Source organism: Sturnira hondurensis, unplaced genomic scaffold, assembly GCF_014824575.4.
Source record: "Sturnira hondurensis isolate 20B ecotype Veracruz unplaced genomic scaffold, ASM1482457v3 Scaffold0018805, whole genome shotgun sequence".
NCBI classification, from domain to species: Eukaryota; Metazoa; Chordata; class Mammalia; order Chiroptera; family Phyllostomidae; genus Sturnira; species Sturnira hondurensis.
Genome location: NW_028091436.1, coordinates 152715 through 437689, shown reverse-complemented (window position 1 = coordinate 437689; position 284975 = coordinate 152715). Strand labels below are relative to the sequence as shown.

The window sequence follows — 284975 nt, the reverse complement described above, 5'->3', positions numbered from 1 at the left end:
CCCGATAAGGTAAATGATCGTTCCGCCTGAGATGCTTTTGTGAAATGAGAAATGATTTGCATAACCAATCTTATTCTACTTGTCATATTCTACTCGGCTTTGCAGATAATACCTGTTGGCTGCGTATTTGCATCTCTTAAATTTATAGCACTCAGTAAGATCATTTTGAAGGCGGGAAGGAGGGATGATGTTCAAACACTAGCCAGTATAAAACACTCTGGCAAGGCTTTACCCAAAGACAGGCGAGGAGTCGCAAGGTTTGTTTATGTTAAATGCTCAGGCGGCTTGAAAAATGGCCATGGACCTTCTTGGGCTTAGTACCCCTTTGCTTTATGGGAAGAGGTCAAAGAGAGAGGGGGAAGTTCAAGGCATTATTCTTTGAATCCAGCACAGTACCAGGAGCGCCACTGAGCCCCGTCTTATTATTCCACTGACAATAAATTTCAGTGCTGGGCGATTCCACGTGAAATGCGCGTTTAACAGCACATTGCCCCCTTTAAATCATCTGTTTATGACGGTTCTTTTCTTTACCGTTACAGATATTAATTGTCAAGGTAAACATTACTTCTAACAGCTCGATCTTCCTTTCCTATTTTTCTTCGTTAAACTCCATCAGCTCGGACAGACTGACTTTTAGAGAAACATTGTTTTTGCACGCCTGCTAAATTAGCTCATTGCTATGAATGAACTCAAAAGACGGCTCTAACTGTTGCGCAGACAGCCCAAGACAGATGGGATTTCTCCAAGATGCTCCAGGAGAGAAGCTCTAGGAGCAAACTCAGGGGTTTGTTGTCACAACCAGACCTGATTGGGAATTATCTTTTTTCAAGTTCTTGCCACAGAGGAGAATCGTTTTCTCTGTTTACAGAGAATGTGGAAATTCTCAAACCAAAACAATGTTCTCTAGTGGAAAGGCATTACGCAAATCTGAAAAAAAAATATTCCAAGTGTATCTTCACATTACCGAGAGTCTGTGTGGATCTTGAAACAAAAGTTGCTCTCCTTAAGCCATGCTTTCGTATTTGCAAAGACTTTTTACGAAAAACAAGGATTAAGAAGTTCGAAAAGATGGGAAAGAGCGCAGAGGAGAGAATCGCTGAAAAAGACGAGAGACCGACAAATAACAAGATCCCTCTCGATGCCTAATGACAGTTGAACTCGGTGTTTTCCCAATGGGATGTGTCATTGACACATGAACGAGTCCCCCAGTGTGACCACAACAGACGCAGAATTGGAAGTGTTGACGAGTGTCATGAGGTGCTTGGTCCCTCTGTGTCTGCCCGGCTTTGACATCCCATTGCTCCAAAAACGGTCGGAGCAACCGCCCCCTCCGAGAGGCTGTCGGCCGCGAATCACCCCCTTTTTGTTTCCTGCTTCCACAGGTAACCAGACTTGGGTTCACTCGAACCTGCTTTGGGAGGGAATCGACTTTATGAGGCCAACACATCACAGAACAGAGCCACAACGATCACCCCAAATTTGAAGCAGGCACTCAGCACATTTTCACCGGACGCAACCTACTGAAAGAAACACCTTTAAAACCTGGTTTGTTGAAATAAATTCAGTGATTTGATGAATATTTGCCAAATCAAAAAATAAGCCTTTAAAAATATAAAGGGTGGACTTTCAGCAAATAAATACATGGTGTTTTCTGTGTTCTGTCACCTCTTCGGGGACAACGCCCCTCACTCCTCAGGCCTGGCACACTTGTCCTCCAGTCTCAGGACCCCAGCGACAAGGTAAGCACGTGACCCAGGCTGACTGATGGGGATCCCGTCCCCCGGGGCCCCGAGATCCAGTCCATGGGTGAGCTCCAGTTCCAAGCCAGGACAGCGACTGAAGTCTAACGCTGCCAGGGGTATACTTGCTACCACTTGGGAGGAGCCTTCCTGACAACAAAGCGAACCGAAAAAAAAGCAGAGCTGAGCAGCCTCAGAAGAGGAGGAGAAGGTGAGAGCCATCCTGAGGATAAGAGGGAGACAGAGCGGAAAATCTCAGGGACCACGCCAGAGGCCCCTCGCTCCAGCCAGACCTGAGGACCCAACAATACAACCGTCAGTTTCGGTCAGTTACGGGAGCCCTCAACTCCTTTTCTCCCTCTGTTTTCGCTTGAGCTCCCTTAGACGGCCCCGTGTCGGGCTGGCAAGCTTTCTCTCTGAAGAAGGAGAGCGCAGGCAGGCTTCCTTACGTGTGGCGGGCCCTGCGATCACTATGGCAACCACGCTCCCCGCCGCATCAAAGCAGCCACAGGCATAACTGTGGTCCCCAAACAGCTTTCATTGTGGACACGAGTTCCAAATTCCATGTAATGCTCCTGTGCCACAAAACAGGATTTCTCTCTTGATGTTTTTTCAATGATTTTACAATGTAAACACCCTTTCTAATTCAAGGGCCCCTCAGGCTGTAGTCGGACCCATCTTGGTCTAGTATTCATTTTGGGGTGTCCATCAAATACGGGTTCTCCTCCTTCCTCACTGCCAAGCCCCCCGAGTGTGTTTAGAGATTTCCCCCCCACACCCCATTTTCCCCATCCCGTGCCCTTCTGTTTGGGAGCGATGGACGACACCCTGAACTCCAGGAATGGGTCTGATGGGATTAAGCCAGGAAGAGAATTGTGTCTCGCCGCCCCAGGGCTGAGCCCCGAGTGGCCCCAGGACGGGATGTGACCTGGGAGAAACGCTTGCCAGGACTTCTGAGAGGACGGTGTCCGCTCTCCCTCTCCTACCCCCTTCCTATCTCCAGCCACCTACTGGAGGTGCTGTCTTTTTGCAGCTGGTAACACAGGGAAGGAGGATTTGAGAATCAGAATCAAAAAGAGAGGTGCAAAGGGGACTAATGGGGGGAAATGGGGAACGGTTTTCAGGAACATGTATAAAGGACACGCGGACAAAACCAAAGTGGGGAAGGATCAAGGGTGGGAAGTGGGGGTGGGGGGAGTAGAGACAGCTGTACTTGAACAGTAATAAAAGTAATAACAAAAAGAAACAAGAAAAAAAACAAAATAATCATGGGGTTGTAAAGCACAGCACAGGGAACCTGGTGAGTAATATTGTAATAACCAGGCATGGGGCCAGGTGGGTATCGGAAATCTCCGTGTGACCTCTTCGTAAGTTATATAAATGTCTGATCACTGCGCTGTAAACCTAACATCAACGTAATAGTACATGTCGACTCTAATTGACGAATTAAAAATTACTTTTAGAAAAGGACACCACAGTTTTTTTGGAGCTGATGGAGAAGAGCTGAGAGATGGCGTGAGGTGGCCTCACGTTGAGGTTCGCCAGGCTCCTCTGAGGCCGAGCTCCCCGGGGGCTCCTCCGTGACGTGGGTGGGCAAACCTCCTTCTCTGCTGAGCCCCACACCCTTGTGTAGGGCACATTTTCTTATAGGTTTCGGTGTCTTAGAATGCTGATGAAATGAAAGAAAAATCAGAGGGATTTAGTCCTTGCAATCGTACCCCTATGAGAACATCTACCGAAGTGAAGCCAGTGTGTTCTAGAAATATCTGGAAACTGCAAGTCCCTCCGGACCGCTCTCACCTTCAGACCACAGATGGCTCATTTAAGCACAGGCCACCATCACGGACCTAAGTGAATCACCTCCAGGGTAAACAACTCGCCAAACAAGCGTTTAACCGACTGACCTGCGTATGAGAATTTACTGCTTACAAACCACTTTTCGCCCAGACTTGCATTTTACTCTCCCAAAAACTTCCTTGAGGAAATGCTGTCTCTCTGTATGGAGATGAAACAAAAACTCAAAGTTGAGTAAGGGTTCGCTCAGTGCTACCAGACGATAAACGAAAAAGGCAGAACTTGGACTCTGGATCCTGCCACTCTGTTCTCCTCTGCTAGTCTGCCTTCTTTCGGCAATGACAGATCCCCCCTAAATATGTCCATTTACTTGCTTCAGTTCCCAAGAGTGGCCTAAACTTGTCCCCACTTTCTGGGACTGTCCACACAGACATTCAATAAAACCCTAGGCCCCAGCAGGGCCCGAGCATCTGTATTCAGCCCCTCAGCTCTGCGGGAGACCTGGTGGACGCTAGTTCTCCCAAGCCCTTTGGGTGCATGTAATCACCCCTGGGGTCTCGTTAAAAGGCAGAGTTTAATTCACCTGCGCTTAATTTAAGTGTAGCCTGAGATGCTGAATTTCTAACAGGCTTGGGTGGGCCCTTTGAGTAGCAAGTCTGAGGATCTTTACCTGGATTTTTAAATTACTACGTAAGCCCTGGTGGGGTGGCTCCGTTGGTTGGAGCGTCATCCCGTACTCCAAAGAACTGTGGACTTGACCCCTAATCAGGGCACATCCCTGGGCTGTGGGTTCAATCCCAGGTCCAGGCTGGTATAGGAGGCAACCGAGTGATGTTTCTCTCTCACATCAATGTTTCTCTTGAGATGGTCACGGACCACCCCTCCTTTGGGTTATAGAAGAAGCATATCAGCATTCAAAATATTACAGTGACAATTACTATGAGATTGAATCGGAAGACCACAGGTTTATGCATACCTCTCATCTACACGTGGATAAAAAGTCTGCAGACAAGTTAATCAAGCCTAGAGTGGGTTGTAATAGAGGGGGTGACTTTGAGACCCCACAGTCCTGTTTCATGGTTGGGTTCCCAGGAAAGAGGACCATTTAGCAAGGACTTCAGTGGGGTTTGGGTCTGTAACAATTTCAAAAGCACAAAACCATGGCCTTGCAGTAGAGGTGGTGAGCACATGAGGAAGTGAGAATCCCTCATCCACAAGAAGACACAGGTATAACTCTTACGGAAGCCCGTTTTCCACTGTGATTCAAAACCCTGCCAAGTCGCCGACTTTTGACAATACTCCTTCCAGTCATTTATCGTAAAAAAATTAACTAGACAAGTCATATATAGAGGAATGTTTCTTGTACAGTTGTTCATAAGATAAAAAAAAACTAGAGAGAGTATACATGCACACGTCACATCAGTATAACCATGGAATGGTCTACAACAGTAAAGAATGATTGAATAGCCGTGTGTGGACATCAGATGCTCAGAATATAGAGTCTGTGGAAAAGGCATGTGAATAACCGTTGGTAGAGTCTGACCGGTTATAAAATGAATATAAAAATTGATGTGACTTATATAAATCATATTTTGCATTATACTATTGGGGGGAAGTCCATCCACTTCACAAGAGGTTAACAGTTCTTACCTCTAGTGATATTTTTCTTTGTGCTTACCCTTATTTTCTCATTTTTCTATAATAAAAATGTATTGCTTGCACAGTAGAGAATATTTTGTTCAGGGAGGGGCTAATTACCAATGTGCACGCAGTTGCAGAAAGCATTTTTAAACCTATTTTTCATGAGCAAAGTCTAGATGAAAAATACAAGCATCTTTTGAGTTAAAAAATTTTTTAAATGCTGCTCACATATCATCTTCTACTCCACCCACATAAAAACTGGGTTCCCAATTAGGGCAGCCTCTTTGTGTTTTGTTATTACCCCAAAATGCAGCCAATCATGAAGTCTGGAAAAGCAAGAATTAGGCAATAAAGTGCAAAAGATAATGCGGTTGTGGTATGGTCATGCACTCCGGAGGCATCAAAAATGTGATATATTGCTGAATACAATGATTTCCCCTGGGTGTAATTAAAATCTGAGAAGCGCGCCCCAGAGCCACTGATATAAATAGTCCTCCTTGTAGGTAAATGAGACCCACTGTCGTCCGGGGGCTTCGCTGCATTCAATTACACCGCACGCTGAAAACAGAGCTAAAACGGATTCTGCATTAAGGTTCGGGAACAATTGGAACAGCCTGAAAGATTAATTCTAATTCTAAACCATAACTACACCAAATTAGGGAAAACCGCCCTAACAACAATTACTAATATAATTACAAATACCACAATAACGGCAAAGACTTCAAAACACCTGTCAGGCCAGATCATCTATGCCCTATAGGCCTAGACGATAAACCCACTGAAGATGTACGTGTTTCGAGCTGAATGGGTTAACCAAGCAGAAACCAGATCCAAAACCTCAAGCCTATTCAACCTGACGCGGGTCTTAATTGGAACAGTGTTTTTGTTTTTTTAAAGCAAAACATAGTAATCAGGGAAAAGTAAAAACTAGATATTTGGTACTAACAAATTTTTAACTTTTATAGCTGGTAATGATGCTGTGGCTGTACTTTGTAAGAGAGCAACCTTACCATTACGAGATGCCTTCAGAAATAGGGATAAAGTGGCCTGTACGGAACTTGCCTGGGAACAGTCCAGTGGGTGAGTGATTACAGATGCGACGAGACCAGCTTCCAGCAGCTTCCTGAGTGCTAGTGGGTTCCCTACACCGTTCTTTTAATTTTGCTGAATGTCTGAAACTTTCCATCAGAGTGTCTTTAAGAACGATTTGCTTTGCAAAGATCTCCTACATACTAACGGCCCTGCATTACTGTATATTATAGGCAGTTTGGTAAAAGAAGTCCCAATAAAGTCAAGCGATTTTAAAAGTTGAGCTTATTTGGGAATGTATATAAGTCTCATGCAGTAACCATCATTGCAAACAAAAGTAAGTGAGCATAAACCACGTTGGGAGTGAGTCGGGCTTAAAGATCCCAGAATTGAGATCGTCACCAAAATGGGCACGGGGGTGGGGGTAGGGGGCACCCTATTTGAACCGAATTGAGATAATTGCTGAAAACGGTAGATTAAAAAAATAAATTCCTTGTAAAGGACTACTAGTTCTATAAAACAGGAGTCAGAGAAGCTGGTCACCGATGAAGTAGAAAGAATTGCATTGACAACATGAGAAAAATAAAGGGGCAAGACGGAGAAGTGGGGAGACTGATGCGATTTCAGAGATGAATTGGAAGGTGGCCAAACACCAGGCTTTCTCTCTTTAAACAGTCAGCCCCTTCCACCAGCACTTGGTTTCTGTTCTGTGATTCAGATGCCTGCTAAAACTGAGTTCAGCCACTCCCCCCTTATCCGCGGTTTTGTGTTCCCCAGTTTCAGTTACCAGCAGTCAACTGTGGCCAGAAAATGCTAAATGAGAAATTCCAGAAATAAACAGCGTGTAGATTTTAAATTGCACCGTTCTGACCAGCAGGACCAACTCTTGGGCCATCCGGGATGGGACTCGTCCATTGGTCGGGGGTCAGCACCTCTTCCTCCCCGATGACTCATAATGCAAATTAGTACATTAAATTCCTGCGATACACTGTGGAAACCGGTCTCTACCTAAATCCTGTCTTACTGTTCCTATTTTGTTGTTGCTATCTGTCCCTCTCTCTTGATTTATTTCACTAACTCCATTACTGCTGAGCAGTGGTTCAGCGTACACTCTGCCATTTTGACACTTTGGGGGGTAGTTTTATGCTCTTTCCAGATTTTACCCAAATCTAAAGCTTCTTCAAGGAGCGCCTTCCCTTGGCGGGGTTGGGGCGGGACTCCATAGCGGGAATTAGCCATGAAGCTTCGGTAAATGAGTTCATCCTCTATAATGATGAGAGCTGAAAAGTAGCCAATGGAATCCCTTACACGGTGTGATCGAAAATTCTGGGACTAGTGGATTAGACCAGATGCTGGGATAGCTGTGGGCAGCTCGGGAGAAACCATGGGCATAAAAGGCGCTGATCCCACAGAAGTCCCAACACCCCAAAAGGAAGGCTCGCCTCAAATGCATCCAGCAGAACTCAGGCCAAAACGTCACCGTTAAAAATAGCAGCCGGGAGAGGGGCACCTTGTCCGGGGGCGGATGAAGCCCCGGAGGTAAAGCAGGTGCCACTCGACCTCCAGGCCTGCTCTTTCTCCAGCTCGGCCCAGACAGGAGCCTGATGACACAGTCAGGGCACACCTTCCAGCCGTTCTGAGTGTCAGCCGCCCCGCTGCCGTGGTTCTTGGCCATCCCGCGCAGGCATGACTCCCGTGACCCTGCTCTGTCCACACCTGCCCGGAGAACTCCGGGACACCTACCGCAAAAAGGCAGCCCAGTCAGAGTCACACCTCCCACCGCCTCCTGCCTCTAATCACAGCGTTCCAGGCTTTCACCGGCTCTCCTTTACTACTTCTTACTTATGTCCTGCCTCTAGCCACTTTGTCCCCCCCATTGAACTCCGAAAGATTGGATTCCTATAGCTTTTGTCCTGGGTGACTTAGAAAGCGACGGGTACACAGATACACAAACACAAATAAATAAATGGGGAGGTCATCGGGACCCTCGTTTCAACGTGTAATTCCTGGCACTTCCGCAAGTCTGGTGCTTGATTTCAGATTTCCAACCTCTCCAATCCCTATTTTGTCCATTTTTCTAAAACCATAAACACTTAAATGAGGAAATGAAAAAGCGCGTGCCTCACTCTCCCATCATTCACCCCCACTGCTTTCTTTGACCCAGTCTCAAATCATGTCAGTGTACAAAGCGTGTTTGACATCTCCCGTGTTTTGCTTCCAAATGCTCTCCATCTCGGGGTTCCCAACAACCTCTTATAATACATAATCAGCGTATTGTTTGGCAACATAAAAATGTTTTTTACTAGTATGAAACCCTCCTATTTATTTCCCAGAAAGGTGAGGCGGGGGGAGGGAAGCTGTAGACGTTCGATTCTGGGAGATGGAGGTCAGAGCGTGCTGCAATACCTAAATAAATCTATAAGTGGCTCATAAATAATGGGACAGGCCAACAGGCTAACTCAATTATACCAAAAAAAAAATGACTGCTCAGTCCCCCATATTGTAACATTTGCGGTAAAAAGCATTTGAAGTTAAGTATAAATTTAAGCTCCTTTACCCCTGCTCAGGGCTTCCAGAAAGGCCTGTCTGGAAAAGTGAGATTTTCCATGCTCCACTGCCGCCTGACGGGAAACCCTGAGGAGGGCTGAAGAAACTGCTGTGCAAAGACCAGTGATTTATGAGGGTAAAAAAGATGTTTAATTGTATCAGAAAGAAATTATTTTAAGAATACAGAGTTAATCCAAAACCGCCTAAGACGGGTGTGTGAAAGTCCCTACGTGTAATGATTAGAGACCAAGGACAGGAGATTTGAGGACCTTCCTTTCACTCCAGGATAAAAATCCAGGCTGGTGTGTGTGCAGAAAGAGTGCCAACGCCCTTTAGTGCTGTCTGACAAATTCTCCAAAGCTTGTGGGCACACGGCCCCCAGCTATCAAATACTAAACAGCAGTTAGCATCGCCTGAAGTTGCTCTGAGTTTATTTCTCGGTCTCTGCCTGAAGCGGGTACTAAGAAAGCCAATGGCTTTGAAAGTGACCCTTGACATCTTGTTGGTGATCCAGAGTTTCTGGTAACGACGCATCTCATGGTCTTCCAGCCCTTGAGTCTATCTCACCTCCTCCATGAAGCCCTCCCAGCTTAACCCCATCTAAGAGTTTATATGCTGTCTTAGAAGCGTGGTGCTCCCACTTTAAATTGCAGAACTCACAAGCCCGGGCGTCAAGTCTACAACTAAGTGTATCTCTTCCCCAGACTCTGAGTCTTGGAGAGCAATCTGGGTAATACCTACTGCGTACATCTGCCCTTCAGTGACCACAGACAACATCCTCACATCTCTTTGCTAGTGAGTCGTAGTTGAACTGAAAGAAATGAAATGGAAAGCAGAACGAGATTTAACGATCTATTTAGAGTGCGATTTTGGTTGTCCTCAAATATGCGAATTCCGTTCATAAGAAGATCCAAACTTAGTGTGGTACATAGCGACTGAGAGTAATAAAAACGCACTATTTTTTTCATTTTCAGGAAGACTTTGTGAATGACTGGAGAAGTCAAGAAAACCGCAGTGAGTCTCATTAAGGGATAGTATAGTCCCTCTGCACCGAGATGTCCAACAGAAGCTGAATCGGCCTGGAGGGCGCTGGGGCCTGGGCCAGAACGTGGGACAGCGGGTCGTCTCCAAGGAGCTTCGGGCCCTGAGCCGTCCTCTACAGACCGCTCTCCGCTGTCCCAGGCTGTTCGCTCGTTTATTTCAGACTCTGGCATTCGGGCAACTGCCAACACCTCCAGTTCTCTTAAAGATGAGTTTAAATCTTCAACAGACTCGTTTTTTCCTCTTCTTTAAATTGCTGTTTTACACACACTCGAAAACCCTTCGTTTGCACGGGCCCTGCAGACTTTGGGTGAGGCGGCACACTGGAAAGGGAAGTTCTCGGAAGGCGACTGCACCAGGAAATCAAAATTTTCCCTAAGGCGTTTGTTTCCAAAAATGGTCGATCCACGTGCTGGAGGAATGTGCCTTTGGAGAGAAAAATTGGGGAGCCTTCTGCCCCTCGGAGTAAATGACCCCCGAACACGTCTCAGGACACGTTTTTCCGACACAGAAATAAATGTATTCGACTCACGACCAGAGAGCCAAGAGCAAGCACGCTTGGAAATTTTCTCTGCGAGACGCCGCTGACTTTGGTACCTGTCCCCCGGGCCATTCCCTCCAGTCTCTGCCCACCGTCCCTCATTCCCACCTCTCTTCTTTGGCTTTTTCCCAGACACGAAATAAAGTTGGAAGAACAAGAAAGAGAGCCTGGCGGCGGGCGAGGGGCACTCGGGAGAGAGGTGCCCGTGTGAACTCGGCGTTCAGCCTGGGGAGTTTTCCGGCGGTCTCCTTGGCTTTCACGCAGTCAAATGTGCCCTTATCCAAAAACACAGATCATCATTTTTCCCAGAAAAATCTTCCATGATAAAGGCCCCTCAGTTAACCTCCAAGCTGCTGGCCCTCTTTTTAGTACCTTTTAAAAATTGTCTCTTTCATGATACCTGTGCATCTTTGCCAGACCTGGCAAACTGGATGTCGCTTTGTTACAATTTTTTATTATTATTTCAATGTCTTGAGTTCCACAATGGGTCCCACCAGTCCCAGATGCCTCAATGTGATCTCTCTGGTCCCCGGACGCACTTGAACTCGCATCCCTGCCCGCGATGCAAAGACATGTCCCTATGGACCCACGAGTTGGTGCGTCTGTCCGTGATACCGCAAACTGAGGCCGTGTTTTCTGACTTCTGACACGCTGCCAGGCACTGAACGTTGTATGGCTTTGGCAAACACTTAACATTGGAGGGCAAAAACGATTTTCGGGAAAAGAAGTCTGTGGTCCTTAGAGTTTCTTAAGTATGTGTGCAGGACAGAGCAAAAAATCCGACTTCATTCTGCCTCCGTGCCAAATAAAACTCCTGTTCCTATTATGGTCTAATAGGTGGAAACGGTTTTTTATAAACAAGTTTAAATTTTTTGTGTTATTTTTTACAGAGGGCAAGGATTGGTGGAAGAAAGAATATAGGACTTTGTTAAGACAAGGAAAAAAGACTATTATTATTATTACTATTTTTATCTAACTGGGTCCTGGGCTTGATCATAAACTCCCCGGAGGGGAACGCTGCACAGTTTGATGCAGTGGGCACACACAGAAAGAGATATTTTAATGAGGAGAGCTCCTTGGGCTTCTTTAAATTTTTTTTCTCTTTTTTTCCAGTGTCCAGAGAAGCCTCATGAAATAGAATGTCTGTTTAAATAAAAATGATTTCAGACCTGTCTTATGAATTTCGATCTGCTTCTCATTAGCTCAAACCATTTTGAGTGAAATTTTGAGGATGGAAGGCTAAAGGCTTAAATTTGACCAAAGGGTCAGAAGGCAGGGAACGGTCTAAAAACACAGAGAGGTCGGCTGGGTGCAGAAGAACGCATTTTCAATGAAGATGACGGAAGTTAAACTCAGAAGTTTTCTGCACAAGGATGGTGACATACTTTCAGCTGTCACTCCGATTCCTCTCTTCCTCCTTTTTAGCGTCTGTCTCCCATTTCTCTTCCACGGGTCCCTGCAGCCCCTTCTCCCCAGCCTCGGTCCTCCGGCCCCCCTGGGTGCACCGTTTTTTCTGCACGACTCACACCCACCACCCTGATCGCAGACACCCGCACCTTCGCCAGCTGTCAGAACGGCTCGCCCGAAACGCATGCACGTCAGACCCCAGTCCCCCAAAACTGTATTCTTTCAAGCGTCACCTTAAAAACAGCAGACGCAGCCTGTGCTCGCGACGTCCCCTGGACGGTTTGTGTGGCCACAGCCCGTGGAAACCGGTGGCTTTGGGGAGGCCGTTTCTGGTCTCACAGAAACTCAGATGTTCTTAATTCCTCTCCTCCCAGCACATGGCGGAACCCGCCACTTTCCTGCAGACTCTGCACTCCCGGGGCCGGGCTGTCTCCGAGGCACGTGGCTTTTCTTTCCTCTTACCCTCCGTGGGCACACGGTGGGGGGTTTGGAGTTTGTCCCACAGCACTGTTTTTATTTGGTCGCCTCGTGTATTCCGGAAGGTTGTACACCATTCCTCTCGATCTCTTGATAAACTTGCGCCATTTTCGTGGCTATAACTTGGCGTCTAGAGCCAATGGCTGACTTTTTTTGGAGAAAGGCAGGGCCCGTCTGTCAGCACGCAGAAGCGAAGTTGGCCGCATGTCCTCTGAGAGATTTCAGACCAGTCCCAGAGCCTGCGCCTCGGCCCGATGGACCTCTACCGATGGCCTCGCCTGGGGCCAGAGAATTGACAGGAAAACGGATCGGAAGCCGTGAGACGCGTGTTTAACAATTGTTAGAACACCCTCGAAAGCACAGCACTATGGGATTCACGGTGCAGGTCGCTGGGGACACAGAGAATTCGGTTTCTCCAAGGACTACCTTTCCTGACTCATGTTTTTCTGCTGTTTCATGAGGCAAATGTCTGAAGGGAGCTGATGTTGTATTTCTAAGTGGCCTAAAATACCCAAAGGATCATTTTTCAAAGAATTGTTTCTCCACGTGGGAACACAGCCCGGGAGTCTTTTCTTGAAGGGTTCTCAGTACTGTGGGGCACCCCGCTTGAGTCCAAACCAGTCCTAAGGCCACAGCGGACTCACGAGCTTTGTACTGTAGGAAGGATTTCACGGGACTAGAAATAACTCCCAGTCGAGCCCTATTCCAAACAGTCCTTCCTGTTGGACTCTAATTAACCTGGAAGTGACCGCACCAAGGTGCTTCTTGCAGTTTTTGTGGGACAAGCTGCCTAACCCCCAGCACCCCGGTTTCTCCACCCGCAGGTCGGGGAGGAGAAGGCCGACCCAGCAGACTCAGGAAGGAGATTAAAGGAAACAGTCGAGGAAGGAGATGAAAGGAAACTGCAGCACGTGTTCACGAACGGAATCAGCATCACAGACTTGAATCAAAACCCCGTACAATCACGACGGCTTGGGTTACACTTTCAAACATCTGAGAGGTGCGAAGGCGCAATCCTACAGGCCTCCCACTGATCCATAGACTTCTTTACACCACCATCGTAACTCTTAGGTAACATCACCTACAACAAAAACAGAGCTATTCATGCGAACCGAGCCTCAGATCCCAATAGCCTGGAGTAGAAGGGATGCCACGGACAGACAGACCGTCCGGGATCGTGCTGGTGTCGCTGTCTGTGGCTGGCCCTCTGGGAGCCCACCCTGCCCTGAGGTGAGGACACACCTCTCGGGATGGGTGTCTTTGGAAAATGGTCCAACAGGAAACCCGTAGGGACAGGGCTCTGGTGGGGAGCCGTGGGGCCTGCCCTCATTCCGGGCAGGGAGCTGGGCCTGGCAGCCTCAGACGTGGGTGATGGGCTGCGGATTGGGGGTCAGAAGGGTGGGCAAGGTCAACTGCAGGCCCTTTGGGACATGGCAAGGGGACAACGCAGCTCCACGGACCAAGGGCGTTTCTCCCTGAGAGTGGCCGGTGGGCCGTGAACACAGACGCTCCACGGTGTGAGGGGAGTGCATGGGGTCGGGGGTGAGCCGTGTGACACGCAGGGACCTAGGAGTCAACTGTGCCGGGGCAGCCACACACCTCCCATCACACCGAACAGCCCAGCCTCACAAAGCAGCCAATTTGCAGATACACACGATTGCTCAGATGCACGGGAAAGAAATAAACTAACGTGCTCTCCTGGCTGCCTGCTCCGCAGTCCTCAAAGGGCGCCCTCGCTCACGGAAAAGACTGGAAATTCTCCACACTCCCCCTGCAGCCTGGTCGCCCCGTCCGTTTTTGTTCTGGGTGGAGAACGTGAGCCAACAGTAAACTGCAAGGACATACGGCAGCCGTCTGACTCCAGTGCACGTTGCAGCTTATCCAGCGATACACCGCCGTTTTCACCACCCCCACGCCTGTGTCCGGGTTGGACACTGTTCACAAGGGTCCTGCACGGGGTGGGGCGGGGGTGGTGACGGTACGGATTTTCCACAACGTCACACCAGGAGACAACACGTGGGTTCATCCCACCCCCGGGAGTTCCACGGGTTCTGGAACACGGTATTGGCCAGAAGTATCCATGCAAAGGTCCGCCTCAACCTTAACCCGCCACCTGTGGGTAGCGCCTTCAGACGGTGCGCCTGTCCCAAGCCCCGCGACCGATTCCCGAACAGCTTCCACGACCATCGATCATCCTGTCTGTCGTGATTGCACAGACGACGGTAGAGTCACGATGTCCTTCAATGCTGTTACACCTTTTACATTTCTAGCCGGCATTCCTTGCACAGAAGAGCTCCCTGCAGCCCTTAAAACACCCCCCATGCCCTCACACACACCCTTTTATTCATGGTTATAATATATTTTGCCTCCTTTTTTGTTTTGATGCTCAGATTGTTCCTTGTTGGGCTCACTGGATCCCCTTCCAGCCAGCTCCCATGTCCTTCCGACACATCCCTGTCATTCTTGGGGTGCGCGCTCGCTTTGTGGAGCCACAGACTACTGCAGGCCCACCTGGCACTTCCCCCTGGTCCATGAAATCGGCCACACCACACACAACGGAGCCCTGAGTCCTTAAAGAGCTTGCCGGGATTTGGAAGCAGGGACCTGCTACAGTGCTTACAGTGACACATTAAACTTCTCAAAAACAGAGGAGGGGGCTGGTTCACCTCGGGTCGCAATCCCGCACAGTGTACAATGGAATAAACTCGTATAATGTTGACGTCCTATGAAGTGGGTACACTTGCAAAAGCTATCGTGTGTTTTCAAGGCTACTAGGATGCAAGGTCTCTTCCATCGGCAGGGTCTTCGACCACGCTTGACGGTGAGGCGTTGGCAGCCACGGGCTGAGACCCGGAGCCGACCTCAAATGAGCCCACTCTTCACCTTTACGAACCTCGATCCGCTGCTACGTTGGCTCTCCCAAGCAGCTGGCTGGGAGCCATTTTTGATGACTAGATTGTGTAGAAATATAAAACATCGATGCAAAGGCCCACATAGGCACACAGCAGCAACCAGGTAAAAGGAATTTGGGAGTCGACGCTAAATATTTCCTTCCCCAAACTGGCCAGTGATATCAGTCGGAGTCTGAGCACCCCTCCCCCACCGTCTGCAGGCCCTCAGCCTGTCCTGGGCAGGGGGAGAGGTACGGCTTCTCCCCCCAGAAGATGGGCTCTTCAAAGTCCCCCCTTCAAGCAATCGGCTGCTCTGGCCCCTGCGGACACTCGGCCCCACTTATCCCAAATGTCACAAGAGTTTTCAAATAGGAATGAGGGCTCTTTTTTCCTCACCCAGCTTATTTTTTCCCTTAACTTCCATCTAGTTCCAAGAAGGTGAATTAAATGGCTTTACTGGGGTTTTTTTTTTTTTTCCTTCTTGAAAAGGCTGCAGTTTTCCGAGATGGCAGTCTGCCACTGGTAGCGGGCTTGCTCCGCGTCTCTCCTGTGGGTTTAAGCCGTGGCTGCTGGCTGGGGGCTGAAAGGGCCGTTTTTCAAGCAGCACTTGGGTTTTAGGAGCCAGGAGGGTCCTAAAATCTAAAGTGTCTCTACTTTTACTGGGGGGAAAAGGTAATTTTTTTTAAAACCAGGGGCGCGTAGGTGTTTTTATTAGTTTCGCTCCTTCACGGTCATTATAATTAAGAAAACCATTCATCAAAGACCTTTGACTAGTGCATGCTGGCGTTTCAACCTATTTTTTCTGAAAAGGTTGCCAGTTTCCAAGCGACTTTTCGTTATGGCCATCGTCAACCTGTGTAGGGATGCTTCAAACACACGCCGTTTATGACTCTGATTGTGCAAATCACATTGTACACCAATAACCTTCGGTAGGGTCCATATAGCACGTCTTCAGTCAAACGCGCTTACAAGGGCCTTCGTTTGTCAGCCAACAAAATATACTTTATGGATGTTATAAAGAGGCATTTTGTTTACCTAAGAAAAGGGACAGCTCATTAGGCTCAAACAACGTATTTTAAATCATGTGTTTGCTCTAATTTATCACTTGTCATGCTGAACCAGGGCCTCAATATCTTAAGAAAGGAGAAACGGAGTCTCCCTTTCTCCAAAGAAAACACTGGGAGATGGCTGGGATTCTAGGTCTGTACCCCGATGCCACGCTGCTCCGGTGGACCGATAAAGGAATTAGTGAACAAATATGTAACTTATAAATAACCAAGTTCACTGAGCTTTCCTTGACACCTGAGCTATGCCTAGCTGTGTGATTTCGGGCATGGCCGGGCCAGAGGGCACTCAGAGTCAGAGTTCCTCTCTGGGTTCAAGTTTGTCTTATTGGGAACATCCCTTTCTGACCACACGAAAGCTGGACAGTGAGAAAGGCTGGTTTAAAAAATGGGTTCATTTGAAACACGGTGCTGGGGACCGGCTCTCTGATACCCTGAACCAGTAGGAAGATGATGAGCTGAGAGTCAAATATGCTAAGACCAGCACGCTCTTTCTTTCTGCCTGTGAACCTGACCTTCCCTTCCGAAGCTCGGGGGCCGGGGGCAGACAGTCGTGAGCTGGTTCTGTCGTGAAAAGTCATTTCAGGCTGTTCACAATGTCCGTCTCCGGGGAGCATCTTCAATACAGCTCAGTCCCACCCGTTTCCTCTTTAGGTGCCGGGTTCAGTGGTCCTACACTGACCTTGCCCTTGCTCTGAGGAACCACACCGTATTCCAGGTTCCGGCTTGCGTGCGGTGCTTCCCCAGTCGACTGGGTTACCCTGCTCTTCTTCCTGCCCCCACTGCCTGCACAGAGCGGCGCGGGGTAGGCGGTGCTGGAATATCGGTGTGCACGGACCGGTTACATGACTGAGTGACTGGATCCATTCATGGAAACTGCCCGTCGCTCTGGGCTGCCCATCGCAAATGCAAAGGCAAAGTCAATCCCGGAATCACCCCACGACCTGAATCCAGGCACCAGTTCAGGAGGCACGTGTCCACGCCCGAACCTCTCTGGAAGGACGTGCTCCCAATGAGGGACACCACACCCCAAGGGGACAAGAAACAATTGCACGAGGGCATGAGAAATATCCAGATATTACAGTGGTTTCCCGTCTCCTAGGTGTAATTCCACCGAAGTCTTATTCCAATAAGGAGAAATTAAATGACAGTCGACGCCTGAACAAGACAGGTTTGAACTGTGTCCACTTATACGTGAATTTTTTTTTTCCAGTAAATACCTGTTTTCCATCTACGGTGGGGAGTCCATGTGCCCGGAGGTTGACAATGCGCACGGGTCCGCCCTTTTTAGTGTAGGGCACGGCTGCGTCAGTGGATTTGGGGGTTGAGCTAAGTCCTGGGGGACTCGAGAAAGTTACACATGGATTTTCAATTGCGTGGGAAGGGGCCCCTAACCACTATGTTGTTCAATGATCAACTGTAATTTATGTTTACATTTGTCTAAGTCCATTTAATTAATTAACTTAGATTCCCACTGAGCGTTGCTGATCTAAGGTCGGTTGCACTCCAGCTGGATGAGGTCCAAAACTGGGGTCCCTGGTTAGAAAGAAAAAGTCGCATTGCCCGACTAAGGCACTCCCAGGCATCCGACTGTAGTGAGAAGAAATCCCACCTGTCAGTGTGGGTCTGTAGCCCACTCCTGTGTGTTCCACTAATGTCCTTGTCACGCCTGCCACAGTGCCATAGGGGGTGGCGGGGGGCTGCAGACACTGGAACCAAGCACCGGGTGAGTGGGTGAGACCGGGCCAGAGGGCAGGGAGGAGGCGGGCCACGCAGAGCTTGCCCAACCCGAGATTGTGAGCTAACGAGGTACCAGCAGGCAGGGATGTCCTCAGGCCAGCCCCAGGCGCTGCCTTGGAATCTGTCCCGAAATAGAGCATCAGGAGCCATGTTGTCACCAGCGTCTTGACTTCAAGTATCAACTCTACCAAAAAGCCGTGTTCCTACACCTCTGCCTCCAGACCCGGCCATCATGGATCCGGACTGCTCTGGCGCCTCAGGTGGGTTCCTGAGGACGGCACCAGTTACGCAGGCTGGCTGCCTCTCCCGGCCTCCATGCCTGCTGGTTCTGCCTTCTTTATCTGAGAGGCCAAAGCACTGTTGGTCCGAAAGAGCATGCGACACCAGGGCGCTGTGGAAACTCAGGTCCCTTTCTCAGAAAGTATCAAGGACGTCAAGTTGGGGACAGTGGAGCAAGGAAGCAGTAGTGGGGCTGTTCTTAGCGTGAGGCCCAGTATGACTGCGCAGATGTGCCCAGATGTGCGCAGATTTGAGCAGAGGGTGCTGCTCAAATCTGCAGGGACTGGGGGACCTGAGGGTGGGAGCTGGGGGACACGTAGGTGCGGAGGTCGCAGGGCACTCATTAGGGACTCTGGGCAAGAACGGTCGCCCTCACCCACTGTCCTCCTCCTCCGCCTCCCAGCACGCCCTGTGCCCACAGCGCTTCCGAACCGCCATGGCTCTCTGCTGCCTGCAACAGCGAAACTCCGTGCACAGAGGCCCTTCAAAACGGGGCCCCCGGGTGACCTCTTAGCCTCGTTTTCCGGCCACTCCCCAGAACCCTCTCCCTGCCCCTCCAGCCGCCTCCCTCAAGGGCTCCTGTAACATGCCCTGTGTCTTCTCATCTCTAGGACCCTGCCTGATAGGACATGCCCACTCCCTGTCCCCGGCCTGAGTCCCACGCTGGCTTTAGGACTCACCTGGCTCATCACTCCTCGTTTCCTGCGTGGCGTGCCCACCTCCTCCTCCATGACCGTTCTCCCTGCGAGAGCCTTCTCGCTGGCCAGCCCACCCGCCCCCACGACACCTCTCCTCCGGCTGTATGTCTTTAACAGCAACCACCAGAGTCACGCACAAGGGACTCCGTGTCATGGTGTCCGCTCCCGAAGAGATCCACCATTAGACGCCACTGTCCTCCTCACACACAGCACGGGAAGAATCCCAAAATTGTATCAGGTATCCTGCTAAAGCCCATGACCAAATGTTCACTGAGCAGAAACGGACACCCCCAGTGCCGTCCTAGACTCTGATGCCACCGAACATCCGCCTGCGTAGTCACAGCCATTTTTCCCTATAAAGTATGACCCACTGTCGTTCACGGGCCAACAGTGGGAGAGAGTACGTCAACCACGCCTGGATAGGTGTGCCCACCTTGGCCCATTAGTCTACACATGTCCTAAAACTCAGTTAATGACATAACAGCTCTCCTCCGTCTCTGCGGTCTGTTCCTCAGCGGAAAACTCCTGACAACCCCCCCCCCCACCCCTCCAGAGATGCCTTCCAGTTGCTTCAGAGAAGGGGGAGTCTAGCACTCTGTTTTCAAAACACGATCCCAGGAACATCGCCCAACACCAGCCGCGTGCCTTCCGAGTGCTTTAAATCGGAGACTGGCGGAGGATCTCGCTGTTTACTGCTGGGTGGAGGGTGGTGTGTCAACACATGGGCCGTGTTGTTGCTGAAAGCTTCTTGGCAGGATAAATAGAGGAAGCAAAAGGAGGGGTGACTTGGGGAAGAAAAATGAGCTCTACATTTTATTTCCAAAATGAACTAAATGAATGCATGTGCTCTTTGAGGACAAGAGCGAGACATCCCCCCCCCCTCCGTGTTCCTCTCTAAAACAAGGACCTGTGGAGTAGGGCGCACCCCTTCCTCCCGCCCCCGCAATGTGTAACTCTCGGCAGACTCCCCGGTTGCACAGAGTTGTCACCAGACAGGTCCAAATCGACACGAGTCTCCTGCCAGCGGCTCAGGAAAGAGCTCCCAGGTTACTTAGGAAAGTCAGAAATCTTCCCTAAAAATGCAGGTTTTCTTTTCATGGATCATGTTCCTGGCATAGAAATACATAACAGAACACGTTCCATAATCCCTAAATATGCTACGAAATGTGATCAGCTGTATCACAGATCTTGTCTGCCGCAATTTCCTCCAATGTTTTGAAACAGAATGAAATCGTTGTAGTCAAACACCCACTTATTATATGAGCGCAAATGCGCTCGAGGTAAGGGGAGAGGGGCCCAGGAGGCAGCCGGCTGCGTGTGAGCGGGGAGCTCCGGCATTCCCATCCCGCCACCCGAAAGGCTCCGGGGTGGGGCCGAGCAGGGACGTCCTGGCCAGAGGAACCAGGCTGAACCAGCGATTAACCAGGGCAAGGGACAGTCCCCAAATCCTCCCAAGTCTCAGAAGAGGGGCTGCTCACCTCTGTGTCCAACCTCTGTGCAAACTGCACAGTGGCCCAGGCCCCGTGGAAATCAGCCGATGGGACTCCTTTCCCATCTGGGTCCCTCCTGGGCCGCTGCCCACGTCACCGCCAAGGGCTTCCCAGAGAACTGCGGTTGGCCACCCGACTCCGGGGACAGGTTTGGGCCAGGGGTTGTTCCACAGGACCCTGCCTGTCAGTGTGAACCCTGGTGGTTCCCCCGAGCCCCTCTGTCTCTGGGAGTTCAGATCCTCGAGAGAGGTCGGTCAGCCCCCCACGCCGGTGCATGATTCCAGCTCACACACACACACACACACACACACACACACACACACACACACGGGCGTCAGGGTGCAGCTGTGCAGATCCCACGTGAGCAGCAGCAACCCAACTTCGAGGGGAGGGACGGCAGAGAGAGGGTGGGGAAGAGAGAGAGAAGGAGAAAGGGCAGAGGAGGGGCGGAGGAGGGGGGCGAGAAGGAGGAAGCGAAGGACAAGACTAGGCCGGATGCGGGGCGCGGGAGGGAGGGGCGGAGAGCTACTCTCCCCACCCAAGTTCCCAGCATCCGTTCATCTCGTTCGTCTGTCTCCCGCCCCTGGGATTCAGCCGCATTGATTTCCCCCGGTTCCACTTCCCTCAGGCTTGAGTCCTGCCGCTTGTTCCACAAGAGCTCCCTCCACCTTCCTGTCCGAGACCTCTGACCCTTTCCTGCGGCCTCCCCCGAACCCACAACCGCCCCCCCCCACCATGGTGAACCTCTCCTTTCTCACACTTGTCAGTTAGAATCTCTGAAAGTGTCTCTTGCACCAGTAAGTGAGGCAACTTTGAAATAATCCATCTTTGTTCTCCCTTCTCTCTGGTGTTGGGGGCTTTGGGGGCTTTGGGCCCTCTTTATTAAAAAGCATTTTCTTTTCAAATCGACTTACCTTTAATCAGAACCAGAAGCGCACAACCGACGGACCCCAACAACAGCCGGCGGCGAGTGCGCCGCGGTGAGGAGCCGCGGTTTCCCCTGTGCTTTGATTTCTGGTTAGTCGACCCGGCGTGCTTGTTCCCAGCCTCGAAAAAAAGAAAGAAAAAAGAAAAGACCTTCTATCTGACTCCCCGTGTTTTTTAATGATTCTGCACACTGACCTGCCAAAAAGCCCAAGGCACAGAAATCCTAATAAGGGCTTAACAGTCCTCGAGTTTCTCCCCAAAGCAGACTTCCCCTGGAGAGCACCTGAGTCAGCTGGTCACCGTGTAACAAGCCCCCACAAAACCTGGGCCAGGGACTCGGCCCCAGGGCAATGACCAGAAAGTTCCGTGGGCAACTCAAGCCCACGCAGAGGCTCGGCAGAGAGAGCCGCCCCTCGCCGCACAGATTACAGACTTGTGTATTTAAGTGCACCCATGGTGGAGTTTGGAGGATTTGAAACTCACCTTTGTTATTAGAGGTGGAGCTCACGGTTTTTCTGAGATTTCCTGCTTTTGTTGCAAACGCACGCGAAGGTCATGCAGGCGTCTTTCTTTAAAGCGCAGCAGTGAGACAGTCCACGTCAGCGCACTGTGAGAAATCTTCTGGTGGGTCTCTAACCATGACAGGTCTCTGTCGCCTCTCGGCCAGGGGCCACCTTGCAGCAGACTTGAGCTGGAAATTGCCCACGTTTAAGGCTATCAAGCAGATCACCCTGACCTGCCATCCTCTCTCTTTCCCCGAAGGGAAAAAAAGCATGCAGGCTCTAAATTCAATACAGGCGTTTCACAAAAACTGCCCCCGTCAGGGTTCGAGAGCAGACCACTGACTCAGCTCGGGAGTGGCATTTTCTTCTCCAAGCTGCTAAGGAGGGTCTAACGGGGACCAGCCCCTCTTCCAGGCGCCCCGGGCCTCTGGCGTTTCATCAGCAGCTCCCAGGAATACACCCCCACTTCCACTCTCCTGCCTCTGTCTCTGGCGACAGTCACACGTCGGAGTCAGAGCCATGGGGCACTCTTCGACGCGATGTAACACCCACACTCAGGAGTGGATTTTACCCCTTCGTCCAGTGCCTTCCTGTCAATGATACCGTGAGGACCGGGGGTGGGGGCGTGATTCGGGGGGACGTGATTCGGGGGCAAGCTCACGGTGAGGCTCGCGCCCTGTACCTCCGCCTCCTCTGCATCCGGCTCTCGTCGTCAGCTCCCAGGGCTGCGGCGACCCTTTGCCAGCCTGGGGACCCTCCACCTGTTGATCCTGCCACCTTTTTAGCTCCCTCAGCAGCAGCACGTCCCCACGCTCGTCCGGTAACAGTCCGGTCAGGTGGCAGGACCCCCTCCAGGGCCTGTCCTTCTGGCCCAGCCCCAGCTCCCGGCCTAACCTCCTCGGGCACCTGCTCTGCGGATAGTGGCTGCAGACAGGCCGGCCTCTGTGCAAACTCACGGCCAGAACCTCACAGGGGCCCTTCCAGCCGGCCGTTCTGTCGTCACGCCCTGCCCATGCTCCGTCCCTTTCCTGGACGGCGGTTTCCTAGTTTCTTTTCATCAAACCTGCTACACACCCTCCTCTCTATGCTCTCTCAGTGGATATACTCCCCAGGCTTTGCACTGAGAAAATGGAAGGAATCGGGGGTGCAGGGGGAGATTTCCACCATCTACCACCCCTGGGAGCGGCCCGCTCCGCCTCGGGGGCCATCAGCTCCACACCTGCCCTCTCTCATCCCTTCTGTGCCCTCTGTCCCACCAGCAAACACACAGCCTGTCCTCCTCACAACAACGTCACTAGCCCACCTGGCTTTTCTTGTGCGGCGGCCCCTGTTGCCCCAAGCCTTCCCCTCTTCTCACCATTACCTGCCTAATTCTCATTCTTCCTTTCCCTGAGTGCCGGGCTTCGGCAAAATTAGCATGCCCTTGGCCCTGGCTGAGGAGTGCAGAGGGCTAGAACATCCTCTGATAGCCTGAGGTTACAGGCAAGAATGGATCCGTGAACGAGCAGACAGGTAGAAAAGCAAGCCATGTCTCTCTCTCTCTCTCCCTCCTCTCTCTCTAAACGTCAATAGATAAAAAAGGAAAAGAAGTGAGTGTGTCCTTGTACCTCCAGTCACGTGGTTTGCTTGCTCTCCTTGGCACCGTGGTTCTCGAAGCCCCTCCCACCTGTATTTGTCATGTGCAATGGAAGTTCGACCCTCAGTCCTTCCCAAATTTTCTTTAAGACTCACCTTAAATCCCATGAACCACTTTTATAATCCTTTCAGTCTAAAGTGATATTTCTGCCCTGGCTGGTGTAGCTCAGTGGATTAAGCGCAGGCCTGCGAACCACATGATCGAGGTTCGATTCCCAGTCAGGGCACATGCCTGGGTTGCAGGCCAGTTCCCAGCAGGGGACTCATGAGGGCAACCATACAGTGATACTTCTCTCCTTCTCTCCTTCCTTTCCCCTCTAAAGATAAATAAATAAATCTTTTAAAAAATTAAGTGATATTTCTTTTTCATAAACCCCAACAGCAACTGCTTTCCATAAAACTGACAAAGTAATCAGTCACACACCCCTGTCGCAGAGAAGATCATGGCATATTTTTCTGTCTCTGGCTTCGAGGATTTTTAAATATTGCATTCTTTTAACTCAAATTTCCCTTATCTGCACTTGCACCCGAATGAAATTGTGAATTTCCTGACAACATTGATCGAGTCACAGCCAAGTAATGGATTCCCCCAAGCACCGCTCCTCTGGCCGCGGTCCCTGGACCTGCAACCTCAGCACTACCTTGGAACTTGTTAGAAATGTAAATTCTTGCGTGACCCCGAGACCTACTGAAAAATAGGAGAGATTCTGGAAGCCCCTCGCTCTGTGCCTGAACAAGCCTTCGGGTTATCCACAGGCTGAAGTTCAAGAACCAGTGCCCCGGGGCACCTAAGGCAATGCCCGGGACGGCACGCTATTTAGTCAATAAATATTTATCAGGTGCCTCCCGACCGCCTGGCATTGTGCTCGGATCCAGGGCAGGAGCCGAGCAGGCTCCGCCCTCCCAGGTGTGGAGCGGAGACCGGGAGACAGGCGTTAATTAAGTGATCTGACCGATAAATATAAAATGGCAGCTGTCAGAAGGGGTCTAAAAAAGGTGCCATGAGATGCCAGAGTGGAGAAGGGATCTTGTCTAAGGGGCGCGTCTGAGACAGTGTCGCTTCAGCGGGAAACCGGGGCTGACTGTGTGTTGAGAAGCGGTGCGCGGGCCTGAACCACGTGCCGGGCTCAGGAAGCGGCGTGTGCAAAGGCCTGCGAGGGGAGAGCAGGCGGCCCGTGCGTCTTGGGCACTGGGAGTCCGGAGGGGCCCGAGGACACCCGGCTCTTCCTTCCCACGTTAAAAACCGTGGTCTTGTTTTCTAAAACGTTGGGACGTGATATGAGGAGGGCTTAAAGCAGGGAGGGGCAGGGCGGGGTTGGCATGGCAACGCGATGAAAATTATTTGGGACAGCTCGCCCGGGAACGAGGCTGAATTGAAGCGGCAGGACCAGTGAAAACGTCGCTCCATTGTCCCAGAAGCAGCTGGGGGGGAGGTGGGCTTGGAAAATATTTTGGAGGGAAAAACTGACAGGATATAACGATGGATTTGTATTAAAGATAAGGAAAATTAAGCGTCAAGAACGACTCCAGGTTTAGTGGTTGCCTCTGGGGTGAACGATGGTACCGTTCCTTAAAATGAAAAAAACAATCAGGAGGTCCGCTGCCGGAGAAGAGACCAGATTAATGGATGGTTGTGTCAGCTCCTGACAACCTTAGGGACTGGGGGTCCCCAGAGGGCGGGGTTTTAGCCAGGGGGGTAAGCCCCCTTCGCTGCCACAGGAGAGGGAGGCGGACCGTGGGTGTGGGCAGGTCAGCACCTTTCAGCCGCAGTCGACTCCGTTCCCTTCCACGGACCCCATTTCTTACGAAATAAGCAGGGTCCCCTGTTTATGTGGAGCGGGTGTGTACCTGGGAGGCCTCCTGCAGGAGGTGGTTGGTGTTCGAGGCTCAGTCAGAGCGGGCAGGTCTGCAGAGCTGTGGGCAACGATGAGAGACCAATTCCACCAGGGGCATGCTCGGCTCAGCAGGGGATCCTCCCCGGCGAAGGGGTCACGACGTCCTGCTGAGCTATTGTGTGAACGTGCCCGGCACAGCCGGCTGTGCCGCGGAAAAACACACGAGGAAGCCCGTTGAATTCTTCTCCTTCAAATGGGAGGAAGAGGCAGAGAGCTTACTGCACCTGCGGAAGTGTAGAGATGAATGAATGGGTGAGTGAGTGAGTGAGTGAGGAGGCATGAAAGAATTCCGTCTCGTACATATTGTTACCTGCGTTCCTAGAAAATTCCTGCAGGGAAGTAGCCACGGCCGGCCGTATACACGTGACTGTGTGGCAGAGAAAGCTCCCGCCTCCGGCCGCCCTCAAAGGCAGCCCCTTCGAACGCTTCCAGCGTTTGCTCAGGACTCCGCCTGTCACCTCTCCTCTTCCCTCCTCTCCTGTTCCCTCCGAGGAGGCCAAGCTGCAGGGGGCTTGGCTCGAACATCCGGGCCGACCCTGCGGAGGGCTCCAGGGTCTCATTACCAAGGATGACGGGATATGAAAGGGCCTGCGTCACGCCGATGGCATCCATGAAGCCACCGCGTCCCTCCCCATCCTGCCTGCACTCCAGTGGCCTTGAAACCGCCTCCCCACGTCTCAACTGGGTGACGATGTGTATCGTCGGTCTGAGCGAGGGACAGATGGGGACATGGCCCTGACACCATTTTTGAGAAAGTAATCAGAGAGAGAAGGATGGGGGGCTCCACAGGTCAGGAGTCACCTGAAAATGCATCTGGAACTTCCACAAACGGACCCTCGCAGGCCATTTGGTCCCGTCCGGATGTCTGTGGAGACATTCGGTCCACGATGGCATTTTTTGTGGATTAATCCTGCAAGGCAAAGGTATAAATACATGTGACGGGATAGGTGAACCCGGGGACATTCTGTAAGTGTGGAGGACTTGGACAGGACCGGCCAGCAGGAGCCTCTGGCGTGGACCGGTGTTGCGCATGGCCCCGTGCTGGCCCCAGTGACGCTGCCCACAGTGAGACAGCAGCCAGGTCACGTCACTCTGATAAGTGCACACTGTGGTGCATGGGCAGCCATGACAAGAATGGATGATCTAACCAAGTGGGACCGGTGGTGACAGTAGGAGATACTGATCAGACGTTTAGGAAAAAAATGAGATGTGGAGTCACAGCTTCCAGACGGTCGTGGTGGCCTGAAACGTAATGTCCCTGAGGGGTGGACCCAGCAGAGGGGGCTCCGGGCTTCCACAGCTTCTGGCTGTGCGGGTGGGCTGTAGGGCTCACAGGCAGCTTTTGTATCTTCTTCTCACTAAATTGTATCCCCTGAGTTCAGGTTGGCATTCCAGCCTCTCTGTATCGTGTCTGTTCTGACCGTCCCATCCTCGGCGGCCTCCGTCCCTCCCAGCTCCGTGCCATCTGCAAGTACGATCAGCTTGACAACTCTACCCTCGGACTGATTCAGAAATAAAAATGTTGAAAGGGATTGAGTCCTTGGATGAGCCCCTGGGCTCCTTCCGCGGGGTATATGAGCTCATTAATTAGTACTCTCGGGGATGGACTGTTCAAGTCAGTTATCCATCCACGTGGCTATATGCGTACAGGGACTCTCCCACCCTGAGCCTGAATCGGGACCTAAACGCTCAAGTCACGTGGGGCAGAATGGACAGGGCTGGGAAGAGCGGCAACCCAGCAGCCAGTCACCTGGGGACTCGTTCGAGCCTTTGGTTCAACACACATTCTCCCTCCCTGCTGGCAACACTGACGAGTATTTACCTGAAGGTCATATTTATTTTATTAATGTAAAGACGGCCAATTGCCGGTCACCGTTCATCTCAAAAAGTTCACGCTTAATAAGGACGATTAGCACAGATGTGGTGCAGGGAGTGAGACCCTGTTTTCCAGGGTGGAGAACAGGAAACCCAGCAGCCACGCTTGGGAAATCACGGGACATATAAAAGCGCGTGAGCCCTGGCCTCTCAGGGAGAGAATGGCTTGGCGCCTTCCTGGAGCACAGAACCCCTCAGCCACAGCGATGCAGCTTCAGGCAAAACACGAATCCACCACAGCTGCCCTGTGGACCCCACCAAGTCCGGGGCCAAAGTCTCTTCGGTGTGCAAAATGCGTTTTCGCCCGGAGTCTGAGTACTGATAGGGTGATGCTGCGGAGCCAGGCAGACTTGGTGCCAGCAGGTGGAGAAATAGTGACGCGTATTGCACCGGAAGTCTGCTCAGGGTCGTGCCTTGGCTGACTCAAGCCAAGACTCAGACCCAAGGGATGGGCAAGCCCCGGTTTCATAGCAAAATGCCCCTGTCCGGCGTGTAAGCCATCATGACTCCTAGTGGTCATCGTGTCGTCACCACTAGTGACCAGAGCTCCTCGGAGTTTTTCACTCCTTCCAGACATGCCCCCCACCCAACCTGAGTGGACAGAACCATGACAGAAAAGGAACCAGAAGATTCAGGGCGAGGAGAGCCTGCCCTTCCTTGTAGGGCCCCGGGACCGGTCCCGGGGACCTGCTCCATGTCACAAACGGGTCGTGATGACGGGAGACGTGGTGTGTCTCCCCTCTGAGACATGGAGAGGCGGGTACATTACCTGCCGTGTGACACGGTGTGCAGTCCAGAGCACTTAACTGCAGGAGCTATTGCGGTCTCAGAGGGGGACGTGTCAGACTTGAACATGCTGGTGCATCTCTAACTGTCCCCCCGAACATCGTGCAGAGTGACAACAGCCAACAGGACTCTTGACAGGGAGAGCTTCGGTTTCCCCAGGACTTCAGGTCAGTCTATCCTGGCCACTTGCCTATGAGACAGTTACTGCTTTCCATGTCAAATTTTTACATGCTCACTGAAAATTCACTATTTTCTTAGCACCTTTAGAAAGACAATGGTAGTGGGACCCCTTTTCCTAAGAAAGGTGTGAGATTTGAGGGCGATGTAGAAAATAATTAGTTGTATTGTGTTTATAATAAGGCCTAATATTACTCATCTGAAGTTTTGGGACATAATGCAGGAGTCAGAAAAGAAGACATCAGTTATCACAAGTGCTAATGAAGACAGTTTTCATGGGGATACAATTAGAATAACTTAAAGAAATATTTTTCAGCCTTGGCTGGTGGGGCTCAGTGGATTGAGCACTGGCCTGTGAACCAAAGGGTCGCTGGTTTGATTCCCAGTCAGGGCACATGCCTGGGTTGCGGGACAGGTCTCCAGTAGGGGGCATGCAAGAGGCAACCACATACTGATGTTTTTCTCCCTCTTTTTCTCCCTCCCTCTCCCTCTCTCTGAAAATACATAAAATCATTTTTAAAAAAGAAGAAATACTTTGGAGATTTAAATTAATTACCATTTATTGAGTGTCTGATATACCCCAGATACCACACTATGAGTTCTAACGAAATTATTATAAGTGTATGAAAATAATAGGACTAGAAAGAAACTTAAAAAATGTATATAGATGCTATATGATGATGTGGGGATTGTAGGAGATTTCTCTATTAGTATGTTTGTAATTATTAATGAAGAAAAGAGAATTTGTGAGATTTAGGCGGGTAAGTGTTGGAAACATATGAAAATTGGAGAAGGCACTGCGTGCAAAAAGAAGAAAATGTGGCGTGGTTGGTGCTGGGGGAAAAGTGAAAACGAAACTAGAAGAGTCCGAGAAGTCACATTACGAACAACCTGGATTGTCTGCAGAACTTAACCTTTAATCGCTATCTACGATGGGAATCCGTTAACGGTCCCGGAAAACAGCTGTGGTTGAAGGCATTCATTGAGAGCACCCTCGCAGCAGACGTGGAGGAACGACTCAGGTGGGTCTTCCCAGGATCCTTTGCTCCTTCCCACACTTGTGATATGCGCTCGGGACTCTGGGGCTCCCCTAAACTGTTCTAAGGACCTGGGCACAGCCCAAGGGGCTCGCCCCTGAAACCCAAACTTGCCTCGAGTAGATTTTATCTTTGCATTTCCAACAACACCCTTATTTTCTCCTACTGTGTGTTGCATGCCTTAATAAAAAATGAATACTTAAAATTTTCAGATTATTCGTTAATTAAAAATTAATAAGGGGAATGAATGATGCACATGGTTCGACTTAACCATGGTTCGACTTGTGACGGTTTGACGCACGATTTTTCAGCCTGACTCATGTGGAATCAGCCCGCGCCCAGTAGAAACCACACATTCAGCTCTGAATTTCGAGCCTTTCCGGGTTGCTGATATGCGGTACGGGGCTCGGTCACGGAGCTGGGCCGCGTGGCTCCCGGCCACCCACGCAATCGCAGGCCTGAATGACCGAGTACAGCGTAGCCTTAAATGCAGTGGACGTCCAGGAGCGCCTGTGTGTTCCGTTCCAGTCGGACGTGACCCGAGAAAGCCCCCTCCGGCTGCGGCAGGTCAGTGACGAGAAGGCTGGTTTGCAGCCCCTACAGCGAAGGGTCACCATCTCCCAGGTCATGTGATGCAACATTAGCGAGAACACCACTTCATATAATTAAATATAGTCTTTTTAAGATTTCTGGCCATTGGGTGCACTCCCATGGGGGGGTCAGGGCGTGGGGATGAGGAAAGCAAGCCAGAGTCTGAACCACCTCAGCCTCCTTCCTGCTGGCACAGGACACCTCCCACAGTTCAGGTGAGGACAGTGGGGGCGGGCCTGGCCCAGCCCTGGGTCTAAGGGGCCTGTCAAAGCCACAGAACAAGGAAAGGCCCCACAGGGTTTGGTGCTGGTGACACCAAATGGTTTTTAAAGGAGCAGGCGGTGGAGAAAGAGACGGGCGACTCTCATCCGAGTGAAGGGGCGGAGGGGGGGGGGGGAAGCAATGTCATCAGCAGGAATGAAAAAAATCCAGACAGAAAGCTCGCTAAAGAGAAAAACGAGTCTGACTCCACCTCCGCTGCCCCTCACCTCCCAGAACAGGCAGGTGGAGCCTCAGAGGAGAAGCTGAACCTCGGAGAAAGAGTAAGACACGACGTCCGGATCCCAGCAGCCCCCCTGGGACAGGGCCCACCTTGGGCTGGGAGGTTGCAGCCGCAGGAGATGCAGTTCCAGCCTCAAACCGCTGGGGGACGGTGTCTTCGGGACAGGCGAGCAATCTCAGGGCCAGACCTCGCAGAAGAGCCAGAGCACCTGTGCACAAAGACAGGGAAGGAACACGCCTCCCTCGGGGTAAGGAAGCGTGGCACCCTCAGAAAGCGGTGTCCCCCAGGGACGGGCATCGCGCTGAGAAGGAGGGGAGCTCTGGAGGACCGGGGAGAGCGGCGGGTGAGCCAAGCAGCCGCTGGGGACGTTCATGGAAAATTCCGCGGAGCGATAACCGTGGGTGTCTCGCAACAATCGCCCCCTTTCTCAGTGGACTGCCAGTTGCCGTCCCCACTCAGCGGAAATGAAGAAGAGAGATTAGCAGTTGGCCATATGGCTGCGATGCCATTGTTTCAAAAAGAAATGTGAATCTGGAGAGACTAAACTGAAACTCTTGAGGAAGGCCCACGACTTTCCTTGAACTAGAAATGGGACACGTTTGCCTGGGTGCTTTCTGTTTCCCTTGCAAAAAATAAAAGGGGACGTGGGGGGCGGGGTTTGAACCATCTGAACCAGACAGCCCGGCACTGCTCTTACCTGCACACAGCGTGAAGCCGTGAGTTCAGCCACAGCGAAGGGGGGAAACGAAAACAGAAACGAAGTCCCGGGTGCTGGCTGTTGTTGGTGACAGGCTCCTGCCCAAGGTGTTCTAGGAGCCCAGGAAAACCAGCGCTGATGCCCAGTGTCGCACAGTCCAGCCCCTGATCCTTAGGTGTTCAGGCCACGGAAGTCGCAGACATGGGGAAATGTTTCTCTTGGGGAACCTCGGAGTGGGGCGCTGCTATCTAATGTGTGTACCCCGAATCCCTCGGGGCATATGTGGGGGGTGGGGAGTACGTTTATACCTCGCAGTCACTAGTGAACTCGGCGGTGTCCGGCAGCCTTCACAAACCCACACGACCTCTCCCGACTATAAGAGAACCTTCTTTTCTCATGTGCCTCCTTCAATACAAGTAAATGCAACTGTTCATTCCAACAAAATGTGCCCTTTCGGCCGTGGGGGTGGTGCTCTGTTGAAAAATAAGCACGAGTCCAGTTTCGTTGGAGGAGAAGTCCCCCCCCCCACCGGTAGCCTGATTGCGGTAAAAAGCGCAGTCCCGGCTGAGCCCCGTGACGATAGACCCTGGGAAAACTCGGGCCTTGCAGGGACACTCCTGGGAGGGGAGCCCCAGGCCAGGCCCCAAAAGGCAGGCCTGTTACTGTGGCTCCCACTGGGGGGACACGGCCACCGTTTTGCCTTCTAGTTAAACACTGGTTTACCAGTGATGAGCCTTCTTTGTTAATACATACAGTTTTTCATGGGTGTTTGTTCCCCAGGAAGAAAGTATACAACACACACACACACACACACACACACGGACTCATGATGCTTAAGAAGGAAACCGATAAAGAACGACACAGAAACGCAAAGGTCTCTTCGTTATTAAAATATTCGGGAGACCAATCCGCACTAAGGTGATCAAGCAACTGGAGACTGTGTTTATAAGACAAGCTGTCTCAGTTTTAACCACAGGAACACACCACCACTTCATTCTTTACATCATACTATTTTGGAGGTTTTTATAGCTCTTAAAAATTCCCATAGAGCATGGAGCTCTATCCAGTAAAATGCTACAAATAGTACACGTTGCATAATTTTCCACTGTATTTCTCTCCTGAACAAGCACTCTGTTCGTAGAATTCAAGGAGCCCAGGCGGCCTGAACTCATGCAATACCTGTGTGCTTTTCAAAAGTCACGCTTCATAAAGGGCATGTATTCTCCAGAATTAAAGTTTACTGAATAGTAAATAGAACGTTAGGTGATGCAAGCTGTCAAAACCCCGGAATGTCAAGGTTAAAGCAGATGGTCCTTTGTGATTTTCGCTGCTTCGGAAAAGGAAAGAAAGCCGAATAATTAAGACGAACCAGCCTGACCTTAGACTCTCTTCATCTTTGTATATTTGTCATAAATAACCATTTAAACATCCCTCGAGGTTAATATTTTCTGGTTCAATGGGACAGTGCAGAAAAATTAATATAGTCCACACATAATATGAAGTAATTGAGACTGGAATGTCTTGTTTGTAGCAAATTTTATTTTCAAATAACCAGGAAAAGTATCCAGTTACTCTTCAGATTTATTTATAAGATCATGCAAGGTGTAAACATAAAGTTCCAAAAGAAAAAATGTTCCTGACCATCCTAATAGGGGAGGAAAAAATACACAGAAATGCACACCCAGAAGTGCACAGAAATGCACTTCCTACATATGGCTCATGCCCGGACCTTTATTCTTGCCCGATGTCTGTTATTTCAGCACAAGATACTATGTAGTGCAAAGAAGCCAAACTTAATATTCCCAGGGAAGAAAAACATGTCCTGGGGACGCATGATAAGTATGAGTTAGCTATATTAATATTCACGAAGAAGTGTTGGAAGGAGTGATGTTGGATGAAAATGTCTATTTTAAACACAGCTAGGAAGAAGTTTGACTGTGGTTATCTTGCTCCTCACATCAGGCGCAGACACCTCCTCGGGTGCCACGCACAGTTCTGAAGTTTGGTTTTTGCTACGCAAGTAGGCGAAACGAAATGGAAATGTCCCCGGAGGGCAATCAAAAGAATGCAGTGCCTTAGAATTATAATTTGTTTTAAAAATAAGGTCGAGGGTGATATTGTTCTGAAAAACAAAATGGTAGGGGCAGAATAGGTACGATAAAAATGTTTCGGGATCAGTAACACCAACAGGGTTTTTTTTTTTAAACTTCCTATTTTTGATGCTGGCTCTCAAGCAAAGAGCTACGGTTTTACATTAGAGGGTTTTTATTTCTTCGAATACTCAGAGTTGGCTCTCAATGACTAAAAATATAAAACACAGCCAAAAGGCCGAGGCAGAGTTTGCACAAACGCGTGGTCTCGGAGAAAATGCGACGCCATGTCTTCAGCCGGGACGGAGCCCCAGCATCCCGCTGTGTAACCCCGGGGTCTGCCGAGCACGACACGTGAGAGGCACTGGATTGCCTGGAGCCCACCAGCTCTCTGCAGTAAGGCTAGCTTTGTCTCCCACAGAGCTGACGATTCGGGAGCCAAACTCCACGCAAAAATTAGGTGTCTCTAGTTATCTTTTGTAACAAGGGGACTGTCCACAGGCATTTCCTTCAGAGCCCTGAAGACCGTAATTCCGCATTTCCATCCCAGAAGGTCCCCCTCGAACACTTTCTGGGTGACCACCCCCAGCGCACCGCAGCAAAAAGGGGGAACCGTATTTCTACGTGGCTCCCTAAGCGCGTTGACTCCCAGGGAAGGCCACTGTAAAAGAACGTGCCGTGGATTCCACTGGGGGTCTGTTCAATAAAGCTATCTTCTTTTTCCGGCGATGACAAATCACCATGGTCTTAGAAGTGTTTGCTCTGGGTGCTTTATCAGGGAGCGTTATCCTTATTTGAGGCATAATAACACCTGCCCACTCTGTAACTCAGCATTAACATGGCTACAAAACCAGACAGACAGATACTCACAGTAAAGCTTTCTCTGCCCAAGATCAACTTTGCCAGAAGTTAGACCAACCCGGGCACCTGGGAGGCGGAAGCTATGAAAACGTCCTGCGTCCCACCCAGAAATCCGCATCCTTCATTTCTGAGCTAAAGAGTAACTGTGTCATTGCCTGACTCACAGGCAGCTGGACTCCCTGGGGACAGACCTTGGACTCTGTCACCTGCTCTGTTCCCTTCCCACTTACCTAATTAGCGCTCCTTCCTTCCACTTTTTAAAAATGTGTCTGCTTCGAAATCGTAGTATTTTTTTTTTCAGATGACTACGTTCCATTATGTTCTTTCTCTCTCTGGTCTCTTCTCACATTTCACACACCAGGCAACTACTTCGAGATCTGAAAAACTGGGTGAGGTTCCAAAATATTTCTCAACAAAACTGCAGTCGCTGATGCAAAAGATGAGGGCTCCCTGGAGCACAGGGACTCCAACAAACTAGCTGGGAATGTGCTGGAAAATCTACGTAAGTTGCTACAGTCGCAGAGGAGGTTTCGAAGAGGCGTAAGCATTCAGGCGACTGACAAAACCAACATGCTTTGCGGTCATCTAGATCAGTCTACTTGTCATGGTGCATTGCCTTTTTTTTTTTTTAAATCAGTGAGTTGCTTTTTTTTTTTTTTTAGTATTCAGGAAGTGAAAGCATTTAAGAAAACATTCAAAATTCCGAGAATACATGTCAGTGAAATATTTAATGTCTGTCATTCATAAAAGTTACATCATTTACATAGGGTTCATTTGTATATAATAAAAATTTCATCATAATGAAAACTTTTCTGGAAAGTTATATGTTAATGTGTTTAACATATGCTTTGGATATACAGCTAAGTAGGAATCGTTAAAAAATTCTTCAAATATTCCCTTTACAATTAAAAAAGACCTCATTCCTAAATATGTGTTTCTCTTTCAACTTGTTCCTTTGTTTGCAATATCATATGTAGTTTGAACTGTGCAAAGACTGGACCTTTGCGTAGCTCAGAACATATCTGTATACATCAATAAATTTGCTCATTGCATAGTGAACTCACAAACTTACGGAGGGTTTATAAATTTACTCTAACAATCTAAAACATCGCTGAACTTTTACATGATAGTTTATTCTAAGGTTTATTTTTGTTGCAATTTAGGGGGTTTTTGTTCTTTTTAATTTCTAATACATGCCAATCGATACAATAAGAAGTCACGAAAAGTTAAAACCAAGGTAAGTCCTTTTGTCCTGGACTACCAGAGTTGAACCTCACAACATTGTTTGACTTTTCTCCTAAGTACAGATCAGAAATGCATTGTGCTGTCTCTTCAGACAGCGCTCAACATTCATTTCAACAGTGTGTATTTAACATAAAGTTAACTATGTTTGCATCAAATAAAATGTTTATTCATGAAAGCTATTTATCATACAAGAAACAGCAGAGAGAATCCGTCATACAGAGATGCACACTGGGGCGACAGGTGGAAAGTGCATGCAGAGATTTCTGTGGAAAAAGGGAAGGAATAAACAATAATACTAAAATTACTGGGCTCCGACCCCTGTTCTCTCAAGTGAGTGGTGGCTTTTCTCTGAATTTACAGCTGGAGATCGCCATGAACAGGTAGGACTAATACACATTGGCAAGCAGGCGAAATGCAGGTTGGGGAATATACAACCAGTCAGCTTGACAAATGTGCGGAATTATTTGTCAATAATCATTTGCTTCAGGTACGGGGTGTGTATGTGGCTGACGGGTTGCTCTGTTTATACACAGTTCACCTCATTTGGTTTTAAACCACATCAGTTTAAGCCTCCATTTCTGTTAGAAACCATAAAGAACAGAATTGTTGTTAACATTCAGTAAATGCCATTTAAGTCTTTCCTCTCGCTTGCTTTTTTGTTTGTGTTTTTTTTTTTTTTTTTTGGCTCAATGGATTTTAGCGTGTGTGATTCTGATAACCTAATATTGTCTTTGTCTTCACTGCTGTGGATTTCCGATCAAACTTTCCCCTTCTTTTAATACTTTAGGGGATTTTCAAACGCCGGGATGTTTGGCTGTAATGCCCCAAGATTTGTTCTCCCTGAAAAAAATCATAGTGACAACGGATTAACTACAGAGCAACTTGGCTTTTAGGGGTCTGCAACTTCTATTTAGATTTACAAATATTCACTGGTGCTCAAGAGACCTGACATTAAAGCTTAATCATATTTAAGGTTTCTCGTCATGCAATTACTTTATCTGTTCGTTATCTCTCTCTCTCTCTTTTTTTTAAATTCTAAAAATTGGGCTGAGTCAAATCCATGGGGCATTACTTTTATTCTAAGAAAATATATTTCAAGGCAATTCTAAGTTGAACTACATGGCATATGCAATTGGTGTGTACATTTAAAAGGAATCAGAAGTTTGGAAATCTCAAAACTCTTTGTATGTTTGAATATTTTTAAAAAATTTTGTATTACTCTTTTAATAGCTTTTGGAATACAGATACTGAAAAACACTAGTCCAGTTAGACCTTCAATAAAATTGCTGGGAAATAAAACTCCTTAGATTCAAAATGGTTTATTCACACAAATTTAATAGGATAAATCACAATTGTTTGGTCCATAAATATTTAGGGGAAATAGTTTCTATACAATGCATTTATCAATAAACAAAGAAACATGGACAATTTTGCTAGATCACTTACTGTACTAGAAACACGAAGCTCAATATATAAGATTATTGAATTTATCAACTATATTTGAAAGAGTGCACACCGCTGTCTATGACATGTCTGCCCCTCTAACAAGATACACCATAAAAAGGGTCTCAGAAATCAGAGGTAAAACAGTACAAAACTAGTGAGGTGTCAAAGGGCTTAAAACAGTTAATTCAACAGACAACACGTATATCCTGATTTTTCACAAACTTACTTCCAAGTTATATCATAAGGCACATAGGAGAACTGAGTTATAATTAGTCTACTTAATAAAGTAGATCTATAGTACCATAGATTGTTCTGTCAAAGAACAAAATTTATAAGCATCGACATTTTACCTGTAAAAGTGTATGCATGAGATCTCAGCCTTAACCAAGGTCGTTTGGTCTGGTTAGTGGTAAATGCCCAAAGTGGGATAGAAATACGAAAAGTCAAGATTTAAGCTCCATAGAAGATGATAACCACACTTGCTGAGGTCGCCACGGCAGTCACACCTTTCTCCTGTTACAGTGTTAACTTACCTTCCATCATACTTTTTTTCTTAAAAAATAAGCTACTTTCTGTGCTAATTTTCTAAAGACCCTGAGCAAAAGTTACAATAATGCACTTTAATGTGGGCAGTGAACCGTCAACATGTAACCACACATCTACACAGCCAGAGGACACCTTTAAAATCTATTAAATAGCCACTTCGACCACCAGAGGAGATTTTAGGGGTCCGAAAAGTGGAGAAAATGTGCAAAGTTATTCTCAACAATCCACTAAAGCAAGACATATATCTTGACTGCTTTTTTTTTATTTCTTTATTATTATTTTGTTTTTAGGAAATCCACAATCTAATTGTAATTTAACTACAACGGAAGCATAGAGATGAACATTCCCCACTGCCCAGACCATTAAGATTTTCACTTAAATTAAAAGAAAAAAAAAATGCTACTGTAAACTAGGAAATATATTCAGATCAGCTTCCATGAGGCTTCTGAGTTTATCTACATTACGACTAACGACGTCAAACCCCTCATGTCAGGAAAGTTCTATTTTTTCCTGACAACTAGACCAACCTGGGCCAAAGGAAAACAAAAGCAAACCAGACACAAAGACTTCTCAGTGGCGGTGTTAGTCCACCAGGTTTCTTTGTTACCGTGATTCATGTAGCATGCCACAGACAACACCGTGCTACAGCTGAAGCCAACCCACAGAGCTATTCGTGAAGTGAATTATGTTACGCTGATTTTTTGACTTCTTTAAAAAGTTCTATTTTGCTTATTTCCACTTTCCCTGGGGGGAAAAATTAATTTAGAAAGAATGGCTTTACCATGACCTTCTGTAGCTTTTGAAAGTTAAACGAGAATAGCATTCCAAACTCTATCTAGAATGTCATGGACACCTGGGGAGTTTCGGTCCGTTCGAGTGTGGAAAAGCAACTCACTAAGGCGAGTTTTGGATGAGAAGGGAAAGGTCCCTTCCTGGAATAGATCTCCACCCTAATAAATGTAATTAATCCTTCATATTCGAGCTGCTACAGTTAGTGCTTTTCTTTAATCATATTTCTTTCTCATTTGGAAGAAAAAGGAGCAACCAAAACATGTTTTTTCCGTTTCAGATCTTTTTAAATGGAAAGTTTTCAAAATTCCAGAAGTATACATACAGTTGCAAAATTTCATAAAGAGCTGTAATTGACTGGCACTATTAGCGTAATCTTTATTAGCCTAATCTTTCAAGTGGGATTATGATTATTCAAAGACCACTCTCTCTTTTTTTTTTCCCCTTCGAGATTCCGGAAATAAGTAACATACAATTGTAAGAGGCACTTAGAATGATTCAAAAACTCCCCTTACCGGCTGAAAGATCTGATTTGTTTTTTTAAACCCAAATACACTTTGTAGACCAAAAAAAATAAATAAATACACTTTGTAAAGGAGACAATACTGTAAACTCATTCGCCAAGTGGCTGCGGATGCTACACACCAAGCTGTCGTTTTTTTTATTTCCCAAATACCTTGTGGATTGGGGGTGGGGGGTGGGGCGAGGGGGGGCGGGGGGAGGGGAGGGGAGGTCTCGTAAATAATCAAATAATAATTAGAATAAGAATAAAAAGAAGAGGGGGCGTTCTCAGGAAACCAATGTTAGAAAAGGTTCGTTAAGGTGGTCTGTGAGGGGCTCCCGGATTCGCGGCTGTCCGTGTTAGAGGTCACGGCTGTCGCTACAGGGACAGTGGGGTTGGTCAGGTCTGTTAAAGTGGTCGCTGTGCCGGGCGGAGTGAGCGCGCCGCTGTCCGCGGGGGGCGGCGCTGGAAGCGACGGGCCATCGGCTTTATCAACACCCCCATTCTCCTGCCGCAAAAGGTTCCTTCTGAATTTGGCTCGTGCGTTTTGGAACCAAACCTGTAAACCAATCCCAATGGACGTCTTTACCGGTGTTTAGTTTTAGACTTTGTTTTTCTCTGCCTCTCTTTCCTTTCCTTCCTTCCTTTCTTTTTTTTTTTTTTTTCTTCTCTTTTTCTTTTTTTGGTAGGGGAAGGATACAGGTTTCTCTTTTAAATATAATTGTTTCTTTTTCTTGGGAGAGAAGGGCCTTTCTCTCTCTCTCTCTCTCTTTTTCCTTCCTTCTTTTTTCTTTATTTCTTTTTTTTAAGGACAGACTCATTTAACTAACTCTACAGGTGACCTGCACACGGCCCGCCGCCCCCCCCTCCCGCCCCCAGCATTAACAAGAGCCACTGAGGACAAATGACACAGAAGTGGAGACACCATGGAGATGAAGGGGCAGGAGATAGGACCTGATCCATGAACCACTGTTTCTGGAGGAATGAGGAGGAGGGGGGTCCCCAAGTTTCTCAAAGTCTGATTCGCTCCCGGGAAGTGAACATCACTGAAACGATCGGGTTTCAGGCTGTTCCTGAGTCTGACCCACAATTGGCACTCCTGGCACAGGACATATTTCCCGGCCACCAGACCCCCAAAGGCCTGCTGTGGGCCTCTGAGACGTGGAGGAGGACCACAGTGGGCCATCGCAGCCCCGGCGTCTCAGTAGTTGGACAGTCTTACCCCACTGCCATCACGACAGCAACCAGACTGCTCGTCCAACCCCCGGGACTGGGTTTTTCAGTGTGGTTCATTCAAAAGGGAAAATGCCAATTGCTCCCTGAGGCCCTCACCCTACTGTGGCTTTGGGGGAGTTGGAAGACAGGGACGGCCTGAACTGGGGGTGAGGCTGCGAAGGCAGGCCAGCAGGTCCCCCACGAGTCTGTGCACGGAGCCCAAGAGGAAAGGAGCCTCCAAGGCCACAGCTTGTGCGGATGTCACCCTCGCGTCTGCAGACAGTGACCTGCGCTGACTTCGGAGGGCCCCTCTCTCCACCTTGGGGAGCACGTGGCTGCATTTTAAAGACCCTGGCGCGCTCTCTCTGGCCCCTTCCCCCAGCCCCTGCGCAATCCCAATACACCCTCTGGGACAGTCAGCTCGTGGTGAGCAGCCGTCCAGGAAATGCCTGCGTGGCTCCGCAGGGGAGAGAACCAGTTTCACAGGCGACGGGGAGGGGGATGTGTGCACAGCCAACGATGGAGCCTTCTTACCTGCAAGACCCTTTTGGTGAGGCCGGTCTTCTGAGCGAGCTGCTTGAGGTCCTTGGCGTCCGGGTTGTGGTTGATGGCAAAGTAGGACTTCATGGTCCGGAGTTGGTGGTGCTTGAAGGAGGTGCGCATGCGCTTGGTCTTCTGGGAGGGCGGGTAGGGCTGCTGGTCTCGGTCCAGGTGGTCGGCCTCGTTCTCGTTACAACCTGCGGTGGGCCCGGGAAACAAGCAAGGGCTCAGTGGAAACCCATGCCCCGGTGGGAAGAGGATGCTGTGGTCGTGAACGACTGGTCCACCCGATTGGGAGGGGCAGCCAGGCCACGGGAGGAGGTCACCTGCCCAAGTCAGCCAAGCTCACCTGTTAAGATGGCAGGACCAAAGTTTATGCCCGAGAGAAACATTAGGTAAACCTCCTCTTTTGCTTGGTGGTTGCTGGGAAAACTTAGGATGAATAAACGCAGCAGTGAGAGAAATCTCCAAGAATGAGAAAGAAAAGCCCTTTTCCAACGCATTTTTGTGCATCCGCCCTCCACACACACAGGTTTTAGAGACTCCACACTAGGTCGTTGTTGGTGACATGACACCCACTCTCAGAAGGCCGTCTTTCTGTCACCGGGGCTGTGCAAACAGCCCCCTTCAGCCCCCTTCAACCGGAGGGTTTCTGAGAAACCAGGCAGCTAAGGTCGGTTCCAATTTCCAGCCTTTTCTGTTATTCCCACAACCTTCCCCGTCAGGAAAAAGTTAGAAAGTGCCTGGAGGTGGGGGAGGGAAAGTTACACAATGAAAATGTGTGGATTTCTTATGCAATCAGAAGAATTTTATTTTCAAGGGCTTTGGGCTCTAACTAGTTCACGGAGAGGCCTATGCCAGGCAGAAACCCATTTTTTCTTGGAGTTGCTTTAATAAATCTTTCCGGGAGAGACGGGGCCCCCACTCGCCTTCACCCAGTTCTTGCCTGAAGCACCCTCACAGCACACAGATGACAGACACCACGCGCTCCTTTCCAGGCTCACCTCTGGGCCCCGTTGTTCTGGGTGCTGTGAGTGGGACTTGAGCTGTGCCCCTGGCTGGCCTGGCACTGAGTGGGTGGCATCTTCCCTCCCCTGGCAAAGGCCCCCTCAGCCCAGAGGGCAGAGCAGCCCACCCTTTGAAACCAGCCGGAAAGTCATTATCCCGGGGATACAAAGCTGTGCACTTAAAAGGTCATTTCCAGTACCTACTGGCTCCACATGGTAAATACGATTACCAAATGAAAACATCTGGCTAAATATTTACTGAGTCAGCCAACTTCGCAACATACAGGACATGGCAATTTCTGTTTCTGTCATCTTTATTTCAGGCATTTATCTGATGTATATTCAGATCCGATCAGCCTGGATGCTGGTACATTAAATAATAGAATATTTCAAATCAACCCCATCATGTCCTTGGGGGGTGGAGTGGGGGGAGAGGAAAGAAACCTTAGTGCCGACGTGAGTACGGTGTCTCTTAGTATGAGCTCTTACACTTTGTTTATAAAATACTAGCTGCCTGCTATGCTCTGGCTAGAATTACTTTCTAAAAATTATTTGCAGGAACTCCGTATACATACAGATACATCAGGAGGTCAGCTATTGTACATCGCAAAATGTATTTAACAAGACATTCTTGCTCGCGTAATGGGACTGGGCATGAACTAATGTCGCCTTTGATTGTATTTCCGTAAGACACAGGAGTAGGAGGGCGCCCGTGGCAACAGATAAGGCAAGTTCAATGACGTCTGAAAGGTGAGTTCACCTTTGGGCCACGTCAAGCACAGGGAGAGAAGCCGGAGAAGCCAGCAATCAAGATTTTGCATCTCTGGTCATCAGTAAAATCATCAGTGATCATTGATGCAAAAATCAAGTCAACCCGAGATAAAATCTAAGTCAGGATATATACCTCCAAATAGGGGGTGTATAGTCTTGCTGGTTTTAAGCCCCACCAGCAAGAATAGCATACGCCTGTAGAAAAGCCAAAGAAGGCGCTTTGAATTTTAGCCTATTTCTACCCAGTGGGGACAATGTCAAGTTCAAATATCCAACAGAATTGCACGTTCATATCCTCCCATGGACGAAACTGCATCTTATGACCTGCCATAAAAATCACACTTATCTCCAGGTAATGGAGTTGTATTTCACAGCCAGGTTATAAAGGCACCCACAACAAAACAGGCCGAGGGGGCACATGTTAGTCACCGCAGGCTGCCCCCAAGATCTCATTCCCACCGTACCTAACACATAATGCTTCCTAGACAGTGCATTAAATTGAATATTACACCTGGGATAGGAGAGACTTAACTTGTGTTTGATAATGACCTTTGCCATCCTCGGCCCCAAAGTCGTATTTCTTAGAAAGGAGTTTGATGTCTAACCTGACTGCAACCTCGTTAGCCTTTAAAACGGGGTTGGTGAGCGGTGATTATAGAAAGGTTTGATAAAATTGTTTCTCCGAGCGTGCATTCTATTTCCATGATTGATGACTTTTTCATCAGCAGAGCATCTTGGTCCATTCAACACAGTAACGGGTCTTGTTTTCACCCAGAACACAACCGGGTGTGTGAGGAGACGGTTAGCACTTTATCGGGCAGATAGGGCCCTGTGTGTGATTTTTCTGGGGCCGTGTTATCACTTACAGTGCTCAGCTTCATAGAGCAATCCATTTCGCCCACAGAGTGACTCGGTGCAATGCCCTAAATGATGTGCATGTAAGTACAAACACATTATGTAAACCTGCCCGAGATTGCGCGCCCCCTGGGCCTACTTCTAAAGCTATAGGGTTTCCCGCCCTGATTTATGAGATGCGATGATAACTCTCTTCAAACTGGCTTAAACAGGGGTCCTACATACACAGCGGGCGTGACCACGTTAACGAGAACTTGTAGCTATTTCATTTTGCAGCCACTAATGAAATGGTCGCCTGTGCTCCAGTGAGCTTCTGTTCCCAGGCGGCAAACCTTCTGAGAAGTAACGGATCCCTGAGAGGCCACCAGGGGTCAGTGCGAGGCTAATTTAACAGCTACCGGGAGCTTCTGAAATTTGCAAGTGAGAAGAGAAACTAAGGAAGGAAGATTTTGAGAACCGGCACAAAGGGTGTCTGTGGGTTCATGCTACAGTACCCGAAATAAGAGATGCCTGTCCTAGGCTACAGCTTCTCACCCCGGGTTTTATTTCAACCCAGCATTCCAAATACACTGTCCACGTCTCTCTCTAAAATACCTGCCTATTTGCAGAGATAAAACTAAATTAGGAATATCCGCATTAAAAGGCATCTGCCTTATGTCAAGCACCAGCTGGTCTCTGCCAATGTTCACATCTTCTCTGGAAGGCTCCGAATCACAAACATATTTCATGGACATGGGTGTTTTTTTTTTTTTTTGCAGATATGTCAGTGTGTCAAATTGTATTTGCTAACAACCTTACTCTTTCCAAGACTGGTTTGCGCTGAAGCAGAGATGACCACAGAAGACCCAAGGGAAGCTGAAGAAAATGAACGCACACTGAGGGTGCATTTTCTTTCCTACCTCCCAGCGTCTTTCATTCGCCAAAGCATTTCTTCTGTTAGTTTTGTAACAAACTGGCATTAGATGCATCAACATTTTTTTGATGCTGGGTGCATTTTCTAGCTGACACCTTTAACCCCCTTCCTCTAGATTATTTTCACCTGATGGTAAAGAAATATATCGTATTTACTGGTATGTCTGGGGAGGGCCAGAAAAGACGGTGCGGTCATTAAGAGGCATCCGGACCAGTCACGGAGAAGCTCCCCGGCGTCAGGGAGGCCTCACCAACTTTTCCTCCTTCGAGAGCGAGGAAGCGTCAGCCTTCCTGAGAACCTAGTAGCAGCACTCACTGGCAAACAAAAGACCGAAAACGGAAGGGAATTTCCATCCTTTTAAAGAAAAAACAAATTTGCACCCGCTGGTTCTGGGAGCAGTAAAGGAGCAAACTTCTACTGCCCTCAGAGCTCCTTGGATGGGTCTTTCTAGCATAGAGGCAGGTCCAAAGCAGAGTCAAATGGAGCTGATTAGATGAAATAAACAGGCGAAAAAAGCCAGGCCAGCATCGGACGAGAAACTGTCCTTCACCTTTGTGGACTTTTCAGAAGCTCAGGGATGTCCTGCTTCCAGAAGACTGCCAGTGATGTGCATTTCTCTCTCTCTCTCTCTCTCTCTCTCTTTCTAATTAGGGCACTAGGGCCTTGGTGAGTGGCTCCAGATTCCGATGTCATCTTATATTAATAAAGAATAATTACTGCCCTGCCTGGTCTTGCCCCGAGGACCACGCATCAAAGGAGACCACGCTGCGTGCTGGGCAAAGTGGCCCCGAACCAAAGCCCTCGCCTGAGCACAGCGGGAAGAGCGGGAGGCCGTGACCCTCCTCCGGGGGTTGGCAAAACCCAGGGGCACGGCTGCCCCGATACAAAACCGCCCGGGGTGGGAGCCTTGGCGAGCCGTTGGCCCTTTTCCCTCGGCCCAGTGACCCTGGCGTGAGACCCGAGAGACAACAGCAGCCGTGCTGGGCTCCCCGTCTGTGCTCTCCCAGGGGCGAAGCGCGCTGGCCGAATGGATTCACCGCCTTCAGTTAATTCAGCCGAGAACCCAGGAGGGAGGTGGGCAGAGGGCTGTAGGGGATCCCGCGCACCCGGCAGGTCCAACCCTGAACATGCTGGGTTCCTGGACCCCACTCGCTCACTCTGGCTATATGACTGTGGGTAAACCGCTTCTCTGGTTTGCGAGGCACACGGTTGAACCTCTCCAAAGATCAGGCTCCTGGGGGCAGGAAGGGAACACTAGCCAGATCTGAGTGTGCGCTGGATGCCTGAGCTTCTGGCTGGTGTCCAGGAGCTCCTGGGACCAGAGTGGGGTGCCACCATGAGTCTCTGAGGCCCCTTCCAGCAGAGCGATCGATGCCCCTAGCCTGAGTCCCCTACCCGCTGGGGTTCCCAGATGGGCCGGACCACGGCCAGCCCTTCGGCGCCCCCAAAGTTGACCCAGGGCTTCTGGAGCCCCCTTTGCCCGTGGGTGGGGCTTCCTTGGAGAGCTGCCACCCTTCAGAGTTAGACTGCCCTTCTCAGGCCTGTCACCGCCCTCACCCCGGCGGGGGTGGGGGGCGCCGGAGGGTGTGGGCTGGCCACCAACAGTAGGAAACAGGTAACAGAAGAGATGGATGCTGATGGCTGTGCCCTGAACAGCAAGGGAGAGGGGCGCTCGGTGCCCTGTGGCCATGTTGGGTTTTTTAAGAAAGGGGGGCATTGGCGGAGGACAGAGGGCAGTCCCGACACCCCCTGCGACCCCCGGGGGCCTGACCCGGGGCCTCTCTCCACCTCCCTGAGGCCTGGATTTCTGGCTGGTTCACGGCACCAGGCGGGAGCTGGCATGCCCGCTGGGGACAAAGGGGCAGGCTCGCTCAGCAGCGGACCCCGATCCCCACCCCCCAGCAGCTTTTCGCCAAGACGGGGTTTGGTGTTTTAACCTTCTGGCCAGCTGTCTTCCTTGGTGCGCCTGAGCACAGCCTCCTCCCTCTAGGCAGACCCGGGTTGGGCTCTGAAGATTTCGCCCTTTATTCCAGCATCGAGGAGAACCTTCCCTGGGGTCCGAGCCGTGGCTTCCGCACAGGAATCGCCCCCGGGCTGCTTTGCTCTCAGTGGGAGCCAGAAACTAAGGCTCGTTAACTAATGGGCAGCCAGGGCTGGACTCTGCGTGTCCAGGAAGTCACTGCAGCCCCGTGGCTGGTCATTAATGTGTTTTTCGCCACAACCTGAACAAAGGTTTCTCTCCCTCCCTCCCTCTTCCTTCCCTTCGAGGTAAAGGGACAGCAGCGACAAGGGCCTGTTATGCAAAGCACCGCCTGCAACTAGGTCCCCGACTGAAGAAGCTCTGCGGGCTCCCCTAGCCTCAGCGTCTGGGGATGCGGGGCGGCGGGAAGGACCCACCTGAGTTGTAACTGACGATGTCCACCCCCAGCGCCGGGCTCTTCCGCTTCCGGGGCCGCCCCTTCTGCACCGTGCCCGTGCCATTGAAGTAAGGCAAGGCCAGGCCGCCGCCCTTGGCCGCCAGCTCCGTGTAGCTCAGCGGCGCTGGGTACTCCCCTTGCAGGAGGGTCTCGAAGTGGGCGCGGCAGTACACCAGGCTGTCCTTCATGCCGAAGTGGTCGCCCGTGGTCAGGGTCTTGTTGCAGGTGGAGCAGGTGAAGCAGCCCAGGTGGTAGACGGAGTCGCGGGCGCGCATGACCATCTCGGAGGCGGAGATGCCGAGGTGGCAGCGGGCACATCTCTGCACAGAGAACCTTCTGGAAGGAAACAGTCGGGTCAGGGCGCTGGTTGAGGCAAAGGCAGGGCCACCTCCCATGCGTGACAGCGGGGGCTTGGTCAGCAGTGGCCCCGGCCTAAGGCCAGAGGTCTCCGGAGGAGAGGACAGAGCCCTTTGGACCATTAATTTTATTTGCTAGCCGACCTGTTCTGGTAAACAGGACAAAGGACCCTCACATTAAAATGAGAAGAATCAGTCAATGGACCCTCACTTCCCTTCTCTGTAAGATGCGGATCGAGGGAGAAAAACTGCACTAGCTAACTCAAAATGTTATGGAAAGAAGATTAAATTGGAAGGAAGGCAACACCGGCTCATCCAGCCCCCAGCACTCCGTGGTGGTACTACATGTGGGTGGGGGAGTGTGCACGCAGCGCCAGGCAGCCCCGGACAACGACCGTGTTGCCGAGCAAAGCCGAGGCCTCGATAACCGCCTCTCCCGCTCCCGCTGCGCGGGGCTGGGTCACCTGCTCGCGGTCCACCTTCCCGACCCTGCCCAGCAGCGTGGCGGGGAAGGGCGGTTCGACAGCCTGCGCGGCAGTCTGGGGGGCTGGCGGGCCGGTTCGCGCCCGCGGGAAAGGGAACTGGGGACCGAGCGGCCTGGCCCTCGGCAGGACCATCATTGCTTTTCACGGTCCTTGGCGTGATCTCCCGCCTCCCTCGCGAAAACGCTGCGCCCAGTGGCTGCTGCCGGGCCGCGCGTTCAGGAGGTCTAAGGCACGGAGCTCGCCCAGTTCGCAGCAAACGGAAAAATTCCGCTTTCTCTCGGAGACCGGCCACGCGTTCGGTTCGTTTCTCTTCCTTCCGAGAGCTGCGGGCGACCACCGGAGCGCGCGGGGTTCCCTGTGACCCCGGGTCCCACTACCCACCCATCTTCGCCACCTGCGTTGGGGCTGCAGCTTGAAGGGGTGTGAGCGGAGGTCCCTGGTCTCGGGAGGGATGACCGTACCCCGAAGGGGCGAAAGGCAGGGAACGGAAAGAGATGAGGGCCTCCCGGGTTCGCGCAGGTGGCCCGGCCGGGTGTTTGAGGACTTAGGGCCCGGCGGGGGCTGCGATACCTGTAGTAATCCTCCTTGCAGTAAATGCTGCCGTCCTTGGCGAAGCAGGTGAGCTCCGACTCGAGGGCCAGTTTGCATTCACAGCACTTCAGGCACCTCAGGTGCCACTGTTTGTCCACCGCCAGCAGGTAGTACCTGTCGGAGATCTTGCCCCCGCAGCCCGCGCACAGGGCGGGCTTCTCCGGGCTCAGCGGGGGCATGCCCTGCAAGGCAAGCACGGAGCAAGCTGAGGAGGGTGCCGGCCCGGGGCGAGGAGTCCCAGGCATCGCCAGCCCCGGGGGCTGCCACGCCCAGCCAGGGGAAAGGTCCCCCGCGCCAAGGACGCCGTAGGGGAAACGTTTGCTAATTTTTCTTTGCGGCTCACTCCCTTTCCTGTTGTTGGCCGGAACCGCTGGCATCCTCCGGGGACTAGTCACCTGAGGACATGCCAGCCATGTGGACCCTCCTTTTTAAAGGCCAAGGAGCACATGGATTATAGTTGGGTGGATGTCTCCTAAGTCAAATAATCACAAGATTTTTTTTTTAAGTGTGGCTTTCAACACGCACAAAATAAAATTACAGACACTGTTATTGAGGAGTGGAAAGGAGGTTTGAAGGAGCCTTGATTGTTACTAAACAAACAGCATTACAATCCTGTCTCTCTAAATTCCTATAAGCATGGAAAAGAGATTTTTCATAGCTGAGTTCATAGTCTGGCCCACATCGTTCAGATGGGGATGTATCTGGCAGAACTCGTTTCCCGAATTTCCTGGGATCTTGGTCTTCTTCCTAGACAGGGGGTGAAGGGCCCATGGCCGGGCCCTCCAGCACAGCACCCCTGAAACGCACATAACCAGGAGACCTTTGTCCTGAAACCCTGTTCCGTGTCCAAATCCAGCTTCCTGCCTGCGCCCCCCTCTGAGGATGGGGAAACCTCCCCTAGACGAGCCCAGCCCGAGGAAATTCAGAATGCCGCTTTCGGTTTTGAAGCAGGAGGGCCATGAAAGGCGGCAGAAAAATCTAACCTCTGGACATTTCGTTCAAGACCCACAGCAATGGCCTGGACTTCCCCCATGACGCTGCAGCAGGCCTGGAAAAGTAAAGTTTCGGCCTCGACCCAGACCAGGGGCGCACACTGAGTTCCTGTTTTAAATGTAGAAACATCCACCCACTCGCATCCTTGGGGGACCCCAAATACCACCGAGCAGCCCTGGGCCATGCACCAGCTTAGTCGGGGCTACAGTCCCCAGTGCGATGCCTCAGGACCTGCACCCTGTAGCCGGCCTGCAGTCACTTCCTGACTTCCGCAGTTTTCCCCCTCCGGTTCTTAGGTGGGAAGGGGCAGCCGGTAGATTATTAATGGGTTTTCTCCATGAGTGACATGCCTCTTATTATTGTGAATGGTAGTAATGGTGATACTGGATCCCACTCTCTAAGGTTAGCACGCTCTCGGACTCGGGCTAAGGGCCTCGTTCCAACGGCTTTTTATTAGGCTTCCTTGCCCAAGACAGGCGGCCCGCCAGGGACCCGAGAGCAATCCTTACTCGTGAAAGGGGCCCAGCCTAGCTGCCAGCGACCCCGAAAATCGCTGGGCTTGGGGGTGCTGATCTCCGAATGTCTGGAGAAGTGGAGGTGGCCCCGTCATTTCCAGTCCACTCCAAAGATCTGGTCATCAAACCCGAGACCAGGGACGACACCTGGCTCCCGCGTGGCCCGGGCGCCTGGGCCGCGCGTTGTCCGCCCACAGCCCGCGCCCAGCTCGCGCTTCAGGCCGAGATCCTCTCCCCGGAGGCGCCGGGGAGCCACGGGGCCCGGAGACCCGAATCTGAGGTCTGGAGCTCCCTCATCCCCTGCTCTCCCGCGAAGAGCTGCGGCGACGGTGTCGAGCGCAGGGTCTCAGCAGTGGAGACGTTTCGAGGGCGAGAGAGAGGCCGGTGCTGAGCCCCGCAGACCGGCTGACATGAGAAAACCCACCCGCCAGCCTGGCGTGGTCTCCCCACGATCCGCCATCCTCCTTGGGCCGCCGGGAGCACGGGCTGCACAGCGCGCACGGCTCCGGCCTCGCGCGGGGCCCTCCTTACCGCGTCGCGGCCGTTGAGCTGCGCGCCTTTGGCCAGACGGGCCTCGGTCTTGGATCTGCGCTCCATCTCCTCCATGATGCCTTGGATGTGGCCTCCGGAGATCCCGTGGAAGAGCATGGCTGGGGGGCGGAAGGGACACACGTTGTCTTCTGCTCGGCACCCCACTATTTCCATATACACGCACCCGGGTCTCTCAGCTCATCCGAGGGAAGGCGCGGCCGAGACCGCGGAGGCTGCGCAGCGCGGGAGCGCAGAGACGCTCGGGGACCCAGGGCAGGAGGGAGAGAGGGAAGGAGAGAGAGAGGCAGACAGAGTGGAAAACAGTCTGGTTGGAGAAGAAAAACGAATGGAGGACAGAAACAAGAAAAGCCCCGGCGGCTCCCCGAAGGAGATGCGCAGAAAACAAACAAACACGGGAGGAGGGAGGGACAGGAGGCGAATCTTACGGCTCCGAGAGATCGAGTTACTAATGAGAAACAACTGCGGCGAGGGAGGAAAACAAAGTCTGGTGTGGAGAGAAAACAGTTTGGAACACAAAGAGAGAGAAAGAGAAGTGCTATTTTCGGCGGTCCCCGGCTGCTCGCGAGTTCCCAGTGCCTCTGGGTTGGGTTGGGGACTGCTCCTGCCCGGGCTGTGTCCAATTTGTTAAGAGACTAAAGCCAGCCCATTTTTGATAATTTAGTAGGAGGAGTTCTCTTCCCGGAGCTGCCGCGGAGTTTTATTCAGACAACAAAGACCTGTCATACTCCTCTCAACCCCCTGGTGATGGGCAAGCGGGGACAAACATTGCCGAGTGGGGGCGGGGGGAGGCCGCGGGAGGGGGCACTTGCTTCCCCCGGTGCGCGCGCGGGCGCGCGCGCACACACCCACCCTTCCAAGACTTTCCAGCGATCTCATTCTCCAGGAGCCCTCATCGTCCCCGCCCGGCGCAGGAGGCAGAGAGCCGGCCTGCGAGGTCCAAGTTCAGGAGCCGACCCCCCCTCAAAGCAAACGATGTGAGCTCCGAACTTTGGATTTCCTCGTGCGGACTTCCCGGTCCTCAGCTTACGGGACCCCAAAGAAGTAACTATTGGAGAGCTGTTTCTGCACTCCCCGGCGCTTCTTCCTCCGCTCACTATTTAAGAAGAAAGTCGCCTCACCTCCCTGCGAGGACCCGGCGTCACCAGCGGCCGGAGCCGCGCCCCCTCCTCCGAAGTGAGAATCGGGCTGGGGCTAGGAGAGCCTGCGTGTCTAGAGTTTACTCTGGGCAAAATGATTTTCTGGAAAAATGAGTGTGGAAATGGGTGTGGATTTGTGGTCACATGCATGCGACTGGCCCAAGCGTGATGTCTTACTCTCTTACCCAGCTCGGGTCTGAGGGACAGTGGCTGGTGAGTGTAGTGTCCTCTCTGAAACCTGTCAACGTGGGCATCGACCCAGGATTCCCGGAGCTCGGGGCACGCCCCACTGCCCTGGCAGGAGAGGGGACTTGAGAAATGGGACATGGCGGCATTTAGGAGGATGTGAGGGGGGGATCATCACTGTGGGGAGCAGGAGGGGAGAGCTGACCCACGCCATGTCAGACCTGCGCTCCGCCAGGGGCCGGATTGTTCGGCCTCCCTCCGGCCCTGGCAGTGGCCGCCCCTCCTCGGCCCTGTTGAAAAATGTCCACAGTCCTCGGAGACTGTCGATTCATTCAAACCACCAGGAGTCCCCTAGCGGCCCGACCCCGGAGCAGCGGCAGGGACCAGCCCAGCTGTAGCCAGAGAGGAGGGAGCCAGGCTGCTCCGTGCCCCCTTCTTCCCCTTTGCCTGCTGCTGTACCACCAGTCCCCACAGCCATCCTGGGGACAGAGGGCTGTGTCCTTGCGCAGCCGGGGTACCTCAGGGAGTCCCCTGGTGGCAGACTTGCTTCCCTCTGTGGGAACGACGAGGAACTTGGGCCAAATCTAGAAAGATGGGGTGGCGGGGGGCGGGGGTGGCGGAGAGGGAGAGGAGGGAGGGAGGAAGGAAGGAAGGAAGGAAGGGAGGGAGGGAACCCTGGGTATGGCAGCCGGAGTTCTTGTCCCAAAGCACGGGCTTTCTGAAGCTGCTGGGGTCACCCCTTCCACAAAGTCCGAGACCCCGAGAGCGTCCCCTTGCTCTTTTCTCGGGGTCAGAAATAATGTTATTTGCAGGCTGGACACCGTGGCAGTCGTGACGGTGCCAGAATGCAGCTCATAAAACACAATGTCACACAAAAGTGAAGCTAATCAAGGGAACTAAGCTGGAGACCTGCCCCCCCCTCCCCTCGGCAGCCCGAGCAGACAGCAGGGCAGCTATTTACTGTAAGTAATGTAATTAGCCCCTTTGGGTGGAAATCAATGAGCTTTGCAAACCGGCACACACAGGCGGAGGGACCCAAGGAGGGGCCGGGTGGCCCCCTTTCGGAGACAGCAGGTCCTGTCGCAAAGGGGCCATCGCCTCCCACAAGTCATCGGCTACAAGGACTCAGACCCTGTGGAGGGGGAGGAGGAGGGGGAGGGGAGTGGTTCCTGAGAAGCACAGCAGTCCCTTAACTCGAGGGGGCTCCAAGGAGAAAGTGAATATGGGACCTCCATCCAGGCACTTGCTTTCTCTAGTTTCTGGGCTGAACTCTTGCTCCTTGCCTCTCCTCCTCCACCCCACACCCCCACCCCGCCCAAACGGAGGGGGGTGGTTTGGAATTTGGATCAGTTGTTGTTGGATTTTCGAGTCTGCTCGGCAAAAGGAACAAAGACTCCAAGAACGCCAGTCTCTTCTTGCAAGAGATGAGTTTGGAAATCTCCACAAAGTGAAAGTTGAACAAACAAATGCAGGAAAAAGCCAGGACTTTGTGAGGAGTGTCCAGGGCCCCCGAAGATACACGTCCTGTGAGGCCTCCATGCATTCACTCATCCGTCCGTCCATCCATCCATCCCTCAGTTCCACACCTATTTGCATTGGTCCCGAAGGTCCGGAGCAGGGCAGGGCCCCTTCTGCAACCGGTTTCCGGCTTGCATCCCAGCTACGCCTGCTTCTTCTTACAAAAGCGGGGTAATAAGTTCCTGCACCCGTGGGATTTGCTACTTCCCATAAAGAAGCCGACTGCCAGGATGCCTCCTTCTCAGCCAATGCAGGAAGTTTGCAGAAAGCTGGGGGCGGCGGGGTGGGGGGGGGGCTTCGGGACTTTGGGAGGTCCTTGTTAGCTGTGTGGAAATTGCAGCCCAGCCTCCTCCTACAGCTCCTTAAAGGGGAAGGGGGAGAGGATGCCTTGAGACTTGGGTGTGTAACCTGGGGTGTCCTACCCTTTTTGTCTCCGAGCCCCAGAAAATTCCCCAGGAGGGCCCCACTGCACCACACCTCACTCTCAAAGGACTGGAAGCACTTTATGGAGAGCATCTTTGTGGCTTTGACTTCTTTCACCCTCCCCGGAATGACTCCCAGTGCTCCCTAAAAGTTGTCTGCCCTGCCTGCAGCCCGGAAGATACAGTCTCCTCTGCGGACCCAAAGCTCCATTCAGAGCAACGGGGCCCACCCTGGGCTGGGCTGCACCCCTGCCCTGCTGGCTACACCCACCCACGCTGGGCTCTGCCAGCCATGCATCTGGCCACAGGGGGAGGCTGCACTCTCCCAGGGCCCAGGGAGGGGCTGGACTAGGGACTAAGAGTTCAAGGTCCTGAATTCTCTCTCTACCAGGAGAAGGGCAGCGACCTTGACCCCAGCTGGGACCCAGACCCCCAGAGGGAAGCAGGGGGGGGGGGGTGCAAAGCTTTACCCAGGGGCCGCAGACCTGCGTCTCTGGGGGGCTTGAGCAGCTCCAGGTCTCCTTAAATTTGAGCTTTGGAGGCCAAGATCCCGTGGCCTCCCCCCTCCCGGGGTTTGCCTTTAAAGGGCAGAGGTCACCTTCCTCCTGACCCCATTAAGCTGGTTGAGGAGGAGCCCCTTGGTCTAGAAGGTGTAGCGACTGAGGTTTTGCCGGCATCGGGCACTGCCGTGAGCGCCCCAGGGGCCCAAGGGGTCAGTGTCATTCTGGGGCTTGGGACCCCGCACGGAGCGCGGTGCCACCCAGCTGTAGGCGCTCGGCCGCGTTGGGTGGGCTGGGAGCCGATGCCCGGGAGGCGTCGGGCCCTTCTCCAGTCGGTGGACTGAGGCACCTCTCTGTGCCCACCTTCCCCACCAGCGAGGGTGGCAGGTCCAGACTGGCGCTGCCACACGGCGCGCCTCTGACAGGACCGACGAGGGACTCTTTCACGCCGGATAGGAGCGGGCTGGGGCTCCGCTGCTTGGAGGGGGCGCGGGCCGCGGGCTCCGTGCGCTCCTGTCCCCGCACGCTCTCCACGCCCGCAAAGCTCCCCTCTGGTCGCCTGCTCCCTTCACGCCCCTTCCCTCCGGGGCCCCGGGTTCTTCGGCCAGAGCTCGGCCTCCAAGTGCAGAACAGCGCGCCTCGGACATCTGCAGCCCCTTTACCTGCCATTTCCGCGCCGCCCCGGGAACCACGGGGCACATCCCACACGGCGTCCGGTGAAACAGCTGCGCGGGGGTTGAAGTGAACAAAAGCGATATGGGCGAAGCCCATTTCCAGTGAGGACGCCGTCCTCCCCGCGCCCTCGCACCTTTTCCGAAGGGCCCGAGCGCAGCCTTCACGCCGCCGACAACTCTCGGCTCCGGGCACCGAGACCTCCGCCCCCACCTCCGTCCCGCGGATGGTCAGAAATTCGGAAGAAAGGCAGAAGCTGGGAGACTCCGGCCGAGACTGTATTTTAGAGCCTACGCAGCGTGGGATCATTTCGAAGACAAATAAGCACCCAAAGAAGATGCGCACGCACACGCGGGTGCACCGATACACAATCACACACACGATGTGCACAGCCGCCGAAGGAAAAGGACAGGAAACGAGAAGGACCCTGGCGCGCCACTCACCTGCCTCCAGAGCAGTGCCGTTCAGCATCCTGGGAGCGAAGGGGCTGATCACGCCCGGACGGGGGCTGCGCTACGGAGAGGAGCCGCGCGTCAGCCCAGCGGTGCGGGGGTGGGGGGGGGCCTACGCCTCCTCCCGCCCAGAGCGTCCGCCGAGCCGCTACCCGGTGCGACCTCAGGTGCCCGCGGTCCCGGGTCCCGGGACGCTCGGGGCTTTCGGCCTTCCGTGCCCGCCTAGGGCAGGACACGGCTCCTGCCAGGCCTCCGCCCCTACCATCGCCGTCTTACCTGGAGGTCGTCACGTTCCGCCTGGTACCTCGGTGAGGGAGGTCGGGAGGCGGCGGCCGGAGGCGCTGGCCGGTCCCCAGGTCTCCCAAGGGTTCCTCTGTTAATCCGAATAAATAAACCACATGAGCCCTTGAATGGGAATCTTTCTCTCCTTCTCTCTCATCCCTCACCTCTGACCGGCAGCTCTCTCTACCTGTCTTTTATTTTCTGTTTATGCTTCCAGCTCGAGAAGCGGAGGAGGTGAGGTGGGAAGAGGGACCCCCGGGCGGGCGCCCGGGGAAGCTCTCCGGAGTCTGAGTCCCGCCCTTCCGGGGGGTGAGGTCTCTCAGTAATCCCGGGAGGTGTTAATGGAGGCCTCGCCGTTACAGAACCTCATAAAGCCCCGGCATCTTGAGGTTTGGACGCTGCAGGGGGCTGAAGTCCGGCGGCGCGCCCTGGGCTCCGGTCGCCAGCCAGCCGCGGCCCTCCCCCGAGCTCCCACCTAACAGATGCCGCCGGCAGCCGAGCCTGCCTAGAAGGCGAGGGGCGGTAGCTGGTTCGGGGAGTTGGGCCAAGCCATTGATTGATCACCGCACATTCCAGCCCCCCAGCCCCCGCCCCCCAGGCCCTTCATCACTCAGCGCTCCGGGCGGGGCGCGGAAACCCAGCTCTTTAGGGTGCGTTTTGCGCTCAGCGGGGCGTTGTCGGGGGTCTGCGCGCTGGCCAAAGGCAAGAAGGTGGAGATGGCTATTAACTTTCCCTGGGGCAGGGGGCGGTGGACCGACTCAAACCCCGGGAGACGCGCCTGGGGGAGAGGGTGGCGCGCAGAAGGACTTACAGACCCTGGACGGGCGGAGTCCGTCCTGTTACCTGGTCTCGGGTGCCCCGGGGTCTGCGTCGCCCCAGCAGTCCCAGGCGCAGTCAGGCCACGGGGAAGTGGTCGGAGAACCCGGGCTCTGGCCGATGATTTACCCACTCCCCAACCCAGCGCGCCCTCCCAGCGGGAGACGGGGGCGCAGGATCGCTGGGAGGCCCCCGCGCGGCTAGGGCACGGGGTGTGAGCAGCGAGATTGGCCCCTTCAGGATGCGGTCCGGGTGACGATGCCACCCTCCCTGCCCGCCCCTCCCTGTGTCCCTACAGCGGCTCCTCCACCGTGCGTTTGTCCAGGGCGCGGTGAGCTGGGGACACCCCCGCGCCTACGAGCCGCGTGCGATAACAACAGGGGGTGTGGGGCCAGTGGGGCTGGGCAGGGGTGGACCCACCTCTTTGCCGGCCGCCAGCACAGCGCTCCAGTTTAGCGGTGGCAAGAGATTCGGAAGGAGCCACGAGGCCAAGCCCTCTGGCTTCCTCTCCCCGCCCCCAATCCGGAATGCGGCTCGGGGAACCGGACAGAGCGCCTCTCTCCATCCGACGCGATCACTTACTTGGCTTCACCAACCAGTCTCACCAGCCAACTAGTCCGCTAGTTCATCTTCTGAGGTCCCCTCACCCCGACTTTCCCCTCCCCTCCCGGCCTCCTTAGCATTTTCTCTCCTGGATAACACCCTCCTTCTCCCGAATCTCGGTCCTGTCTCGCAATCAGGGAGGGAACGAGCCTCCCGGGTTCAGTTGCCATGGTCGCTGGCGAGGCCATCGGACGGGTGGACGGATGGCGACACCCACCCGAGACGCTTAGGTGTTCGTATTCATCCCCGTCCGAAGCGGCGCGCGCTCGCTCTCTCTCTCTCTCTCTCCTCTTTTGGGTGACGAACCATTTTAAGTGTTTGGTAAACACACACATTCTACACACGCGTGCGCGCGCGCGCGTACAGGCGCGCACACTGAACCTTGCGCTGCGTACACTTTAGAACACAAATTTCGGGTGGGGAGAGGAAGCCGCAAGGAACCTCCCAGTCCCCCTACAGCCAGGATTCCGGGTTTGCAGGCTTTGACGCCCGGAGTCTCAGGAAGGAGGCTCCGCGAGTCTGGCCGTTTTGGGTCTTGAGCTTAACCTTGAAACCATTAGTGGGAACGTAGGGCGTCCGGAGGGCCAGGGGAGGCTGGGCGTCCCAGGGACCCCCGACCCCTAACTAAAGAGCTGCAGGTCCTTCCACGGCCTTTTGTAAAGACCAGGCTGCCCACCGAAGCGTTTTGGATGCTGACACCCCGCCCCCACCGCCACACACGTAAATGTGCCTTTCTTTTTTTACTGAGCGGAGGGGATAGTTTGGGCAGAAGTACCTTTTAACTGTTGCCAGGAAGTGAAAAAAAGTAGCCACACCATGGGCAATTTTTTGCCCTCCCCCCACCATGGGCAGGTGTCCAGTCCCCACGCTCAAGCCTTTGCTCCGACATAGAGAAGGCGACCTGGCCGACATAGAGAAGGCGACCTGGCCGGCGTTGGCGTGGATTTGGGGTGGGTGGTTGGGGGGGGGGTGGGGGTTCGGGCTGGCCGGGGACAGCCAGGTCTCAGAGTGCCGCCCCGAACGAAGGCTCCGAGCGCACGGCCGCCGGCCTGGCGCGCAGCCGCTGCCTCCTCCGGAGACTGAACCCGGCGCGGCGGGTGTCTGGCGGTGGGGCCGCGCGTGCGGAACCGACCTCGCAAGCGCCTTAAGATAAAGGGGCCTGTGGGGAAACAATGCCCCGTACGCGGCCCAGAGGGCATCTCCCTTTCTTCTCCGAGCCCCTCGTGTTCCAAATACACACCGGTTGGGAGTCCATAGCTTCACCACGGGTACGGGTATTTTTTTTAAATGACCTGGCTTTTCGAGGTGCAGGGGCGGCGTGTAATCCACCTGCTGGAAGACCCAGAGAGGGCAGCGCCCTTGCCCCGGAGGGGAACAGCCACCGCGGCAGGAGTCTACCCCACCCCCACGCCGTGAACCCCGCAGCGAGATCCCCCACCTTCCCTGTGGTTTTTCGGTGTTGGAAACAGTCTAGACATGGACCCCTTGATTTATGGTGCCTGGCGACAGAGGTCTCCAGAAACTTGGGAAGGGGAGCAGCCCCCGAGCCGATCTGGACCGGGAAGCCTGTCTTTCTGGGCGCCCGCGTGTGTTTGGGTACCCACACCCAGTGAGAAACCTGGATGTTTACAAGGTTCGGATACAATGTAGCTACCCTCTGGCGGCGAGGCCCGCGTATGTGGTCCTATCGTGTTTACTGTGGGAGCCCCGACCCCCGCCACCCCCGACGCGTGGTTCACAAGCATCTCCCCAGAACCACGGAGAACTGCCGACCCTGCCTCAGGCGCCCGCTGCAGAAGCGGTGAGACCAGTAAGACCTTACTGTGGGACCAGTAAGGTCGCCCCACCCCCAGTCCCCCATCAAGACTTCGGCTGCCAGCGGCGGCAGAGGCTCCTTGGCCCTGTTGCCAGGAAGGCTTGGGCCTCTGCCAGCAAGAGTCAAAGCGTCCCACATAAGGGTCCTCGGTGATGGGCGTCCGACTCTCAGCTTCTTGGTCTCTGCTCCCCGAAGGAAACGCTCTGGGGAAGAGCCTGCCCCGAGGGGCGGGGGGTTACCCAAGTTATTTCCATCTACCGAAGGGCTTCTTCAAAACACGGTCTTTCTTAAGTAGGGGGCTGCCTTCCAAAACGAACGTCGGGTGCCCTTTCTCAGATCTCCAGAAAGATGGGCTTTTTGGACTCTTGTTTTCTCTTCTCCCTTCTGGGACTGTGAAAGGAAGCAATCTCCCCACACACCACTCCCACCCTGAGAAGAGTTGGTCCTTGCCCCCGGAATGGAAGGGAGATCGGCTCCCAGGAACCCACCACCCTTCCTGGGGAAAGACAGTGGCAGCCTCCTGGATCACCACCTGGACTCCCTCCGCCTGTTGGCCACCACAGCTGTTCCGGAGAGGGCCACACGAGCCACAGGGACCTCACAGGGCACAGGAGCGGTACCAGCAAACACTGGGGCACCAGAAGGCCACGTTGGGGAAGCAATGTAATGTTTGGCGTAACACGCCACGGAGGTCACAGTCAGTGGGAGCAGTAAAACCTCACGGGGCTTCTTTCCACTTATTCTGAAGTTCGGAGGGGCTCTCCTTCTGAGTCGAACACGGCAGAAGGCACAAACCCTTGTTGGCTCCTTACGATCCTTCCCGGGGCCACAGGCAGAGACCAAGGTAGACCCCTGGGTGTTCGAGCACCTTCCAGTTCCCACGGGAGAACAGGCTGAGGGCCCACTCTGGGCACAGCCAGCCTTCTGTGGGCAAGGACAGGCATCCCGGGGGGCTAGGTCCCCAGCAGGGAGCAGGGGAGGTGTGGGGAGGGTAGGCCCCAAAGAACAGTCCCGGAGGACCTAGCCCAGGTTGGAGAGGATGTGGGGGGCGGGGTGTTGACCCAGCAGTGGCTGGAAGGGGTGTAAAGAGAGATTCTCCTGGAAGACGCACAGGGAATGGAGGAGTGAAATGGGGGGGAGGGGAGAAAGAATGCTTTAATCAAGGCATCTTAAGTGGCCTGACCCCCAAGTGAGAGTGATTTAGTTTTCACTGAGAGAACAGATGGAAGATGAGCGAGTTTCTTACTGCGGAACAGCACTTCCCGGCCACTCAGGTGCTGAGCAATACAGCATCGTGTCAACCTCCCCGGAGCTCAAGATATAAATAAAATGGCGTCTGTCTCCAAATGCTCCTGCCCGCCAGCCCCTCCACTGGGCTGCCCCCTCCGCTGAGCTGCCGACCCTGAGGAGGAAACAGTGGGGAAGAACAGGCTACAGGGAAATTCAGGGGGTACCAGTGTCATCCGGTTGCTAGTCTTTATTTAATGGCACAGTCTTTATTTTCTTCCTTCAACATATGTGTCTGATGATGAGGGAGGCAGAAAGAAAAAAAAAAGAAAAAGAATTATCAATACTCCGACATTTGCTAGCTGTTTTCATTGTACCAATGTCCTTTTATTTATTTATTTTTCTAAATATTTTATTTATTTATCTTTAGAGGGGAAGGGAAGGAGAGAGGAAGGAAACATCAATGTATGGTTGCTTCTCGTGCATCCCCTGCAGAGAACTAGCCCCTGCCGGAAACTGGCCTGCAACCCAAGCATGTGCCCTGACTGGGAATTGAACCACGATAGTCTGGTTCGCAGGCCCATGCTCAATCCACTGAGCTACACCAGCCAGGGCTACAATGTCCTTTTAATAGATAGACTTACAATGGACCTGGCACTCAAGCCCCGAGAAGCAGAGAACAATTCTGGGTTTGGGTGTTTTTTAAAATAAGGTTTAATGAAGGAGAACAGAGATGAAATTCTTGTCAAACGTAAAAACAGGAATTGAATCGCTTCTTCTTAGCTGGATCGTTAACATTGACTTGCCCATACGGACACTGCGGAAGACATAACACAAAATATCACTGCGTTACTCAGCGACTGTCTCGGAAAAGCGCGAGGCTCCTCACAGTGGGAGGAAGGGACGGCCAAGCGTGTCATCAAGGTCACCTGCTCTACCAGGTCCTGCAGATTAACAGGAGAATGATGAGAACGCTGACGAACAGACCTCACGAGGGCCCAAGAATCACTTCCTAAAAGCACCCTCTCAACTTTGAGATTTTACTCTCGATAACTCGCTCTTGGAAAACCCCCGAGGGCCCAGGTCTCGTGCTTCATGAGAAACAGAAAACAGTGTAGGCAAGGACATACGTCGAAGTGGAGGCTTGATTTTTCAACGTTGGCTGCGGTTAATGCACGGATTTAGTGTCTGCTCCTTCGTTACAAAGCGGGCGAGTTACGAGAAAAGCATATCGTCCAAGTGGTCTGGGGACCGAGGGTCTCACCTCCGTAACAATCTCCCTGACCACAGTATTGCTTTCGAAAAGTTGCCGTGGAGAGTTACCCATTTATTTTTTGCTCAGAACAGGGAAGGAGCAGTTTATCTGACTGTGCACATCGGAATCACTGAAATAGACACTTCCGGAAATGGACAGGTGGGAGTAGTCAGGGGTCACCGTTAAAGACAGAGGAGAAAAGTGCCATGCAGAGAATGTCGGAGGTGGGGGGAAGGAGGAGAAGGAGAAAGGAGGAAGAAGAAGGAGAAAAGAGGGGGAAGAAGAGGGAAGGAAGGAAGGGAGGGAGGGAGAAAAAGGAACAAAGAAAGAAAATCCCTATCATTTAAAGGAAATCCACCTCTCAACATTAGGCAACTGTCTATTTATTAATGAAGAAAAATGCTTTCCGGGATCTAGTGTAATATTCAGGCCCCCCTTTCCTGCCCTCTTGGTACTTACCTGCTGAACACGGCCTATGTAAAACCCGTGACAAATTTCCTTGTAGGAGAGAGTTGCCATGGATTTTGCCCATCACGGCATTTCAAGGACCTGTGGTCGTCTCGCACTGTTGCCAAATCCCGTTAAGTGGAAAGGCCCCATGTTGCCCCTAAGGACCAGGTTATCCTGGACTACAGGAGCTAGTGAAAAGGGCACTCCGGGTCTATGTAGCTTTTCTATGTGACTTGTTTTTCAAATAACAGGCAGGTACCCAGTCACAGAAGCACGGCAGACCCCTCGTGCGAGGCGAGAATTTCCTACTTACGTGTCTGCAAGCAGAGCCGCAGCACCGGCCCCTCCGCAGGTGGGCGAGCTGCGTTAGCACCACGTAGCCAGTGGCCGGGTCCAGGTAGCTCAGCTGGCCGGCCTGGAGGGTCACAAATAAGACAATTCATTCATCGCCACCTTCGCCACACCTCCTCCTCTTGCTAAGTTCTACTCCCAAAATTCTGCAAAACTGTCTTTAAATAATATGAAACGTCTTGCTGGCCGTTTCGGCGGCCCCTGGCCAGGAAAGACCACATGCATTCCAACGTCATGCGCAATCCAGCTCTAGGCGGCAGGAGGGGGAAACACACAGTCTGAGAAAAGCTGAGAAGTGGATGGGAAAACAAGAAGTCCTCTATGCCCGGGAACGACGCAGCAGCCCTGGCCCGGGTGTGTTTCATTCGGTTCCTGGGTAACAAGTTTAATAACAGGTGATTTCGATGACTTGAATAGCTTAAGAGGCTGAAAATGAACTTTCACTCAGAACTTGCACTTGCAATTTCAGTGCTTAAAATATGTGGGGGATGATTTAAACGCACAGAAAAGGCGCTAATCAAAACCAACCGTCCATAGAAAAAATGATTACCTCCACCATTATTGAACACGTTTCTTTACCTCCGTGATGTGGGACCACATTGAATAGTTGACACCATTTTCTTTCTCTTTTTTTTAAAAGAGTGTCGTTAGTTCTGTTTTCAGCAAAAAACGAGAGTATCGTTTTACCAGGTTAACACGCTCTGCTTTCGTGAGGTCGATGCCAGCCCTTCAGATGCTGAGGAAGCGCCCTGTGCCTGCGTTCAAACGTGGTTTTCCAACGCGGCCCAAGCATGTGGCGTGAAGGCGATGGGAACCACTCCACCGGTCCTTTGGATCTGGGGCCTGCGGGTGATGTTCTTTAGCCTGGAGGTTTACCTCGCAGAGGGACTTCCTCCTGTTTTTTCATAGAATGCTTTCGCCACTCATGACTCTGCACCATTCGCAACAGCCTTTTCATTCGACTTGGCACGGGACTTACATTTCTCAGTGCGCCACCAGGTCCTTCTTCTGAGTGTCTTCTCACGGCTCAATGTCTTATTATGGTTGGGGTTTCATCCGATGTGCTCCATGAATGAAGTGTGGAACAGAAGGACAGGTCGAGTTCAAGTCTTCGTCTCCTCTAAGGCATCCCAGGAAAGCCCAGCCGGGGCAGCAGGGACCCAGCGAGCAAGCCCCACAAGACCCATTGCAGGGGCCTCCCCAGTCCTCTGGGACCACAGGAGCAGGTCACAGGAAACCAGGGGCAGAAAACACTACTTGAAAATGACCCGCTGTTGACACCACATTTTATTGACAATGGCCGTGTTTGAAGACTTAGAAGAAACACAGATGAACAAACAAACAAAAACCATAGCAGACTCTGTTAGCGGCCTCCTTTTCACTTTTTATAACTGCCAGGTCGTCCGAGGGCCATCATCCGGGCACCTGGCAGCCTCCCATATTGCTCCTGCTTGCCGCCTTTCCACGTGGGCTGAGAAACCGGGAGCCCGTTGCCTGCCCACCCAAGCTTAATTCGTCTTCAGCGAGTGAGCCTCAGGTAATGGGGACAGCACAAATGAAACACAAGCACCGACAGGTTGCGGGAGCAAGACGCTCAGTGGGGCGGGCTGCCCGGGGAGGAAGGGAAGAGAGGGACGGGCCTGGACCTGTATATGAAGGGCCACTGGGAGGCAGGGGCTTCAGTTTGGGGAAGGAGAAAAACAACCAGCTTGTACTAGGTTTATGGTGGCCTCCCAGACAGTCTGCCTGTGACAAGTGCAGAAACCCCAGAACCCCGAGGGAGACAAAGCTTCTCTCCTGTCCCAGGCCGACTGAGTTGGCTTTGCAGGCCACTGGCCTTCCCTCTGAAAAGAAAAACACTTTTGTTCATATTTACCATATTTCCATGTGAAGCACAAGAAGAAGTTACGCATTCTCGTACAAAGAGTGGAAGCACAACTGAAAGCCAGCAGCCATTCCCCGACCACGCTGTGCGGGGGCCTAACACCCGAAGGAGTCAGGCAGGCTGCTCAGGTCCTGCCGACTCGCATGGCTGCCTTCTGCTGCTTTGGCTTAGGCCGCGGGGTAACAACAGTCCTGTCGAGTACTGGCCCCGCGAGACGTATTAAATAGCTTATTATAGAACTTACTTGCTCTCTCGAGATTAAAAAAAAAAACCCTATCTGTATATAAACACGCTACCTTTAAACTCATATAGTCCGAGGATTCAGAAGCGTGAGGGGAGACGCTAAGTTTTGATATTGATGCTAACAACCAACTCACTGTCAAGTCCCCCCAAACAGAAGAAAACAGCTCAATTTGTCCAGGAAGAATGTGAATGCCCAACGACGCTCTCCTCTGAAATCGTGCTCCGGAGAGCGGAGCGAAGGGACGATAGGCTGGTGACAAGCATTAACTAAACGAAACAGGTTCGTTGGATTTAAAATCATGGGAGGGTAGGGCGCTTAACTGATCAGGCGGATACGCGCACACGTTTTTTTTCCGGTGGCTTCTCGGCTCTTCCACCCGCCCCACCAACTCCTGCACGCCCGTCCCTCGACACAAACACCCCCACAGACGCAAAGACACACATGCACACAGACGGGTACGCACCACACATAACACACACGCGCGCACACGCGCGCGCGCGAGGCTGGGTCGGTCCACACGGCCGGAATTTAGCTCGTGCACCGATCAGAAACGAGTCACACTCCTATCCTCAGGACAAACGTTAACCCTTAGCCCGGAATCAGGAACTGGGACCAGTTTTCAAGTGAAAACGGGTGGGAAGCGAGCGTGTGGTCAGCAGCCAGAGGCCAGATCACTGGGATCCCACAACCTCTCCATCAGCCAGGGACGCGCAGGCGCGCGGACCCCTGGGTCCCGAGGGCCCTCCGGGACCAGTCTCATCGCGCAGGCGCACGGGCTCCGGGGGCGCTGGGTGGAGCAGGGGGCGGGGCGTACAGATGGGGCCTCACAGCGCAGGCGCACCAGCAGCAGCGGGCGGGACCGGGGCGGGGGCTCACCGCGCAGGCGGCGGCGTGCAAGTCCGCGATCTGTCGCTCGGCCGCGGTTAACTCTTGGCTCGCCGGGAGCCTCTCCGCCCCCGCCGGCCTGTCCTGCGAGGGGGGCTCGGCGCCGCCGCGATCGCGCTCAGAAGCAAAGCAGAGGGTGACGCTGGGGTGCTGGTGGAGCCCTGCTTTGACCCAGAGGGGCCGTGGCGGCCGGGCAGCGGGACGCCGTCCCCCGAGCGCCGCGCCTACCAGCGCTGGGATCCGCCTGGCCCTCATGGCCGCCGCTGGCCCAGCCGCCCCGCCCTCGCTAAGTCCTGGCCCCGCCCTCCACGGTAGGCCAGCCCCGCCCCCGCCGAGCCTGCGACCGCAGGCAGCTGCCCAGACCTGGTGGGCCGCGGGGGACGCGCATTTCCAGCCTCCGGGCGTGAACTCTCAGTCCTCCGTTTTTCTTCTGAGGTGTCAAATGCACATGGAGCGTGATCGCCACAACCGTCAGTGACGAGAGGAGCCGAGTGCTAGAGGTGTGCAGAAAGGGCCCGGGACGCCCAGGTGACAGGTGCCCGAGACCACGGGGGAGGCCCGCCCCGCATGCAGTGAGGACTCAGCGTGCAGTCAAATACCAGAAAGAGGGGCGATTTCTGCCCTGAACTGGAAAGCTGTCCTGACACCCTCAGAAAGCGAATTTGAGGAAGTGAGCACAAGCCCGGGTGCTAGAATGAAATGAACATCTCTGCTCCCCCCAGTCCCCACCCCGCTTCTGCCCGGGGCTGGGTTTCTGGGGAAGGCGTTTGGTTTTCCAGGACTGAGGACAAGGGTGGATTTTCGACCAGCACCACCTCTCTGGACATCTGCGTGTATCGCGCGACCCCGTCGTCACATGGGGAGTTTCTTAGTGGGTCCCGATCCAAACAGTCCTATCAGTGCATTTTAAATCTCAGAATGACAGTAAATCGGAACCGTATTTTGCAAATCCGTTTCCTTGGTGTTGGCGTGACAGGTTACCAGCTCCGTGATCTAAGAGTTCAGGACCTGGAAGGTTAAGGAGAGTCCCTTAGGGGAAGTGATGGAAAGGTGGGGCCCAACTGGAGATCAGCCAAAGCAAGAAGCTACGGAAAAGGGAATTCACCCTAAATCACTGGTGGGGTGGGGGCGGGGGGCGGTGTTGCCAAAACAAACTCCGAAATAAAGGACATAAGTCTGGAAGTTCAGACTGAGTTTTTAAAATTGAGGATGAGAACCTGTTAACAGATCATGAAATTGATGCAAAGGGTCGGGACAGAAGTGAAACAGACTAGACCAGTTTTGCACAAGAGTAAAGTCATCTTACCTAGGAGGAGTGTTTTTAGGAGAAACATATCGGTGGGCGAGGGGTGGTGTGCGTGTAAAGGGGTGGAGCGAGGGAGACCTTGGTGGTGACAGAGTGGCACGGTATCCCAACCACGTGTGATCAGATGTGGAACACGCACACTTGTTCCCGTGTGAACTCCTGGTGTGGACGATGCGCCGTCCGGATGTGGCACTTACAGTACTAGTGGGGGAAGGTGCCTCTCTGTACCATCTTTGCGACTTTCTGTGAACCCATAATTGCTTTCCAATTTAAAAACTGTAATTAAAAAAAAGATGTAAAAATACCTTTCAGATCACTTGGTAAGTTAATTCAGATTGCCGAATTAACCCAGAACCTTTCCCTGTCTCCCCCATCCCCAGGCTTAAACATCATGCTGTCTAGCTGAGGCCTTTGGCCACTCAGGCTGAGCAAACTGCTCTGTGCCCACGTGGCACCGGTGTGTGCCTTCTTACAGATGCCCACCTTCAAAACATCCTGCCTGGCAATCTGTATAATTAAGAGTTGATAAAGGATGCTGGTACGGATAATTTCCACACATTTGATTACAGTATCATTTAGACGTGGACTGAATTATCCCCTTTCATTTTATCGTCGTACTTTAGAGAAGGTATCCTTTCACAAGTAACTTTCATTTACTGTGTCTCTTGTTTCAAAAAGTTGCTGCAGGCTGTGGTCATGTCCTCTCAGATTCTCTCCGTTCCCAGGAGAAGGAACTGTTGGGGTGCAGCGTCCCCCCTTAGAACGACGGCACACGAGGTCCTCACTTTATTTACAATACACTGGCATCTAGATGAGCTCTGGGAAATGGCTTTGGGCCACCGTGCTGCATGTACCATGACCTTGGTATTATATAATCCTCCCACCCTCTGAGATGTTTGTGTTGATGCCGCAGGCGCTTGTTATTTTGGAAGGGGGAGGAGCAGAAGTTCACAGAGAGGGATTTCCCTGGGCCTCATGGACATTAGTTTCTAAATGGTCACATCAGGCAGGCCTCTCTAGGTTGCAAGATAGAGATTGCACAGCTTAGTCTGGTTACAATGAGAGGAATTGGCTCACAACGGTGAAGTGTGTGGCTTGGCTGTGGGCTCCTTGAAGGACCAGGGCTTGGTCTCTGATTTTCAGCTCTGCCTTTCCAGGCAGGCTCTCTGCTCATCAGTGCAAGATGGCTGCAAGCAGACCCCAGGGCTCTCCTAGCTAAAGAGAGAGGCTTGTCAGGAAACTCCTGCACAAGGTTTATTTTATTTTATTTTTTGTCCCAAGAAGTCCTAACGGCCATCTCTCCCCATTGTTTCTGTTCCTGAGCTAATCTTTGCAAGAGCAGGTTATCGTTAAGCCAATCAGGGCTCGTTCTGGGAGCTATGAGCAAACCCAGGGCTTGGGAAGCTGGGGGCACAAAGCGAGCGAGTGTCCACTACCGTGTGACTTGCAAAGGCACAATAGATGCCTCTTGCCCCCCAGCCCTTTTAGTAGTTAGTGTTTAACTGTTTAGCATTTCAAACATTTTCGTTGTCCCTCTGGTTTCCTCCTGGATGCCTGTCCTTTACTCTCCCACAGTTGGGAGATTTTGGCTTTTTTGTGTAGGTAATAATGTTTTTTGCAGTGTTTCTCCAGCAGATTATAGACAAGGCAGTAGGGAACCTGTCGTTTTCATCTTTGTGTCTCCGCAGCCCATTCATGCGCAGAACCGTGACTCTTAGTAACAAATAATGGAGTTTTGAATGGAGAAACAGTTCAGTGAGTCTTCATTCTCAAACACAGATCAACGACACTCCATATGAAATTTTAAATTTAACATTGTGCATATAATAATGCGGATTTGGATGTATTTACTATGTATAATATGTATTAATTATTGCCAATGAATACTTAAAAACACTAGGTGATAACTATACCCACTCTGAAATCCTGTTAAATTTTATTTATGCAATAGCATTGGGGCATTTTACTGCTAACCGGGCCAGATGCCTACATTAGCAAGTGAGCTGACCCAAGCCCCTGAAACGCTGCCTCTAACTGGCTTGAAGTGCTGTCTGGAATGAGTTATGAATGCGGGCATAGCAGCGCTGGGAGGTCAAGGTCCTCGTCCGGGGCCCTGCCGACACCGATAGATGTCTCTCAGGTAGCCGGATGCTGTGTTGGGACAGGTCGCGCTCCGCGGAGTGTGCATTTTCACTATCACTTCTCAGGACTCAGAGCAAATGGGAACGCGCCCCTGAGGTCGCCGGCAGGGGATCTTCATTTCGCGGAATCCGACACCCAGTGGAGACGGCCCTAAGAGACTCCTCGCGGGAGTTGTAGCTGCTTCCACCCGGCGAATCTCAGCTGCCTCCGCGGTGGAGCCGAACCCACCGGGGCTGCCTCTCAATCCTTGTTCGGTGGAGGGCCATCTGCCCTCCGCACCCACTCCCAGCTTCAGTGCCTGGGATGGCTTGGGGGTTAAATCCAGTTACTGGTACTGCGCCGACCCACCTGAAACTCCATGCTGCCTTTAAAGCTATCCATCATCTCCCCTTCCTCAGCCCGTCTCCCTGGACCACCCTGCGGAGGTTTTACCTGTGCGAATGGCTTTACCATCACCTGCGTGCCAATGAGGCCCGCATCGCTGCCTCAGGGGCAGCAGCGGTGGGAGCCACACACCTACCTGTGCATTCGCCGGCTGGACACGGACACTGAAAAATACCCCCAACTCACTGTGTCCACGAGGAACCTCATCTCATTCCCTTTGAAATTGTACTTCCCTGTTTATTTCTTATTTTAAAGGTACACCTCATTCACAGTGATTCTTAGGGTGATCCTTAACTCCTTCTACGCCTCCCTGTCCAAGTACCAAGCCCTCCCAGTTTTGCTTATCTTGGTCTCACACCTGTCTTCCTTGGCATCGGTCTTTGCTCTAGTTTAGTTCATGATCAGCTACCATGAGAACAAATGGCTCACTGATACATAAATAATTGGTGAATAATAAATAACGCAGACTTTGTTTATTGACAAAAGTACCCCTCATCGCCTTGGAGTGGTGACGTTATCCTTCGCTTAAAGCATCAGCCCATCTGCCACCTCCTCCGGGACGCTCTCCCTGATTGCCCACTGTGCTCCCTGTTTCCCCAGCACCCCCTGCAGGCTGCACTGGACGCAGGACCTCTGTGCTCCCCACGATAACCAAAGGATGTCTCTGTACTTGCACTTTCTCAGGGTACAGCTTCATGTTTCTGAGGGCTTTTTAACTGCCAGGTTGTGAGGTCTTTGAGCTGAGAGACTGTCTTAATTATCTTTGTATCTCTACTGGCACAAATATACAGGAACTGCTGAAATGGAGGATGAATGAAGAATGGCAGCCAAGGCCCACTGAGTCGCGTGGTAAAGAAATGATACAAATGCATCCCCCCCCCATATGTTGTGGGTAAGAACCACAAATAGTGGGTTTTACCAGCACATCAGTGGTTCTTGGGCTATTGCCCTGAGAGACCAGGCGCTGAGATAGCCAGGGAACTGATTTTACTGGGCAGTCTACTTAGTGAGTCCCCCGGAACAGCCACTGAATCACCGGCAGGTGCAACGTCGGGCCTGCGTTTCAAACGTGAGTCTGTGCCGTCAGTGACGTGCGCCCTTCTTCACCCTGAGCGGTCGTTCCCGTCACGAGCCGCAGGCACACACAACGCCACGAGAAATACCCATACTAATTGCTTCCAGCTCTTTTGCTAGGCCAGTGTTCAAAATGAAACCTACTCCTACGTATATGCAATACTAACGGTGTAATTCCCAGAAAGACCATTGCTTTCCAAAACAAAAACCACACAGCAAGAGAGGAACTCCAGCTTTACCTTATTGCCGGAGCTGGGTTAGTGCTGTGCCTTGAGAGCGAAACAGGCGGCCTCGGCGTCGTGGGTCCCCGCACTCCAGCGCCGCTGTAGAGGGATCTGGGTTAAGGCTGTAAACACACCAGGCAAACCCGAGCCCCCATTCTCTGCGCCAGCGCCGCTGCTGCCTGAGGGAGGAGGACCGCTGTTCCGTGACTGCAGTGAAATGCGCGCCGAGTTTCAGGTCAAATACGCGTGACGCTGACGTGTCGGCCTCGTCTACTGAGCATGATGCGTGTTAACATCTTCCCAGCGGCGGGCGCGCGCGATGCGCCCCAGTGGGCCAGAGAGCGCACCCCGCCTGCCCGGTTGTGCTGCGGGTGCCGCGCGCTGTGAGACGCGCCGAGCCGCTCCGCTGCAATGTCACTGAGCGCGGTCACGCTTGTAGCGTTCTATCAGGATGTCATTGACGCCACGTGCTCTCCGCCCGGTGACAGTTGCTGATGGCCCCTTTCGAAGAGCGGTGTCTTGAGCCACACCAGTCTGTGCTACAAGGTGGGACAACAGTGACAGCGAAATCAAAGCGTCCTGGAGTGTCGGGCGCTGCACGGGAGCGTGGCTCTGTCCACACTGTGACTCTTAAACAGGGGGGCACGCATGGAACCCAGGTGGGTAATTCGTCCACCAGTCTAAGCCCCACGGTGGCAGGAACACCAGTACTCAGCCTGTGCAGAGCGGAGCCTGCCCTGTAAACCAGCGAGTGAATACATCCCCACCGCAGGGACGCAGGTGGGCAGGGCAGCGTCTTTGCACGCTCACAGGCTTGGAGCTGAGTCTTAACCCCTCCACCTTCGCGTTCGGTGCCCCTGGGACTTCTCTCAGCCCGGCCTCCTCCTCTGTAAGATGTGCAGGCCTCCTGGGATCCCATTTACTGTGAACGTCCAATGAGATATTGCCCGTGGATCACTCAGCACAGAGCTGGGCTCCTCGGTGTGGCTGGGGCTGTCAGTGAACCTGGAAGCTGCTTCCGTGGTGTTAGTCCCGGTTATCCGTCCTCAGCTGCCTAGTAGTTCAATTGCTCATTTTACTGTCAAACCTTAATAGCATGAGGCTTTGCTTGGCTGAATGACTGCCAGTTCCCTCCGGTAAATGACAAAAATTTGCCAGATCTGTGCACAATCTAACAGATTTTTCCATTAATTAAAGGAAAAATCTACATCAAGTCAAAAACCTTCTAAACAGCAAAGGAAATAATCGACAAAATGAAAAGGCAACCTACAGAACAGGAGAAGGTATTTATAAACAACATATTGGATAATGGGTTAAATACCCAAAATATATAAGAAACAGATACAACTCAAGAGAACCCCCCAAAACCTGATTAAAGAATGGAGTTGAATAAACACTTTTACACTCAAGGCATAAAAATGGCCAACAGGCATAGGAAAAGATACTCAACACTACACTAATTATCAGGGAAATGCAAATCAAAGCCACAATGAGATATTAGCTCACACCTGTTGGGACCGCGTATGAAAAAGACAGGGACAAGTTGGGGAAGGTGTGGAGCAAAGGAAACACTCATTCACTGTTCACGGCAACGTGACTCCGGGCAGCCGCTGTGAAAACCAGTGCGAGGCTTCCTCGGTGAGCTGAGAACAGAACTTCCACAGGGCCCAGCAACCCCGTCGCGGGGCGAGTATCCAGAGGAAACGAGATCAGGACCCCGAAGAGAGGTCTGGACCCCCGTGCTCACTGCAGCCAGATTCACAGGAGCCAAGAGGCGGAAACAACCGCAGGGCCCACGAGTGAGCTTCTCGCTAACAGGGCCTGGATTTCAACAGGATGAGTCATCTCAGTCCCCCTTCTGAAAATACAGAGGATGGGGAAAGGAAGAAAAAAACAGTTCTCTGACGCAAGGGGTGGACAACACACCCTCCATCACGGGGTTTTATCAGTAAAAGAAACACACTTGGGGAGAGAAAGACCTCACGTGGAAATGCGTGGCCCATCACGGATGGACACGCCAGACGTCCATCAGGGGGGTGCTGGAATCCCCTGATGGTGCTTTTGATTTGAATCCCTCTGAATCCGTTCTCTTGTGATAAATGCGGGCATTTTGGGTGGTTACAATGAATCCTCATTTTATCGTCGTGCCGTCCGTTGTCTTTGGGGTCCTCTGGCTGGAACACTATTGACCCTGTCCCTTGGCCAATCTCTCACTTGTCATCGTGCTCCTAAAAGACTTAATCCGTGGGTACGCGAGGTACTCTCGGGGCGTCTTTCCAATGGTTATGTTAGCCTTTCCCATTAATGTTCACGTCTTTTTAAAAGGTATTATTATTATTTATTTATTTTTAGACAGAGGGAGAAAGGGAGGGAAACATCAATGTGTGGCTGCCTCTCGAGCGCCCCCTACTGGGGACCTGGCCCATAACCCAGTCATGTGCCCCGACTGGGAATAGAACCAGCGACATCTTGGTTCACAGTCAGACACTCAATCCACTGAGCCACAAGAGCCAGGGCTAATGTTGGTGTCTCAATGCTGGACACTCAGTCTCCCCTTTAAAAATTTTCAGTCCCATTTCCTATAAAGACTCGCCGTTGGCTAGACTTGGGGTCTATAGTAAGTCAGAGGTACTGGACACCACCATTTCCTCTTGCCATTGTGTGAGTTCTCCAGTCAAGTTTTCTGTTCTTTCTTAGGCTCCCATTGAACACACTCTGGTTTCTAGAACTGAAGACTAACAGAGAATTTCATAGCTACTTTCCACTATTTGTACCACTTTCATATGTAAGAGATTTCAGGTTAATTCTCAGGAGTAAGAGGTGGGAGGCAGTGAACCATGGCGGCAGGAAGAAGGGCTGAGGTCTGCGTTGCACGAACCTGCCTCTGGGGGGCAGTAGGGTGCAGGGCTTGAGGATGGCTTCCCGTGGACTTGACCTCAACACCACCACCTGTGGGCTGTGATCCGTGCCTTGGTTTACTCCCTGGAATAGGTAGCGCGGCCACTCCTTCCCCATCGGGTTCTTGCAAGGATTAAATGAGATGCTTCCTGCCAGGCACTTTTCATTGTGTACAGCACAGATTGAATGTGGGGTTAGAGTTAGCTTGATTATTATGGAATAGGCTGCCTGGTCTGGGAGGTTCCCCACCATCAGAAGGATTTATGCAACTCCTCGTTGCAGTTTCACAGATAAGATTTGAGATGCTTCACCCCCTCGGATTTGCTGGTTCTAGCACTCGGTTTCTGGTGAATGGCAAGGTATCTTCCATGTCCGGCAACGGCGGAGCTCACCTGTGCGGCCCGCTCTCCGTACAACCGTCTGTGACCCCAGAGCGGGACAGAGAACACCGCTGCTTAGGACCAGTCTACATATCAGGCTTGGGGAGCCGCCCATGTCCAGATGCCAGAGACCTGGACAGACAGACTGTGAGCTCCGTTCAGGGAAGACATGAAGGAACGGTTCTTCTGATGTTTTAGACCCTCCTATTGGGTGGCAGACATTTCACAGGGGCACCACGTTCACCGTTGGTAAGACATAGGCGGGAAAGTGCATGCAGTAATGTGTTGCCAGGACGCGCACAAGTTGTCAACATTTTGAAGACAAATCTGGCAACATCTATGTTATAAATTAAAAGACACGTTCCATTGGCTTACCAAGTCTACTTTTTAAAAATAGATTCTGTTTTTATTTTTAGAGAGAAGGGAAAGGAAAGAGGGAGAGAGGGAGGGAAACATTGATCGATTGCCTTTTGTGCCCATCCTGACCGGGGTCCAAACCTGCAACCCAGGCCATGTGCCCTGACCAGGGATCGAACTGGCGACCTCTCTTCCGCCTTGCGGGATGACACCCAACTGAGAGCCACATGGGCAGGGGCCCAAGACCACTTTGGAGCAGCTTTTCTGTAGAAATAAAAACATCCTTTTCAAAGGATCTTTATTGCAGCATTGATTCTAGTGGCCCAAAAAAAAAATGCACATAATCTCATTGTCTGTCAACAGGACCATAGAACGTCATGTGACTGTTTCAAAGAACGGCTTAGATCTCCGTTACTGACTCGAGGGGCCTGTGGTGTGCGGTGAAGTGAGTACAGCCAGCCCTAGCATGCCGTTCACTGCACCACCCGGTCTGAGCACCCGCAAACAAACGAAACTGGCCAGCAGCCTTCGGATGTGTTCATGTACAAGGGGACGGGTGAGGACGGTCCCCTGCCAGGCTGACCGCCTTCGATGCTTTGCGATGGGGCTGGGGGGGATCCCGGGTCTCCCCCATCCGTTAGTGCGTTGTCATGGTTTTCAACCAGGGAGAACCTACCAATTGCAAAAACGTCCTTCCTGTCGGCACGATGCAAACTTCCTGAGAGCAGGAGTCCTCCTCTCCCTTCCTACCCTTACTCCTTGCCCCTCTTCTTCTGTCCCGTCTCCTCCTCCTCCTCGTGTCTTTTTCATCTTCTATTTCCCCTGAAAAAACAATGGTCTTTTTGTGCAAGTGGGACTATATTACAAGTGTTCAACCAGCCTGGGAGGGTGTAAAGAAGCTTCATCTTTTTTTTCTCTTTCATCTCAGGCACAGAGATATGTTGCAAAAATTCCTTTTATGCAGAATAATGGAGCCCGCCCTCCTTGAGGACCCTGCCATTTCCAGTGAAATGAAACCCCCCTAAAACCCTTCCTGCTCAGAGAGCCCAGAAACAATATGCTTTTTTTCTCCTCTTTATAAATAGTAAGTCTAGTGGCTGCATTTTTTCCTTATGGTAAGCAAGAATGGCTTTAAAAGAAAAAAAACAATTTTTTTTGAGTCTGACTTTATACAGACAAGGGCAAAAAAGAAATATATTAACTAGTCAAAATAAAGGGGCAAATAAAGCCAAAATTTTCCTCATGTAGCAGTAGCAATTAGCTATTAATAAACATTTGTGCAGATAAACAATTTGAAATTTCTCTTCCTAAAATGGCATACCTTTAAAGCTTGTAATGAATTATGTGAACTACATAGTTGAACACATTTTATCTTTCTTTGTGAAGTTCTGGATGAACTTCTTTTAGAATCGCAATGGTCTTGCATTAACTTTTCTTTTCTTAGCATTTTATTTTTAGTTTCTATTACCTTAAAGTCTTTCTTACAGAACATATGAAACAAAATACAAAAGTATAGGGAAGTACAGCGGGCACCCGTGTGCCCGGCCAGCACCCAGCCCCAACACCCAGGTACCCCGAGCAACTCTCATGTCCCCTGCAGCTCATATTATTTTGTAACAAATTACAAATACCATAAATATTTTAATAGTCAAAACCTACCTGGCTGGTGTAGCTCAGTGGATTGAGCGCGGGCCTGCGAACCATAGGATCGCGGTTCGATTCCTAGTCAGGGCACATGCCTGGGTTGCAGGCCAGTTCCCAGCAGGGGACTCACGAGAGGCAACCATACATTGATATTTCTCTCCTTCTCACCTTCCCTTCCTCTAAAGATAAATAAATAAAATCTTAAAAAAAATCTATGTCTAAAGGATATGATTGCTTTCAGCTACAACCACAGTACTATTAACGCACCTAAAAGAAGAGGGATTTTTTTTTATCCAGCAAACACAGAGTGACGGTTAGAATTTCTAATTGTCTTTTACATATAGTTGCATACAGTTTCTAATCTGTAGGTTCTTTCTCAATATGTTTTTCCCCTCTGAATTTTATTTGCTGAAGAAACCGGGTTGTTTTTACTTCCCGTAAGTTGGAAATTGGATTCAGAGGCTTGTCCAGATTGAGATTTTTTTTTCCCTTGCCTAGACACCTTCTAGGAAGGGGTATGCCCCACCAGGAGGCACAGGATGTCTGGCTGCGTTTCTTTTTGTGCTGTCAGCCGCTGTGAATGCCTAAGATCCAGCTCCATTCGTTCAGGAGAGGCGCCAAAAGAGTGTCAGTCTAATTGTGACATCTCTTCTTTACTTACCGGAGTAGTTCTCTAAATAGGCACGTCGGCCCATCTATCATTTTGGGGACCCCCGTGTCACCTTCAGGTCGAAGGGCCCTGGGCAGCCACAGGCCTGGGGAGGCAGCCTGCAGACCCCGAGTCCCAGAGAGCAGAACTCGGGGCGTTTAAAGCAAACTGGCACCCTACCCCGAGGGCCGGAGGCAGACCTGCCAACCAGACAGAAGACGCTGCTGTACTCCCCCAAGGCCGGGCCTCCTGTCCTACTTTTCGTAGCCAAATGGGGTCAAAGGACGACAGAGCAGTGACGTCAGATCCCGGACAACTTTTTTTGTTTTTTTTGTTTTGATCTATATTACAGGTGCTTTAATGAGTGGACTGTGGCTGCTTCTGTCACTCTAGAAAAGGGGTGGATAGAAGGGAGGGGAAAGAAGAAGAAGAAGAAAGGAAAAGTCTTGAGTGTGTGTGTGTGTGAGTGTGTGTGCAGAGGGGTGTGCACACGCCGTCTGCTCCGGACGTGTCTCAGCCACTCTCAGACAGTGAGACTGCTCAGCCACACGGCGGGGGCCTGAGACACAGTAAACGCGAACACAGAAGCCCCCTCCTCCCTGCGCAAGACGGGGTGCGCGGTGCGGGACCTCCAGTTCCGCATTTGCCGGGGAGCAGGGTGGGAGTCGGTGGGAAGCACACTGGCAGGCAGTGGGCTCCTTGTGAGTGCGCAGGAAGGAGTCTGCCCGGCTCTCGGGGCCCAGGGAGTGCAGCCCCCCACCCGCCAGGGGCCCACGGAGGGACAGGTGTCCCGCAGCCTGAGCCCCCGTCTCCCTGCTGGCAACCGGTCTCTCCCCTTGCACTAAAGTGGGATTGTGACGTTTAAAATAGTCAGCGGATATTTTACATTTGTGGCACGTTGAAATCTCTTCATAGTTATGTCGTATTTCAAACTTAACAAAAGGCAATAGAATGACAGCCACTTAGGTGTGATAGACAGTCAGCCCCCTACTTAATATTTTCTTGTTTTGTCCCTATTTTTCTTCCTCCTTGTCCTCCTAAGAAACATGTTTATATGAAGTTTCAAACACATACAAGGAGAAACAAGGTCTTCTTTCATCTCTCTGCCACTTACCCTGGTGCCCCCCCACCCCCCACTCTTGGGCAGGGGGTCCCAGACAGCCGGCCACCTCCTCCGTGCATTTCCTCAGCACTGGCCTCTACAAGGTAAAAATTATCACTAAATCCCTGCTCTTATCTCACCTGAGTAATTAGTAGTAATTCCCTAATACCCTTGACCATCCCTTCAGTAATCAGAATGTCCTGCTTTTTTATCTCCTCCTGGAGTTTATTTGTGTGAGTCAGAACCAAAGTCCTGTCGACATCTTTTTTTGATTGTTGTTCAAGTACAGTTTTCTGTCTTTGACTCCCAGCCCAGCCCCCCCCATTCCTTCCTACCTCCCTCCCATGTCCACCCCCTTAGTTCTTGTCCATGTGTCCTTCATACTTGTTCCTGCGAATCCCTCCCCTTTCCCCCTGAAATCCCCATCCCCTCTCCCCTCTGGTCACTGTCTGCCTGTTCTCTATTTCAGTGTCTGTGGTTTTATTTTGCTTGCTTGTTTGTTTTGTTGTTTAGCTTCCTGTTAAAGGTGAGACCGTGTGGTATCATGTCCTCACCTTCATTCGCTTTGGGTCTGAGGTCCCGTGTCCCTCTCCATTCTCTCTCCTGGGGTTCACTGGATGGAAACGCCCACACTGCAGACTTTGAGGACCACATCACAGTGGCTCCACTCAACACAGGAACCCATCCCCAGTTTTCCGTAAGTTGGGAGTTGGATCCAAACGGGTGAGCAGACCGAAGCCCTCCTTTTCCAGAGAGAACCCTGCCCAGGCATCCTGTGCGCTGCTGTAGGGGCGGCAGGTGAGGCCGGGTCATCTCACTTCCAGGGCTGATGGACGTCCTCTCCTTAAAGCAGACAGGTTAGGGGTTCAGCAGGAGTTTCATCCCAGCCCCGGATCCTGCCCGAAATAACTGCCACCCCGAACTTTGCGTCTCATTTTCATACATGTGTTCTCACTTCACTTGTATATGCTTGTTTTTATAAACTAGATTTAAAGTGCATCTATAGCCCTGGCTGGTGTGGCTCAGTGGATTGATTGAGTGCTGGCCTGCGAACCAAAGGGTTGCCAGTTCAATTCCCAGGCAGGGCACATGCCTGGGTTGCGGGCCAGGTCCCCAGTGGAGGACATGCGAGAGCAACCACACATTGATGTTTCTTTCTCTCTCTTTCTCCCTCCCTTCCCTTCTCTCTAAAAGTAAATAAATAAACTCTTTAATTTTTTAAAAATATAAAGTGCATTGGTATTTACACTTTTACACAATTACATCCAAACAGCGTGTGTGTCTGTGCAGCTCTTTGGGAACTGATCTCTAGTGATATAAGTGAACTGTGTCCATTCTGTTCCCAACTGCCACTTAACACCTCATTATAGGGACGAGTCCCTGTCTACCTGTCAGTGTGCGTGCTGATGGGCAGGTGCTCACTGCCCCCCCTGCCCCCGGTAGGGACCGCCCTGCAGTGAACGTTCTGCACCTGAGTCCTATGCACAGGTCCTCCAGGTCCCCAGGACAGGCACCAGAAGGGACACCTCTGGTCTGTGCTGCTTTACAGAGCTGGCTGCTGCCAGCTCAGGAGAGCTTCCTGTGACATTTTCAAAGGGCTTTCAAACACAGTCATTCTTAGAAATTGAATTACAGACACTTACTGTCCAATGAGTTATATGAAAAACAAAAGTAATAAGTGCCCGAAGTTCACCAGTTACCAATTATTTTACTGTAATTTACTGGGCTCTCGTCATACATTCTCCAGTTATCTGCGCTCCTGAGGTTATTTATATCTATTTTATCTCTGGGGAGGAAACACTGCAGAACAGCGAGCCTGCTTATCTCCTCTCGGCTCCGCACCGAGCAGCACCACGCGGGCAACCCGAAGTCAGCCTCAGGGGGAGCGCTCGCAGCACGGACAGTGGACGCGACTGCACACCAGGGCTTAATTTATCCGTCGGTTGATGGCCTTGACTTTAGAAAGTAGAGGGGAAGTGGTATGAACGAGGCAGAACCATCTTCAATGTGTACCATGTCTACTGCCTTTGCATACTGAGGGGCCCCAAAGTAAGGAAGTACCCTTCCAGCATGAAATAGCTATCGTCCAGTAACACACCCGATATCACGATCAATGGCCACACCGGAATTCTTGGGGCGTGAGGGTCAGAGCGGCTGTTCAGGGAATGACGGAGCAATGTGGAGGCCTAGCTCACACCACTCTGAAAATACATCAGTCACGAATCAAAGATCCGTCTCAAAACACAAAGCAGCTTTCTTTCAGAAAAAAAACAACCCTCCCCTCCCCCGCAACCAAAACCATAAGAAGTCACTTTGCAACAACAGGGGTCACTGTCCAGATGCCTTTTCCAGGAAAGGCCGATTGGTTAGCTGCGAGCAGCTCGGAGAGCCGTCAGCCCGGACCCCCGCTAGGTCTTAGCCCAAGGTGACGCTGCACATGAGGAGACCGCCAGCCAGTGATTGAGCCAGGTGGGGATTCAAGGTGGAAGTCATTGCCACTCAAGGCAGGACTCCTTGCAGGGGCGGTCTTGGCTCTGGCACTCCCTGTGGGCTCGGCACAGACGTTGTCTGATCTGCCTCCTGGTTGACAGTCCCCCACCCAGTCCTGCTTTTCCTCCTTGTCTTTCTGAGGCGTGACGCCCCAGCGACACTTTGGGGCGCCTGACTCTCTCTCCGGGTACACCCCTTCCTGGGGAAACCGCTCTTTCCGACTGTGACTTACAGGATGGCTTTTCCTTCGCTAGTTACAAAGGTCTGCCGTGTGACTCCGTCACGTTTCTGTTGGGGTGACGGAGAATATTATGGTACGGCTTGTGTGCAGTTCCACTGAGCTGGGAATTCTGCACACTGAGTTCAGGCAGGCGAGGCAGGCTCTCAAAGCAGGTATTTGCTGAAATAGTCAGAGAGGTTGTCTTTGGCTGGTGGGATATTGGCTGAAATTTCCCTATTTGCTCATCTGTCATTTTTCTTTGATTTGTAACAAACTTGTTCTCCTTCTATATGAGTTAAGTAAAAGTATATATTCATCGACCATGAGGTTGGTAGCAACGCTGGGAGCTGGGTGTTAATCCTCCTCAGGGAAGCAAACATTGTTGAGAACGTACAAACTTCCAGCCCTTTTTCTATAGCACAGGAGACTCAGATGCGAGTTCACTCATCTCTGCTGTCGGGACACAAAAGCAAGAACGAGCCAGGAGCCACTTTTCCGGGGGCGTTCTGGCCGACCCACTATCTTCTGCCTTCATTTGGTTTAAGTCCAACCAGCTGTGTTGGAACACGCTCTGCGTTTCCGTTTCAGGGGACGGCATCGCTACATTCAGAAAACTACCCGCTCGATCTACTGAAGGGGAGAAATCATCTGTTTGAGGGTGACACAGGGTGTTTCTCCCCTGATTTCAAGATGACTGGCGGAAGCGTCTGTTGGGTGAGTGGTGTCCTTCTCTGGTCCACTTCAGTGCCCCGTGTACGCAGGCCATGCTGGCTGGGGACGACGCAGGCCCGTGGGCACGACCAGAAAGCAGTCCTCTCCTCTACCACTCACGCTCTGCTCTGCGATCCCCACCCCGCCCCCCAGTAGCAGGAAGACAAGCACCATATGTTCAGAGCCAGGGACAGGAAGAACTTTGCAGCCTCACTTGGCAATAAAACAAGATACAAATTTGAACAGCTATTTAGATTAATGCTGAGTGATGAATGTGCAGGAATGAAGCGGAAACCGTTGTATTCTGAGGCCGTGAAGGAGGCTGGCCCAAATCCCTCGTGACAGAGAGAAATATGTGTCTGGTGGGGCTGGTGGCACTAGACTAAACTCAGAGATAGCGATGATTTAGAAGCCGGCGTAGCAAAGTTTTCAGTTGGGTGTGTAAATTGTCACCCCCCCACACCCACTGGGTCTCAGTTAGAAGAGACACCCTAACTCATCTCGGTCAGCCTTCAGAAGGGAGCTATTCAGGAGAGGCTTCGGGGAGGGTACAGGGTAGTTTCACATGCGACCTGTCAGGGCGTGGACTCGGGATTTAGTCTCTCCAAACAGAAACCAGGACTCACGCTTTGCCTTGCTGACCTGTCCCGCATCTGGCCGGGTCCCAGAAACTCGATTTATTCTCTTGGGCCCGAGAGCCAGAAAGCAGACAAAGGAGTCACGTTCCTCAGGGGCACCGAGAGGAAATGGGATAAAAATCTTGGCAGCTGGGGCTCAAGAGAAAGAGAAAAACAAACTCTGGGACACTAAGAAAATGATGCAATTTGTATTCGGGCTACTTTGGAATGTAAAGGGGAGAAGCTTGAGATGAGGCAATAACAAAAACATTTCACAGACACTTGGTTGATGAATAGTTGAAGGTGGTTGCCTTCTGTTGAAACTGTTATGGCCAGGTATCTGGGGCAGAAAGCGGAGACTTGGCGGTGGCTTCTGCAGTGCAGGTCGGGGTTACAGGGGTGCGCTCCATGCCCCCCTCGCCCCCTCCCCCCAGCTTGGAACCTCCAAGTTTGTGGCTGAAACCCCTGACAAGCCCGCCCTTGGACCCTCCACATACTCCCCATCTCCCCAGCCTCGTGCCCCCAAGAGAGATGGGCTGTTTCCGGGATCCCTCACTTGGCAAAACCAGGGTTGCTCATCTGTTTTAAGAAACACCCTTCCACATCTTTATCTGAAACTCGAATATATCTCACGGTGATGGCCCAGAGTTCTGTAATTGGCAATATTTCTTTCCTCTTCCTTGGTGGCAAGGAAAATAATGGCCCCTTTTGTGAGAGGCTCAGCGGAAACAGCCCCGTAATAAAGATCATCACGGCACCATCAGCTCCCGTCTCAAGGACTTCCTCGTGCTGGCCACCGGTCCGGGCTTTACCCTTAGCGTTTATTTAATGTGGCCGCCCTCACAGCGCATGAAGACTAGCTTCCCAGTCCGCGTTAGAAAGCAGACCAGGGGACCCCCAGCTGGGAGAAGCAAGGCCTTTCAGAGGCAGGTCTCTCTGGACTCGAACCCGATCCTCTTTCTGCGGTGACATCTGCTTTCACGACCGGCACGGAGGCCTCCCTTTATCTATACCAACAACGGCAGTGGGGTGACGCTCAGGGCAGCAAGCATCAACACGGCATCGTGTACTCGGCGTGTGTGCGCTTATTTAATACACCATCCCATCGTCACCATCATTATCCTTGCTACTGTCATTAACATTATCACCCTGACCTCATGGCAGGGGACACGCAGCAGGACCCGTGGCCCTCAGCTGGTCGGGGGCAGAGGCAGGGCTGACCCAGGCACGCAGTGTGGCTGCAGAGTCTCGGCCAAGCCGTCTCACCCCCACACTGGGACTAACGGTGGGTGCTCACTGGCCCAGGGTTCATGGGCTCTGACCACCATCCATCCACCTGCCTGCATCGCAGGGCCTATTCTGTCAAAGGCGTCCTTCTTCCCCTCACGCCCTGTGTGCCTCAGGACAGAGCAGGCTTCTGGGGGTTGCAAAAGAAACGTGTGCCCTGCCCCTCCCCCAGGGGATTTTGTTGGAGTATCAGGATGTAGCCGCCTCAAGAATTAAGTGATAGGGGTGCAGGGAGAGGAAGGAACCCATGTTGTACGTAAGGACGAGCTACGCGTTCTGCTTATGTGCACACAATGCTCGTGGCAATCTACTACGGTTCTCGTTTTATAAATGAAGTAGCCGAGGGAGGGGAGACACAAAACAATGCGAACCAAGTCCCACAGCGGTGACAGCGGTGGCCGACGCCCAGTGAGTGGCCAAAGCTTCAGCGGCCAGGAGAGGGGACAGGCAGGAGAGGAAGGTCTGAGTAGGAACAGAACAAGGCCCCGCCTGTGGCTCACGGATGGGTCTGGAGCAAGAGCTGTGGAAAAAGCACATGAATACACATGGCCAGGCTAAGGGCCGTGGCCCTAGATGGAGAGGGGGCAAAGATCCGCGAACATTTCGTTTCTCAGCATGCAGGTTTCAAAGACCCTCGAAAGAGTCAGATTCCACGGAGGGGTCCGTGGGGGGCCGTGGTAGGTCACTAGTGTCGTAATGAACGAGAAGAAATGATCAGTGACCATGGGACGGCACATCGTGACACTGCAACTTGGAGACATGGACATCCGGCCGTTCCAATTCAAAATCTGGCACACCGCGGAGAAAACTGGGCCAAGCCTTTGTCACCACAAATCTGCTGCTTTCAGGAAATAGCCCAAGAGCTGTGCCATCACGCCTGGGCGATGGGAGAGGCCAGCGTGCGGTTTACCCTTCGCCACTGAATGTGAAGGGCTTTGGAAGGAGGTTTACCCAGGAGGACCCTGATTTAAAGTGTAGGATGGAGCCGCTGTGTGGGCAGAAGACAGAGGGGCTCCTGGGAAGCAGCCTGTCTGCCCCTGCCCTGAGGAAAAGCAGAGGCTACAGAGGGGCGGGGGGTGGGGGGGGCGGTGGGGGTGGGGGTGGGGGCGAGTCACGCAGCACGTCTCAATGACTGCCAGCCTGAAAACTGCAGGTCGCCCAAAGCTGGGATGATCTCATCTCCCTGGCTGCCCCAACCCCCAGCCGTCGGCACCCACGCCACCCTCCTCCAAGATCACTGGGGACAGAGCCTGCAAGGAGTGGACACTGAGGTTTGGAACACAGCGCTGTCAGAAGCACGCGGCAGCTGGGGCAGACTGTCCAAGAGACACGCGGTCCTGGGGAAATGCCCCTCCATTTGGGCAGTGACCACAGGGAGTGAAGACACTTCGGAATCTCAACCCAGGGCACAGTAGCAGGATTTTCTTCGCTCCAAACTCCTCCAGAACACGTTTTCCTCCAGGTGTTCGTCTCCGACTCCCCGTGGCGAGAACATTTCGGTGATGTTTCTTCCCGCGTGACTTTGAAGGACTCTGTGTTAGAAAACAACATCGGACTTGACTTGTACTATTTACGAAAACTTTCAACGTTTTTCTCACTAGGAAGATTTTTATTTTGAAGTAAGACTATTATAAATGTATTTCCGTGGCATGCTTTACAATAAAAAACGGAATAAACTTAGAATCAAGTAATGTGTACAGTCTAAAGGTTTCTATTTTTCAAGTGTAGGTTGGCCCAGCAATTCAGACTAACCTAGAACCTCCTGTAATTAAGGCCCCACAGAGCAGAAACGTGAGGCATATGGTAAGTGCAAAATTGTGGCATTTTATTGACTCAGTCCTTTGGGGTGCGAGCAATAGGGAACCTGGATAATTCCAGCTTGTTCTGCGGCAGGGGTGCCCAGCCTTTTGGCATCTCTGGGCCACACTGGAAGAAGGAGAGTTGCCTTGGCCACAGGCTAACTACACAAACACCAATCAAAACTGATGAGCAAAAAACAGGTGTTAAGTAAATTTATGATTGTGGGTCGGGCCGCATTCACAGCCATCCTGGGCTGCATGCGGCCAGCAGGCCGTAGGTTGGGTGCCCTGCTCTCTGTCCTGCAGAAATCAGTAATTTCTCTTTCACAATCTAAAAATGACTTGATCGTTACCCGGAGCGGAGACAAACAGACAGGATAAAAGGTCTGTTCCTCATTTTGTCGATGTAGGGACGCCATTTCTTGCCTCCTCCGTGTCTTCTTGTGCCCTCTCACTGGACCTCTGAAAAACAGGGGGTGAACCTCAGTGGCAGTAACTTAAGACGGGGGACTCTTCGTGGACTTAGAGACCCGAGTTCCAGTCCCAGGTCTGCTGTGCAACAGTCTGGTCTTGGACACCCCTGATCTCTGAGCCTGAGTTTTCATTTTATGTTGTTTTGTGAACTCACCGATTCAGGCCCTATTCGCTGTGCGTCCAGCCCTGTCCTGGGACCTGGCACAGTTGCTGGCTCCATGAACGAACCCCACGCACAAGGACCCTGCCCTCGGGAGGCGTGCAGCCCACGGAGGGCACAGTAGAAGGGCCACTGTGACTGCAGGAGCCGGCGAGGGAGCTTGGGTCAGCGTCAAGGAGGAGTAGCGGGGTAGAGGTTGACACCTCCCCACCGCGGTGTCTCCTCTCACGGTTGCAGGCCCTGAATGCTGTGTGGCCGCACCTCGAAGGGTCAGTGAATGGCGGCTGAGTCCTAACACGTGCTCTCTGGCTAATGGAGACACTGGAAAGAAAAAAAGCCGAAATCTAGCTTCTCTGATTCCTGTTGTGGTCCGCTTGCCTTGCAGAAAACTGAGAGCAATCTTTTTGTCGGAGAAAAAAGAAGTTTCTTGCAACATATGCTTTACCTTGAGGACAGGAGAAGCATTTCAAGGACTCAAATGTAGTCTGTCTCTTGGTGTACATAAACCTTAATGAAGCCCTGACTGGTGTAGCTCAGTGGATTGAGCGCGGGCCTGCGAGCCACACAATCGCAGTTCGATTCCCAGTCAGGGCACATGCCTGGGTTGCAGGTCAGTTCCTGGTTCCCGGCAGGGGACGAATGAGAGGCAACCATACATTGATATTTCTCTCTCTCCCTCTGTCTCCTTCCCTTCCCCTCTAAAATAAATTTTAAAAAAATAAAAAAAAAACCTTAATGAGTTCATGCAATTTATTCCTCTTTCTTTTATTCTCTTTCTCTCTTTTTTTTTGCATCCTTCTTTGGTTTCTTACTCAAAACTTCAATTCTTTGGCTGCGGTTTTTATTTTTAAAGAGTCTTGGAACACGAAGCAATGGGTCAAGTGCTACGGGGTAAGGGATTTAATTGAAATACATTTAATTCATTTTTGTGCACATTTTGGTGTGGAAAAAAACCAAAAGGCGTCTGGCAGGAGAATTGAACGGAGCTTTGTTTGGGCACCACACACCCAGTCTGACAGCTCTGCTCGGGGCCAGGCTAGAAAGCGAGGTGACAGACGCCAGGGGCGGCTTGGGAGGCTTCTCGGTGACACACCTGTTGACCTGAATCTGGGAGTGACGAGCCTGCTCCTCAGGTAAGGCAATAATGGACACAGTCCGGATAGCTTGTGCTGGGGGAGTCGTCTTTAAGATCCAGAACCCAAAACAAGATCAAGGAGGAAGTGCCTCTCCGCCCCCGGGAGCTGTTATTAGTCAGAAGGAAGGCCGGAAATACCACGTGCCGACTCTGGCTGGATGTGGCTTCAGGGGACAGTGCTGTGCCCCGGGGAGGTGGCACGCAGGGGTGGAGGTGGGGAGAGGAAGAAGCCCGCGCAGAAAGAGAGGGAGAGATAAAGCTGAAGGAGAAACAATGGAAAAAGAGCGCCTCGTCCACATTCTGCTCAAGTGGCTGACGGTGCTTTTGTAGAAATTTCAGTGAAAATATGAGCTTGGGGAGAGATTGTGTTTGTCTGTTTATTTTTGCCATGAAAATGCAAATTCTGATCCATCCAAAGTTCAGAAGATAAAAACCCAGAAGGAATAGTTTTACTAGGATGGAGGAGAATCAAGATCCCAAGAATGTTACAGGTGGAAGAACCAGGTCCAAGCAAAGAGGGTAAAATGTGAAGCCGATCAACTAAAAAAAATTTTTTTAAAGATTTTATTTGTTTATTTATCTTTAGAGGGGAAGGAGAGAGGGAGAGAAACATCAATGTATGGTTGCCTTTTGTGCGTCCCCTGTTGGTAGTTGGCCTGCAAGGAACCGGCCTGCAACCCAGGCATGTGCCCTGACTGGGAATCGAACCGCGATCATCTGGTTTGCAGGCCCGTGCTCAATCCACTGAGCTACACCAGCCAGGGCCCCGGTCAACTAAAATTTGACATTGGGATTCTCAGGCCAGTGACTCAGGTCCTGCCATCCTGGCTTCCCTCGCAGCCCACGGCGATGACGCCCGCCAGCCCCGTTTACTGCCTGCCGACACCCTGGGCGATGAAACTGGACCCGCGGGTGTGCTGGTGACCCCTCATCACCGCCCGACATTCAGGCAGGTCGGCGCGCTAGAAGAGAGGCCGTATCACAGCAGGTAAGAACTTCCCTAGGAACTCAGCATCTCCACCCTGACCTTGGACATGGCCGTGAAACCTTGAGACAAGTGCTTCACCTTCCTAAGTGTCAGTTCTCCTGCCTCAGAGGGCGGCCAGGAAGGCGCAGGGAGCTAACGCCTGACACGGGGCTCCGCCACAGACTGCACGTGCCAGAGCCGGAATTCTGGCCTCCTAACAGGGGTCCATTTGACACCAGGTAAGCTGCTCACCTTCTCTGCACAGCCCCCCCCCCGCCCCCGCCCCGCCCCCCCAAGGCACAGGGCAGTTGCACATCATCTACCTACCTGTCGCCAAGGGAACGCTTAGCGCTAAGTGTTAAGAGGCTAACTGTGGCTAAGGGAAGACACGTAAGGTGCTCAGGGCCTGGCCCAGAGGAAGCACCCAGCAGGTGATAACTATTACTATTATGCAGTTGTGAATCAATGCTCACCACTATCACGTGCCTCCCTTTTCCATGTGGTTCCTAGGTGCACCAGCTCCGGAGCCCTCGAAGGAGCCCCCCTGTCTAAGGACCACTCCGAGGGGCAAGCCTCCATAGCTCTCTGCCTCCACCAAGATTCAAACTCAGGCCCCTCGGAGCCCAGGACCCCGGCGACAAGCCACAAGTCTCCCTGCATCAGCCGGGCTGCATCGTGGTTTCGTCCTGCGTGTTTTCGTTCTGCGTGCGGGAGGCAGCCAAGTCACACTTGGGGGCTGATTTTGTCTTTGCCAGCGAGTCATTTAGCACAGTTTATTTGGCTGTGGGAATTAGAATAATTTCACTAGCCAGTACATACAGAACGATATCTCTTCATATGCCAAACAGAGAAATAATAACCCCAAACAGGTGATGGATTGGTCACACCGCTGTTCCAGGCAACGGGAGAGGGGAGGATGGAGCCCAGACTCAACGGGGCTGAACCTTCTCACAGGGGGGTGGTGTGGGAGCGACCGTGCCCAAGCCAGAGCGGGTTTCCAGCTGCCGGCACAAAAGCCAGGGTCCTCTGTTGCTAGGGCATGTTGCTAAGGAAGGAAGACACCGGGGTTGGTGGGGAGGCCTCTGTGTGGTTTCCTCTGTGTGGTTTCTCACCTCTGTCTGCAAGGGGTCCCCTTGCCTAGACAGAAGCTAATTAACGCCCCAAAGGCCTTTGGAGAGTTTTGGGGGTGAGACACTCTTTACAAGAGACACTCTTGTCTCCTGGCCCAGATGAAACCCTTGGATAGTCCTCACAGACTTAGCATGCACAGTCTAAATGTCCCCTGGCCAGAGTCGCTTCCCAGGTCCCCGTGAAAAAGCCCCCCACCTGCAGGGCCCCCAGCAGCTGCCGGCTGCTTGCCGAGGTTGGCGGATGAGCTGATGACGTCCTCACACGATTTGCTCACTTCCTACTTGGAGCAAAGGCCTACTTTTCTTGGTCAAAAACAAGTATATTAAATTTCATTCGCTCTCAACAATGTCCCTGGGAATTGAAAACCTGGACACGGGTTTTCTTCCAACCACCACCCCCCCCGCCTGGGTACCCCTGGGAAAACGGTCACATGTGGAGATCTGCAGCTCAGCTGGAGAAACTCTGTAGTAAGATTTGTATGAGCGACTTAGGAACTGAGGTCCCTTATCAGAATTCTGGATTCTTCCATCTGCCCCTTGCGCCACTGGTCAGCCTTCCTCCCCAGCTGTCTGCTCAGGGAGGCGGAGCTGTAACGGGTTCTCCCTGTGGGCTGTGGGTGTTGAGAACGCCTCCCAGCAGACTGCAGTGGGGGCTGGGTACTGGTGGCCCTGGCTCTGTCCCCGTCCAATGCCTTGAGTAGCAGAGTCCCCATTCTGAAGGTCAATGCCCTCTCCAGTCTTTCTCTCCTGAGTTTGGATGAGCCTGGTCTCCACCCTTTGGGGCCTAAAGGGCGGGGGCGGAGGGGTGCAGTTTTTTGCTGCACCTCTTGTTTAACTGTTTTATCTTGTAATGTTAACTGAATTCTGGAAACTATGTTTCTGGGTTTTTCTTTTTTCGATGTTCTTTTTTTTTTTTTAAAGATTTTTAAAATTTATCTTTAGAGGGGAAGGGAAGGAGAGAGGGAGAGAAATATCAATGTATGGTTGCCTCTTATGGATCTCCTGCCGGGAACTGGCCTGCAACCCAGGCATGTGCCCTGACTGGGAATGGAACCGTGGTTGTTTGGTTCACAGGCCCGCGCTCAATTCACTGAGCTACACCAGCCAGGGCTTTTTTAGTGTTCTCGATGGTGGGTAGTGTGAGCACGACTCTGTCCCCTGGCCCTTCCCCAGCTGTCAGCTGTCTTCAGGAGCTGCCTCTGCTGATGAGAAAGGCCAGCATCGCCGCAGCCCCTTCCCAGGGTGGCCACCCCCGGTGACTTCCACGCACGGAGTACACATCGCCGGCCCGTTGTCCCGACTCCGGGCAAACGTGCTTGAGGAGCCTTTGGCATCAGAGGTCTCCCAGGGCGGGGCTGAGCCTCACCTCTGCCCTGAACAAGGTTCCCCCGATGAGCTTGCAGCCGCTGGTCCCCATCTTGGGGGACAACGCACAGCGACTTTACTATGCACAGCTGGGTCGCATCACTTCCTGTGACGGTATTTTGTTTCACGAACTCAGTCCCTCTCCTGATGTTCGTAGTGGTCTCACAGTTTTACTTCCTTGCTTTTTTCGCTAATTCTCTCCCCATTCCAGTCCTAAAAGGAATTCTCCTCCGGGCGTGCTCACAAACACTAGTCACTTGGTTAGACCCACATCATCCTCGGATGCTGTGTTCTTGGGGGCCTCTGGGCTACTCTCACCTGACTGTGCTCTGTGCCTGCCGCCTGGTTATCGTTGTGATTTCTGCTCACCCTCATCCTGGAAGTTCCCGTCCCCGTTCCCTGTCTAGCCCTCATTTCCTGCTTCCATCTCTTCCTCTCGCTTGGTTTGCTCCTTCATTTCAGCGGGCACGTGCCCTAGTAAATCTCTGAAAAAGGGTGTGTGAGAGTGAACTCTCCAGGCCTCACGTTTTGAAAATGTGTTTATTCTCTCCTCCCACTCGGCTGCTAGTTTGGTTGTGTATAGGATTTTTGGTAGGGAATCATTCCCTTGGAATTCTGAAGGCATTTTTTTCCCATTGTCTCCCAATTTCCAGGGATACTGGTGGGGGGGGGCGGTCCCTGTCCATTTTTTTGTGATTTGGGTCCTTGTTTTGTTTGTTTTCTGGTCCCTGAATGCTTTCAGGCTATTTCCATGAAGCCTGGAGTTTCAAATCGTCACAATAATGGGACAGGAGACTTTCTGCTCCAGGAATTGGGAGGGGGCCTTTCGGTTTTGAACCTTGCGTCCTTCTGTTCCAGGAAACTTTCTTTTCCCGTCTCTGGGATGGCGTCGCCTCTCCATTTTTTGCCCTCTCTTCGAGACCCTGGGTTTCCTGGCTTGTTATTCCCGTTGTCTTGTCCTCTTTCTCTTTTCATTTCTGACGCTTTATGCTAATTAGAAATATTTTCCCGACTTTTTCTTCCAGTCTTTCTGCTGGTTGTTGTTGTGATTATTATATTGTTATTATTTATTATTATTATTATTTTAAACAGTGAGACACTAACGAGGCTGGTTATGAATTCCATGTGCTCACCAGGAGGTCCTCCACTGGCTGACTGGACCATCAGGCCATTGCGTGGGCTCAGTGTCCCTAGTTCTTTTCTCTTGAACGTGTCAGTTTTGCTAGAGAAAACACATCCCTTTTTCTCCTTGGAGGCCATACACTCTGGCTGCCGGTGTTCGGGGGGAGGGAGCTGGAGACGGCCACAGCCAACTGTTTTTAACCTTCCTGCCCTGACGGGAGTCTCTCCCCTGCCCCTGTTCCCACCTCGTGGGTTGTGCCTGACGCACCTGAACCCGGCAGCCCTTCTGGTTCTTCTGCTCCGGAGAGTCAGTGCGCCTTCTGTTTGGGGAGGATGCCTTCCTTAGCTGCACGGGGTGGGGGAGCTCGGGGCTCATGCCCGAAAGACCTGGCGATGGTCCTCAGGCTCCCTGTCTGACCTACTGGTTTTCGGAGGTGCCCACTGCCTCGAATTCCTTTGCCTGTCCACTGCAGTGCCACGGGGATCAACGGGCATCTTCCGGACTCAGATTCCCGCTGCCTCTGGACCTGCCGAGTCGGTTCCCTTCTCCGAGTCCAAGGAGAGCTCTTCTCTTGGGTGCTGGTCTATCTTCCCCCCGGGGTGTGAGCACGGGTGTGCCAGCTTCCTCCCTGCAATCACTGCTCTGGGTTCCACGGAGGGAGGGAGGTCCATGCGGTTGTTCTTTCCTCTCTGTTTGAACCGCAGTCTCCTGTGCGTCCCCTTCTCCTCCTTGTTAAGGGGGAGACCGAGAAGTGTGGGGCCTTTCTTCCAGCGACGCGCACAGGAGCGTTCCAGAGAGTGCCGTCTCTACCGAGCAGACAGGGGCACAGAGAGTTAGCGACCGCTCTGGGGAGGCTGTATAATGCCCAGTGAGCTCGCTGCTGCCCAGCTGGGCCCGGAGGTGAGGGGAGGCAAGATGGCTGGGAGCACAGCAGGGTGGTTCAGATGAAGTGTGGGGGACACGAGGCTAGAGAAAGCGGAAGGACCTGGCTCAGACTAACTGGTAGAGAACCAGCATGTGAGTCAGCCTGCAAAAAGGTGTGTTCCCCTTTCATCGCCCCCCCCCCCAACCTGCCCTTATGCTAGGCAAAAAGCAGGATCAAGGTAAAAGAGCCCTTGTTTGTAGCTCCTACTTTAGTGTACTCGTTTAGAGTTTAGATTTTTAAACCCTTTGAAAAGCTGGAGTTAGAGTAAACTCTTACTTCGAAAGGAGAAGAGGGAGTTTAATAGGTTTAAAAACACGAAGGGCGCCAGGGGCCCAGTGTCCTCTGCTGCTCCTTCAGACCAGGTGTCTGCCTCCGTCCTTCCGCCCGCTGCCCAGGGGACTGACGCGGACAGGCCACCCCAGCTCGGCCTCTGCGCCCTCAGCTTCGGGGTGATGTGAACCACAGCAGCAGCGCCGGGGCACTCAGGAAGGACAGCGAGGAGAGCGCCCGGATTTCCTCGGCTCCTCCCGCAGGTCTTTTCTCCACCCAACTTCTTGTCTCCAACCAAAGACGGCCGCTCACCTCGAGGCACCAACTCGGTGGGACACTCTCCTTGCTGCCCACTCCCTTCTCCCCGCTTCCTTCGATCGGGGTCCCCTCCTGTTCTGTCATTTCACAGGGCAGTGCAGTCGCAACTGCGCCTGAACTTCCAAACAGGTGCCTCGTGTTGCCACTCTGAGCAGTTTTAATGACTCGAGCCACACTGGGCGGTAACAGGAGAGGCGGTGTTTCCTCTGGCTTTTTGGTGTCTCTGGGTGTGTGACTCTAGGACCGGAGCCGTCAGTATGTGACCTGGGTGTCTTTCATCGACTCTCCTTTCACACCTCCTGCCCTGAAACGGAACTGATGAACCTGCCTCTGGTCTGCGGGCCCGCACGGAACAGCAGTTTCGCCGGCTGTCAGACGGACTGATGTGGCTAGCGAGAAGAAGAGGAAGTCTCTGATCTTAAGGACGCATCACAGACCGACGAGGAAGTCTTCTACACTCACCGCTGTCTTAGAGGCTCGCAGGGGAGGCTGTGCCTCCCCCAGCCACATAAATTATGTTGTAGCAGCACACACCGTTAAGTGCTGACTGCCACTCCTGTCCTCTCGTGACAACCCCTTTCCCTCTCCTAGTCTGTCTTCTCAAGCTTCCTGGCTGATGCAGGCTGGCGGCTCTAGAAGGGACGCCGGTCATCAGGGCCTACAGAGGCCAGGCTTGCAGGTATCTAGGTTCCAGAGTGATGAAGTTTGGGAGGTACGGGTGAATGCACGTGACATCCTTTGCTGGGAGGGTTGCCAGGGAACGCTGTCACGTGAGGTGATGTGGGAATAGTTACACCTGCCCTTAGAGACTTGTTGACATTCCGTCCTTGCTTTATTTCATCTTGGGGCTTTGCATTCCTTCACGAAAAGGTGGGGACAGCTGTCGTGACGTCGTCACGGAAATATTGCTGCCCTCTTCCCTAGATGACATGAGCCTCGCCCATATGGGCCTTCATATTTGGTAGCTTTGCACGTGATGTTTCTAAACTAGCCACTTGAACTTGACTCTGTGCTTGACGAACTGACTGAATGCAGATGGTCAGCCCCAGATACTTCCGTCCTAACATATTAATTGGCACGTGCAAGAGTCGGACGGGATGACCCAGGGCAGAGGGCGTCGTGGGGCCTGAGCCTGGGTCCACTCTGGGCTTCCTGTAGGAACTGACTGCAAGCAGGGGCACCCGAAACAGTGGGGGGGGGGCCTCCGGCCTGAGTCTGGGGTACGATGGGTCCTCTAACAGTGACCCCACGGAGTCTGCAGCCACTGTCCAGCCTCATGGTGCTGCCAGGCCACTCCTGCCGGGTGAGGTGGGCAGAGAACGCCTCACTGACCGTCCCTTCCCGGCAAGGGCAAGGGTACAGCTGTCCGCATCTCTCGGGTGAGTGTATGCGTGCTTTCCTTGCCTGCATTCCGACGTCCTGGTACACGTTACCGAGGAAATGGGACTCGACTTTCCGCTTTCACATAAGGACTCTGGGGCCGTGAACCTTCACAGAAGAGGGTGAACTGGGGTTGGAAGAGCTGAAGCGAAGGCTGGTCCCCCAGCCCCGTGGACAGCGCTCCTCGAAGGTGGCCTGCAGGCCTGGCGGCCGGACCTCCACCGTCCGCCTGGATGTTACGGAATCGCCTAGGTTGTGGGATGGAGGAGACTCAGACTTGTCCTCTACAGCAACAGTGGTGCTGGCCATGCCCAGGCCAGGGACGGGCATCTCGGCTCAGCCTTTCAATGTCCAAAGCAGGGCTTCTGGCTCCTTCCTCGCCCCACCCCTCCCGTGCGTTCTGCCCTCGGCGCCTTACCAAGTGGCCAAACACCTGAGAGCTACATGCACGCGCGACATGAGAACGTCTTATCATCCCCACTGTGGCTGGCATCCAGACTGTCGCCAGGTCTCCTGGGTTACAGTGGCGGCAGTGTCACGGAGGGGCTTTCCCCGACCCTCCACTTGGCTGCCGTTCTCGGGTCCCTCCGATGGCTCTCACAGCGAGGAGAATGGAACACGCAGCCCCCCCCCCCCCCCCACCGCGTTCCCGGAAAGCCCTCACAGTTTGGGCCCTGCCTCCCGCTCCTGCAGCTCTGACCTGCCACCCCGACTTCCCCCCAGTGGGCCACCTGTGTTCCAGCCTCGGGGACTTCACGTCACCTGTCCTCTAGGCCAGGGAGCTTCGTGCCTTAGATATTCCCTCAGCTGCGGCCTGGTCATCGTCCCACCCGCAGGTCGAAAGTCTGTCCCTCGGGGAGGCCTGCCAAGCCGACCACCACTCCCCTCTCCCCACCACGCCCGCCCCCTTCTCATTCTGCCCGGTTTCTGCTTGCCCCTCAGGACGATCAGAAATCCTACCACAGACACACCGTTGGTCTCCACTCACTGGCTGACTAGGCTACACTCCACAGGGGAAGCGACTGTGAGGTCTCCAGGGACAGACACGAGGGTAGTCGAGTCACAGAAGGTGAACCCCCAGAGCAGGGCTCTCCTTTACAACCGGCGAGGGAGTCGGTACGGGGGGTTCCAGCCCGGTCATCCTGGGGGCCGAGGCACCTGGAGTCCTCGGGCAGAGGTGAGGGAAGGCAGGAGACGGCAAAGGCACTCCACCCAAGGGGGCAGCATCACGGGGGGCTTTGTTCACTGCAAGGGAGAGGGAAAGGAGACGGGACCATGGCCGGGCCCAGCAGGGGACAGCGGAGCCTGGCCCCGGAGGAAGCCGCCCAGCGAGAGCACAGGGACCGATGTCAGGAGGCTGGAAGCTCAGTTCAGGGGTCAAGGGCCTGTGCCCGTCGTTAACACAGGCGCCAGTTGGGGTCCATCCGGGCTGCTGTCTCCAGCGCCCGCGTCCTCCAACGCGCTCCTTCGCCGTGGAGACGGCGGGCCCTCGGGGGCCTCTCTGTTCATTCCAGGCCCCCCCATCTCGCACGAAGATTTGCCCTTTGATAGAACACCCCCTCATACGTAATTTGAATGGAGTGGGTTAAAAATTGTATGTTGACTAGAGACTCATACCACAACGATATAAGTCAACAAAATAACAAAGTGAACTACCAAAGCAGCATAATATAAGCTCTACGTTGAATGCGCATAGGGAACCACTCTTTGGTTTGGCCTTTTCATCCTTGAGAACCAGGAAATGCGGTTTCTAGACCTGGATTTTCCCTACAGACCCGGCCCGACTGCATCCTGATTACACTTAGAAAGTGTCTTTCCTTCGACGTTCGCTTTCATTATCCGTGAAACGAGTGAGTGGTAACCAGTCTTGGCTTCTTTTAGTTTTATGGGATGAGCCTTTTAGTTTGTGATACAGAAATGCTTTTATTTATCCTACTTGTATGAAGCACTTTTAAAGAAAGGATGACCACACAAATATTTCATGCTATTGTAATTCGGATGTTTAAATGCATCCACGAGGAAGATGACATATAATAAACGATTTTGAACTGAGACAGAGAGAGGGGGACCGAGAGAAGATACTTACAGGCTTTATGAGAAAATGGCTTTTAAAACGGTCTCAGTAAGCCCCGACCAGTGTGGCCCAGTTGGTTGGGCACCATCCTGCAAAGCGAAGGGTCATGGGTTCCATTCCTGGGCAGGGCACACGCATGGGTTGTGGGCCGGTCCCCGGCTGGGGCACGTGTGAGAGGCAAACTATCAATGTTTCTCTCTCACATCGATATTTTCTCTCTCCCTCCCTCCCTCCCCCTCTCTGTAAAAATAAATAAGTAAAATCTTGCAAAAGTGTCTCAGTAGCACGTTGAAAGCTGAGCCCTGTTTCCTGGTGGCCCTGGCCGGCGGGAGAATTGCCTTCTCCTGTGCGGGCACTCTGGGGACCGAGTGCCCCAGAAGTTGGCCCCCTGCTTTGCCATGGACAGCGCCTGCTGTACCTGCTCACAACCCGCATGTCACGGACTTCCGAGAGACCCGGCCACTAAAAAACAATCATAAGACACTGGCCAAAAATCACAGCCATGCAAGGGCCACACGCCCATGTGGTCAGGCCTGTCTTTCTGGTATGTGCGGGCAGCGTGAAACGGCAACGTGAATCAGTGTCAGGACGTCCAGCCTCCGGCTTTCAGAGGCTGGACATTGTGTGGCCGGCTGGCTTACTGGGTCAGCTCTGATGCCACAGCAGGCCACCTGACTGAGACCTTCCGCTACTCCTACAAGTGGGCCTCTCTCCCCATGAACCCCTGCACGCGTGGTTTTAGAATCTGTACCTCCTCATTGCGAGGGGGAGTGCCACGCGTTCCTGTTGGAAATCCACGAGGGAAATGCACGGCCTGGTTGACGTCACTGCGGAACGAGAACCTGGCATTGTTCTTGAGAGACAAGGGTGCGAACCCGGTGTGATTATCAGGCACAGTGCACACCCGAATGTCACGTGGCGTCACCTCCTCCGCAGGCCAGCCCAGAGGGAAGGGAAGGGGCCAGCCAGGACCCGGGGTGCAGGAAGAGGCGTCGGCCCACACCGCGCAGGGGTTCCACTGAGTCAGACTCAGAGGCTGTCTGAGTCAGGGATCCGAAGGCCTCCTCCCGATCCTGGCCGAGCTCGGCACTTCGGATGGGTGGACTCCGGTGGCTTGAAAAGACCAGGGCTGTGCACGGTGAACGAAGGCGGGCAGGGAAGATGGAGCCCTTTCTACAAAGGGAGTACATTGCCACCACACTGAGACCCCGATCAGGTTCCCGGAGCCGCTCCGCCCTCCCCAGAGAAGGTGCCAGCAGAGCAGCCGTTCTCCCCAGACACGCGGGACGGCCACACCAGCAGCCCCTGCGGAGAGATGCTCTCCCTGCTACGGAAGCCCAGGGGAGGGCTCGGTGCTTGTTGATGTTAACCCCGTCCTCAATCGGAGTAGTGAGGCGAGGGGCGTGCTCGAATGCTGTGGAATCTCGGCTCTCCGTTTCCCGGCCCAGGACCTTCTGCTGATGCCTCTGCCTCTGGACCTGGTGTTCGACTGAGTCCATTGTGCTTCCATGCAGCATTTTCCTTCTTCTCCCTGGAGTCGATCAGATTTGCAAGTGCCTGTCATGCTTTGCCAGCTTATTTTCTCGCACTGTAGGAAAGCAGCCCTGGGCACATGGGAACGTGGTCTGATCACTTCTCTGTGTCAGGATGAAGGTGCTTGGAGGGGTTACCGACTTAGTGGGACTATGCACAGGACATCAGATGCCCCCCCCCCCCCCCCCCCCCCCGTTTCCCTCCAGCGCATTCTCAGGTCATTCCAGTCGGACGTGGTGCTGACTCAATCTCCCGAGAGGATTGAATGGGTGTGCGGAGTTGCCTCACAAAGGAGATGGGTGTGTTTACGGGAGCATCTGGTAGGTGGGGTTAGGAGACTCCTTCTCAGGCCTGACGCAGGGCTACATTCCCACACGCCCTGANAAGCCCAGGAGAGGGCTCGGTGCTTGTTGATGTTAACCCCGTCCTCAATCGGAGTAGTGAGGCAAGGGGCGTGCTCGAATGCTGTGGAATCTCGGCTCTCCGTTTCCCGGCCCAGGACCTTCTGCTGATGCCTCTGCCTCTGGACCTGGTGTTCGACTGAGTCCATTGTGCTTCCATGCAGCATTTTCCTTCTTCTCTCCCTGGAGTCGATCAGATTTGCAAGTGCCTGTCATGCTTTGCCAGCTTATTTTCTCGCACTGTAGGAAAGCAGCCCTCGGCACACAGGAACGTGGTCTGATCACTTCTCTGTGTCAGGATGAGGGTGCTTGGAGGGGTTACTGACTTAGTGGGACTATGCACGGGACATCAGATGNCCCCCCCCCCCCCCCCCCCCCCCCCGTCTCCCTCCAGCGCATTCTCAGGTCATTCCAGTCGGACGTGGTGCTGACTCAGTCTCCCGAGAGGATTGAATGGGTGTGCGGAGTTGCCTCACAAAGGAGATGGGTGTGTTTACGGGAGCATCTGGTAGGTGGGGTTAGGAGACTCCTCAGGCCTGACGCAGGGCTACACTCCCACACGCCCTGATTCTTGGGGCCCAGGCGAGGCTCCTCAAAGAATCTGGGAAGAAAATTGGACTTCTATGATTACAGCCGGTTGGTGAAACTTGGCTTCCAACCTTTTTTCTTTGCTCCGGGTACTGTGTGAAGTTTTCCGATGTCTGGCAGGCTGGCGGACAGAAATAAAGGCGAAACAGCAGAAGCTGTTCGGAGGTAAGAGTGTTCGACTCCAAAGTTCGGGGAAATCACTGGAAAGGCGGTGGGGGAGGGGGAGAGCACAGGGTATCTTGGCTCTATTGTCTGTGAGAGTTTGGTCTCGTTTTCACTAAGTGTTTAGCAGCGAAGGACACAGATACCATTTCCTACTTGAATTTTATAAATATTCAGATACATTCGGATTTGGTAATAAAGATGTTAAGAGCGATTTCTGCCCTTTTGTCTCTGAACTGGAAGACTGCTTTCTTTTTTCTTCTGGGAGTTGGCTTTCAAATGAGCAGAGAATGCTAACTTTATAGCTGTGAGAATTGAAAACAACTCAGAGAAGCTCACTTTCAAGAAAGACTTTGCTCCGAGATCTTCTCCTCTGCCTTCTTCTCCGTTTTAAGAGTGCTCTATACATCAACTTGAAGGAAATTTTACCTCTAGATCAGAATTCATGATATTGCTGCTACGTACTTAAAAACAATATAATTGGAGAGTGTTCTTCTAAATCACACTACCTGGGCTGATACTAAAAGGCAGGTCCTGATAAAATATTTTCAAGGTGGTTTTCTAAAAGCCTTCACGAACTTTGACTTGCTAAATACTTGGTAGAAACAATTTTCCTCCCCTGAGAAACAAAGGGACTGTTATGTCAATGAATTCCACCTGCAGAACAATGACAGGCAACACAGAGTTAGATGCCGGGAAGGGCCCGACTGGGATGCCTGCTGACCGCGACTCGGGAGAGGCGGCATCTGGGAGCTCGCCGCTGCTGCTGCGGCTGGGTGTCCGGAGTCAAGAAAACCGAAGAAACCAAGGAAACCAAGGAAGAAAAAAAAACAAACCCCTCACCTCTATACTTTATCATGGAAGTATAGAATGCTAAAGACAAAGGACAAATCTTAAAACTTTGCAGACAGAATAAACAGATTACATCTCAGGATCATTTAAAAAATTCAGGTTTCCTTAGGGAGGCTGGAAGACAGTATAACAACATTGAATAGACACAGAAGGAGTAATCGTCAACCTAGAATTCTTTACCAGTGAAAATGTTTTTCCAGGATGAGGGGGGAGGAGACACATTCCCAAACAAAAGACAAGAACAAAAGACGAGATGCTATGTCAGTGCTTCCAGCATATATTTTAGGTAGAAGGAAAGTGACCAGAGGAGACCTGTGATGAAAATAAGAAAGGAGAGCAAGATACGCGGTGAACTTCTGGGTGAATCTAAACACCGACTGTATAAAACAATGTTAACAATGCATGGGGGCTTTGAAGGGTGCCTTAAAGGTCCAGGCGTTGTTTGGGAGAAGGCTGATGTATTGATTACATTTAACCTGTTAAAATTTGCCTGTAAAATGTCCTGGATAACCTCCAAATGAATAGGAACCGAACAGAAAACATCAAATAGAAAGGGGGAGAAGTAGAGGCATCAAAAAAAATCAATCAATTCTAAAGAAGGCAATGGTGAAAGAAAAAAACACAAATCAAGAGAAAACCAATGAGAAGCACAACAATAGAAGGCAGAGATACATTCAAATCTATCAGCAATTATACTACATGCGATGTCCTAAATACTTGATTAAGAGGCAAAGATTATTAGAGGAGCGTGAAAGTAAAAAGTAACATTTGCTAGATAAATCTGAAACACAGTATCTTAGGAAGTGTCAATGTAACAGGATGAAAAGAGACACCCGAACACTAGGCAGATACGGATCAGAAGAAGCCTGTTTCAATGCTAAGGCCTTACCAGCGTTACAGCCTCAACATAATGATACATTTACCAAGCAGATAGAACGATCATAAATTGGTCCGCATATTATAACACCGCCCCAGACTATATAAAGCAAAAGTTGACAGAATTTAAGTTGAGATGGAGGAATCCACCAATGTAATAAGGAGATTTTAAATGCATCTCTCCCATGAGTTGAATTGGCCAAGTCAATTCAATTGAGCAAAGTCAGTAATAGAGAGATGTCAACAGCCTTGGCTGGCATAGCTCAGTGGATTGAGCACGGGCTGCGAACCAAAGGGTCATAGTTCGATTCCCAGTCAGGGCACGTGCCTGGGTTGCAGGCCAGTTCCCAGCAGGGGACACACAAGAGGCAACCACACATTGATACTTCTCTCCCTCCCTCCTTCCCTTCCCCTCTAAAGATAAATAAATAAAATCTTAAAAAAAAAAGATGTCAACAGCACTATCACAGCACTTGGTCCAGGATACCTTTTCAGAATACCTTACCTGTGAACTGCGGCATGTATGTCCTTTAAAAAGACGCAACAAGTTGAAAGGCTCAAAACAGTTTAAGAGGTGAATGACTTCCGCATTTGGAGAACAGCACAAACCTCGCTCTCGGACCACGTGGCCCTGGAGAAACGTTCGTGTCCGTGGTCAAGCAGGAAACATTGTGGCTGAAACGGGATCCTCCGTTTGCCGGTTTGCCCTCTGCGGACTTCACATCAGTCAGGCCGCCGGTTCTGAGTGAAATTAGTGTTGCTACAATTATACCATTGGTTTAAATAAATACTCCCAGGATAAGTGCATGCACAATTCCTCCTCCGAGTTTCCACCCTTTTATCTGACTAATGGCAGAATAGATAAATGAATCTCTTGTTTTAAACTTGCTTAAAAGCTAGTTGAGGGGAGCACAGGGTGGGGTGGGGTGGGAGTAATAGACAGAAAAGTGTACTAGAAAAATAATGAACTAATAAAAAAAGAAAGCATAAAAATAGCTAGTTAAAAGAAGTTGCCTGGCATGTGCATCTATAGTATTTTCCCTTCATAGACTTAAAGCTAATTGAAAAAGAAAACAATTTTAGATTATGTAGGGTATAACTGTTCCAACGAATGGGTGGGGAAGCATGGAGGACTATTTCCACCTCACAAATTGAAAGCACCTCGCGTTAGGCATCCCGGGTAGGGTTCCTGGTTTTTTTTTTTTTTTTTTGAGACAACAGTTAATTATAATGAAAGGAGAAGTTCTAGACATTTACTAACACTGGGAGCAGAAGTGGTTTTTAGTTCACAGAATTTTTTTCCAAGGTTTTGCAGTATGATAACTTCTTGGGTAGAAACAAGTTTTTTATTTGGGGGAAAAAATGCCTGTGGTATAGTTTGCTTAATTGCGAAACTGAAATCCACCGAATAACTCCTGAAAAGGTCAAAACGTGTAGCCCTTTCAGACTTGAACATCAGGTTGTTCCTGGGACACGCAGGTAATCAATCATTCCCATTCAACAAACGCAGGAACTGAGAAACTGAAGTGAAGACTGGGCCAAGTCCGGCCATGACAACCCAGGATGCTGAAGCGTAATCTTTTTCTCTGTCCTCACTGAGCCCTGTCCCGCTGTGGACCTCGGCTGCGGCTAGGCCCTATTCCTGGCTGCGTTGCCCGAGCAACGCCCACCTTTGCGCGAGACCGTTTAAAATGGGTGGCACCGAGTTTCACTTTAAACTTTTAAACCTACGTTCTGTACTGAATTCCCGAGGCTCCTCGTTTGACGTGGACGTGACATGATTTCACCTTTTTCCGACCACATCGGGTTTCCTCTCCTCTTACCTTTTGCAAGAATCATGGGGGAAGCCGCCCCTGTTTGGAGCCCACGGACCCAGCGCGGAGGCCACGCGCCAGGGGTGGTCACCTCCGGGCAGAAGCCTCCAGAACGCGTCTGTGCCCCTGCCCAGCCGTGGACAGTCCTGGGAAGGTTCTTTATGCACCTCGTCCCCAGGTCTCCCCGGAGGACCCTGGGGACTAGGGAGAACAGAGGGAGGCCTGTGAGGCGGAGGCTGCCTTGCCTCGGGGCTGATCGCCGCTGCCTCTCCAACTCCAGGGCGCTGGTCGAAGTGTCTGTCCCCGGGAGTCACGACTCGTCCCCAGACCGTGCGCACACCTGCTCCCCCCCCCGCCCCCACGTGCTAGACGAGCAGCCCCTCCCCCCAGGCCTCCGGCCTCAGCGGCCTCCCAGGGGGCCGGCCGCGCCACCGGCCACCGTGAGCGCGACCGCAGCTCGGTCCTCGGTCGTGCTGCGCGCGCAGGGGCGTCCGCGACTCCGCAGAGGCCCCCCCGGCAGGTGCTCGCGTGGGGGGCGCTCCGCGAGGAGGAGGGGGCGGCCGCAGGGCAGGAAACGCCCCCACCCGGCGCGCCAGGGGACCGCAGGCGGGGGCGGCGGGGTCGGCGCGGGCGGCGGGCGGTCAGGTGCCCAGGTGCGCCCGCCCGCGCGCCCCGCCCCGCCCTCGCCCCGCCCACTTCCTGGTCGGCGGCGGCGGAGGCGGCGGCGCAGGAACCGGGGCCCCGGGCGGCGGCGACTGGGGCCGCGCCCGCATCTGTCACAGAGGCCGCGGCCCGGCGCGCGCGCGGGTGGGCGGCGACAGGGGCACCTGAGCGCTGCCCGGCGCGACCCCCGAGCGCACGCGCGACATGAGACCATGGACAGCAGGACGCGGTGAGTGCGGCGCTAGGCCGCGGGCCTGGCCACGTCCCCGGCGGGCGCCGCCGTCGTGCCTGGGGCTGCGGGGTCCGCGCTGCGCGGGGGGCCGTGCGGTCCGCGGCCGGGCGTCCGGGGGCCTCCGAGCGAGACCCTTGCTGGGGTCCCCCGACCCCAGCCGCTCCTGCGGGCGGGCGCCCCGGGTCTGCACGGGGCTCGCACACGCGCATCCACGTAGTATTTTCATGGGCTAGGAACGCCCGCAGGCTGCCCCCCCCCCCCTTGGGACGATCAGGTCCAAAGCGATTGGAATCAGTGGGGGCGGGGGGGTGTTTCCTGCCTCCTTTCTCTCTCTCTCTTAAATCCTGAAACTTACTTGGCAAAGAATTCCTCTTTTCTTCCCTTACCCTATTTTCTTACTTCCCTCTGGAAGTTAAAATAATGAATATCGTGTCTGTTTGTGTTACTGTGAAAGGCTTCATAACTTTCACAGTGTCATGTAGTCGGCATTCAATTTTTACACCCAAGAGACGTCCGAAGGAATATTAGGAAAATTCTGTAATGGAGATTGATTTGGCTGCAGCGTTTGACATCGCGGGGGCGGGGTGGGGGGGCGGGGTGGGGTCCGTGGTTTAAAAAGTGTGCTTTTGACATCAGTCTATTGTGAGGGAAGCGTGACCTGAATCGGATTATGGGCATTTGGGCACGTTAATAGTGGGAGGGCTGAGGAAATGGGTAACTGCAAATTAACTTATATGGCTTGTCACTTCCTGTTTCTGGACTCTTGTCTTGCAATAAAACTTGAAAAGAAAAAGAATGTTTATGCAGAAGCCCACGGTGGCCACAGTGTTTGGAGGAAGTATATGTTAAAAACAGCCCCTGTAAGGGACACGAAGGTCTCCTTACCAGAAAAACTGAAATATATTAACGTCTGAGTCACAATGGTGTCAGACTTTATCTTTTATCTTCAGCAGAAAGAGATGAAAACAGAACTCTTTTTTTTAAACCATCTCAATAGATTTCAATTGACTTTTGGAAACCAAGCCAGTGACTAGGTGGAATGTATGAGAAGTTAGTAAAGACGCTGATGATTCCTGATCATGTTTGAATGAAGCAGAGCAACTGGGCTGCCCAAGGGGGAAAATCCAACATGGAGGCAAATGTCTCATTTCCCCAAAGAGAGCTGACGTCAAACATAAAACGAGGGTTTTTGTGTTGGCCTAGTTGGGTCTAGTTGGCCACTTTAAACATGCACAGTCAGGTAATTGTGTCTCAAGGAGAACAGGTGCAGAGCATCCCATGTAAGGAGCATCGTAGATGCTTCCTGAGTCTCTGGAAGGTGGCAGGTTATTCGCAGTTTATGCAGCTTAGACGGCGGGTCCTTCCGAGGAAACCCGAGAACCCGCTGTGGGCGGGAAAGGCGGCGACGCTTAGGGACGCACAGCTTTTGTTGCGATGCAGTGAGATAAAGGCCACGCAGNGCCTAGTTGGGTCTAGTTGGCCACTTTAAACATGCACAGTCAGGTAATTGTGTCTCAAGGAGAACAGGTGCAGAGCATCCCATGTAAGGAGCATCGTAGATGCTTCCTGAGTCTCTGGAAGGTGGCAGGTTATTCGCAGTTTATGCAGCTTAGACGGCGGGTCCTTCTGAGGAAACCCGAGAACCCGCTGTGGGCGGGAAAGGCGGCGACGCTTGGGGACGCACAGCTTTTGTTGCGATGCAGTGAGATAAAGGCCACGCAGTGCATGGACACACCACTTAATTCTTTGGAAAGGACTTCCAGACGCATTATTTAATTCAGAATCCTCACAGTCATTCTCTGATGGGAACAAGATACGCTCTAGGTGAAAAAAACAGGCTCAGAGGTTCAGTGTTTTGCCCCAAGCCTCCGAACCCCTAAGCCTCAGCTGTCTTCAGTTGCTGAACTGGGGGAAAATGTTTGTTTCTGCTAGGTTGTGGTCATGGAGTTATGTGGTGTCTACTGAGACAAGAATGAGGTTTATTTTTAGAGTTATGAAACTGGTGACGTCATAGAAGTGCTTCTGTATGTCATAGGAAATAAATCTAACAGAGTTCTTTTTCGTTTAGGGAAAACCCAGAAAGAACCTTTGACTTGGTACTGAACGTGAAATGCCATGCGTCTGAAAATGAAGGTACGTGTGCTTTGTCGGTTCTTAACGCGACCGGGTCTGTCCAAACAGCTGTTCCGGCAGTGGAGGCTGAGGCCCGACCCTGAGCTTGAAGACATCGTGAGCGTCATCACGGCACTTAATTTTGGGGCGTGTGCTATGCATACAGTTTACACCCCAGCCTTACCATTGGTTGATCAAGTTTTGGTGGAGGGCCACACCTTTTTATTTTCTTTTATTCATCTTCAGCAATGTGGCTCATTAAAAAAATGATTTTATTTATTTATTTCTAGAGAGAGGGCAAGGGAAGAAGAAAGAGGGAGAGAAACATCAATATGTGGTTGCCTCTTATGCGCCCCCTACTGGGGACGTGGCTTGCAACCCAGGCATGTGCCTGGACCGGGAATTGAACCAGTGACCCTTAGCTTCGCAGGCTAGTACTCAGTCCACTGAGCTGCATCAGCCAGGGCACTTCTAATTTTTAAAACATCCTTGCAAAGGCTCCGGCAGTGCAGTGGGAGCCACACCAATTTCCTCGCGATGATTCCGGTGAAGCCCCTTCTGTTGGCCTTATATCACTTTGGGGGGGTGGTAAACAGCCTGGAGGGTTTTGGCTGTCGGTTCTGTACAACTTCCTCAAAAGAAGAGGACACTTGGGTGGCTTTTGTCAGTCCTGTGTCTTCCTCTCCGTGTGTCGTGTGCGGCCTGTCCACAGAGGTCGCCGGTGTGACTTCACTGATCATGTTCTCAGACCCTACACTGTGTGCTGGTTCAGAGTGGGGTCTGTGGACACGATGTGTCCATTGTTAGTGGAAAGTCAGGTGGCGCTTTTAGCTTCAGAAACTGGCTGGCAATTATATGCTTTTTTTAAAAAAAGCAATTACATGCTCTTCAGCAGTTTGGAACTGCACACCTTAAAATAGAGGAGGCCAGCCCTGCTGTGGCCACGTGGGCGTGACTAATTTTAGGTGGGAAGTCACACATTCCTGGCTCCAGCAGGCCTGCCGGTGGCCTGTTGGCACAATGGCAGTGCTCGGGTTGGTCTCGGGCAAGGGCAAGGCCAAGGGCAAGGAGTGCATGCAGGTTGCAGCGAGCCTTTTCTCATTTCGAAGTTTATCTTTTGTTGTCTTATCCGTACAAAGTTGGTCCATGTGCATACGTTTCAGGCCCAACCAAATTCTCTTAGAAAACCGAGATCCACATGTATTTTTTTTCAGCTCCAATTTGTATCTGTTCTCTAGAGTATTTGTGGTATAAATTCAGTCATTAAAATACCTACCACAACATTAGCTAAGGTGAGTGAAGTAATGCTCACCTGACATGTTTGTAAGGCAAGCTCAATCCCCTTGGAAAACACACTTGCTCTGTCGTTTAATTTTTATTTTATTTTTTTCTAAGAGCAGAGTCTTTTTTATTATTTAGTTCGCGAGCTGGCAGTCAATCCACTGAGCCACACCAGCCAGGGCTTCTTTTTTATTATTTAAAATATGACGCAGGGTAATCCAATCTCCTTTTCACAGTAAAGTTTAGAAACATTGAGTCTGTTCTCCTCTCCTTGGAAGGAACACTTGGACTCATTGGACAAGCGCAGCAGAGAGCAAAGGGAATTGCAGTCAACCCAACTCACTCTTCCTCAGTGTAAATAAGTTGGTATGTCGGGGAATTGAACTGCTCTGGCCGAGAAGGTTTTGGTCTAATTGTTAACTGTCTTAACTGAGAGGTCACAGTTCATCTCGCTGGTCATCTGTGCAGTGACCACCGGGCAGCTGGACAGCAGGGTCGCTCCAGAGTAGGAGTCCCAGGCGGGAGCCTAGGTCGGGGTGGGGGTCAGGCAGGACAGGGGCCCCCTCGTCGGGACCCTGGGAGTTACCCTGGAGAGCAGAGTGGAGGACCCGGGACAGCTCTGAAAGAGGAACGCATGCCAGAGGGGTCTTGATACAGGGGTCCACCCGCCTCCAGTGACATGCGGTCTGTGTCCCCGGCAGGGGGGTCTCGACCTTCGGTGAAGCCTTGCGAAGGGTCGACGCCCTCCTCACTCCCTCAGCCCGTTTCCATCTTTGGGGAATGAGTTGGCCCAGTTTGATTTGTCCACTGGGGTCTTTTATTGTCTTCTTGTCCATTTGTTGTTAATATTGAAGTCACTATTTATTAGAAACGTCTTCGTTTGCATTGTAACGGCGTGTGCAGCCTGGTGACGTTGAAAGGCCCTCAACGGTTAAAATAAACGCGTTGGGACTCTCGGGAGGCCGCAGTGCCTCCCCCCACCCAGGCTGCTCCGTGGAAAAGGCTGGTCGGCAGCAAACCCTCAAGATTTTTTTAAAAGCCGAACGGAACCATGTAAAAGGCATTCCACCACTTCCCTTCTCTTGATGGTGACAAACAGGACGAACGTGACTAATACTGGAGGGTCTAACAAGTTACCGTTTCTGGTCCTTTAAAAAGTAACTGCTACTGTGTCGCTGCACTTTTATGTGAAAGCGAGAGTTTGCTGTTTCCAAATGGTTTTATTACTGCTTGTCCTGGGGTCAGTATTAAAGGGAGAATGCCCGGAAATGGTTAAAGAGAGTTATCAGAACTTTCCTATTTAACTGTCCATAAAGCCTGCTTATTTAGATGAGTCTGATATTACGCACCAGTTTGTTTAAAGTTGGATTTTTTTTTTTTTTGGCTCACTTTGAAAGGAATCTGGGTGATGTTCTCAAGTAGACCTGAAAAACAAAACGGTCAGTTTGGATACGTGAGGGTAGAGATAGGAGGTCTATTCAGACGATCAGCAGGAGACTCGCTAGCTCCCCCCAGAGGAAGTCTAGGAGTGGGCCACCGAAGGTCCAGGCTCGTCCCATGCCCCCAGCCGCAGCCTGTGTGCGTGGGGAGGCTCAGCTGCCCTCAGCCCCCGGGCAGCTGTCACACAGGCTGGGTGTCTCCTTTCGATGCCCTCTCTTTCGAGCCAGGAAGTTCCTTCCCCAGAACCTCCCTGGAACCTGGGATCCCAGGGGCCCCAGCTGGACTGGGCCCGACCGTTGCTGGAATAATCACTGGGGGTGTCACCGCAGAGGGGCGTGTGGCAAGGAGCTCCCAGCAGATCTGCCCAACACCTGGTGAGGGATGGATGCCCAGGACCCGTGGAAATGCTGTTTGCGTTTCTCAAGACGCTGGGTTCGTTCTTGCTGAGTGTCTGATCCGGCAGGAAAGAGGATGCCCAGGTGCGCTTGGTTCGTGCTAACACTGGTAACATATGAAGACACTTGCCTTGCTGCTTTTATTCATTTTTTTTAATACAGATGCTCTAAATTCTTTCATTCATCCAGGATAATTCAGATCATAAATAGCCTCCTCGACCAGTGATCACTAACTAACTGTCAGTGATCCGTATTGGTATTAGGTGAAATATAACTGAAATATAACTGAACTATAACTTGGCGTAGCTGGCTCTCGTAAGCGGTCATTGTCCTCTGGTCTAGTTGGATTTGCCTCAGGCATCGCATTGAATTTTTGGAAAACGTCACTGGGGGACAGTTTCACCTGGGCCCCCCCAAATTTAAAAATAGCCCTGAGGGGACTGGCAGTCGCCCGGGGGGGGGCATGTCTCCTGTTTGTTAGTAGAATTGGTTCTGGTGGGCTTAGGCTGGTTGGGACATCTCCACACGGACGCGTCCCTGGCTGGACAACGTCCCCAGGCGCTTCTGTTCCGACCACCCCAGAGGGAGTGCCAGCATCTAGATCAAAATGCTCCTTCTGGTAGGTTTCCAAGCTCAGAGCCGTCTTCGCCCTCCTCTTTGCCGTCTTTGTTCTGTCCCAGCGTCCGGGGCGTGCAGCCAGCAGGACAGGCGGCCTCTCGTCAGTTCTAATAACAGAATTGACTGTCCCCACGCCGCCCCGACTTTCCACACAGTGATCCGGGTCTTCCGAGAAGCGCCTTGTCCTCAGCAGGAAGAGGGGAGATGCTTCCTCTTTGGGGTTCCCCGGGGCCAGGGCCCTGGCGCCCCATCAGCTTCCTCTCCTTTGTCTTGATGGCTTCTCCCAAATCGTAGCTGCAGCAGCTAAGGCCCACGCAGCAGGCTGTGCCACGCATGGCTGGGGTATTCTACGCGGACTGACTGTGTGAGATAGGAAACTTTTGTCTTCGTGTTGTGCAAGGAGAGGCTGAAGCATGGAGAAGTGAAAGGACATGCCCAAAGTGGCCCGATGCCAGAGTCTGGATTTTCATCTATTGCTTTTTAGTAGATTTAGCCAATTTCTTTAAATCTATCGGTCTGTCGCCTCTCCTCACCTTGCGTGCAGGCTGCTTGGTGACCCTGTGGGGAAACGTTGGCCCACGCGCTCTATGGGGCACGGTGCTCCTTCTGAAAAACAGAATCAGCGTCTTCCCTGAAATCAGTGCGGCGAGTGTGATTCCACGTACAGTAGCGACTGAACTCCTCCCCGTGGTCGTGGGGTCTGGCTCAGGGGGTCCCCCGCCCCCACTGCTCCCTCTCTTTTTAGGGTTCGCATCTCCATGGTCAGTGACCTCACAGGTCTGCTTATTTGTTAGTAGTTTTCAACCCAAGTCTGGTTTTCTCTGTTCCCGTCTCTTTGGCCGGAATAATTTCTCCCAGGGACAAATCCGTCTTTACTCCCGACTTGTCTTTGGGGATACTGTTTACACAGAACCTGCCAGTATGCCGCCCATACTGCGTCCTTGCAGACCTGCCGGCACAGTAACACATACATACATCTGCATGTCTGTCTGCTCTGCTTCCAGGAAGCCCTTTAAGAGTGTGTCCCAACTTACTAATTCGTCTCTTGAAGGAAAAGCGTAGCACAGTGGCATGTTCGGTGACTGCAGAGGGAATAAAAGACGCTGGGCCTGGGTATAGCGCCTGGCCATCAAGCAAGTGCACGTCAGTCAAATCGGATCACAGAGCTCGGCTTGTGGTGGAAGCAAAGTTGAGTGTGTGTCAGGGTGACTATCACGGGGACATTAGACAAGGTGACCATGTATGTCTGGGACGGGGCAATGTCGGGGTGGCCCCCATGCTAGCCCTCCTATCCAGGACTCACAGTTTTCCTCTCACAAGATTTGCTGGGACAGTTGCTTCATAGGCACGTTTTTGGAGGCTGTTTTAAAACGCACCGTGTACACCCACCCACGTGTCCCACCCCCAGCAAAGCCCTGACATTCCGAAAGTAGAGCTTCAGTGAAGACTCACACCTACAGTGAAGTGGTTTGGGACACTTTGTGCATTTCCCAACGTGGAGAAAAAGCCAGTGAGTAAAGTGTGGTCACCATGTTTCAGCGTTAGCTCCATGTTCAGGTTCCCTCGGGGTCCGCACCTGCTGGGGTGCGTTTGGGGAACCTCAGGAAGGTATTCACTTTGTGCCTTCGGTTGCCGGAGTCGGCAAACTCTGCTTCCTCATACTGGCCCACTGGGGTCAGAATTTAATGTGGTTCTTTGGAACCACACCTTTGAGGTGTGCTGTTTCCGTTTTATGTAGAAAATATTGAAGTTCAGCTGTGCTTTTATACTTGGCTTTGGGCTTCACACTCACCTTCATGTGGCTGCGTGCAAGTGTGAAAAGCAAATCCAGCATCAGTGTGCGGTAACTGCCGGTTATTATTACTTTGGTGGGGATGCTGCGGACTCCGTGTTCTTTAACAGCGTGATTGTAACTCGTCTCAGTAGGTGCTTTTATTGGTCACGTGTTCGTTGTTTTTGCTGGGTTTCAAGTAAATACCACCCCCCTGCCCGCCCCTTACCTCGGGAGGTATGCCAGCTACTGCTCTCTGTAGCGTCGCACCATCGTTGGGCCTCTGCGGAGGGACTGCAGTGCCACCAGCCTGCCCTGGTTCTTCTCGGGACTTCCTTATTTTTCTTGATTTTCAAGGTGATATGTTCACGATATAATTTTGGTAACATTCTCTGGTTTGCAGAATTTTCTTGTGCTCAAATAATGCCCTCCCCTCTCCTTGCGTCCACGTTTTTATTTTTGGTTTGCAAGTTGGAGGACGGCACTTGGCCTTGTGACGTACTCGCTTTAAAGGCGGACACAGGCGGCCCCAGAAGGGCTCCTCTTCCCTGGAAGTGCGTTTCCAGTGTTCAGCTTTTAAACACTTTTTCCTCTTTCAGACTCTTAGGCCTATTCCTAAGGCCTACAGTGGAAACTAGGACATTTTTGTTTGTAATGTTTTTTTATTTGCGCTCGAGAGCCTTAAAGATAGACTTGAGACCCTGAAATACCGTGGTGTCCCTGTATGGCGAGGTTGAATCATTTCCTGTATTTATTTTGGGCACGGTTAGACTCTTCGTTTGGGCCAAGGAAGGATACGTTGATGGATTCCAGGCAGACACTCAGCTTTCTCTCTGGAAAAGGTGTCCTGTTTTTCCACGTCCCCGTGGTCGGTCGGTCATTGGCCCCGTGGGGTAACCCGCCAGAGCTGTTCCTGAAGGGGTCTTGAGGTTTTGGGGGGTTAGCACCCCTCGGGGCTTTAGGGCCCATTGTAGAAGGGAGCGGGGTTGGAACTGAGCTGTGAGTTTCCGGCAGGAGTGCCTGATGCCTGGCTGGAGGGGACTCCCAAGGCCCTGTGCCCTTACCCTGCAGGGGCCATGGTCACCCATTGTCCTCCTTCCCAAGGTGCTCAGAGATGTTACATACAGACTCTCACCGGGAAGGTGAAGACATTGTCAAAGAACATGTGTGCATGGGCCACAGACACAGATAGCTGTGTGGGGATGGCCAGAGGGAGGGGGGGTTGGGGTTGGGGAGGGGGGCGAAGGGGGGGACAGGGACGTCTGTAAGAGTGCCAGCAGTAAAAATAAAGGGAAAATAAATAAACAGAAAGACACTGCAACAGTTCACACCAAACCCTCCCCAGGAGCACCCTCCAGACGCCCCCCCAGCACGCCTGTCTGAGAGTTACCCCTGTTCTCACCGCTCTCCGGAGAGCCGTTCTTGTAAGTGGGCGGTGCGACCTCATGTAGTTACCGATTAAAGTTATTCAGGGTGAGAAGCAGGCAACCTATAGGCCTGGGGGAGCGTCCTGATTTTAGAGAACGCCTTGGGGACGCGGATTGTGTCACGAGGTGCAGTTCGCTCTGGAGGAAAGCTCTCTGAACTAAGGCCACGGGGGCTCTGCCGCTTCCCGATGAGGCCGTGTCACCTCCCCCGCCCGTATGGACCCTCCGTAATGCGCGATCGACAGCTTTCGCAAGTGCGTAAGCTTATTTAGAGCGCTTTAATGTCGTAAAGATGTTTGTGCACAAGTTAGTGAAATAAAGCTACAGCATCAGAGTGCAGAGCCTGAGTGATGAGTTTGTTTTCTCCCGTCAGGCTCCCAGTGAGATGTTTGACAGAAATAGTAATAAAAGCTGTGCCTGTTTAGTGTTCACAGTGTGTCGACTGCCATTCACAACTTCGGCACTTCGCTGTGGTAGGAGGTGGGACTGGGATTTGAACCCGTTTCCCTGATTCTAGAGCGTGACTCTTGGCCATGACACTGTGCTGCCTTTCAGATGACCTCTTTCTCACAGCGTTGAAATGTTTCACAGCAGCATTGGAGGCCACCCTTTTAGGGGGTCCCCCGTGCTAGGGACCTTGACCAGAGTGACAGTGCTATTGAATCCATCTTCCTGTTCTGCAGAGGACAGCATACGCACCGTAGGGCGCACTCGTCCCTCGTCCCTTCCGGGGAGGCCTCTGAGTGCCAGCTGCGCTCCAGGCACAGGGGAGAAGCAGCTGATGGCGTGCTGGGAGAGGGAGCGTCGTCCAAACTGGCGACGGAACTGGTGCAGGGGGCAGGGGCAGGCACAAGGTGTGTGGCACCGAGTGTGAAGGGACCTTGAGCTCAGCTCTGTGCAGGAGGCCCAGGGGACGAGGGGGGACGGCAGAGGGGACCGGCAGGGATAGTTCCAAGTTGATGGAGGGAGACACCACGAGACGCCTTGTCAGTTCTTGGTTGGGTACCAGATGGTCATCATTTTTTCAAGTTCGGTAGAGTTTTACTTCATATTCAAAATCTTGGCTGAAGAACCAAGAGTGAGGAGTATCTTGCTTTTGGTGTGAACGTTTATATTTAGTGGAGATGGTCAAGAAGCATCTTTGTGCTCGTGTTCCTGGGCAGAGAGTTGGGTTTAGCTTTGTCCACTCGGAGCCTAACACCGTGTCTGGCCTGGGGAGTGGGCTCAGCGAGCGTGGGCTGGATGTGGGGAGCACCGTGTTTAAGGGTCCGAGGTGGGTTTTCAAGAAAGGGGGAGGGAGTCACCAAGGGTGCCGAGAGTTTGGGCATCCTCTGAAGTTGGTCTCGCCTTCCAAAGCTCACCTGCGGTGTGTTGAACAGGGACATGTGTGAGGGGTGCTGGAAATGGAGGTGCTGGGGACTGATGCTCCTGCTGTGGGCCTGGCTTGAACTTGGTGGCCTAGCTTGAACTTGGTGGCCTAGCTTGAACTTGGCCTCGTGCTGGCCATCGGACTGTAGACGTTTAGGGGCCAGCTCCTCTTTGGATCTCTGTAGGCGTTTGGAGGCTGTTGTCCATGGGGGTGTGTTCAGCAATGACTTGTGTTCTGTTACTGAAGGGAAATTAATGAAGCGTCGTGCTGAGTTTCCAATACCTGTTTTAGATGTTTCACACACACTCAAAAGCTCGAGTGGAAAGCGCTTTGAAAGGCTATAGATTCTTATCATCACAAGCATTAGGTGCTTTAGTTTTTAGAAAATTTTTAAACAGGACTGTTGACAAACCACAGACTCTGTCTGTAACTTGGTCATTGAAGCCTGTGGAGACCAGATGGGGCCTTTTCCTCTTTCACTTCCTTCTGTATCGTTTGAATCTGAAAATGCGGCGCGGAGCCGGCGGCTCAGCACGTCTGAGGGTCTGCGGTGCACGTGGCCGCGCCCTGGTTAGTCGTTTCCGGAACCGTCCGTCCCGGCTCGGCGGGCGGCAGAGGTGCACCGCGGCGCGGTGTGTTCAGTGTTCAAACTGAACACTCCTGGGCATTAGGCGGTCCTTTACGTTTTCAGTTGTAACGTTCGACTTGCCGACTTTGGTAAAAGGTTAGGGAAGCCACTTAGGAGTTCGGGCAGAAAACAGTGGTTGAAATGAAGCCAATAAGTTCAGGCGTGTCTTACTGACACACTGGACACCGTGAGTCCCGAGGGGCAGCGCGCTGGGGCCGTTCGTCGGTCATTGAGTTTCTTCTGGATAAACTGGTACAGAAGTGGTTCAGGGAAGACTCTTAGTGGGTTTTTGGGGTCTTGTTTTTGGTGGTTCCAGTGCATTTTGGATGTGATGTTTAGAAGAGGAAGTTGTGGTGATTGTTAGTTACTCTTTTACTTTCTGGCCATTGTTTAGTTACTCTTTTACTTTCTGTTTGCTCATTTTAAGCAATGAATGGGCTTAATCGATTTGACTCTTTTAGACAAGAGCGTGCCATCTCTTTTTATTTTGTTCTTGTGACTGCGGCGGGCCCCACCGTGTCTCCGAGTTGCAGTTTTGCCGCGGGATGTGCGCTGTCCGTGGGGGGCGTCGGCAGCCTAAGTGTCAATGACAAGTGGCAACGCGACGCCACCATCGAGTCCGTGTCTCAGCGCTGCCCACCGAGCACAGGCCTCGGCGTGCGCTAGAAGACAGAGGGAGCTGAGAATCACGCACGGAAACAGTGGTTTCCAAATTGTTAACGGTCACTGCGGGGTGGGCAGACGTAGGTCTACAGCTGTGGGTCTGCGGAACACACGGTTTGTTCTTGTGCTACTGTGTCTTCGTCATTGTGTTATTTCCCGTGCGAACAACTGCAAACCCACGTTCGCCCGCCCCTGTGCCGTGGGCGGCGGCGACAGCGTTTGCTCTAAAAAGTAGGAGTGTTAAAAGGGACTACTGGAGGAAAGTCACAGTCTTCCATTTGTACATGGCTGTTTCGTAGAGCTTAGTAGTTGAAGACCTACTAAATCCACAGTCTAATGCACCATGGTCCCTGCTGTCCGAAGTCGAGCCGCTGAGGTAGACGTTGCTGTCCAGAATTCTCCATAAAACCAGCATAAAACCCATTTGGTTGTCATTTCCTCACTTTGGGAGTGTAGAAAATCTTTCGGCAGTGTTTGCGACTCATCTGCCCCACCCCCCTGCCGGCGTTATCCGGGTTGGCCCCGAGTGGTTTGTTTGCGGGGGGTGGGGGGGGGTGGAGAGGAGAGCCGAGGTGGCCCTCACATCCAGTTTGCCGCCCTGACCCTGTGTCACATACTGTCCCTCTGTGACTCGTGGGCACAGTGACACAGCGACAGTTCAGTCCTGGCGCTGAGGACACGTCGGCCTCGTCTTCTGAATGATCGCCGTGAGACTAAGTCGTATTCGTCATGACTTACAGTTCGTATGCGTGTGGTGTGTTAGTTGCTAGAGATTCGTACTGATACTGTGACAGATTGAACATACGCAGGGACCAGCAGGAGCAAGGCCTGCTCGAGTGTGGTGGGGATCATACAGTAAGGGGGGGTCGTAACAGGGTGCAGTAATTTACAGTTTCCGTCGGAACATTTCTCCCAGTGCGTCCCAGGGTGCGCTTGACCGTGATATTGTGGCGTTACAGAGTTACAGGCCTGTGAGTTGGTAATGAAGGATTTCATGATACAAAGGGCGTTATTTGTCCCAGACCCTGTGTAATTTGTATCTACTTTAAAACATGATTTTAAATATGACTGAATTGACCTTTCTGAGATACGGCCGGGTCTGCTTCGGCCGAAACGCGGAACGTACCCGCGTGCCGCGTGAGGGGACTTGTCCATCCTTTACTCGAGTCACCACGTGAAAACATGGCCGTGATTTTGCTGGTTTCTGCCTTGGCCGGGGCAGCTGGCTGGGGCTCGGTGCCAGGGGGGGGGGGGGTGCGGGGACGTCTTCCTCCCACCCTGGAGGTCAGGGGCACGGAGCCTTCTGCCGGGACAGGGAAGGCCAGAGGCCCCTTGTCTGCTTCTGGGATCCGTCTCTGGCAGGTGGGCCGGCGCAGCCTCCCGCCCCAGCGTGGAGGAGTTAAATTCCGGGGCTTTGCCTCGTGTTGCTTTCTCTTTTTGGCGTTGGGTGCTGATTAGCCATGACCATGGTTATTGTCCTTGGGGCACTTGAGCTTCATTCTTTAGTTTTCTATTTGACTTTTGATTGCTCCTTTTTCCCTTATTTTTGTATCAGTTTATTTTATGTGGTTCCTAAAAAGTGTGTATTTCTTGTATTGTCTAAAGGTCATTTCATGAAACTCTTTCTTTGGTTTAGGAAAAAGCTATGCTTCTGTGTACTTTACAGAGCGGCTGCACGTTCGCACGGCGGCAGTCCCTGAATAGTGCGTCCGGCTCGTTCGTCAGACGTGGGGCAGCGGCTTCTGTAGAGAACCTGGCTCTTGGTACTCGCTTCTCAGCACGCAGTGGGCGGCGACTGAATGCTCATTCTCTCTGGCCAAGTTACAGCGTACTATGTTTTCTTGAGGCAGTCTGGTCAATGGTCAGTTTTTTTAATAACGGAAGTCCTTATTAATTGAAGCTCATTTTTCCCCTCCGTATTTACGCGGATGTATTCACAGCTTCCCCCCGCAGGAATTGTTTTCCCATATGGCAGAGTCTGTGTTGTTCTCTTTTCACTGTCTTGGCATCCTGGGCCTCTGTGAGTTTAGCTCTGTTTGCAGCTCACTCCCATTTCTAAAATTCATTGTTTGGAAAGCACCGTGGGTCAGAGGACATAACCGTACGGCTTCTGAGTCTGACCACGTAAGGCTCGCGTCCTGGCCCGCCTGCGGTCTGCCGGTGAGCGTTGTGTGTGTGCGGGAGCAGTGTGCCTCCTGCCGGGGCTCACGTGCGGCTGCGCAGAGGCCGGCGGCCCAGAGCTGGTCCGCGGTGTCTACGCGTCTTCCGCGTCCTCGCTGGATCCTCCAGTCTGGAGCTCTCGGTGCCCGGGGGAGGGGCGTTAGCATCGCGGACACAATCACGGGTTTGTTGAGTTTGCCCCTTCAGTCCGGTCAGCTCTCGTCTCATGGGTTTGAAAGCTCTGTTAGGAGACGCCGACGCAGGTTGGCCTGTGTCTTTGTTCGGAATTAACCCTTTTAACCTAGGGAACTTCTTCACTTGTTTCTGCCAGGGGTGTGTGTCTTCAAGTTTGCTTTGAGGAATGGGGCTTCTCTGCCTTTCTTACAATGAGTGTGCGCGTGAAATTTTCCCCAGTTTTTTTAAAGCTATCTGTATTGACATCTATGTCTGTATCTAATATCTTGATATTCAGATTTTCTTTTTCTATTCAGTCCCACAATTGCCGCCTTTAATTAGAGTGTTGAGTACACTTCCATTAAATGTAATCATTGATATGTTTAGTTTTTGAAAATAATAGCTTTATCGGGGTCTGATCGATATGGTTAGGCCCATACTATTGTATAAAAACTCATTAAGAATTTCAGATTGAGGGCCCTGGCTGGTGTGGCTCAGTGGATTGAGTGCGGGCCTGTGAACCACACGATCGCGGTTCGATTCCCAGTCAGGGCACATGCCTTGGTTGCAGGCCAGTTCCCAGCAGGGGACGCATGAGAGGCAACCATAAACTGATATTTCTCTCCCTCTCTTCTTCCCTTCCTCTCTAAAGATAAATAAATAAAATCTTTTAAAAAAAAGAATTTCAGATTGACACGTTCTCATAATAGGCTGTTCTACTGTAGATACCAGTGTTCAAACATTAGAATCTACTTTACATCATGGTAACAGCTTGACCTGCTTTCATAATTCTTTCCTTCATGAATGTGTACGGGTGAGGACGACATCATTGTGATCACGTTGTGTACTTAGTTGGGTGATGAATATACAGCCCCAGTCGGGTTGCGGTGGGGACATCGGCTGTTGGGAACACAGGCCCGATCGACGTTGGTTACTGTGTTCAGGGTGATGCGAGGCTCCCGCCACTTCATTCCGAGGGCTTTTTGGCCTCAGCTGTTATTTCCGGCAGCCAGTGGTCCCGCACTTGACCTGAGAGAGGCTCAGTCAGCTCTGTCCACAGACAGGCCAGTGACTTACTTGCTCTGTCCTTTTTCTCGGTGGCTTGGGAAGCTGCAGAAAACAGAGCGTCTTTGTTAGGGAGCAAACACAGTCTTTATTTGGGGAGCTTGGACTCTTTTTCTTACCAAAACACAGAGGGCTCTTTTCTTCTGATCCATCGGATTTACGTACCAGCAGAGGTGTCCGTTTCGATTTTTCACTCCTTCTCTCAGCCATGGAGAGCAGACCGTCGGGCAGGGGAGCAGCAGGTTCAGCTGGTTCCCTTGGAAGTCGTCACAGCAAGCGAACGTGACGGATGTCTGTCTGCTTTGCAGAAGAGCCGTGCACTGGGGGCCTTTCCTTCCGCTCATCCCCTGCATCCTTGCTCTGCGGGACTCCGGGTCCCAGAGAAGTGATTTCTGGTCCTGCCGGAAGCAGTAACCAGTCGTGCATCCTGGTGTGAATCGTTTCGCCTCTCTCGGCTCAGCTTCCTTTGGTTAAACAAAAGCCATAGATTGACATTCCGGAAGGCCCTGGCCGTTTCAATGTCCTTATAAGTGAGTTGTGTGTGGTGCTCCCACTAGGCGATCCACTCACCGAGACGAGGACTCGTCCTTCCTGTTGGTAGTTTTCTCAACACACCGCACCGCCCGTGGGGCCTCGTCGTGGAGATTTGCTTGCAACCTCAATTCTCAAACTTCAACTCTTTAAGGATCAGTTTTGGGGGTCTGGCTCCTAGTTCTCTTTCCCGCCATCCTTCGACCTTTTCAAGCCATTCACGTGAAGACCGAACACGTCTCTGGGACTCAGCGTGGTCCGTGTGATGTTGTTCACACCCTGCTTCCACCTTAGTAAGCTTTTCACCCTAGAGAGCCTGCCTCGTGCTTAGTAAGCCAGGCTGTCCTCTCCGCTCTCAGCTGCGGCCAGCCCGGCCTCCTTCTTACCGGGAACACACCGAACGCGCTCCCTGGAGTCTCTGCTACGCTTGCTTGTTCTGAAGCTCCTCCCCGCGTTGGCTCCGTGACCCAACCCTCGCCCTTTTTCAGCTGTGGGCTGATTCTCAGCTAGCCGACTCCGACTCCTGCGACCTCAGGAAATCGACACACCCACGATCAAGTCCTCTGCCCAGCCCCAGGCCAAACTCAGGTCCCTGCAGGGCTCTCGTGACAGGCTGTGCTAAGATGAATTTTCTGCCCTGGACTAACTGAGTGGGACTACCAACAATACCTCAGCACGTCACACAGTCTAATTTAGAAGTAAAGGTCTGATTTAGACGCCGGAAGTGTGTGTATATTGCAGAGGACGGAGTAGAGGGAGCCACTGTCCCCGCTGCCTGTGGGAGCATGTCCTGATCATGTCTCAGGAGAAATTCATCAGGACCCCGAGACATAGAAATAATCCGAGATTCCACGCCTTGAAGTTTGAACTTTGAGCCCGGCATTGCCTCCGCGCTCTGCCCAGACCCTTCAGCTTCATTGCCGTCCTTTGCCGTCCTTTGCGAAGCTTGGATTTTCCTGGGCCTCTGGGAAGAGAAAGGCCACCCCCCCAGCCGGACAGCTGTGGAGTGTCAGCATCCTCCCCACCCCCACAAGAGTAGATGTGTTTCTTCTGTTAAGCTTGGTGGGCTTGACCTCTAGAAGTTGTCGAGCTAATCATCGTCATAGGTTTAAAAAACCCACATTTATACTTCCTAAAATTTGGGAAATTGATTAATGATATTGCCGTAGGAGCCATGCAACGGAAATGATTTGTTCCTTGGTTTGGAATACTTTGTTCTGTGGTTTGCGAACCTGTCTCATGAATCGTTATCCATTTGTGGTCTTTTCAAGTATTCTGATTATTCTACAGTTTCTTTTAGTTCTTAAGTGATTAATGTACTATGTTCTGGACACTTTTGAAAAGAATAAAAAGGTTATTTTTTTAATACCAGTAACGTAAACACATCTATTTTTGTGCATTCTATTTCAGATTTCAATATGTGCTTACTTAGTGTGCCTGTAATCATGTGTAATATAATTTTTACTTAGTAAGTTTTGGTCTTGGTTGCTGTACTGGAAGTGAATATAAGAGAATTATATTTTATTTTTATTTTATTTTATTTTTATTTTTTTATTTTTTATTTTATTTATTTATCTTTAGAGGGGAAAGGAAGGAGAAAGGGAGAGAAACATCAATGTATGGTTCCCTCTCGTGGGTCCCCTGCTGGGAACTGGCCTGCAATCCATGCATGTGCCCTGACTGGGAATCGAACCGCGATCGTGTGGTTCACAGGCCCGGGCTCAATCCACTGAGAATAATCCACTACACCAGCCAGGGTGCGAGAATTATATTTTAAAAATTGCAACCCTCCTCAAGCCATTGTAAATATTCACAGACTCACCCATAACTTAACGTGCTTGAGAAGATTCTTTCATTGCCATGATGTAACCAAATATAAATTTGTGTGATGTCTTTAATATGTATAGGCTTCAAAAATTTTATGAGTGACTTTTATATGTGTGGTTTGGTTCATGTACCGTTGTACTTCCGTTCCCCAATTTTAGTCGAGTACGTGATTTGTGGTTTACTGTTTCTTTCTCTTTTGTTCACACTTTGGCACTTGTAAGAGAAATAAACACTATGAAATGTCAAAAGATATCTTTCCCATTGACGTCGGCGTCTCGGCCAGCTCCTTCAGTGGTAAACGCAGCACTGAGGCTTCCAGTGAGGCGCAGCCCAGTGTAGACATTGTAGGGAAAATTCGTCCACTGAAATTCTTCGCGTGGGCCCTCCTGTTGGGCCGGTTTTGAGAGGCAAGAGATGGGCATGGCCTCAGTTAGCTGGCATATTGTCTCTGCGAGTGTGCGGAGCGTGGGCTGGGGCCAGCGATGGGCGCTTGCTGACCACCACGCGTGGATGGGCCGCCTGGATGGCCACAGGGCCACGCCCTACGTGTTCTCCTCTTCTCTCCATGGTAAACAGTAGAGAGTGTTACCGTGTGGTCGGCCGCATTCCATCTCCATCAGCTTCCCTGCAGAAACCTTGGTTCGTTTCCAGCCATTCAGCTGCCGGGATTTTCTCTGGGGTGGGGTTGGGGGGGCAGGCGGCAGCCCCACAGGCCCCCAGTGTTGTGTCCGTGTGCGCTGAGTAGGCCAGCTCCCGGCCCCAGAGGCCCTGTGCCCAGACCCCGGAGACGAAGGCGCGGCCTCTGTTCTCTCCGAGAGGCCAGGCCCACGGCTGCGCACGGTGCAAGAGCCACCTTGGGAGAGCGAGGAAAACGCAACTGGAGGCGGAGGGTGGGCAGTTTGACCTCTGACCTAAGAGAGAAAGCCGGTCGGGGGAAAGTGCTGGAGGGGCTGAGGTGGGAGAACCAGAGGACAGCCACCCAGGCCGGGACGTGTGGGTGTCGAGGCAGGGCCTGCGGGTGGCCGTCCAGCACAGGGCCTGGCGTTCTCCCGGCCTGCGCCCACTCCCGAGGGCCTTTGGACTGCATGTTCTGAGACACAGCTGTTCAACTTGATCTGACGACCGAACCCCGCAGACCACAGCGTAAGGCAGGGAACATTGGAAGGCAGTATTTTGGCGGGGCGTGGAGGGGCCTTCTCCCTAAATTAAGAAGCCTCACTCCAGATCTCTGCCAAGGTCTGAGTATTTCTTTTCTTGCTCGATGAGGGTGTGAGTGTGTCTTTCCCCCTTTCTTGGTCGTTCTCCCCAAACCCCTTGTTTCACGTGAAAGCGTGTCCTCACAGACATGGGGACCGTGGGAGGTGCATGGCCCAGGTCCATATGAAGACTCGCTTGCATCTGGTCTGCGGCGTTTTGAACACCTGTTGTGCTCAAACGTGACTCTGTTGTTGGCCAACTCCGGGGAGGAGCTGGTGGCAACACCGGTGTAAAAAGCACCCTGTGACCTCCGTACCCCGGCATTATCAACGCTGGAAATTCAGTTCCAGTCTGGTTTGACCTGATGGAAGTTCAGGCATTCTTCTTGAGTCGACCGCCCCCTTGGCCCTGCCAACCTGGACTCTTTGTTCCCCCTTCTCTTGTCAGTCAGGTGTCAACTGGGATGACGTTAAGGTCTTAGGTGTCTGGGCCCTTTGCTCACATGCTAAAGCATGCGACTTCCTCCCGAAAATGACCACGTGCGACTGTGGCCACACAGCTGCTTCTGTTGTGTTTCGTGGGGCATCTGCTCCAGCTCAGTCCGCCCCGGTGTCACCTTTGAACCTGCTTAAGGTGTCTTCGGCTATGTGGTGACAATAGACACTTTTCCCTGCCGCCACCAGTTTGACTTTTGCCCCGACAGAAAATGAGAAAAGAGATAGGGAAGGTGAGAAAAAGACAGTGTGCAGGCCAGAGAGCGGTCACCAGGGATGGATGGTCACCAGGAAGGGGATGGATGATGAGCAGGTGAGGGGTGGTCACCAGGTGAGGGGTGGCCACCAGGTGAGGGGTGGTCACCAGGTGAGGGGTGGTCACCAGGTGAGAAGAGAGGAGGGCAGAAAGCAGACGGCGAGAGGGAGTGGAGGGAAAGAGAAAGGACAAGTTAGGGAGGAATGGGGGGGCAGACTGCGTGGGGTGCGCTGAGGTTTGAACCAATACGTAGCTGAAGATAGTAAATACAAACATTGGCTGGGTGGGAAGCACTCCTAGGGCAGAAGCACGGAGGATGGCATTCTGAAGCAAGTCTCCAGATGCAGCCAGGTCCTGGGTGAGGGAGGCAGATTTGGAGGAAGAGAAAGAGGTAGGGGTAACGCATCACTTGGACTCATGCAAAATCGTCATTGCCGCTCACCGCGGCCACGTTTCCACGTCTGCATCTCAGTGCTGGTCTCCCCTGCCCGGAACTAATGACTAGTCACGGTGTTTAATAGTGATCGGAGGCCTTCTGTATGTTAGGCATGATTGTAAACGGTGCACATATGTGTGTATGGATCTAATTGACACTCAGCCTAACAATGTCCCACAGGGTGTTGTGTACCGCTACACAACGCTTATGGAGGAGAAAGCTGAGTCATGGAGCTTGAAATGTCTTGGAAAAGGGACACACACAGCTGGTGAGGCGCAGAGCACGTCTTGTCTACGTGGAGTCTGACTTCAGAATCTAGCCACGCTGCCCCCCGACTGCCAGCCCGTGCGGCCGCGAGAGCCCACGGAAGGCGTGACGACAGGCCGCCCGCACTCCGGACGGCCCCCAGCTTCTCTGGCGTTTTATGCCCTTAGTGCTCTTTAGGGGGTCCCCTGAGCCGGACCCTGTGGCTCATGCGCTGCGAGAACCTCCTGTTAAAAACAGGGTGTGTTTCGCCTGTGTCTCATGGATGGCAAATTCATTTTTTCCCCTTCCACTTTGTCTCTCCCCCACCCCCAGTAGAGGTTTTCGGTTCATTATTTTCCATAATTCTGTTTGTCATCCCAAAGGATAGAATTGTCTTTCTGATCTCTTTATTAACCGGCTTCAGCCCTTTGGCTGTCTGGTCTGGTCTGGTCATTATTCCTTCCCAGTGGTGATGTAAACACTCTAGAATTTGCCAGACTAAAGTAGCATCTGCTGTTCCACAAACTTCTTGGTGGCCGATATCCTTTGAGATTTCAGTTCTTCCTGGACCTGCCCCAAGATGACAGCGACATTCGTGAGCTCCGGCAAGCTGCTGTTTCCCAGCGCTCCACTGTGTTCCGTTTTGACACTGTTTTCTTTTGAATTTAAAATCAGGCATCTCACCAATGTCAAATTTCTATGATGTGTATGTATCTACCAATGATGATTAAACAACCCGGATCTGACTTGCTTAAAAAAAAAGTTCAAGGAAACTGGATTCTTAATAGTGTCCACTTTCACGTTATTAAAACTCCTTTGGAATCAACAGAATTGGGAGGGGTTGTCCTGCATTTAGTGTGGTGTGTGCTGATGAACGTAGCCAACCAGAGCCGTCCTGACTCTAGAAGCCACCAGACAGACACACAACTTCCAAGTGTTGGGTCACTTCAAACACATGAGCAGCTTTGAACGATTTTTCCTTGTCTAACAGAAATTCTTACACCATAATACAGAGGTTAAAAACCACTGGCCCCCGGCACACCTTATTTGACTCGTGCAGTATTTATGAAATATTTTATTATTTTTTTCCACTTACAAATTACATCCTTTTTTCCCCCCGTGAAAGTTCTGGCTTCTCTTGAAAAGCTAAGGGTCTCTGTCAACACCAGGCCCAGGGTCTGCGAGGCAGCTGAGGGAGGACCAAGGAGCAGCTGCCTCCCGGGGGAGGGGGCCGTGGGATGGGTCTTCTCCGCTGCTTTTCCGGTGTCTGCCGCGGGCTCTCCCCCTTTACGTGAGCTGTGCACCTCCTGTCGCAGCGAACCCTGAAATGCCACTGTCCTTTTATGTGTATAAAGAGGGAATGTGTGTGCCATGGAGAAAGAGAACCGGACTTTTTTTCCTTGGATTTTTAATACAAATTTTATTCATTTTTTAGCTCTGTGCTATGTTGAAGCATCATTTGGCACTGATATTCGATTCATTACTTTGTCTTCCAATCAGAATTAATCAGACTTATGTCTGATTATCAAATTAGCAAGTTGAAATAAACAAGTTTGTGAAATTTACTCAGAAGAAAGATGTGGTGGGGAAGAGTTTTAGGTGCACTCTGTATGCTCAGTGAGTGGAGAGAATGAAAAGTTCCGTAAAAAGAGGAAGAAGCTATTGCTTTTGCAGTATACATTAAGAAGATAAAGCGTGGTCTCCGCCTTTAGGAGTTTTTCATTCAAGTGAGGAGACACAGAGATGTGTCTCCTCAGCGAGGCTGTATCAGAGGAGCAGGCTCAGATGGGAGAAGTGGCCTGCGGGGGACAGTCTGCGTGCCGTGCTCTGGGCAGGCGTCTGGCTGGGTCTGGAGGGAGCGTGGAACCTGGAACAACAGAGGAAGGAGAACGTGGGGTGTCAGGAAAGGGGCGTAGCTCACATTGGAGCCCAAGTAAGTGCTCGGAATTGGCAACCAATTCTCCGGTTCTGTGGAGGGCAGGAAGGAGGCTTGGAAAGAGTAGAAAATCCACATTGCAAGGTGGTGGGACTTGGGTGTGAACAGGTAGCGGGTAGCCAGGTTCGAAGCGCAGAATTTTGTTACACCGACTAGTCTGTGACTGTATGGAGTTATTTATTGTGTAAAAATGAGGATGCTCTATTTGAGGCGCAAAACACCGGCATGGCCGGAAGAGTTGGGTTTTGTTAGTGTGAGCAGTGGGGGGCACATCTCCAAGGCAGGGGGAGAGTGCTCATCTAAGGAGGTCAGCGTGGTGGCACGGCACTAGGTGGGTCCCAGGGCTTTAGCAGAGGGCGAGCAGGGGAGGGGAGGGGCGACGGAGCCGCATCCCAGAGCGGGAACTGGCGTGATCGGGAAGGTGACTGGCTGTGCAGACTGATTCTGCAGTTTTCAGTGCGCCTGGGTCTGGGTCCCATGAACACCCGGAGATGCGTAGGGCTCAGTTTCAGAAACTACTTCAAGGTGTTGGTGGGATGAGGTCGTTGGGAAAATCGGGCCCGAGGTACAGAGTTCTGCTTTATTGGTGTTCCCTTGAGCAACTCTCTAAAAAGCCCGTGTTTTATCTGGGGCATTATAGGATATATTCTTATCTGGAGCCCAGGGTTTGAAACTGTATTTCAAACTTGAAAAAGGCAGACAGTTTCAAAAGGCCCGAGGAAAACGTTGCTGTTCAGAAAGGGTGAGGCAGCGATTCTCAGCCCAAGCTGTGCATCAGAACCACCCTGGGAGCTTGAAAAAAACTCTGACATCCGGAGAGGTCCAGGGTGTGGCCAGGGAGCCACCCTCCTTGGGTCGTTGCTGTGCGTGCTCCTTACTCAGGTCGTTCCGATGACCGGAAAGGCTTGAGAACCACGACATTTACACAGAGGAAATAATTTGCGATGAGCAAGCAAGAGTTTCAGGGACCGTTTTTGAGGTCTGGTTTTTTTTAAATTGTCTGTGGGGCATACATTTTTCTCCAGCTTTACCACAAGAGAGAAAACACTTAAATTCTCTTACGAGAGATGTAGTTGGACGTTGGGAAGGACTTTCTACCCAACCGACTGGACACTTTAGGAGGGAAGCCGGGAGATTTGGGGCAGGCCCTGTGTGCACGACTGCAGAGTGTGAGGAGGCAGACCGTTTGAGTGCGGCCTGGAGGAGCGTGACGTCCGGGGAGAGGACACAAGGAGTCTCGAGACCCCGCTAGCCTGCGATCCACCGTGTGGTTGTCTCCACGTCCCCTGTCCCCTTTATCTGTCCCCTCCATGACCCGCGGCACCGTGAAACTGTGTGCGTGCCTGCCGTCTGTTTAGCGGCCAGCCCCGTGGGCCCCACAACTCCGTCACTAGTTTCTGTTTCCGAGGCACAGCCGAGTCTCTTTAAATGCATCCCCAGTAGCTTGATAATTGTATGTGTTAAGGGAGACGGGTGAAAATTAGTCTAAGACTTAATGATGTGCAATCGAGTTCAGACTGATAGCTTTCTGCCCCTTCCAGGAAATGTTCCGTGTTGTCAGTGTTCCTGTTCTATTGGCTACTTGTAACATTGGCCTCGGAGGTCGGCGATAGGTCCTCCTTACATAGTTCGAGGAAACGCTGGACACCGTGATTGAAGACTTTAGACAGAAAACAACGCCATTCGGTCAGAAACAGCATGAAATGTCTGTTCGCATCTGCACGTCCTTCCCAGTCTAGCAGGAAGGACTGAAACATTTGTCTCTTATCACTGAGAACTGCAATGTCATGTCTGGGTTATGCCAGCTTTGCCTGTTATTGGGCTGTTTTCTGAATTTTTACTGCGGCCGCTTGAAAGGTGTTACCCAGAAGTCCCGAGACTTCTGGAGCTTCAGGTGGACAGGACAGCTCGTGGCTGTTTGGACTCCCATGTCAGCGGCTTGGCATGGCCGGCTCCAGTGCCGTCCAGATCTCCCTCCTTGGTCAGGGTCACTGTTCTTTTGCCCTTGCTGCGGGTCCCTCACAGAGATGCCCAGGGGGCTCAGGAGGCGGGTAAGGAAGTGCTTCCCGTTATCTGTGCCGGAGGGGTTGCCGAATTAGAGCTCACTCGGTTTTTACGAAACTCTGTCCCTTCCCTCCCCTCCTATCCGCCTGCCACCCAGAGCCAGGGGCGGGGCGTGCGCACACCGCGTCTTCCGCAGTCTGTCGGGAGCGTTTCGGTCCCATTGCGTTCTGGCTCAGGAAGGTGGCTCATCCCGCAAGTTTTATTCCGTCTGCTTCCTTCTTGTGTGTACCTGCGTTGTCCCCGTATCGTCTCAGTCCCAGTAATAGGTAAGGTCTACGTTCTTTTTCCAGGAGGTTCATTTCTTATGTTCTCTGAATAATGGCAGTAGCTTTCTCACGGGCTTCATTATATTGTCCTGCTTCCGTTTACTCAACATAGCAGCCGAGTGACCCTGTGTGATACGCCGGAGCATGCCGCTTTCCTGCTCAGACTCTCGTGTGACTGACTGTCCTTTTCAGGGTACAGCCTAAGCTCCTTTTCCTGACTTATAAGGCCCGGCCCTCACCTTGCCTTCATGGTTTTATTTAACACTGTGTTTCAGGGTTTTCTTTCCTTATGAACAAATACAATTTTTTCAAGGCTTTATTCTTTTTCAAGGCTGTATAGTATTTCACACAATAGTAATGTTGTTACCATGTCCATTCTCATGGGTTATAGAGGTTATTTCCAGGGCTTTGTTAGTTTCAAACAGTGCTTCAGTAAATATTGTTGCATATATGCCTATATCTGGCTATGTGAAATATATCATTTTTTGTATTTCACGTTTTTCTCTGGGGGGGAAATTTTTTTTTCCGATTCTATAATCTAGAGGTTTCTTTAGCCAGGGTCTGTTTTTGGTAAATCTCTCAAGTTTTGTCTTTCTACAAATTTCTTTCTTTCTTTCTTTTTGCCCACTTTCCTGTTTATACAGTTCTCAAAAGGCAAACTTTTTTCCAAAAGTTTCAAGTATATTATTCCACTGTCTTCTAGATTTCATTGCTGCTATTGAGAAGTCTGTAGTCAATGTGCTATATATACACATATATACATGTACATACATATGTGTGTGTGTATATATATATATAGTGATTATATATATTTATCTATTTTCCCCTATGATGCTTTTTATAGGTATCTATGTCTTTTCGTATGCTGTAACTTTATTATAATGCTGAGATCTTGCTTGAGTATAATTTCTGACTCTGAAGATTCATGTTTTTCACTGCTTTTGGAAAATTTAATTGATTTTTTTCTTCTAATATTATCTCCATTCTTCCCTTGTTTTATATATCTATCTTTCTCAGGTCTAATCTTTTAGAACTTTAAATAGACTTATCACTCTAGTCCCCATTTTTTAACCTCCCTTATATTTCTCTTTTTTGTGTATCTCTCTGCCTGGTTCTGTTTAATATCTTTTCTGTCTGATTCAGTTCACTCTCTCTCTCTTCAGTTGTATATAATCTACTGTGTATTCATCTACTGAGCTTTGAATTTCACAGATTATATGTTTATTTCTTGAAGTTCTAGCTATTTTCACAATTTGTCTTTTAAAACTGAATCTCATTGTTTATGTTTTGAGTCCTTAGTTTATTCTCTAATTATTTAAAACATTCTTACTATATACACTGTTTTAGATGATTTTAATATCTTCAGCCTTTGGGGGGGGGAGGTCCTAGTTCTTTTTGTTTGTGGTGGCTGATGGGTTCTGCATGGTCGTTCTGAATGGCGAACTCATTAAGAAGACCCGGGTGTGTGCATCTCCTTCTCAAGGGCAGACACACTGGCCTCTGTCACTCACGTGCCGGAGGGTGGCCTCCCTCCGGCATCAGAGGGTCCGTTCCAAGGCTCTGCAGCAACAAGGACACCTCAGTTACAGCGTGTCTCCCAGTGGGTGTATTTGAGCTTTCAGCTACATTTCTTCTACATTTAATTTTATTGTAACTTGGAGGTATTCTGCACAAAACAAGATGCATGGTTTAATGTGGTTCTTTAATGTTTTTGGTTTTTAGTTGTATTTTTTAACCTTTAAAATCAGTTTTTAGATGTTCTAGTAGTTATTCTTGACATAAGTCATACCTGTTCTCATTTTGGTAAGTTTGAGTCATTTTATAGTTAGTACAGTTTATTCATCAAGTGTGGCTTATTTCACAACAACTGAGACTCTCATATCCAATGGTGACCAGAGTCTACTCTACTTCCAATTACACGTCAGACAAGAAAAACTTTGACCCAGCTCATTCTCCACCTTGCAGCTGTTTCTTAGTACAAAATGAAAATTACTTAAAATTTTGTAACTACAATGAGACTTTTATGAGGTTCATAATTTTACATTTCTGAGGTTTCAAGTGAATGCTATATTTCTTAAAATGTATTTTGGTTCAAAGAGTTAAGTGTAATGAATACCGTGACTGTGTAAACACTTTTATTTATTTAATCCTATATTTGTAGACAGAATCTATCCACATAACAGTCTCAGATGCTAGTCTGAGACCAACTTACAGCATGGCCTCTCAGCTGCTCTGCTTTGTCGGGGAACCGTAATAAAAGCTATTGCTTTAGGATGTGATGAGCCGCTCCGTGGAATTTCAGATTTCATATTAAAAAACCATCTTTCTGTAAGCAACCCATGGACTTTTTCCTCCCTGTGTGCTTGTGTAAACTTTTTTGTTGGCTTTTAATGATTGGTATCTGAAAAACGTCAAAACATTGATTCTCAGTTGTAAGTTTCTTGTCGCAGATTAATCAAGATTGAACATCTGCGGTACGGCATTGCTTTCCCTTTTTTGTTGTTGTGGATTAAAAAAAAAAACCTCTCGTGAGGGGCCCTTGGGACAGATGGCCCCTCCGTGTTGATGGTTCGATTACCACGCTCACCCACAGCTTCAGAGGAGTGCGAAGGAAAGAAATTGCTTTCTTTGTCAAGGTGTTTTCTATCCAATTCTCACCCATTAGCCCTGTTTGGCTAAGTTTGGGGTCATTCTATATGTTTGGAATCACTCTATCAGGTGATTGATGAAGGGTTTCATTTTATTGTAATAGGTCTTGTTTAACAGGAATGGAAAAGGGTGTATCTGAGCGGCTACCAGTTATATTTTCAAGTTCTTTGAAGGTTCCCTTTTCCTTACCTTGGCTAGAAGTCACTTGCATCTGAGCAAAAAGAGCGTCATTGTTTTGAGGTGCGATGTTAATCGTAGATAATTCTGGGAAGGCTCGGTGAGAAAGGCTGGGCGTACCCATCGAATGGCTGTTGCGGTTTTCCAGGAGGATCTGTCCAGACGATCCTCCCAGGGGGGAGGATCACAGTGGGGTTGTTGAGTTGGGTGCTTTTGCACCACCGCTTGGGAGATTTTTAAATCGTTCTTTGTTGTTGTTCTATGACAGTTGTCCCCATTTCCCCCTTGGCCCTCCTCCACCTGTCCCACCCCCTGCTCCCAGTCAGTCCCTACACCGCTGTCCGTGTCCGCGGGTCATTCGTACGTGTTCCTTGTCCAGCGCCGTCCTCTTCTTTCCACCGTCGCCCCCCCCCCCCCCCCCCCCCACANCCCCGCCGCCCCCCCCCCCCCCGCTTGCACACATTTTTAAGAGGTGAAACAAACGGACAAATTTCCCAAATTGCCTGCTTTTTATTCTAAATGGGTACCTTATATACAGCAATAAGTAGAGGCATGACTTCTGCCAGGTTTTTTTTGCACCTGGTTCTAAAATAAAACATCTTAAAATAATGATTTCATTTCCTTAAGGTTTTTGTAGATGTAAGTGAAACACCAACAGCAACTGTTCTAGGTCGAGAGAGAGAGCATGGATTTGAATCTGTGAGCAGTTAATATCCTTTTGTAAGTTTCCTCACACGCAAGAAATTCCTAACTATTGCTCAGAGCAAGTCTACATGCAGGGTTTAGGGCATTGTTTATGAAGATTGGAATATCTGGTTAGCTGAAAATATCTTCCTGTGGGGAGCAAGGAAGGTTTCTACACTTGTGAACACACCCGGGGCTACTGTGCGCCCGACGAACGAGAAAATGAGAGCGGGACAAGGCAGAGCGCTGGCGCTCGCGTGAAGCCTGCTTTCTGTGCCGCGGCGTATTTCAGGAAGGGGGTCTGCTAGCGAGAGGAGTGCCCACCCGAAGTCCAGTCCCGGCTTCCGTCGTTAGCCGCTCCAGACGTGGGTGTGCATTACAGCCTCTGAGTGTGGGGGCAGAGAGAACCTTAAAGGTCCTTTCTCATCCCAAATCCCTGTCATTCTGTCCGTACCCAGGGAACCCTTTTTTTTTCAATTCCAAAAGAGAGAGAGAGAAAAAAAAACAGGCCTTAACTTATTTTTTACGTTCACAGTCATCTCTCTGTAGTTCAAACGGGAACTGATTGCTTAAATTCTCTGAAAAAAGCATTGTTGGGAGGCACGAATAACAGAACAAGAGTTATAGTAATGATACTAACGATCGGCACAGGAACGGCTTTGGGAACGTTTCGGTGACATTTTTCTTGCCAGAGGTCCGTCCCACCTGGATGCCGTGACTCTCTAGCCTTCCGAAGATACGCCTTTTTGCTAAATCAAATATGTCTGTAATAAAGACAATTCTGAATGATTCGTTGTTATACTTTAAAGGGTGTGTTTTTAGCCACCCAAAAGGAAGTTCTTTACCACGTGACACGTATGCTCACCATGGTGAGACACACGATCTCTCCTACTAGTTCTCCACGTGTGGCCCTTAGGTCACTAGCGTCAGCGGCACTTGGGAACTTGTTTCAAAAAGCGGTTTCTCAGACCCACCTTTGACCTCTTGATTCAGATACCCTGCAAGGGGGACCCAGAGGTCTGGCATTGAACAGACCCTCGAGGGAACTCTGTCACAAGCTGAAGTTTGAGAACCGCTGAAGCAGGCCTTTAAGAAGATGCTAACATTCTGTGTTATTATCTGTATGTTGATTTTAAAGTAATTTGTACAAACACCTGACTGTTTTATTAAATCACATGGAATCTGAATGGAACAGTTTTTAGCAATGAACTTGGTTTTGCTTCTGTGGCTGCTAGTCGTCGTGAAGGGGGCGATGCTGCACGGTCTCTGGTGGTGTCTTTGGGGTGGATCGGCGGACAGGGGGTTGTCTGGTTGGGACGGGTGGCCTCTTCGCCAGTGCTGTGAGTCTGGGTCAGTGGGCGGTGTGCCCAGGGAGAGCCGCAGGGGGTCGGACTTCGGGTCGCCGGCTTCCCCTCGGCCCCCTGTGGCCCTCAGTGAGGAAGGAGTTTTCCCCTAAATACTTCCCTTTCAGTCAGATTGGATATAAAACTACAATAACTCATATGTTAGCAAACTATTGTGGCCAATATAGCAAAATTGTGATTCTGTGCATGTGATATCTGCAAGATGGCAGTGTAGTCTTCACACCCCCACGCAGATCAACAGTTAAACGGGTACCCATGGGTGAAAGCGGCCTGGGAGAGCGCTGGAGCCCACCCGTGGAATGTGGGCAGCGTGGCGGGACCAGAGGAGGAGGCTTCGTTTGGCATGCCCCATCCTGTCTCCCAAGCCAGCGTCACTCAGTGCCACGAGCGAACGCCCCCACTAGAAGGAGTTTCCCCTTCAGGGAAAGAGCACTGGGGTGAGTGACTAGACCCCCCCAGCCCTCTGGGGCGCCACACAAAGGTTCGGCTTTGGTGTCACCCCACCCAGAGCCCGGCAGGTGACACGGCAGTGCAAGCCGAGAGTGTACGGCTGACGTCACTGCTGCTGCTTGCCCTGGCCTTGTGCTGATGCACCCAAAGGCGCTACCGAAGACCCTCTCAGCCTTTGTAGCCTCAGGGGGTCCCCTGCAGCTCTTACAAAGGACCACACAGTTGTAGATGCTGTGGACCCCAATGACATGAGCTCAGTGACGTGAGCTGACAAGCCACCACACTGCTCTGGACCTGGTGCCACCCCTGCCCCAGCACTCGGTGCCCTGTTCACTCTCGTATTGCCCCACCTGCAGGGGGAACTCTTCCCTTACAGAGGTCAGCCTGTGAAATCTGGAAGAAATGACTGCTCGTGCAAACGTGCAGACACCTGGTCAATGCCACCTGGCTCAGAAGTCAGGGACACATGACTCTATGAGCAGAGTACAGGTGACCTCCAGGGACTGGTCCCAAAGACAGGGAGATTCAGGAAATGCCTGGGAGGGAAGAAGTTCGAGGTAATCGTTCTAATGGTGCTTAGAGCACTGTAAGAGAGCATGGGTGAGCAGTTTGAATATATTAGGGAAACAGTACAAGAACAAAACGAGAAGAGCCACAAAGAGACAGAAAACGGAAGTGAACCGGACGCAAGTGTTGGGGCTGCAGGATGCAGTGACCGAGCTGAGCAGCTCAGGAGAGAGCTCCGGCGGCAGACCACGCCGAGGACAGAGCCTGGGAGCTTGGAGACGGGGCGCTTGAAAACAGTGGGAAAAAGCGTGACAAGAGATGGTGAAAGCCTGCAGGTCTTGTGAAATACCATTAAGACAAACCTTGTACATAACGTTGGCGTCACAGAAGGAGAGGGGAGGGAGAAAGGGGCTGCAATCTTATTTAAAGCAGTAATTTCTAAGAGCTTTCTAAACCTGGGAAGAGATTTGGACATCCAGTTCACGAAGTTAATAGTGAACTCGAAAATTTCAATCCAAAATGACCTTCTTTAAGACCCATTATACTAAAACCATCTAAAATTAAAGACAGAGCCCTGGCTGGTGTGGCTCAGTGGATTGAGTGCCTACTTGGGAACCAAAGGGTCGCTGGTTTGATTCCCAGTCAGGGCATATGCCTGGGTTGTGGGCCAGGTTCCCAGTAGGGGGCACATGAGAGGCAACCAACCGCACATTAATGTTCCCTCCCTCTCTCTTCCTCCCTTCTCCTTTCTCTGAAAATAAATTTTTAAAAAATCTTAAAAAATTTTAAATTAAAGACAGAGAATTTTAAAAGCTTCAAGAAAAAAAAATCTGTCCTGCAAAGACTGCCAGCAGGTTTCCCAGGAGAGACCTTGCAGGCCAGGAGAGAGAGGGATTATGTGTGTGAAGTCGGGAGAGAGAGAGAGACAGACAGACAGACAGACAGAGACCAAGAATACTGACCCAGTAAAGCCATCCTTCAGAAACAGTGGTGGCATGAGGACTTCACCAGGCCAGTGAAGGCTGAGGTCGCCATCACCACTGGACCTCCCTGTAGGAAGTGTTGAAATGATTTTTTTCAAGCTGAAACAAAGGCTACTAACTGTGAAGACACGTGAAAAGAAATGAAGGATACTCACTGTAAAAGGAAACAGCACGCCTGTAAAGTCAAGTATATGGTCAAGACGTGGAAACAACATAAATGTCCCTCAATGGATAAATAAAGACAATGCGATTATATATATATAACAAATATATAAAATATTTCAGCCTTAAAAAGGGTATCTTGCCATTTGCAACAACAGCATGGATAGACCTTGAGTACATTATTCTAAGTGAAATATGTCAGACAGAAAAAGACAAATAGTGTGTGGTCTCATTCGTGGGGAATCAGAAACATTGACCTCAGAGAAACCCCTGGTGGCTACCAGGGCCGAGGGGTGCGGGGAAATGGAGAGAAGTCGGCCAGAGGGTGCCAGTTTTCAGTGACAAGACAAGTAAGCCCTAGGAACCCAATGCACAGCGGTACCATGTGTATTCTCGAAAGTTGCCGTGAAAGTAGAGCCTTAATGTTCTCACTGTAACAACCAAACAGAAATAACACATCAGAAATTATGTGAGGTAGAGGCTATGCTAGCTAACCGCAATGTGGTAAACATTTTCCACATATACGTTAATGAAATCATCACGTTGCACACTTTAGACTTACACAGTGTTGTGTGTCCATTGTATCTCAATAAAGCCGGGGAAAATATCATTTTAACTGCAGTTAAAATTTCTGGCTCTTCAGGCTTTTCCCCGTTACAGCCTGTGTAGAAAATTTTTACGAGGACAGGGTAAACTTGGACAAACAGATGAGACCCCCTTCTCCCTGACCTTTGTGGACAGGGGGAGGGGAGGGTGGGGAGGCAGAGAGAGAAGTGGTCGTGTCCTTTTCAGTACCCGCCTCTGATCACAGACAGAAAGTATTGTTCTTCATAGACAAGACCAGAACTTGAGCTGCCTAATTTCAAAATTACAAATGCTCCATTTCTTTTTTTTCTAAATATTTTATTTATTTATTTATCTTTAGAGGGGAAGGGAAGGAGAGAAGGAGAGAAATATCAATGTACGGTTGCCTCTCGTGAGTCCCCTGCTGGGAACTGGCCTGCAACCCAGGCATGTGCCCTGACTGGGAATGGAACCGTGATCCTGTGGTTCGCAGGCCCGCACTCAATCCACCGAGCTACACCAGCCAGGGCTCCATTTCTTTATCTTGCCTTATTTCTCAGTCCTGCAGTCTTCAGATATATACAGGTTTTTCTACTGAAAACATAATTTTGAAATGCACTGGCATAATTAGGTGTAACATTTAGTACTAATGGCTTTAACAGGGGGAAAAAAGCCACTTCCCTTTTCCCCAGCTTCAGATCAGCAAATCATGTGTGTAGCTACTTTTCTGTTTAAATTCTCTTTCCGTCGCACACGACTGACAGAAACCTCAAACCCTGGCAAACCCTACCAGTGTTTTCTTGCACCCAGGCAGTGGGCCGATGGTGGGGAAGTACTGCATTATGGCCGTGAACTCCTGGGTTGGAGACACCTACTTGAATACTCAGCAGTGCCCGAAACAGCCACCTCCTACCTTCCTGAGCCTACAAGAACCCCTCCGAGCAGGGAGCCTTGCTCCTCCTACGCAGAAAATAATTGGCAGTTACTTTTACACACAACATTTGCCTTTGTGCCGCTCACTCTAAGCCCTGGATTCCTACCTTCTCTCCTCTTCTTTGCGCTATAACAATGGGAAACACTCTCCAGCCTCTGCCCGAGGCTCATCGGGACCCTGCTCTTCACACCTCCTCGGGGACAGTCTGCCGCTCTGGTCTGGCTCTGTGGGCCCGTCAGTTTTCATTGCCATCTAAACACGTTCCAGTCTGCAGCCCTCTAAGAGGAAGAAGGAACACACACGCCCAGCTTCATCTCTCTCCTTCCGCCTTTGTGCTCTTGGCCGTGCGGGCTTTCCACGCGCTCCGCCTCTCTAGTCCCAGTCCCTCCTTAAGCTTCTTCAACCTGCCCTCTACTCCTGTGCTCCACATGCGGTTGCCTGTTGTGGCCAGAGCCTGGCTTAATGTTTTGCCACGTGTGCTGGAGAATTGTGTAGACACGCTCTCTTCCCCTGACTTTCACAACACACACACTCTGGCTGTATTTTCACACATTTCTGGTTGACTTTTCTCATTTGGTCGGGGTGGCCATCCGCTTGAGCGCTTTTTCCCATGATGCCTCAGATACATTTCAGGTTCTCTAGTCTGGCCTCTGCCTCTCCAGGTTTATTCCTTGACATTCCCTCTCCTACTCTGTGTTCTAGATATATTGCTTTTTTATTTTTCGGTTGCTAAAATGTTTGAAAAACATTATTTTGAACTTAATAAAGCAGGAGGAGCCAGCTCATGGTAAAAATGTTGATCAGTAATTATCGAGTTCCAGAATTAAAGACTTCAAGAGATGCAAGAGATGCAAGTTCCAGAATTAAAGACTTCAAGAGATCCCTTCTGGGATATGTCTTTAAGGAGCAGTATAGAATTGTGGGGATAATGGCCTGGAGGTGATTTTCCAGGGCCCGGGGACACAGGGTGATGTCTTCAGTTCACTGAGTCCTTTCCCTGGAGTAGACTTGAAATCTTGTCATATTGCTTGTGCTTGTTACTTGTATTGTCTTGGGCTTTCAAAGGCTCTTTCAGAAATTGTATTGCCCATTGTACACCATCCTTTTAAAGCGCAGGTTCAGTGCTCAGAAGGTTATATTTGACAGACTTAAACAATAAGTATTTGTGCAAAATATTTATTCTTGCTAATTAATAGCACTTTATTTATTATACTAAAGTAGAGAGGTGTTGTGAAAAATAATGAAAATAAATAAAACATTGATTTTTATATATGAGTAACTAGCATAATATATTACAAAATTTCTCTGAAATGCTCTGAAAATATCAATTATATTTTAAGTAAGCTTGTTGCCTTATACCTACCAACTTATGTTATTTTAAAAAATGCTTTCTAGATTTGCAAATGTGGGATTTCGAATCTGAACTTTGATATAAAGCAAACATTATTACCGTGTTAAGATTTTAAATGGAAATTTAAGGTCATATATTTGGTCCAGTCTTTGAGGGCTAGAATATGTTTAATTACATATTTAGCACATTTATGTTTTATTTTTCAAATTATAACCAATATGTTAATGCAGTTAAATTTGAAAATGTGTGTTTTATAATCTTAAAATTTTAAGTATACCAAAAAACCTGTTGCTCAATGAAATAATGATTTTTAATAATCTGTTATTTTATTTCTTCTTATTCCGAAGTTTATTGAGTCTTAAAAGATAAAACTATTTAATTTTGATCCTCGTCCACTGTAAATGTTTAAAGAAAAACTTAAAAATTCTTTAAAAAGTAGGTTTGACAATTTCAAGGGTATTTTATTGACTGTTTCTGTAAAAAGTTTTTTTTGTTTTTGCCTTTGTTTAATGGCATGTATCAATTATTTGCAGATCCGGTGGTTTTGTGGAAATTCCCAGAGGACTTTGGAGACCAGGTTGGAATCACACACTTTTTAAAAAGCTTTGGGAACTGGGCTGTTACGGTTGCTGCTCCGTCGCTGCTTCTGCTGCTGCTGCTGCTCCGAATCAGTTGCTCTAAGTGTTTTCTCTTGGTCAAATCGGGAAAGAAAAGCCGCGTGTGAGAACACGCGTGGGAAGTCGTTTCCAGTCCCCCAGGGCCTGGGTGATGAGGAAGGCCTTAGAATGCAGCTAGTGGGAGCTGAATATTTGGTTTTACCATTGCTTTGCCCTCTTTAAAACCTATCGCTGGAGGACGTATTTGGGGGCATTTAAGGTTCTGCCCACCGGAAAGCACTGACCGCGCCCTGCATGCTGAGGGCCTTCCTGTTGCTCGCTCTCCTTAGAAGTGGCGGGGACGGTGGCAAACAAGCGCTTGGTTCTCCCATATTTTTTTAGCTGAGTCCTTTACCTCTGTAAACCGAACTGACAGTACTTTCTTATTTTAAAATAATCCCCGTCTGTAGCTTTATGTTCCCCAAAGAAAATGAGAGACTCTGGAATGAATTTATTCCGTTGTATTTTAAAGTATAGCCCAGTTCCTTCAGTGTTTATTTAGTATGGCCAAAGTGAGTAATTATTCTGACATGATGTGTATACACATCATGTAAAAATAGCTTAAAAATTTATATTATAGATTTAAAAATTTATATTAGATTTATCATTTTGAAGTGAATTATATGATATGTGGTTAAAAATACAAATTTAAAGTAGAAATGAGCACTTTTTATGGAAAATGGTGAGCAGTTTCCTTTTGGTTGTCTGCAAAGAAGTGGGTTAAAGCAGTCCTTGTCACTGTTTATAAAATTATCAAACAAACTTAACCGTAAGATAAATTCACAGGTATAATGTTCATACTTGTCATAATTCCCAAAAGTAAAAGCTGATAAAAGGCTTTGTTCATTCAGAAACCACTGTACAAACACATGCCTGAGCATGCTAGGAGAGTAATTTTCTTCATGTGAAATAGGCATGTAAGACCAGGAAATTGCACCAAAAATGCAGGTACTCGGGCCCCTTGAGTCTTGGGGGGTCTAGTGTAAGGCGTGGCCGTTGTTTCACGTAAGAAGACGGTATGCACTCGTCATCTTTAGTCTTTTGGAGAGAGAAGAGATTTCGCGTGTATAAAAGAAACCCCTGCGGTGAAGGCATGGTTTGGACGTAGGAAGTTTAATCGGGTTTGTCCCCAGGTCAAAGCACTGCGGGCTCAGTCGACCACTTTTAAGTCCCGTTCTCCCCTTGGTCTTCTGAGCCCTCTCTTGCACACTGACCCGAGAACACACCGCCTGGCCAAGGCTGTGTGTGGGGGGGCGTGGATTCCAGCCCGTCCGCCGCCCCGAGCGCCCCTCGGGGCCCGAAGCCCCCTCGCCTTGGTTCCCATAAGGGGGCAGTGTACTTGCTGAGCTGCCCCGAGGTGGGTTTCTCAGGGAGGTTTCTCAGCCAACTCGGCTGTTCCTCTTTGTGACCGATGAACTGGAGGTAGGGACTTTTTAGTAGGGGCTGAATCGTTGCTTTGTTTTCCATGTTTGTGAGCTCAGTGGCATGTTAATAAGCCCTCACAAACCCAGTAAGAGACTAAAGCAATTAACCGAGTAGTGGAGAGAAACCCTTGTAACCGTCCCCCCCCAACCCCATTCCAGTTTGGAGCTGTCCTTCCTGACCTTTCGAAGGTTAGCTCTGAAAGAAGCTTTAGATTCCACTGCGTCTAATGCCTTGACTTGATGTCCAAAGAAACCAAACTTTATGTGGGAGTCTGGCCAAGGGCCTTGAAGAATGCTTCTGTTGTGCGCATCTTGGTGACTCTTCGGGGCGCAGCAGATGACAGCGCGCCCTCTGTGTGTTCCTCACTCTTACGTCATCCCGCTCGCTTCCCAGAGCTAAGTGTCTGCTTCTCCCCAGACAGCCTTTCCACGGGACTGAGACTGCCCCGGTGGCCGTAATTCTTACAGGCCTGTTTCTTCGGCTCTTCCCGTGGGCGGAGCACCGTGCGCACCATTTGCGTCATCTTCAGGCTCTCCCAGCACGGACAGTGACGTCCCCGAAACTGCCCAAGAGCCTCGCCGGGGAGGGCAGGCTTGTCCGTCTCAGAGGCAGGAGCCTTTAACGGCTGAGCCATGTGGTGTCAGTGTACACCCTCCTCACTCATGCGCTCCGGACATTTATCTCGATGGGGTTTTTCTCAGTCTTTGTCATTTGAAAACTGCATGTTACTTAATCCAAAGACAGGACATCCGTGCCCTCTGGCTTTGCCTCTGTGTGAGTTTCCCCCCACAGCTCAGCCACAGTGGTGTAGAAGGCCACAGAAGGGTGTCTCGGGGAGACCGCTGCTCCTGCCGCAGTCACCGCCGCCGTGGTGCCTCCCGACACCCTGGCAGCTCTCCACACGCCCGCAGTGGCCCCTCGAACCTGCCCAGGAGTCCAGGGACCCCCGATCTCCACTGCACAGCCCTGCAGAGTGCCGGCTTTGCGTGGCCAAAGCCACACCGCTGGGAGGGAGCCGAGCCTTGGTCTGAGCCAGAGGCCGTGCCTCCGGAGCCCCGGGGTCCGAAGAAAGACCTACTCAGACCCAAGACTCCCTGCTGGTGCCGTCAGGGTAAAGCTCAACCTTCTCCGCGGGATCGGGTCGCTTGTTTCAAGTCCTTTGTTTACACCTTTAGCCTCCGTTTCTCCGTCTGCCTTTTTTCTCTATGAAAATGTGGCCTGGTCCCATAGTGCACATTCGGTCCCATTATACGCCGTTCATTTACATTCCGCCTTTGAACGTATAGTCTCTCCGTCTGAAATGCTAATCTCCTGTGCGCCCCCGCCTCCGCCTGCCTTTCTGTCTTGGCCTAAAGGTCGTTTCCTCCAAGAAGCCTTTTTTATGTCCCAGGTCTGGGCTGAATGGACCCCTGGGAGTCCCCCCGCCCCCCCACATTACGGCCTTTGTCAGATCTGCCGTCCCTCTACTTTCTGTTTACCTCACTGTACTCACCGTCTCCGGGACTGGCGGTAAGGAATCATTAGAAAAGAGGATAAAATTTTGACTCTCATACAAATACGTGCAAGATTTTATTTTTGTTGAAGTTTTTTTTTAACTCATTAATTGATGAGGATACCGGTAAACTAAAACACCCTGTCGGAAGGAGAGTTCAAAGCCCCACAGTGCCGCAGACACATCAGGACGCTGCGACACATGTACCGATGCAATGCACTGCACGCAGGGGTGCGGAGGAGGGGGACCGTCGCCCCTCCCTCAGACGTGTCTGCGACAGGTACACTCGCTTTGCTACCATGGATCTGCAGCTCGGAGTCACGCCGCAGTTTCCAGGTGCTGAAAGGCACAGAGCCCGCAGAAGACTGTGTTGGACACTGAAGACGGTCCTCTTTGGGTCCGTTTCTGTCTTTCCCCATCTTCCTTATCGTCTTCTTCCTGCTCTTGCAACCATAATGATATCAGAGAAAGATTCTAGGTGATGGAACTGAGACACGGCCCGTTAGCTTTGGCCTGCGTATTTACATAGGTACAGCAAGAGGGTTAATTTATCCCCAAACCTTCTGTCTCTAGAGCCATGCCCCACAGAGCAGTTACCATGTCTACAAAATAACGTCTCTCTGGACGTTTCCATAAGGAATTTCAGATTGGACTTTTAAAAAGGCCCTGTTGTTTGTTACCCTAAAGCCAGGAAACCAAGCTCAAGACACTGCCTTTTCCCAGGCTTTGCGTGTGCTGTGTCTGACTTTGTAAATTCTCCCCTTCCCTCCCAAACTCGGTTGGGGTCCCCCGTTGACGAGGCCGGGGCCTCCGCGAGCACCTGAGAGTGAGGCTGGAGTCCGTGGGCTGGGCCTCAGGCAGGGCTCCTGGGAGTCCTTCTGGTTTCCTTAAGAAGAGCTCATATTGGTGCCTTCACAGTGCCTTGACGTGGCTCGGGAGGTGAGAACCGTCCCCAGATATGACACCTGGGGTGAGGCCTTGATTGGGTCATCAGTTTTTCCAGTCACACCTTGGTAAAAAGAAAGACATTTTTTTAAATTGGACTGATGCAAATATGTTTTCTTTTAATGATTTTTAAGGGATGTGGTCAGAATGAATCGAGTCTCTGATGATTTGAAATTGAGGTCGATGGATGGCTGGACATTTAGAATTTTTCTTGTGTCATAAAGAAGATCTAAATTATTTGAAAATAATTTATTCAACCTTAGTAATTTCAAAATAAATGTGTAAACAAGTTATGGATATGTGTTCTTAAAAAGTGATTTGGTTTTTTTTTTGTTGCTTGTTTGGACTTGATTCTGTCATTTTTAACTACCAGTTGATCTGATCACACACAGAAAAAAATAATTTAATTGAATCCTGTACCAACTGTTGTTTTTCCAAATGAAGGACTTGAATTTCTTGAACCAATTTGTGAGGTGTGGTGGTTAACTTTTTCTTTCACTACCCCATGAGAATATACATTACATAAAAAGACACATTTCTAAGACAAGTTGATTTTTAACTTTTAGCGAAATAAAAATTTGGGAAATGATAAGAGTGATAATCCTATCCTGACTGCATACTTTGTTTCATATTCAAATATTTTATCAGTGATCTGGCTTAATAACTCTAAAATGCCCATTATTTCTTCTCAGTTTGTTTTAGACACTCAGAGTGTTGCCTTTGTGGCACGTTCTTGTGTCTACAAACGAGGAATCAGAGTAAAACATTATCGTTGCGAGCATGTGGAAAGTGCTGAAGAGTGAACGGCGATTCTCGTGGTAATTCCACTTTTCTCCCTGTCTTTGTGTAGACAAGGTCTCTTTCTTTTGCGGTTGCAGTATTAGGAAGCTTAAGGCAACATGTGGTTATATTCTTATTTCATCTGCCTGCTGTCTTATATTTACTACTTTAAATCTAAAAATTTGGTTGCAAACAGGGATATTTGAGAAAACAGTGATATTTTAGAAAGTTCGCTTTTTTAGAAATTTTGCTGGGAGACAGAACCACTCAGTCTGGCAAACTCCTATAGAAAAGAATATTTTCACATGCATTTTAGATAATGAAATTTGAAAGCCCCTAAAAAACTGACCTTAATTTTTTTTTTTGGTGAAGGGTGAGCTGGTTTCCCTTTAACAGCTCTTAGAGGTGAGATTTTCATTGATTTCTATGGCAGTGGAATTGTAACTGTGCAGATGACTGCCATCAATCTTGGGAGGGCTGACATTACTCAGTAACCTGCAGAAATAAGTAATAGTAGATGATGCATAAATGGGGTTTTACAAAAATTTACTTTTAATTGAGCTGTAAACATTTGAGAAGTAAATTTGGAATTTACTCCTATAAAGAGTTCTAAATCTTTGAGAGAAAAAAGATGAGAAATAATTGTTTCAAGGTGACAGGCTTACGACTGTGAAGCAGTTTTTTGCAAATCAAGAGAAAAAATATTAACTATAATATTGGGGCATTAAAGTGTCTCTCCCAGTTCACAATGTTGCATTTCAAAATGTTTTTCATTTTTAGTTTAAAAAGAAGTTATAATTAGTCAACTGTGAAACAAAGGATTGAAACAAGACAAAGAGTTTCAGATGTTACTGGGTGATAAAATCATAATCTTTAAAAATTGGCATACAGTCAATATTAAGTCACATGAAATATCTTTGAAATAATTTTTATTATTGTGACTGTATTCTGCTTTAAAAAAAATGCCTTTCAAGGGACATTCTTTCCCGGTATAGGCGTTGAGTGAGGCTCGTGCGTTACCAGAATCAGTAACAAACCATACATTTCCACCTTACCTCTTACTTTGGTTTTTCCCACTTCTCCCCTTTTCAGAGCGTTGTTCATGGATCAGCTCTTTTAAAGTAATACCCGGGCTATTTACTAACGCTTCAAATTAAAGCTTGAAATGCAATTGGGGAGAATATGGAGATAGGAAGGCACTGCACTGTTATAATTTCGCAGTGTAAAAAATACCCTCTACGAGCCGAGAACGTTGGACTCGATCAACATATGGTGCCTCATCCCCACCCGTCCCTTTGTCATCTCGTGATTGTTGCCAGCTTAATGGCAGTTGTAAGCCACCGTCCTGGGTGTGGGGTTAGTCCACCCCGGGGAGGAGAGGAGGAGGAGGCAGCGGTGTGGATTATGGAAATATGGATTGATCTGAAAAGAGACCCCGTGTAAAAGGACGGGGCTCAAAGGAGGGCCAGGAACACCGATGAAAAGACGATGGAATAGACGTGAAAGTGACCATGGGAAATCTCCCCTTTCATCTCCAGCTGCCGCGTTGGGCGAGAAGGCGCGAGCTGGTGTGTTAAGGGGGAGCCCGAGGAGGCCAGATGAACAGCATTATTTATTAGACCGGCGTCCGTTCTCAGTGAGAGAAAGTATGTGCATTTGAACGGGCTTGGCATATGTGAGGCTCTTTCAGTCTTAAAGCCATAGTGTCAGGTACGATCTACCACAGAAACATTCCAAGTTGCGTGTGCGACTTGATTAGGTTTTAACCCTTAGATGTAATTTAAAAATTAACTTCACGTTTGTTGCCTAGTGCGTATTTTAACTAATTGTGATGGTGAATGGTGTCTCTGAAATATGAATCGTTTCTGTCACTTTTATAACTTAGTTATTCAGTTCCATGGTCACATGTTGGTCCACGTGCATTTTTCTGGACAAGCGGTAACAGTGCAGCTGCTGTTGGTAACCTCACTGAGCGGTGACGTACGTCTTTATCCTCGCCCCGTTCGACCAGAAGTGACAGCCGTGCAGTCCCTAGTGGTCACGTGCGGGATGCGGACATGGGTGCAGGTGGATTTCATAGTTCCTGGCGTGCTTGTGTGCAGGGAAGGGAAGTCCTTGACTGATTGTGAAGTTCAGCAAAAGGTTGGGAAAGAGAGCATATGACGTGCAGAACTATGATGTCCAGGTGGAGGACCGCCGCTGGAGAGGGGAGGGTGTTTTCCGTTTTGCACGTGCCGGGGTCCTGGTACGGATGCCTCTGGGCAGCAGGAAGCCTTTGGCTGGTGTTAGGGGAGGATGAGAGGTGGTTTCACCCAGGACGAAGAAGCTGCACGGGGTCCTGGACCTCGCCCGGGGCTGCAGAGCCAGACCTCTGTCCGTGCAGCAGGGAGATGAGACCACCCTGGGGAGCTGAGGCTGCAGCCAGACCCTAGAGACCACCAGTGGCCAAGGAGACAGGGAGTAGCCCACGAAGAAGGGACGGAGGCAGGAGAGCTAGACATCGGTGGGGGGGGGGCAGTGCTCGTAAGCAGGGGGCGCTCAGTTGGAAACCTTGGCTTCCCGAGTCGGAACAGGTCATGGTCATTTTTAGTGTTTCACACGTGATGGTCCTGAATCCACGCGAGTAGAAGGAGTGGGTGTGGTGGTCCACACTGCGGAAAAGCACGGCAGCACGAAGGCGGGGACAGCCTGCCCACCGCCCACCTGGGACGCCACTGTGGGCTGCGAGGACCCACCTGGGGGAGGTGACACGGACTGCGTAAACGGAAGAACCCCCCAGGTCTGCGTTCCAGCTGACCAAAGGCCCACTCTCACCGTACGGACTGCCCCAGGCCTGCTTTGACCAATAAGCCACTCCCGGCTTTCACATTTCTCATCTTCCATATATTCCGGCAGCATGATATATTGCAAGTAATGCACAGAAGGTGTGTGAGAATTTTTTCGAGAGGATTATCAGTTCTTCACTGAGGAAGTTTATCGGTCACTTTATATACACCTGGTTTCTCGGTTACTGAGTGAAATCCTCTGAGAGACTCAGGAAATTGTGTTTTCTCTCGAAGGTCACTTGTGCCCCAGGGCACTGGACTCAGTGAGAAAAACTCCCTACCCTTTGGTGGGACCTGTTGGGCGGCTTTCTGTGTGAAAGAGCCAGTGTTCCCAGTTCCGTTTGTTGCTCCGAGAGAGACTGAGACCAAAATCGGCACCTTTATTTATAACCTCGGCCAGAGGCCAAAGGTGACCTCAGTGGGGAGTGTGAGCTCAAGTTTAATTCCAAGAGGTGGATGTTCTGTAACGGGTGGGGCAGAGTTAGTTTGCAAAATAATAGTTCACAGTGTTTCTTTTCAGAATTTCAAGAAACACTTCTTTTAAAAAACCACTCATGACTTCAAATTTAATTGTGGTTTGACATATTAAAAATCACGGGCATGTCCTTTTTTCATAAAAGAAAAACCCTGTGTAATCTGACATAACCTAAAAAAAAAAAATCAGAGTTCCTGGGTACTTGTCTTAACAAACAAGCGTATATTAAACATAAGGAGCATTGTTTTTTGGTTCGCTGGTAGGGTTTGGGCCTCAGGACTTAATTTCAAGGGACTAGACCACTGGGTCAGGGAGACTCACGTGGGTGACTCCGTGTTACGCCCTCTCTTCTCCCCACTGCTTCGTGTCCTGGCCAGGCCCAACTTCGGTTCCGAAGTACTCATTGAACCCATTGGACAATCTTTACTCCTCATGTATGGGCACAGTTTCCACCATGCAGAGACCAAGTAGGCATCGATGCGGGTGTCTGCTGATTATATGGTGGGACCTACAGGTAGACAAAGTTTCACACACACACACACACACACACACACACACACAGTGGGGACTAACTGTTAGAAGCTTCAGCCTGAGGTCAAATCCCGACTGTAACATTTGCTAGCCGGGTGATATTGGACGAGTGATGTAGTCTCTTTGACCTTTATTTTTTCACCCACCAGTAAAAGAAAGCAGCTGTTAAACCACCGTTGGTTGGACTGTCTACCCAGGCCAACGGATTCTGCTGGTGCTAAGTCTGCATTATCTTACAGGGCCTCCAAGGACTGTGTTTGGGGCTCTGGGCCAGGCCCTGGGCAGGCGTTAGGGGAAATCCAAAGCCCAGTAAGCCCTTGGGAATTTGGAGATTCATCGGCTCCAGTCGGCCGTGCTGGTTTAACAACCGGGACTTCCTGCTTGGCCACGACTGCGCTGATCTCTGGTCGCCTCCTGATGACCTAGTGTGATGCCGGCACCAGAGTGGCTGAGTACTCCACACCCCTCTCTTGGTGCGCACCGTTAGGGAAATGAAGATACGCTGTTTTTGTCCTTGTGCGAGAAACAAGCGATTGTAAACCTTGAGAATATTATCAGAAAGTTGCTCGTTGAGGGGAGTGTTAACAACAGGAAGAACGATGTTGCTTGCCCATGAACGTTGAGAACAAAACAGCCCGATGTCCCGTTGCTCCTTGGCTTCTCACCAGTGCTGGCTCCTTCTTTGTCTTTCCCTGGGCCAGAGTCTCTGTCCTGGGTTTACCTGGGTTTACCTGGCCGCCTCCTGGCTGCTCCGGTTGCCTCCCACGCTTATCTTAGTTCTGAGCCCTCCTGTGCATTCCTATGCAGCTGTCTCTGTCTAACTCTGGGCCGCCACCACCCCCTCGGTGACTGCAAATCCCGCCTGACTTCCCGGCCTTCAGTCCAACCCTTTCAGGGTCCATGCTCCATACACTCCATAGAGCACTCCATGGAGCAGAGTGAGCTGTCTAAAATCTGGGCCCAGTCATCCCCTCCCTTGCTTGAAACCCTGCAGAGCTTCCTTATTTCTCTTAGCAGTGACCATGAATGATTATCCAAACTGAGATGCTTACTTATTAACTTGTTTTTGACTGGTAATTTGCACACGGTGCAATGCAGGTTGCAAGTGCCCAATGAACGGAGTTCTGACAGGTGCATATACCTGTGCCACCCATACTCTTTTTTTTTTTTAAGATTTTATTTATTTATCTTTAGAGGGGAAGGGAAGGAGAGGAGGAGAGAAACATCAATGTATGGTTGCTTCTCATGAGTCCCCTGCTGGGAACTGGCCTGCAACCCAGGCATGTGCCCTGAGTGGGAATTGAACCGCGATTGTGTGGTTCGCAGGCCCGTCCGTGCTCAATCCACTGAGCTACACCAGCCAGGGCTGCAACCCATACTCTTGCCATGGCTGGTGTGGCTCAGTGGATTGAGCGCGGGCTGTGAACCAAAGGGTCGCAGTTCGATTCCCAGTCAGGGCACATGCCTGGGTTGCAGGCCAGGTCCCCAGTGGAGGCCAAGTGAGAGACAACCACACATTGATGTTTCTCTTCCTCTCTTTATCCTTCCCTTCCTCTCTCTCTAAAAAAAAAAAAGACATAAAATATTTAAAAAAAAGATCCATACTCTTTCTCTCCAGAAAGTTCCCTCCTTCCGATCCCTGGTTACTCCCCAGGCCCTCCACCCACGCCCACCGCCCCAGACTCCCACCGTGCTGAGTTCTATCATAATAAAATAGAACGATGGATTCGTGGATGTTGAACCATCCTTGCGTCCCTGGAATACGTCCCACTCGATCGTGGTGTATGATCCTTTGAGTGTATTACTGAATCCAGTGTGTAAACGTGTTGCTGAGGATTTTTGCATCTATGTTTACCAGGGGCCCTGGCTGGTGATTTTCTTTTTGTGGTGTCCTTGTCTGGTTTTGGTATTAGGGGCATGCTGGCCTCATGAAATGAGTTTGAGAGTGTTTCCTATTCTTCCTTTTTCTGGAAGAATTTGGGAAAGGTGCGTGTTAAGTGTTTGACTGTTTGGTAGAATTCACCAGCAAAGCCATCTGTTCTAGGACTTGTACTTGGGAGTTTTTTTTATTACTGATTCAATCTCCTTATGGGTAATTGGTCTGTTCACATATTCTCTTTTTTAATGATTCAGTCTCGGAGGATTGTGTGTTCCCAGGAACTTGTCTCTTTTTTTCTATGCTGTCCACTTTGTTGAGTATTAATTGCTCCTAGTAGCCTCTTATGATTTTGCTTTGTGTTTCAGTGGTATCAGTTGTATGTAATCTTGCGCCGTGCGGGGCACTCGGCTCGTGTTCGGAGGGAGCCGTTTCAGGTGTGGATGTGACTCGGTGTGTCTGAGAGCAGATGAGTCCGTGTCATCCTGGACCTCCATCCTGGACACCCCCGTCCATTTTAAATGCTCTCCTTGGTCTGAAGTTAATGAGGAAAATGCATGACGGCTTTTATTTGCCAAGCAAATCATCTAACCGTAAACACACTGTTTTTGTGACATCATCCCGCCCTGGTGGACCCAGGTTTTCCCACTGGCATTTCGTGTAACTGCAGCGATGGCTGGTGGACGGCAGGGGTCTGAGACCGATGCGCACGCGCCCACGCCCTTGACCTTGGTGTGTCCATAGCACAGCACTTCAGCTCCATGGCATTAATTAAATCTTTCAACCGTAAAGGCTCATGTTTAACTTTAATAGAGAGCAACAACTTGGGAAGAGTTAACAGTCTGAACAGTTTTAGGGTCGGAATTCGTGGTCTGGCGGTTGTTTTCCTAATTGAAGGAGGAAGTACGGAAGAGAAATTTATTTCAGGCAGCTATATTACATAAGAGTAGAAATGAAGACAGAGATGCCGCAGTGGGCTCAGGTTTTCTGGCAGTTATTCTCTGGTTGTAAGTTGGAAATATATTCTCTGAGTTTAACAAGCTTCTTAAGAAACACGAGAAGATGATGTTTAAAGAGGCTCCAGGTACGGTTTGCCACACTGGCGCGATTCCCACTTTTACTACAGTGCACCCTGAGTTAACCACGCTCCACCCGCCTGGCCGCGCCCCTGCGGGTTTGCGGGGGTCTCTCACCTCCTGGGGAGCCTGCCCACAACCCAGTGGCTCCCCGTGAGAGAAATGAAGGTCATTATTTCTCCCTGTAAAGCCCAAGTAGATTGAAGGCCTCGCATTAATGAATTCTCAGTTATTTGGGGAGATGATATCCAAAACTAAGTAACCATTTTTTAAAAACCTATGCCCTTTGTGAATGGTATTAAAATGGACAAGTATCCCTCCTTGTTACGAAATGATTCCAAAGTGTTATTCAGATGAATTAAATGGGTATTTCAAAACTGTCCGTACACTATTGCGGGATATTTCTCTGGAGAACTTCGGTGTAAATTTAATTCATAGCTGGTTAAGTTTCTGTGAGGAGCTTTCAGAAAGAAAACATGGACACGCCACTCAGGCCCCCTACGTGTCACGGTGGCGGAGAGCGAGTGGGCTGGCCGGCGACTTCCTCAGACGCAGGCTGAGCTGAGCACAGGCAGCCCTCTCCTCGCCTGCGATGAGTTCGGGGTGGCTTTGACCTTCTTCTGGCTAATTGGACAGAATGGGAATGTCGGCGGGGGTGGGGGGGGGGTCCTGGAAAGGGAGGGGGGGTCCTGGAAAGGGAGAGAGACCCACACAGAGAGATGCTGGTTTGACCAGACAGGGCGGCGACTTCATGTGCTGTGTCCAAGTCTGGTGGCTCCTTTTGTGACCAGGAGGAGAGGGAGCTGAGGACACAGCCACCAACTCAGAGGCAGAACAGAGGGGCGGAGACCCGAGTCCCCGAGCCGGGTGTCAGGGTCACTGGTCCCTGAGCAATCTGCCTTGTCCCTTCTTGTCCTGAGAGAACTGCTCCTTGCACTCGTTAAGCCCCCTGACCTGACATGGTCTGCCTTGCTCCTTGGTTACAGGTGCCTCTCCAGCCGAGCTGGAGCGGCAGGGCCCTGAAGGCTCCCCAGTGCATGCAGACTGCGTACCGTTTGTATTTGTTTTTAGAGAGAAGTGAAGAGTGGGAGAAAAAAAGGGAGAGAAACATCGGTGTGTGGTTGCCTCTTGAGCACCCCCTACTGGGGACCTGGCCCACAACCCAGGCATGTGCCCTGACTGGGGATTGAACCGGACACCCTCTGGTTCACAGGCCAGCACTCAGTCCACTGAGCCACACCAGCCAGGGCTCAGGTGTGTTTTTAACACCCCTCCCAATTGATTCTTTCTGCCATCTTCCTCCCAATCCGTTCTGCCCACCCACTGAGCACCTCTGGAGCAAGCTAGCTGCGGAATCGGAGTAACAGGATTTGGTGGATGATGGATTGCATGGGGTAGATGACCGATCACAAGGGAGGGGCGCAGACAGCCGCCATGCTTCTGGCTTGGGTGTCTGGGCAGAGGGTGTTGCCTTTCTAAGTGATAAGGACAGAGATGGAAAGGGTCCTGTCAGTGTTGTCCATTCTGCGTGTCTGGGGAACGTTCAGGATCTGGTAACAGAAAGTAGTTAGATGTGTAATCCTGGCGTTCACAGACACGTCGGGACCGGAAGACCAAGAGATGTGCTGGCTGGAGTTGACCCCGTGGATGTCAGGAGCCTGCCGGGCAGGGGCACGCACTGCGGGAGGCGCAGAGGAGGGCGTGGGACGTGGGGGGCCTCGGAGAACGGCAGGGCTTCCAGCGCAGGGCAGCGGCAGAGCCCCTGAGATGCAGGACGAGCCGTGCTGGTACACCTCTCACTTCAGCTTCGGTTTTCCGTGGGGAAGTTTCAGGACCTTTGTTGTCCTTGAACTGGAATTAGGAAGTAAGCGTTACGTATTTTAGCTTGCTGCCCTGGTAGTTGGTTAGTTTATAATGCTGAATGGTGACCTCGTGGTGTCAAAGGTTTCACACCCCACAACAACACTAGCAGTTTACTGTCCTTTCTCTCACGAGATCAACTGATCGCAATCCGTGTCCGTACCGACACGGAGGTGGGGCCGGAGAAGCAGCATGAGGTTTTGACTCACCCTCTTTTCAGGCATTTTCCTGGTGGGGGATGTGTTGTTTTAGGGGGTACGCAGGTAGGTACGGGGCTGCACCTGCAGCTTTGCTGTTCATCATTTAGGCCCTATTTCTTCCCCTCGGTTATTCTTAACATCTGACACGTTTGTCAATGTGTGCTTCCTGTAAACCAATAAAATACTTAGCAAATTAAGAAGATTTTGAAAACCCAAAGCATGTTTCTTGCCTGGGAAAACGAGGCATTCTGTGGGAGCCGAAGCCTGTAGAAACCCAGGGAAAAATAACGGTGGAAGGACATTGTCGCACACCTTTACATAATCTATGGACGTCAGCCTGGGTGTGTGTGTGTGTGTGTGTGTGTGTGTGTGAGAGAGAGAGAGAGAGAGAGTAAAACATGGGCCAGCTTTCAAACAACATTATTGCTGTGAGGGTCTTCCAGAACTAATTGCACGTATCTTACTCCTCTCTCTTCCCCTCGCTCTCCCCCCCCCACCTTCTCTCTCTCCCCCTCTTTTTTCGCCTCCAGCTTGAACAGCACCTGTAATTAAGGAGGCACGCAGAGCCCTGGGAGCGAGGGCGGGCTCCCACCTACTGCTCTGTGTAAACCGGGCCCCCACTGTGGGGGTGGGGGTGGCGGGGGGAGCTGTGGGCCGCTGAGCTGCTTTGTCGCCGGCATAAGCTGCGAGGGGACTTTTTTGTCTACGCTGTTTATACACGAGGCTGCGGACCTGCTGGCTGGCTGAATTTTAAAGAGTGCGGAGGTTTAAAGACTTGCCCCTGAGGGGCGCGTCTGCCAGTTGGGAAGCGAGTGGAGGCTTTTGCAGAGCGTGTGCGTGTGTGCTGCTTGTGGGAGGGGGCGGGGGGTGGGGGAGACGTGTGTGAGAGATGGAGCCTCTAAGGGGAGGCCTTCGTAATTTGAGGCTTAGGATGGATGTGAGACAGATCAGTGCTTTCGGGTGTTGGACAGCAGACAATGAACTTTCCAGCCAGTATCTGCCCTCACGGAGACGGTGCGAGCGCCTTGCGGGCGCTCGCCAGACCGCGTTCGTGGGTGCCGCACGTCCGCGGATGGCCTGGCCGTGGCGCCCGGAGCGTCCTCGCGTGCACTGAAGCATTCCCAGTTTCCGGACTTTCAGTGGTTTCAGGTGTAGCCGCTCCTCTCATTCCACTTAGCAAAATATTGTCAGTGGTGACACAGTCCTTCCGCCTATGGGGCCGTAGGTTTCGAGGTCCGTGGGCCCAAGCAGGCGAGGCGCCCAGCCCTGAAGACGAGGGCGCTTTCCCACCGGGCCCTCCTCTCCTGCTTCAGGGGCGCAGGGCTCTGGGCGCTTCTGAGGCATCAGCGTTGGGATGCTGCGGCGTTTTGACTTCAGTGGCAGCCTCACTGCAGTCTGGGTTCGAAACTCCACTTTAAAACACTCACTCCTGTGTTTCTCTGTAGGGTTAGGTATTTTGTGTTGGTGATTTTGCTGGGTGTAGGTTTTCTCGGTAAAGAGTTAATGGGCAAGGTATTTTTAGGGGGAGAGGGGGTGACTGCGGCCTTAAGGTATTGGCACTAATTTCTTTTTAACAGGAATAAAAGGCTCATAAGTCTCCACTTGTCTTGTAAAATTACCTGGCTTTGAACTTGTGTGATGTTAACTGCAATTCTAAGGCTTAATTTAAGGATCAGAGCTAATCTTAAGTTGTTTTTCATATAGAACAAAATAGATCTTTTCCTATTTTCGGCCAAATGGCTGACAATAATTTGCATGTTGTTATAACTGTGAATATGTGTATGATTTCTAAAAGCGTTGAAAATTATTGTAGAATGACTGTAAAATCCCTGCGGGTTTCAAAATCAATAAGGTTATTTTCTGTGCTTAACGGAAACATTGATTTTGACATTGGGCAATTTTTAAATGAAAGTGCACAGAATAGAAGCTGCATTGCTTTCAATTTAAAGGCCTATCTGTAGATGTACATTGCAGGGTTTTGTTTGAGATCTAACTCGGCGTTCCTGTCACCGAGTTTACCAAGAGCTGAAGCGCTAAGCGTGCTTCCTCAGCCACGGAGCCTTTTTCTACACCGTTTTCCTGCGGGGCACGTCCGGTTGTTGTGCCTCTCGGTGATTCATTCTGCCGCGAGCCTTGGCCCCTTCGCTCCGCCTGCATTTTAATTGAAACAACATTTCTATTTCGGAGCCAGGATCTGTCAGAAGTCCCTGTGGCTAGTCTGTGGGACCAGTAGCTTCCCCATATGGTGCGGCGCTTCTTGTAAAATCCATATGGCCTTGTGGAGGGGACCCCAGCGGGGAGGTGAAGGGCGTTAATACCCTTCAGGCCAGGCCCCTCCCCCCTGGGGCAGCTGGCATTGTCCCTGCAATCTGCCGAGGCCTGCGGTTCATTCCTTTTTCACGATCAATTATTTCAGTCTAGGGCCTGGGCTGGTTTCCTTAAGAAACTACACCCCGCCCCCCCTTTATCCCCTAGAAAATATCCCAAAAAGGGTTGTAAGTGCATCTTTGCAAATACTCTAAAGCTTTTCTTTTTCTAAATTTGCCTTCCAGGAAGTGCTCCGGAGTGTACCCAAGTTCTGTTTCCCCTTTGACGTCGAAAGGTACGGCCGAGTCATCATTGAAGTCACTTTGTCCATCTCAGTGACGGCTGAGCAACTGCTGCCTGTTTTTAAACGAGCTGAAGTGCCCTTTCTCCTTATTGTCAGCAGCAGCAACAAAAAAAGGCCCGAGGTTCCCAACGCAATAATATGGGGAATGCGGAGGAGTTGGAGACCCTCGCATCTTTTGTTTTCTCCCCTGTGGCCGGTTAGCACGCCCTAAGGTTCCGTGTCTTCCTTCTGTGCTTCAGGGGCATGGGCCGCGGCCACGCACTTGTGGAGAGGAGCGTGGGGCTGTGTCCTTGGTTGGAGCCCGAGAACCGGGCCTTGTGAGATGAGCTGTGTGCACGCTGGCTCCCGTCTCCCTCCACCCCGGTTGGAGAGACCGGCTGTGCGATGCTGTAAACCTGACGACGCGCTGTCTCCCAAGAACAGCTGTAGAGACACAGGGCGGCGGCAGGGGACTCTCCCCGGCCTCGCTGAGCGCCTGGTCATGGTCGTGTCTTACTGAGAAAGTGCCCGAGGGCGGAGCGCTCCCTGTGTGCAGTGGGACTTCGCAGAGCGCCCAGCCCTTTGCCATCATGATGGATCATTCGTTTTTCATGGGATCCCCACACCCTGTTATCAGTGTTTTAAAGAACATGGCAGGAGGGGATCCTACACGAAAATACATGTTTAGGGGAATCGTTTGCTAAAGATTAGTAAAAAACCTAGACCATTACAGGATTAGCGATGCTGTGTGGAGTGATGGGCTGATGGCCCCCAGAAAGTGTTTTGGGGGCGACTGCCTTGTTTTACCTTCTTCGGGGGCATCTGTCGTCCCTGCCAAGGTCACAGTTTTCAAATTCGTAGTAGAGATGAGGTAAAGGACGCGGAGGAGCTGGGGGAGGGTGCTGGGAGCCTTGGGTGCTGGGGGCACCGGCCATACCAGAGGCTCTTCCTGAGGTTTGTGAACGTCCTTAACGACCGTCCATTTAGAAGTGTACTCGTTACTGTCCAGTATTTCCTCGCAATTGAAAACAACGGGCATTGTTGGCCCGCTAGTGGTCACTCAGTCCTTTACATAATTCCTGTGGCTGTTTCGGAACCAGCATTTAGTTAGCACGCGTATTTTATGTACGGGAAAGGGAGCAGATGTTCCCTGATGGCTGTTTCACTTAACGGGAAGTATGGTAGTCAGTAACAGGCAGTGTCCTTACGTGTTTTAAATTATAACCTATTTCCTGCACAATGATTCACCTCGCATCTATCAGCCTGTCAGCGACTATGCTAGGGAGACACTTAGTTCAGCATGGTGACAGTCTTGGTAGTAAGCTTGTTGCAGAGACTGTGTTCCTCTATGGTACTGGGAAATTCGTTCTCCTCCGAGAGGTGGCTGTAGAAGGGGCCACCACAAGAGGCCCGTGGTCCTCTGCATGGCACTTCAAGGGGGGAGAATGTCGACAGAAGGGGTAGGAGTCATCTGGTGGCCGCACTTGGTCCCCAAACCGCGTGGTGGGCCCTCTCAGCCGTCTGAGAAGATCGGGAAGGGGGCCGGAACCGGCGCTTCCGTCATCACGCCCAGTTTCTCAGTTCCACAGTGGAATTGTTTTTTACAGAATTGGGAATATTTATAAGTACTTTAGGCACAGGAAAACTTAATGATGAAATGTTGGCCGGATTGCTTGGCCTATAAGGTGGTAACTTATTTTGATATTTGACTCATGGTTTAGTTCAAGTTCACACCTTTGACGCTCATTTTGATTTGGAGAACAAAGTTCTACTTATAAGAACCAACTGATTAGAGAGGACAAACCAATGCTATGTATAAACGCGTTCTTGCTTTTGACTTGCTTTATGAAAACTCTCACGCAATTCTTCATTTTCAAACACTGTTGCATTCTAGAGTGTCTCAAAATCAAGTTGGACAGCACTTTACCTTCGTGCTGACGGACGTGGAGAGTAAGCAGAGGTTCGGGTTCTGCAGACTCACCTCCGGGGGCAGGACTTGCTTGTGCATCCTCAGGTGAGTGTCGGGCGCTGGGGGCAGAACGTCGACGCGCAGGGCCTAACCCGTCTTTCTCTTGTGCTTTGGGAGGCTGGGGATGCTTGTCAACACACTGAACTTTTTCACGTTTGTTTTTTGCTAAATCCAAATAAGTTGTAAGATCATTTTATTTACTTTCTGTATTTAGCATCCATTAGCTTTAAAGATTTATCAGTAACAGTCGAGTTTTTCTTGAAAGGTGGCTTTTTTAAAGATTCATTTTGGGGGGCGTTTACTCCTGAAAAAATTTGCATTTTTGCATTCAACAGACAGCAGAAGTCTTACATTAGTGAGTTCATTTCTATCACTGACCCTGAACTTGGATTTCGGGAAGCGACTCGCTGCTTTGAGGCAGAGGTTGCAGACTGCAGACTCCGGGAGGGGTGGCTAGAGGCGTTGTATTTGGCCGAACGCCGTGTGCTCAAAATTTTAGAAGCTGTTTCTAACCTTGTACATTTTAGTGAAATTTTACATAAAATTCTTGTCTCTTAATTCCTTTTCCCGAATGGGAATATTTAGCGAAATAGACGACCTTCCCGAGAGCAGCAGGAAGCTGGCGGCAGCCGTGGGTCTGGGTCGCATCCAGAGTCTGCGTGTGAGCCCTCACTCGCCTCCGGGCTCTGAGTGGCTGGACCGAGGGGCGTGCGGTTCCCGCTGGCACACCTAGCGCTGGAGTCGCCAACGGGAGGAGTGGCCTCCTGTTGAGGAGGAAGGACCCCAAAGCTTAGCTGTCCCCCAACAAGTCCTGATGAATCAGGACTCCAAACTCTGTAACATATCCCATAAAAGTAGGACTGTGTGCCACGCTTGTAATTTGGATATTGGCCAGGCCAGATTCTACGGCAGTGCTTATAGAAAAATAAATGACATTTAATAACTAAAACGTTGCAAAGAGAACTTTGGTGTAGTGCTGAGGTCCGCAGAACGTTTGCTGGAGTGGGGGACGTCCTTTTGATCTCTGTTCAGAGGGAATGTTTGACTGTCTTGGAAGTAACAGAATGTGGATGAGCCCCCATGCCTCCCTCGGCCACAACTTTCCTGTTGGGGTAACCATGGTACTGAAAACGCAGGTTTTATCCCCGAGAGTGTCATGCTTCAGACGGGGTGGATCCTCCCCATTGGGAGCCCGTCGGCCGGGAGTGGCTGGTGGAGGAGGGTGGGAAGAGTCCTCTGCACGGTTGTTTTTCAGGGTGAGAGTTCAAAGGCTGGGGTGGGAAGGGGTGTGGACCCTCACGCCCCCTGCCTACCCAGGGTTGCCCTCAGAGCAGGGCCGAGGCCGAGGCTCTACGTGCTTCCTCATTTTTCTCTTAGTTTTCACATCTTTTCTTTTCTTTTTAAAGATTTTATTTTTCACATCTTTTCTTTTCTTTTTAAAGATTTTATTTATCTTTAGAGGAGAAGAGGGAGAGAAACATCAATGTATGTTGCCTTTCATGTGTCCCCTGCTGGGAGTTGGCCTGCAGGGAACCAGCCTGCAACCCAGGCATGTGCCCTGACTGGGAATCGAACCGCGATCCTCTGGTTCACAGGCCTGAGCTCAATCCACTGAGCTACACCAGCCAGGGCACATCTTTTCAATGAAAACAACTAGATGTACAGAGAAGTTTCGGGATGAGGACAATGAACTCACACCCAGACTCTCCAGTGTAAACCCACTTCCGTCTCCCCTCCCTCCCCATGCACACCCATGCACACCCATGCACACACACTCGTGCACAGTGTTCTATTCCCTCTAGTTCCAAGCTAGACAATCCACACAAAATGCTTTGCACCCACAGTCCCCATTCCTGGGTGGTACTCGTGAGACTTAAAAGTAACTTAAATGTACCCTAGCGTTCCAAGCCGGAAAACTGGCGCTTGATTCTGTGGGGGGAAAAAAAGGGGGTTGTGTTTTTCCTCCTGGATTTCATGTTGTTATGTGTGGGGACTTGAAAGTAGATATATTTGATTTCTGTGTCTTGTTCCACTCCTTAGAGGAAACATTGGGATTTTAGTTTTCTCAGTCTGAACATCGACGTTTCATTTTCAGCCCCTGTTGTGTCCTTGACTCTGTCCCTGAACACGGCTGTCCCAGTTTAACGTGGTCTCAAAGATATCCTCGACATATACTGGTTTAAATCTTACCGTTATTTGTACTTAGAATTGCTTTCGTATGCTGGCCAAAGTGCAAGCAGCAACTTTTTTCCTGATCCGATGAACATAAAATTGTCGCCGAGGGCCCAAAACGAACTTCTCTAACAAGGGCGGCAGATTGACGGCTGGGGCCTTTGTAGTGCCCCCCCCTCGCCCCCGCCCCGCGCCCCCCCCCTCTAACTCCGACCACACTTTAAGCCTTCACACTCTTCCTTTGGGCAAATCCCCTAGAAACAGAATGTTTCAATTTTACACATTTTGTGTCAATTTTCCAGGCAGAAAAACAGCCTCTAGACATTCGCCGGCCTGCTACGGAAAGGCAGCTTCCTTGGTTTTTTTGATTACCTGGGTGAGGCTCCTGCTGGCCGCTCAGCCGCTCTCTGTGTGGCTACCTGACTCGACAGGAGACATTTCCTCTCCTTTGTTTAACCGTTGGCTTTGCAATGTAAACCTTTTATCAGCTCCACAGCGGGGCCCCAGTGCGGGGTGGGGGGCTTCCCCCTGCCGCAGACGGGCCTGTGCTTGTCCCTGTGCAGTGGCCCCTTGCCTTCCGTCTCTACAAAAAGTTCAAGACAGAATCTTCTAACTAACCTTTGAAGAATTGCCTGCCTTTTAAGACAAGTGGTCCTGATGTATTTGTTTTATATTTATATATGCTTATAAGACTGTGAGAGCCACAGTTAACTCCCCATTAAAGAAATCACATTTTTCTGTTTTAGAAAAACTTAAGTAAAATATCTTACTCAGTTAATATAATACTCTGAGGACATTTTTAACAAAGTTTCTAGAATTTTTGTGGTTGGTTATAAGAGACAGATTTTTGACTCTTTGTGACTAAAATCTAGTGAAAAAATATTTTAACTAACTGATAATCAGCCTAAGTGCTTATCCATTACTGAAAAATGACTTGTGGTGAACATATATGTATATATTTTTAAAATTATCTAAAACCCCACAAAAATGAAAGCAGAATAGTATTTCTTACCTGAGTAAGGTGAGCTTATCTGATTTATTGTATTTATATTATATGCGTGTGTGTATATGTATGTCTGTTATTTGGGTCACACACTTTTGTCTTCAAAGTTTGTAATGAACAATTTTTAAGGTATTTGCATTGTTGTCTGGTCTGTGTACTGAAGACCAGTTCTTTTTTGTCCTATAAAACGTGAGCAAGACTTCTGTTGAGTAGTTGCTCCGTATCAGGGGTCAGGAGTTCAATTACCTACAGGGACCAGGTAGGGGACTCGAATGAGGCAAGCAGGGTAGGTGTCCCGGCCCCGGGAAGCTGGGGAGAGTGTGCCACATTCAAAGACAGAAGCCATCACGCATTTCTTGCAAAGGGAAAAATGTGTGACCAGTAGGGTCAATTCTCTTGGATTTTAAAAAATCCAGATTTTTAAGTGAATTATCTCAGATTCAGAAGTCGGCAACTTAAATGACCACAGGGGTGAGGGGACCAAGCAAAACACGCCCGAGGGCTAGACAGTCTGCAGCCGCCAGTTCACCCCCCCCCCCCCCCCCCCCCCCCCCCCNCCCGTTTGCCCCCGCAAGTTCCCCCCCCCCCCCCCCCCCCCCGCGCCGCTGTCTGTGTGCGGGAGAGGGTGTCCTTGCGCCCTTGACACTGTGAGGAAGATGACTGGGTTGCAGAGTGGCTCCACTTCTGCAGAAGTGATGTCTGTGTTAAAGACCGAGAACGAGGCCCTGGCTGGTGTGGCTCAGTGGATTGAGCACGGGCCTGCGAACCAGAGGATTGCGGTTCGATTCCCAGTCAGGCCACATGCCTGGGTTGCACCAGTTCCCAGCCGGGGATGCACGAGAGGCAACCATACATGGATGTTTCTCTCCCTCTCTCCTTCCCCTCTAAAGATAAATAAATAAATAAATAAAATCTTATTTTAAAAAAAAGACCAAGAATGACACATGCTCCTCAACAGGAGCTGGCTGTCACCGAGAGCCATTGCGCCTTCTCACAGACCCGCGGTTTGCACTTCAGCTCGGGTCCTTCCCGTGGGGGTGCCCGCCGGGCGCCAGGCGGCACTGCTGAGGACACACGAGAGCGGGTGCCCCACTGTGCCTCTCAGCAAATCACAACAGAGAGATGTTGGCTGGATTGCAGGTTCTGTAAAAACCAAAATCCCCAGCTCAAACAGCAACCGTTACATTTTGAAAACTAAGTAGTTTTCGGTGTTTGGACATCCAAATATTAATTGTGTATTCATTAAAATCATTTCATCTTCAGAAGCAGGGACATGACCTTACAGGTTAAACACACTGCCCTGTATCAGTCAGCTTCTTGGTGAAAAATTGGGCTTCGGTTCATCTTCACAGTGTGAAAGGAAGTCCAGAGGGGAGGGTAAGCCGTGAAAAGTAGGTAAAGGTGAGGAAACCAGAACATTCGAAGGAGTGTTTGAGGTATTCGGTCTAGAAGAACCAAGATGACCCCAGGTTTTCCGTGACTTGAGTCAGGTGCACGTGACCGTGTAGGGCGCACTCTTTTCTTTCTTTTTCAAATTATTAGTCAACTACATGACAGTGGAGATCGAAGCCCTAATCTTTGAATATTTACTCTCCTGTGGTCCACCTGTTGGCCTCTTTTTTCTAGTTCCTAGGAGGTATTCTTGCTTTCATTGCCAAGCTTCGTATTGATTTTAATTTTTTTTCGCCTTTTATATTTTGAAGTTTAAGATCTGTTTTTTGTTGTCTAGTGATTTTTCACTTCTTTTTTACATTTCACTTTGCTCAGTAGCATCTTGTTCTTCCTTCAGCTCGCAGGGACATCGGTGACGACTTGTGACGTTCTCGTCTCCTGTGTGTGTGTGTGTGTGTGTGTGTGTGTGTGTGTGTGGTCTGCGTTGCACACAGTTCCTTCCACGCCTGCACCGGTGTCTGCCTTTCCGCAAAAACAAAGTGTAAATGACAGTGTTTGTTTTTGATATTTAAAAGCTACTCACAATATTTGTGCTTTTAAAAATAGGCTGTGCGAACTGCAACCAGACGACATGAAGGCGTCACTGTAACAGGGAAGGGGGCAGAGGGTCACTCTTGTCACCTCCGGGCTCAAACTGCTGGAAACAGTGTGCATTTAATGTTTTTTGACGTTCAGTAAAATGTGAACACTTTTAAGGGTTTTTTCTTTTCTTTACAGTTACCTGCCGTGGTTTGAAGTGTATTACAAACTTTTGAATACTCTGGCAGACTACTTGGCTAAGGAACAGGTAAGCTGTGACCCCCCCCCCTTTTTTTAACTGAGGCCAAATATACACCACATAAACCAACTGTTTTAAACCCTTTCTGACTGTACAGTTCTGTGTCATTAAGCACGCTCATGGTGTTCTGCAGCCATCGACCGTATCCTCTCTCGAACTATCTCGTCTTCCCAAACTGCAACTCTGTCCCCATTAAACGGTGACGTCCCATACCCCCGCCCCCCAGTCCCTGGTGACAGCCCTTGTGGTTTATATATGTGCCAACGTCCCTTCTAGAAGCGGAATCATCTAGGCCCGCCCTTCTGTGACGGGCTCACTTCACTGAGCATGTTTTCAAGGTCTGTCGTGTCCTCCGCAGGTGTCCCCACTCTTGCCCCCAAATACTGAATAGCAGCCCACGGGGGGTTGCACCGTGTCTCGCTTCTCTGTTCATCGTAGTGAACACGTGGGCTGCGTCCGTTTGGGGGCTGTTGTGAACAGCGCTGCGATGCACATGGGTGTGCAAATACCTGTTTGAGTCCCTGCAGTCAGGTCTGTTGACAGTGTACTCAGAATTGCTGAGAAATACGGCGATCCCACATTTAATTTTTTTTTTTTAAAACTGTCAAAAAGTGTCATTTCCGGTGGTGGCGCCATTGTGCACCCGCCCAGCCGTGGTTTTCCGTGGCGTGGAACGAGAAGGCTGCCATTGTACCCTTTGTCACAGGGAAGCTGGGAGTTCACAGCATTATTTCTGTGACCGCCGGTGAGCCTTTAATTCTGATGTTGTTCCGGTGCCACTGATATTTAGATATTTCATATTATCCTTACCCAGCCGACAGCGGGCAAGTACAGGCCATTTTTAAAACCTAAGACTTTTCCAGAACTCATGCAGCCATGGGAACTTTGGGGGTACTGAGTATTGATATCATCCAGAATATTCTGTGGTATATTTCACTGTTGAAATGGTAAAGAGATGAAGTCTTTGTCATCTTCTTTTGAGGTCATTGTCAAGAGAATTTTAAATAGGCAGATCTGGACACATACTTTTGCAGGCATTTGTAGAGACCTGGATAGTTCGGGTAGTGGAGTTGTGAGAGGACTTGTGAGAAGTCGTGCGTCTCATGTCCAAGCCCCATAGAATCAGATATTACTTTCCTGGATTTGTGTGTGTAATTCAGAAAGGTGTCTTGTGTGCACATCTAGGTGTGTTGTTATTAATGAACTCCCGGGAAGCAGATGTGGTACGTGGCTTACTTAATCCCCCTCCTCTTTTGTGGGTCAGGTGGTGGCCAGTAGCTGCTTGGAAAGAAAATATTTCGGATAGCCTCTGTATCGGATGTTAGAATAAGAGTCTTATTTAAATTATGCTTATTCCCTAAAGAGTAGGTTTGAGACTTTAAAATTAAAATGGGAAATGGAAGCTTTCATGTCATCTGATAAAGAGTTGTATTCTTATTTTTATACAATTCCATAGTTCTTGGATCTAATGATTTAAATAATTTTTTTCTATAGATAACTGTATATTTTATAGTGATTTAATTTTACCAAATGCATAGTTATATTAAATATAAATATTGCCATTATTCTTTCTGGGTAAGAGATATGCATATCTTTTCCATGTTTTTACATTGAAATATTTTGATTTTAGGTGTGTAAAACATTCCCATGGAAGGCAGTTATGTAAAGCCAGTTCAGAATGAGAAGGACAGTGCATAGCTCTACTAAGTAGTTTTAATTGTACTTGCCTCACATACATTTTATTTATAACGTTTACTTTTTTTTTTACGGTAGGAAAATGATTTGAATGCAACTCTCAGAGCGCTCTATGACCACCCAGTACCGAAGGCACACAGCCCTGTGAATTTGAGTGTGGTAAGTATGCGGCCAGTCGTTGGTTTCCTGGAGTCTCAGATGTTTCTCCTTTAAGAACACCTGCACCTCCGAGACACTCCAAGGCTCCCCTGTCCCCAGGAAGACTCCGCCCCCAGAACGGACCCCACTAGCTGATGCCATTGAAACTTTGGGACATGCTTCAACTATCATAACGCGCTCTGTTGGACGTGCAGTTTGGTAGTTCTTAATTCACAGGTGTTTTATTATTCGCTATAAGTAACCACGTCTGCAAGAACATACCGATTGTGAGGAACACTGATTTCCAGGCACAGTCCGTCCCTCATGAGGAAATAGACACACACACACACCCACAAGCGCCACCCCCCCCCCCCCCAAAATCATTCAGAATGCTCCTTACACAGTGAAAGAAGTACATGCTGAGAATCGGAAATAGAGCCTGCAACACATTACTGATGGTATCATAGGAATTTTCGGTGAAAAGTTTCTCCTTAAGTGCTTATTCTAGTATAATCACCAAACACTGGAAATGCGACTGAAGTTTCCCCGAGACAGGAAGCCTGGGGGGGTAGACCATTTACTGTGGAAGCTTTTACCACGTTCCCCCCAGAAACGAAAGCTCCTCATTTTCTCTGCGGTTTGTCCCAGCTTCCGGCCGGGCTTCCTCCACCACCCACTTCTGAGCCTCAGTCCACCTTTTCCTTTTTCTGTCTCACGTTTCCTCCTGAATGGGTTCCCTGCCCTGGTCACGTCCGCTCCGCCCCCTCCCTGGATGACTTCACACTCCTGCACGTGTCCCCTTCCTCTGCTAGCGAAGCCTCTTGGTGGTCCAGGCGTCCTCGGCCAGAGAGAGCTCAGTTCCCGCGTGCGGGACTCCTTTTCTTGTCCTAACAGCCTCGAGTGGTTTTTTTCCTCCTCCCCCGTGATCTCTGCCCCATTGTATCCGCACCCTTTTCTCTTGCCTTCGGCCACAGAGGAGCCACTTGGTGGAGACTGGGGGCTGGAGAGCTAAGGGCGGGGTGGAGTTTGGAACCCAGATTGGAGCGCTCTCTGCAGGGACGGTCGTAGGCACCGTGGGTCTGTGTGGAGGGCAGCGTGCACAGAGGCCCGGGGCTGCTTGCCCTAAAGGTTCGGAGGGCAGAGCAGTGAAGGGCAACTCCCCTCTGTCGGTGAGCGAAGCCAGACGGTGCAAGGGTGAGGTTCGTGGGGACGACGTGGAAAGGCCAAGGAAAGTGTCATGGAGAAGGAAGAAAAGCCCTGAATCTCCTCCGAGTCGGTGTCCTCCTTCGACAGCCTGGGATGTAGGAGGTGGTTGTAGCGCCTTGGTGAAGGGCTGAAGGGGTGTGGGTGCTGAGATAGTCGAGGCATGTAGAGTGTCAATGAGAAGTTAAAGTGTGTTCTCTCTTGAAATTGGAGGATTATGTATTGTTTTGGGACTAAATAAGTGTTTTATAAAAATACGCTTCAAAAATATTGGATATTGAAACACTTACCCTTTATTAATAAAAACCGTAAATAATACACTTCTAATCTTTTTCAGATCTAAGACCAGATGAGTTTGGTTTAAGTCACAGTCACTAAATATGTGATATTAGGCAGAAAAGTGAATCTCTCTTGATGACCCTTTTTCTCCATTTGAGAAATCGAGGGAGTTGATTTTTGAGAAAATTGGTCGGGAAATTACATGAAAATGATATATCTGTACATACCATTAAAAGCTATTCAAATGTTAGCTGTTAGTACACTGAAGTTTCATGTCATATGGAGAAGATATTTTTTTATTGTAGTGAAAATGATGTCAAAGAAATTTGAGTGACTGTGTTCTGTTTCTGTGTATGACAGTCACTTTGACGAGGGGAAGCTTTGTGAAAGCTTTCGAGTCAGCAGTCTGCGCCGCCCTCAGACCCGGCACACCAGTTCTCCCTGCGGCACGCAGCATCTTGAGTGTCGGGAAATAAAATATTGCCTTAACTTTGCGTAAAGTCATTAGTGAGGTCATTTGATTACTAGAGTCACGAGCCCAGACTTAAACACCATAAACGGTGGCCAGAGTTGCAACTAAATCATTAAGTTTTAACTACTTGTAGCAGTTTTTGTGTTTTGAGTTAGGAATTTTGTTCATCCTCAAGTGGAAAGAAATTGTTTGTTTGCAGAATTCCCATCAGCAAAACAGGACAACTCTTGAGAAACTATGATTTTTCTTACAACCTCCTATTTCATGAATGTGCCGGTACATGGAATTTTCAAGGCTTGCCATTATAACCACTAGAATATCACAGAGACGTTATGGAAATGTAATATCTAGTGTAAATGATTATTTTGAAACTGTCTTTCCAAATCGGTAACTATTTACAGCATTCTCCACTATAGTTGAGAATGAAAATACTTTCTTTAAAATTTTTCTAACGTAAAATGAGCAGATCTGCATTTAAAATAACAGAATTCATGTTATTCAAGTATTTTTGGTGGGCAGCGTGGCTCCGTGGGTTTGTCTCAGATACACAGCAAACTGTTGGGTGAACTTCCCCCAGGAAAGTAAAATACTCATTTTCTCTCTCGCATATTATAAGAACCAAGAGATACTTATTGCCAGTGAGCGGGTTCTGAGAGAGCAGCCCTCCTTAGCACCGGTGAGTTCAGAGGACATCGGCTTCTAAAAATCACTCTCCCGCTGCGCAAATCGCTGCTGCTTTCCCTGTCTTTGAGATTCCCTCCGGTCCTTTGGGAAGTGGGAAAGGGTCTCTCTTAGGAACATTAATCATTTGGGGTGTATTTTCTGTTTATACTATCTGTGAAAGCATAGTTGCATGAACCGCCAAGCTATTGGAAAACCCTCCAAATAAAGTAGCTAATAGAGACCGAACCCACATGTTCTTCATTGTCAGCCCCCGTGACGTCGAAGGGCATCCAGAGCCTGCGATTTCTGTCACATTTTTTTTCATCACAAGGCCTCTCGGGACCTTGTGACTTGTCTCGAATTGCTCCCCTGCCCAGGAAAACGGCATCGTGGCCGGTGAGCTAGCCTTGCTCTGTCCAGCTTGCCACCGTGCGCGATGCTGCCTGGACTGTCCCCATTCTGAGAGGGCGTTGAAGCCCTTATGAGATGAAGGCAGTGAACTGATTCTGGAGATTGCTATGAACAGAAAATAAGACAGCGGTGGTGATTTACCTGTGCTGGGATTCGGGGTGGTCATCCACGGACTGTTATGTCGCTTGGAATGTCACAGACACTAATTCATATTTGTTTGGGGGGGTGTCTGAAGGTCGTATTGTAAAGTGAGTAAATACTTAAAAGTTATGCTTTATGCTGTTTCCTAAATAATATAGTGGCTGATAATGTACAAGAGAAATTTGTTATGGCTCACTATAGGAAATCTTAGTAGATTTTGATATATTCTTGGATAAGCAGCTTCATTTTTCCAGTCTCACTAAACTAAATGTGTAAAAAATGTATAAATATATATAAATACATCTCTCTCTCTCTCTCTCTATCTGTCTCTCTCTCTCTCTCTATATATATATCTTGCAGTAATATACTCTTTGTCTTAGTAAACTTTTTCCTGGACTTTTGATTTTAAAATGAAATATTTTTAACCAACAATTAATTCTCTATATGAGAAAGTTATTGTTAAATCTCACATAAACCTGTCATCTCATTTAAAAATCTCTCAAATTCTACACCACCTGAGCGTCAGCCCGTGGTATTTATAAGCTGAGTTGATATTTTTCTCCTTTGTATGCCGAGTTTTGTGAAATGCTATTCGGTTGTGACTCTGCTTCTTTCCATGGCCTGCCTCCGTGGACCAGCACACCTGCTTCGTCGCCCCCGACGTCGCCGGGCTCCCCACCATCCCTGAGAGCGTGAGTTTTCTGCTTTCTGTTCTCTGCGTGTTGTGAATGCCACTTGCCCCGGTGTCTCTGTCGAAGGGCCCCTGAGTGAGAAACAGAGCACATACTGTGTTTTTTCAGACGATAACACCCCCCCAATTTGGGGAGGACTATGGTTGTTAACGCTGCTGTTGAGTTCTGTTTACATTAACATTGGTGAAATATGATGTTCTTGATGTCATAAAATGTTTTACCACATTTTTGCTTCAAACATTTTTTTCCAGTTTTCTTCCTCTAAAACCTAGGTGTGTCTTAATGGTCCAAAAAATAGAGGTGTAACTAGATGTGTTTTTGAGAAAGAATGAATAAGGAATAATGGTGTTACCTCTTTTCTTCTCTTTTTTTAATGTATTTTTTTATCCTCACCCGAGGTTGTGTTTATTGATTTTAGAGAGTAAAGCGGAGGCGGGGGGGGAGAGGAGAGAAAGGTCGATGTGAGAGAAGAACATAGATCAGTTACCTCCCATATGTACCCCAACCGGGGGTCAAACCTGCAACCTAGGCACATGCCCTGACCCGGAATCGAACCTGCAACCTTTGGGTGTGCAAGTTGATGCTCCAACTCACTGAGCCCTCCAGCCAGGGCCCTTTCTCTTCTTGACATACCTGCTACTCGACCCTCTTCTGAGTACCTGGTGTGAGCACACGCCTTCGTGTCCCTGGAGGTCGTCCAGGAGGGCTGTGTGTGTCCACTAGGGTCAGGGGGAAGGGGTTTCGTAGGGGACGGCTTCTGTTGGCGGGGCACGAACACGGGCGGTGGGAACTGTCTTCACCCACGTAGTCCACAATTTCAGATTCCCGCAGGCACACCGCTGTTCGAATCTTAGGTGTCCTGCACTTGAATTCTGGATTCTCATTTAAGTAATGACATCTTTTGTAAGGCTTGAAGAAATGATAAAAATTGCTAAGTTCTGCATTTTAGTTAAGTCCTAATTGTAGCCCCACTGGGAATATTTTCAGTCTTTTAATATTCATTACCAACTAATATTTGGTAGGAAAGTTTACGTGGGTCAGTGCAAGTGACAAATATACTTTCGGACCCTATATGGAGAGGAAATCAAAGAAATGATCGGATTTTCTGTTTTTTTGGCCCAACTAAAAGTTTTAGCCTTCCCGGGCGTAGTTCACCAGGTACCTCAGTTTCAGCTTATTATCATACTTCCTCCACTCTCTTCATTACTTCATTGAGTTTCTGTGTGGTTAGCTTTGAGCACAGAAACTTTTTTAAAAATAGGAGAGGATCCAAAAGTCCAGGTTGATGGAGCTTTATCCCAATTTTGTTCTTTGGTGGGAAAAAGAATTAAAAGTAATGAGTCAGGGCGTCAGACCGCCCCCAGATTTTGCTCAGTTGGGGTAGCACAGAGCAGGCCTGAGGAGGACATTTCCCGAATGAAGAGCCAGAGCTCCACGCTGTGGGTCCCCCTCCTCCCCGGGCACCGTGTGCAGGGCACAGGGCACCGGGCAGTGCCTGGCTGGCCCCGATACATAAAGAGGCTCATGTATTTTCTGGAGCAGCCCAGCGTGTAGTCACATTTCCAGGAAGGTTGGTTGGAAAGACATTCCTGGGGCCGTACTCTCAAGGTGACGGGGCAGCAGGTCCCGGTCAGGGCCCCAGAATCTGCTTCCTCAACGACAGCTTGGGGAGGGAGGGGGCAAATGCGTGGTCCCCTGATGCCCCTCCCAGAAAGGCTCTCCTGGAGCAGGGCTGCGTGTCAGGTCGTGATAGCATGTTCCGTGCTGTGTGTGTCGGCAGAACGATAGCCAGTACAATTGTTTTAGTGGCCAATTACACTAACGACAGTAACATCCCTGGGACTTGAAGACCTGTTGGCAGAACGGGCAAGAACGTTCCCCTGGGTCGTCCCCGGGAGCTCTAACGCGCACCGTGGTTTTTCCGTGTGCAGAGAAACCTCACGGAGTACTTCGTGGCCGTGGACGTGAACAACATGCTGCAGCTGTACGCCAGCATGCTGCACGAGCGGCGCATCATCGTCACCTCCAGCAAACTGAGCACGGTGAGTACTTCGCACGGTTTCACGCCGCCGCCACGGAGCATCTCACAAGTAGCCGCGCGAGCCTCCGCGGAGATGTGCTCGGGGTGCCTGGGAGACAATGCCTACCTACTTTTTTGATAAATGGTTTTAATCTGGCCCTTGAAGGACAAAAGTCTGATTTATGGAAGCTCTTCTCAGATGCATTAAGTCAGGTTAATTATTTTTTCTTATCCGGAGATGAGAGTTGTTTCTTTTTTCTTTTTCCTTTTTAACTCTCCAGAGTTCATTTTACTGCCTTCTGCTAATATAAAGAACTCTTAGGCGCTATTATGAGATCTTTATTATTCACTTGTGGCTTTTTCCATGGGCGCTCTGTGAAAGAAGCCCCGGCCCCAACAATAGGGGCTGTCCTCACCTGGGGATGGTGGGCCCCTCTTTGTCGCCAAGTGGTGGTTGGGTAGAAGGTTCTATAGTCATTGGGACTTGGAGGGGCTCTTCAGACTGACAATAACTTAAAAGTCAGAGTAGCATTTTTTATTAATCACACGTCTTCTGCCACTCACTAAAATGTTCTCTGCGAGGTTGCCCTGGGCACAGTAGAGGCAGAGAGAGTAGTCGGAAGTACTCTCCTAGATTTCCTGTTTTCTTTTGTGCTTTAGTCATTACTAGGTTTGATATTTTTGATTGACTTAAAATCTTACCCATAAATCTGAGTATAGTTTTAGAGTAAGATACGAGATATTTATTAAAAACCCTTATTTAAGGTTGTCTGAATTTGCTTTCTTACACATTTGGTTAATTGATAAAAGTAAGATAGTGGGTGTTCTGTTCTGTAGCAGGAATAAAAACTTCATTCTCTAAAACTTGAGGATTTTAGAGGAGGAGTTCAGGAGTTCTCTAGGAAATCTGTTTAGTGTTGAAGGATGAGAAAGGGGCTTCCGGAGAAGGCAGTGCTGACCCGAAGGCTAAGAAGCCTGGTGGAGACGGGCAGTGTGGTCCTGGGCCTTCTGACTCGGATTCTGGGTTATTTCCATTACTCTACAATTGAAATGTTACAATTCTGAGTTTTTTGAATCGCCACACTGATACGCCGAGTTTTCCAAAACATGGAAAAGCTACGGTGTTGGTTCCTGAGACGCACGCTCCGTGCGCGTGGAGGATGGGGGTGGAGAGATGACGCCGCAACGGGGGCGGGCAGGTGGGCGCCGCGGGTAGCTGCCCGCGTTTGCTCCAGGGGGATAGGGAACTCAGTCTGAATCATTCGGGCCTTTTCATAAATTCGCTTTTCTGCTGTTTTAAAGTTACCACTTGAGGCGAAACCATTCTTCTTTCTCCTCCCTCTTCTCTGCAGCCTGGTCGGTTTTTAAACATGATTTTTTTTCACGGTTGTAAAGAATATTTCTCTATGGAATTGTCCTGAAGACTAGAAAGATTGTACACACTGTCTCGAGAGGTCAGGGAACTAAACTCTCATCGAAGGTAATTCACGGAACAAGTATTCGCTCTGTGCCGTGTGGGGTGCGCTCCCTAGCCACCGAGGACTCAGCGGTAAGCCAAAGTCAGGTGCTCTTAGCCGTTAGGTTTAATGGATGGAGCAGATGAAGGCGTGAATGAGGAAGTAGTTTCTACATCCTGCCGGGATGAGTAAGGGAGGAAAGTGAGTGTGTGTGCATGTGGGGAGCGCAGGTGAGGGCACGTTTCTGTGTTAGGGGGTGCTAGGGGGCGGTCGTGAAGGCCTCGCACTGGGGCAGAGGTTTGGGGAGGTGTGTGTGTGGGGGGGCGCCACGCCAGTGGATGCAAAGCTGCTGGGCATAGAGAGGCGTCAGCAGTAGGTCTGATACTGGTTTGGTAGGATAGTGGTGTCTCTCTCTGCTGTCATTTATAAGCGCCCCCAATGGCCGCGGGTCCTCTCCAACTCACTGTCTTCCCCTGGAAACTGGGATAGTGGCGTAATACTAGTCCCGCGGCGCTGCTGGGAAGCTCAAGGGTACATTCACATACATGCACACATGTATCTGTGCATGCACACAGGTAACATGCATGTCACTGAAGTGCTTAGGCATCTGCTAAGATTCGATGATTCTTCGATGATTATCAGCTATAATTTTCTGATGGAGGAGGCATACACTTCAGTGTAAAAACCAGTGTGCCCCACCCTCTAACTTCATGTGAATTAAAAAACAGATTACTTTAGCCCTGGCTGGCGTAGCTCAGTGGATTGAGCGCGGGCCTGTGAAGCACACGATTCGACCGGTTCGATTCCCAGTCAGGGCACATGCCTGGGTTGCAGGCCAGTTCCTAGTAGGGGACTCACAAGAGACAACCATACATTGATATTTCTCTTCTTCTCTCCTTCCCTTCTCCTCTAAAGATAAATAAATAAAAACAAAACAAAAAAGGTTACTTTAGTGAGGGCTTGGTGTCATTTGGGGAGCTGTCTCCTGTGTCTCCATGACCGTCTGTGAACACTCACTGGTGATGTCATCTCCAAGTTGCCATGGTTGTTTTGCTTCAGTCCTGGGGACGGCAGGACTGATAACAGACGTGTAAATCAAGGTCACGTTCAGTATCTCCTTCCCCTTCTTATGTGGGGGGGGGAAGCTGCTGTACCTGAATCTGTCTTTAAAAGTTCATATATATCTGTATCTGCTGCAAATCCTAAGGCCAAAGACTAGTGCCACACATGAATTAGGAATAAACTATTTTTAGAAAGAATTCAGTGAAAACTGATACATCCAAGAGGGGGGTAATTAAAGTGTCAATGAACTGACTTTTAAGCTTTTTACTTTCTTATATTATTTATATGCCATGAAGACTATCGAGTATTTAATCATTTTAAAAATCTACAGCCAAAATTTTAATGATTTAAAATTAAAGCACCTATCAATTAAGCTGTATTGGCATTCATTGTTTGGGGTGGTTTTAGGAACTTTGCTGGGGTGTTCTCTTCGCCCGTCATCTGGTTATTGGAACCATTTTTGCTCGCCCCGTCTCTCGCGGGGGGCAGTGACGTGCTGTCAGAGAATTCAACCACTCGAGGGTCCCTTTCTTTACGCACTGTGTGTCGTTAGAATTGTAGTTTTTAATTATCTTTATCGCGATAAACTTTCAAATGAAAAACTGGTTTGGAGATACGTTCGCGAAAAATCAGAGTGTCGTTATGTTACAATTTTAATGGGTTTTCCCCTCGCCCCCCCACAGTGCAGCATGTTGCTAAGACCCACAGCCCTTTCTGCGTGCGTCTGAGTCTGAGCATGCTCGTATTCATCCTGTTGATAAATTCATCACCGGGTGTGCACGGGGGGCGTCCTGGGGTCCCCAAGGAGGACAGGGGTTTGAGGCAGGCTGTCGCAGGCCTTCGGGGCGCCGCCCTGGTGCGTCTCAGCCGGTCCAGCAGCAATCGGGCCCGAGTCTCTGGAACGGCATGCGAAGGAAGACATCATCACGTTACAAGGGTCTATCAGTTGCCTTGTTGCTGTTTTGTGGCCAGAAGGAGGGAAGATTGCTGTTTAAAGCCGTGTCGCCCGCCCTCAACTCAGTCAGGCATGAAGTCTTGTCATCTGCCTCGATAATTGCATGTCACCAGACCCCCTCTAACCAGTCAGCTGGGGCCACGCACGCTGTCCTGACGCCCAGCAGCCAGCGCCTGACAGGAGCCCCCCGTCCCCTGTCAGCGATATGTTAACTGGGGGTGTGGGGGGGCCTCTGTGGCCTGTGGAAGCAGGGGGACATGCTAGGCCTCTCTGAAGCAGATGTCTGTGTGTTGGCTGCTGTTTTGACCAACATTTAGTTGGAACACACCCCCTCTCCAAGTCCGTAAACGTGTTAGTTCCAGGGGTTTGACTGTGTGTGCAGATTCTTTCGGGAACATTCAGAGCAAGCGGTCGGGCCTGAGCTGTGGAGCGGTGCTAATAAACTGGAATTTCTTCCTTTGTCAGCGTCACCCCCAGGCCTCCAGGCCTGGGCTTCTCTCTGCCCCTCTCATTAGTCCCATCAGGGGCAGAGGCCAGGGAAGTCCAGGTGATCCCCGGAGAATCGGCCATTAGAGTGTAGATTCGATAGGTTTGGTTAGACCAGAGGGGGTCCGGAGGATTTTAGCCCGTCCGTCTGGATTGCACACGTCCTGGAGGTGTCTCTTAACCACGTCACCCGTGTCAGCATGGAATCCGAAACCTGAAGCGTCTGTCCGCAGGTTACAAATCGCACAGTTGGTGACGGAACCAAGATGACCCGGTCCAAGTTAGGATTACTGGACTGTGTCTTCGCCTTGTGTTTGGGACCCTCCTGCCACACGGTCCCGTTAAGCACAGTTATGAAGACCCGTCCGGGAGAGAGGTCCTAGCAACGAGTTTTAGATTTCTCGTTCTTCCCGAAGCCTGTAGCACCCAGGGACAGCGGCTGAAACGGCAGCTGACAGCCCTCCTGACCAAGGTTCTGAACGTATTTCCCCTCAGTGGAAGGGCCGGGCGTGGTCCTGTGGCGCTGCGCGGGGGGACACGGCTGGGGGTTCGTCGGGGACACTTGCCGCCGGGCAGGAAAGCAGGAGGGTCTGTTCTTCCCGGCCCTGGCGGTGACGAGGACCCTGCTTTTCATAGAGAGCAAGCGCCTATTTCTGCTTTGTGCTTTAGTCCATGCCTCTCCTACGAGGAGACGATTGGCTTTCAATTTTAAAAATAAAATTTTTAGTGCAGCTATTATAGAATTCTCTAAGGACTGTGTAGTAAGTTGTCGTGCACCAGGGTCTGTAAGCATTGTTCCCACGCCTGCTCTGATCTCCCCAAGAACCACCTACAAGATGTTGGTGTCCTTTGGTGTTTTCTGAATGTAGAATAACTTATGTGCTTACTAAGTATCAGCGTTAGGTGTAAGGAAAATTGTGTATATTGTCCCTTTTTCTTTAGTAAGAGTACTGTTGAAGGCAGTATGTTTTTTTAAAAGGACCTTTTATAGCTATGTTTTTACACAGTACAGTTTTATTTTGCAGTTAGGCGAGATTTTCTCCTCCGCAGCTCTGTCTGGGTGAGGCCGCAGTCTAAGCCACTGCTAACACCACACCCATCGCCTCCTGCGAGGCAATCGTCACCTTCCCCTCAACCCCCGTCCCCTCCTTCTGCTGGGGCGAGCGCTGGTGGTTGTCCCTCCCCTCGTCTATTTCCCCACCTTGGTCCTGTAGACCTAAGTCCTGTGTTCCTTTCTGACCCCTCTTCTCCACTCCGCTGCCTCGTGTCTCAGCTCAGGCGGTCCTCCTTTCCCACAAAGAATATGTCCAAGCCCTCCGTGCTGAAATCGAGCATCCTCTCCACTCGCATAACACGACGGCGATGACAGGAGTTGTTACGGCCCAGAGGCACGGAGCGTGTGGTCGCCTTTGAGTTAGTTTCACCGCCACTTGCTCTGCAGTAAGGGCAGGCGTCGCCTACTCGGGACCACAGACAGTGAGGCTGTGGGACCCAGAGGGAGCACACTGTCCACCGCCGCAGAACTAGTAAGTAGCCCCGCCAAGTCCGTGTGACGCTATAGCACACGCTTTCGATCCCGTGAGGTTTTGCCTTTCACTGACCACCCTGCAAAACCCCAGGCATCTTTGCCCACCGCCCGGTGTGGCGTCCCTTCTCTCGGGAAGCTTCTCATCCCCCTACCCAAGTGACCTTCCCCTGGCCCTTGCACAGTCTGCCTTCCTCACGCCTCATTCGCCTTTCTCCCAGTGCTAATACCACGTTCAGTGCTGGCATGTGTCCCCCCTTTGGCTGTCCTGTCCTTTCCCTTCATTCCACATGTGACTTCCTAACCTGTGGGAATGGGAAACTGCTCCCGATGACGACTCCCTGCCCGTAGAACTCCTGCATGGCCATTGCAAGCTGCCCGTCACCTGGCCCCGACGTCTCTCCCCGAGTTTTCCCACCGCTTACCTCCCCACTCAGTTTTCTAGCCAACGAACTCCTCCGGGGGAGGGTCGCCTCTGGTTCAGTCGGGACAGAAAACCCAGCCCTCAGGGCGGTGCTGATACGGAGATTTTTAGCAAAGATATTTCCCAAAATCTGGTTTGCTTTACAGATGCCTACTTTGTTTTAGTAATTCCGATTCTGTCTTTTCTCTCCAAAACTGTGGTTTAGAGCTATGGTGTGTGCGTAAGAATGAATCTGTCTTTTAAATTGTGGACGGCAAAAGTGTCTAAAAGGAGAAGTTTCATTCATTGTGGTATGAAATAGGAAGTGTTCCTTGGGTACAGAGGTAGCAGTCTGTCTCTTCAACAAGTAAAAACGGGTCTCTTTGCCATTCATCTTTGTAAATCATCAGGGTTTCTTCAAAAATTCTGTTGTTTATAAGTTAGACGCTAATTTCCAGGTAAGCTTTGTCTTTAAAGGAAGATTTGTGTATAGCCATTTTCTGCTGAAGAATTTCAAGTTTTTAAAAAGTCTGCGACAAAAGGGTAATCCCTGAGGGGGAGTGATTAGTGATCGTGAACTCTCTCCCCGTGCATGAGAGTCTGTTGCCGTGGATTCTGGTCCAGGCTCCCCGGGAACTTGACGTTCATACTCGTTCGTGGAAACCCTGCTTTCTCCCCGAGAAGGGTGTTCAGTGGCTCCTTCACTCGTCTTTCTCATTTGTGGAGCGCCTGGCTCATCCCAGACGGTGTTCTGCAGGCCACTTACCAAGGTCACAGCCTCCGCATCAGCCTGGGTCCAGTCAGGAGGGAGAAGCAATGCAGGAGAAAAGACTTTGCCAGGGTAAAATTTCATCAGGATATTATTCAGAGTCTCCTAAGCATAGGAATTTTGAATCTCTGTATATGAGAAGGCAGCTGGAAGTAAAGGTTGTTGGCGTGCTTGCCTGCGTTGGTGTCCTGGCTTTGCCGCTTAACGAGGTGTATGATCTTGGGCAGCTGGTCTACCCTTGCCTCGGGGTCCTGATCCGTCCGTGGAAATAAGGGCCTTGATAATAGACTCGAGTGTACCAAGTCCTCAGCACAGTGCCTGGCGCGTCATAGGCATTCTGCAAATGTTTGCCGTTATCATCCTCAGTGATGTTAGACCCGGTGGCCTGGGACAGGAGGTTCCAAGTGCCTTTATTCCGTGGCTGTGTTTCCCTGTTGCCAACCTTTATCGGCAGGTGTGTCCTGTTCATCACACAGGCCCCGGCCTTGTCTGTTCACGTGGCCCCCCACACCCCGATTTTATAATTGCGGTGTTTGGGAAATCGGTGTTCCCAGAACGTCATTTCACATTAGTGGGGGCTTTGGGACTGTGTCAGGTCAGCGTACTGAGCTTGCTTTGTGGCGCCGTGGGCGTGGGTAGATGTTCACGTGTCCTTCGGCACCGAGGGCAAGGAGTGGTTTTGTGTCTTCCCCTCAAACCGACCTCCTCTCCGTCTCTGCTGCACTCGCTCCGGGCTGATCACACCCGCCTCCCGTGGCTCTGGGACGGCGCTCCCGCCTCAGGGCCTTCGAGGGGTCGGTCAGTGGGAGGCCCTTCTCCCCAAGTCCACGGTTGCTGGCTCCCCGCGTCTGAGTCGGCTCTCGGTTCCGATGTCACCACGTCAGACTCGGTCCCGGACCCAGCCCCTCTCTCGCCCCGATTCTCTTCCTCTGCGTTAGGGTCCCTCACAGGCCTTACCTCTAACTGACCGAGCACATATTTTACCTGCTTATTGTTCGCTCCGCCCACTAACACAAAACCCCGTGAACACGGGGCATCGTTCTGTTCAGCACACGTCCCGCAGCCCAGCGGACACGTACGACGGCGTCCAGCAGCAGGCACTCAAAACTTTGGTTGGCGGAAGCAAGTAAATTGTTCTTTTTCCAGTTGCACGGTTCGCTAACGTGCTTCAAAGCCGTTAGAGCCGACCTTGAGGTCTATTTCGAAGGTGGGTCTGAGTTACAGTCAAGTTAGCGTGTTCTGGTAACGACCCCTCATCTCGTTAAGAACCTGAAATGCTGGGACTGATCTGATCCGAGGGTGAAGAGGGTGGGATCTCGCAGACGCAGTCCTTTCAGGTGAGACCTCAGGAAACGGACTCCTCGTCGCATTGGCAGAGGGGCCACGTCCCACAGTGTCCTGGCGGCAGAGCCCCGTCTGCGACACACTTCATTGTCCTTAGTCACACAGCTTGTGGGTGACTGTGTCTACTTTGCTAGTAAGTTTATCTTTCTTAATTGTAATTTTTTTACCTACAGCTGGACTCTCCCTGCTACCCCGAATTTGCTGTGGTAGCATCTTCTCTGTTCCAATCACGCAGGAGCTGCGTGCCGCTAGGTGGGGACGGGGGTCTTCTTTGGGGTCCTTCTTCCTCCTTGGAAATCTCCACGTGGAAGCCTGACAGTCAACAGACTGAATGTTTGCAAAAGCAAATTCCTCATAGTCCCGCCGGAAATGGACATTTCCGCTGTATTACTTTTAATTGTTCATTTGCTCTGCTAAGGCCGAAACTGGTTGGGTGGACCTTTTCTTTTCACCCATCCCTGTCACCCACCCTTAGATCCAAAAGTTTTCCAAATCTTGAAGAAGTAACCGCCTTCTTTCCTGGTAGACTGGGAGGAGCAGAGGGAGCCTGCGCCATGTCACCACGGAGCCACCCTCTGGGAACCAGCCAAGTTCGTGAACTCACCCTGTGCCTTAGCAGTAATGCGTGACTTCCCTGAAGGTCGACCCCCGGGGCAGGGGCAAAGGGCCCGTCCAGCCGCTGACAGAGTGCTGCGGAGGCTAGATGTGCCCCCCAAAATGACTCACTCCCATTGCAATTCTTCATCTTCAGAATGTGTTTTCCCCTCTTACACTGTTAATGACTTTTCTCCGCGATAAAAAAGGAGCACTTTCCGGGTTTTTTTTAAGGGTTAAAAGGAGTTGTTTTAACAGCCACCAGTGTAGCAATGGAGAAATTGAGCAAATGGGCTGCCTTTCAGAGCTACCTGAAGGCCTTCCGCCCGTCCGGTCACCCCGCGGGGTGGACAGAGCTCCCGCGCACTGGGCGATGCCTCGTTTACACCCCGGACTGCCCCCTAGTCCTCAGGGCTGGATGACTCAGGGCTAGAGGGCTGGATGACCCTCTGGTCCAGATACGTGAGATAAATATGTCCCCGGTCCGTAGTGGTTAAACAGAAGTATTGGAATGCCTCCTAGTGGTCTCTCGTGTTCTAATTAAGGAATTGTAAAACCAATCTTCACCAAGGGAGTTCTGTAAACTGTTAAAGCGTGTGTGTGTGTGAAGTACTAAAACACCTTAGTGATAGCATTCTGAATGGAATGAAAATACACCATTTTACACATATAATCCATTAAAAATGTAACTGGAAAAAAATAGACATAAAGATGAATATAATTTGAATCAAAAATGTTTATGTTTTTGGTTCAGATTAAATTATTTTACTTGATTTTTTAAAAATTCAGTATAACTCTTTTGCTCTTTAATATAGAAAATATTGCTATTAAGATCGAATTGGGAGGGCAAAGGGCGGGGGGAGGTAGGAGGAGGCGAACGGGGAACCAATGGCAATGGGAGGAGACTTGGGCGGATGAACACGCGTGCGGTGTGCCGACGGTGGGCTATGGAACCGTACCCCTGAAACCTGCATGGCTTTATCAACCAATGCCATCCACGTAAATTCAATCATAGAAAATATTAAATTACTTTGCACACATTTATTGTATACATTTTTGATTACTATATATAAATTTTAATTTCATCTGTAATAAAATAGAAAGAATGGTTTTACAGAAAGTCTATGGTTCATTTTCAGATGGTTTTGTTTTTGAATTCTAATTTTCTAGTTGGATAAAATGATTTAAGCAGTCACCTTGAAATGCAGAGTAGGACTTTAAGATGATGATGGATGCTGGTGTAATTGTTGCTTTCAACACAAAAAAATGATTTTACACTTTGAGAAATATAATTTAAATATACGGGGAACCATACAGAAAGAATTCTGACGCGGGTCCCCAGGAGGGAAGGAAAAAAAGTGGTGTCTCTTTTGCGAGGAGCCGTTGGGAACATTTAATGAACCGCTCGCCCGACACAGAACAATGAAAACGGCAGTTACCTTTACAGGGGCGGCAGCGTCACTGCAGCTGCTGTGGCCTGAAGCCCGGCAGCACAACGGTCCTCTGAACCGAGCAGTGTAACTGCGGGATTATGATGTCGTCGGCTTCCTGCCGAGCAGCTGTCAAGCCCGGGCAGCTCGCTGGTCCACGGTGACATGCTCTGTGTCAGGGAGCAGAGTCCCCTGGCGCTGTCGCCCAGAGTCCGCACGCGGCTGCAGCGCCAACTGGCGAGCGTCCCCGCCCCCGGGCACTCCTGCCGCCCGCAGACGCTGCTGTCGGACCCGTGTTTCCTTCTTGGCGGCGTGCCCCAGCGATGTCCCTCCGGAGCCCCCGCCTCCCCCCTTCTCCGTGTTTGAGCGCCACGTGTTCATCTCTGCCGGGCCTGGACCGGGCGGCACAAACCGTGAGGTCCTACCGGGTCTGCGACGAGGCTGGTCTAATATTTCAGTCTCGCGTGTCTTTGTGGTCCGGGTTTTGACTCCAAGCACTGCGTGTTCACACCACTCTCCCCCCGGGATGCCCACAGGAACTGCTCCAGCTGTTTACATGCCGTGTGTTTAAGAGGGGCTCCCCAAACCTAAGACTCGTTGCATGCGACATGAGAAAAGGTCGTGGGGGATGGGCTGCCTGAGGCACCGGGCTGTGGTGCCGTGTGTCTTGGGCAGCGTGAGCAGGCCGTGGTGTTTGGAAGGTCCACAGCCACTGACTCCCTTGTCCTTGTCCCCCCCGCAGCTCACTGCCTGTCTGCACGGACCGGCCGCCCTGCTCTTCCCCATGTTCTGGCAGCACATCTACATCCCGGCGCTGCCGCCGCACCTGCTGGACTACTGCTGGTGAGTAGCCCCTCCCCCCCGCGCGGGGCGGGGCCGCGGGGGCAGGCGTCCGTCCCTCCCGTGCCAACCGGGCGAACTTGCTGGGCACGCGTGTGCCCGAAGTCGCTGGGACCTGCCTGGGAGAGCAGCCGTAGCCAATATCCACACGTGCTTTTACGGAGTAGTTCTTTCCGGAGACGGCAACAGTTCCTCCCTGGCAGTCAGAGTGGTCGGGGTTTTGTGAGTTCCTTCGGCAGCCGGTTGGGTAACTGAATGGGTGGGTAGAAGCAAGTGCCATCTAAGTTGTGGTTAGGAGAGTTGGATGGAAGTGACAGCGTCACTTACAGGACTCGGTGTCTGCAGAGTCTGGGGAGGCAGCGGCTCCTCTGCACCCCTCCCTCAGTAGCGGGCCCCGCCCCCAACTCTGCCAAGGGGCTGCCTCCAGGACAGGGGTCCCCTCAGAGCAGTGTTGGGAGTGCCGGGAGTGATTCCGGAAAGCTCCCTGCCGCTGGAGAGACCTCCCCACCGAACGCAGCTCCACCCCCAGGACCTCCCTGTCCCTTCCCTGGGAGAGTCTGTGGACTGAAAGTGACCACAGGCCTGGGCTAGGCTCCCAGACAGCAGCCTTGGCCTTGACCTGGCGTGAGGCCAACACGTCCCCTTCCCTGTGCTGTCCTCTTCTGTGGGAAAGCTCCGTTCTCCAGAGAGCTGATGCGTTGCAAGTGCACGTACACACACACGACCCCCGCATGGAGGGATGACGACACACGCACAAGGCTGTAATTTGGACCATCGTGTGTTTTTTAATATCATAACTCATATTATTAAAAAAAACAACTCTTTTAGAAGCAAAATGTTTAACTTCCTTAGTTCGTGAAAAGCAGATCACTCAAAGCATGTAAGGACTAAACAGATTTAAGTTCACAGCTAGGTGTATTTTTTATGGCCGGCCCTCTTTGGAACAAGCAATTGTAATGACACAGTGTGAACTTGGCCTTAGATGGACGACCTCACTATACTGGGTGTTTGCCCAGCTTGGTGACACACCTTGTGACCATGGGGGAACGTCACATCTGTGTTAGCATGGAGGACATGGTGAAGTAGATTCCTGTGACACTCGGCTTTGAGTCTTGGGAAGGAGAGAGAGTTTGGGAGGAGGCTGCTGGGCCACAGTGTGATTAGACTGTGACGTGTCAAACACCCAAGTCGAAGAGTAGAGCTAGGTGTGTACTCAGGCCCTGCTGGGTTTTATTTTACAGCTCTTTCCCTCTGACCCGCAATCCCAGAATGTTAGCGTCCTTGAAGACAGGGACTTCGACTTACTCACTTCGACGTGCACAGCAGGCCTTTGCTCACTGAGCAATTACAGCTCACTTATTTTAAATAATTTCCTATGAAAGTATTTGAAAACATATTGATACATGATTTTAAAAAATACATGTCAAGAACTAACACTTCTAATTGTGAGGTTTAGAATGGTATTTTATCACGTACCGTGTTTGTGCCATTTTCATTTTTCTATTGAAATGTTTTGACCTCGGAGGAAGTAACATCCCTCTGAGTTCCATGTCAGGCTTTCTAAAACAGTGTTATTTAGAAATCACTCCATGGCGTAGATCGCTCTGCACTTACTCTTTCCAGAGATGCCATCCCGTTACTTTTTTTTTAAAGTCAGGGGAGCTCATTCTTTTTTTTTTTAATTTAAGATTTTATTTATTTATCTTTAGAGGGAAAGGGAAGGAGAGAGGGAGAGAAATATCGATGTATGGTTGCCTCTCATGCATCCCCTGCTGGGAACTGGCCTGCAACCCAGGCATGTGCCCTGACTGGGAATCGAACCGCAGTTGTTTGGGTCGCAGGCCCGCGCTCAACTCCACTGAGCTACACCAGCCATGGCCCCATCCCGTTACTTTCTAAATCCACCATCAAGTGGTCTTCCTGCCGCTTTCACTGTAAGGAAGGAAGCCGGTTTCGTGGCTCAGTCTCAGCATCAGCATTTCCTCACCGGTGTCTACCCTCTGTGGTATGTGTGAGGACAAGTTCCAGCAGCCTGCACGCCAGCCACGGCCCCGCCTGGAGAGCACCTCGGGGGTGACCACAGCCCTCTGAGCCCCTGCCCCGCCCTGTCATAATGAGGGGCTCACCTTCCAGCAGCGGGCTCGGGCAGGAGAATATATGTACATTTAGAAATAGCCCCTCAAGACCCAGCCCTCTTCCATTAGCAGAAAGTTCTATGGACCAAACTGTTTCCTGGGGAAAAAGGTTTCCCCTCTTTGTTTGCATCCCTGAGGGTGATTCTAGTCCTGCTGGTCTGTACGCAGAAGGGAGAGGAACATTGGAAACCATTGCTTCCGCGCCGTGGGTTTCGAAGAGAGACATTTTTTGATTCCGCTTTGGAAATAGTGCCAGGAAAGCCAGAGAGCGGTAGGTGTGCGCCCATCCTCCCAGCTGGGGCTGAAGACTCCTCGTGGTGGGCTTTGGCTGTTTCGTGTCAGGATGCACGCAGTTCGCTCTTCATGAGCAGGAAACGAGTGTTCCGCAAAACCTACACTCTCCAAATCATCATGATTATTTTAGAAAGTGATGCTCTAGATTAAAAATGTTTGCATTTCTGGCGCCTGTCTGTTTTGATTGTGTTGCAAAGGAGCGAAATAAGAACACCTGGAGACACCCTTTGAGCCCATTGAAAGCCTTTCCACTTCCTTTATCGTCGGGGTCAAAGAGGCACTTGTCACTGAGTTTCTGTTCTAGCTTGGCAATTCTATCAGTGTATTGTTTATATTTGAAGCAGCAACTGGGAAGTGTTACCTTAGATGTAGCCCATACGACTTCAGCATTTTCGGATTTGATCTTTCGAAGTCCGATCCACTCAGTGTTCACCCACCAACACCTAGAAAGTGGACGTCGTAATAATTATTTTTGGAAGGTTTAAACATTTTGCTTAATGCGCATTTTCTTACAACATGCTTGGAAATTGAGGCCCCTTGGGCTCCCCGTACAACTCTGGTGGGTAAGATGACCTGGCCTGGGGCTGAGAGGGGGGCCCCAGGGTGCCTTCAGTAGCTCCGTACATCTTTCCACGTGGCAAGGGCCTGACACACATTAAGGACGTGCCATTGCCTACGCTGCTTCGTGAAAGTTGCTGAACCCAGCCCCGGGAGACATATAATTGGCCACATATGTTTTACGCCTTCTGCGGAATCCCAGGAGGAATTCCAGAGATGAGAGTGGGAACCAGGGGCTTCACCAGCCTTCCCTTGGTTGAGCAAAAGTGGAAGTGTCCACGTGTATTTGTCCTGCTCCCTTCTGAAGGGCGCGGGTCTGTTAGGTCTTGAGGACACCCCGGCCTGTAACGAGTCCTCGCCTTTCCGTGCAGTGAAGTGTGCAGATACCGGCTCTGTTACAAGAAAGCAGGAAGGTGCAGTTCTGTCAAAGGCAACACACTGGTCTTAGCATCTAGCGCATAACAGGGATGGGCTAGTGAGTAAGTAGGACCCTCAGCTGTTCTCATTGTGAATCTGGGATGTGGACGCTGTGGTTAGCCTCCCTCACACACCTGGGACCGTTGGAGGTCCCCCTGAAAACCGGATCTGTGGGGGTGCCCGCTGGTTTGTCGGGTGCTCGTGTTGGTTGCCCGGTGGACCTGCAGGACGCCACGGCTCTGTGGTGGTAACAACCGCGCTGTTCGGAAGACTGTGCGAACCCGTAGAGAAAGAGGCTCATCTGTGTTTATTAACAGAGAAGGTTGGCCTTCAGTGTAGCACCAAATCGTGTACCAAAGACAATTTTTTTAAAAATGTTTTATTTTGGAATAGCTGTTTAGTGGCATATTCTTATCACCTTTGTAAACATTCATCCATTCTCATGGTTTCTTGTTAGACAGAATTTCAATTTTGAAATGTCAAGTTGAATAATTTCCTTCTGCATGTAATGAGAAATGTTGGTGAATTTACTAGCAAGTCTGATCTGATGTGTCACAAAGGTTAGTTAATGGCCATGCTCTCTGCTGGGGTGTGGGGCTCACGAAGGGGTGCATTCGGCCTGCATTGCCTCCTATGGGACCCAAGCCCCTGGACCGGCGCGCCTGGGGTGCTCTCGCGATTTGGGGTTGGCTTAATCAGTTTTATTCTTAAACTTGTTTGAATATTGTTTAATTTATTAAAATTGTTTTATTCATAAAAGTCAAAGTGGGATAAGTGTGAATGTATGACATGTGGATTGAAAGACAAGACCCAGGAACAGACAGCAAAGAAATAGAGCAAGGACAGTGAGGGAGGAGCTGCATGCCTCGGCTCCCCAGACGTAGTAGGTGTCCACACATAGTAGGTCTCATGAGTATGTGGTGCTGACAGACTCAGAAATTTGGTCAAGTAGTAGGTATGAAATAATGATACATTAAGAAAATCCTGGAAATAAGAATCTAATTGAATAAAAATGGGGGTGCAAAGAAATGTGAATAAATTTGATGATTATTAAGGATGAGAAGTTAATATTTCTCACTTCCTAAACTTAATTGACAGTAGTCTTTTTCTCTGAAAATAATTTTCACAGATCACTAGTTGGGAAACATTGCACGAAGTCATTAATTAGCAACCGATGATTAAATGCATGGTGCGCTGTTTGAAATAATATTCAGTATTCGCTAGGAAGTATATTGAGAAGTTCAACTCAGATTATGGCCTAGACCCCACTATTCTAATCATTAAAGTTTTCTAAGGCATTACATCTTGCTTTAATTATAAATGATCTTGTGATTTTTATATAAATCGACCTTAACTTGAACCTATTAATGGCCTTTAAAATCAGATTTGAATTTTATATGTAGAATAACTTAAAATACCTATAATGTGCTGTGTTAGAACTGTGTACTTAATACATGTAACTTGTTAGGCATGCAGAATTATTTGGATCATTGTTTTGGTTTTCATGAACTATATGACTATGTGTGTGTTTTTTTAATTTAGCGCCCCGATGCCTTACCTGATTGGAATCCACTCCAGCCTCATAGAGGTGAGTACCTTCCAGGCCTCCCATAGCGACCAGTTCACTCACAAAACGGTAGTTTGAGCAGTTGCACTTCGAAAAATTAGCAATTATTGTGTAGTACAACACAGTGACTAATTGACGTTGACATGGTCATTTTTAAAAAGGTAGCTTTGAAATAATTTTATTATAATTTATATACTAAATGGTTTTCTTCAGTGGCATAAAACCCGTGAAAATAAATCCTGGTTGGTAGAAATCGCATGGTAAGCTTTAAATCCTGAAAACTTTAGTTCTTAATGGAGCCCCTTCTTCATGGTACTTGGGATTTTTATACCCGCTCGGGAAGGTCAGAACTCGTGTGAGGAGGAGTTGTAAAGGGAAAGCTTATTTTGCAAACTGCCTTTTGATTCACTTTATTAGTGTGTTTTTGAAGGGGCAGATTTCACACACTCATCAGGAAGTCTTTCATCAAAATATTATTTTAATTTTCAGTCTCCCTGGGGGTTAGAAACGTAGCCATTTTTCTGCACTTGCATCATGACATTCCACATGGACTTTTGTCACGGAGTCATCACTGTAGTGAACCGCCTTGCACTTGAACTCAGTGAAAGTTCCAGAGAGTTCTTCTTGTAAGATTAGCATCTAGAACACCAAGGGCATGGACCATACGTGGTTGCATTGTGCTGGCTGACTTCAGTTTTATTCAAAAAAAGATCTTTTTGGCTGGTGGTTCATTTTGCTCTTTCCCCCCCGAGCTCCAGCCGAGGCGATTAGATTTGGTTTTCTTGGTGGTGGCGTCCCTGTGCACACAGGGACTTCCTTGGGCCACGGTTTTATTTGTTTCGCCTCCAGGGAAGAATCCATTTGAGCGAGTTTCCTTCGGAGGTTTAATTTGTTTTGAATAGTGAAGTCTGGGCTGGATAGCGTTATGACTCTTTGTATTTTGTTATTTTGGGAAAACTCGCTCTGACGTGCCACAACGCCTGCAGTGAAGGGACAGAGTGCCTGAAAGGCCACGTGAGTGAGCAGTTACTAATGTGTTATTAGATTGTGGGGCACGGACTGGCATCACACACATCAGCAGTGTGACTTGGGCGTGGTCTCACCGTCCCCGGTTGGTGTGGTTTGACAAAGTGACCAATTTGATTTTGGTGTTAGTGTCCATGTCTTTTTTTAAGTAATAGATCCAATCCAATATGTAATTTTTACAATATATTTATTTTTACAGATGAAAAATATTTAAAGTTGTCAATTATCCCTGTTCTATTTTTTGCATAATTATTGTACATCAACTTTTAAAACAAATGATTCAGCTTTCCAAAAGGATCGTAGAAAGGGATACAGGTTTTAAATATTCAATTAGATCGATCACATATTTAATGGACACCTGTGGGAAAAAAAATAGTACTTTTTTAAAGGACCGGTTGAAGAATTACTTACCCCTTAAAGGACTGTCTTGGAGAAGTAGTCTATTCGAGCTTTAAATTGGCTCCCATCTTTAGAGGAGAATGTTTGGGAGCCGTGAGCGGATTGGCCACAGTCTCGGCCTTATTTGCTCTGGATTTATCGAACTGTCTTAATGGTCCCCTTGGTTCAGTGCGTCTGGTTTGATGCTGAGTGAGGGAGTGCGGTGGGGACTCGGGGACGTGTTTACACTGGGCGGTGCCCGGTGTAACGCGCTCCTGAGTCTGCTACGGGTGATACTCACATCGCAGTTCCATTCTTACGATGTCTCATTCTGCAGGTTTTTTAAATTGAAATGTTGATCTTTTGTGCTTTTTAAACTTTATATAGGGTATTATAGTTACAATGTAAATGTATGCATTTACATGTTTCATGTATGAGACTGAAGTATTTTTTGACATTTTTTTCCTTTGGCTGCAATTACAACTCATTTTTTTAAAGGAAGACTCAAATAGTCTCTTATTTCCAGTCTGTTTCAAGACTTCTAAACATAATTGTTCAAAGATGTGAAATGAATGCCCTTTTAAATCTTTCTTTTTAATTATTTTTATGTAATCGTGAGTGAAAGATGGGTCCTAGTCTCTTTTTAAAATGCACATCTGCTCCCAAGTCCAGGGCGGGGGCCTGGCGCTTTGCCTGAGCACTAGACTTCGGAGAGAGCCTGCACCTGGGGCGGGGGGCGGGTGGCCCTGCAGTGACGGGGCCAGCGGCACATCGGTGGGGGCTGCAGGTGCAGGTGGGTGGGTAGTTCCAGTGCAGAAAGGCCTCTAAACAGAATGTGGCCCCAATTCACAAGACCGTGTGGCTGCCGCCTCTGTGTCCCTGCTTGGTGGTGACATCTGTGGCAGGTAGTCCCCGTCCCTAGGAGGGCCACAGAGGACGGGGAAACACCGACCACCCTCACCACCGTCCTGTCCGTCTGTACAGGATGTCCTAACTCTGTCCTCAGAGCACTTTCTGTTTTTGAAGAAAAAGGAAAATTATGTTTTTACATTTTATCACTCTTTTTCCATCTAAACGAATTTGAATTTTATGATCTAAATGTAGAAGAGTGGGATATTTTATGTGCTGTGTGGCCATCCACTCCTGTTTAGCAAAAACAGCAGCTAAATCTTGGTTGGCAGGGAAAACAGATAAAATACTCACATTACTCCAACTTCAAAAAAGATTTAAATTGCATACTATTTTTAAATATAAAATTGTTGTAATTTTAGAGGTCTTAGTGTATTGATTTCTTTTTTTAAATTTTTATTTATTTTTTAAATTTAATTCTTATTCAAGTACAGTTTTCTGTTTTATAATTCCCTGCCCTGTGATTTCTTAAAATGAATATATTTTCCATTATTTGCTTAAAATTTTTATTTATTTATTTTTAGAGAGGGGAAGGGAGGGAGAAAGGGAGGGAGAGAAACATCAGTGTGTGGTTGCCTCTCGAGCGCCCCCTACTGGGGAACCTGGCCTGCAACCCAGGAATGTGCCTGGACTGGGAATCGAACCAGTGACCCTTTGTTTTACAGGCTGGTGCTTATTCCATTGAGCGACAGCAGCCAGGGAACATTTCCATTCTTACTGGGCGGTCCCTTGAACAAAATTTAATATTCAGCTATTGTCAGATCTTTTAAAACCAAGAGCAGCTTTGAAAAACGGATACATTTCATATTGACATTGATTTCCTTTATTCAGGGTTTATTGTTAATGTCATCACAAAGCCACATGGGGTCACGTAGCCAATATTCTCAGCTACTTTATTTTTTAAAAAATACATCAGGTTTATAGATTAATTTTGTAGTTTCTGTTAAATGGACAACTTAAAAATTAAAGATGGGAATCAAAAATATGACATAGTTTTTTCACATAAATGCCACTAATATAAATATTTATTTGCTTATAACATAGGTTATTTTGTCATTATACTGTACTTTATAGATATCTACATATTTGTGTGTATAAACCTTGTTTACATATGTGTATTAACATGAAAGGAAAAGGAAATGAATTCATTTATAAATGTTAATTTCTTAAAAAGGGGCATGTTTTGAGTCTTACTTTAGAATTATTTTAATGTCTTTTACAAGGATTTTTAGCATCATTCACCCCCCCATGAATCCGTATCCCACATAGATATCATAGCTTCCTTAACACTGAAGACTACCAGTTCCCTAGAAAATTTAAAATTCTGCCTAATGTGCACAGATTTGAAATTCTAAATGAATCAGAGAAATTTTAGTGTTGCCCAACTCAACTAAAAAATTGTTTGGCCAATTTAAAACTTAAGGTATTTAATAATTTCCAAAAGAGCTGTTATTCTAGAATATTCCTTTAGAAAATATTATGCTGAAATTAATTGACTTATCGCTAGTTGACCTCTCTGTACAATTATGGAATTTTAAGTTGATGGATATATTTCACTAATGAGCACCTCATTTGCATTAGGGAATAATACTGTTTGCTATTATTTACGTAAAACTATTAGTGGTATATAACTTAAGTATTTATATTAGATTAAATAGGAAACAAACTGTAAATATTTTCTTTAAGTATGAAAAATCTGGGGCAATTCTAATTCACTACTATTTGTCCACATATTGAGATAATTTGACCAGGTAACTAGGCTGTCAAACAAATAAAGCAAATAAGTCAAATAGTTCACCTGATAGGCTATTAAATTTGATCCCTTATGTTGAAACTTGTGTGATGAGTATTACTGATAATGAACTACATATTACTGCCCTCTTTGTCCTTTTTTCTTATTTGACTTTCAGTCATCATCCTAAACTTTTACCAAACTGAAATAGAAATATAGAGAAAGTATGGATTTAAACTGTAATTGGTTTATCTGAGATCTGCATTATGATTCATGCTAAAAATAGGTGTAGAACTGGACACAAGGTCCATCATAGGATTGAGACTCCGTTGATCAGATTTAGAGAATGTGCGTTTTTACCGTTCACTGTAGCCATGCCTGCTTTGTCAGTCTTTGTTGTAACATCTCTTTGGTCGTTAAATTAGACTCAGTACCTCTAAGCTAAAACCGTACTGAGATGAGCAAACAGCTTACGTTAAGCCTTTTTATCCCATCTTTTTGAATGGTTGCATACGAACTATTTTTCTCACAAAGTTGTTTATATTCTTTTATGATCTAGGATTTTCCTTTTTTTTCTTCTTCCGAGACTAATGCATTAAGATAAGTTTCTCTACATTTCTAAGCTCACTAGATTTTGGACAATATACTAAGATGTTTATTTATAATTGTGTTTTTTAAACAGAGAGTGAAAAATAAATCACTGGAGGATGTGGTTATGTTAAATGTTGACACAAACACTTTAGAATCACCATTTAATGACTTGATGAACCTCCCGAGTGACGTGGTAAGTCCAAAGGGTGTTTCATGGTGGACCTAGACCCCTATGTGTGTTTTCTCCCGGACCCTTGCAGCGCCGAGAGCGATTTTGCCCGCTGTGAAAGACGGGAATAGAGGGGCCGAGGGGGTGTGAGGACCCACCGGAGGGCCTGCGTTTCCTATTTCTACCTTTTGGCAGTTGAGGAGCTGGTGAGTGAGGCCTGATGCTCCTTATTGTGAGAGCGGGCCGTAATTAAAAAGCTCGGCACATTCATTAGGCAAGGTTTCTTTCAACGCGCGCCTCTTCATCTCATCTTAATCATTATATTACAAAGTAGGCATTTCTGTCTGCCTAGTGGCATGTCTTGCAAAAGAATGAGAGTTTTTGAAGGAAAAAGAAGGGAGCCAATTACCGGCTTGGCTTCCCCACCACCTGCCAACTCCACTCCTTTTAATTAACGATCTGATGGCGCTGGTCAATATAATAAGAAATGCTGGTACAGTTGGGGTCAGAAAATTCCGGCTTTGATCTCCCCCAACTTTCTGAAACATTTATTTGTTTTCTCTAAATTATTTCAGTTTTATTTTTAATCTTCTCTGTCCTGCTGAGGGCCGCAAGAATGAAAACCTACGCCGAGTGTCATTTGCTGTGGCGGAGCAAGGGCCGCTTACTTAGAATTCTATTTGTAAATTAAACTGCAGACCCAGTTTGTCATAAAAGACATCTGATCCTTTGGAAACGATGAAAACTGTCTTTTGTCTGTAAAGGCTGATAAATTAAGTGCCAGTTCTCGCCTGGTCTTTGATCTTGCAAAGGGGTGTGTGTGTGTGAGTGTGTGTGTGTGTGTGTTTGTGTGTGTGTCTGCAGCTTATAATAGGATATATTCTGTATTTCATGTGAAATAGTCTCCAAAAGTGTATTTTCTGGCCTTCATATTCCTGATAACAGGGCAAAAATGCAGACCAGTCTTGTTTCTGTTTCTGTTTCTGTTTCAATGCTTGTTTAAAAATAGCTTTCTAACATAGTTCCAAGTTAAAATAACCCCCTTTTAAAAACTTTATTCTTTTCAAGGATATTAAAATTTGAGAATTACAAAAAAAAACTACTCCATTCAAATTTGTAAGGCTCTATTTCAAGTACTTTGAAATCATTTTTAAGGAGTTTGAAAAATGAAATTAAAAAATCTCAAACCCAAAAATACACTAAAACTAAACTTGATTGTTTTTATGGCTACTGATGGTAAAATATGATTTTAAGGTTGAAATCAACTTATTTATGTCCATAAATAACCTGAAATACTTGCTGACCTTGAAGCAAATTAAATTGAAGTATTTTATCTTACTGTAGTAAAATTAATGCTATGTAGGAACAAATCCAAGCCCCGGTCAGTGAAGAATTATATTATCTTTTTAGCTCATTATAACTAGATTGCCTCATTATAAGAATTTTGCAGAAGCTGCTAGAAATGATTAGAGTTATTCATTTGGAAATCCATCAAAGTTTCCTTCACTGGAGAGAGAAGCAATTATGAAAATAAAGACCCAACTTTTAAGAACGTTCTCCTTATGTGCTTGTCTTCGCTACTGTTAGTGACCCTCAGGAGAAAAGATTGTTTCCTTTTAAAGAAGAGGAAGAAAAGCGGGGAAGAAATCAGCTTTTCCAGCGCCATAGTACGGTTTTTATAGTCTGCTTTAATGCTAGCTCCTTCCTCCCCGGAGAAGAATTCTCTCTAACAGCCATTGTTTTGATGGGTAATCCTTTTTGAATTCGGAGGCAGTGTTTTCCCAGTCGAGTTAGTTTGCTGTTTACGTGTTTAGTTAAAAACGGGAAGGAGTTAAACAGTACTCCAGATACGAAAGCCTACATATATAAAACGATGCGAGGGAACCTCATCGTGTAGTAACGGTTAGCTGGACACACCTGTGAGAGGGAGCGAAGGAGCCTAACAGGAGACTCCGGGGTGGGGACAAACCGCGTGTGAGCGTGTCCAGCCCAGCCGAGGGCTGGCCCATTTGAGGACAGCAGAAATGGAGCTGGTACGCAGGTAGCGCACCGACTGTCACCTGCAATTGGAGATGCGTCAGGTGACAGTCCTTGTCCTACAAATATTTTAGATGACTGTTTAACCGTCTCTCATAAATTTAGCTTTCATCGTCAGTTTTCCAAAAGCCATCTCTTAAACTCCTGTGGGAAGTACGATCAAGCGACCAGTCCTATTTTCTATCATTGGGAATGTTTCAAATGAGGCATGTTAAAAAAATCACAAATGATCTTACTGAATTTGTGTGAGAGAGAGAGAGATCTAAGTGAATAACACACACTGGAAGCCTCAAAACTATTTCTGCGGGGGTTGTTTGGTTCTTTAGTAGATGAACCGGGGTTGCAGTGGGGCCGTTGAGACCCCGCAGCCGCTCGGGGAGCCGCCCTTCCGGCGGGCCCGCTCCGTCTACACGTGCTCGCGATTACTGCGTCAGCCTGGCCAGCGGCCTGGCCGCTCCCGGGTCAGCGGTCACAGTTGTCCCGAATTACTCGTCTTTCTTCTTGCGGACCCTCTGCTGCGCCGCACGCTGTAATCTTCTTAATGGCTCCATTCCAATATTCACACATAATATTGTAGATTTATTGACTGTTAGAAATACGACCTTGCCGGTAGCAGCTCCGCTGCTCGAGGAATTGAAAATTGGAAAAATAAATCAGGGCTGAGCGCTCAGGAGCCCTTTGTTTTCCGCAAGGGAGGGGGGAAACTCTCTTCCTGTCTTCTGACAAGAACACTTGTTTTCTGATTTCATCATTTCACTCCAGATTTGGATCATTAGGCGAAAACGAAACCCTAGTTTTATTGGGAGTGATTTTAACGATATTGATTATGGCACGGACTAACTTTTAAAAGCAGGCGATCCGTTACGGTGTACTGTTGTCGTGTTTGTCTGTGAGCACCCCGTGATTTTGTTTTCCAGCGGCCGTCCCAGATACAGAGCTCTTTAAGCATACGGAGTCTGAGTGTTCGGAAATAAAAAAGTGAATTTTAGGGCTATAAACAATGTCAGTGAAAGTTAGTGCTATCGTGTTATATGTTTAAGTGAGGGGGGGAAATCCCAGTTGGATGAAATGTAACATTTATTTATTTATTTTTATTATTTTTTATTTTTTTATATTTTATTGATTATACCATTACAGTTGTTCTATTCCCCCCTTCATTCCCCTCCACCCGCACACCCCCTCTCCCACCATACCCCCCCCTTAGTTTATGCCCACATGTCTCAAGTTCTTTAGATTCTATATTTCCCCCCCTATTCTCGCCCTCCCCCTATCTATTTTCTACCTACCGTCTATGCTATTTTCTGTTAAATGTAACATTTAAAATCTCAGATACAATCATTTTAATTTAAGAAAATGCATTATTGAGAGTTCTCCCCATTCCATATATATTCACAAATTTAGGTTCAATTATATACTAATTTAAAATGTTGTATTTCTAAGCTGTTATTGCTCATTTTAATTTTAATTATCATTGATATTTTTAAAGTAACTTGGACGATTGTTACTATTTCAGAAATAAATAGGACAACCCTACTTGTTGGGAAATTAAGCCAATTACAATTACAATGAGATTTAGGAAATCTGTCTTCATGTGACTATTCAGTTAAAACAATTATAAACTAACTCTTGTAGGTAAAAGAGGTTAGAACTGACATCTGAAAAAGCTGCATGCATTGGACTATTCATCGCTAAGAGAGCGAACCTAGACCTCTATTCTTTAACTGTCTTTACGTCAGTGTAACTCAGTGAATTGTAAAGAGCAATATGCTAGGAGGCAGGTCGACAGGTTCTCCCCATCCGGAAGGTGAAGGGTGGAAAGTGGACTGTCCGCGCTGTGTCTGGAGCTGGGGCCTTGTGGGTTTTGCCCCGCAGACCGGGCTGCAGCGCGGGACCCTGGTCTGCCTCGTGCGGACGTGGCGGCCGGTGCAGAGCGCACCTCTCCCAAGACTGGGTGCAGGAGGGCTCACTCTCTGCCTTCCAACCTGGGCAGGGAAAGACCACGGCGAACCACTGGTCTTTCAGAACAGTTGGGGTTTTCAGCACTGTTTTCGCCGCGCGTTCCATCTTCTCTGGAATTGTATTGGAAAATGGTGCTTTATTTTCTGTGCCGAGGATGTGTAGAAAATAGAGCGCAGTTCAGAGTTATCGTATAGTCCCGTGTAAACCACATCGTGTCCTGCGTAGGCCAGCCACGTTCGGTACCAAGCGTGTGTAATGACCGAAACCCTGAGGAGACCTTGCTGTAGAATGGAGTCATTTGTATAAAGTAAATACTTACTTTGTAGTGAGGACGCCAGGCGTCTCTTGAACGAACAGGTTAATGTTTTTACTGTGATATGGAAAAAGACACTGATCGTTCTGAATTACCAACAATCATTAAAAGCCTAAAGAACCAGAGGAAAAAAAAAACCCCAAAACTTTGATTTGAAATATAGTTTTAGACATCTGCATTCAAGTGAGTTAATTAATTTGGAAGTAAGTTTGGGAAAGAATTGGCTTTTTCCCCCCCAGAGAACTTTTTAAATTAGCTTTAAAAAATTTTAAGTATGTGAACAAATTTAATTCTCGCAGCTATACAGATAGTCAACAGATATGTTTAATTCATTGGCTTTTCCCTCTAATCTAACATGAAGGTTTAGTATGTTAAATTGTCATAATGCATGTTATAAAGAAAAAAAGGGCCCCAGGGAATATTATATTGGTTCCAGGTTGGCCACAGCTCTGCTGTGATTCGTGCTGTGTCCCACAGTGAATGGGGCTCCCAGCAATGTCTAGAGTGGCCAGGTGAGCGAGATGACAGTGTTGTCCAGGTCCCAGGGTAATTTAGAGAAGTCCTTTTTTTGTTTGTTTGTTTACTAGCGTGGACTTCAGGAGACACACACAGCTTTCAGCTGTGCCCTGGGGACATGCAGCCATGCCCAAGCCCCAGCCTCTAGAATCCGGGCACCCAGGTGTGGGCAGCTGCCACAGGCGCCAGCCTTGGAACCCTCTCCCTGGGAGCAGCAGGCCAACGCCAGTAAGCACTCTGGGCCTATGAACGTGAGGATTTCATGGGAAGAGGCAAAGTTATTTTACAAACCAAGAAGTTTGGGAATTAAAGCAGCACATGCTGTTTCCCAGACCAGGCCTTGAATGGGGTTGCATTGCTTTTACGTTTGGTAACAGGAGTTGCTTTCCAGGTCCTTGTTCAGCGTAGCGTTCCGCCCGGGAGCGTTTTATGAGGGTGTTTTCATCTGACCTTCACAGCCAGGAGAGGAAGACCCTGCAGGCGTGCCTCGGCCAGGCTTCGTTGGCTGGGAGGGCCGATTTTGTCCCCTGGCTCTGGGAACGGGGCCCCCCGGCGAGGGCAGCCGGGCGTGTGTCTGCGCCTGGTGCTGGGTGTCCGCGGACACTCGCCCCTCTCTCGAGTGGTTACGTTCGGAGATGGGGTTGTTTAGGAGCAGTTTTTGTTGTTGTTCACAAGTAAAATATGAGAGCACGTGCCATTCTCCCCACTGTTTTCTTGGTGTTTTCAACGTAAACTTTAAGTATAAGGGCAAAACCCAGTGACGCAGCAGCCTGGGTACTGGGCCTCCAACCACGGAAAAGACCGTCCCTCCTCTCTGCCAGAGGGGTAGAGACTGGCCGTCTCTCCGCAGTGGCCCCGGCCTTAGCGTCCCCTGACGCCTCTGTACCTGTGCCTTGTGAACCTCGATTCACAGGTTCCTACTCTTGGCGACGTCCAGTGCTCCGGAAGTCCTTGGCTTTCCCATGGCTTTTCCTTTCCAACTAGATTGCCTCGCTTTTCTGCTAATGCCTTTTATTTGTACTGTATCATCTTAATAGCATGCTTCTCTGTCTTACTGCATGTATACGTGTGTCTCTATGTGTATAGTATGTGTGTATGTATTATATATAGTATGTAGAATCTCCGGTTTGTTTCTGCTCCTTTACCTTCTTGGCTTTTCCATGCTGAGACTTTGTGTGCACGACCTTAGGAGCTCCATCACAGTCAGTCCCTGAATCTTGCTGATACTACAGTGCCGTGGGGAAATTCTAAGTCAGTTATGTTCCTGGGCCCCACTACAGACATCCTGTTCCAATTAACCAGAGCGGTCAGCGTAGAAGTGTGCCCAGGACGGGTTGTTAATTTAGTCATTCATTCTATCGACAAATAGAATTCGTTGAGCACCCAGTCTACGCCTGCGTTGTGCTCCGGGCTGAGCAAACCGGGAGACATAGGCGCGGGCTCCTGGCACTGGGATTCTGCGGGGCCCCATGGCCACACCAAGTCACATCAAGGGATGTCGGGAAACAGCCGAGTTAACCCCCCACCAGTCAAAACTTTCAGATTTTTATGACCAAAGAAAGGGTGAAGGGTGTAGGTGGACAGACAGCCATCTCTGTCCTAGGTGAGCCGAAGGGAAAATAATTTTAGCTGAGCTGACGTGCCATTCTTACTGGTCTGCACACTCAGACCTGCCTCCGGTGGCCCAGCCACTTGGCTGTATGAAAGTATCTGTGCGAAATCGGCTTGAACGACGAGGCCGAGGGAGCCGAGCACAGTGGGAGGAGAGGTGGGCACATTTGAGACAGGGAAGGAAGTCCTGGTCGGCTGCGGTGGGTCGAACAAAGGAATGGGCTGCGCGAAAGCAGGTCACGGTGCCAGGCAGGTGCGAGACCGTAAAAGACCTGTGGGCCTTGTCTGGGATCCCTGGACATCACTGGGTGTTCACCGGGGGTTCTTAGTGGAGGAAGAGCAAGGTTCGCTTTGACTTCCAGCAGCATCGCATTGGGTTCTGGGTCCTGAAGATCCCTGGGTATTGGAAAGGAAGCAGGAACAGCCCTTAGGAGACCATTTGCCATTGGCCAGGTAAGAGATCGTAGTTGCTTGAACTTGACAGTGGCAGGACCTTAGAGAAAAGTGGGCCGACGTGGACTCTCTACCAGAGGTCACACCTGCAGGGCTGATGTGCTGCATGTTGGAGATGAGACGGTGAAGCGCTGAGGAGGGTCCACGAGACCCCTTTTAGAGTGACGAGACACATAGAAGTGACTTATCGGAGACCCTGGCACGAAGCCGGACTTGCGGTGGGAGGAGAGTGGTGCGGTCGTCTTAAATTTTAGGATGCCTCTGAAGAGAAAGGAGTCGTAGACGACACCACATTTGTTAGGGTCTGATGGGTAATTTACACACAGAGAGAAACGAGGCAGCGATTCCCTCTGTGAGGGGCTCATATGCTTTTCATTTAATGACAGTTAAAGGTTGCTGTTCTGATCTTTAAATAGAAGCTTGTTAGAAAACTCAATCGAGAAGGAACAGTTAATTTTGTTTCTTTAAAAAAAAAAAAACCGGAACGGTAGAAGGATTAAAGGGACTTGATACGTGATTCATATGAGAACTAGAACCCGCGTTTCATGGGAGAATAAACGATTTTTAAGTTCGTAACTTTTTTTTTTCTGAAGCAGACGGTTATTAGAAGCTTTAACCTTTCTACCCACATGCGGTTTCTAGATGCCGTTGGGTAATGTGAAAGAGGCCCTCCCGGACCTCATCAAGGTCAAGTCCGGGTGTGTTGGTTCTCTACACACTGTTTCTGAACGTTTATTTTTACTTTCTGTTCTTGAGGCTCACGTTTCTCTCTGTGGCCCTGAAAAGTTCAATGAAAATTTCTGGACACAGTAGTTCATTTTTTTTTTCCCCAGAGGAGCTGCCTCTAAAAATCAAGAGAAAAATAGGCGTCATTTCTCTGGAAAACTCAGCGTGTTTATGCTCCTCCTTCCCACCTCCCTGCTGGCGTAATGAATTCGTTACTGAGCCGCCGTGCCCGAGGCTGGTGCTTAGTGAGTTTGTGCCTGTTTGTTGTGTTTGCTCACGTAATTTCCTCCTTTTCTTCATAATCCCTCTAGTGCTACGAGAGCAGAAGCGCATTGGTGGTGACAGTCCCCATGCACAGTGGGCTCCTGGTCCCAATCCCCTGTGCGTGGCTGCCCGGGAGCCCAAATTCTCCTTGTAGGAAAGGCAGTGAAATACTTCATGAGAGCAGTCGGATGGTGTTTGCTTCTGAAGTTCTTTTTACTGCCTTTTTTGTCTTGTTTTACTATAATACTTAATCGCACTTGAAAAATATTTGCAGACTGAAAAATGTGATGCCAGACAACGTCAGTTTTGAAGTAGCCTTTCACCATTGGTGATGGGGACCTGCTGTAAAAAGAGAAAAAACATATACTTTCTCATTAACACATAATAAGGTTGTGTGAGGATAACCCCATGACGGAGGTCCCAAATGCTTTTCCGAATTCCGTTACATGGGCGTATGAACTTGAGGATTTCATGGGAAGAGGCAAAGTTGTTTTATAAACCAAGAAGTTTGGAAGTTAAAGCAGAACATGCTGTTTCCCAGACCAAGCCTTGAAAAAGTGCAGAGGGGACATCGACATTTTTTTAACGGCTAAAAACTGCTAAAAGCTAATTAGCACCACGAAGGGCCGATGGCAGCTGGTGATAATTGACCCAATCCCAACGCCAGGCGGGCAGCGCTGCTGACAGCATGGCTTTGTAGTAGAGTCACATCTGTACGTCTACAGCTGACTTTAAAACTCCATTTCACTTTTAAAGACTGCCTTCCAGCATCCGTTTGTGCGTTCGGAAACACCTGGCCCGCCCTCTGGTCTCGGAAAACAGGGGCCTCTCCCATCTTCCGGCAGGCAGGGTCCGCTGAGAACAAGTCAAGACAAACTTGTCTTGTGTGGTTGTAAGGGTCGAAACGGCGTAGAAATGGGCAGAGGGAAACTGTGACCCTGTTTCAGTCTCTCAGAGCTGCACGACCCCAGAACGCCCGTGTGGAAGAGCCCGGGCCGTAGAAGTGTCATAGAGACTGCACAGGCCGCTGAAAATGGGCGAGCGACCCCATGAAAAAGCCAAAGGAAATGTGTATAAAGTCGATCGTTTTAATGATCCGTTTTACTTCACCCAGTCTGTTTCAAATATTAGTGTTTCATGAAGGGGGGAGAAGGCACAGAAAATAGCATAGAGGGTAGGTAGAAAATAGATAGGGGGAGGGCGAGAATAGTGGGGGAAATATAGAATCTAAAGAACTTGAGACACGTGGTTATAAACTAAGGGGGGGGAGAATGGTGGGGGAGGGAGGGTGCGGGTGGAGGAGAATGAAGGGGGGAAATAGAACAACTGTAATGGTATAATCAATAAAATATACTTAAAAAATTAGCGTTACGAATGAGGTTTTTCACCTTTCCCATGCTGAGTCTGGGAAATTGAAGGCGTGGTCTGCACTCACAGCGGACTCAGTGCGGCTAATCACCCTTCGAGGGCCTGGGTGTCCCACCGAACTGGCAGCAGAGTCTGGAACTAGTGTTTCTACCTTCTCTCCTGTCTTCCGCAACAGTGTCAGCGACGGGCCCACTGGTGGGACGGGCTGGTGGCAGTGTGGTTAAACCCTGGGTCGGCCGTCAGGGCTGGGGGCCGCCCGCTCTCTCTGGGACCACGTGGGCTGTGGCTGTTCTCCGGGTCCCTTGTGCAGAACCGAATTGTCGATTCCGGGTTTCATAGAGAAGATACTCCTCAAGGAGTATTCTTTAGCAAAGATGAAGGCGTGACGGTTTTAAATGTCTTTTTTTTTTAATGTTCTAAAGTAAAATTTTAGCATAACCCAGTCGGCCCTGGCCAGTGCGGCACAGTTAGTTGTAGCGTCCTGCTGTGCACCAAAAGGTCGTGGGTTCAGGGCACATGCCTCGGTTTGTGGGTTCAGTCCCTGGTCAGGGCGTGTTTGAAGGCCACCAATCTGTTTCTCTCTTTCTCTCTCTTAATAAAAATGAAAAGAAATGCCCTCAGGTAAGATAAAAAACTAAAATAACCCAATTGTGATCTTGTTTATAATACTTGGATAGACTTCCATCACCAGCCTTTTTTGGAGGCTGTGATTAAATATGTATACGCATTATGGTCATTCCCGTTGGCTCTTCTTAAAAGGCGTTTTTGAAACTTTTAAAAAATAACATAATTATGAACCTCAGAATAAAGGTCATTAAACCGGAGGACTGGTGTCTGCCTTCAGCTGTGTTTATTGTTTGGATGTGTGGGTTACCTAAAAATGGGCCTTTTTTTGAGGTTAGATTTTAATAGTAAAAAATGCCTGTTAAACGAGGTCTGGTTTATGCACTTTTGTGGGCTGAGTGGATCATGCTCTAAACTTTTATCTGAATCTGTGGAGCTTGGACATAAACGGAAGAGATCACAGCTTTGGGGGGTAGCCTCTACTGCCGAGCCCTTTCTGCATAGCTGATGAACACGGCAGCTCAGTCGTTCTCGTGAAACCCTGGCTGTAATTGGACCCAATGGGGGTCTCCTCCTTTGATCAGATCAGAGCAACTGTGACTTTACACTGGAAATGTCACCCCTGTGAAAGGTTTGTAGAGCTGGTCTTTCCTCTGATGCCGCCCCCCTTCACTTCTCATTAGCATTATTCAAAGTGCAGTTGTTAATTAGGTTGACACTTCCATTACTGTCATCAACAAGAGTAGTTAGGACCGCTGGCAGTAAAGAAAGAAAAACATTCCTTCTTTGCAGGTACTCATATATGTATATGTGTATGTGTATGTGTGTGTATATGTGTATGTATGCGTGAAGGGGAGGTCACAGTGTTTTGTTACCTGGTGGTTTTGTAAGGATACGGGTCTGCTCCAAGGAGGGACGGTCCAACCAGCATTTATCTCATCACGTGCCGTAGACATCCAGGCACCTCCCCCTGAAATAAAGGGGCAATAGGCCCGTCCTATGGCCACGCTGACTTCTTCATCTAAGTAAGGGTCATTCTTAAGTAACATGCCTTCCTTAGCATCCACAGAACTTGAAATGAAAGGATGGAAATGTAGGAAAAGTTATATATCAACCTTAGGGGCCTTTAAAAATGATTCCAGTTCACGGCCCCGACTGGTGTGGTTCAGGGTGTTGGGCGTTGTCCCACAAAGTGAAAGGTCACTGGTTCCGTTCCCGGTCAGGGCCCGTGCGGGGGTTGTGGGCCCGGTCCCCAGTTGGGGCAGGTGCCAGAGGCGACCAGCTGACGTTTCTCTCACACACTGATGTGTCTCTCCCGCTTTTTCTCTCCTCCCCCTCTCTAGAAATAAATAAATAAAATAAAATCTTTAAAGGTCCCATTATGCCAAGTCCCAGATAATAGAAATTGGCATAATTTAAACAGGTTAACATTTAATCTGATTACTAGTTCGTAAGGCAATGACGTTGAACTCAAACTGCCCATGAACTCAGACTCTGAGTTCAGAGTCTCGGTTTTGTCACTCACCAGCTCTCCAGGGAGGGCACACTGATTCCCATCTCTAAGCTCCTGTCTCTTCATTCATAGTGGGGAACATGAACGCTTTTCTCAGAAGACCCTGAAGAGTAAATGAGACAGTGTGTAACATTTGCATAACACAATTCTCTACTCACCGTAGGTCCTCGATAACTTTACCTCATTGCCCTGCTTTTATCTAATAATGGTCCAAACTATTCAGCAAAGGACTGGAAAATTGCATATGCAAATGAGGCTTCCAAAAATAAAATTAAATCATAAAGTGGCCCTAGAGGATCCGTAACAAATAGCCTCGCAGAGCAGAAATGAACCAGACCCACCCGGTTTCATCGCAGAACAAGTAGATACAGGTTGTAATTGCTAAAAATCTGCCAAAAAGCGGCTCACAAGCAGTTTACCATAAAATAATTAAAGCTTATTTATGTCAAGAGGCCTTGGGAAGAAAAAGAGAGCATGAAGCGATTTGCATTAGCAGGTTTCCCTGGGTTCCTGCCTTCGTTTCAATTAACGGGCCAGCAGGCGCTCCGTGTAGTTACAGAGACACAGCTCTCGGGAGGAGGCTGGGTTTGGGGCTGACCCGCAGCCACGGCGGTTTGCCTGCTGATTGGGCTGGTACCTCGCCGGACCAATTTCCGAGGTGTTAATTTAACTGCTCCTCTCCGTCCTGCAGGTCTCGGCCCTCAAAAACAAACTGAAGAAGCAGTCTACAGCCACAGGGGACGGCGTGGCCCGGGCCTTCCTCAGGGCACAGGCTGCTTTGTTTGGGTCCTACAGGGACGCGCTGAGATACAAACCTGTAAGCCCGCTACTTGCCTTCGCTTTTTAATGGTTCTTCGGAATGGGGCAGAGGAGTCCAACACTGTAACGCCACACCTTACCAGGGCCTCTTAAAGGTCTTTTAAAATCCAAAATAATGTGCCTTTTTAAGAAAAAAAATTATGTTCCATCTCCAATTTCTTGACTTTTTTGGTTTTTGTTCTTTTTGTGAGTTAACATTTCCCACATTCTTTTGCCTGTCACCTTATTTATCTTTCTGAAATCAGAATACTTACCTCTTAACTAATAATGGTGTTAATGCTTTTTAAAAAAACTACCCAATCTTGTTAACATCATTCAGAAATTAACCAGACAGTTGGGTTTATTACATCGACGAGTGTAGAAATAAGTCCAAAATGAAAGTTTAAAAATATTAGAACTTGAAAATTCTGCAATATTTGGAGATTTATTGTCTCCATAATTCATAATAGGCTCATCCATTTAGCATATTCTTGCTCATTTCATAATTTCTTTTCTGTTTTAATATCCTAAAATGGTTATTATGGAGAATTTTTTCCCCAATTTTTTTATTTAATTATTTTTCAATTATGGAGAATTGTAGCCAAGATTGGAGATTGTTCTGAAAAGTAGAAATCAAAATATATTTGTTTCTCTCTCTGAATTGTTGGTGAAGTACGTTGGTCTGATTTTGTGAAAAGTAGTTCACTGCCTTCGGTGACCAGCTGAATAAGCAGCACTGGATAGAAAACACCAGTAATGAGACCTGTGGTCTGCGGGCAGGAACTCCACAGTCCCCACCCTGCACTGCCTCCACCCACTTCCCCGGCCTCTGCAGACTGCCGTCTTCCTCTTCGTAAAATGACAGTTTTCACACCTGTTGACCTTCCAGGACGGGTGTGCAAACCCCACTGTCCACTGTGATGCAACGCACAAGTGCGAGCGGCTTGTCCTTCCTTCACACTGGCCCCCGACTCAGGAGCTCCCACCCAGGGGTGGCGCTCACACCTCGGAGGAGTCGCTGGGTTGTGGGAGGAGTCGCTGGGTTGTGGGAGGAGTCTCTGGGTTGTGGGAGGAGTCGCTGGGTTGTGGGCAGAGTCGCTGGGTTGTGGGAGGAGTCGCTGGGTTGTGGGAGGAGTCGCTGGGTTGTGGGAGGAGTCGCTGGGTTGTGGGAGGAGTCTCTGAGTACCGGGCAGACTAGCCACTGTCGGCATCGGCATCTCTGTCCAACGGGCATGCTGATGTTTTGGAGATGGGTATGCATTTTTTAAAGTGCACAGCACTGTACGTAGGACACGTATCTCATGCAGGGGGGGGGTCTCCAAAAATCACACAGTTACAAGGTCTTGTTCTTGAAAAGACCGGGAAACAGCCATCTGTATTCCACTAGAACATACTCCCATTCAGATTGTTAAACATCGGTGAAGACAAAGATGAGTTTCCAAGTCACAGTGACTAATTAGGGTTGCCAAGTTTTTTAAAAGAGAGTTTGATTTCAAGTTTTCAGTACACTAGGAAAAGTCAAAAGTACCACTTTGCTTGAATTATGCCACATGTAAGTACTTTGTAATGTTTACAATCTCCATTTTTCCTCTTCCTTCCTTAATTGAGGGCATGATTTCAATGACTTGGACTTTTTTCTTAGACCTCTTGGAAGCCCAGCTTCCTGGTGTCTGTGGGGAAATACGTGATTGCATCATAGGATACCTTTCTGTTTACTGATCACATCCTACTATCAGAGCATTTGTTCACTTATCGACGTTTTTCCATTTCTGTGTGATGTTTTCTTCTTTTCACCGCCAGCTCTTTCTGGGAGTCAGGGTGGTGTTTTCATTCTGCATGCCACATTACCTTTCTGTTGCCTCGGCCTCTGAACGAAAGCTGAATTTCAGCAGTACACTGAGCATATTTAGACAGTTTTTTCCCTATTTCTTACCAAAAGCAGTAGTTGTTAAGGAACTTCTTTCTTTCGCTCCAGGGTGAGCCCGTCACTTTCTGCGAGGAGAGCTTCGTGAAGCACCGCTCAGGTCCGATGAAACAGTTCCTGGAGACAGCGGTCAACCTCCAACTTTTCAAGCAGGTAGAGTGGCGTCCAGCCGTCCTTCGGGAAGAGAGGGGGACGAGGCAGGAACAGGAATGTCTGAGGCTTTCGTGTCTCTTCTACATCACGTCTAAACCCGAGTAACATCTTTGATAGAATTGCAAGGGTTTTTCCTTTCTTCTGTAACTCTAGAGCTATCTATGGCGTGGAACTCCAAAACTATTAGGTAATAACGACTTGATGTTATTTAAAGAATTCCTCGTTGAAAGTGCCGGGTTGGCGGTCTCACCGAGAGAGGTCACGAGCAGGCGAAACAGCAACATGACTATTTCCGGCGAGATGTCTTAGTTCGGTTCGGCAGATGCGTGTGGTGAACAGACGGTATTTTTACAGGACGGCCCCAGTGTAACCCAGTTTACAAAGTCATTCATAAATGTGGAACTTTTTAAAGCTTCGCAAGAATTTTTATAGCCATATATAGAAATTCAGGGAAAAAAATCTGTAAGCATACGGTGTGTCTCCATTTGGGGGTTGGAAGAGGTAACTGCCATTTCGAAGGCAGGAGTTGACGTGGGAACTCGGGTGGTGACGCCCCTGGTCTCCCATCCCAGAGCGTGGCCACAGTTTTAGTTTCTGTTTATACAATTTAGGTCCTTAACTCTTGCTTTTCTTACGTCACATGTGACAGTTCTAAGTGCAAACGTAGCTGCGTGCATTCAGCATCCCCTGAAGAGCACCAGTGGGTCACCAGCTCTGCTCAGGGCCGTGACGCGACGGGAAAGGGGGCCTCATGCTCCGTGGGTGGGTGTGCAGGCCGGTGGGTCCACTGCGGATGAACGGCAGTCAGAGCGGCGGTTCCTCCAGACACTAACAGTGGGTCTGCCTTATGACCCAGCGATCCCACCCCTGGGTATATATTTGAAGAAACCCAGAATATTAATTTGAAAGAATATATGCACCCTATGTTTATTGCAGCATTATTTACAATAGCCACATAATGGAAGCCACCCAAGTGCCCGTCACTGTATATGGTGATATGTATATATATATATATACGATGCAGTATTAGCACTCGGCCATAAAAAGAATGAAATCTTGCCATTTGCAGTGACATGGATGATCTAGAGGAGATTGTGGTGAGTGAAATAAGTCAGAGAAGATGAATACCTTACGGTTTCACTCACATGTGGAATGTAAAGAACAATGTGAATGGATTAACTAGACAGACAGTACACCAGAGGACACTTTGCTATACTGCCACTTAAATGTGCAAATGTTTTATGGCTCTGAACTATGCACCTAAAATCAGTTACTGAAATTGTGCATAGTGGCAAAGGACCGGTGGCAGTCGGGGCTGTTCAGCAGAAGTGAACGTGTCTTTCTGTCCATGCAATGTAACAGTGGACAGCACAGAAACGGATGAGCTGCAGTAAGACAGCGTGAGTGAACGAAATGAAAGGACTAATCCAGTCCTGGAAGAGTGAGTGTGATGAGTCCTTTCACGTAAGATTCAACAGCAAGGAAAATGTGGAAAACACCTACGTGATAAAATGATAAAGAGAGAGGCACACGGGAGAAGCTGGAGGGACCGTGGTCTTTCCCATGGGGAACAAGGGGCACACGGGGCGGGGCCCTTTAAGGAAGGGAACATCCTAGTAGTTTGTTTTATTGCTGTGAAGTTAGTAATTACGTAAGTCTTCGCGGTTCCAATTATTCAAGTATTGCATAAAAAGCGCGTGTTTGAACGTTGCTGGAGGGGCCAGCGGCCGGCTGTGGGTTCTGTGGCAGGTGACTTCGGAACCTCTCCGAGCTTCCGTTTCTGCCTCTGTAAGTGGGTCAGCCCCAGAGGCCCCTCGGCCCGTGACAGCTCCCCGCGCTCACATTCCGTGATACCGTGGAGTAAACAGAACCAAGACAGATGAGAACGGGGCCCCTTTAGGTAAACACGCCTCTGCAGATAACGTACTTGGAAGGGATCCCAGAAGCAGCTCCTTAAGTCTGCAACTCTGAGAGCTCCATCTTTCTTTCGCTTTACGAGGATTTAAGCCTTGCTCTTCAGGGCTCTTACCTGTGACCTGAATGGGGCCTGCAGATGACGTCACAGGATTGTCCCTGAGCTGATTCCTTGCCTTCGGTCCTGTGCACTGGCCACGCCAAATGTCAGCATGGGGGGGACGCTGGGTGAAGTTCAGCGGGAACTTTTTTCTGTGTGTGCAACCTTTCTATAAACCTGAAATTATTTCAAGTTCAGCGTTTTGGATTCACCCCGTATCTACCACCTACAGCCGTCTTGAGTTGTGGGCTCTACAGAGATACAGGGCCACGTTCAAAGTGTTTGGATCTGCGTAACCAACGTGGAACAGGCACGTAGTGTCGAGGAGCAGAGAAATCCAATGAAAGCTGTCGAGGGACTCCCCGTTGGAAGAAGTAGGCGTGACAGTGCTCTGACGATTTGGGTGGGTGACAAGCTTATAAAATTGAACACAGTGGAACTCACGTAGCAAAAATCCCCAAACTGAAGAAGTGGAGCGGCGTGGGGTTTCGGATGGCGTGGGGTCTGCCCTTTGAAACCTGGAGCCACGCCGCGGAGTGGTGTGTGGGACGAGAGCCCGGCCCTCTCTGCCGTCCGCCGGGACCCACGCTCTCTGGCTCAGTCGGCCGGCAGATGAAAGCAGTGGGTCAGAAGCCGGGCGTTTCCCTCCCTTTGATGTTCGCTGGAGGTTTTGGCAGATTTCAGAAAGCTTTTAATGTAAACAATAAATTCTTATAGATTTTCTACATTTTCCTGTTAACCTTTTTAGAGAAGAAACACACAGTTGGTTATTTATGGCACGTGATTTATAGATCAGCTCAACACACCCATTAGTGGGGCCGAGGCCCAGCGGCTCTGGAGTGCTGAGGAAACACCTGCCCCACGGTGGGAGCGAGAGGCCGCCGCGCGCGCGCGCGTTTCACAGCAGGAAGAGACGTGAAATGGCCCGGGGGCTGCGGAGACTCACCGGCAGGAGGAAGGAGTGAAGGAGGCGAGAGAGGGCGTCTTGGCACAGGGATGCACCTGGGTGGGCTTCCTCGTTACCTCCTCATTTTCAAGGAGTGCCCTCGGCGAGGTGGTTCTGAGTGCGGTCTCAAGGCACTTGCACCAGATTTACGTAGAAAAGCCATGGAAGATGCGTGTCCTTCAGGCCCACCTCCCGAAGTTCCAATTCAGGAGGCCTGGAATAAAACCCAGGAATCTACATTGTTGGTGAAATATCATAGCATGCACACTCAAGTTTCAGAAACTCGCGCCTCGGTCTTCTTCACCCAGGCTCTCATTCAGCCGCCTGCTCTGCGTGCCCACCACACACTGGGCGTGTGCCTGGTGCTGGCAGACCCGGGAGAGCAAAGCAGGAGAGGGCGTCTGCTTCTGTGCATCCCTCCTCTGTATCAGGAGGGGGCCGAGAGTGAATTAAATAAGGTGTGTGGCACACTCAGAGCTCAGTCGTGTGGAGAAGGAAATAGAACAGGAGCAGGGGACTCCCCCGGGGACAGGCAGGAACTGGAGAGGCAGTGTAGATTTCAGGGAGGGGTGGCCCAGGTCCACCGCCCTGTAGGGTGACTGAGATGACAGCAGAGGCAAGGAGGACTTGGAGGTCAAATGCTGAGAATAGGTGTCCACTCGGACTGGTTGGCAGGAGATATGGTGTGAACCAGCCAGACTAGGGGTCCGATCAGGCACCAGAGTCCCCGGATGGTCTGGGAGATGGGAGCTGAAGTGTGAGAGGTTCAGGGGCCCGATGATGGCTCCTCCCCTCGGGGGATGGGGAGACGGGAGGCAAAGACAGGGTTCACTGTTGGGCGTGCGAATGTGAGATGCCTGCTGGACGTCCGAGTAGCAGTTGGGGTTGGCAGCTGGACGAGTGCGGCCGAGGGGACACGTGGAGACACACATTCGGGGGTCATCCACGTGTAAAGAGCATTTAAAGCCACCCGGCTGGAGAGCCAGGGAGACTGCCGAGGCGTGCATCTAAAGTGACAGTCCAGGGACTGGAAAGTGGCGGAGGGCAGCTGCAGAGGACACCAGGAAAGACGCGTGGCCAGGTGAGTAAGAGATAACGCGGGACAGTGACTTACCTTCACAGCCAGGTAGAAAAAGGACACCAAAGAGCAAGGGATTGACACTGTCCCATGCTCGTGACAGTTCCTTACCACAAGGACTTGGCGTTGAGCCCTGGACTCTGCAGTATGGGCAGTTTTTCGGTAAAGGGGGCGTAGGGATGGGCCCAGCTGGAGGAGTAGGTGGTCAGGCAGGGGAGGGGCGTGTTTGTGGCCGTGGGGAAGCCCCAGCCGAGACAGAAAACACAGGAAGGAGGAAGGAGGCAGGTGGTCAGGAGCTGGTCTTTGGGACGAGCCCAGACACTGGGAGGGAAGGCAGAGTCTCTGGGAGGGGACAGGGAGGGGACAGAGTGAGGCACTTAGAGCTGGGGACCTCGCCTTTTCCTTGCTTCAGGTTGCTCATTTCCAGTGAAGCGAGGCTGGGAGCTGAGGGGGTAGGGGAGGTGGCTGCACCCCAAAGGAGAGGATGGGAAGCAGCCGGGAGACTAAGGGGCTGCGGAATCAGCAGGACTGTTCCTGTCCCTGGGGACACACTGCAGACCCTGTGGAGGTACTCCCAGGGGGCGGGGTCAGCGTGGTGGGCGGGGCCTCTGGACACCTGCTGGGCATCAAGGGGGGCCTCCTGAGCACCTGCTGCTCCCAGCTGTCCTGGGTGGTCGGTGCGAGGCCCCCTTGCCTGGACCCCTTTCTACCTTAAACCACGGGCTTCCTCCCTCCCTCACTGCTAGCGAGTCTGGGCCGGACTGTCCCCGTCACGATGTTCCCACCGTGATGTCCGCACTGGCCGACCTCGCTATTTAAATGTGAACGCTGCCTGTCCCCTGCCACCTCCCTGCACTGGCCCCCTCCTCACGCACTAAACAATCGGTGTTTCTCCTTCTTTCCTACCGTCGCCCCCCCAGCCCCGTCCCCCGGATAGTGGAGCATCGTGAGGGCTTGGGATTTTGTCTGTTTCATCCATTTTTGTGTTTAATCTCCTAGGAAAGTGCCTGGCATGTAGTAAACATTCAATTAAATATTTATTGAGTGAGCGAATTAATTCCCTGGTCCCCCGGTCATTACGTGCAACAGACTCAATTCCAGAGGCAATTATTTAACGTCTGTCTGTGCCCAGGTCCTGGAAGGCGCTGTTGTCCTGTTCCTGTTGTTTGGAGTTACTGGTTCTCATGACGAGTGGCACGGAATGGGCTTCTTCTGCCCTGCAGAGTGTCCTTCTGCTGGTTGTTCCACGGTGGTCTGACTTAGGGTGCTTCCCGGTCCTGTGACCACCTGGCCTTGAAATGACATGAAAGTAACCACATACTTCCACTCCTTCCCGCACTTCCTTCTCTTGACTTAAGCTCCATACTGACCCAGCCTATTCCCACTGGTTACACCAGCCCATGTGTCTATACAGCTGCCAGCCACACACCTTGCGTTTCACAGGTGTCCATAAATATCTGATGACTTAATTTATTGTAACACTTTAATGTAGTTTTCACTAACTTGTCAAGGTTTACGGAGCATTTATAAGGTGAAATATTGTAATCAGACTACTTATTTTTTTCAGCCCGAAATGTTATATAGAAAAAGTTTAAAGATCCCTAAGTAATGAATATATTTTGAAGTAAGTTTTCTTACTGCATTTAAGTTTTCTTTTAATTGCTAAAGATTTCTGATTCGTTTAAAATGTACTTTTCTCTAGCTCTCATGGCTTTCATTTTATTAGATGAGTTATCTTTGTGTCCAAGAAGGGTTGCTGATACGAGATAGTTTTTTGGGACATGGTGATGTTTCCTCCAGGCTGCAACGGCAGGTGGGCGTGTGGCTGTGTTACTGTGTGGCCCCGGGGTCTGCGCTGGGCCTCGGGTTGGGGCACAGAAGGGCGGGCGGTCCTCTTGCCCAGCTGGGCAAACAGTCACTCCCTGACCCTCTGTCCACAGAGGATGAGGGTGCGGAACAATCTTTTTCACGCTTTTATCAAATATTTCATTGTTGCCACAATCAGAGTGTTGACTGGTTGGCTGCAAATAAATATTTACGGAATACGCACCCAGACCACTGAGCTCACTGGGACCCCGAGGGACAGCGTGGTTGGGGTTATAGAGTAACTGCCACGGAGGCTTCACTGCCTGGCGAAGGGGTGAGGAGTGGCGGGAAGCGCAGGATTTGTCTCCTAAGGAAACAGACGCTCCTACTGGCCGTATATTCAAGTTCATCTGTGAATCTGATCGGAACAGAGTCTTCATTTTTTTTTTTCCTCGAGTCTATTCTCTGTGCTTTAGTGCACGGTTAAAATATGTATTTTATCCTCGTTGTGTTTTAAACACTGAAGCGATGAATATTCATTTGCATCGAACAGTATTGCTGGCTGAGGTGCCTTCAAAACAACGAGTGATGTCTTTAAATTGACTCCGTTTCCTACCAAGGTGGTTATTCGAAAACACTCGGGACCACCTGCGTGACCTCCCCACCAGCCAGAGGGAGCAGGGGGCAGCTCTGCTGCCCGACACTGTTTCCCCTGTGACCTGTCACCGCTCTCAGATCGCGTCACCAGNGGGACCCCGAGGGACAGCGTGGTTGGGGTTATAGAGTAACTGCCACGGAGGCTTCACTGCCTGGCGAAGGGGTGAGGAGTGGCGGGAAGCGCAGGATTTGTCTCCTAAGGAAACAGACGCTCCTACTGGCCGTATATTCAAGTTCATCTGTGAATCTGATCGGAACAGAGTCTTCATTTTTTTTTTTTTTTGGTAAAGAATCTGTCCTCGAGTCTATTCTCTGTGCTTTAGTGCACGGTTAAAATATGTATTTTATCCTCGTTGTGTTTTAAACACTGAAGCGATGAATATTCATTTGCATCGAACAATATTGCCGGCTGAGGTGCCTTCAAAACAACGAGTGATGTCTTTAAATTGACTCCGTTTCCTACCAAGGTGGTTATTCAAAAACACTCGGGACCACTTGCGTGACCTCTCCACCAGCCAGAGGGAGCAGGGGGCAGCTCTGCTGCTCGACACTGTTTCCCCCGTGACCTGTCACCGCTCTCAGATCGCGTCACCAGATTGACAAAGGCCGGTTCCTCCGAGTGTGGACGGCGTGAGGGAGCAGTGTTATTGACCTTGAGACCCATATACACTCTGATTTAAATCCACTTTATTTAGTCATAATTTATAACAATATTTTGGAATCCGTCCTATGGAATTATGCCTATGAACGTGTTTGAGACGTCCGGCTCTTTGTGTTTTGGTGTGATTACTTTGCAGGTTTGGTTTCAAGTTTCAACTCTCACTTTTGAGCCAACTGCGCGGGTTCATGGAGAGACCACCATCTTGAGGCGCTCCTGAATCCCTTTAATGACCCACTGCCACTCATTTTCTGTCACTTGTCCTGTTATTGGCAGTGCTGTCTGTCATTCCTCGCCACGCCCATCCTCCCCCAAGGCGTGTCCCCCCGTCAGGAGAGAGCCGAGTGCACGGGGTGGCGAGGGGTCGGGCACACTGCCGCGTCGTAGGTTTTCCGACCCTTCACATTTTTTAGTTCAAAATCATTTCTGTGCAACAGCTGCTGAAAGTCTCCTGTTCTTTTTTGCTTACTACGAAATGCCCGCAGGGTGTCTGACCCACGGCCCACGGACCACGTGTGGCCCAGGATGGCTGTGAATTGGACCCGGCACAAAATCGCACGTCTATGGACAACATGATGAGATTTGTGTGTGTGTGTGTGTGTGATTACGTGTCGCCGTGTATTTGATGCGCAGCCCAAGACAACTGTCCTTCCAGTGTGGCCCGGAGACAGCAGAAAGCTTGGGCCCCCCACTGAGTGATTAGAGTGGCGTGTGACCGTGAACCCACTCCACTTGGGGTGGGGGGAGGCTGTTACCCAGTCAACAGTCGACAGAGGAGTAGAGAGCCCTGCTCCCTTCCGTGTCCCTCTCCCTGACGCCCCACCTCAGTCCCCCCGAGCGTCCATGTTCGTGTGCGTGTACGAGTAATACTCGTGTGTGTGTGTGTGTGTGTGCGCACGGAATTCCCCTTTGCCTTTAAGAGCAAATGTTTCCACTAAGAATGTGTGCCGATAAGTGTGTCTGGTTGTCCCTGGCAGGACCGTGTGCACAGTCGGTGATAACGTGTGGCGCGCACCGGGTGATTAATTCGAGCCGGCCCCCTTGCCGGTAGAGTGACCCGGAGTAGCCACTCAGCCTCCGAAACGCACAATCAGTAAATAGTTCGGGATTTATCTCTCTTTAGACTCGAATGGTTCCACTCCGAGTAAAATGGATGGATTATTTCCAGTAAACACAAAAATGAAAACCTTTTAAAAAGTCCCGTAGTCTTAATCTTTGAAAGCAAATTAAGTCCTTTAAAAGGATGTCTTAGTTTGTTCCAATTGTCAGGAGCATATTACTTTAAATTTATCATCCGGCCTCTCCTTATTTTTTTTTTGCCAAAATGATACTCAGTCCATCAAATCAGATCCCTTGAGTCTGATTTATAGCTGTGTGGAAAATGCGCACCGGTCAAATTTCGCAAGCGTTTAAAACTGCTGTACTTACAAATGACCCACTCATTCTGTGTAAAGAAAATGCCAATGTTAGGAGCTACTGCCTTTTCTCGAAGGTAGAGTGACACGAATGATCCACACCTTGTCACCGCCCCACTGTAAAACCTGGGCCACAGCCGCACGTGTCAGGGCAGCACCCGCTTACCCCGGGCGGCAGGTGTCGTGCCGGGCGGACGGGGCGCACGCCGTCGCTCCGGAATCCCGGCGTTTGGTCCCAGCGGCAATGGCGGCCGTGGGGACCAAGGACTTTATTATTAACACCCATCCCGTGCCTACGGGCAGGGCACTGTGTGTTCTTCCAGTCAATGCTCACCGAACCCCGCGAGCCGTGCCTGTCCCTCCCACGGAGCAGTCTCCGACGGCTGGTGGCCCACGGTCCCAAAGCCAGTGGTGGCAGGGTTGTGGCACAGGCTGTCCTGCTCCCGACCCCACGGTCGTGGTCCTTGTTCTCTCAGAAACCTCCTGTGTGCCGAGCACAGCGAGGGCATAACAGTGGACAAGCCATGCTCCCTGCCCGCAGAGGCCTGGTTTTTCTGAAAAACAAACAGGCCCATGACTACATCCTCTTAGCGACATCTTTATTTAAACTTGTCTCAGCACAGACTTGGCCAGATTATTCGATGTAGTCAAAAGACGGTTAAACCACTTCTGAACAGGAGTGTGTTGGTCAGTTCGCCGTTTTTCCTTCATTTTGGTCTGTAGGAGATTTTTGTCGCGCTGCTGCCTGGGGAATCCTGGGTTGCCCTTCCAGCCTCTCTCAGCCAATGAACCATGCAACCATTTAAACAGAAAGCTAGGACAGAGTGTGAGGATTTTTTTTTTAAAGAGAAGGCACTTTATTTTAATTCAGGTAACATTTAAATTTCCAGCGTGAAAAAACTGGATTTACTTATTCCGGAATGAAAATGAACATTTTACGTCCCCCCCCCCCGCCCCAATCTTCAGATCCACCATCAAACACCTTTTATACGTTCCCTGCATTGCTCTCTGCCTCTGATGTACGAGGGCGCCTTAGGGGCATTTCACTCACACCTTCCTTGTGAATGGAGAACCTCAGAACACCATGAGGTTTTCATAATCTGGGCTATAGCACAGATCAGCGAAATGAAAAGTCGTTTCCAAGTCTCAAGTGCTACACATAGATGTGAAATATATCATGGATCAGCAAAATAACCACCCAGCGATCATTTTCAAAATGCAATCTGACCCTCCCCCCAAGATTCTGTTGAATTTAGATTTTTAAGTAAAAATGTAATCTTACGGAATCAATGGAAATGAACCTGCTTGGCACTTTTATATTTCAGTTCATCGATGGTCGGCTGGCGAAGCTAAATTCCGGAAGGGGCTTCTCGGATGTCTTTGAAGAAGAGATCACTTCCGGAGGCTTCTGTGGAGGTAAAGGCAGCTTCCAGTGTGGCTTCCCGTTTTCCAGAGAGCAGCTGTCTCGATCTTTGCACTTGTGTCTGGTGTAAGCTGTTTCCTAAGCAACTACTTTCTCCTGAACCTGTAGTGCCCTTGAGACGTGTTTTCATCGCAGCGGGGCTGTTCATGGACTTCGCCCGTTGCCATCACTCAAGGCCTTCACGTGGCCTCGTGTGAGTGGGTGGTGGTGTGTTGGATGACCTCTTACTGTCCCCGGACCCGGCCGTCACAGAAATGCCGAGTTGCTGCCTCCCGGCCCCTCGTCCTGGCTCGTGCTCCCTGCTCGCAGGTCCCGGTGGTGGCCGCTGCGGAGGGAGAGGACATGGAAGCGATAGATGCCGATTTTATCCAAAAAGATGGCTTCGAACGCACGTTGGCTTCTGCGTTGTTAAGCGAGTGGGTTCGGTAGCGGTCCTTACCTTTCTGCTCTGGGGGCCCCGGCGGCACCAGGAAAAGACAGTTTTCCGTCCCTCGGGCGAAGCCGTCCTGAAAGCGATCTGAGGAGTCGTGTTGTTTTGTGTGTGCGATACTGTGTTTTTACTCAGTATCATCAACTTCCATGTGGTTAAACGGTCGCACGGTTGGAAATGCGGACATGCAAACCACCTCCTCATTGTCCAGGCAACTAACGACTCAGGGACCTGGCGCTCGGTAGGGTTGTCCCCACGCCCCGTCCTGGTGCCGACAGAAACTGTGCTCAGGCCCTTGACCTGTCTGTCCCTCCAGCCGGTGTTTGCTGAGTGTTTAGTGCACGTGAAGCCTTGTTCCCGATAAAGGGAGAACTAAACACACAGAAACCCCTGACGTGTTCATTTTCACCTGATATGATAGTCATTTTTCTACTCTCTGTGGGTTTGCTTTGGGAAAAAAAAATCCTTTAGTCTATGCAAGAGTAAGCAGTTGCTAGAGTTGAGAAATAAAACATGAAAAGACAAACAGTACTCAGCTACAGATTTCCTAAAATTTAATTTTATTCTTAAGATTGATTTTTGCACCATGAAAATACAGAAGTGGTTGAGGTCGTTTGTTGAAAGAGGCACAGTGGCCCAAGTGCAATGACCTTGGCCTGGGGGTGTTGACGTTGGCCTGGTGGCGTTGACCTTGGCCTGGTAGAGGCACGGTGCTTCACTGGAGGAATCCAGTTTGGGGAAAGACTCGGTTGACTTGACTCAGCAGACGCCCAGCGTGGAGTTACCCACCTTCCTGCTGCTCAGGGGTAAAGAATTAGCTTCAATGGAACTTTTGTGTTAAAATAAGGCCTTTTTACTTTTCACCCCAGACAAGTAAAATGTTGTCAGCTCATGGACAAACTGCTTGAGGCGCTGATTGGGTATTTACATAACTGCTGTCTCATTAGCTTTAGGGCCCGTGGGGCTGGTGTCTTCTCGGAATTGGAGATGACATCCTGTGACAGTGATGGGGTGGTACCATGATCCTTTTGTGTGGCTCAATTCTGTTGTCCTAACCATGGGTCCAGATGCCTCTGTGATAGAGCGACGGGGGGCGGGGGGGGGTGTNGGGGCTGGTGTCTTCTCGGAATTGGAGATGACATCCTGTGACAGTGATGGGGTGGTACCATGATCCTTTTGTGTGGCTCAATTCTGTTGTCCTAACCATGGGTCCAGATGCCTCTGTGATAGAGCGACGGGGGGTGGGGGGTGGGGGGGGTGGTGTGCTTTTCTGGAAGTTGGGGGAGTCACCAAATTCTTCACACTGGATCTTATTGTTTAAAAAGGATAGAATATCAGTCCCCAGTTGGCATGTGACTTAGAGTCCTCCTTGCCAGTGCGGCTTAATGCCAACCACTTTGTTCTTCGTAAAAATGAAAAGGTTTTGAAGTTCTCGATTTGGAGCCGGTGCTGATCCAACGTGGCTCGCCAGGTACCAACTCCGTAGGTACAGGGAGGAAGTACAGGGGAAAGGCATGCCTGGCCGGCGCGTGTTACTTTCCGATTACCACGGTACAGGGCATTGTCTCAGAGATGTAAATAGATGACACTTAGAAGGAAATGAGGCAGAATTTATGGGGATTTGAAGTCAGAAAGATAGGTGATCTGATAAAGGTCGATGGGCCCATGCAAGTGGAGGCGGAGCCACGGTTCCAAAAGCAGTTTCTGCAGGTCAGCCCCTGCCGTCCGTCATCCGCGTGATGTTGCTACACAGAAGATGCGCGTCTGTGTCACCGTAGTGAACTGCCCTTCCCGTGGTCACGTGTCACCACTTAGTCCCTTCTCTCGCGGTCACAGTGACAATGGTAATGACGGTTCGTACTTACCGGATGTTGGTCCGGGGCAGAAACGCGCACGAGAGCTCCGCAAGCTGTAGCCCGTTTAACCCTCACAGCGCCCTCGAGGTCCTGCATTACCGTCCTTGGCACTCGGTCCCTCACTCAGGGTCGGGGCGGTGGTGCCAGAGTGCAGCCTGAGGCGTCCGCTTAGCCTCCAAGCGCCCGCGGCCGCAGCTTTAGTGATGGCTTGCTGGTGGCGAGAGATCTTCATTAGGGGACATGCCGTGAGCAGAAGCCTTGGCCGCACCGGCTGGGTGAAAGGGCCATCCCCGTGTCCCCGGGATAACTGTTGGGGGCTTTCGTTTGTAATGCATAAATCCTCAGAAAGGTCACCACCGGAGACATCACCACCCACTAATGCGGAAGGAAAGAGGATGTCCCTTTAAGCAGGGATAATCAGGGACTTGCAGAAAAGTGTCTCTGAGGTCCCCTCTCTCCATCACTGCGGCGGCAGCTCGTAAACTCATGGACTTGTTGCTACGTGTGTAGTTATGGTCAGAGGATGTGACCGTGGGCGATTCCTGATTCTCGTGGGTCTGAAGGAATCGCACCATGCAGGACGGTCACAGGTGGCCGTCCGAAGTCACCCCGCAGCTGGAACTGCGGTTGGCAGCGCCGTGGCTGCACGTCGTGGATGTCCCAAATCCGTGTTGGCTGCCCCTCGAGTCCCCGTAGTCAGGGCTGTTAAATCCACATTGCCCCTGATTCCGTCCACGGGCCCCTGGGGGACAGTCCCACCTTAGCGAGAAATGCACAAAGGGAAGGGCAGCCAGAGAGTCGGAAGGTCACAGACAAGGTCGCGTAGGACAGGGTTTGCCCCCCATGCTGGTCTGTGCCAAAGCAGTGAGTAGGTGAGAACCTTTTTTCCTGTATTTAAAAAAGAATTTAAAACACAACTAGTTTGGAAACTCACTTCCAACGATCTAAACTTTAAAAGGGAGAAACATCGTCCGACCGACGATCCGTGGAGCTGTGCTGCTTGCTCTCCACGAAGAACACCGTCTGTTTCTTCACAGTTTTCTGATGGCAGCTGTCCCTGGTCTAATTCTAGTTCTTTTTTCCTGGCCGAGGCAGTGAAGGAACTTGAGGGGGGTGAGTCACCATCAACCTCACTGTCAGCTTTTTGGCCTCGGTGAACACCTTAGACCCGTTTTCGTTTGGGGGGATAAGTAATGGCACATTACTGGAGTTGAAACAAATACATTTGAAGAGAAAGTCTTTGGGCAGAGGAGAAAAAACATCATGTCCTTAAGAATGAGAACCTGACTTGTTGGGTTAACAAGAGAACAATATTAAGAATTTTCTCAATGTTTTTATTCCATAATCCTGTCACATGAACAGAAGGACTCGGGGATTTGTTCCTTTTCTTTTCCTTTTTTTTTTTTGGCATTCAAACTCATTTTAAAGAGAAAAACAGGCTTACAAAACATTTTCAAAGAGCAATGTGCTTGTCTCGTAAATTGTGTGCCAACAGGAGCCTTCAATCTTAAACGCACTAAATTTAAGGAGACAAGTACCCTTTAAACTTTTTTTTAACAGGAACCAACCTAAATTGTACCACATGTTTCCCTATGTCTTAGGCCGTTTTCTCAGGGGCTTCCTGTGTGCGCCTGAGCTAGGCCGCCCTGGGTTCTCAAGGGCGTCTCTCCCTCAGCGGCTCCTCTCCGGCCCCCATGTGGGCAGCTGGCTCTCTCTCTCACGCAGCTGCGTGCAGGGACACAGAGGGACGCCCTGGGTAACGTCAGCGCCGTCCCGATTCGCTCAGCAGTCTGCAGAGGTGGCATTTCAGGGTGGAAGGACTGAGCCACGAGCTAAAATACCTAGATTCGTGTCTTTGGGACCTTGGGCAAGTAAGGGATGCCCCCGAACCTCGGTTTCCCCACCCGACAAATTATTTGTAGTGATCAGTAGCGTCTGTGGTGGGTCCGAGATGTGGCAGGCGCCACACTGAACGCTGTAGCTGCCGGGGGTGGGGGGAGGCCTGTCCCCAGTCACAGTTCCCCAGGACAGAGTGAACCCAGATTCCCAGATCCACCGACTCGAAAGCCACCGCCCTCTCCTGGGGTGGCACTGACCCTGATTTTACCGATTTTAGTCGAAAAGCACAACTTAAATAACGTAGGTTTTAAAATAGAGAGAAGGTGCTCTGTCTTAGGGACTCTGTGTCCTGGGTAGGTTCTGGTAGCCCTCGGGAGTTTGCTCTTTAAGCGTGTGAACAACCAGGCTGGCAGGTGAACCCTAACGGAAGTCAGTGGGTAGAGAACATCGCTTTAGATGTTTTGTGTGGCTTTGTCTTTTTTTTTTTTTTGCTTTCTGATGTCATCTTGTTGACTGAGTTATCATATTTGGAGCAGGAGATGGTCACTGGTTTGATTAGAACCAGAATGGTTCATTCTGAGGTTTCTAGTGCCCATGACGCTCTCAGACCAGACGCTGCATATGGTCTGCCTTTTGGGGTGATACCGTTCAGAGTTGGATTTCCAATTGGAGAATATTTTCAAACCGTGAGTGTGGTCTAATTGCACTGAAATCAAGTTTGCTGTCAATTCACGTACTATAGAACACAGAAATCTTTTCGTCCTCAAGGTTTCTTTGCCTTCCTCAATACCCTTTTAGTTTGTTCTTTCCCTGGCCACTTGGAACATTGTTTCGAAATGAGCCTAATTGAGTAAAAGAGGTGAAACACCTACAAAACAACGTGGACATAAAAAACACTGAAAAATCAGTTCAAAAGACACAGGGATTTTGGCTTCCAAAAGAGAGGTCATGTTTTCCCCTCCGAAGATAATGTTAAAAATGAAAGACAGTAAAACGCTCTGGTATGTTAGCTTCGCACGTGAGTAAGAAAGAGTCTGTGCTTAGAGACGGCCATCTCCGTGCCCCTGAGACTTGGGGCGACTCACTGTTCTTTCAGCAGACCCCTGCCTCTGTCCCAGCGTCACAGAAAAGCGCGATTTGCTCACTAACGTCCTGGAAATACTGGTTCTTGATACATTTTGGTGCGTGGATTTCCCCTTCCCCATCACAGGTTCCTGACATTTGTTCTCACATTTTCCAGGGAGCCCGCGGTCCTACCAGCAATGGGTCCATACTGTCAAGGTAACAGTGGCCTTTTCCGGTGTCTTCTTTTCTCACCCCTCATGCTTTTTTGCTTCAGCAAAAGCAGGCCGTGTATTAGAAATATTTTAAATGTCTGGGTATTTTCTCACGTTCACAAGTTTTTGTTTCATGCTTCTGGTTTGTTGGCATTCGTCGCTATAATTTGAAAATGGCAAGCTTTGGTCTCAAAAGAGGTGGCTTGTTTTGAAAAGCACGATTTTAATGCCCCCTTGAGTTCTGTTCCAAAACAAGGAGTCGGGTGGAACAGAACCATCCGTGGGAGTTTCATCACGTGTGGTGATGTTTTTATTAACGTGATTTTTAAATACAGAACTCTCTCCCGCAAACGAGGACGTCAGTGCCTAACGTTAAAACAGTCGATGCACAGTTGCATTTTTTATGAGGCTTTAAATATACTCTTAGTACTGATCATGCTGCCCAGGTCTGCCCAGACTGAGGTGAAGTGATTTTTAAATGACGTATCAGGCCGACTAAATAAAAAATAGAGTAGAATGTTTACATTTTGCATGGAACTGCCGCAGCGCACAAAAGCTTGAGACCATGACACATGAAATGATTTCTGTCGGCCTTTGTCTGGAGTGGGACTAGAGGTCTCCGCCTCCACTGTGAGCAACGCCCTGTCTTCAGGGCGGGCTGGCCAGCACTTTTGGGAACCGGGGTCTGTTCTTCGTTTGCAGAAAGGCGGCGCCCTGTTCAACTCGGCGGTGACGAGAGCAACTCCCGCCGTCCGGACGGCGTACAAATTCGTGAGTTTTCATTTGATGTTTAAAAAGTCTGTGAGAAAACATTACTACATTTTCCAGGCTAATGGACAGGAAGTCTAGAATGTTTTCTATTTTTCTTTTCAAGACAGTTAGTGGGGTTAGGGTTAGGTTTTTTTTTTTTTAGATTTTATTTATTTATTTATCTTTAGAGGGGAAGGAGAGGGAGAGAAACATCAATGTATGCTTGCCTCTTGTGCATCCCCTGCTGGGAGTTGGCCTTCAGGGAACCAGTCTGCAACCCAGGCATGTGCCCTGACTGGGAATCGAACCGTGATCCTCTGGTTCACAGGCCCGAGGGTTAGGGTTTGGTTTATGAAGTTTTCAACTTTCACGATGAAGGAGCACGTGGCTGCCATATACAAAGTCAAACTAACGTCGAATCACGTTGTTTGTGGTTTTATTCGAGGTTCTGGGACTGGCGCCCATCATTGCGCTCCATCACCAGACACCCCAAATTTTTCTTTATGCCAAGGGAGGTTCTATTGTGTTATTTTACTAAATATGTGTTTCCTCCTGAGTTTGACCCACACCTTTCCTGCAAGCACAGGGATGAAACCTTGTTTGGCATTAAATTGCCGTCCTCCTGAGTGGGGCTGAACGGTAGAGACAGTGACCGACTGCGTCCCCAACCTCCACCAAGAACTGTTCCCTTGGTCCCCTATGCGGGTTTCCCTATGCCGACAGGGACCACGCGGCAAAGTGTGGCCAAGGCACGTGCCCACGCAGCTCCAACGGCCACAGCAAAGCAAACACATGCTCGATTTGGCCGGCAGGTCTCCCAAGTCACCTGCTTTGTGGAGTCTGTGCGTTTTACACGATTAGCCAAAGCCATGTGGCGGGGGCTTTTTGTAGAGAATACTCACGTGACGGTGGGCGTCTGCTGGGTACATTGAAAAGGGTGGAGAGACCTGAGCCCCGTGTCCCAGAGAGTCTGGAAGAGGCCGGGGCAGGAAGGGAGGCGGGGACATTCAAAAGAGCCAGTACCCAAGGCAACCGAACTGTCGCTGATACGCAGTTCAGCCTTGCACACTGCGGAGCGTCGGGGAAAAATTCGTGCGAATCAGGTGGATTGAGGAAGAACAGAGGACATTTAAGTGAACTAGACTGTAGTTCAAATGGGTAAAGATTCAAAGAGATGGGGAAAAGAATATATATATGTGTGTACATATATATATATGTACACACATATTTTTTTTTTGTGATCATTCATTTTTACCTAACAAGTGTATAGTAATTAACACAGGACCCTTGAAGTAGATTTGGTGGCTTGACCAACAAAATAATGAGTGTAAAAATGCTTTCTTGGCTCTGAAAATCGTGGAATTGTCATTTAGGGTTATCTGGCCTTGAGGTTTTCTCTTTTCGTGTGTGATATGTTTTCATTTTGCCTCATTTACAACAAAGAAGTCATTGTTTCATTCAGCTGGGGACACTTCTCTAGCAGTGACCGCAGGCCAGATGCTCGGCTGGGTTGTGTAGGCACTGACGGTGTTGAGGGGAAATGCAATTGGGGAAAGTTGAAGGTCGAGTTGGATTTTCTCAAAACAGCCTGTGCATCGAGCAGCGTCCCATCCACCCAACAGAAAGGACCTCTGGGGAGCTGTGCGAAACGGAGGGGTTTCGTAGGCCGAAGGGGACAGGGAGGTGGAAACAGCAGATTACCTCTTCTTTCTTCGGGGGGTGGGGGGGACACGAACAGGGCTGTCAGCTGGTCCCCTCATTACCACTGACCAGGAGGTTCCAGGTCCCCTGATTTAAGACCATAGTCCTGGGAGAGGCTGGACGTACAATTAGGTGAGGGAGGACGTCTTGGGCGGTGACAAGTGACTCCATTTGGGGCCTGGTGTCCCCTTTTTTAACAACAGGGAGGAAGTCAGGGCCTCCCCCTCACTGAACTCGGGGAGACGGGTGTTCCCTCTTCCAAGCGGGGACCCGGGAAGGCAGGGCGCTTTGGAGGAAGAAGCGGGGGCTTGGGGTCGGGAAGTCTTGTGTCTGCCCGACCGGAGTTTCCAGGCGTGTAGACCGAGTCTCGCAGGGAGGCCTCTTCCTTCGTGAGGCTGTGATTCCGAGACCAGGCTTTTGAAGACCGTAGGGCACCCTTCTCCTTGGAGAAGTGGGACTGAGAATTTCACTGACGAGGGTTCGAGTCCCTTTCCCTATTTGTAGGCGCAATAGTCACTGTACCACCCTCACAACGGAGTCGCTGTGATAGTTCATCGTGGTAACGCGGGCTGGGTCCCCAGCACCCGGTCGGGAACCGCAGAAGCAGAAAAACAAGCACCAACTTCTGTTCCCTGTCACTCTGGCCGCTGTGTGGGACTTTCCAGCGGAACCAAGTCCAAGGCCCTTATGAGGACCCCACTGTCCTCAGCTGTACCCCCTGGGGACCCCGGCAGGACCTGCGGGGCTCCGTGCCTCAGCCAGACCCCCTGTGGAACCCAAGGGTAGTTGCTAAATCGTTAAAGATGTTTAATTTTTGCCAGAAAACCTGTACAAGACAGAAGTTAAGCACTAAGATAGCTCTGCGGACAGAAACTGTGGTTACAGCCCAGGCACGTGCCCAGGCGGCTGCCGCGGTGATGGTTCTTCTCCGCCTCTCCCGTTTAGACGCTGTTTCAGAGGAAGACCGTGTTAGCGGTCCGGTCGGCTCCCGTTTTGTACAGTGTAGGCAGCAAAACAGGCTGAACGTTAGCCTTTGTGTGGGGTGTGCACGCAAGTAGAGACTGGGTTTTCGCCCGCTAATTTAGGTACAGTGGTCAGGGGGGCCGCCCGCTAATTTAGGTACAGCGGTCGGGGGGGCGGAGCCCCTGAAAGTGCAGCTCTGCAGTGGAGTCCGCTCTTTTCCCGGATAGCGGGAAGGGCTGACATTTCCCTCCAGCGAGGCCGCGTGTCCGTGCTGTGTCATGGCGAGGGAAGCACAGTGAGCCTGACACTGCGTTCTCTTGTTCCCCAGGCGAAAAGCCAGGCGAAGCAGGGTCTCAGGGAGGTGAAGAGCAAGCTGAAACACAAGGTAAGGCGTGCCCCGCACTGCCCCACTGGCCTTCGTCATGTTTATGTCAGGGGGTGGGGTGGGGTGGGGGGAGCGTGCCCCTCACAGATCCCAGGAGAGGGGTGCTTTAGTGCTTTTGGGAGTGGGTGTCGGCCCGCGTTCAGGAGCGTGTTTCCCATGACCAGCCCTCTGGCCACTCCCTGCCGTTCTGTGCACACCCACCGAATACTTTCTCGTTCCCTTAGTTCGTCACCGAGCGACCAGGACCCTCCAAGGTGCTTTAACAGGAGCCGGTGCCCGCCAGGCTGACCGCTGTGGCGTCGCTGTTGAAAGTCCTGCTTCAGGCGGATACTTATTTTTTAAAGATGATTTTTGGTGCAGAATTACGCTGTGCATACCATTGTTTGGTTTTATAGGACCTTTCCAATAGCAACTACTTTAAGCATGTTTTTATTTATTTAATGACTTTTTTATCCTCATCTGAGGACATGCTTATTGATTTTAGAGAGGGAGGAAGGGAGGGAGAGAGGGGGAGAGGAATCAATATGAGACTAAGACATTGATCAGCTGCCTCTCATACACCCTCACTGAGGACCAAACCTGCAACCCAGACACCCCGCCCTGGCCGGGAATCGAACCCTCGACCTTCCAGTCACGGTATGACATGCCTACCAACTGAGTCACCCTGGCCAGGGTTAAACTAAGCAGGTTTTCATTTATAAACATTTGTGCTTGAGGGCGTATATTTGAATCTATGAATATTGCATGTATATGAATATTTATGTGTTTGATTACATTCCGTCTTGGCAAATTTTGTCAGTTATGTTTTGAAATTTTACCTTTGGAGAGAACAGTATTACTCAGCACTTTCATAGTAGTGATAGAGAGTGAATGTTCTTCATAGGAATTTTACTTAAATTATTTGAAGTAGAGATTATTTTGGAAATGATTAATTCATAACCTAAAAAAATGCGGAAGGTCTGTCCTGCTGAAAAGGATCTTCAGGCTTCCAGGCGACTTGCTGGGTGGTCATTTGCATCCGGATCAGCCCCGGTGCTGATCCGTTAAAGAACCTTGGTGATCGCCCGAGCAGGACCCTGAGCGAGTGCTCGCATGTTCCCTCGCCTGCAGGAGAGCGAGGACGGTTTCGGGACCTGCTCCGGCTGCGTGCAGTACACGCCGGTCTACACCCTGCACAGCGAGAGGACCGCAAACCCGGAGAAGCGCAGGCTCACCCAGGTAACGCGCTCCGCCCTCGAAGCCCCGGCCCTGCACGCCCGTAATCCCAGGGGACTCTGGGCACAGGCCTGGCCCCGGCACTGTCCTGCCGCATTACACGCAGGCCTGCAGTCAGGGCGAAGGAGATGAGTGGGTCGCCCCCGGGCAGGCCACAGGGGCAGGGGGACCAGACATCCCGGCAGCAGGTCCCCGGGCTTCCTGACGTCCTCACAGCGCCCACACTCCCGTGAGCCGGAGACGGTTCGCCGGGGGGTGGCCGACACAGCTCAAGTGAGACTTATAAACAGAGGACTTTGGCCGTTAAAATAATCTGTAGAAACTAGAGTACGACGTTAGAAATACCTGTTCCAAAGATAGAGATTTTATTTGCTACGAATATTTAAAACCTCCGCTCACACGCTGATGCTTCCTGAAACATTGTCCGAGACCAGGAAAGTGCTCACGGTCGCAGTTCCTCGTGTTCGACGTGGCATCGTGAGGCCGCGTCCGTGGTGGCGTTTGCCGTGGGGAACGGGCCTGCACGTGAAGAAAACGCGCCCTTCCCCCACGTCGCCCCACGTGTGGTAAGGTTAGGTCCGAACACGTTACGATGTTTAATGAACTATGTGAGCATTTCTAGGGGTGGATAGAGGTGGTTAAAGCAGGCTGGATGTCAGTAAGTGCAGCGGCGACGTTCAGGTTTATTTATTCATTCACGGCCTACCTTTTTTTCCAAAATGAGCACCTTATAGAGAATCATAGAAGAAGAGGTCAAAGTTCGTTCAATTTAGATCAAGGCAGAGAGGAAGTAAGGCTGGAAAGAAGCTAAGACCCATTCCCCTGATTCGCGGCCACAAAGGAGAGGAGAGCCCATTCCTATGAACCCTAAAGCACAAGATTTCTTTTTTTTTTAATATTTTATTTATTTATCTTTAGAGGGGAAGGAGAGAGGGAGAGAAACATCAATGTATGGTTGCCTTTTGTGTGTCCGCTGCTGGGAGTTGGCCTGCAGGGAACTGGCCTGCAACCCAGGCATGTGCCCTGACTGGGAATCACAAGATTTCTTTTTAAAAAGTGGTTCAGCAGGTGCCCAGCACTGCAGGCCCTCGGGGGCGGGGTACCTTCTGGAGGTGGGGTCACTCTTGGGGTGGGGGGTGCGAGGTTGCCTCTCTTCACGTGGTCTTTCCTCCACCGTCTGCAATGCCCTCGTTTCCTGGCTGCGGTCTGTGCGTTCACATGGCACTCGAACTGCTTTTCAAACGTTGAAAGGGCTGCCAGCCGCGCCGCCTTGGACCACGCTCTCCTGGGAAGCCCACTGAGCGCCAGCGGCTTCAGGCCCTCACATTAGCACTGGCTGCTGGGGATCGGGGTGGAGAGGCCCGCACTCTGCCCCACCGTCTGCTGGGTTTAGCCCAGGGACTGGATTCTCCGAAAAGACCGGCCTTGCGTCCACGTCCATGACCAGAAGGCGAGAGTCCGTAGGGACCCGCCGGCTTTGGGAATCCAGATAATTTTTGATGTTGTTGCCCCCACTTTGCACGCCCAGACTCTGTCGGGTGGAAATGAGGCCCGGACTCTGTCGGGCGCAGCCTTGGGACGCAGGAGGAGGGCCTGCTCCTGGAGGGACGGTGAAGCTGTGGGGGGGCGGGGGGGGGGCGCGTTTCATGGTTAATTTGGAATCCCCAGCCGTCCACCAGTGTGGGCACCATCCTCCCCACTGGGCCGACCTGGCGACAGGGAAGCGGGGGCCTCAGACCTGTGCCGGCCGCCCTGCAGGTCATAAATAGGCAGTGGGGTTCGGGTGGAGGGCAGACTCTCTGGCCCTGGCCTTGGCCTTGGCCTTGGGTGAGGCTGGGAGGGGCAGTTAGAGGCGACCAACTGGACTGTGAAAAAGGTCTTGGCATCGGGCACTGAGCAAAGCCCAGCACCCCGAGCCTTCCCTCCTGCCCGCGTGAGCTGGGATAACAGTGTCCATCATTCCCCGGGAGGCGGCAGGTAGACCGGTAACACAGGAGCACACGCGTGCTTGCCTGCCACGCCCCGGCCACTCACGCTGCCAGCCCTCCCTGCACACACAGGCGCACGCCTCGCGCCTCGGGCTTGCAGGGCAGCGCGTCGCCCGGCTTCTCTCTCAGCAGTGACCTCCTGGCTCACGGCGGTCCTCCGGTCACCAAAACCACAGGGACCCCAGCGTTGTCTGTTCCCACCGAAGCGGGAATGACTTTATGATCCCAGCTTATGGTTTGACAAGGAACATACAGCTCTCGTACCAAGAAATGCCTGGGTTTGTAAGACCCCGAGCACACCATTTTATTGTCAGAAAAACTCCCAGAACGCAGAGCGTGGACTCGACTCACCCTGTGTGTCTGTCCATGTGGGAGCTGGACCTCAGTGACCTCAAGAGCTGTACAGGTTCACTGTCCAGCCAGCTTTGTGCAAAGGCAATCTTTAATTTTCATCTGTTTTGCAAAAGAAGTAAGTGAGACCGCGGTGCTTTACATGCCAAGAACGCGTCTGAGAGGGAGAAAAGCAGGCTTCCCATCCTGAGTCCTGCCGAAAAGACTGGGTGTCGCAACCCCACGTTGCTTGCAGGCTCTGCGCCACGGCTGAGCTGGTCTCTGGAACCGACTGGGAGTCTCTGCTCACCAGCAAACAGTCGTGACGTGTGTGTCGGCCGGTTAATGAGTGTGGCTCTTTCCCATTTTATGGATGAGGCTTAAGTAAATGTCAGGGGCGCCGCCTGGAAGACCGCCCAATTAGGCTTCCCATTTGTCCATCCAGGCCCTTTTCCTCTTTGTGGAAGAGGCAGGGCAGCCACCAGGCAGCCTAACAGGGCCCCAGGGAGCGCGTCCCGGATTTTACTGGGAACAGGGCCGGGGCCCAGGGAGAATCCGGGCTGCAGAGCAGCTTCCGTCCGTCTCGCCCACACATTCCCCTTCTCTCTCCCGTCTCGTGTCCGAGCAAAACGCTGCAGGCTCAGTGAGCAGCTCTTAGACCAAGTCTGTCTGTCCTCGGAAGTGGTGTTTTGAACGATTCTACGTTGGGAGGAATTTAGCGGCCTTTCCTAAGGTGGAGAAGTTCCCTGAAATAACAGGTCAGGTTTCTGTGAGTCTGAAGATGCTGCTCCATTTCTAATCACGTCGCCGTCCTCAGTCTGATGACATTGTCTGCTTCTCACACACACACACACACATCGCACGCACACAGCAGCCAGACTGGGGGGCCGCCGGAGCCTCGCTGGACCCCACGTCAACATTAACAGATGGACGGCCCCAAGCAAGCCCCGCACCGCACCCGACCTAGCGGCGGCCGCGAAGGGCCAGAGCGCTTTGTTCTGGAGCCCGAGGAAAACCCTGGCATACAGCCCTCTTAACTCCTTCACGTCTGGGCCGGGCCGCACTCCACTCGGATTGATTTCCCACGTATCCAGGTCAGATTGTGCCAAAGCTGCCTGGAAAATAGCGTGGAAGATTACGTTTCCACACTTGGAAGGTAGTCAGGACTTCCCCCCAACCACAGTGTTTACAAATAGAAATATGTTTAATAGCCATGTTTTCTGCTAACGACACCAAGTGCCGTTAAACGCGTGGCCATTTATTCCATTTTTAAGTATATTCACATAGAGACTAATAGCTTGAGATAAGAATAGTTATCTTTGAGTGCATAAACAGGGAAGATGGGTCTGCCCTATGAAATATCACCTCCGTGGTGTTTCATTTTTTACCCATTCTATAAGGGGATGTGTGCACTTCAAAGGGACCTTTGCTATCTTTTTGAGTCCCGTGTATTTATTGGTTTATAAATCACGCTAATGGATTGGTGGACTAGAACACAGCAGCAGCAAGCTCATTTTATAATTGATGAGTAACGTAATTTCATCTCGAAAGAATGTGCTTAGAAGCTGCCTCTCCTTTCTGCCGTGTGGAGACTTGGAGTCAGGCCTCTCAAAGCCGCGTTCTGGTCTCCTGGAGGCTGACCAGAAATCCCAAAGCATGCTTTTAAAAACATAAGCAATCCCATGATGTTTGGTATTTTAAAACGCTCCAGATGAAATGAACTTCCTGTGAAACGAGTGACGAAAAGACAAAAACTCGGACCCTCTAAATGATCTGTCCACAGCATAGCACGCGGGGGGCGTGGCCCGCGCTTGGTCACGACGACACACTCTCCTTCAGGGCACATCAGTGGACTCCGGGAATGAAACGAATGTCATTAAAGACGGTGTTTCTTGCTCAGGCCACCAACAGCCTTCGGAAAGTGGCCCACGTGGGCGTTTTGGGCAAACACAGCCCGTTGCCCAGCTTTGCTGTATTGGTCAAGAAGAAAGAGGTGGCGTAGTGACTGGCTGGCAGAGGGAGGTGGCCAGTGGCTCCTTCAGACCCGGACAAGGTGACTGCGCGTCACCCAGAAAGCGCCAGGTGAGCCGAGGGAGGGGCTGTGTGTGAAGGAGGCGCCCCAGGAAACTGGAGAAGACGACTTCGAGTAGATTGTGCAGAATAATAAAAACCAGTTTCACCAGAGCGTGATAAGCAAACAAGCCCATTTTAAAATTTTCTAGCCATTTAATTTGACTCAAAATTGAGAACACTTTTATGATGATCAAGCCAAAATGTTGAATTAAGGTGGTAAGGAAATCTATTGCAAAGTTAGACATGATAAATATTTTTAATGTCTTCAGTGAATATGTTTCCATGTAAAGATGCCCACAGAGAACGCTGCCTAAATGCAAACGCATTTTCTCAGTCTGTCCAAATTTCACTCTTTCCCGTGGTATATATATTTAGTCTAAGGTACACTAATGCCACTGATTTTTAAAATTCATCTTTTAAACCCTGTTTCAAAAATATGGGTACCATATAGGTAATTTTAAAGGAAGTTACTTTTTTCCTTTTCTTTTGTTGAAATAATAATAATTTTCAACACGTCAAATGCGATTATAGTTCAGTCTGTGCCCCTCACCAACAGCCCCCCAGATTCTGTTATGGAGTACAAGGGCGCCCTCTAGTGGACACTGCATCTTACTTCTGCCCTTGAAAGAAGATCATTACACAAGACGAAATTAATAACAGTAACATTTACCTTTCAGACTTGCCTTTTTCAGGAATACAGTGGAGTGCACATTGAGGCATGTATGTGGTCACGAAATTGTCCAAGGACATTATTCTTTCAAAGAAAGAATTCAAAACCAGCTCCTTTCAGTCAGTGGCCGGGGCTTCCATTTTAAAGTGTTTAGCTCAGCTGAATAATATGCAGCATATTAAAAAGATGTAAGGCAGTCTTACTTATGGGAACATGTTCAGTGTATGTTGTGAGATATTTTTAGGTTGAAATGTGCCTTTTCAGTGTTACGGTTTTACTCTTTGGATTTATGACCACAAATGGCTGTGTCCTTTATTGCAAAGTCTTAAAACAAAACCAGAGGCGTTCGGTTTTTCCACGTAGTAAATATAATGGATGTTGCCGTTCCAGACTTTTACATCAGTAGTCCTGTCGCTGCGGCTTTTCCTTGCTATTTTGTTTTGTTTTGTTTCACCTCGGGAGACTTTCCCCGGTTACCTCTTGAATTATTCTAGGGGCTTTGGGTGACCTGGCAAACAGGTCTGTACCCCAGAAGTACCCAGTGTTTACAGACAAATTCATATTCTTCTCCCAGACATCCTGGGGTGCCGAAATGACGGTCTGTCTTCATGTTTTGTGCACGGAGCTGCTTTTAAGGTTGGTCAGAGAGCAGTGTTGGTGTGGATGAAAGGAGAAGCCGTGTCTTCTTTGTGACGTCGCCGCTGCCGCTGCGCGGTCCCCAAAGACAGAGAAATTGCCAGGAGGGTCGATAGATACACGGCTGCCAGCGAGTCTGGAGTCTTGTTACAGCTGGAAGCGGCCCGGCGTCTCCTACACGTTGCCGCGCTGCCTGGCACAGAGCAGAATGTCCGAAGGGGTGTGCTGTACCCCAACACCCCTTCACATTGTTTATTTTTTTACGTGTGACACTGCTCCTTCCCCACAGGCCTGTTTCCCCTCTGCCTTCATGAATGTCTTTGACATTCAGTCAGGTGACGCTTTGGAAACCAACGTGCGGTTGCAGTTTCTGTTAAGATTCTTGTTGCATTCAATACAGACACTGTTGAAGACACTCCCCACACACACTCACACTTATGGTTGTTATACAGGGGCCAGCACAAATAGCACCCTGTTTTATTGCATAAAAATCTTTGGTTACACACTCATCAGCCTGTTAAGTCTGGCTCAGAACAACCTCACCCTCACACACACCAGGTGACAATGTAGGTGACCTGTTTAAACGGCTGTCCTTCTCGTGCGAGGCATTCACGTGCCCTGCCAGCCACACTCAGCGTTGTTACTTCTGCAGGACCCTGTGTGTATGGATGGGGTCATCGTCAAAGTAAAACCCGGCTATAATTATTTTCCACAATCGATATTTTACTCGTTAGTTATGCACCCTTGGCACACGTGCTGGAATCTGATCCTGTTCCTCAGGCCGACTCTGTGGAGGGGCTGGTCCCTGCGGAATGCAGCTCCCTCCCGGCTGGAGAGGAACGTGGCTGTGTTTCTGAGATTACCGAGTCTTTTATCATTGCTGGGAAGGGAGTTGACATTCTTCCACAGCTTTTTTGCATTCTAAATGGATGTGGAGTTAGAAGCAAAGTGGATTAAAAGATAGGATTCTTGGTCTCAAGGACTTGCTAAGACAGGAATGTACTGAAAAGGAAACATCGCCCTTCTCGGAGCATCGGGGGAGCCCCCGGTGGCCAGTAGTAAAGTCAGGAATGCTCGGGGGGAGGGCGAGACCCCGCAGCCTGGGAGGATGGGCCAAGGGTCCCTGGATGGTCCTGGACCACTTCAAACTCATCTGACACCCAGCTGCGGAATCCTGACTCTGACCGGACCCCAGTTTTCGGTGTCTTTGGAGAAGTGTACTCACCTCTCGTCCCTTCACCCTGCCGTTCGCCCTCACTGTCTGTCACTCGATCATTCTGTGATGACCACCTGCTTTAAAGACGAGGCTAAAACGCGCCACTTCGAGAAAGTCTTTCTCAGGTCAGTTCTCAGACTTTGGGGGACTTGCATATCTGATGCGATTATAACGACAAGAGTTCCCGACACCTGGGTTAGAGTCCGTGCCCTGGGAGAACCATCTCATCTGGCCCAAGACGCTTTCTTCATTAGGCTTTCAGTTCCCTACTTTGTAAGACACAGAAACGTTCGCCAAAATTTGTTGTCAAGTAGCTATTTCATGACATAAAGCCTACAAAAAAGTCTGACCCATGCACGTGGGGCAGCCAGTGACTTGTGGGTATGTCCCCAACTCTGTGCTCCGGTCCCACCTACGAAAATGACATCACGCTTTTAAAGCTCTTTCCAGATCTCGAACCACACGCATTTTCAAGGTGTCGCGGTTATAGTTCTGCATGGTAGAGTTTGCAAATCTATCCTCGTATCATTTCATGCAAAATATTTTTGTCGAAGCCTCAGAAAGGCGCACGCGTGGGGGTTTGTGCTGGGCTTCGCGTCTGCGGAGTCACATGGGGCCTCAGTTACTCCACCTCTGAAGGGGGCAGTGGTGCAGAGGGTGCCCGCTTTCAAAAATCACACAAGCATCTTCACTTTGTGAAGTCTGAAAACTATACTCGCCCATTTCTCTGCCTGTATCCTGTGTTCCCCCCCACACACCCCCCAGGCCCTTACAAGTCGAAAGCTACCCAGCCCTTGTCCTTACTAGGGTCCGTCTGCCATCTAGTGACCGAAGCAGGAACTGCGGGAGGAACGGGCTCCTTGGGGGCCGTTCTCATTGGCCACTGTCCATCATCCCATGAAGAGGAAGGAAACGCCCGACTCATCGTGGCCAAACCAGACACTGGGTTTGGTGGTTCTGTGGCTCGGGCCTTCTGCCCACACTAAAGAATAATTTTATATTAGGGGAAGACTGGTAACTTCCCTGTTTCACTTGGCCCATCAGCCAATGAGAGAATCTGTAAGATCTAAAATGCAGGCACCTGGCGGTCAGGGATACGGAAATGTACGTGCTGACAGGTACCCAGACCGTCGGTGCGCCCTGTGGACGCCCCGGAGATGGCATCGCCGTCTAGTAAGGCCCCCTAACCACTGGCGGTCTCGAGAAACGATGTTACTTGCAACCTTGCATCCTGGGGCCAAAAGCTGGCTGTTGTTGAATAAACACACTATCAGGAAGCAAAGACAGCAGCCTTCCCCCTTTTCGTAAACACTTGCGGGAAAGGCCACGTACGTTTCAGGGTAGAGAAATGAGAAAAAGCGCCCGTACCCGCGGAAGGCAAGTGCCGAGTCGGCGAGAGGCAGGCGTCCCTGGGGCGTCAGCTCCGTGTCAGGCGTGTGGATGGTGTCGCCCCATTTAACAGAACTCTGAGGAGATATTTGCAGGTTTGGTTTTGCTTTCCTGGAAAAACAACTTATTTTTTTCTTTGTCTCTGGTTTTTTCCAGCATGTTGTCTGCTCGTAGCGTATCTCTTCATCTGTGTTTCATAGTCACTCTTTTAAGAAAATCCTCTGTCCCCAAACATAGGCCCTGTCGCGCCCACCCTGGTGCCTGTTCCAGGGAGCAGTGGTCATTCACTCGTGACAGACAGGTGACGGACGGACGCGTTTACGGACGCTCAGAAGCTCTCTCCCACGCGCTTGTTGCGGTGAGATTTCCGTCCAGACCTGAGGCGGAGCGTGTTTCTCCTGAACACACGCGAGGCACCATGGCTGGGCCCGCTCTGTTTGTGACTTTCGTATTTGGGAAAGTGAGGGATCTGCACTCCTTCCCCAAATCGTCTACAAAGGTGTCTGTATTTTTATCTGGGTTGCATGCGCCGAGATGATTCTTTTCCACGGTCGTTTTTAGTTCGGCTTCTGCCTCGTTTGGCCACAGGCTCCCAGTCACGCCGGGTCTGTGACCCGCGACCCCCGATGGACAGGTGCTGGGATGGACTCTGTGTCCCCACTCCAAGGGACACACACGTCGTCTGTGGTCTGAGCGCGTTTGCTAGCCATCGCCTAGAGAGACTTCTGTTTCCAGAAGCATGACCAGTTCTGTTTGCCCGGAGTCACAGGTTCTGGGCACGGTGGGAGACACCGTTTATTTGCCCAGAAAGCCGTGCGGCTGGGTCCCGGTGCCCCCGAAACAGGAACGCAGGGCGATCGGGTTCACACAAGCCGGGAGGCTTCCATTACATAAGCTGCCATTTCCCTCTCTCTCTCAAATGTCAGTCACATCGATCCAAGGTCACGCAGTCCTAAACCAGGGCCTGGGCGCTTGTGTACGTGCAGGTTCCGTCCTCTGGGGTGTTTTTGGTTCATTACTTTGCGGTCAAGTAAATGTTGAGACCAGCCACCCGGATTCTCTCCCTTCTTCCTGCCCAGCTTGTCAAGTTACTGGGCAACACTCAAACCTCCTGAATACGGGCTGCTCTTAAAAGTCTTCCTGGGCAAATCAAAGGGTCCCCGTAAACGCCGTGAAGGAGACTCACGTTACTTCGAACGCCAATCCATTGTCCTTCCTCCCCCAGGCACGTGTGAGGAGGCTTCGTAAGAGCCTCGACGGCTCGGTGTGTGATGACGAGGACGAGGACACGGACCGGGCCAGCAAGTCAGTACTGGGTCCTGAGGTGCTCCTGCGTGGGGTGGCTTCGTGCAGACGCGGGGGGTGGCAAGGGATGGTTCAGAGTGTGTCCTGCCAGAGCAGCTCCCACCCCTTATACCGACTGTCACCACAGGGGGCCCTGCTCCTGGGCAGGGGGGGTCTTGAGACAGGGCAGTGCGCTGGACCTGACCCCTCTCGTCCTTGGGCAGCAATTGGAACCTCAGCGCGTCTACGACACGGTGAAAGGGGAACAGACCCGCCCCCCCAAGTTAGACCCCTGCCCTCCCCCAGAAGGGGCAGGTCCAGTCTCAGGGGCAGTGATCGTACAGGCCATTGAGACAAACGGGGGCAGGGTGGGGAGAGTCTCCGTGCTGTCAGAAGAGGAAGGTTGAATACAAAGTGTTAAAAAGGAATTTTATTATTAAACAGGGAAATTAACAACAGTGTGTGATTAACCCCTTAACAATTCGAAGGCACACGGTGATGACACACAGACGTTGTTTTTCCTATTAAATACGTCTCTGCGTATGTAAGGGGATGTGCACGGTTCTCTAAGCTAAGTGAATGAAGAAAGGCAAGGACAACCATATAAAAATCTTGGAAGTGACCCTGACGGTAGCGAGGGTTCCGAGGGTTCTGTCTCCTGTATCCAAGGCGAATGCCCCGAACCCCAGAGGCTCAGGCTGCCCGAAGGCCCTGATTCTGCCTCCCTGCGGATTCAGGCGTCGTGGCCTCAGCATCTGTTTGTGTGGAAAACAGGCACGGTTTCTGGCAATGAGCGGGAGGGACGTCACCTTGAGGGACCGGGCTGCGACCCAGGCACCCGCCTTCGTGTGGTTCCACGGAAACAGCGCTTTAACGGGAGCGGGGACACGCTGCGTGTGCGCGGCAGGTGCAGTAGCGCAAACCACCAGCACACGCGTGTCCTCTCGTGTCCCTTAGGCTGTCGTCGGAGGACGGTGAGGAAGCGCCCGTGGACTTCTACGAGAGCGACGACTCCGCAGAGATGCGCGCGCAGACGTCCTGCTCGGGCGAGATGGACCTGCTGGGAGAGATCCTGGACACGCTGAGCACGCACAGCTCCGACCAGGGGAAGCTGGCGGCCGCCAAGAGCTTGGACTTCTTCCGGTCCATGGACAACATCGACTACAAGGCCACGGTGCGTGCGCCCCGCCCGCCCGGGCAGTGGAGGGGACGCGCTGTGGTCGCCCACGGGCGCTGGCGTTGTTTTCTTAGTTTGTGGGAGTGTTGAACCTCTAACACGAAGGTGTCAGGACTTCAACACTATGATAAAGTTTAATCATTAAGAAGTATTTCTGATAACAAAATTCCAGGGTTTCCCCCTTCTATTTACTCAGTTCTGCTGGTGATGGTCATTAATTGGAATTTTTTTTGTCAAGCAGTAACCTTTTCTGACAGTCTGATTTTACAGGTGTATCTTCTCTGTGGACTTTTTTAGACGTGAAATGTCCCCACTTGCCCCCTGATATTTCCTTGATCTTAAAAAATCTCTAAGGTACTAACACAAGTAATTTTGTATTGTATTGCCTCAAAAGTTGGCGGCAATATTGAACCGAGTGCTTCAAAAACAGTGAAGAGAGAGTGTGACCGCCGGGCATTCCAGAGCTCGGTGTGGATTGGTACCCAGGTGCCGGTGTGTGCTTTTGTGGAGGAGTTTGTTTTGTGTTGGGGTTTTTTGGTAAATCCTTTTCATTTTACTTCATTTCTAGCTTTACTGAAGAATAATTCACAAATGAAAATTGTATATATTTGCTGAATGCATTTTACCTTGTGGTGGCCACAGTCACGCTAATTAGCATGTCCGTCACCTAACGGGGTTACCATTTCCTTTACCTTTTTTTTGTTTCTTTGGAGGTCAGAGCAGTTTAGATTTGCCCTTTAAGTGACTTTCAAGTTAAGTGTCCTTAACCGCCCGTAGTCACCACGGTCAGGTCTGCGGAAGTGGTTCCCGGGCGTGACTGAAACTCTGTGCCCGTGGGTCGGCATCTCCCCATTTGTCCTGCACGCTGTCCCCCACCCCTGCCACCCCTGGCGGCCTCCACACCTCCCCTCTGCTCCTGGCTCTTTTCTTTATTCCATGTGCACGTCAGACCATGCAGCCCTGGCCATCCACGTCTGGCTTCTCGCGCTTGTTCCAGGGTTTTCCGCGTTGTCACCAACAGCAGAGTTTTCCTCTTTTAAGGCTCAGTGACAGTCGGTCATGTTTCTACGCCCCACTTTCTTTGCTTGTGTGTCGGGGACAGGGGGCGCCTCTGTGGCCGCAGCGAGCGAGGGGGCGCCCCCGGTGCCTTCAGGCCGGTAGCTCCGTGTCCTTCGGACCCACACTCAGAACTGTAGGCTCTGCCTCAACAGGCAGTTCCATGGCTCGTATTTTGAGGACCCCACCCCCGAGCCCCCCACGGGATTCCCAAGCACCCCGCCACCCACAGGGCAGCAGGCTCCCTTTCGCACAGCCCCGCCGGCACCCGAGGGGTAGCCTGCCTGTCGCAAGGGTGAGGGAGCCGCGTGGTCGCGTCTCATCGCTGGTAAGGAATCCACCCTCAGCTCTGCATCCGCTCTGGAAGGAACTTCCCCTTCCAGCCCTGAAGGTGTTACCACTGATTTCAAGTTGGAAAAATAAAGTTGCTGGCGTCACGCTACGATTTCCTTTAAACTTTCTGAATGTGTTGTTTCCTCCTCCAGAATAAATCCAACGCCCCGAGTGAGAATAACCTGGCCCTGCTCGATGGGGGATGTGGGGACCAAACCCAGTGGCACCTGGGGCAAGATGACAGCGCCCTGCACGGCAGACACCTCCCTCCGTCCCCGAGGAAGCGCGTCTCCTCCGGCCTCGTGACAGACTCGCTGTTTATCCTGACGGAGAAGAGCAGGGACAAGCCGCTCCCCGCGGCCCCCACTGCAGAACCGGACTCCCAGCGGGCTCCCCCCGCCGCGTCCCCGACCGGGGAGGGGGAGGCAGAAGGCACGGAAGCACCACACCAGACCTCAGAGGACCTGCTGGTGCCCGGCCTCGGGCGCCGCCTGTCCAATTCCGTCCCTTGGGAGAAAGAAGGGAGAGAAGCCAAAGATCCGGCGGAAGGTGGCGGACTGCTCCATGAGGTCGTGTCTTTGTGTCACGTGAGCGCCCCCTCCCCACGGGACTCAGCCATCTCAGAAGGGAACACCAGGGGACACCAAGCTTAAGGCAGCAGTGGAGAGTCGGCCTCTCGCATCCAAGCTTCTCAGGAGACACGTTAGGGTTCCCTGCATTCGACCCAGTTAAACGGTGACTTGTCGGGATGACAACTCTTGCTGCTGTCCAAAACTGACTTCCACGTGGAGCCAACGCGTGGATCTCGGTGTATATGCATTGCCCGTTGACTTTTTTAAGTGTAAAGCCAATTCTACTGTGCCCTTAAATCAGGTACCAGGGGTATGTGGAGAGTGTGAGGGGGACGTATGGTTGCTCAGTGTTGGTGCTGAATGCCGTTCACTTCATTTGAACTAAGTGTGCGTCCGTAAATGGCCCGCGCACACGACCAGTTGCTCTAGTCTGGCTGAGCGTGAACTGACCAAGGTTTCAAAACTGAACAGGACTGCCCTTGAAATGCTGGAACTCTTGACCCACTAACTGCCTTAACCTTATGCCTGTACTAAGCAAACTGAAGTAACTTAGGGAGTCACTTATAAATTCTCCCAGGGAAGTGAAAGTGTTCTGCAGAGAGGTACTGCCCTTCCTAGTCACCGAGTCAGGGACAGAATTCATCTTGCTGTTTCCATGAGAACGCTTTCGTGCGGACAGCGCCGCCCTGCTTTCCGGAAAGCTCGCCTGTCCATGGCTCTCCTCGGCGACCTGCGTGGTGACCGCGTGTGACGTTCATGACGCTGGGTCGCATGGGGCTCCCACCGTTTCCCCTGCTCTCGCTGGAGTCCACCCCCAGGAAGCCAAATGCCCCATAATCTGTCCCGATTTAAAACAGAAACACAATCAAAACAGAGCAGAAATCCTTGGAATCCTTTTCTCTCCACCAGTAATTATCAAAATCGCTTATCTCAGATTCAGTTTTGAAGTGATCGACTTCATATTTTGGGAGTTTCAGACCCACGGGAAGCCTGTGAAGAAAGCCCAGAGCGCTCCCACGTGCCCCTGCCCACGCCGTCCCCGCGCCAGGTGTCCGTGCACCCCGGCCGCTCGTCCCAGGCGATGAGTCAGTATCGAGGTCCACGCAGCTTTCACACTTCCTCGGTTTCCCCTTACCGCCCGTTTGCTGTTCCAGGGTCCCATCCAGGAGACCCCACGACCCTCCGGTGTCATGTCTCCCTTGACCCGCCTTGGCTGTGATAGTCGCTAAGACTTGCCTTGCGTGTTGACCTTGGCAGTTGTGAGGTGTGCCGGTCAGAGCGACGGCTGGAGGCCCCTCTGTGGTCCCTCGTCTAGTATTTTTCACGTAGCCACACTGGGACCGTGGGTTCCAGGGAGGAAGATCCCCAGGGGACAGTGTCAGTCTCATCACGTCACCCGAAGGGCACGTCCTGTCCACGCAACATGTGACTGTTGATGTTGACCTTGCTCCCTGGCTGGGGTCCTGCTTGGCCGGCACCTCCACTATGAAGCCCCCGTGCGCCCCGCCCTGGCCCATCGCAGATGCTGTAGTCTTGGGAGGAAGGTGCGCTGCTTCCTCTTTTTCAGGACGGCGGGTCCCGTCACTCGTTTGCAGTTCGGCCGGGGAGATTTGCCTCTTCCCTTTCGGATTCACTGCTAAGCTTGGAAATCCGTAGGAAGCAACTAGGAATCGTGAATCGATGGTGTCGTGGGGGCTGGACGGGCCAAGGACGGAAACCCAATGAGGTTATGGCTGACTGTTCTGGGTGCGTTCACTCTGGGTGCTCTGTCCGTCCCATCCGTGACTGGTTTTCCACTTGTCACTTTAGAAAAGGTGTTTAAGAAGCCCCTCGCGGCCCCATCAGGACTGCTGTCTGACATGTGTACTGAAAGAAGCTGGCTTTTAGGTAGAAAAACCTCGGAGGGGGCTGTTACAAACAGTGTCTAAAAATATTTATTCAGGGCCATCTTTAAACACTTTCAAGAAAATGACCAAGGGTTTTCTTTTTTAAACTACATTCCAAACTCTACAAGGATACATTTCATTTGGGACGATAGCTCATTTTTATAAAGGAGACAAGTCTTATTTTCTCTCTAAGAAGGAAACTGCGTGAAGGAGAAAAGTGTGTCTTATCTTTCACAGCACCAAAGACAGGAGGTTCTGCTCAAATTTTGCTTTTGTATGTGCATCACAAAACTCCATCTGGATCCTTAACTGAAGGACATAATAGAGAAGTCCGTGTATCGGAAGACCTGCCTTCAGTGGGAAGGAGACGAGGTCAAGGTGGGTGCTGCCCGCCTGGCAGGTGCCCCTCCATCGCTCTACAAGGAGCAGAAAGCGGCGTTTCCCCGTGAAACGCGGAATGGGGGGCATCTTTCCCCCCAGAATTCAGGGTCAGAAACTGAGGCAGCCGTGAGTGCAGCACGGCAAGCGCAGGGGGCGTGTTCTTTGCTCAGTCAGCACCACAGCCTGGGAGCTTCAGGTCTGTGCTCCCCTCCCGTCACCTGGCAAGGCGTCGGCCAAAACCCTGTGTCGTCTCGAGGAGGCTCAGCCACTGACAAGGGACATGTCTGCCGAGGTGTTTTAGACTGGATCCGTGCCTTATTTCACACACAACGTCAGCTGTTGTATTCCACCGTAAAAAACAGGAGCAAACACAGAAACTCGACATGTTGTTCTTGGAGAAAATCCAGGACATGAGTAGCAAGTACTAGTATTTCCAGCCGTTGAAATGCCGAGCGCTCCCAGCCTGCTCAGAGGGTAGCTTCCCCCCCAGTCGGAGGTCTGGTGGGCAGAGGGAGAGGTGGCCAGGGAGGCCGGGTTGGACCTGGGATCCACCAAAGGGTTCTTTTCTACGAGGCTCCTGTTAGCACCAGACCAGACGTTTGGCAATTCCCCGACTGCTGGGCCTTTTTCCCCAAAGAAATCCCACCTGGTCTACAGCAGACTTGCATGAAGGAGTGAGAGTTTTGGCTCTGGCACGCGGTGGCCTTCCCACGGCCCTCGGCTCTCCCCGAGGCCCGCCCTCACGTTCATCCTTCACTGTCAGGTGCCACCCCCGGTATTTCAGGGGATGGAAGAGAAGCGTGTGACTTTGGGGGCTGTTGCTGTGTGAGGTGAAGGAGACGTTAAGTGGAGTGTTCCGAAGTTTACCTCCCCCAGCAGGGCCTGAAGGGCACCCCACTGCTACATGGGTACACTTCAATGAAAAGTAGTGATTCGTTTATTTATTGACTCCTTGTACTGGTCACGGGCCAGGAACAGCCACTGAGAATGTAGGAAAATGGAATAGTTGACGTGTTCCCACTGTGAAGGAACCCTTTAAGAGGAAAGGGAATTGCAAATATCAGTAGTAATAATAATAATAGTAATAATAATAATAAGTAAGTCCTGCTTAGACATTATTAACCCAAGATTCTCCTACCAAAACCGTCTTCTGAAGCTGCTTTATCTAACACGAGCTCTAAGTTCAGAACCACAGTGCCATTTCTAATTTCATTAGCTGTCTGTATAATTACATGAAGTGTCTAACAATGCTGCTAAGAAACCTACTTGTGAAGGCCAGACTCGGGGACAGAAACCGCGTGTCCCGTGTGGTAGTCCCCGCCCGCGCTTCCGCCCTGTCCCCAAGCCAGGCCGCACGGGGCTGGGAGCTGGGCTGGAGCACAGCCCCTCTGTGAGGGGCTCCTTCCCTCCTGGGGAGCTAGCGGGGGCCGAGGGGTGTGCGGCAGCCCCGGGTCCCCTGCCTCTGTCTGGGTAACAGCATCCTCCCTAGTGGGTGCCCTCCCTTCTGAAGGAAAACCGGATGGGGCGGCGCTGTCATTTTGAGCTAATACCCTGATGGCGGGGTCCGGGAACGCTAATGAGTGAACTGCTTCTCAAACAAGATGAAGAAGCACGCTCCTGTCCAGGAGGAGAACACTGTGAACACTCTCAACCTTGGTAGAGCTTCCTTCTCTCTTAGAAAAGCTAGATTTTCAGGAAAAAACGATTTTCATGAATTTTCTGACGCGAGTTCCATTTTTGTTTAGCCTGAGACTTTGATTCTGGGTGGATGTGTGGGAACCAGAATATAAGTTTAAGAACATCAGACGAGTCCCCGGGTCTGGTTTCTCCAAGACGCTTCGCGGTGCGGGGGCCGGGTCTTCCAGGCTCTGCCCGGCTCTGTCGAGCCCTGTCATTTCTCCGTGTCTGTTTCTTGAAGTGTCTGTAAGAGGCAGAATGGTCTGGCCCAAGCCAGTTCACATTTCGGTCTGGTCAAGATAGGGAGTTCTGTGTATTTAGACAGAAGCATATTTTATTTGGAAAATAATAGGATTTTGTGCAATATATTTTCCTGCGTAACGTAGTTCAGATGAAGATGTATCCCTGCTTCTCCAGCAGATGCCTTAAGGTCATGCTTTTCAGTATTTGTGTTACACTGTATGTAGCAATGTTCTAGGTGGTTTTAGAAAAAAAAATAGTCTTTGTATTGTAAGCAGGAGAAATGGTTTTGTTTATTTAAAATATTATGGATACTGCATTATAACTAACTGCCTCAGCGACAATAAATACGCAATAAGAAAATCCTGAACCTTAGATTAGTGTTAATATTGTTATTTTAAAAGAAATGTATGTATATCGTGCAACAGGCTGATTCCACGTAACAAGTACCAGGTCTCACCAAGGTCAGGTGCCCATCACAGACCGGAGTAGCCTTTGGGATGAATCTTTGCTCGGATTGACGCAGGGCATTGCCACACCCTCGACTCTGTAAATGAAGTTAATTTTTGTATAATGTACAGTTTGTTTAACCGTATAGCTTCTATAGGCTCCTACTTTTATGATACTTGAATCAGGCAGAAAAGCACTGTGGAAAAACCGGTAGCTCTGGATGCAACACGCAAACATACCAAAAAAAATAGATTAAGGTACTGAACTGTCACGTTCACTGGCTGCTTTACAACCAGAAAGCTGGGTGTTTTTCTCTCAAACCAGTGTTTAGGTAAGTGAAGGAATTTCAAACCGTACAATCGTTTGTCACCTGTAGAATCACAAATGATTACCTCTTTGATGTGAGAAGCCTCTGGGGCTCTCTGTCTCCGAGCCATTTCAGCTCTCAATGAGGACATCTGTTCGTGTCCCTCAGCAGGGGACACTGAGGGGCCCGAACAGATCACCCGCCGGCCGGTGGGTGGCGTGGTGCCGAGGACAGGACGGAGTGGGAGCCCGGCGCATGCTGGCCACGCCGCACATGCGGAGTCCGCCTCCCGCAGGGCCAGGGCCCCACTCCCTCTCGGTTATCCTGAGAGCTGTTGAACGAGTGGACACCTAGCACAGGGCTTCTCAAATCTGCTGTGGTTAGTACGTAGAGCCTAAGGCAGCAGAGAAGTGAAATGCGTGCGGAGCCGGCCGCTTGACATGCATCACTCTTTTGCATAAAAGGCACGTGAGAGGTCCCGCGTTGAACCTTCCTAAAGCTTGTTTCTTTGGCTTTAAAGGAATAGCTTGGAAAGGACTGAGCCTTTTGCCTGCCATGGAGGCCGGTGTCTGTAAGAATCTCGCCGGCGTTGAGACTGGCTTCATTGTTCTTGCATCCTTGGGGTTACGGTAGAATCATTTCTGCAGCTGAGCGCTCCTGGGAGAACATTTGGGCACAGGGTTGTTTGGGGGACTCCCTTTGAAATAGGCAAAAATCAATGTTGGATGGACGACATGTCCCCGTACAGTGCCCAGCAGCGCAGTTGTGAAATAAAGTTGGTTGTGATCAACACTCCGCGTGGTGATGGCTCTTCTTCCACAACCCGGCAGGTGGCCCCTGCGTGTTTCTGGGTGACCCGTGGCAGGACCTTCCCATCTCCACCTCAGCTTTGCTTCCTGGCCAGCGTGAGCCTACACTGTCCCCGACAGGTGCAGCCAACTCATTTTCTTAGGCCGTACGTTCGTCAGGGGGACGGAGCATCACTGACTGTATCAGAACAGGACTATTATCCAAGTTCACCAACCGCACTGATTCGCCCTCCGGTAGGGGTCGAGGGTGGGGAGGAAACACGGTCACGTGCATGAGCAGAGCTCCCGGGACTGGAAGGGCAACCTTTCCGTCCGGGAGCTTTGGGAGCCCCGGCTGGAGAGAAAGTCAGACCCCTGTTGGAACAAGCACGTTTGAAGGCGGGAGAACAAAGTCGTCCCTGTGTGCACGGGGCGGAAGTGAAGAAGCTGGGGTGGGTGGGTGGGTCGTTTTCCTAGATGTTGGGGGCGGGGGGTGAAGCTGCAGTTCTAGAAATTACAGCTTCTCTTTAACCCACATCTTAGTAGGGTTCCCCAGCTTCAGGCAGAATTCCTCCCTCCACGGTCACCCCGTGGTTTTGTGACTGTGACTTACCCACCCCCTTCCCGAGACCCAGCCTCGCTGGCAGCTCGAACACACACTTAGCGCCTGTCTGTGTGCTCCGAGCCATTCTGTTGGGAATTGGAGGGGAAAAGTCCGGTGAACAACCGATTTCCGTGTACGCACGTGGATACGGTTTCCACACTGGCACGGCCGGTCCACCCTCTCCTGACCCGTCCCCTTGAAAGCGGAACCTTGTCCTGTTCATCCTGGACGCTCCAGTTGTCAGCTCGACACCAGCCTCACCACAGATGTTTCAGGCTGGTGCTGGATGGAATTGTCCAGAAGGCCACCGCAGGTCCGAGAAGGCGGAGCTTTGGGAGGAGCTTCCAGGTCTGACTGAGAGGCCACTCTGAGCCAAGAGGAACGACACTGGGCTTAGCGATGGCCCAGCCTCCGCTGCCTCAAACTCACGCATGGCGGAGGGGAGGACGTGCAAGCCAGCATCTGGGAGGAAGTTCACCCTGCAGTCATTTCTGCAGGAATGACGGCTAAGGGCTCTCAGACGACGGTATTTTATCCATACTTTTAAAAGAGTCACAGACTGAAGGGTAATTTAAGTATTTGGCTATTAGGCAACTAGAGGTGAAACTTTTTCTTCAAGTGTGATCTCTCTCTTTACACACTGTGGCTGACGGATGAGGTGCCGTGTTAACCGTCGGGGCTATTCCGCATTTGAAGGTTTCACCTGGATCGTGGTCCGTTTAGTGATTGCTCTATCTGTCCAGGTAATGGTTTGGAAAATGTTAGCAGAGCAGCCATTTGCAGTTCATTTGAGTTTAAACTCTTCGAGACAGTCCCGGCCAGATTTGACCCTGGGTGCCCTGTCAGGCAGGCCAAGGCGTGTCTGCGTGTGGGAGGTCAGCTGAGTGACGTGGCCCCCGACGTCGGACTTCCCACCTCAGTACGTGTACCATCTTCCGTGATTTACCTTGGGTGCCCTGGCTTGCAACTGAACGTTTTTTTGTTTGTTTTCAACTTTGTCACCATGTTAAATGCCACCAGCCCGGTACTTCCATAGTTGGCGTCTCCCCCGCCTCTCTCCCGTCCATTGCTTCTTCCCTCTACACAAGACCACTTCTCTGGGGGTCTGCTGCCCCTTCCAGGAAGGGGCTGTGCTCTGTGTGGTCTTCGATGCCAACCACGGTGCCTCCCTGGATGAGACGTCAGATGATAGGTTTGCCTTCCGTGGAGTCGCGGACTTGGCACCAAATGCCAGGTGCCGGTGACTTTATTTTCATTGATGGAGGGACTCGCACGACGATGCAGGTGCGAGAAGCATTAGCTGCGCTGGTTTTCAAATCAGAGCTGTGTGTTCCAGGTGTGTTTGGATGACTCAAAGCCACATGGGTTGGAACAGCCTCCCTTGTCCTCCACGGGGTCGGAAACTTCCAGCAGCGGAGGACACCTGAGCATGGTGGTACTTCCTGAGAGCAGGCGAAGCACTGGGGCCGGGGGGCGTGGGGAGGAGGAGGGGCCCCTTCAGAGGGCACCAGACCCCTCAGTTCAGTTGAACTTCAGGGGCCTGACGCCTGGGAGGGGAGGGCACAGCCTGTAGGGGAGGCACCCAGGCGACACCGGCTACCTCGGTCCGCTCCCCCTTCCAGGAGGAAGATGAAGCAAGAAAATGACTGGAGAGCAGTAGATTTCACACAGAAGAGAGAGCCGGGCGCCGAAAGGTGAGTCGTACTGAGCCGGAGAATGTCCGATCCCACCTCCCTGTCACAGGTCCCCAGGGCGGGTGGGCTGGCCTGCGAGAAAGTGACCGGGACCCGGCTCTGACAAGGGGCAGAGCTGAGTCTGCCCACAGACGTTTCCACTCAATGGCGGCTCCTTGCTGGACGGATTCTCATCAGCCACCTGCCTGCGCAGGCCACTGGTTCCAGTCACGCGTGCGTCTGCCATGGAGAATCTTGCCCGTGGTCTGCCTGTCCTCCGATCAGGGGACAGATGTAGAGGCATCAGAGGGGCTCCTGGAGCAGGGTCGGCCGCCAGAGCCTCCCAGCAGCCGCTTCGGGGCTTTGGCGGGGGCAGGTGCAGAACAGAGAGCTGTGCGTTCGTTGCTTGTCCATCGACTCGGCCGGCGCTCCTTGTGTTTTCACCGTGGGAGAGGCCCGTGCTGATGGGGAGAGCTCCGGCAGCAAGAGAAAAGGACGAGAAAATCCCATCCTCAGGGGACTGAAGTTCTGGTCACGGGGAGGCAGAGAGGAAAAATATATGCGATTTGTCAAGCAGTGATAAACAATATGAAAAAAGGAGCAGGTGAAAGAAAACTAGCAAAGGAGACGGAGAGGGGGCTGGGCAGGGAGGGGAGAGGGGCACGGAGCACGTGTCCCATCGGGTCGCCAGCCTTTCAAGGGGTGGCGGCTGTGTCGAAGGCTGCCGAGACGGCAGGGAGCTGGGCACGGAGGGCGGGACACTGGGTCTGGCATTGTGGATGTCGCCCGTGACCCTGACAGCAGCTGTTTCATGGAGGGGTGCAGAGGAAAGCCAAGTTCGTCTGGGTTCTAGAGAGACTGGGAGGAGAGGAAGGAGACCGAGGGGTGTTGAGGGACGGGTGGCCGTGGGAGAGAATCCGACGTGACAGGAGACCTGACAGCGAGTTTGGGAGTCTTCTGGTCTGGGGGGTGGGGTGGGGTGGAATCTGGCCTGGTGCCCTTGTGAGGTTGACAAGGACCAACTGGTCTAGAACAGATGTAAGCATGCGTGTCGTGACATGATTTGAGCGTATAAGCAAAATACATCTGCCTATTTTTATTGTTGTTCAATGACAGTTGTCCCCATTTCTTTCCCCTGCCCTACCGACCCCCCGCATTTCATGTTCAATCCTCCGCTCCCCGATATCTTTGTCCCTGGGTCCTTTACACATGTCCCTTGACTTGCCTGTCCCCTTCTTTCCCCCATTGTCCCCTCCTCCCTCCCCTCTGGCCACTGTCCGTTTGTTCTTTATTTACGTGTCTCTGGTTCTGTTTTGCTCGATTGTCTGTTGTGTTGATTAGGTTCCACTTAGAGAGGTGATCGTATGATATTTGCCTTTCACCACTTATTCCACTTAGCATAATGCATATTTTAATGTTCATTCATATGCCGCTTGGCCTGCTATATGCATTTAAAATAGAGAGAGAAGTGTAGCCAGATCTGTGGAGGAAAATGATCAGTCGAAGGCCCCCCGTTTTCCTCCCACACCCACAGGTAACCTTGCACCCGCCCCTTGGAGAGGACACGCCTCTTTGCGGGCTCTCCGGAGAAGGTCGCCATTCCACGCAGATGCAGCAAAAAGCCGTTGGAAGGAAAGAGCTCGGCCTTGTAGGTTTGAGACTCTGAGTTTCCCCTTTTATCTTGTTTTCTGTTGAGAGAAGCCTTTTGACCTTGACCCTGTGTGAAGAGTGATGATTGAGTTAAAAGACCCGGTTCCTGAGAAGGTTCCTCACGTGCCCGGGCAGGTTACTTCTGCCGTGGGCGATGCCACAAAACGCAACCACCACCGAGAAAGCAGAGCAGCCACCTCTGCACTTTTGATGGGTGACGCTGGGGCACTTTTGAAGCACAGCCATGCCAGGGGTCTCTTGACTCTGTGACGGAGGGACCAAGCCCCCGTGTCATCACAGGTGTGCAGCTAAAGCCACTCACCCCTTGATAGGAAGAATGAGAAATGTACTCCATTTTCCCCATGGTTTCTGTGTGAAAAAACACAGTGGCCACTCACGGGCGAAAAAGGTGTCCCTGGGTTGTGAAAAGTGAAGATTGTGAGGGACAGGCACGGGGGCTCCTCCTGGAGGCCATCGTCCTCTGGAAGATAGTTTTGCTGCGTGTGAGGCAGACGTTGCTGGCGCAATAAAACGTTCCGTGTTTGGCTGCTGGACTGCGATTGGACAGCGGTGTCGGGGTGAGCGTCCACACAAGTCCTCCAGGCAGTCCTTGGCGTCCTTCCCATGGTGCCACTGCAACCTCGGGTGTGGGAAGGGGACCTGCAGGTGGGTCAGAGGCACACGCGTCAGGTTCGGAGCGTGTGGGCCTCCTAAAGAGACAGGAGGCCCCTAATTCAGCCTCTCCATTGCCCATGGTGGCCTCGGGTGTTGCGGCTTCACTCAGGAGCCCTCCTTTTCCTGCCAGCGTGGGCGGTAGGTCCCCTGGGTGGCCCTTCTGTGGGAGGCGACAGTGGATACAACAGCTGCCAGAAAGGACCAACAGCAAGGCTGCCGTCCCAGAACTAACAGTGGTGACAATGGGCGTGGTCAAGGCATTGGCCACCTACAAGGATGGAAATGATGGTGATGTAAGTGACAAAGGTCAACAGTTGTGACAAAGGGGCTGCTGCGGAATGACCCCGAGGTGCACCGATTCCACTCAGCACGGCACAGAGGCCAGGGCAGGAGAGGAAGTCGGGCTGGTCATTCCCAGACCATGTGGCCGTGACTGTGGCCCTGGCACAGAAGGTGTAGCATCACCGCGTGAGGCCTGAACTACCTACTGCAGTGACCAGGCCTTCATCTCTGGGACAGAGGCCACTTGTGTGGCATTGAAAGCAGGAGGTGAACCTGCAGGTAGATTTCCAAAACACTTCTGCACAGTTAGAACCATGGTCCTCCCAACCCCTTGCCTCCTTCGCCCAAAGTCCTCATCTTAGACCGAAAGAAGCTGACTCCACAGCGCTTTCTGAGAACGGAAGCGAACTTTAGTTCACTGCAGTGGTTGGTTCTCGTGGGGACCTCTCAAGACCGAGGATGGGTGGAGACTTCCCCACCCAGCCCAGCCTTGCAGGCTGTCCCCACCATCCTCCCCGTGAGCGTGGAATGTTTGTAAAAAACACTCGAGCTGGACGCGAAACCAGATGCCCAGAAAGAGGAGCCGCAGTGGGCGGGGCCCTGCTGTTTGGTGTGGATGGCACATGTGTGTGTGCGCGAAGCCGTGGGGGACCCGAACCTGCGATGTATGTGCACAGAAAAACACAAAGGGCAACAGGCAGCTGCTGTTGGAACTTCTTAACTGGTTTTCAAACAAACCTCCGTCAGAGAGAAAGCAGCAGTGAACTAGTTTCCCCTCTCGATGAGCTTTGAAGACCTTCTCCACTTTCATAGGACTGTGAAAAATTCTGGGTCGCAGCGACGTCGTAACCCCCGGTTTGGGGAACTTTGGGAGGAAAGCGTATAGAGTCTCACCCCCCTCAGCACTCTTCGGGAAAAGGAGATGACCGCAGCTGGAGGGCGGTTCTCCAGCCGCGCTGTGTGGCCGCCCTCTGTGAGCAATTACATCGTGTGTCTGCGAGATAGCTGTGGGCTGGGAAAAGTGAGAGGAGCCATACACTTGGCCTTGAAAGGTCGAAAGCCTGGGACTCCAAAGAGCAGAGGGAAGCCGGCCAGCGAAAGCCCTGGGTGTTCTCTAGGGCCCTTGGCAAAGCATGCGCTCTCTTCCCTAATTGTTGACTTGATGTGTCCAGCAAAATGTCACCTCTGGGAGTGAACGGCGTTCTCCTGGCTGAGCGTCTGGGGAGTGTCCACCCTCACGTGGAGAAGGGAGAAATCACATGGTGTGGCCCTGTTTGAACTTTCCTAGACGCTTCGAGTTCAGACAAGGAACAGTTAGGTTAGGGGTGCCCCCTGTTCCCCCAGCGCCGTCAGAAGTTCCTGTGATCCCATCAGAGCCCAGCATTTCCCACAAACTGAGACAGCCAATTCCTCTGACTTGGAAAATGCAGAGTAAGCTTATCTAGGAGGGGAGACCACTTCTGTCCTCGGCATGAGGGTGTGCCCTTCGTGAAATACTCAGGGCTGGTGACAGTGTCAGAGGAAGAGCAAAACAATCAGCACACCAGGAGCCTGGCAGATTTCTTAGGAACCTGACCTCACTTTTCCCAGTGAAGGGAGGCTCAAAACTGAAGCCGGGACTCCAGGTGAGGCAACCGGGGACCGGAGTTGTCCTCCTCTGTCTCAGGCCCAGAGGGGTGTCTGTGGCTAGAACCCGGCAGTGCGGGGGTTAAAACTGGCTCCAGGGAACACTGAGGGGGGGAGGGGGGTGCCAGTGATTGCAGATGCTTCTTAGAACACAGCCTTATCTGTCCTGTAGAAATGGGTACAGACAGTCTGAGGTGGGAAGTTAAAATACATGGCGGGGGGTGCAAATATATGGTGACAGCTGTTTGTTGGAAAATAATACAGTCGGAGCGAATAACAAGGTAAGGATAAACCCTGTGCTTTGTGTGTGCAAGGGGGTAAACCTACTTTAGCCCCGCCCTGTGTGAGTCTCCATACTCAGTGTGTGTGTGTGTGTGTGTTACAAAAGCAGTTAAGACCACTTTGTACTATTGTGAGAATTAGCAAGTAAGGGAAAAATCAAAGAGGGTGTGTGTTTTTTTAAAGGCCAGCGATAATATTTACCTTCCCTCTGTATAGCTAAAGCGAAATGAGGACATCTCTTTAACTTCCTCCCACGATTTTTTTTTTAAAAAGAGAGAGACAGGAACAGTCCAAGTTTCAGACCAAGGAGAGCGGTCCCGTGACCCTGCTCGTCCAAGTCCGCCTTCCATGTGCTGGGTGGTGAGCACCTTCTCCTCACACCCAATCTTTGAAGCATCTTCCCAGTGAGTTGCTGGAAATTTCCGCAGGAACATGGAACCCACCCCAGGATCATATCAGGAAGCCGGTCTCTATCCCTCCTTGAAGCGAAGACCAGAACCGCGGGAGCGATTCTGCGGCTAGTCCCTGCGGTTCTTTCCCGGTCTGTGGGGCCTTAACCCCCTTGTCGGAATCACATCAGCTTCCTAGCTGCACTCTCCCCCGATTTCTGCCCCAAGCCTCCCCTACGGACCCGGACACAAAAGGGTTTGAAGGCCCTTTAGGCCCCATCGCTGCGGTAGTCTGTAGTGTTTAGGGGGTGATGGATGAGTAAGCCAGTTACTTTTAAACCTAATTTCAAAAGCAAGAGAATTTCAGGAAACAAAACAGCAGGGGGAATTTCGAGATTAGATGATACTAAACTCCCCTGACTACTAACAACTAGATGCAGTTGTTTGTATCTTAGAATGTCTATATATATATGTATATATAGGACATGATGGGAACAACAGGAGAAATGTAAACATGGAGAGGATAGGAGATGGTACATTTATTGACACCGGTGTTGTGGCTTTAGAAGGACGTCCTTTTTCTTAGAGGATCGTTGCTGCCATATTCTGTGGTAAAGCATTATAATGTCTGCCACCTGCTGTCTAAGGACACAGCAAAACCTGTGTATACAGAGAGGTAAACAGGTAGCAAATTACTGGGAAAAATCAGAAGCCAGGTGAAGGGTGAGGGTGTGTTCATTGGACTGTTTTGTGAAATTATTTTAGGCTTCAGGTCCTTCCACCGAGAAGTTAGAAAAGTAATTTTAACACGTGTTGTAATGAAAAGGATCCCTCTGAACTTCAAGTCTGCGGAGCCGGCCGCCCCTGCTCTCTCGTCCGCGGCTATCCCGGACCTCACCGAGCCCTCTCTCCTCCACACGGTTACTGCCCAGGACGCTCGCCCCCAGGACGGTCTTATCGGCCCACCGGAAGCCAAGGGAGTCACGGGTCACGTCCCACGCCGGTTTCCTCGCAGCTTTGGCCCCAGCCCCGCCTGACAGCGCCAGGCACGCATGCAGTGGGTGTTCACACACTTTCCCATGACCTCGTATCTTCACTGTCCTTGATCTGAAAGCCCCACCTCCGCTCTTTGCATACTCTGATGTCTGTCTTCTTTCCAACTTTCTTTTTTAAAAAGATTTTGTTGTTTTTAGGGAGAAGGGAAGGGAGGGAGAAAGGGAGGGAGGGAAACATCCACGTGTGGTTGCCTCTCATGCTTTCCCTGCTGGGGACCTGACCCGCAAGCCAGGCATGTGCCCTGACTGGGATTTGAACCGGCGACCCTTTAGTTCACTGGCTGGCGTTGGATCCACTGAGCCACCCCAGCGAGGCCTTTGCAACTTCCTTCGGGGGGCAAACCTGCTGTTCATTTATTCTCCCAGGATGCAGGAAAAAGAGCCCCCAAGCCCCAAATCCCCGACATCCTTGTGGCTTATCACATGTCCTTCTGGCAAAAGGCAACCTAGCCTGACCCATGGTATTTATCGCTCCCAAATCAAAACCAGTTGCCGAAGTAATGAAGGCCCATCGGTTTGCGTTGATTTAACCCACGTCAGAAGAGCTCTAGGAGCACACGAGGGTAATTTGACCAGCCAACGGAAAGCTGTAAAAATGATCAAAAAGCCAACAGAGAGGCTGAGAACGCCAAGCTCATTTTCCTGAGGATTTATGGCCAACGGGTCCGCACACTGTTTGGTCCGAGTCTACATGCACACGAGTCCCTCAGTAAGTCAGCAGCCACGCCGGCCTCTGCAACAACGGCCGCCTGTAACAAGGCCCCCCTGCACCCCTAACTTGCAGTGCGTGCAGCGTCATCGTCGGCAGCCGTGAGGCTGCATGAGACGCAGCTTGGGGCTGACCCGTTCACTGGTTCCTCAGACCCACGGCGTCCTCCCTCCGACACGCGTAACTGTGTAACTGTCGAGGCATCAAACAGCTGCATTGTCCGACGTCCCCCACGTGGCGGCCACGCCTGCCCCGGCTGTGTCCCCGGCAGCAGCGAATGCCAGCTCTGCCACCAGGCTCTGCCACATGAGGTCAGCTGTGCCCTGGCCCCAACTCTAGGGCTTGTTTTTACTGACTGGACCTGAACCGGCTTCCCCACGTGTAGGTGACAAAGGGTGGCGTCCAGCCACCGGTGTAAAATCGATGACTTCGACGGCTCATCACGGCAGCCCTTGTTCATAGATCCTGTTGTGCCGCTCACTCTGTTCTTACTCTAAAAAGCAAACAGAAGTAAAAAGGCTTTCTCCCAGTATTCCGCTGATGGACGTCTCTTCCCTGCATTGCCCCCGACGTGACCTCAGAAGAAGCTACTTCTGTTGTCCCTGTTGGGTGACACCCAGGTGCCCAGGTTCTCCACGTCGGCCTCGGGAAGGTGGAAGTCCTGTGAGGCGCTGAAATGGGCGTCTGCTCATAGGGCGACCTCCCCTCTTCCCAACGGCTCGAGAGCTGGGTCTGCGGGGAGGGCTCCACCAAACTGGGCTGCTGCAGCCCGGAGCGCGCATGCCGAGGATCGTGCAGCCGAGAGAGGGAGGGGGAGAGAGAGAGAGAGACACCCCTTCATGTGCAGAAGGCTCCTTCCAGCAGTGTTTCCTGCAGAGCCAGGCGTTCAACGCCAAAGCTCCTTGGGCCAAAGGCTGTAGGTTTTAAAGTTGCTACGGTTCAAAACCAAAAATCTTACTTTTGACTTTGCTGGCCGTCCCGCTAAACACCCCAAAACACAACTAGGGGAAAGGCCACGGGTACCTGAGTGTTGGGGAGGACCGAGCGCTCCTGGGAGGGTCAAAGTGAAGTCGGACCGCGTTTTTCTGCTAGTTTAAAAGGACCACTGCATGAACGGGGCCCTGTCCGGGTGTACACTTTGCAGGCTTTAGTCAGTAACACAGTTGAGACGGTGACTGTGTACTTTTGTATCTCTGACGTCTATACATGCGGTAATTACGATTTTCAGTTATCTGCACCGTCTTTGACAATAATAGTTTAGGGAACCTTGCCCGACAAAAGTCGCTACTTAGAGGCGCGGAGAATGCTGTTCCTTCCCTGCTGAAGACTCACAGGACAAGTCACACGAAGACCCCTCTTCTCCTATTGCCAAGATTTTAGTAAAAAACAGACCCTCAGTTTCCTGCTATTCAAGAAGAAACGCGATAGCCAGGCTCAAGGCTTGGATCCTATCTTAGTTCTATGATTTGCTATTAATGTTCTCCAAATGGGGGTGTTTCCTGGGTGGTCTTTGTTGACGACTGTATTTTCTCGTAGGCTATGCTGTATTGACATTTGAATCACAGTTGGCCAGCCGAATGGGGGTTTGGGGTGCCAACGCCCATGCAGCCAAAAATCTGCATATGCTTTGGACTTCCTTCAAAAATTAACTCCTAATAATGTATGGCTGAGCAGAAGCCCTATCCGTAACATAAACAGCAGGTTAGCACAGATTTTGTATTTTTTACTGTATTCTTACAATACATTAAGCTAGAGGAGAAAAATGTTATTAAGGGAAACACATTTACAGTATTCATTGGAAAAAAAAAACAACCAACATCTGAGTGGGCCCGTGTGGTTCGAACTGTGTTGTTCAAGGTCAGCTCTATTTACATTCTTCTCTCCTGAATTTTGGGGTAATTGCGAGAGAATACTCCCCTCACTAACTTAAATTATCTGAAACACAGGGGAACTTGGTTTTCTAAACGCCCCAGGAGACTCAGAGCTGAGAAGCCAAGCTGTCAACCAAGGCTTGTCAGTTTTGTGGCTCACTACAGCTTCTTTTCCCACACTCCCACGTAGCCCTCCCCCCACCCCCCAGCCTTTGAAGGTATTTCCCCTGGGTCTGTAACTCTGCTGTTCCATCACCATTTAGATGGCTTGTCCGCAGGGACAGGGCTGTGTTAGCAGCCTCAGGAAGAAACCCGTGATTAGCACCCCCGTCTTGAGAAACGCTCCCCGATTCTGTTTACAAGGACGGATGCCAGTTCTGCACACAGCTTGGAGGACACACGCAGCCCAGCGCCCCCAGTGTGCAGAGGAGACCGCGCCAGGTGTCACAGGAAGCCGTGTGCTGAGCCGTGTGGGGGCAGCTGCCGCGTGCAGAAGAGACAGGAGCCACCACTCAGCCCTGCTCGGCCCAGCACGTCTCTCTGTGTGGCACCTGGGGGACGTCACCTCTCTGTGAAAGGGTGCCTCTCACCACGAGGTTCTGAGGGCTCGGTCCTCCTTGCCGTGGCTTCCTGGCTCGCTTCCATTAAAATTTCTTTGCGCCTATTTTTGAAGACTTCTCCTCACCTCAGGAACTTAGAATAAATATGTTATTTCTGCTACAAAAATGACGCGGCCTTGATTGCGTGTGGCTACTCACAAAGCTGTCGGTCTTCATCGCCTCGTTCGATTTCTGCGATGAAACAGCCTGTGAAATACTTCGGGACTAGGAGGGGGCCTGAGGGGAGGGAAAGGGAGTTAAAATCTGGGGATCTCTGGGGTGCCCGGCGTTTCACACATCATCGTAACTTGGCCTTCCCAACGGTCTAAGGATGGAGGGATGATCGCCCTTATTTCAAAGAAGATTAAGCATGCTCTCTGTATTTCTGCTTGCTTTTTTTAAGATTCCACACGGAAGTGAAATTGTACAGTGTTTGTCTTTCTCTCGGACTCATTTCCCGTGGTACTCCAGGTCCGCCTGTGCTGTCCCCGTGCACAGGTCTGATTCTTTGTCGTGGCCGAGTGACGTTCCCTCATGTGTTCAGACCACAGCTTCAGAGGACAAGGAACCCTGACAGCGGCTCTGTCTGTCTCTGTTTCGTGCATTAAGGTTCCAAATAAAACGTCCTTTGAAAAGGAAATAAAATCAAGGTGATTTAAGGAATTTGTCCAAAGTCTCACAGTAACCAGCCGCCACCCGGGGACCGAGGTTACCAGGGCACGCTCAGCCAGGCACAGACGTGTCTGAGGGACAGTCCTCTCTCTATAGGTGTGACCCCAAACGCACCCTCCGCACCCACTGTGCTACCCGTGCTGGACACATTTACACCCCGAGGGACGAACAATCATGTTTATTTTGTGTTTCACGTGTCTTGCTAGTGAAACAAGTGCTTCCAGAGCTGACACGCTTCCCCACTTTTCCACGCCATGGCCTGTGTTCTCAGGACCTCGCCCGTGGGGATGAGCACCCGTGAGGGAGGCTGGCGGGTGCATGGATTTGGTTTGCAAGTTCTAGGAAGGCGCGTGGCACCCGGCAAGTGTCTGGCGGAGGAAAGCTGTCCCCCTCAACAGTGCCTGCCAGACCCTGGGACATCCGGCGGGAGAACAAAGAGACCCATTGTTCACAACTCTTAGTCCCGTGGCTTTGACACCCCAGCGTGTCAAGAAATCAAACAACCGAACAGCACAGCAGACCTCACGGGGCGGTCCCCGGCAAGGCATGGCCTCGTACTCCCCTCCGGTGTTAATACCATCTTATCAGGTGATGTTGAAGAAGGAGCTGTTGACGCCCCCGGTGTCAGGAAGCAAGGTGCCCTGGTCAGGGGCCGCACCGGAACCCCAGCCACGCGCACACCTCCTCCAGCTGCGCATATTAACAGCCCCGCGAAGGAAGGGCTTTCGCTGGCTCCGGGCTGCCTGAGCTCAGCATATTCCTGGCGTTATTTGCTGAGATGCAGATAATTGTACTCACTTCTCATTAACACGTTGCCAAGACTTTGTTTTTTTTTCACCCCATCAGCAGGTTCTTGAATCGATGCCTAGGCTGGGTTTGACTAACATCAGCACAATTGGACTTTGATGGGGAGTTTGAAATGTGTGCGACAGTAAACACGCCCGTCCACTTGCTGATGTCCAAGTACAGAAGCTCATCCTATGGGAGTGGATGGCCATCGCATGTCTGTTGGTCCCCAAACACTGGTCCCTTGGTCTCCTAGCAACCTGGTGTCCATAGTGTTTTGAGGGTGCTGGGGAGCATTGGGGGGCCAACTAGAGAGGATTTCTCCCCATTTTACTCACTACCCAAGAATTTCGGCTTTGCATGTGCATGGGAGAATTTGAAGAATGGTTTTTAGCCTCCTTTTGAGACACTGCACGTCAAAAACCGTCATACAGGAGCTCCTGCATTCTTGTAGATGTAAAAAAGAAAAAATGGCCTCCGCATTGTTTACGTGAAAACGTGCACACAAACCCCAGTGTCTACAAAATGTATGAGTGTTACTGACGGTGCCAGTGGACAGTGGTGATTGAGGGGGTTCTAGAAGGCACCAAGCCTTCCTGTTACAAAGGCACCTTGCTACCTATACGATATCTGATGAGCCAGGGTTATCTACACAACCCCACGGAAAATCAAAGAAGACAGCACACCGGGAATATAAAATGTCGTATCATCTAACTACTTTGGTTTATAAGAACCTGCTTCTAACTGGTATAGCCAAAATTTGAATTGGCCCATTCTCGGCCGTGGCTTCCTGCGCTCCATAGCTTCCTCTATTTCTGTCTTAATCCACGATTTCAAGACCCAGACGTTTGTATATGTGGAAAGCTGCGTTCACACAGAACATACGGTCTTTTCTTCTCTGTCAACGTCCGAGTTCATGACAGAGGGGAGGTGCTCCAAGTTTTTTTAACGGAATTGGTGAATTAGACGGCCTGTAAGGCAAAGTCCTCAGTGGAAATGAAGAACAGCTCCCAGTACATCCAGGTGGTACCCACCCGGCACGGCTGCCCGGCGGAGGGGAGGGGTCTCCACCTCCTCCCGGACCCTCTGCGACCTGAGAGATCATGGTAGGGGCTTGCGATAGGACCTGAGTCTGTGTTTACGGGGATGAGTAAACTGGGGCACAAGTTCTTTTTCTTAAAACAATTTTAAAAATATGTTTGCTGATTTTAAAGAGAGACAGAGGCAGGCTGGGGAGAGAGACATCGTGTGGGAGAGAAACAGTGATCAGTTGCCTCCCGTACGTGGCCCGACCGGAGATTGAACCTGCAACCCAGGTTATGTGCCCCGACCAGGAATGGAAACGACAACTTTCTGGTATGTGAGATGATGCTCCAACCCACTGAGCCCCTGGCCAGGGTGACAAATTCTTAAAAGAGGGGTCAACCCCAGAATGGTGTCCTTGTTGTGTTCACCGTGGCTGGCAATGCTGTATAACACAGGCACAGCCGACTCTCCCCCTAGAATAGTTTGTTTGGACAGACACTTTGAAAGGAAGAGAATAATACATTATGGTGCCAAGAAATACATTCTTAAGGAAATGTCTCATTCTTAAAAATGCCCTCACCGTAACGTGGCCCAAGGTGTGAATGGTTGATCTAAAACCGCAGAGGTTCCCTGTTCCATCCTCACTTTGTCCAGAATATCGGCAGATCTTAGTCAGTTATTGAGCCGCCGTCTGCATCATACTCTGTCACTCACCTAAAAACGGCCACGTCCTTTCCAAATGTCGCCTACCACTGTGCTGGCAGGAGTAATGTGGCCGACAACCATAGGTTCTAAGAGCTTATGCTTAATCCGCTAAGCATAGATGCCTAGGAATGGTCAGGCCCACCCGTCTCTGCCCGTCAGGGCCAAATATATTTTACAATAATCATGACATTCCTGGTGACTTGGACTCTATTTGCCTGTTTCCTGGAGTGGGAATGTACTTTGGCACAAATTAATGTGTTAAGCAATGGAGCGGTTCAAATGTCATATTGGTTTTCTACTTACACTGCTTTGAAATCTTTGTCCTGTAAATTCTACTCTTTTGTCTTATTTCTCTCCTCTGTAATGAACATAAAACAAACCTACTTTTCCCTTTGCATAACTATCCAAACTACCCATAACCATGAAACTGGATAAGTCTCTGGATGAGTTCCCTGAAGTCTCTGCTTTCTAGAGAAAATATCCCCTTAACCTTATAGTGTTTCCAAACTGCCTTAGGGGAATTGAGACTTAGAACATGGAGGGGCACTGTTTTATTTTCGTTTTCCCCCCACTGGACCTAATAGACAACGTGCTGGCTGATGAAATCTGGGAGAGAAATTCGCACGCTTGCGGCTAAAAGAACCAGAGAGGAGAGTTATGACTCATCACGGCAGCTGGAAAATAAAGCGGAAACCCTGCAAGGCGGAAGCCCCAGAGGTGGAGCCTCAAATTCTGAAAATAATTTCTGCTCAGATCTCTGATGCTCCCCGAGCTGCGCTCCTGTGTGAGCTGCACCCCCCCACCCCGCAGCCCCTCGGAAGATGAAAGGACTGAGGGGCGGGCACACAGCCCATCAGAGCAGGCGCTGTCAAGGCTGGGACTTGGACTTGGCTGGTTGGCTGCCTGCTAGAACAGAATAATCAATATTTTTCTGTAAGACCAGGAAAGAATCCATAGACTCTACCACATATAATTTACCATACCCAGGACTCAATCCAAAATCACTAGACCAAAAAGGGAAAATTTAAGCAATGGGACCAACTGCAATTGTAGCCCAGGCGTCAGCATCAGTGGACAATGACTTCAAAGCAGCGATTTTGACTGTGCTATGTAACTGGAGGGAAATAAAAATGCAGGCTGGCAGAATCATCACTCATCTCACATTGCTACATCACGACGAACAAATCTTTATTGTGTTATCAAATATCTCACATTTCCTCACTTGGTAGCAAGTACGAGGTCTGCCTGGAAAATGTCCAGCCATTGTTGATGTAACAAGAAGGGTTCGCGCCACAGGCATGTAAGCTGGCAGTCAAGGAGGGTGGACCGGAATGCGCATGTGTGAACAACAACGTCACTGCATTAGTCAGTGGGGGCGGTAGATGCTGTTGAGTGCGCGTGTGTACTGTGTGGCCGTCGCATTCAAAATAACTGAGCAAATAGAGCAACGAATCTGCATTACATTTTGCAGTAAGCTGGAACATTCCTCCGTGGAGACTACTCAGGTGATCCAGGAGGCCGCAGCTGTGGGCACCTGGTGATTGGCAGCTTCGTCCCAGCAGCGCGCCTGCCCAGGCATCACGTCTCGTGCAGAGTTTTTTGGAGAAACGTCCGATCACCCAGGTGACTCAGCCCCCTACAGCCCGGATTGGGTGCCCTGTGACTGCTGGCTTTTCCCAAAACTAAAATCACCTTTGAAAGGGAAGAGATTTCAGACTGTCGATGAGATTCAGGAAAACACGACAGGGCAGCTGACGGCGATTGGGAGAACAACTGGGTGAGGTCCCAAGGTGCCTCCTTGGAAGGGGCCTGAGGTGTCACTGTCCTAGGTCCTATGTTTCTTATATCCTTATCTTCTTCAGTAAATGTCTCTGCTTGTCATTTATGTGGCTGGACACTTTCTGGACAGGCCTTGTACCCCAACAAAAACATCCTTAGAAAGAATTAGGACCGAGGGAGTATTGGAGATCACCCGATGAGTACTTTGCCCTGACGTTTCAAACCACGGCAGCTCCTAAAGAGAGAGACACATTTGTAGTGACACTTGGCACCTGTGGCTGTTGCAGTTTCTTTCTAAATTACTGAGTCGAACTATTTTCCCTTTAAATAAATACACACACACTCTCCTTCGGAAGGGCACACACACACAAATGTATTTAGAGTAAATGACATGCCAGTGGAAGCAATGAAAAAATAGCAAATAAAGTTTGCTAATTTTCTAATTACTATTTTATATATTCTTTTGGAGTTAAGCAAGAATATATGTTTTTTTGTATATATCATTAACTTCCTTTGTGGGTCTGTCATTTTAGGTATTTATTTAAAAAATCATAATGCCAAATATATTTTGATTGTAATAGGTGCCCGGCTTTTTTTTTCAGGAAGATAATTAAAGAGGATAAATTTACTCTCAAATTTTAGAAAACTATGCCTTCAAGAAATTTGTGTTTATAATATTTTTTGCTGTATGCATATGCATTGATATTTATTTTGCAATGCATTGAAAGAAATTGAAATTAGTCTATTTGATAGAAATGTCAATAAGCTTATAAATTTCTAAGCAATTAACATGTTATTACATTTGCATAGAAAAAAGAAATGAAGAAATGATGTATCTGTCATTTTATTGGAGGAGTGAAGGTTTTATGAAATCGGAAATTATACTGAGGTGGCATGATTTGAGTATTGATACTAATTATATCACAGAGGTTTCACCTGCCTTTTTAGGGGCTTCGTGTAATTTCTTGTTTCCTCTTTATGGAGTTTTTTAACTTAGCCGCAAACAAGCAGCACTCCACCCGAAAAGCTATGTACGAAAACATAGATGGATATAAAAACAGGAGGCCTGGAAGGCCCTGGCTTCTGTGCTTGTGACATCACCGGTCTCCCTGTGGCCCCCACACCCCCTGGGCTGGTGGCTCGCGCACAGGAGGAGATAGGAAAGCAGCGGGAAGAGGTTCTGCCACAGCAGCTGGGAGACGGAGAAGGGGAGGCCGCTGACGTCCGGGTCACAGCGGTCGCCCGAGAAGGCCGGGCTGCAGGGGCAGTGGAACTGGCCCGGCAGGTCCTGGCACTGGTCACCGTGGGGGCAGGGGCCAGAGGTGCACTAGTCCATGTCCTGCTCACACCTGGAAAAGGGACACAGACAGGCCCGGGTCCCTGCCGAAGGGGGTGGCTGTGAAACGGGCGAAAACACTGTGCCTAGTCCACCTAGAACGGTAGGCAGGGCCGTCCCCATGTGAAGTGTGTGTACTTAGTAATGGGGGGGGGGATATTTCTCCAAAGTCCTATCACTGGTTTGGGGGCTCATGGAAATAATTTACACACACACACACACACGCACACACACACACACACACACACACACACATTAATTAGAATGGAAAACAGGTTCAATGTTTAGAAACCAAGAGAAAACTGGGCCGTGAAGAAACCAATTTCTCCCTCCAGGGTTTTAGTTTCTTGCCCCTTCATAAAACACCCGTGGCGGGGGGACCAGGACCCCCGAGACTGAGGCTGAGTTTTGCCGACCTGTAGGCCATAGGGCACACTGGTCCCCAGGTTGTCAGCATGCTGGCATGAGGTGCCCTGGGGCCAAGGCAAAAAAGGCTTGTGGAAAACAGGAAAAAAAATTGGTTGATGAGCTTGAATTATTATTTCCCTTTGGACTCCCACTTTTTAACAAAAAGCAAAAGTAGATAAGAAGAAGATTTCAGTTGCTCAACAATCTGTGATTCATAGCTAAGTGTGACGTTTGACGGTTCAGCTAGAATGACTATCCAAAGCAAAACTTTCCAAAACAAACGATACCCATTCTAAGGTCGTTTGAAATGTTCCTCTCGCCCTCTGCAGAGGACCTTGTCACGCTGGGACTTGATGGGAACAAGGCCACATTCCCCACCTCCCAAAGGTACCCCCCCCCCCCCGCTTGCTGGGGCCCCTGAGGCATCACTGGGCTCCCACGGGGAGGGGCTGAGGCAGGGGGTGGGGCACAGGGTCAAGGTAAAGAGGAGAAAGTGGTTTCTTCCCAGAAAAGCAGCTCCTTTATCCTGTTGGATGCCGAGCATAGCTGAGACATTTTCTTTGCCTTTTTTGGCTTCAGGCTTCTGGGCTGGAAGGAGACTCCCTGATTAGACTGAGCAAAGCTGGACGAGTCGGGGGAGCCCGCCAAGCGCTGCGTGTCCTGGGTGGGCCAGAACGCTCCCACCATCCATCACTGCAACCGGCCAGGATGACACGGTGAAGAGGCAGGTTTAGCCAGACAGAAGGGGAGGCAAATTGCTAGCGGACAGCTCGCCGATATTTTTGGATGTTAGGCGAGTCACACGCCCCAGGCTCTGGGAGACCGCCCAGGGTTTGCTCCTGTTCTCTAGCTGGACTTCCTCAGTGTCTTATCTGTGTTCGTTCTGAGCGCAACAGTGCATTTGTCGTAAACATCGTTGCTTATTTCACGAGAGCTTAATGAATAGATGGAAAGCCAAAATAAATACGTCCTGGTGGTGTGCAGTGACTTAACGAATGGCGGTGAGGGACTTTGAAAGTATCGAGTCTTCAGAACACGTTCGCTACCTTAGAAATTTATTTTCCGCAGAGAAGTCGATCCAGATGAAAAGGCTCCTGGAAGGGGAAGGAAATGTTGAGCTTTCTTTTCTCACTGAGTTTCAAATGCGTAATTTAGACGGAAACACCAGATACAGTTCTGCAAACTGCACAAATGGGGAAGAGAGGGGAAGTGTTCCTTCGAAGGAGGGGCCACATGGGGGTGGCCGAGAAAAATAGTGCAAGGCTTCACGTGAGTTCTGGGCACTGCGCCATCGAGCGGGGTCTGACACTGAGGTAGGAGGTGACCAGCCCCCAGATACAGTTACAGCACTTGGAATTTAGGACAAGGGAACAGTTGCAGTATTTGGGTGATATACGGTGGATTGGAGGCCACTGAATGGTCTGGTTACGTGATAGAAATCGGCGATGGGGAAAAAAGCAGGCTACATCCTTCCTGCGCCTCGATGCTGGAGGGCCCTCAGGGCGAACCACAGAAAGCCAGGACTAGCCTTGTGTTGACCGTTCAAGGGTAAAATGCAAGCGTGTGCTCGCTCTCCTGTTATTTTGTAAACACGGCAAAGGAGCTGTATCTTGGTGGTGACAAAGGAAGTGTGCCTTCCTATCACAGGTGGATTTGTTTATTAAAATCACCGGCCAGTCCCCCCCACCCCCCACCCCGGCCTCGGAGGCTCTGGGACGTAACTGTGTTCCCACACCAGTGTGGAGGAATGACCTACCAAGTCCCTATCGATGCCCTCACTGACTTTGCCCCTTTTCTTCTCTTCCGAGTGTACTTTTCTTCGCCTTCCTCTTACGCACAAACTCGGGAAAATGTACTTGTTTCTCAACAGGTGTCTGTATCAAGGGGAGCAGCCAAAAAGTAGATGACTGTTGCTAAAAATGAGTGACAGGAAGAGTTGGGTGAAAAAAGGACACTTCAAATGAATCCGCACTGTAATTGTCCTGGAGTCAAAAAGCAAGAAGGCCCCACCATGGTTTCATTGACTGCCCTTTGGGGGAAAGTCAGTTCAGGGAAAATGTGCTTGTGAAATGTGTTTGACGTTAGCGTATCCGGTCTGCGCAATGGAGGCGTGCTGATGGGAGGCCGCTACGTCTGGCCCTGGATGTGGTAGGAGGTGCAGGAGCACTTTTCCAGGCCAACACACAGGGGCTCGCCCATGCGCGATGGGCGGGCAAAGGCTGGACTGACACCTGACCTGTCAGCCCCAGGTACACAAATGCCAAGTAGAAATAATGACGATGAAAGAGAACATTTGTCTGGTACAGGGTGCCATGGTCAGCAGATGGTTAGACATTCATTACCCGTATATCTAGTGTCTGCGTCGCGTAGAGCCCTGGTGTGCGCCTGGAGAAGCTGATAAAAGCTATGAAACATGCAGCCTTTCCACCCTTGACTTGGCCTTCAGCCAAAGGCATCTGAAATTTTCATCTCAAACTGTCAGCAAGTTGCAGATTCTTGGAATCCAATGGCTACCCCGTACTAACAACTCCTGCATTAAGGCTGGAAGGCTTTCTCCGGGAACAGTAGAGTCAACGGCTATGGTGTGCCCTGGGCCCTTGAACAATGGAGGGGTCGGGGCACCAACCCCCTGTGCGTGGTCGACAATCCATGTGTGACTTGCGACTCCTCCAAAACTCGACCACAGTTGGCCCTTTGTGTCCATGCGTTTCATGTCAAGGATTCAACCAACCGCCGATGGAAAACAGTATTTTCAATCTGTTGACTGAACTCTTACCAATAACAGTGGGTTAACATATAGTTTGTATGTTACTTGTTATCTACTGTGTCCTTACAGTAAAGTAAGCCAAACAAAAGAAAATGTTGTTAAGAAAATCGTAAGGAAGGAAAGATACACGTACAGTATTTATGGAAAAAAAGGTCTGCATGTAAGTGGACCGTGTGGTTCAAACCCATGTCATTCGTGGGTCAACTGTATGTACTTTTTAAAAATACATTAATTTTTTTTCATTTTTAAAGATTTTATTTATTTCTCTTTAGAGGGGAAGGGAAGGAGAGAGGGAGAGAAATATCAATGTGTGGTTGCCTCTCATGCGTCCCCTGCTGGGGACTGGCCTGCAACCCAGGAATGTGCCCTGACTGGGAATCGAACTGCGATCCTCTGGTTTCCAGGCCCGCGCTCAATCCACTGAGCTACACCAGCCAGGCTTATCAACTGTATATACTTTGAAAGTTCTAAGTGATTCTATGAGGCAATCTTTTTGGTATATTTCATTTTTCTTCAACAGCAACCGAATTTGCATCATGGACTCGAATGGATGGGAAAGAAACGTGAATCCAGAAATACCGATAAGAAAGGAAAATTGCACATTTTACATTTTTCAAAAGCCTGTTTCCCTCTTTGAAGTCTTGACTAATGAAGCATGTTCTCCCCTTTGACCTCCGCTGTCGTTTTTCTTCTTTTTTATGGTTTGGCTCTCTCTGGACCTACATTTGGCACAGGTTTTTCTATGGGAACTGAGATAAAAAATCAGGGGACGGGAACTTTGAATCATCCCGCCGACTGTCAGCCCAGACGCCTGCGCTGCTACACTCGGACGACACTCACCAGTCCCCAGCGAAATGTGGCCGGCACATCCACCGCGGTCCCCTCTGGCGCTCAGTGCGGTGGCCACCATTGTAGCAAGCGAGAGTCGCCTTCTCGTTCCCACACACTGTCAAGGGTAATCTTCTGTGTCTGCAGAGATAAAAGAAACAGCCCCAGCTGTTCATCTTGTTCCAGTCGTTCAAGAACACACTGTGGAAACGCTGTTATACGGAGTCAATGCCAAGCTCATTAAGGACTTGGGCTGGGACGGCCACAAATGCTTAATTGCACTGCTCGATGCAAGAACCCTTCCTCCATGAGAAGCTCTGGGGCAGGGGACTCTGTGACCAGATACCTGCCCATCTTCCGTGTCTCCAGTCCCCACTGGCGAGATCAGATCTACGCCGTGGGGGCAGTGGGCGTGGGCCAGGCTGCTGCTTTGCTAGTTAAGCAGCACGGGCCGTAGGAAAACTGCACCTTTTAACAGAGGCCGGGATAGCGAGGGCTGCACTCTGGCGGAAACCAGTCCTCGCGTGGTTTCTGTTGGCTTTCGGGACCCAACGGCAGCTGCCTCGCCAGCTCTTGCTCCTCCCAGTGTAGCAATTCACTGCTTTGCAGAACGCAAGCCAAGCGCCTCCCAACAGGTCTGTGCGCAGCGCTCAGCGGTGGGAACAGGAGAATTCAGAGCGAAGTGTGGCAAGGACGTAGGCGTTGATGAAACCTCCTAGAAGGCAGAGCAAACTGCCAAAAGCTAAGCAGCACCGTATTGCAAGATGGAATCCGATGGTGTGAAGGGTCCTGATTGAAAAGGTTTGAAGCGTGCTGTTCAGATGGTATCTGATTCATAATTAATGGTCAGGAAATGGAACATGAATTGAATCTTCTGTGGTGGCTGCCGCAGCTACCGTGGAGAAACTGTGCGATGGGAAGTGTGTCTCTTCCCATAAGAGCTAATCAATGCCCCTGGAAAATGAAAACATCATGAGCACTTTTCAAAAGTGCCAAAAATGTCAACCGGCTTTGAACGAGGTCAATTAGCAATGCAAATAGGAAGCTCTGTATACAGCTGACATTTAACAGACAATTTCTGAATCTCATTAGAAGGGTGCTTTTGAGAACTTGACTTTGATGAACTAGGCAGAAAAAAATGCTGGAGAACTAGTGACCGGGGCGTCAATGTTTATTTTACTTATCCGAAGTCCCTGTGGCAATACTATGAATTCTGATCCCAGATGTGTTCAACAGGCACCTCCCCAGTTGGCCAATAAGTCAGTTAACTCATGAGAGGGGGCATCTTATGGGACCGTCAACACTTGGCCCTGAACACAGTGCCTTTTCCCCATAGGTTGTGCACGGCGATAAATGTCATGGAGATAATGCATCTTCTTGTGGCCGTGGTGACAGGGTGTGTCTGCCAAGAGGTTCGTCAAATCAGGGTGCCACTGTGAAGCGCTGTGATTTGTACAGGCTGCCCACGGCCCCAGGTGTTCAGGCCCAAACCCAGAAGGTCTTACCTGTTAGTGAGGTCACTCCCACCGCCCTGTAGGGACTCCCCTGTGCAGTGAATTCCAAAGCCATGCACCTGATGAAAGCACGAATGGGTTTCACTTTGGTAGAAATAGTGAAGTACGGTGAATCAGCAAGAGAACGTTCATTTCCATTTCTGTTTATACGACATGAAAGAGGTGATTACTGCTTTGGTAGTTTGAGAAAAACTTTTGGAATAGTTTGAAGTGGGCAACAAGGTAGTAAATTGATGATATAAGTATATAATCAGTATATAATAGTATGCAATTATATATACACATATGCATAAATATATACACACATATATGTACATATGCATGTGTGTGTATGCATATCATGTATCTAAATCTAATTGTCCTCTGAACTGGTTTTTGTCTTACTGGTTCCCTCATAAATTAATGAGTTAGATACAGTCATGAAAACATGTTTATTTTTACTTGTCTAAGAATTGTGATTTCACCTTTTTGAAACTGTAATGTGGCCTTTCGAGGATTTTCCAAGACTTACCTGCCTGAAATGACCAGGGACACTGTGTCGGGGGCTGGAGTCACACCTCCCCCGCAAAACCAGAATTCGGCGTTTACTGTACGCGCGCTCATTTCCCGAGTCCATAGGCTGTCAGGCACCAGGCTTTGGGTCACGAGACATAGTCGAGCAAAGGCGCCTGAGAAAACACTTTGCTCCAAGTATGATCAAAACACGACCGCCCCCTTACAGCCCAGCCCAGCAGGTGTGACCATGTTTGCCACGACCGGGCTGGGGTGGAAGCGACCCACGTTGGTCCTGCCCAGCACAGCCTGAGTGCGTGCCGGGGAGAGGGCTTCCAGCCTGGCGAGGAAGACATACAGCTTCGCTGCAAAGACCCAGCTTTATACGGACATGATGTTCGCCTGCAGAATTTCCAGAACAGAGGCAAGACTAGCTGTTGGTGTCGCTGATGCCGGTGGCCCCATTTGCACACTGGTGACTCCGGCAATTGTCTAAGTGCACTTCCCAGGTCCCACCTGTGTATCCCGGCTCACACCTGCAGTGATAGGCTGCCACTCGGTCGAGCAGTTGCCATGGATACAGGGGTTTGGAAAGCATTCCTCCATGTGGAGTTCACCGTGTGTCCCTGACTCCCCCCCAAGGGACAGGAAGAGTGATAAGAGCTATAGATGTCTTCACAGTTTCCGCCGTGCAAACGGGCTGGAGTGGCAGGCATTGAACTTCAAGCAGCCAGTCGCCACTGGATTGATAGAGAGTTTTCTGAGGTTTATTCAAGCAGCCGTACATACTGTCAAAGTGACAGAGATAAGGGCCACCGAACTCTGTCCAGCTCAGACACCCCTGCAGGCCTCACCTGTTGTCACCCAGGAAGATGTCTGTCTGTGCCCTCCGAGAGCCGGGGCTTCTGGTGGTCACGGAAGGTGCTCGGTTATCCACTTCCATCTGCCACTGGGACACCCGTGCCTGTGGCTCTGTCATGGGCACAGTCACCTGGGCCACGTGCCATCTGCCTGCGCATTTGTGAGGCTCCACATGGAGGAGCTGCTGCCACTTTGCCGCCGAAACGCCAACCTGGAGTCGGGAACACTGATGTCAAGGAGCTGCAGCTCCTTCTTGGCGCACAGTGTGGCGACACTGGCAGTCCTCGTTCTGAAACCAAATGTGATGGCCGTGAGTCCCCTGGCGACATTCCCGCTGCTCCTGAACAGAACTCCTCTGCTCGGCCCGGTGAAAACCGAGTTTGCGGCACCCAGAGGGGAGAGGCACCACCAACCAGCAGCTTGATTGCATCGCGAGTGTTTGCTTAATTTTCTTCGTTAATATTAGTGACCTCCCTGTCACTACCACAATGTACTGATTGTTTGACATGGGTGGGGCCCTGTGCTAGTTGCTTTTATATTATTTTTAAAATTTATGTCTTAAAAGATTTTAATTATGTTTAGAGTGAGGGGAAGAGAGAAAGAAGTATCAATGTGTGGCTGGGTCTCTCGGCGCCCCCTGTTGGGGACCTGGACCACAACCCTGGCCTGTGACCTGACTGGGAATCGAACCAGCTCCCTTTGGTTTGCAGGCCGGCGCTCAGTCCACTGAGCCATACCAGCCAGGGTGCTTTTATATTATTTCTGATTCAGAATTTTTGAATATGGACTTACTGTTAATAATCACCACATTTTACAGAACACATTGAGACTCACGGAAGCTCAGTGGCCTCCTTGTAGCCGTCCAGCTAATGAACCTGTACGCCACAGAGCGTGGCTGGGTGGTCTGGTACGAAGACCCAAATCAGACAGTCCTTCTCCATCCCCCTATTTGTTCCACATTTGCTCCCCCAAGTGAAGCCCTGATTACCCATTTTATACACCACAGAGCCTAGCACAGAGAAATCCCCCATCTGACTTTGCGGATACAGTAAATTAACAGCGGGGTCCGGCTTCCAATGAAGCTAACCAGTGGGAAGGCAAAACCAATTCCAAGTGACCAGTGTACCTACCTGGCAGACTCTAAGAATGTGCCAAGCTACCAACTCTGCCTAAACCCGAGCAGTTTCGTGGGGCAAACATTGAGTACCTGATGTGTTTGGCTCTTTACACAGACGGTCATATCACCATCTCCCAGTGCACACACTGGCAGACACAGATGCAGAAATTCAAAAGAGAAATGGCGGGGGCTTACATCAGTGGTGACGGTGAAGATGCCGAGAAGTGCTCAGATTTGGGGAATATTTTAAATGCGGGACCAGTGGACTGTTCTGGGGCACGTTCGTCTCCAAGGTTTTTGGCCCAAGCAACAAGAAGCATGGAGTTCCCCATTCGTAGAGGTGGGGAAGGAGAGGGGAGGAACGGTGTTTTAGGGGAAGCAGGAGTCCATATTGAATTCAGATGCCCTATCAGCTATCCGGTTGGAGATGTCTCGTAAGCAGTTAGATACAGAGATTTAAGGAAGGCGTTCCTGGCTGGCTCTAATAGTTTTGTATTGGTCAGTGTCTATATGGTACCTAAAGCCATGACCTTGGACGAAATCACCAAGAGAGAGAAGAAGAGGTTCACGCGAACTGAGCCCAGCAGCACTTGGTACTGGAAGCAAAGAGGAGAATGAGAGAGAAGACACAGAAGGACCGAGGGAGAGCGAGGCCCCAAAACCCTTGTGAACAAAGAGTTTTCAGGAAGAGGAGGTGGCCGTCTGTGTTCACGGTCACTGGGAGGTCAAATTAGATGAGGACCGAAAATTGACCGTTGCATCTGGCAATCTAGACATGACTGACGAACTTGACCAGAGCATTGTCTAAAAGATACTGCTCTCTTCAAGTTTTTACATCCCAATCCTAACCTGAACACAGAGCCTATTTGACCATGTTTAAATGTCATCACGGGGGAGTTTGGGCAAATGGAACACATCACTGAGCTCCACTCGGGTAAGATGTGCTCAGGCACCTGGCTGTGTTTGAAGATCTACTGTACGAAAGGCCGCACTTGCAGAACTTGGACTTGATTCCACACAGGAGCATTGTATTTTGAGTCTGCATTTGGGCACCCCCCCTGTTCCTGGCAGCTCCAGGTAACTTTCAAAGCTCACGGTTAGATAAAAGAGCCCATGTGAATAGGCGGATGTCTCGGTGGGCACCGCAGCACATTCCCGTGAGAGAAACACTTCAGAGGAAACGGCGGCTCTTGAAACTCCTGAGGTTCGAGAATATGCCCAGCCAAGTTCAACATCAGGGGCGGCGGGGGGGTCCCTGAGGGTCATCCGAGGAAGCCTGCAGGACCACTTTGTGGGTCCAGATTAAAAGACAGACAGAACAGAGGGCTGTTTGGTATTTTCAGAAACTCGACTCACAAGCAAGCCCGTTCTTGTTCGGAAATCACAAGCAACTATCAGAGAGTGTGGTTTGCCACGTGGCCTTAGGAACACCTGAAGCCACATACGACTTGGCTTTGTACATGCATGGTCCTCATGCGTGTTGCTGATAAGTCACCAAGAGGGATGGCAAATGTGGTTAAAAATAGCTTCGCCAACTTTTAATGACCTATGACCTACACCAAGATGAAACTGATGGAGAATAAAAAACAGCCACTTCAGTCTAAGACGTACCTCACCATTTAGGGCGGAAAAAGTGGGTTTCTGGGGCACGGTGAGTGAGAGCAACGCAGAGGGAGCCATCACAGACTGTGGCTGTAGGGAGGTCAAGGCAACATCAGGCTGAAAAATAGGACATTTTGTAGGAAGAGGGAAGGTCTAGTCTCGTGTCTCTTTGTGTTGTCAAAACCAGCTGGGAACCAGATAGACAGACTTATTCCAAAGCAAACAAGCAGCTGACGAAGTGTCTGAAGGCTAGGTCACATGGGAGACATGAGAAGAACACAGGCATGTTCAGAGGGATGGAGGCCGTGGGTTGGACGGTGCAAGGTACTTTCCTTAAAATATTTAAGTGTTCTCAAGAAGAAGAGAGGTAAGATTTAGATTAGAACGCCCTCAAGAGTTGGGGTGCTGCGATGAATGAGTGCTACGGGTAACCACATTTTACGTCAGTACGAGGGAATACAACTTGGGGAAGTTCAGGAAAGATGGAGTGAGTGAGTTCTCTGTTCTCGAAGGTGTGTAAGCAGAGGTTTGGGCCTCCACATTCTGCAGGGGCCGGATATAAATAATTCAGTCACAGAGCAAAGCGCCTTCTCTACCTAAGAAACTCATTCTAGGAGGAGAAGATTCCCGAAGTCTGGACGGCCGACTGAAGATGAGAACCATGAAAACCCCCTCTCTGGGGCAACCGGCGGGCGACACCTTTCCTGCCATCACGACCTCGGAAGCCCCAGAGGATTGTCCACAAGCAGCACCAGAGAGGCAGACACCACCTAACAGACAGTTCTGGGAACTCAGCTTTAAGAAACACGTCTCAAAACTTCTTGATTGAGATGCTTAAGATGGACTTGAAAGTCGTGCGAGTCCCTGCGTCTGTCACATTAGTCAGCCAAGTGTCAGGCCCCTGTGCAGCGCAGTGCGCACCATGGTCGGGAGACATCGGGCGGAGACCACGCAGTGGAAGAAGCTTGCCTTTGCCCTTCTCAGCAGGGCTCCTCTCTCTGAACGTCCAGGAGCAACGGTGGAAAGATGCCATTTTCTCCTTATGGTTCAGAGCAGCTTCTTTACCATGGGAGACATTCCCTGCAAACACCCCTCACAGACAACAAACAGCAAATGTAGAATATTTTCATCTTATGACTAAGAGACGATAGGAAAAAATAGAATTTTCCTTAAACTTATTCTGGGAGCTTTCCGAGAGAGAGAGAGAGAGAGAGAGAGAGAGAAACAATCTTCTAGAACTTTCTCTGTATAATAATGTCATTTGAAACCAAGGGTTTTGACGAGGGCTAAACAGTTTCTAGTAGTTCAAAGGGCATAAAGAAATGGGGGAGGGGTGTGGGGGTGGGTAAGCAATTCGGGGACTTGGTTTAAAAACTTCATGAATCACCAAGTTGGAAAAAAAGAAACTAAAGAAAACCAGAAGCCCGGTGGAGTGGCATCTCTTGAAGCTAATTACCAGGACAGTCAGCACTGCTGTGGTCAGTGGTGACTTCGAGGGCCGCTGCCTTCGGAAGCCCGTCCAGACGAGTTAGCATCTGTTTGCTATTCTGAAGATGTAGCGAGAGTATTGCCTTGGGTCAATTACATTTTTCTTCAAAAAGTGAACATGGCTTCAGCATCATTTCCCCTCTTCTCCTTTAAAAAGAAATCACCCAACAACTTGCCAGTCCGCGTAAAATATGACACAGAGGTAGTCGGTGGCATACCTCGTTGTCACACAGGCCCGTGATGTGTAATGGATATTGTGGTCAGCGGGGGGGACCCGTGAACAGTTTTCAATAATTCTTAGCCGTTCGTACGTGGGGCTGGCTGTAGGCGAAGACTGGTTTTAATTTTACTTCATCTAAAGCAGAGGGACCCACTCACCAGATGCCCTACTTGGGGTTGCTCTCCAATCTTGGGGTGAATTACAGTGGGACTTCAAAGCTGTCTGCTGTAATTGCCTCTCAGACCTTTTCAGTGCATGATAATAATAATAATAAAAAGAAACAGGTATGTACTGATCACTACCAACAGCAATCTTTGAAATGATGTTGGAAGTTAGGGATTTTTGAAAGGCATCGTGAGCTGAGATTGGCTGGAGAAGTTAGATCAATCTGTGTGTGGTATCTGCCGAGTGTCCCCTCTGCGACTTGCCATGTTTTCTTTCTTTCCTTCTTTTTTTTTTAAGACAGCAAGGTAGGAAACTGTTCTCTCTAACGAAACGTTGGAAAGTGGACTTTTGAATAAAACGGCTGGCTTTTAAAAGGGCTAAACTCAAGCATGACTCTGGAGTGAGAACTGCGCAGAAAGAAATGCGAGGCAGTAGATATTTAGTAAGAATCTGCTATGCCCAAGATGTAGTGACAATTGTTGGCATTGACTGGTTTCTCAATAACCCAAAAGATTATTTCTCTTTCACATAAGATTGCAGTACATTTCTGAGACACAACACGCGGTAGAATCGTAACTGCGTTTTGTGAACACCCAGCTGAAAACCCATTCAGATTGGAGCTAGCGGCGGCTTCTCTGTATGAGTGAAGAAGCCCTGTGTCCTACGAATCCACTCAAAATTAATTGTCGCTCGTCTCCAGCCTCCTCTTCTATGTCATCAGTAGGCAGCCAGCTGCAGAAGTCCCTGTGTCCCATCAGGCAGAAGCAGGCTGTCCACTTTGGTCACTGTTCTGCTGGGAGGCACAGCGCCCCAGGCTACGGGGCCTCCGATTACCTCTCGGGCAGTCCCAGCCTGAGTAGGGCTTGCGGCAGTCACACCGGTAGCCAAGCCCCAGGTTGAGGCTGCGCCCCCTGTTTCCGCAGGGCCGGCTGGCACACCAGTCCCTCGTCACACAGCCTGCCCTGACGTTGAGGGACCAGCCAGGCACGATGTGCTCTGGGGTAAGGGCAGTGGAATCGATTTGGATGTCTTGGAGACAGCCCGCAAGGGCCAGCGTGGAGGGTAGATTGTAGATGTCAAGAGGGGCAACACTGTTGCTGGTCATTTCCATGGGTAAGCCACCCAAAAAGGCGTCCTGTAGAGCATACACCGATTGGTGACTTGGGAATGGAGAAGGAGCAGTTGGAACGCGAGCCTCTGTACAAGAGCCATCCAGGGGAGCCAGGGTCACCGTCTCCGCAAACCTCAGCTCCACTGGGCGCCACTCGCCGTGGCTCGTGGCTCGTGTCTCGGGAGACGGACAGGAGCACCTTGGACTGACTGTAAAGACAGGTGTCTAATTGGACCATTATTAGAATTCATTTAATCAAATAACAGGAAGGAACATCACAACTTTTAAGAGTGACGGCCATCGCTTTTGCAAAGAAGTTCGAATGAACAGGCTGTTCCCCAAAGAGACCTGTAGAGAGCACTTCCCGGCGCCCCCTTCCCCGCGTGTGGAGCCACTCCTATGTGAATATTTTTTTTTCAAAAATAGATTAGAAGAGTTTTGGAGATATGCAACAATTTGAAAAAATTGTCTTTTTAGACACTCCCTTCTGACTGGCTTTTCTGGGAGGCTTGGCAGAGACAGGGCTTGACCCCGGTTTTCAAGAACAGATCAGATGGTCGAAGAGGTGCGTGGACGTGTGTGTCTCAGTGGAAGTCGGTGGAAACGCATCTGACGTCTAGAGTTGGCCGTGACTTTGGCAGTCTAGCTGGCGTGGAGGACTGAGGTAGCGAAATAAAGTCAGGCGGATTCAATACAGCCAGACCGGGGCAGGTCTGGGAATTTACACGGTTAATTGTTTTGTTTCCTTTTCCCTTACTTGTCTATCTGTTTATTTGTGTACCCACTTATTTTCTGAAGGCAGTGGAGAAAAATGGGTAAGTGCTGGGTGGAAGACCAATGTGTTTTTCCTAAAGATCAGTGTCACAGGCATGTCTAAGAGAGAGAAGCAAGGAGAAACCGGAGAGAGGCACGGCATTAAAACTGTCTGCACCTGAGACAATTAGGGTCTGACACTGCACCCTTGTATTCGTTCTTGGGTAGCAAATAAGTGCAAACAGTAGTGTTTTCTTTACTGTATTTTTTCTTACAATTTCTAAAGTGTACACAGTTGATGTTTCACAAATAACTACCAATAATGTAATTACGTGTTTCCTTTATGTAACTGGAGAAGCTAGTTTTAAATTTTACCATCATGGGGGGGAGACCCCAAGAAACAAAAGAGGAGAGAAAGCGTGTGTTTAGGCCAATAGTTCAGCGAAGCTAGGCTGACTCGGGTAGTAAGAATAGAATGGTAAACAGCGGTCCGTGCTTTTATTTGGCTTAGAATCTGTTCCATTGGCACCTCCCACACGAAAGAGGCTCACGCAGGATTCTCTGACGAACCCAGAAGACTGGGTGTGAGGCAGGAAACTCCCGTGACTGGTTGTTCGAAGGTTCTGGCAGAAACAAACCCGGCTGTCAGTGGGGACGAAGGGATTGAGCCGTGTCTGCGGGGCGACTGGGACCATTCAGTCTTCTTAATTGGGCGTTTCGGCTGACAATGCATTGGTTGTTTATGCCCAAATTTTTATGGCATGAAGTGGGTTACTTGAAGCTTCCTATTATTTTGTTTACGTGGAGTCAATTCATTTAATTGACCAGAAACTGCCACTTTATTTTCTTCTTCTAAAATTCTTTCAGTTTAGTATCTGATTCCATGACAAGATTTATTTCACAAATAATCGTGGTAGGGAAAAATGTCTGGTATCTGGAATATCCATATTTTCTTTTTTTAAGATTATATTTATTTATTTGTAGAGAGAGGGGAGGGAGGGAGAAAGAGAGGGAGAGAAATGTCAGTGTGTGGTTGCCTCTCACACGCCCCCTACTGGGGACCTGGCCGGCAACCCAGGCCTGTGCCCTGACTGGGAATCGAAGTGGCGACCCTTTGCTTCACAGCTCATACCCAATCCACTGAGCCACACCAGCCAGAGCTGGGATATCCATATTTTCATCAGAATAAATTGTATTCATGAATAAAAAGGACACCAACTTTCTGTTTAATATGAGTATTCTGGCTATTAAGATGACTGGCTATAATTCTCCACTTTATTTAAAGTCATAGTAAAATATCTGAGAGAAGATTATTTTTCCAAAAACATATACAAATAAGTAAATTTTGCCTTTTTCTACTTTGATTGACTTAGGTATTTTCTTTATTTTACTGAATAGATACCCAAGAAAAAGTTAAATATAAACACGGGGGACTCAATACATAGGCATTTTTTTCACCCATTACTTTGAGTGACTTTCTCTTACTCAGAAGCGTTCATTTTCATCCGCTAGTAATACCTGTTATAGCATTAATGTTAGTTGCTACATAAAAATCTTAAAAACTCTAACAATGCTACCAACCAGCTTATGCAAGTAACCGAAAAGCGTGAGTTACGGACGAGCGTGACTGTTGAAATGGGAACATCCTGCGTCCAGGCTCCCAACACTTTTGTGTAAAAAAGGCAACATCTGTTTAAGCACCCACTAGGCGGACAGTGGGTGTTTCCAGTGATTTTGTGCCTTTTCTAAACATGCGGGCTTGTTTCTCAGTGCCGCCTCTTCCTCCCAGGGAGAAGTGCGAGACTTAGTTTTGACTCCCTCCCCCCCCCCCCGCCCCCGACCCAGAGCTGGACCTGTGGGGCGTAACCTCAGTCCCATCTGCACGGCTGCCCCGAGCAGATGCCTTCCTAGGTCCTCTCCCTTTTCCGTATCTGACTCTGCGCACAGAGGCTGTTATAGGGGTAAAGGAGTTTGGGGAAAACCCAAAGACCGATTGGCATTTTCAATAACTCCCATTATGGGAAAGAAGAGAGCTTGGTTCTAGTTTTCTCCACAACCGTGGACATGGTTTTAAAAAATACATATTTTCTATTCTGCTTTTGAATGGAACGTAGTAAAGAAATGCACAGCAAGTTCACCTCTGTTGCAAATCGGTGCAGGGAGTGGGAGGGGAAAGTAAGAGAGACTCNCATGAATAAAAAGGACACCAACTTTCTGTTTAATATGAGTATTCTGGCTATTAAGATGACTGGCTATAATTCTCCACTTTATTTAAAGTCATAGTAAAATATCTGAGAGAAGATTATTTTTCCAAAAACATATACAAATAAGTAAATTTTATCTTTTTCTACTTTGACCGACTTAGGTATTTTCTTTATTTTACTAAATAGATACCCAAGAAAAAGTTAAATATAAAGACAGGGGACTCAATACATAAGCATTTCTTTCAGTCATTACTTTGAGTGACTTTCTCTTACTCAGAAGCGTTCATTTTCATCCGTTAGTAATACCTGTTATAGCATTAATGTTAGCATTAATTTTAAAAATTTAAAACATAAATTTTTATGTTGCAACATAAAAATCTTAAAAACTCTAACAATGCTACCAACCAGCTTATGCAAGTAACCGAAAAGCGTGAGTTACCGACGAGCGTGACTGTTGAAATGGGAACATCCTGCGTCCAAACACTTTTCTGTAAAAAAGGCAACATCTGTCTAAGCACCCGCTAGGCAGACAGTGGGTGTTTCCGGTGATTTTGTGCCTTTTCTAAACATGTGGGTTTGTTTCTCTTCCTCCCAGGGAGAAGTGCGAGACCTAGTTTCGACTCCCCCCCCCCACAACCCCGACCCAGAGCTGGACCTGTGGGACGTAACCTCAGTCCCATCTGCACGGCTGCCCCGAGCAGATGTCTTCTTAGGTCCTCTCCCTTTCCCGTATCTGACCCTGCGCACGGAGGCTGTTATAGGGGTAAAGGAGTTTGGGGAAAACCCAAAGACCGATTGGCATTTTCAATAACTCCCATTACGGGAAAGAAGAGAGCTTGGTTCTAGTTTTCTCCACAACCGTGGACATGGTTTTAAAAAAATACATATTTTCTATTCTGCTTTTGAATGGAACGTAGTAAAGAAATGCACAGCAAGTTCACCTCTGTTGCAAATCGGTGCAGGGAGTGGGAGGGGAAAGTAAGAGAGACTCAGCAGCTTTCGTCCACCCTCACGGAGGACGGAGCGAGAGCCACCTGTGTGTGGCCCTGCCAGACGCCCGGTCTGCCCTCCGTGGGGGAACACCCGTGCCCAGCCAGCCTCACGCCCAGCCAGCCTCGCACCCAGCAGGGAGCCCGAGTAACGGAGGAGAATGAACGTGGATTAGAAGTCAGACAACACTGGCTTCACACCTGGCTTTGACACTCAGCTCCGACAGCATGTGAGAACAGGTCATCTCTTTAAGGTGTAGTTGCTTCATCCATAAAGTTGACAGAACAAAGCCCACTAAACTGTCATTTCTCCGTGAACAAAATAAGATAGCCATCATTGCCGCAGCGTCGTAGTCATTCAAAATAGTTCTAACAATGTTTTTCCTGTGTGGAATGAATGAGTGACCTCAGGTATAAATTACTTGGGTAAAAATATTGGAAGACGTGCTTACCAAACGTGCAGGAAATACGAACTCGGTAAGGAAGACGGTTTTTCGTGAAATGAGCAGACTTAACTCTTTGCAAATGATAATAACCCTAATAACTACCAATAATTATTATTCCTGCAGTTTGTACAGGGTATTAATGTGTGTGGTTTACTTCCTGTACATCACCCAAATTTACCTTTGAAGTATGGGTCCCACAGTTTCCTGTGGCTCCGGGCGGTCACGGCGCACGATAATATCTAGGGCAATGGAAGTGTTCATGCCTCTGAAATGCTACATTTTTAAAAAATTAGGTTTTGAGTCCTTTAAGAAGAAGAGTTACAAGACGCACCTCCAGTGAGGAAAGCTAGCAGAACAGCAAGTTTACTTGAAATCATGCCGTCAGAGACCTTCTGGAAGGAAGTGACCATGACTAGCCCAGGGGAAAGCAGATTCGAGGGCGCTTCTGTGTATGTACGTAGCTCAAGTCTAGCCGGGAAGTTTTGTTTGATTGGGTCCCACCAAGGAAGGCGGCACCCACAGCGAGGCGCCAGTGTGTTACGTCACGGTCCCTCTGCAAAATCTTCTGGTAGTCGCTGCTGAGTAACAGCATCAGCTGTCTTTGGAGACAGGGTGTGCTGATGCGGAAGGTGGGCGTACAGGAAGGACGACTTGCAGCGTGGACATTACGGAGGAAATTTAGGAAAAGGTGGGTTATATTGTTCAGCGGCCGCCTCGATCCTTCCAGCCCCCGGCCTCATGATTTTCAAGTAAAGAATATACTGGAGGCTTCACTTCCATGCAGAAAATTTCTAAATGGAGGGTACCCTGAATATAATAAGCTCTAACATCTTTATAACTTTGTGCCAGTTTGTAAAAAATCTGTAAAAAGGGGACAAACAGGCAGTTCCTTAGAGGGCTGTTACAAGAACTAAGTGAAACCATTTTTCAAAGCAGGTAGCCCAGGTCCTGGTAGGTGATTACCCAACGCTGCTTGTCTTGCCATAATTTTCCACCCCCTTTTTCTCGGGGCGGGGGGGGTAGTTAGGGTTCATGTGATCCGTCATTTTTCTCTGTGTTGACTGTGACCACTTTTGCAGAGTTCACTGTGAGTGACCTCCACTGTCCAGGGCACACTCAAGAATTAAGATGCATTCCCAAAGTTTCTATGTTTAAAAATGGAACTGCAAAAGTTGTTTTAAAAGATAGTATTTATTTATTTTTAGAAAGAGGGGAAGGGAGGGAGAAAGAAGGAGAGAGACGTCGATGTGTGAGACACACATCGGGCGGGTGCCTCTCGCACATGCTTTGGACCGGGACAGAGCCGTGACCCTGACACACGTGTGACCTGACTGGGAACCGAACGGGAGGCCTTTTGCTCGCAGGCTGATGCCAAACGCACCGAGCCACACTGGCCAGGGCGAGATTCCCAAGTTTAGTAACTACGTCCTCGGGCTCTAGTTTATCACGTATTATTTATATGCCATTAAAATAAGCGTGGTTATCGGGTCTCCCAGCCTGCCGTGGAATAGAATTCCCAAAAGAAAAGGGCGAGGAGGAGGGACCGTGTCCATTTTTGGCAACGAGAGATAGTAGCTGAGGGCTGGACAGGAACGTGAGTGGGTGGGAGCAACACCGAGCCCGAGTCTGTGCCAGGCACCCTGGTGAGGGCTTCATCCGTGTGGCCACTGAATCGTTCCGATAAATGACGAAGCCTGTGTTGCTGCCTTCGTCCCACAGGGGGCGAGTCTGCGCCCAGCTGTGACTGGGGCCCCAGCCCCACTCCTGAGGTGGGTTTTTTCTTTTCCTCTATGACATATCACCTCCAAGGAAAAGAATATAATATAATGAACTGGCATAAAGTAATGTAAAAAGGATAGCAGTCTAGAGATATTGAAAATAAGAGCAAGCGCATCAATACCTCTGTTGTGGTCTCATTGCAAAACAGCACGGGCCAGACACACCCTCAGTTCATAAAAAAAGCCATCAATTACGCACCAGGTTGAATGCAACACTTTATGCCTTTTTAGCGCATTTCTTCCAGAAACGCAAGAAAATGCGTAGCATCTTTCTGAAATACCGTCGTGCAAAGTGACGAAGAGAAAACAATTCTTCCCACAAGAATTATAAAAGTGTGTTGTGTGAAAAGTCCTTTGATGGGGCCCACTCCCGACTTCACCGCTCTACGAGAAAAACGTGAGGTTGGTTCTGGTGACTCACGCTTTGCTTACTGAGGTTGTGTGTGGGGGGGGTCGTCTCCTCAGGGGTCACTCCTCCGTCCCATTTTACTATTCCATAATTTTAAAGACATGATTCCAGGGACTGTCTACATACTATCTGGACCACACATTTGTTCAGAACCCCACGGTCGCTCAGATAAAAAAAAAGAAAATCAGAGCCCCGGGGAAGGTTCGATTCGGTCTATTGTGTGAAAAGTACTCTGAGGTCTTCAAACGAAAGACAAAATAGCTGCAAAAAAGCTTTGCATTCCAGGTCCACGTTCCACTTGATATTTGCACTTCAAAAGTCGCACTTTGAAGCTCGGCGGGCAGAGGTAAGCGATTTTCGGTGACTTTATGGACTAGCAAGGAGAACGTGCGGCATTGCGCAGGCTTGCTCTTGTTTTCACTTCGAAAAGTAATTTCAGGGAAACCCAATCCCGTTCAAACGGGCCCGCCCTAATTGGCTTTGATCAGTAAATCATCGGAAAATGGCTCTGCCCTGGCTTAGTTCTTTCTTTCCCTCTTCTTGTCAAAAGTGAATGATTGGAGATGGGAGTGAGGGCGAATTACGAACATCTGCGTGGTTTGGGGTCGGACCTGTCCCTGTCCCGTGTGGTATTTTCCTTCTCTGCTGTGGTAGAAGTTGCCTTTACATTCCTTCGTAGTGCCAATGGTCATCTCTCACCAATTTATTAAATATTTTTGCTCTGCACAGCCACAAAAATAATGCCCAAGTAAATGACTGACTGACTTGGTAAGCCCTGTTGCTCAAGGCTCTCCACAATCTGGCTTTTATTTATTCCCCCAGAATGACTTTCCCCTGCCTGGGTCCTAAGTGCTCGGAATAGAACATTTTAGTAGAATAAAAGTTAAAGCCCATGCAAAGTGCTTTCCCTCTCTCCACTTACTCAAAGCCCCAGTTTTTTTGTGGGGGGCAGGGTTCAACTTAGCTGGTGTGTACCCCTATGGAATGCCTCCGTGAGATCGTCACTGACGCATTGCCCACAAGCACCTGAGGCTTGTCCGTGTGGGAGCCAGCATGGACTAGAGTCACACACCACTTAGGGATGGGACACGTTCTGGGATATGCACTGTCAGGCGATTCCATCGTTGTGCAAGCAGCACAGCGCACACTTACACACACCTGGGTGGTCTGGCCACACCAGGGCTCCAACGGTGCGGCCTGCTGCCCCTGGGCTCCACGCCTACGGCGCGTCATCGTACCGAGTCCTGTCGGCCATCATCCCACGATGGTTACTTGTGGATCTCACCCTGCCTCAACATAGAATAGGGGCGGCAAGAATACGGTACAGAAGTTTTAGACTGGTGCACCTGCACAGGACACTGACCACAAACGGAGCCTGCAGGACGGGCAGTTGCTCTGGGTGAGTCGTGAGTAGTTTGTGAATGTCAAGGCCAAGGGCATGATTAGACTTTGCTGTCGGCTTTATAAATACCATACACCGGCCTCACCACAAACAAGCAATGCGTTTCACGCTGACATTTTGACAGCTGTGGCGTCACTAGGTGATAGGAACGTTTTGATATTTTAGCTCCGTTATCTTAGGAGAGCACTGTGTCATCCATGTGGTTTGTTGCCGAATGAAACGCCACTGAAACGCCCATCGCCGTGCCTCTGACTGTATTACAAGATTTGCGTGAATGCCTCCTCCTGCCTTTACTTTCCAGTGCGCTCATTAGCCAGTACGGTGCTGCGTGCTGAAATTATACTGTGTCAAGGTGCGGTACGATGCGTGTGTGTTTATGAAGCGTGCGCAACACTGCCACAGGTTTCCAAAATGAAAACAAACGCAGTCAGTCTTTCCCGCATAAAAGGAGAGTCTAGCACATTGGAAGACACTCTGGTTTTTATTCAAGGGCCCTGGACCTGGAATTCCTACGTGTCTGAAATGTGAATGGACACCGATCTCTTGAAAATATGTGAAATATTCTGTGATTTATTGTATTTTTTTTCTGGGAGAGACTTTATAGGAGTGGCTCGTTAATAGCATAAGAGGTGCTCAGCGGGGGCCCGCGTCGGAGAGTGCGGCTTCCTGAGATGAGTCTCCAGAGCTGCCCATTTTGTAACCCGGGGCTGGACACAGGTACCTGCGTTTGTATGAGCATCTTTAGGTAATTCTGATGACGGTCTGCCTCAGGACGGTCTGAAATTTCAACAGGTTTTCCAAGAGTTGTTGTCATAAAGTTCAAGGAAGTCTGAAGGAGAGAAAACTTTTTTCAGAGACACAAATTTTATCTACCCATTTAAATGTATCGATGTGGGGACCCAGGCTTTGGGTTTACATGTTGCGCTGTCCCCAGTCAATGACAGTGGGACTCAGGGCAAACACATCCGGTCGCTGAGGTTTCTTGTTAGAAGTCTGGAACTACTTCACCGAAACATTTCCTTAAAATGACTGCGAGCCACAAACTCCAAGTCTCTAACGGACCCTGGACCACGCCACACACATGCTGCTTATTAACTGATTAAATTTCATTATCTTCTTCCTAAAATAAACAGAGCATACTAAGTACACACCAAGGAGTTTCCTTCCACATTTTGCCTTTGCTCTAATATATTTTTTTAATTTCATCCTTAGTAGATTCTTAAGGCTTGAAAAAATGTTGGCGTGCTGTGTCAACCTAGACCGACTTAGCTTCTTCATCACAGTTTTTCGCGGATCAGTCACTAGCCTCCCCAATAGATACAGACCAGAAAGGACAGGTGTGGGGGTCACGTGCACCAGGAACGGCTCCAATGAAGTGCTTGCTCCACGGGGGTCACCTTGATTTCGTAGCGGACCCTTCTGACCTTCGGCCGTTGCTCCTCTGCACAGGTTGGAAGTGGAGTCGTTGCTCTCTCGGTTTTTGTCTGATTTGGTTTTCCTCCTGGACTCTCCCTGTGGACCTAGCTCCCTCTGGGTTGCGAGTTCCATTTCAGGACTTCTCACACCTGCGGGGAGGGCCTGGCACCAACACGCACACGCAAAAGCCATATTCACGCAACTGAGCCCCCTCTCCAGGCTCCGTTCTCCGCGTCCCAGCTGGGAGGAAGGGGGCGAACGGGGCCTCTCTACCTGGTCTTTGGCCAATGATTCGTTTCAGTCAAGGTCCTTTCTCAGCACCAGTTAAAGAAGAGAGAGTTCACGCAAGCTGTGAGTGAGTGTGTGCATGTGTGTGAGAATAATGTGCATAAAGCCCAAAGCATCGATATCAGCACCAGGAGAACAAGGAGGCCCAGGCACACAAAGATCTGGGAATCTTTAAAGGTAAAAAAAGGAGGGTTTTTTTTTAGAGCCACAGCCTAGGATTTTTATACGGCATTCCTCTCCTCCTCCAACTCAGCAGTCCGTTACTTTTTACACTTCTTTGGTGACCATGACGTGATCTAATCACCTCGCCCCAGGCCTGTGCACCTAAGGTGGGAAGATATTTGGGGCTTATAAGTAACTTGTTTCTTCCCTGCATTTGCAGGCAAGCTCAGAGTTTCAGAGGTAACACACATTCCTTGGGGTCAGAAGACCCCCCCTCTAGAAAGTCATTTCACTCAACTCTTACGGTGACCAAGGCTGGAATATATCACGCTCACGAGGTAACTTGCGCTGATGCAGTCAGAATAGTAGTAACGTTCCTTAGCTTTTTTCTGCTGCACGTGGTCAGGAGTTCTGGCCAGATTCTAGCTTCACGTGGGAACAAAGTTCGGGCAAGTAGCTCAACCCTGAGGCTCAGCCCTTCTTCTCTTTACAAGGGCGGGAGGGGAGGAGGATAATAACTCCACGTGATAGGAAGAGAAAACGGTGAAGACAATGCTGCCTGATGGCTAGGTCGGAGTTGATTTGTTTTCCTAGTTGCTTCAGGCAACCGAAACCCCGAGATGTGACTTGCCAGTGCCCGTGTAACTGGAGCACAGCCTAACACGTGTGTGCTCCTCCGGCATAAAACGGGGCTCCTGTGAGTGAGTAACCATGTTCCCAGCGCGGCTGGGGAGAGAGAGACGGGCAGCTCACCCCGTCACCGACCGGACACGGTGTCCCTGCCTTGACAGCGACGCGAATGAAACAGAAATCAAAACAAGGTTCCTCGAACGGGAATGCAAAAGGCAAATTGCACATTGAGGTTATTAAATCGTTTACTAAAATAAATATTAACCTATATGAATTGTAAATATTATAATATATAATTATAGAAGCATGTAATGTATAAAAGTATACTAGTATATATTATGTTATTAATTGGTATAAAATAAGTACTTTTATAATATCTATAACACACACACACACACACACACATATATATATATATAATACCACCCAAAATTTATACATTTTATGGGAATTTTTTAAAATGACGCTAAGTACCATTTATATGTAGAAAGATTTTTAAATTGGTCTTGAGACCATATTTATATTGTCGTTCAGAAAGAAAAATATTTCAACAGAAGCACTCTTTATTCCTGTGCATTCGTTCACCTGTGTTTCTGTTGATTTCTCAGAGCTGATTGAAGTGTGCTTTGTAGAGGTAAGCAGTTTGGAAAAACTGAGGTGGAGAACAGACCAGCGTGACTTCACCGTCATAAAAATTCCGTTCTTGTGAGTGGAAGTGGAGCTTATAAAATTCCGGGACTGGAATAAGGTGTCGTCACCCCCGCCGTTTCAGTTCCACGGGGGGGAAACGTGATCTGCACTTTCGCACTGTGTGGGCAACGCCCTTGCTGGTAAGAGGTTGGTAACGTCAACCCTTTAAATCCTCACACCTCGGCTGGTAAAATCACAGTGTTTCCCCCTCGTCGGTGTCCCTTCTTAAATGAGGACTTTTTACCCTTTGGAACAAGGACGACCCTGGGACAGCGGTCGGTGGTGCTGTGAGGGAACCTGGGGCGTTCACCCACATTCACAAAAGAAAATTGGCAACGGCCCCACGTTTGACTGCCAACATCAGCTCCTGGGCAGCTGCGGCAGCTTGCCGCTCCCCGCTCGCGGTGGCCTTGCCAGGTCTGGCTCTTTGCTAGGGGCTTTTACCCAGCGCATCCCAGAGGCTGGGACCCTGAGCTGTTCATCTGGCAGCAGCGAATCTAGCGTCAAGAAACAGTAGTTTGGGTCCGTTCCGTGCCTGCCCCCAGGAAGGACAACGAGACACCCAACAGTGGCTGCCGCTGTCTTTTGGCCATTCCCACACCCCTTCTGCGCGTGCTTCTCCATCTCGATCTATTTTCTAAGCCGTGCTTTTAACTCCATAGGAAAAAAAAAAGTCTGTGTGATTTGAGATGCATCCCTAATGACACTTCTGTTGCGATAGGGAGACTTGATGTAATTTTCGGGTGTATGTTTGGAGGCTGCTACAGGGGGCACACATTTACACAGCCGTGCGTATATTCCCCAGGGAGGAGCCTTCTCCCTGGGCGTCATTTTGTCAGGTGTCAAGTTCAAGGGCTACCTGCGTTTGTGACGCGATTCCTCTCTACTTGGCTACTGCGGTGGCGGCTCCAGAAAATGAAATTCCCCGATTTCATCCACACCCCCTCCTTTCCAGCAGGACTTCATTTCCCTGCGAGGGCCGTCTCCCCGGGCCACTGAAGATCTGTCCGCTTTCCATCCAGTTACACGTCTTATATTTGATCCAGGGTATTTTTTTTTAAGTTGTATTTCGTCCCAAGCTCCCCGTGGTCATATTGATTCAGTTAAGCGAGGCTTTCCAGCACCGGTGTTTCATACGCGGCGTTTTGTGAAACTGTAGCTTCATGAAAACAGTCCACCCCACCTCCCTGTCCCCCTCTGTTTCCCGGGCCCTTTCCTGATGTTCAGCAATGTTGCCGACAGAGTTCGGAAGATGAAAATTCAATAAGGGAACCAGGAGAAATAATTATCAAACCTGCCGTCATTGAGAGGCCGTCATTGCAAGTGTCAGCGCGAAATGGGTTTGTTTCCATTTGGACTGTTTTCAAAAAAACACGTTATATAGACTCTTCCCAATCCGGCCACCTGCCGAGTTGGCATTATTTTTTATGGTGTGCTCAAGCCCAGAATTCTGCCCATTTTCTATGTAATCCACTTGTGTACTGCTCAGAGTGTGTTCAGGTAGAAAGGGTTGAAAGGCAGAAACGATGGAAGCAAGTCATTGGAGCTGTCTCCAAAGCCTGGTCCCGGCGGACCACAGCTACGCTCCTGCTCACCCGCAGGTTTCCCGTCCACTGCACGGCGGACTGCGGAGCTCTTGGCTAGACCGAGATATTAGGAACCACGTTCCCCACTTGCAAATGGAAAACCTAT

At 50.2% G+C, this 284975-nt stretch overlaps 3 protein-coding genes across 7 annotated transcripts; 1 reads left to right on the top strand and 2 right to left on the bottom strand.

The window, feature by feature from the left end:
* Positions 1-35142: 35142 nt before the first annotated feature.
* Positions 35143-55111, bottom strand: LHX9 (LIM homeobox 9). Of its 3 annotated transcripts, XM_037070544.1 has the most exons (7): positions 54855-55111; positions 54570-54639; positions 49672-49790; positions 47612-47814; positions 46181-46536; positions 40232-40434; positions 38775-39041 (listed from the first exon to the last, which is right to left on the bottom strand). In XM_037070544.1, the coding sequence occupies exons 2-7, from the start codon at positions 54595-54597 to the stop codon at positions 38784-38786; spliced, it is 1167 nt and encodes a 388-aa protein (XP_036926439.1). In that variant the 5' UTR covers positions 54598-54639; positions 54855-55111; the 3' UTR covers positions 38775-38783. The 3 variants fall into 3 exon arrangements, with proteins under 3 accessions (XP_036926440.1, XP_036926439.1, XP_036926438.1); XM_037070545.1 differs by lacking the exons at positions 38775-39041; positions 54570-54639; positions 54855-55111 and adding an exon at positions 35143-36039 and having other exon boundaries at positions 49672-50272; XM_037070543.1 differs by lacking the exons at positions 54570-54639; positions 54855-55111 and having other exon boundaries at positions 49672-50272.
* Positions 55112-60028: 4917 nt separating this feature from the next.
* CUNH1orf53 (chromosome unknown C1orf53 homolog) lies at positions 60029-64672 on the bottom strand. Its single transcript, XM_037070523.1, has 3 exons — positions 64384-64672; positions 61341-61442; positions 60029-60139 (listed from the first exon to the last, which is right to left on the bottom strand). The coding sequence occupies exons 1-3, from the start codon at positions 64645-64647 to the stop codon at positions 60068-60070; spliced, it is 438 nt and encodes a 145-aa protein (XP_036926418.1). The 5' UTR covers positions 64648-64672; the 3' UTR covers positions 60029-60067.
* A 37270-nt stretch (positions 64673-101942) lies between these two features.
* DENND1B (DENN domain containing 1B) lies at positions 101943-240977 on the top strand. 3 transcript variants are annotated; one of them, XM_037070461.1, is made up of 23 exons: positions 101943-102115; positions 104187-104251; positions 136833-136876; positions 152993-153042; positions 154925-155044; positions 160344-160413; positions 162178-162258; positions 164808-164867; positions 166045-166098; positions 168030-168140; positions 178886-178986; positions 183930-183975; positions 188682-188783; positions 200775-200900; positions 202857-202958; positions 212858-212948; positions 218321-218361; positions 219060-219128; positions 222100-222156; positions 223267-223374; positions 232899-232978; positions 233915-234131; positions 235676-240977. In XM_037070461.1, the coding sequence occupies exons 1-23, from the start codon at positions 102099-102101 to the stop codon at positions 236174-236176; spliced, it is 2313 nt and encodes a 770-aa protein (XP_036926356.1). In that variant the 5' UTR covers positions 101943-102098; the 3' UTR covers positions 236177-240977. The 3 variants fall into 3 exon arrangements, with proteins under 3 accessions (XP_036926356.1, XP_036926358.1, XP_036926357.1); XM_037070463.1 differs by lacking the exon at positions 136833-136876; XM_037070462.1 differs by lacking the exon at positions 164808-164867.
* The last annotated feature ends 43998 nt before the right edge of the window (positions 240978-284975 follow it).

Excerpts from the sequence above, each read along its gene's own strand:
- LHX9 (XM_037070543.1), bottom strand. The coding sequence starts at position 49,845 with ATGGAAATAGTGGGGTGCCGAGCAGAAGACAACGTGTGTCCCTTCCGC. Across the intron at positions 47,815-49,671 it reads AGCTCAACGGCCGCGACGCG|GGCATGCCCCCGCTGAGCCC; the intron begins GTAAGGAGGGCC and ends CTTGCCTTGCAG. Across the intron at positions 40,435-46,180 it reads CATCGTCAGTTACAACTCAG|GTTGTAACGAGAACGAGGCC; the intron begins GTGGGTCCTTCC and ends GGCCCACCGCAG.
- CUNH1orf53 (XM_037070523.1), bottom strand. The coding sequence starts at position 64,647 with ATGAGGGCCAGGCGGATCCCAGCGCTGGTAGGCGCGGCGCTCGGGGGA. Across the intron at positions 61,443-64,383 it reads TGCACGCCGCCGCCTGCGCG|GCCGGCCAGCTGAGCTACCT; the intron begins GTGAGCCCCCGC and ends GTGACCCTCCAG. Across the intron at positions 60,140-61,340 it reads GCGGCTCTGCTTGCAGACAC|TGTCCGTATGGGCAAGTCAA; the intron begins GTAAGTAGGAAA and ends TGTCTTCCGCAG.
- DENND1B (XM_037070461.1), top strand. Across the intron at positions 168,141-178,885 it reads CCTCCAGCAAACTGAGCACG|CTCACTGCCTGTCTGCACGG; the intron begins GTGAGTACTTCG and ends TCCCCCCCGCAG. Across the intron at positions 202,959-212,857 it reads ACCTCCAACTTTTCAAGCAG|TTCATCGATGGTCGGCTGGC; the intron begins GTAGAGTGGCGT and ends TTTATATTTCAG.